This window comes from Coloeus monedula (assembly GCF_965178545.1).
Source record: "Coloeus monedula genome assembly, chromosome: 14".
Taxonomy (NCBI): Eukaryota; Metazoa; Chordata; class Aves; order Passeriformes; family Corvidae; genus Coloeus; species Coloeus monedula.
In genome coordinates this window covers 9,404,203-9,679,451 of record NC_138794.1, presented here as the reverse complement: position 1 = coordinate 9,679,451, position 275,249 = coordinate 9,404,203, and the positions used below count along the sequence as shown (strand labels likewise).

The 275,249-nt window shown below is 42.7% G+C and overlaps 3 protein-coding genes across 5 annotated transcripts; 2 read left to right on the top strand and 1 right to left on the bottom strand.

The window, feature by feature from the left end:
• The first annotated feature begins 46,826 nt into the window (after positions 1–46,826).
• On the top strand, positions 46,827–220,456 carry IGF1R (insulin like growth factor 1 receptor). 3 transcript variants are annotated; one of them, XR_014226817.1, is made up of 22 exons: positions 46,827–47,743; positions 77,327–77,872; positions 175,090–175,402; positions 177,907–178,052; positions 179,835–179,979; positions 184,269–184,483; positions 186,467–186,593; positions 187,840–188,078; positions 188,523–188,690; positions 188,864–189,068; positions 193,237–193,523; positions 194,964–195,100; positions 195,405–195,564; positions 196,585–196,690; positions 198,041–198,111; positions 199,407–199,636; positions 199,909–200,019; positions 200,651–200,810; positions 202,999–203,128; positions 206,728–206,862; positions 212,998–213,837; positions 213,945–220,456. XR_014226817.1 is itself a non-coding variant. In XM_082290807.1 (21 exons), exons 1-21 carry the CDS (start codon positions 47,650–47,652, stop codon positions 213,362–213,364), a joined length of 4,089 nt encoding a protein of 1,362 aa, XP_082146933.1. In that variant the 5' UTR covers positions 46,827–47,649; the 3' UTR covers positions 213,365–220,456. The 3 variants fall into 3 exon arrangements, 2 of the variants coding, with proteins under 2 accessions (XP_082146933.1, XP_082146932.1); XM_082290807.1 differs by having other exon boundaries at positions 196,588–196,690; positions 212,998–220,456; XM_082290806.1 differs by having other exon boundaries at positions 212,998–220,456.
• Positions 220,457–221,838: 1,382 nt separating this feature from the next.
• PGPEP1L (pyroglutamyl-peptidase I like) lies at positions 221,839–232,904 on the bottom strand. The gene is made up of 5 exons (XM_082290567.1): positions 232,647–232,904; positions 229,981–230,033; positions 223,818–223,934; positions 223,133–223,362; positions 221,839–222,202 (listed from the first exon to the last, which is right to left on the bottom strand). The coding sequence occupies exons 1-5, from the start codon at positions 232,678–232,680 to the stop codon at positions 222,013–222,015; spliced, it is 624 nt and encodes a 207-aa protein (XP_082146693.1). The 5' UTR covers positions 232,681–232,904; the 3' UTR covers positions 221,839–222,012.
• Positions 232,905–237,290: 4,386 nt separating this feature from the next.
• On the top strand, positions 237,291–273,526 carry LOC309578329 (protein FAM169B-like; the record flags this gene model as incomplete). Its single annotated transcript, XM_082290892.1, has 9 exons — positions 237,291–237,328; positions 249,362–249,495; positions 252,230–252,329; positions 258,366–258,451; positions 259,980–260,154; positions 266,788–266,970; positions 269,348–269,476; positions 272,246–272,322; positions 273,305–273,526. Exons 1-9 carry the CDS (start codon positions 237,295–237,297, stop codon positions 273,524–273,526), a joined length of 1,140 nt encoding a protein of 379 aa, XP_082147018.1. The 5' UTR covers positions 237,291–237,294.
• Positions 273,527–275,249: the final 1,723 nt, after the last annotated feature.

Below are 275,249 nucleotides of genomic sequence, written 5' to 3'. Positions count from 1 at the left end.
CCACAGCACCACACCTCCCTGCCCTCAGAAAGGCCAAATTTTGGCTGCTACTTTGCTCTCTGCTGAGTAAGTTTTCTTCTAATCTCAATAAAGCCTCCAGGACTGAGCCTAACCAACACAGATAAATCATTGGCTTTGGCCTAAAAGTCAGCCAGTTTAGCCTTGGCAGATTTGCTTTGTCAGAGGTCACTGAGAAGCTGAGATTTACTAAAGGCACTTACGTTTTCTTGGCTTTGTGGTCAAAGTCAAGTCCCTTGGTGACACTCTAACACCTGCTGTTCTTTTATGAGGAAAACCACTATGCTTCTGGGAAGAGGTACCTTCCTGTGGTTTACGAGGCTTTTTTTTCCTTCTGATGTCACTGTTGTCCTAAAAACCCTGAGTGACACTGATGTCCACACAGAGCAGCACTGCTGCACTGGCTGGAGCCAGGCGGCCGGACTAAACAAAATCCCAGGGGTCCACTGTGGGTGTCCAGCCAAATGTCCAGCTCTCAGTGCCTTGTCATCTCTTACTGACAATTTGACTGCTTTCTTGCTGCAACTGCATGCATAAATTTTTATTATTTCATCATTGAGAACAGTAGATGCTGAATCTCTGCTTTTAACTTTCTTGAAAAAACACCATAAATAAATCTCTCTAGATGTGGGACAGCTTTCCAGGCTGGGGGATCTACTTGTCCATCGACTGTGTATGGTGTCTGCTAATCCTGGGCCTGGATCTGCAATTGAGCAAGGAATTTGTGGACTAGGGCAGGGAATGTGTAAAGGGGCAAAGTTTAGGCAAGTAATTTCTGAGACAGATATTGAAGTTTTCTTACTGGGTTCCAGCATTCAGTGGACCATCGAGAATCACCTGAATGGTGCAAATATGTGAACACCTGAAATGCCCAGTGAATCACTGCAGTCCTTCTCCCTGAAAATGTTAATGAATTCATTTGCACCTGCAGCAAAAGGGAAAGAAACTTGACCTAATCAACCAATGGTGGGCAAATTAAAAATTGCTAAAGGCTTTTTCTTCCACAGTTATTTCTCCTTCTCTGTGGGAAGAAACATGTTGGAGACCTTGATAGAAGGGAAAGTGAAGACCTTCAGCACTTCCAAGGTGGAGGCGTGGAACATCCCTCTTCTCAAGGTAAGTCCCTGGTGCAAGGGGCCACATCCTGCCCCTAGGAATTAACCTGTAACGCACGGGTAATATTATCAAAGACCTGGGGAGCAGGAATTTACAATCTTCTTTGCCACTTCAGTGACAACTGAGGCAAATTGGGTCTCTGTGTCGCTTCAGCTCCAGTGAAGGTCTTGTGCCTTTGTGAGTCTCCTTGTCAGCATCCTCCAAACTACAAAGTGTCACCCTGGTAACTCTTAATCCTGCCTCAGCACAGCTTGTTCCACGTGCTCTCTCATCTGTAGAGTTTAAAGGATGAAGCTGTCACTGGGGAAATGTTCTGATTCCGACATTCCTGAGATGGATTGATGCGAAGAAAACAGGGTTCATTAAAATGGTGCAAGATGTTGTGATTGCTATTTATATGGGAGTTTCAAAACAGGTTTTTGTTTACAGATAGTTCCTGCAATTAGATCAGTGGAGGAATATTCCGCTGTGGTGGGTGGGAGGGAGTGTGAAGCGCAGTATTTCCCATCCTCACCTTCTGGCTTTCATGGCCACCCTGCTTTATAACAGAGAAAATAAAGCAAACACCAGCAATTCCTTATTTAGTGAATACCAGCTACATCCCCAATACCAGGAAAAGCTGGACTTCAGGTCTCTGCATCCTCTTTCTGGGGCTCTGCAAACCCTGGAGACTCTCAAAAACTGGCTGAAATGTCACCAGGGCAGGGAATGATTCTCCATGGGCTCGAACTGAGGCTCCTATCTGCTTCCAGACCAGGGGAATGCCTTGCCACTCCCACAATCCCTGCAGCACCTACACGATCCTTTCTGACTTCATTGGGAGTTTTGCAGTTTATGGATTTATTATTTTAGGAAGATCAGTTCCCTATACACCATCCTATCATATTTGCACCCCTTTGGATAAATCTTTGTAGAGCTATAACCTCAAAGAAAGAGCGTGTCGCCAGAGGCATCTGTGCATCCCTACCTGCCACAGCCCCCAGAGCAAAGCGCGTCCTCCTGTGACCTTCAGATATTCGAGGCACGAGCAGTGACCTGGTTTTCTTTCTGAAAGGCCTTTGAAAATAGGAACCTTATTTGACTTGGTGCAGAAGGGCCTTTTTTTAGAAATTCCATCGGAAATATTCATTTCAAAGACTGCAGAGATTCTGATTAAGGCACTTTGTTGGTTCTGTCAAGGTGATTTTCCTTCTCGGTGAGCGGTTTAGTCACTTCTGCCTGCATTTGATTGAGGAGCACTTGCAGAAGCGGTGGCCACCTCTAGATGGTGCATTTTACTCAGGAGAACTTTGTGCCCGGCCCTTTACATAACTTTTGCTCCTTGTCTGGGGTTGCAGACACTCTCCAACCAAACCACACAGATTTTAGTATTTCCTTGTTTTCTTAACTTGAGAACCTGGCTGCAGTAGTGCAAAAATAATAAAAACATATGCCTTAGCTACTTAAAAAAAGGTGTATTATGTGGCACATTTGGTTGGACGTGTGAGGTATCTACTATGTGGCATATCTGCTACTTAACTGTCAGCATTCCCTGTCTTCTGGGTTCATTCCTGTGCTAATTAAATTAAAACAGAATCTAATTTTTTTTTTTAATACAAAACTCTGCTCTTGTACTTGAATGCAAAGAAAGAGGGAAGGAACAAAGATGGGTAAATACCACAGAGATAAAATGATGGTGATGTTGCAATAACTTACTCCATCTATGGTATTTATGCTTCTTTTCTCTGGACAGCATTTCCCTGCTTGAAGGAACAACACAAGATAATTTAACTGCCCCAGTTTTGGCCACTTTAGAAAAGTCATGAGGAAGACATAGAGAATTAATGTAACTAGTGTGGGGCTGAGGATAAAGGCTATTTGGTTTTGCTGCTTTTTGTTGTGGGTATTTTATTTTATTTTACTTTATTTTATTTTTATTTAATTTATTTTCTTTTACTTTTAAGAAATTGAAAGAGCATGTAGTTTTCTTCAGTGTTCTTAGGCATAGGAATGGTACAGTTAAATTGTCCAGGAGCAGAAAAGACACCAACCTGCTTGCACTGTCCAACTCTATAGAAAGTAAGCAAAATGGAATAAATGATAAAAAAACAAATTAGATCAAAAAATCTGCTGGGCTTTCATAAGCTAAGATGTTCTTCATAACACAGGTAAGGAAATTGGTTGTGCCAAATTCAATGGGTCCCAGGTTTTCTCCATGATTTCTAACCTGAAATTGCTGCTTTAGAAGCTTATGAAAAGGCCACGTATGGAATAAACTCTTCCAGTGCATTATGAGTAATATCTACTGCTCCTGTTTTACATCTCAGCCTAGCGACAGAACTTTCTTGTAAATAAGGGTTATTTCCACTAAAAGGCTATTATGAAATTATCTTTGATGCCGAGGCTACAGTCTCAGCTCCCAAGCGTAAAAGAACACTTTAGGATATAAATAGCTTTGTTCCGCCTGCTTAAATACCCTGTTTTCCCCAGGAGCAGCCCGGGGAGGAGCGAGGACGCAACCTGGGCTGCTTTGCTGCTGCGTGCGACATTCCACGCTGCCCCGGCAGCTCCCCGACAAAAGGCCACCGGGCAGGACCCGGGCTTTCATGTGGTTATCGCAGGGTGTTGCTACAGGGTTTCACTGGGCTTTTACGAGGAGATTATTCCTCCTGATAGCCGAGAGGCCCATAAATGCCATCAGAAGCACCTCTCCCGCCAGCCCCTCTCCAGGTTTGTTTGATATCACTGGGACTGAGCAGCATCGTGGCTGTTGCTGGGTCCTGATCTAATGTGATGCTCTCTTTCACTGGTTTTCGATGCTGGAGGTGGGAGTTGAGATTCATTCTTACATCATTTGAGTTTTTTCTTTTTTTTTTTTTTTTTTTTTCTGATTTATGTCCCCCAGTTTTAGTGTGGATGACGAATACTCCTTGCTGTAACACAGGAGCCATTGGGAAAATATGGCACTTGCAGCCTTCTTGGAGGACACCTCTGTCCCCCTCCCACTTCTTTTTGGTCTCCTGGTCTTCTTCAACCTCCCACCCTCTGCCAGCGTCTCACTCTTCCCGACCTCCCACTACTTTTGGGTCTCCCATTCACTCTCCTTGGAACCCCAACCCCTCCTGGTCTCCAATTGTTTTGCAAACTCCCACTGCCTCCAGGCCTCCCGCTATTTTTTGGCCTCCCACCCATCTTTGGTCCCCTGGTGTCCCACCCTTCCATTCTGGCCTCCCACCCCACTATTCAGCCTCCCACCCACCACCAGCTTCCAACCCCTTTTCTGCATCACAACCCTTCCTAAACTCCCACTTCTCTTTTTGGCCTGACACTCTCATTTTTGGTCTGACACCCCCTTTTACAGCTGGACACTCCTCTTACACCCCTTTTTGAACCTCCCATCATTTTTTAACCTCCCTCCCCTTCTGGGACTGCAGTCCTGTTTTCCTTTTGCTGTCTTTTTTTTTTCTGCCTGCAACCCTGTTTTTAGCCTGGCACCCTATTTCAGCTGTTTTTCATCCTCTCACCCCTTTTTAGCCTTCTACACTGTTTTGGCCTCCAGCCTCCTCCTCCTGTCTTCCCACCTATGTTTTGGCTGCCCCAGTTTGGGGGTTGGTGAAGGGCAGCACTGCATCTGGGCTATTTTAGATTCTGGAAAACACACCTGAGAGGCTGTTGATCACATTTTTTAACAGCAGGTTGTTTGCAAGGAAACTGCTGAGAGCATTTGCACTTGGAATTTAATCAGTCCCAAAATATTCAGAGGAGCCTCAGCAACAGCGCTGCTCTTCTGCTGTCTGTCAGCCAGGCGTCTGTGCAGGGAGAAGTGGTAGATCTGCTCACACAGATGCACCACCTCTGACTTCAGCTGTATCATCCCGTTTTTCCTGTGTCCCCATGATCTTCTGGCTGTGTGTGACCATCAGCTATAATTCTTGTTTAAGGTTAAAAGCCCATGTACTCCTGAGAGAGGGTGGTAGCTCTGAGGTGGTGGTCCTGCCTCAGCTGGAGCGGTGGCACAGGGACAGGAGAGCCTGGTAAGGGCATCTCACAGAGGTCAGGGTGGTCTCTCATCTCCTCTTAGCCTTGGCAGCTTGAGTTAAACCTTCAAAATGGAAGTTTCCAGCCCATATGTTGATACAACATCTTCCCCAAATTTTCCACACGCCATTCCACCCTCCGTGTCATTCTGGTTGGGAACACACTGGCTGTTTCCACATAGAAAACATGTTTTAAGGCTCTTCATGCACAAGCAAATGCATTTCTCAAGCTGTGCAGTGATTTTCAGTGTTCTATAAAGCAGTGCTAGAACAAGACTTCTCAAATTTATCCCAGTTTTATCTGAGACTTGTCTAAACTTCAAGCAATTGGATTGGCAGGACAAATCTTAGTGCTCCTCCTCCCACGCCCTTGCCCATTTTGATGGTCAGCTAAGGGAGATGAGTTTAATTTGTTATACCAGTCATACTGACCATTAACCCATCCTCATTTAGGAAAATATTTAATCACAAGCTCAAAAAGCCTTGAAAGGAGTAATTTTTATAAATGATAGTCTGAGCCATTTGTCCTGCTCAAGGCCTTGAGGGTTAACAACAGGAACATCTGCAAGGCAGTTATTGTGGCAATCAATCCCAAAATACAAATAACTCAATAATTTATAACAGACCCCCACCATTAAATTGTACTGCGCTATTTTCATTTATCTCAGTGCTTATTATGGTGTTACACTGATTTTTAATAATCTCTCTGGCCTTTTCATTTGCCTGCTGGTGCTCATCAGATTCAGCTCTGGTTTGGTATTGGAGAGCCTGTGAGCCAAGCTGGATCTACCATTTTAATTATTCCAATTCAGTGGATGAAACAAATCTGAATTAGGAAGTAACATTTAGCCATGTCAGAGTGATGAATTCTTGTCATTCAGAGGAACAAGTGCATGCAGTTATTTTGTCTTTTCAGGGTTCGGAGTTCCAGTCCAAATGTTAATTTTTGCCCCCATTTTCTACCTTATTAAGTCAGTCTCAGAGAAGAAAGTCACCTGGTCCTTACCTCACCTTTGCTAGCACCTCTGAAGCAGCACTTTTTTGGTGCATTCAGAACCAAAACAATGATCACCTGGCTCCTGCTCTGAGATCTTTTATAACACCAAAGCTCTCAACATTCCTGTGCCCTGCACACAGCCTCAGCTCTCTAGTGAAATCTTCAGCTCTGTGGTTGGAGGGTGCAGAACTGGAAACTCAGAAACTCAGCCCTGTGCAGCGGGTGTGAGGATAAGCAGACAGGAAAGAGGCACCAAGATACTGTGATTTTTGGGCACTGATGCAGTTCCTCTACAGCCTGAGGGCATCTGCGTCCTTAGTCATGCAGCAGAGGTGGCTTGTGCAGGGAACGTGGTTCCTGTATTTCCCTGTGTTGGGGTTCTGTCAGGTTTTCCTCGCTAGACAACATCAAAATGAGACAGGCGTGGGGTAAAAGCCCTGGGACAAACGTGTGATGTGGTGCCAGAGGTTTCACAGGTGACACTTGTTATTTCTGAGTGAGAGCAGAGGCGGTGTTGGGAAGGGCGTTGTGTTGTGCTGGCTGGGGTGAGTTGGGAAAACGAGGTCATTGGGGATGTTGTGCAGCACCAGGAAGGTTTTACAGTTCAGTCGGGTGTGCAGCTCCGCAGCCTCGCCTGGGTTTTTTGGTTTTTACAGATTAAGAAGCTTCATGCAAACCCTCATTTCCCAGAGGATTCAGATCAGGTGCTTGCTCAGGAGGATTCAGTGATTTGGTTTTTAGCCATCTTTCACGAGAGTTATACAAATCCAGTTTTTAGAAGGGAGGTCTTTTCGCAGACAGACTTCCTCATACTCTCCCCGGTTTCCATCTCCCAGCAGTCAAGGCTGTGCTCCTGCTCCCTTGGCATTTCGGAGGGGTGGGCTAATCCCCGCCGCTGTTCGAGGAGAGGGCTGCGCTTCAGTCCCCATGGAAACAATTTGGAGAGTTTTCCAGCTTGTGTAGCATCGCTGAGCAGTGTTTTGCCTTCCTTTTCACTTCCATCAGGAGGGCGGCAAAGCTTTAACGAATTCATGTTTGAAAAGCACTTTGAGGTGCTTGAAGAAGGCGCTACAGAGGAGCGAAGTGTTATTATCCAGATTAACTGTTTCTGTTTTGCCCTGGAGTCACAGCTGTGAGTGTTGCCTGTGCCCGGTGGAAGCAGCATAAGGGAGTGAGGTCGTCGTGTACCCATGGCCTTCTGGAGAGCTCTTCTGCAGAGTCACCCCGACACCAGTGGAAGGCTGAGCAGAACTTCCACAGCTGCAGTCAGGCAGGGAATACATTCTGGAAAGCTCAATGGCCTGATTTACACAGGCAAAATGGAGGGAATTCATCACAAGAAATGGCTCCACATTTTTCAGGTGCAACAGGAGCGTAGACCAGGCAAGAGCTCCCAGCAGGGGAAACTGGGGATCCAGTGCTGCCTTGGATGTGAGGGCCCCCCCAAAGCTCTATTAGGAGACACTATTTATGCTGTTAAAATACTCACATCAGGGATGTTTATCCACTCTAGGCAGCTGCAGTTAGGCCAGTTCCTGCTCCTGAGTGTGTGAGTGCGGAGCGCTCTGGGACTGCTCCAAGCAGGCTGCACCCCGATGCTGTGGCGGGGTAAAACCACATACTTGTCTGGAACTCAGGAATGTAACATGCTAGGGCCTAAGGGATTTTACATTTCTATTCCCTACCAAGTACCTCAGCACCTTCCAAGTATCTGATGCACTCCAGACACATCTAAACTCTGCTAAACCCCTCTGTACTTGGGAATCACTGCACAGCTCTGGCCACTTCTGCATCTTTTAACTGGGCTCGTTTCCCCGTCCCTCACTCCTCTACCTGCTTCCCATAGGGTGGGTCCCCTGCAAAATCCTCTCCAGTTTCTAGGCACACTGGCCCTCCCAGCTCTGGAAGAGGAGCCTGGGGCTGATGACAAGGATTCCTGAGGATCCTGCCAAGGAGTATTTTGTCTGGGCTGCCTTTTTCCTCCCCTTTTTCAATTCAGGTTTGGTTTGGTTTTGTCATTTTGGGGGGGGGGGGGGGGGGGGGGGAGGGGGGTGCTTGGTGGTTGTTTGCGTTTTTCTAAATTATTTTTCTAAACCTATTATTTGTAACTTCCTGAAAAACAACATTATTGACAAACACCAGCTGAATCTGCACTGCCTGCCTTGTGAAGGGCACAGTGAGCTGGGACCACATTACCCCATCTCTGCTCTTAGTTCCAGCAACCATTAAAAAATCCAGTTATAAACTGCTTGTTTTAACATTTAGAACAAATCTTTTTCCATACATGCTCTCTCCAGTTCAGTGTGATCAGCTGAAAACAAACCATACAAAAAATGAAGGGGTTGATTTCCATCTGTCAGGTCCTCACCTGCCAGGCTGCCCAAACCCTTAGAAGGGAAAGGCCATGTGACAAACAGAGTGAGTGCAGCCAGAAGGGGCTCTTTCTGTCGCAGCAAGCTTTAGTCAGCTTGGGCCACCCGCGAGTACACCCTCACTTCATTCTCATCTTCCCTGGAAAAGCCCTGTCCCCTTCCGGCTTCTCCCCTTCCTCCTGGCCCTCAGTGGTGCCAGGAGCTCCTGGCCCTCAGGGTGCTGGCTGCTCCCTCTGCCTGACCTGCCTCAGTTCCCCTTCCCCCTTCCATACATCCTCTCTGCTCTGTTGCTGTGATTCATTAACGCTTCAGAGACACCAATCTGAATGGAAAAAACCCAACCAAGCATCAGGTTGTGCCTCTCTGTACATTTTCTATAGTGACTCACAAGCCTGACCAGGTAACTCCCCTTCCCTCTCACTTAGTCACTCTCTCCCTCCCGGATAGGCTGGTCTGACTCCTCATTTCACTCATTGCTCTGTTTTCTTTGCTCTTCCCTCCCCAGCCCATGCTCTACGTGTGAGCTTGAGGATGGGAAGTTCTCCCTCGCTGACCCGTGGCACACAATGAAGTGCAAAGGAAAACACTGACTGCAGCAACTTTGCCTCTGGAGGGACCATACAGCAGAACTGCCCCCTGGCCCCCCCTTACCCGCTTGGGCTATGCACAAATTACTTTGTCATTGTGGCAAAACAAATAAGGCTTCATTCTCATTACCATCCTGATGGGAGTAAACAAGTTTATTTACACTTGAGCACTGCTGAAGAATAAAGTCATAGAGAAAAGTTCAGGGTAGGTGGCCTGTCTTTGTCATTAGGGCCAGCTTTTACAAAATCACTGCCCACTCGGCCAGACAGGCTGCTATTCAGGCAGGCCCGGGTTAATGAAAGTACGGTGTGTGCTTGTTAAAAGGAGGACTACAACACTTGTAATCATGGGTGGTCACATTTTTATTTAATGATACGTATCTTTCCTTTCTCCAGCCTTCCCTCGTAACCCTTTGCCTCCCACTCCCCTATCCTTCTGCAGTGACTAATTATGAATTACCAACTAAAATCTGATACCAGGGCCACAACCAGCTAAACACACGTAACAAGTGATTTTTATTTTAAAATAATCTTTCCATTAACAGCCCTGGGATTTTGTCAAAGCAAAAAGCCCTCAAAGCATGAGGGGCCCCACATGTGTAATCGCTAAGATAATAATAAAAGGACAACTGCAAACAAACTTTCGGGAAGAAAGGGCTGCGAAACAGAACTGCTTCCTCTCTTTCAAGGCCTTCGTGTGGCCCCGGTGATAAATCTGTTGGGACAAGGATACTTCAAAGCCAGAGGTCGAACTCTGCTCTCATTTGTGCAAGTCTCACAACTCATGTCAATGGAGTTTCACCCAGGCAGGAGGCTCAGGCCTGCTGTTCTGCTCTCATGAATGCAGTGAAAGGCAAAGCCAGCCATGATGAGGAAAAATACTTACTTGTCTATAATATGACCTTACTGAAGTGCTAGGTACAATCAAGCTACACTAAAAACCTCCCAACATCTCCCAACTTCCCTGCTATTTCTAAAGACTAACAGTCTGAAGTGCTCATGTGTGGGCTGAGGAGCAGTTCAAGCTCAAATATGTTTTTGTGGCATCTCCTGGGTGTATTACGAGCCACACAGAAGGATGTGCTCACACAAAGGCATCACTTACCCAGCATCATCACCTGCCTGTTACAGGCTGTTGCTTCTTTCTGTGGTTGTGGATGGAAAATTTGTCTGCCTATACCCCACAGTCATTCTTGAACTTCACAGTCATTTTTGACAGAGGAGCAGAGATGTGAAGACACTAAATTTTTCCAATTTTTAGAAAAGCTGCAGCTGTGTGAGAAGCTGATGCTTTGGTACATGTAAATTCCCACTGTCACTTGGGTATCTTATTCACAGACATTTTCCACTGTAGCTTAGGAATCTAAAAACCCAAATTACAGGCAGTTTTGGGAATGGGGAAGGGTCCCTCCTCAGTCAGACTTTCCATCTGCTGGTCACTCCCATCCACTGAGGACAGGGAGAGCAAAATGCTTAAGACAAAGTGTGGTGCAATGATGTTACTGTGCTACAGCCCATCCCTTGGTGTCTTTAGGAGGTAGGGAAGGACCTTCTCACCATGGTTCATGCCCTACCTTATGTTTCCCTCACTAAGGAGGGGCCAAAATGTCAGTCCCCACATCCCCATCCAAGGCCTGGGGCAGCACTCGAGCGGGAAGAGCTGCCTCTGATACAGAGAGGAGAAGGAGCAACATAAACGTGTCACTGCCTGCCCCAGTGCTCCCAGCACTCCCTGGCCCTATTTTAACCTCTGTTTCAAGGCATGTTTATTATTTGAGAGGAAACAGCCTTTTGGCTCTATAAGTTATGATGAGAGGGTGAAGGAAGGATTTCCAAACTTGGGTCAGCCTGAGCCTCAGCCTATTTCAGGTTCATCAAGGAAACCTCAGGTGGCTGAAGGTACAATTCAGTAGTGTTGCCGCAAGTCAGTGGGAATTAACTCCAGCAAGGTTCCCATTATGTTCCAAAGAGCTCAGGAACACTGTCAGTGATGAGCATCATCCAGGGGCTTGGTGGAGGTGTGCCTGTGTCCCAGGCAGGACAGGGAAGGAGAGCACTGCTGAGGCTGCAGGTGACAAACAGGGCAGTGTGGCCTCTGAAGTAGTGCAGACTGATATAGGTATGCTGAGATAATAGGCAATGCTGAAACAATGTGCATAACTAATACTCGTGGCTTGAAAATCATCAACCTCCTCAAGTGCTTTGCACATACTAGTGAGCAACCTGTGCAGCACCACTGCTCTCCCCAGTGGGAGGCAAACTGAGATCCAGAGGGTGAAGGATTCCATTCCCTGATGATGTCCCTCAGTCTGGGAGCCCAATATGAGCCCCTTTAAACACAAGGAAATGCTTTAAAAACAGGAGATGAGAACAAGGGGCTTAATGCGGAGTGACAGCAGCTGTGTCTCTGTATTCACAACAGGGGTTAATTTGGGTGAAGACATTTCAAAGTGATAACGTGAACCTCTCCCTTTATTTTTTCTGCTTCATGCTCAGAGATGGAAACAAACCCAAGCAGGGAATCAGGAATAGCCAAGCCAAGGCCAGGTTGGATGGGGATTTGGGCACCCTGGTCTAGTGGAATGTGATCCTGCCCATGGCAGGGGTGTGGAACGAGATGATCTTTAAGGTCCCTCCCATCCCAAACCAGTCTAGAATTCCATGATTCTATGATTCAAAGCCCTCCCCTGAACTCTGCAGCTACTAAAGGCATCTCTGAGTGTTTTCCTTCACCTTTTCCTTCTTATTCCCTGTCCTTTTCCTTGTCGTTTACAGAAAACATTACCAGTGGTGCGAGGGTTAATGAATGCTCGCACCTTGCTACAGCAAGGCAAAAACTTATGAGTCTTCATGTCATCATGAAGGTATTGCTGAGCTTACGCTGCATGAAATATTCCAGAACTCCTGCAAACTGTGGGATTTAAATTCACAGGCTATAATTACAGAGTCTCCAGCACCCTCCCACACTTTGCAATGCCTTCACAAGTGGGAGCAGCAGGAACACCTGTCCTGGGCTCCTGTGGGCTTGTAGGTCCTTGCCCACAGCCAGGCAGGGCTTACTCCCTGGCAGGAGGTTCCCAGCAAAGTCTCCTGCCACACTGGGGTGATGGGCTGGGAGTCTGAACTCTCCCGGGTGCGTCTAGGAAAAACCCCAAATCAGAGTCAGCACGGTCACGTTTGCAAACAGGTGCTCACAGCCAGGTTAATTCGATGCCATTTCATAGTCAGCTTGATGACAGGCTTAAACACAAGGTTTGGAGTATTTAGAGAAGCAAGGAGAGGAAAACAGCTTTCCTGGGATTGCTGCTTCCCAAGCGAGCCTGGGGAACATCACAGGTGTGAACCCCAGCAAGGCTCCCAAGACTCTTGGGGCTCCCCCAGAGCAGCTTCAGCACACCAGATATGGTACTAAACTGGTTCCCAGGGTGGGGATCAGTTCTGGTCATGGATGCTGTGGTGTAAATCAGGTGCACATAGAAGGGGCAGGTTCACTGGGGGGTGAGAGAATAGTTAAATTGGTATAAAATTCCCATTTACCAAAAATGCTGTCCTGAGGTGATCTTAGCCTTTGTTAGGCCAGTACTGCTTGAGGTGGGGATCATCCTCCATGCACAGATCAGCATCTCCTGTGCCCTGGCAGGGATCTGGGTGGTAGACAGAGTCCCAGGGGTTCTGGGGACGGAGCAGAGTGTCCCTCTGAGGTTCCAGGCTGTCTGGTTTGCAGTGTGGATCCACCACAGCCAGAGCAGGTTCCCTCCATGGCGTACAGCAGGGTCTACTCGCAGTGTTGTGGAGCTGGTTGGGAGCTGATGTCATGAGGGCTCTGCCCGGACTGGCACAGGCAGGCTTTGCACAGAGGTGGTTCTCTCTGCCTCCAGGGCACTTTTGCAGAGCCTTCCACAGCATCCTCCCCTCCCTGCCCCCCCAGCCAAGCAGCGAGGCAAGGAGAAGAGCTTCCCAGGGCCACCTCAGGAACGTGGCTACAGCCTTACCCAACAAATCCTCCTGCCAAGTGGGTAAATGTAGAGGCTGGAACTGCCAAGGATATCCACAGCCACCAGCCAAAATGCAGCAGCTCTGGTGATGGTAGAGCCTTGGGTTGTGTGGGGACAGGGACACCCCCATTGCGTGGGGTAAGTGCATTCATGCTGAAAAATCTCCTCAGTTCCTTCTCTATCCTTATGTGCTTAATTTTTTTTATCCTGTGCTGATGCTTATCTCATCCCATAGTGATACGGGAGGGTATTTCTCTCCATAATGAGTTTGAGAATTAATACTGGGTCCTCCTTTGTGGCAGAAGGCGCCTTTAGTGCAGCCTTGCAGCAATTCCTGTCCCTGCATCTGCCTTTGCCTTCCCCCTCCACCCCTTGTCCCCTGCTGCAGCCCATCCTGCCAGGACCCCTACATCTGGGATGAGCCTGTTACTCCTCAACCTTCAGCCCACCTCTGCCCACAGCCGTCTGCTCTCCCACCCCCTGGCTGCTCTAGCAACGAGTCTTGGAGCTGCAGGAAGGACCCGTTCAACCCCTCTGACACCCATATGCACAAACATCCTCTGCATCCCAGAGGAGCAGAACTGACGTGGAGCCTCCTCAGTGGGAGCAAGGGTCCTCTGTGGCCTCTGCTCCAGCTTGTCCTGGTGGGACACGTGCTGCGTCATCACAGTGGCTGACTGCAACCCTTGAGCAGCTCCTGCTCAGTCTGTGCTGGCATGACCCTGCCTGCCTGAGCTTTCCACCACTTGTGTCTCTGAGTCCTCTCTGCCCAGATTTGGGCTGACACAGAATACCCCAAACACAACTCTCATTTACTGGCATCCATTATCACTGGAGCTTATTAGCCCTTAGCAGTTGCTCCTCTGTGGTCTCACTCCGAGGTGGCTGATGCAGAATCTGATAAAGGGCACCTGATATCACTGTGAATAACTGATGTAAACTTAGTAGACAGTCCTGTGACACATCATGTGGGCAAATTAATAAACCCCTTCCCAATAAATTCAGCATATGTCCTATAATCCCAGTTCAAGGGCATCTCTTATGTCAACATCACTAAGTTAGCTACTCTGCTCCCCTGGGAATGCAGCACCGGGACTTTTCTGGTCAGAGGAATTCCCCGTCTTGCTGCCGCAACCACAGAACAGCAGCTCTGGCTGCTGTGGGAGTCAGGTTTGTGCTGGGAGATTGGACAGCTCAGGGATGGAGGACAGGGACCCTATCAGGGACAGGGGTCTGGTTCCTGCAGGATAAGTGTTGCATTGCTGGGCTAAGACCCCAGCAGCACGTGGGACACCAGAGTCCCCACCTGCCAGTGGGGTGTTCAGGGGAATTGCACCGTTGGGACCAGCATTTGCCACTGGTTTCTCATCCCTATTGCTGAGGTTCCATCCTGCAGAGCTCCCATGCTGCCACCGAGGTGGCTGAGACCCCAATGACCTCAAGTGCTCTGGGGGTTTCCCAACAGGATCCCTGCGTGGCCTGGGTGCTGCTGCTGCGAGACGGTGCCCCCAGCCCCACTGCACTGCTCAGGCTCTGCTCTGAGCACCCAGTGCCTCAGCTGTGCTTTTCTGTGGAAATCACATCCAGTCCTCTGTGTGCTGGAGCAATGGGCAGCATCCCTCCCATGCCAGACATCAGACATGCTCCCCCTTCAAAGAGGGCTTGTTCTGCCCCCAGATTCCCTTTGAGATCAACATACTGTGGCTCCTCAAATGCGCTATTCCAGTGATTACTTTGCCCTTGCCCAAACAAAAAAGGGACCAGAGGGATATGAAAAAGGCAGAAATAGTGTTTTGTTTTTCAGAGTCCTCAGATGATCTGATTGAGGAACCAAAACATTTAAAGGAGGACTCTAACCCATTCACTTGGCTCTGCATTTCTCACAGGACCGAGACATCGTTTGTTACGCTGCTCCAAATCGCCCTCCCATCAGCCAGCAGCTCTCCCGGGAAGCAGCACAACGCGGCATGGGGGCAACCCCACGGGGGCCAAGGGCCACCCACAGAGCCTCCGCCTGCGTCACGCTCGCTCCAGAGGGCTGAGCCCAGCCCTGGGTGTCCCATCTAAGCTCCTTCAGGAGCAGCTCTGAGGTCCAAGGCTCTCTGCAGAGCACCACCATGGTCCCTGCTCAGCCCTCACATCCTCCCCTGTGCTCTGAGATCCTCCCTCACCCCTGTTTGCTCTCCAGGACCTCCTTCTGTAACCACACCACCCCCAGTAATCCTTCCCTGCACACTCCGCTTGCTCCTCTGCATTGTTCCCCAGTGCATATTTATTTGAAGGGTTTCATTAAATTATCGCACAACATCACTTGGTACACAACTACAAATTAATTTAGTCAGTTTGCATTTGGCTGACCTAATATTCATTATATTCCAGTCAAGTGGATGTGTTTGCTATTTGACGGGTTGTTCCACGATAAGATACGTGGTCCAAAGTACCATACTTAGAACTAGAGGTAATATTTACAGACACTCCATGCAAATACTGCAATTACCTGATTAATTATAGCCCTTCTGTTTGGTTCTGCAGATCAACTCTTATCCCTCCATTCCCCATTGCCATATTTGTCTATAGTATGTGGGAATAGTCTTTAGATCTATACAAAGCAAAACTGGCTGTTTTTTAAAGCCTAAACACTCTGTGGTCGCTCCGAGCCTTCCTCTCCCCAGTGCTGTGCCCGTCTGCAGTGGTTTGTTGTGGGTGGGATCCATGGAGCATTACCAGTGCTGCATCTTAATAACAATCTCAGTCCAGGAGATTGGAAGTTGGAACCTAAACACAGCCCTGAAGAAGGATGAAAAAGGAAGTCAAGAGGGACTTGGAAATAGTGTTAAACGTGTGGGAGTGCTGTAACTGCAGCTCTCCTTAACTGTGGGAATAAACATACTCAGGCCATGCTCTGGAGATGGACAGACAGACAGATATACAAAGAAGTGTTACTGTTATACAGTACTTTTCATCCTGGGATCAAAAACACTTTAAAAATTCTGTGTAATTGAGCAAAATGCAGCTGCTGCAGTCACCTGTCCCTGCAGCAAACCCAGGGACTGGTCACACCAGCCCAGCACACATTATCAGCTGGTGCATCTGCCCATGGTTTAATTTTTTTTTTTTAATTTAAGGTTAATTAAAGGGAAAGATTCAGGCATCAACATTTGGCTTCATTCTTGTCTGACACTGTGTTTTGCCCTTCCAATGTCAATGAAGTAATTCCTGATGGAGTGGAGTCACTCCTCCAGTTTAGGAGGGCCTGGAGATGGGTGTTTTTTGCAACCCAAGCAAAGGCAGAGATGTTTCCTCTGGCTCAGGGGGGCAGATGGGACTACCCCACATTCCGCTGATGTTCTTCACGGGGCAGGCTGGGCAGAGGTGATCACCTTGACCCAGTGGAGGAACCCAAAGCAGAGTAGTGGGATGGAGCTCTGCCCCGAGCAGTGGCCAGTGGCACTTGGCACATCACCATTCCAGTAAAACCCTGTGTAGCTCAAGAGCTGTAACTGCTCTGAGGTCCCACATTCCCTATCCATTCTCCTCAGAGCACAGTGTGACACTGGGGCAGAACAGAGGGGAACTGTGCCCCTGGTTTGGCCACGTTTCCAAATCCCTTTTCTTCATGGGAGAGCCACAGCACCTCTGTCCACTTAAGAAAAAAGGTGATGGGAAGGGCTGGAGGACTGGAAACTGCTCCCAGCTTGATGGCAATGGCACAGGAGTGGGATTTGCTTAGGAGATGTCCACTTGAAAAAAGGAAGCAATGGAAAGGAGCACTTGAGCTCAAACTGGCTCCATCACTCGGCTCAGTCTTTTAATTACCTTTGTAGCATCACCTCATCCTCCCTCTGCCACTTCATCATCCCCTTGCCCAACTGGGACTAGGAACCATCAGCCTCTGCTCTTTTTCACCTGCTTGCAGATACAACTTTTTCCCTGCTACCTGTTCCTGTGATCCCTGCCCGGTGCCGGGCTTCCTGCCTCCTGCCAGGAGGTTTCCTAGGGGCTTCCTTTTGTGCTTAAGCACCTTGCAGTCAGGGACCCTACAGCAATGCAGTCTCATTATCTGCCTGCCAAACCCATCAATGAGAGGATCTCCAAGGTGAAATAAAACCATGCATTACAAATGAAATGCTCTGTTTCTCTCCTTTGCCTCCTGCCATCACCGGAGATTTTTGTGGTTAGTCTGCAAGACAGCTCTTCCCTGCTAATTAACATTTAAAAGTCTTCCTCTCTCACCCTGCCACCATGACACAGGGGCTGCTATCACCCAGGTTGTTCCTTGAAATAATTCATCACTTGGGAAACATCAGAGGCTCATTGTAATCCCACAGACCTGGCCTAAAACCAAATATCTCCTCCTTCGTTCCATACTATAGTCCGTGCAAGGACTGGCTTTGGGTGTCAACCAGATTTCATTCTCAGAAAACACCTTTCCCAATTGTGTGTGTCTGATTTTACAAGCAGGATTTTGTTTTTCACACCAGTAAATAGTCTGAGCAAAAAACCACTCTGGTGTGTGTGTGACCTGTGAGAAATCACCAAATATATGCGTTTCCACCTCCCTGTTGCAATTCTCCCCTTTTTTTTGTAGCCGGGGAGAGAAACTGCCCTTTACTTTGCATATTTGTAGTGCAAGGGCCTAATTCCTCAAAGCTTGTCCTAAAAATCACATCAAGTATAATCTACCTACATCTGCAGCTCTCATAGAAGGGCACAGGAACCTGGGGGATAAAGGGACTTGCTGAGCCCCCATTTCTGTGGGACTGTGCTGCTGCTGTCAGGTCGTGGTGTGCATTGCAAAAGGGCCCTCATGCCCCACTGGGCATCAACATCAGAGGCTCACCTTGTCCCCATCCTGGTACAAACCTGCAGAATCAGGGAAAACCCAATCTCTCCAGCTCACCTCCCATATCCTCAGTGCCTCAAACCATGCTGACAGATGCTCCTGTTCTCTCTGTTCATGGACTCTTGCAGCAGCAATGAACTCTGCAGGTCTTAACAGTTCTGGTCCTGCCTCTTTCTTTTCCTTCCAGTGATATTCCCGCTGCCAGATGGAGAACAGATTGGTTTTCAGTGTAACCCAGCCATTACCCACCAACCGCTCCTGCCACGGAGCTGGTTGTGCTCAGGCTTTGTGCAAACACCTCTGAGGCTTTTATCAGCAGACACCAGGGGATTTTGTACTTGGACCTGTGCTTCATTTAGTTAGGGAAAAAACAAGAGTGGATATACACAGCACTGGCTCAGCCTTGGAAGGTAGAGGAAAAGTATTAAATCAATGCCTGTCAATGTCTCTGGCCTAAAGCAGCAATCCCCAAACTCACTTTGCTAAGGGACTATTGACATGACAGCAGGGGTGCTCTGGGGTTTGCTCCAGCCATGCACCTCTGTTGATTTGCCATGGGATGTGATGCGAGGATCTGCAGGCAGGACCACGCATGGGTCTGACAGAGCAGGGTGTCTGTGCCACAGCATGTGCCAAGGGTGGGCAACTGTCACCTCAGGAACAGCCTTGCAAGGAAGCCTCTCTTGTTTTTTATGTTCTTCAGCCTGGTTTTGGTCTTGCAGTGCTGGCCTACAGCAAGAGCCCTTGAAGACTATTGGAAATAATCTCATAAATAGTGCAGTAGCCTCCAGCAACGTCCGCCTGGCTCCCCTCAGGCACAGCAAGCCCCATGGCTGCTTTCATGGGATGTGCTGCTTGGACCAACAACCCTGTCTGAGAAGAAGGATCTTGCATCTACATGTGGTGCACAGGAGCCAAAATCTGGGCTGTCCCACCAGGAGCTGCCTCTTGCTCCCCTTAACACACTGGGAAGCCGGGTTTAATCCAAACCAGCCACACCTGTAAAGATCCTGTTCATGATCTAAGATGTAAAGCGCCAAGCCTTGGTTATTACTTGTATCTCTGGAAATGTGAGCCTTGGAGAAAGAGTCACGGTTTTGGGAGCGGATGATGACAGAACGGTAAATTACATAATGTCCCATAAATGGAGCCCATTCGTAGCCCAATTACCCGTCCCAGCAGCCCCATGCAGTTGATTGCAGAATTATATAAAGGGCTTTTCATTAGTCAGAGAGTCACAAAGGGAGCTCTTTCCACGTCCTCCTTAGGATTACTTAACCATCACTCTGGACAAGACCAGCAGAGCATTATTCAGATGTGTCAGAACAATATCCACCAACCTTTCCTCAAGCACGTCCGCTCCACTCAAGCATCATCCCGCAGAGGGTACAGGGACATGGTGCTGTGCTTCAAGACAGGGTTGCCCACACACCGTGTCCTGGGACGGAGAGAGGTCTGCTGTGCCTCTGCCAGGGCAAGACATCTCCAGCTTGGAGCACCTGGAATACTGCTGTGGGCAGAGCAAGGGCAGTGAAACCCATCGTGCACCCAGAAAGTGCCCCCCATGCGTTAGCGAGCTGGTGGAGCTCCTCTACTGTCACAGCCAAACAAATGCAGTAGCAGCACTTTGCAGATATCCCTCCCTTGTTCCCACAACCCAGAGATTGGCAGGCTTTTCCAATTTCCCCTGACCTGGTGTATATAATAAAGATGCAGAGCACTTGTGACAGCGGCACTGGAATCATGATGCTGTCGCCACACTGGAGGATGTGGCCAAGGCAGCAGGTCCTAATCACGTCCTTATCACTGCCTGCTGATGTGACCTTAGAGAAGTTGCCTAATATAGCTCGTCCGCATTTTCCTCTCTCTGTGGCAGAGATAATAACAGTTCCTGGGTGTTGCAGAACTCATTCATTCCCATTTGTTTCTGGTATCTCAGATTATCAAAGAGCAGTCAGGAGGAAGACTGGCAAAGAACGAGCTCTTATTCACTTGTCAGTTAGAAACAGTAACCTATTTTAGACTAAAAAAGGGGAAAAAAATAATCCTGAGAGGTTGTTCCTTGGCTTTTCCTGCCACTCAATTTAAAATCTCCCCCAGCCTCCACCCTGCCATGGCTGGGGTGAAATGTTGACCATTTCACAGAGCACCAAATTGGTGTCTTCCCTCCCCTGGCAGGAATGACAATGCAAACAAAAATAGATAATGCATTTAAAAAATCTCCAGTGGATTGTCATGGCGATAAATAATTGTAGCATGTTGCCATAGTAACTCTGGCTGTAATAAAGAGAGGCCTATCTGCAGCTTAGCTAAATTTAGTTGTTCCAAACTATTAAAAATATTTTCAAATACTCTGGTAACTCTTTTAAACATTTTCTGGGGTTGGAAGCAAGAGTTAATCTTCATTCATGCCTTTGTGTTGTCTCCATATTCCAAATACACTTCATCACTGAAATAATCAATGCCATCCAATTAAAAAGTTGTTAAACTGAGGAGATTGCTGAGGATTTTTCTGTTTCCCACCTTGTCAAGCCTTTTCACCTGGAAATGTAAAACCTGTCCATAGGAGATTCCCATTCTGCCAGGCCTGGCAGGAGCCCAGGATCCAGCCCCAGCATGTAGTGGTGGGCACTGGGAGATGAGAGGGGAGAGAGCTTGTGTATGGGGTTTTTGGGGGGGGAAATGGATTTGGGGGCCTCAGCCAGCATGGAGGAGTGTGGGGGTGCTGTGCAAACAGATGGGATCTCTCCAGCCCCAAACTGGGCTGGGTGTAACTTTCCCAGTTACCCGTCTTGTTTAAAACAAAGCCACATCTGATGAGATTTAAACACTGCTCAGATGTCCCAAATCCCTCCTTGCCTCCCTCAGCTCACTGCCTGTTTGCACGGGCAGCTACATCCTGTCTGGAAACCCTTCCTCTGCCAAATGCGCTTTATTTTACTAGAAGGGAGCCTTAGCACCTGTAATTCCTGATTTTTTTCAGGCTTTGACACAAGTTGGTCTCTTTCAACTGCATCTCTCTGGAAGGAGGAATGGCAACACCCTGCCTGGGATATTAAATTTATTCATTTTCTTGGTGGTGCTACCTTTGGGCTGAAAAATCCCGAGTTCCCCCTCAGCCCCATTGTTCTGCTCCTCCTCAGCGGAAAGGAGCTTCACCACTTGTCCCCAGGGACAGGGTTTCCAGGTTGCCAGCTCTCAAAGGCACTTACTGGCTGTCTGATTCTGACTCCTTGGCTTCACGTTTCTGAGCGTATCTGGCTCCATGACAGCAAAACTTCCGGAACTGGAGACTTTAATGCGAGCGCTCGATAACCGGCGCTGCGGTTTCCCCAAAAGCCATCGGCAAAGCCACGTGGGACTGAGAGCCACAGCTTGAGGGATGGGGCCTCCTCCCCACCTCCCACTGGGGACCCTCCGCTGCAGCTTTTTGCAGGGTCAGGTTGCTGGAGCTATCTGAGATTTCCTCATTCCTCAGTGAAAAGGTGGTTTCCAGCTGCACTAATGTAGGTTTTTCCTGCAGAGGATGCATTTAAGCCTCGTGTCTGACATGTCTGCAGAGCAGCAAGGGAGTCTGTGCCGTGGCCTGGGCTCTGTCCTGCATGTCCTGGCAGCAGATCTCCCTCGTCATGGTGGGACCTGCTGGGTTGCCCAGGACATCTCTCTGTCCACCCCAGGAAGGTTAAAATCAGCCCCTGCTGTTTTTCTTGGATTTTCTAAGCCACAGAATCATAGAATCCCAGAATGGTTTATGTTGGAAGGGACCTCAAAGCTCATCTCTAATCCCCTGCCACGGGCAGGGACACCTTCCCCTAGACCAGCGTGTTTAAAGCCTCATCCAGCCTGGCCTTGAAACATGTTAGACCCTCTTCCACAAGCAAAGCCATGTTTCTAAAAGGCACTTTGTAGTGCACTAGTATCATGTTCTGTGTCTGAAAAGAAACAAAAGCAAGTCATTCCGTTGTTTTCTTACTGAAAAGAGACTGCAGCCTATGGCTCAAAAACAACACAGCATAAAAACAGGATGAGCAGCTCTGTAGGCAGAAACACTTAAATTCCAAATAACCGCATGATTTAGGAAAAAAGAAACTATGCATGCCTGCTTGCTCCGGTGCAAAAACAGAGGAAAGCATTTGGAGTGCTCTTAACACATCAGTGCCTGTAATTATGGAAGTTTTCCTCCCCGAGTGCCCTAAAAATCCACTGAAGTCGAGGAGAGGGTAGGAAATGCAGCCGCCAGCTCAAGGCAGGGAGAAGTGCGGGTGATCACGGTGCTGAACAGCCCCAGAGGTTTGTTCAACCTTTGTCTTGGACTTTTAGTAGGACCTTGGGGAAAATCACCTGTCAATGTGCTGCTGCTGCTGCCAAGCTGCAGAACAAGACTAATGCATTTCTCTCTCATCCTTCGGGGTCCCTGAGAGTGTCAGTGCAGCAGGGGTGGTGTGGGCTGGTGCCTTTGTTCCCCCAGCCCAGGCTCCAGACAAGCCTCGGCCACACCGTAAGGGACAGTTAATGACAACTCTTGGGTCCTGTTTTCCCTGGGCTGTGCAACAGCATCGTTTTCCCCATCAGGATCCTGCTGACTTCCTGCTCCAAGCACCCACAGGCTTTGGGGAAATTATTGGGATGTGTGTCTAAGCACTTGTCTGAACTAAAAAATGGCAACATTTGCTGCTGCGTGAAGCAGTCCCGGAGTTGGAGCCTTCACCCCTTGGCAGGTGTTGCTCATTCCCATGTGCCCACAGCCACGGGGAGCTCCCTGGAAGTGCAGGCTCATCCCTCCCAACCTCTTTGTTATCACTTCCCCCTCCTTGTCCCTCCCCTCCTCTCCTCGCGTGCAGTGACACCCCAGCAGCGACATCCCACCTTCCTCGTGGTGCTGCCAGGAGCTCCCAGGGCTGGACCCCAAATCCCTTTTGAGGGAGCAGGAAGGGATGCACTGCCTTTACCGTGGGACAAGGTCAATTTTTAGGGACAAGCCAGAACGCGGCACATGGATGTAAAGGCTCTGCCCTGGGCAGGGCAGGAAAATCTGTTGCTGTGGGAGTCGTTGGGGATGACACAATGGAACCACCTGCAATGTGGGCAAGACAAAGGCTGGCGGCTCCCTCTTCTCAGCCCTGCCCAGCGGGGCTCCCGGTGCCCTCATTTCCATGAAAAACTATGGAGAAGGGAGCATAATCCTGCCTCATTCATGCTCTGTTGTGACTGATATTTTGGATACCAGCTCTAAATTAGATTTTAAAAATAGACCAGTGGTCTTTTTTTTTTTTTTTTTTTTTCTTTCTTGTTATAAACAGAAATTCTTCTCTCATGGAAACATTTAACCTCAAATGGAACCTCATCTAATTTTTGCTGTGTTTATTATAGCCTGTGAAATAGGAATGAGCATCACTGATAGAACTCCATATGATTATGGAGCTGCAATGGGGCAGCTGGAAAAGCCTCGGCTGTTTAGATAAAGAACTGAAAGTTCTGATACTATCCTGATCTTTATTTGAGTGATCCCAACCTCTGAGGCAGAGAATATTGGCTCAGAAAGCTCTGGGAATTGTCCTTTCTCGTTGAATTTTATTGTTTCTGACCCTGGTCATGGCTACAATCAGGAAACACAAGTGTCAATGGGAAAAATGCATGGCAGGTTGAAAAGTTCCTAATTTACTTGCAAAAAAAAACCCCAAAAAAAAGCTAATCGAAAATCATTAGGTTTACACTTTTTTTTCAGATTATTAAAAATTTCTGTAATGCAGTGTGTTGGAGTTCATATTTCCCGTTTTGATGCAACCCTAAGTAATATATTTACTATTATATTATATAAATATTTATTTATAATATGATATACTGAATATATGAAGTAGATAATAAATATTCCACACTAAATTGAATGTGGGTCCCTTCCAACTCAGGGTATGCTATGACTCTGTGAATACAGACAACATATAAAATACATAAAACTGCAATGGGAAAATGTTGCCTGATCCTACAGGAAAGTATGATTTTGTTTTCCTTTCATTTGAGTCAGTAGTTTTGACATTATAAATTTAAAATCAAAATAATACTTTAAGCAAATCTTACCAATCCTGCAAACAGTTCCTGAAAACCACTGTGACTTAATCAGGTTGGGGAATTCAAGGATTATCTTTTTGGCTCTGGATCTCTTCAGCTCCTGGGACACTGGCATCACATTTCATAGCTGGGTTTTCCAGACATTATTCTAAGAATCATCGAATCAGGGACTCGTGTAGGTTGGAAAAGACCTCTAAGATCTTTAATCCCAATGATCATAATCCTAACCAAGGCTGTTAGTGCTATGTAAGGACAGTACTGAGGTATCAGAAGGGAGGAAAAGAAGTTTTTAAGAACGTTTTTTAATTTTTAAGACTCTTTAAACTTTGAAGAAATTTTTAAGACTCCTCACTTACATCTACAAATCAGTTTATGCAACTGGGAAAAAAAGGTGTGTTAATAAAACTGTACAAAGTCTGCCACATATTCCTTTAATTTTTTTTAAGTGGAACAGGCAAAGACTGTGCCATAGGATCAACTCCAATATCCAGAGGCTAGGACAGACCCTGCCACCATGAGAGCCACCACTGCTCCTCCACAACTCATATTTTGGTTACTCCTTGTGCCACGTGTTCCAAATCACTCCGAGTTTTTTACCATAGCCCTGGTTACCCATGGGATGGACACAGAGGGACAGAATCTACCTCCTTTAAAAACAGCCCCAGCACCACTGTGGGGAATGTCCCAGGAGTGGGTGCTGGTTGGAAATTTGGAGGCTGCAAATAGCAGGGAGGTTTTAAAAATAAAGGGGTACAAATTCCAGGGAGTAAATCAGAGAAACTCAGTTTTCCAATTGGATTGCTGTTAAGAAAACTGCACTTCTGATGCACTCACCCTCCAGTGTTCCTTGCAGTGACTTTACACAAACACAACCCCACTGGGTGCAGCAGTTACACCTGATTTACTCTCGTAGTATGAGGTGGAAATCGGATCTATCTCAAGACAAAGTCTGATGCCCATTTTCAGATAAATTCCTGTTACACTCAGAGGAAAATTTTTGTGAACAATCCATGTACAGGATAGATTTTCACAAAGCCTCTGCAGAAGCCTATTGGAAAATGTAATAGGTTTAATTCCACTTACTGGATATTCCCTTAAAAATCCTCAACTGGAAAACCCCAGGATTTTTCTAAAGGAAGAAGAGAAAACACCAAAATATCCTGTTAGTCTGAAAAACAAAAAAAGAATGATCAGTACAGTTCTCTGGTCAATTGACTGGTGCATCCTTTGTAACATGGTTTCACTATAGAAATTGATGGTAGTCCTGGTAAGTTTTACATTAAATCTGTGTTTTAAATAATTCAGCTTCTAAAAGAAAATATTAAAATAAGTTACTATTATTAAAAATGTTAAAATAGTTACAATTAATTCCTCTTTATGAAATGAACAGATAAATATTTCCATTGAAAACGGCAAAACTTTTCTGAAGCATAAATAAAATATTGCAAATAAAAGACCAGTTCTATTGGTTTCTTTCCATTGGAGTTTTCCTACTTTTACATATGGTACTTTTAGGGTAGAAATAATGAAACTTAATTTCAGCAATGCATTAAAAAAAATAATTTCATTTGTGGGCAAGGTGTTTTAATATGGAAATAACTAAATAAAATTGTGTTGGTTTTTTTTTTTTCAAGCATGAAAATACAACATTTGAACAATCAAAAAGCTACATATGATGAAAACAGAGATAATTCTGTGGGACATCCTTATTATTAATGTTATTTAATAATTATATTGCTTTTTAGGTGCCCAGCATTTAATTTTTGAGTGGTATGTTCTCTGCTTAGCTAAATAGAGATTAATTTATATTCCACAATAAAATGTTATCTACTATCATGGGGGTTTTTATTGTCTGTTTAAAACCACCCAGAGATGAGAAATCGCTCAGTGTCTCATGTTCTTTTAACACAGCATATAATTTAAAGTACATGCAGGGGCTGAGCTCTCTTTGTAGGTTCCCAAATACCCAATACCTATGATTACTTTGAAGTAATAATAATAAAAAATTGCCATTAAGCCATTTGGATGCCAGAATCATCCTGTGAGGGAAATGATTCTACACACCCGTGGGGAGGGGAGCAGCCTTTGGGGTGACACCACCCCTGGTTTCTTCAGGCAGTCTCCAGTCTCTTTTTCCTCTTGGCATCTTGAATCTCCATCCCAATAGTCCCATATTTTCCTGGATCTCCCCTATGCTGCCTCACAGGCTCAGCAGGACCAAGAAGTCATTGCTGCCTCTCCAGGGAGTGGGGAAGAGCAGCAGAGTTTTCATGTACAGGTAGACAGGAAAGGGTTAATGATGAGAAGCATGTGCTTGATCTTCCTGTCCTCAGAGCTAAAGAAAAACTGAAAAGTAAAAAAAGAGGTTTATGAGCAATTACAGAATTGCAGAATTGTTAAGGTTATTTCATCAAGTTTAAGTTCATTAAGTTTATCAAGTCCAACCATGAAATGCTGCTCAGAGCTCTCAGGTCCCCCTGGCTAAACCAGGGAGAGGGTGAGCACGATTTGAGAAGGGGATGAAGACTGCAAGAACAAAATTTAAAGCACCCACATGGTGTGTGACTGGTCTGTGCCCTGTTAAAAATATAAATTTTATTTTGTGAGCATCCCAGGCTGCAGAGGTGAGCAAGGTACCGAGGGGCAGAGTTGAGAGAGCAGCTGAGGGAGTACAGAGCTGGTGTTCAGGAAAAGCTGCCTCCACCCCAACCTCATTCACATCAGAAGACATGCAGAGTGGCTTTGAACATGCCCTGTACCTCCAGGACTCCTGGAAATTTGCCAGCATTTGTCTTGATGTCAGAAATCGTGAGTGCTACATCATAAAAATAGCAGAATCATTGAATCATTAGAGTCAGAAAAGACCTCCAAATCATCAATTCCAGCCTTCGATCTGATGTAGGAAGCAATCCAGCTAAAGTAAAATGCAAAAAGAGAATGGTTTTTAGATTTCTTTTTTTCATCAGCCTGATGCAGAAAAATTTAAGAAAGAAACAAACTTTGGGTCACCCCCAGAGACAACTCCAGATGAAAGGAGATCTGGGCTGTACCGAAGAATAAGCTCTGGCTCATGGTAGCTGTAGGAAAGAGGTGAGGAGGAGCACAGGGAGTGAGCTGCTACCTGCCGCAAGTGATAATCAGTGATAAACAGTGTCTTGCTGATCCCCACGTTTAATTTGGGAGGATCCCTTACAGCCAGTGGGAGGCTCAGATGCAGAGGGAACCTGCTTTCCAGTGCTGCCAGTACAGTATTCATAAGGCAGTGCTGATGGCCCAGTATTTAAACATTTCATTGATGGTCTTTTAATTAAGAAGGAGAGGGTGGCTGGAGCCCAGGATGGAGGCTGGGCTGCCCCGGGCTCTTCGTCCCAGGCTCTTCCCTGGATTTGCCAAGCACTTGAGCATTTGCTGACTTCCCTTATGGGGTTAGGGAAGGTGGAGGCACCGAAAGAGCCTCATTGACTCATTATATTTTTCCAGCCTGGCTTGTTTGTTTTCATTGTGCACACAAGTCCTGTTTACCTGGATCAAAGATGGCAAAATCAACAACAACACTATGCAGACAGGGACTTGCAAAATTCCTACCAAAGGCATGACTGTGCCCAGACCTGCAGCTCCTGCTCTTCCCCCCATCCTCTCTCTTTCTGCCATCGCATCGTTTCTGCCTCACCCAGCCCTCACTGAGCCCTGTCTGCCGGGAAGGCCCCCCCCAGCCTCCAGCTGTTTTTCTCAAGAGTGACAAAATTAAATCCAAATTTCCCTGGCAGGACCAGCAGCAGGAGATGGGAAGAAGGAGGTGCACAGGCATTGCAAGCTCCTGTTGCCCTGCTCATGGTGTACCTGCTCCTCGCACCCCTCTGGACTCGGCAGCCACCACTGGACTTTCAGCCTTGCAGTAACACCTCCTTGTCATGATTTAAGGAATGAGGCGGCCACAGGAGTGTATTCCCCACTAAGGGGCTTCCCTGGCAGAGCACACAGCTGGCAGCCTGCCTTCCCTACTTTGGGGTCTGCTCAGCTTTTGGGGATCAGGGAAAAGCAGAAATTAATTAGGGCAGTCCTGAAACTGCAAGCTTACAATTGGTCCCAAGCAAGTTTCTGCACAGCCCCAGAGCACAAACCCTTCACCACCCAGATTAGGATCTTCTGTCTGCTCCAGCCTCTGGAAAGCTTGCTCGTGTACTCCCTGGAGGAGCCATCACAGACAACCAGAGCATGGGGTAACAACAGAATAACAAGTGGAGAGTTGTGCAAAATCCATCTGCAGCTCACAGCTGTGATGCAATGGTGCAGCCTCGAGCAGCTCTTGCACAGGTTTGTGCAGTGGTTGCAATTCCAAGGACCCAACCTTGGGCAACGTGAGCAGCCTAAAGCAGCTCTGCCAGCCCTCAGAGAGAAGACAGAAGGAAAAAAAGTCTTCTTGTAAAAAAAATTCGTTGCTCCCTAGGCTCAATTTTAATTGTTTAAAGGCCAACTAATACTTTAGTCTAGGTTCCCTCTGTCCAGCTGAAACCTGTGGCAGCTTCTCCATCTGATCACAAGGGTGATTTGTATGGGAAAGGCATTGGGAAAAGTCGTGCTCATGCTAAGGAAGAGTTTGTGAAGAGGATGCCCACCTGTGGTCTTGTCTCAAGACTTTACAACTCTGAATAATTCACACCGCATACCTTTTCATTTCGTTTCCCCTCAGCATCCCATCTTGGAAGATTTTATCAACAATTCCACATCTCAAAGCAAAACAAAGGGACCAAGGCAGAGGCTGCTGGCATCAGCATCCAGGGCAGAACTCTCCCGCCCCGGAGGAATTGGCTGCAATAAATCGGTATAAGATAAGCAGCACCTCTTTGCAGCGGAGCAGAGCCTGGGTTGTTCGGGTTTTTTGCCTCTCTTCGCTCGGAATGAATGAGTTTCCCGCTGAGGCTCCAGGTTTCCCCCATCAGAGTCCACCCCGCGTCTTGGCGCGAGCCCCCGCCGTATGTAATGGGCGAAGTATGCGGCGCCCCAAAAACCGGAGCGGATCTCGCCCGTGGGATCGGGACCTGGCGGGAGCAGCCGGGGGCAGTCCTGGGGCAGGGAGCCGGGGGAGCCACCCAGGAGCATCCCAACACCCCGGCATCCCGCTCCCGACGGAGCTGCGGGCGCCTCTCGCAGCCCCCCGAGCACCGGCTTGGCCTGCGCTGGTGGTGCCCCAACACTCGGAGCGCCGGGCAGACACGCTCAGACGCACACACACATGCGAGCAAAATGATTTCCATGCTTCCACGGCTCCCATCGGATGTGGGTGGTCCCGGCGCCAGGAATGCGAACGATGGGATTAGCGTAACACCGCGCTGGGATCCTTCGGGAGGCGACTGACCCCGGAGCATCCCGGCCCCGGCGCGTTTTCCACACGCTTCTGATCAAATTGATTTCTCCCAAAGTAAACATCCTAAAATCACAACAGAGAGGTGTTTTGGGGTTTTTTGCGGCCCCCACACCAACAAAAAAGACGGAAAGAATAAAGCGTGGCGAACCCCCTTCCCCCCCCCCCCCCCCCCCCCGGTGCCTCCCCACGACACAGATTTACATCTCTGAGTCAGATCTCTGCAGCTCCCTGCATATGGTCCGCATGAGATGCAGTTCCTGGCTAGTGACTCACTCAATACCAATAGAAAGGAACCGTTTCAGACGGAGCAAGCAAACATCCCGAATTTTGCCATCTGGGGCTCCGCGGGATGAGGGACGCAGCCCGAGCCGGTCCAGCCCGACCCAGCTCTCCTGGGATGAGTCAGGAGCGGCTCCGCCTGAGTCCTCTCACAGCTCTTGAAGAGTTTCTTAAAATCGCCTTTCTGCCTGATTTTTGCTGTGGTCAAAACTGATGTCTAAGGCTACAAAAATTGAAAGAGATAAGAAGAATGGGTTTATCTCTTTCTTTGCAGGTTGTTTACTTGGTTCATTCGATATCACTTTGCGGAGAGGGTTTTTGGTTTCAGTGTTTCCACTGTGTGGTCACTCGGGGAGTTTCCTTTTGTTCTTCGTCTGGCTTTTTGTTTTTTGTTTTTTTTTTCATAGTGATGTAAAGAGAGTGAGAGGGAAAAGCCTTTTAAATCTGGTGGTTAAAGCCACAAAAACTGGCAGGTGGACTCACAGAAACCAAATCCAATCATGTACTCATTAATAAAATAAGAATTTATTAAATTTCCGGTGAACATTATGCTAGATGAGCTCAGGGTCAGATCTGTGGTGTCAGGTTTGCAGGACAGTTAGACTGCTTTTTTTTTTTTTTTTTTTTTTTTTTTTGGCGGGGGGGTAGTTTTGAAATTTTTAAGTCACTTTAAATACATACAATTCAACTGTCCTTATAAAAGAAAAATAACCATGGTAGGGAAAACTGCTGAAATCACATAATCTAGAATTTTTCACAAAGATGGTTATCAGAAACCCCACAGAAAATTGTCTCTTGATTTTGTGGGCTGTGCTGGTTCCCTGCACTTTTTCCCTTTGTACACTCAAGAATTCCAAATTCAGAACCTGGAAATAATCCTCTGTAACTGAGCAAACAGACTGAAAAAAAGTCTCAAGAATCCCAGAATTAATTCATGAAGCTGTCTTTAACCTCTTTTTATTTAAAAGAGTAATATGAGATCCAAAGCCATTTAATTAATTGAAAATTGTTACACTTAAGCTTGTAGAAAAGAGGGATCAAAAGGGATGCCACAGCCATTAAATAATCAAATACAATACCATTAAGTAAGTGATTAGTATGTGCAATAAATGGCCAGACTGTGCTAATGAGATCTCCCATATATCCTAAATCGGGTCTGATCCTTTGCACAGGAAAGAGCACCTCGTATGTTGATTCTCTGTTGAGGGATGAGAGCATTTCCTTTCCTTTTCCAAGATGTGGAAAACATCTTCTATCCAGCCTCAAGTCCCAGCATTTGCATTCTCAGCTGTCCTTTGTCTAGGAAAGACACCCAGAAGGTTCCTGGGGATTCTGACTGGGAAGAAAATATGGATCTTTTTTGTCTAAGATAATTCAGGGATGAAGCACTACCGTACTCCTGGATGGTGGGCAGGTGATTTCTATATTCAAGTCCCAAGCCAGTGACTGATACTGAAGAAACAGAATATCTTCACTCCCCTGATGGCTCTTCCATAGCCATGTGCAGGAAAAGCCGTAGGAATAACAGCTGATGACATAAGCAGGTGTGATAGATTAGGTGAATAAAGGAACATAAAAATAAAAGAGATGAAAAGCACACGGTGATTTTGACCATAAGATCTTTGGAAGAATTCCTGGCAGTGTTAAGAGGAGGATGCTTCAAACTGTGCCCAGACGAGATGGTCCTGGACCCTCCTCAGACTTGGTTCCATGTGCTTGTACCCCCTGAGCTGCAGCAGCACCTCGGTATGCCTGGCTCCTGTACAGGTTAGTACACCTGCGGAGCCCCAGGACCAGGAAAATGAAGTTTAGAGAGTAGGAGCAAGGACAGGAGAAGTGTCTTGGCTAAGGCTGCCAAACAGGTCCAAAATGAGCTTAACAGGAAACCCCAGGACTTTGAAATCCTCCTCTGGAGATGGTTCCTTGGACCACATTGCTTTCACATAAACAACCCCACAGACAGAGGATAAATGACAATTTTTCGTATAAAAAACCTGGACCCCATGATAATGCAGGCACAGCTGTTATTGGACAGAACCAGTTCTTTTCTGCTCACCAGTAAAAAAGCCCTCAGGAAAAGAGATTTAAAAGCAACCCAACTCCTCTTACAAGTGATTTCCTGATCTTGCCTGCTTACAGTCTGCCACCCTGGCTCTGGAAAAGTTAATCCAGGCTATGCACATTCCTGGGAGTGGATCCCACCAGACAATGTAACACTCTAATTAGTACCAAGGCAACTGTTTACAAGTCTGTTCCAAATGCCTCCCTTGCGTTTGCACCCTCCTACTACACCAGCAATATTTAGTAGAAGCGTCCTAGGTATAACTCTCCTGGGGCTTATTCACATGTCAGTCAGCTCAGCACAAGTACACTGTGAAAACGGATGAAAACAAAAGAGGATGAGTTTTTGCCTTCCTTGGGAAGTAGCGGGTTTGTTGGGAGAAGGTTTTGGATGCATTAGTGAATGTTCTCTAGCAAAGGTTGCCAGAAATAGAACAGGAGCCCATCATGGGAAGGGCTGCCCTGAAGCCTGAATTTGTTGCCCAGGCCATATTCCCAGTGAATACTCACATCCCTGTCCCACCAGTCCCTTCCTACCGTGGCTGCTTGGTTGTAACACTGCATAAAAGAGGATAGGAAAGCACAGCCACTCTCTCCAATGTTTCCTCTATAGCCACAATGCATCAGCTTTTCTTGCTTTTGGAAGTGGGTTCTACTGAGCTGGGACTGAAATGAAGCAGAAGATGGGATGTCTGAGCTGCTTGAGGGACACTGGGAGTGCTCCTGTCACTGCACATCCTGGCAAGGAGGAGTTGGTGAGAGATGGAGAGACAGGAAAATGCTGCTCTGGGAGGCTCAGGGTGTGATGGATGAGGCTCTGCTGTGGCTGCCTGCAATACTCTCCTTTTCATCCACCTCACACCATATGCTCTTGGCAAAATAGCTGTGATATAAAGGAATCACTTCACTTCCATTGAAATGCAGCTGCATTAGACTACTCAGCTGTAATCAATGGAAGAAAAATACCCGGTGCCTTTTAAGCTGTAAGGGGAATTTACAGAGGCATAATGAAATTATTCAGTATGAATTCAGCTGGGCTGCAAGTATGGGCAAAAGCTTTCCCTTCCAAATCAGAAAGCAAAACTTTATCCAGGAGTTACTTTGGTTTTTGTGATCACCAGAAGGAAAATGACACTAAAAGGTCACGGATATTTCTGAGCTGATACGACTAGGTCTGACTCAGACCAGTGGAAATTACAGGATATTGTCTTGGAGGGCTCTTGTGAGTTAATATAAAGTTTCCTGGAATGATTTACAAATCTGAATTGCACAAAGGGATACAATGAAGGGAAATGGGGAAACTCAGGTTACACAAAGCACTGCAGAACATTTGTGAAAGTCATTTTCTAACAGTCACGAGTAAAGAGTGGATGTCTATGAGTTTCTGGCATTTTGTACACTGCTAAGTACTTATTTACCTTAATATGTAACATTTTGTTACTAAAATAAGTACTTTCACCTCTCAAGTTTGGTTTGGCTGGTTTGTTTTTTTTTTTTTTTAAAGGAGCTTTCTTAAATGTGTTTCCTACTGAACCAGCTTGTGCTTCATTGTCAGGCTGGTGCATTCTTTTAGAGAAGAGGGTTGGATTAGAACTGCAGGGCTCGCCTTGAAAATAAGTTGACCCTCAAACACTTGTTTGGGTAAGGCATGGAATAGCTGAGGAGGTAATGGAGGGCTGGAAGAAAAGCCTGGTTGGTAGAATCTTTAAGGAATAACAGAATAATGATCCTAACATCTGGCTTGCAACTCTAATGCAAATAGCATGACAATAAAACATATCATTAAGTTTTTACAATGGAATATCAAGGAAGATCATCAGACAGGTGACTTCAATGGATCTCTGATGGGTTACGACAGCTGGGAAGCTCCTCTTACTTGCAGCACAGGGAGAGGTTTGTGAAGAGAACGTGCAGGTGTGGAGGGTTTGCAGCAATCCCAGCCAGAGGGACAAGCAGTGGGAAATGAGTTTGCCTCTGTATGGGAAAGGAAGGGAGCAGGGGGTGTTTCTCTCTAGGACCAAAATGTGAGGAGTACAGAGGACATCTAAAGTGACAATTATTGGTTCAGAGTGAATGTGAATAGCAGCTGAGAGCCCAGAGGCTGACAGTGATGGGGTAGGATGCTGCCGGTGGGATAGGGCTGGCAGGTAACATAAAGCTGTACCTTTCCCCCAGCATGTCTGCAATTATTTTGTTTAACTTCCCATGGGAAGCCCCTGAAAACTGCTGTTAGGCTGCTACCGGTGAGGTTTCACTGGGAGGAACTGGGCTCATGGAGTTTCTTGTGGCTGAAATGGCCTCAAAAGCTCCTGCTACCTCCTCTGCATTTGGGAAGGTGTATCCCAGCTGTTCACTCAATCTCTACAGAAGACTTGTGTGTGTTTTCTTCTCCTTTTCTAATCACTTGAATTCAATAACAGTCAGATAATAGCTGTAAAATATTAACCTGATATACAACATGTTCTGTGGCAGTCAGTCCTGGTATGAAGGGAATTTCTTCAGTGTTACACACTGGTGAGAAACACCAGGCTTACAATTAAGAGGAAAAAACGACTGAAAGAACGGAGTAACACAGCTGGATATTCCTCTTTTTATTTAGAAGTAGGCAGCTAACATTGGACTATTCAGGATTCTGGCATTACTATAGAAAAGCCCTAATTAATATGCATGAAAGTTTTTTCATGGGTTTGTGGTGACAAATTTATATAAGTTTATCTAGAAGATTTCTAAAACTAATAGCATTTGTCGTATGAATATTATACAATTAATGTCTAGCTGAAATACCAGCAGTCTACTATTAATTTTAACATAAGAATGGAAACGTTAACATTATCTGAATTCCAATTAGTGTGGGAAGGAGCAAAATACCATTAATGGGGAAAAAACCTGGTCTCTACTATTCCCTTCTGTCCTGTGCTCACTGCTCAGGTGCTGGGACATGTCTGCTGCCAGGGAGCTGCTTCAAGGCACTGGGAAATCAAAATGAAAAAGAGTTTTTGAACAGGATGATCTCAATTTGAAAATGTGATGACATTTGGTGTATCACAGACTTAATTTGTGTTAGCCCTGCATATGTGACAGTTTATTACCAGTACCCAAATTTTACAAAGTGCCAATGCATTGTACAAACACTGTTCCTGTCATTTTCCACTGCTGTTCACACACCTCTTACTGATGGCAAATAAGGGATGCATTGCAGTCACAGTGCTGCTTCTTGCTCAGTCATCCTTCCAAAAAAAAATCTGGGAAAAAGAGTAATTTAACCCCCACTTTTCCTAAGTGCAGGAACATCCCATAAAACCACATGGGCAATGCAAGCTGAGCTTGGTCCTACCCTCCAGTAGTGACCTCAGAAACCTTCTCCAGCTGTTTTTTTTTGGGGGGTTGTTTAGTTTTGGGTGTTTCTAGATTGGTTTAGGGGTTTTTTTGCGACTCATTCCACAGGAATGGAATGTCAGGAAAATATTTCAGGCACACCAGCCTGTGATCAGCTGCTAAGGCTTGTGTAGTGCCAGGAGGCTGCTCTAGGCATGATGCTCCTGTGACTCCTATAGAGAGGCAGAGGAAAGTAAAGCCCAAAGGCAAGGCAGTTTTTAACCTTAATTTCCAGCTATTTTCAGAGAGCAGATGGGAAGATGGAGACATGTTCTGCTCTCTGGACCCTCACAAGAATCTGGAGGCTGCAGAAGTGCCAAATGCCAGAGCTGAGAAGAGCATCATCCATGTTGAGTGAGGAGAAGGTTGTAATACAGCTAAAACCTTGATTATTCCCTTGCAGGAACATGGACAAGCTGATTTTGAGGAGTGGTCTCATTGGGGCAGAAGGGAAATAAGTTCTCAAGAATGTTGATTTGATCTGGGGTGTTGGGTACGCACTGTGGGATGTGCCACACTGGAGGTGGCCTTGAGTCCTGACTTGGGGTTAAAATGTGGAGGAGAGCTTGTTCTTAGAGAAGAAACCTGGATGGGTGCCATGAGCAAAGAAAACTTATTCTTCCTTTGAAAATGTCTCTTCTACTGCAATGTAGGTCATCCCTAGCAGCAAAAAAGCCAAATTCCCATCTTTGGCTACACCTGCACCACTGCAGAAAGCTCCCCCTCAGCTACACTGACACCACTGCAATCCTGAGCAGCACTGCCCAGCTCCCACTGGAGAGGATGACACTGATCCTGGGGACTGGGAGTGCTGGAAATCACCCTCTGGTGTGTGAGAATTCAGGAGTAGCAGCACTGCTCATTATCTGATGCTAAGAGTGTGATTTGAAGTGGCCACTGCTGCATTTGGGCTCTGAAGTTATACAGCACCAGAAGCTACTAAACATATAAAAACATATAATCCTTTAAGACCTTGATTGTCCTTAGTTTACGGTGCCTGCCTGCTCCACAGTGCTGGGCTTTACAAGGGACAATATTACAGCACATGGGATAAAACTCCTGTATCATCACTACAGCCAGAGTGGCTCATGCTGTGCTCTGTGGGGACATGACCATGTGGAGAAACCAGGAGATTTCAGTGCTTAAATGCCAGGATTAATACCTGGGATCCAGGAGAAAAAAAAGTGACTATATAGACCTGTTCTTGTTCTTCAGGAGCAATGACCCCCCCCCCACTGAAAGCTGATATTCTTCAAAGCCTCTTCCTGGGGTGTTTCAGACTTGGTAAAATCAGAAGACGCTTCTCACAGTGATTTATAAAATACTTTTCTCCCCATTCCAGTCTCTGCACAAATATTTTGAGCAAAATCTTTGGTTTGAACTGATGCAGGATGGTGTTTAGGACCATGAGCAGAAAGTTTGAAAGGCTCCTTTATGGACCACATCTTCTGGCATTGCCTGCTCCATCTTTTAACTCAGAAAAGTTACAGCTTTTTTTCCCCTAGGCATTTTGTTCATGGTTCTTTTGGCTTTGTTGAAGAAGTTGATATTTCTTTAACATATTTTATCAGTTAAATGGTGTGTTTGAGGTGCATGATGCACCAAGTGACACTGCTGAATGATGCAGTCTTGCCCTCTGGTTCCTTATAGGAAGGTGCTTTGTAGAAATCCCTTTTCCTGCTCCAGGCTCCTTTCTCCTGCTCTCCAAACCTTTGCCATGATTTCCTCTCAACACACTGGGCAGGGATGCAACTTCTATGCATTTGTTCATGGTTCTTGAGACTGTAGAGCTAATGTGTTACACCAGAAATCCGCTCTGAGTGGTCCACCATAAAGGACAATAATCTGTATTAATAGCAATTTAGAAGATCCCACAGTTATGGTGTTTTGTTTGATTTGTGTGCAATGACTGCTACTGTGAGTATTTGGAGTGAAGGAAAAGCCACCACCTAGAAAGAAAAAAAAGGGAGAAAATACCTCGAGTCTCCCTGGCACCCCTGCCATGCATCTCTCTCTGATGGAACTGCCCTGCTGCCTCCTCAGGAAAATTCCTGCAGTTTTGCTTGTTGGAAAGTGAAAATAACATCTCATAAACGTCCATGGGCAGATTTCTGCCAGCTAGAAGCCTACAAGAGGATTTTTCAAAGGCATGTTTGACAGTGAGTGTAGTGGACTAAACGATGGGAAGAACATTTTGACAACTCCACTTAAGCAGGTAAGGACGTGGCCTCGTCTCAGTTATTTATATCTGGATTGAGAAGGTGGAGAAAGTAGCCAGGCATCCTCCTATCTCACTCAGCAGTTTATCTTGAATTTACATAAACTAATCTATGGCAAACTCCTGTGAGAACAGCCCTCTCTGATAAGATCCTGCCCCTACAATGATGGACATCCCCCTGAAAAATCTGCTCTCACCAGATTTCGCTGACAAATCGGAATCTCATGCCTTAACCCACACATCATTTTGCCTGGAGATTATAATGCTATTTTAATTTTTCTACACTTGCTGTTGCAAATACTACAAAATGCAAATCCTCTGGTATGAAGATACAGTTATGTAAGACCTCATTCAAAGGGTCTTATTTAAGAATGTACTTAAGCATATGTTCAGTTTCAGCGACACATCCTAAAATGTGAGGGTCTTAAAAATGCACCTGAGAGTTTTCCCTCCCCTCTCAGGGATTTAAATAAAGTGTTATCTGATGCTATTTTGCTCTGTAGGATGACTTAGCAGAAAGAGCATTTCTTCAGACAAAATTGCGTTCCTTTTCAGGAGAGATTCTTTCTGAAATTATTTGCATTAGAAGGTTTTTACACTGATGTTTAAAAATCGTTGCATAAGAAATACTGTGTCATAAAGAGAAAAAAAAGACAAAATGAATTCTGCCTTTTAAGCCTCAAATAAAAAAGAAAAGGCATATCTTGGACAGACCATCTTTAAACAAGGGGAAGTGTGAGTTCATGAGAACATGTCAGATATTCACACTGGGGCACAATGGCAAAAGCAGCCCTGCAAGACTGGCAGGTATTTTTTTCTCTACAATCTGCTGAAAAGACAGACTGATTCCTTTCCTAGGGACAGCAGAGAAGTGTATTAAGCTTTGGTTCATTCCCAGCATTCAGTGAAGAGAGTTTTTGGGAAAGGTGCCAGATACTATGGACCAAGTTCAGCTCCAGCCTAAGCAGACAGAATTCCCACTGAAATCAATGGGAGCTGCACCTGCTGACTTTGGAGTTGAATATGGCCCAATATGTGGATACTATAAAGGTTCTGTTTCCAAAGTTTCTTCTGGCTTGTTTTATGGGAATGCAGACCTGGCGCCAGGAACGTCAGAAGACCAATAAATTCACTATGGGAACTTCCAGGCAAATGACAACTCTCCCGCACAAAACAAATCCAGAAGCTCACACGATGCTTGAAGGACAAATTGTCAGTGTTCCCCCAGTTCATTTGCATGAATACCAGTTCCAGAAATGCTGTGAGAGAAGAAAATGGGGAGTGTGTGGCTGGGAGAGATATGAGGGGAAATGCTTTGATTGGTTTGTCCAAATTATATGGATAAATATTTAAATTATCCCAAATGTTTGTTAACTTGCAGGAAAAGTGGTCCTAAGTCACTAAGGAGGGTACATTATATTTATACAAGCTATTTGATGGCTGGTCTCAAGAGCTGCTATTCTACATCTTCCCAATTTGGATGGAATTCTAGCTGTGACTGTCTCCAGGGGCAGAATAAAAGTCCAGACAGGCTAGAGGAGTCCATCCAGAAAAAAAGCAGTAGCCTGAATGTATCCACGTGGCATTGAATACAGAGGAGTTAACAAAGGCATTATGTAAAGGAGCCAGTTTGTCTCTGTTGGGGTTATAATGGGCTGGTAACTGGGATTTAAACAACTGAGATTCAAAGTCCATTTTTTGAGTAATTGCTGTATAATGGAACCAGTCTCCTCGCAAAGCACATGTGTTCTTGGCAAGTGGTTTGTAGGTAGTGGAAGCACAGGAAGAGAAAGTTAAAAGCACAACACAAGAAATAATCTTGGAGCCCCTGCATTAAAAAATAGTCAGTTTTAATTCTTTTAAAATTCTAAATAAAACCAGCATTAGATCCACAGCCTGTATTCTGATTTAACCTAAAGGTTGAAAGTGTTTGAAGTTGGTATTTCTAGTCCAAGTTCATTGCCTTGATACACAAACCAAGAATCTTCTATATTTGACTAGTTTATTTAAATGCAGTAGTTTTCTAAACAAGGTATGGAGAAGGAGACATTTCATTTCACGGGCACTGTGCCCACTCTGAACACTCACATGGGAAAAGGGCAAAGGCAGAGGAAGGGGCTAAAGGCAGCAAGTGCACAGGTGCTGATCTGATGGAAACCCATCTTTCAAAAGAATATTGTGACTTCTTGTATTTGGCATGTCCTGGAAAAAAACTGTTTTAAGCTTTCTTTTCCAAGCTGCTTATGATTAACAACCTTCTTTCCATGTCCTCCATCTCTAGACCAATATTCCTTCTTCTACCACTAAACCCATATGAGTCATCCCTTTTAAAATCCGTGGTGGTCACACAGTGAACTCACACACACACACAGAGCAAATTAGGGGAAAATTGATGTCAAGACCTATCGAGTATGAAGGGCCTTTTAAAACCAACCTTCAGAATGTGCTAATATTTACACATTCCCAAACCACCTGGAAATATGTTCCAACAGCTTTAAAGCGTTTGCAGTACCATTTAGATGTATATGCAGCCATTCAGGGTTGCACATTAATTTACCCTAAAATCCAGTATGATCCAATTCATAATTTGATGTCTTTGAAAAAATACCTGCCCAACCCTGGATTTTATAGGAAGTCAAAAATCTCATTTCAGCTAAGAAGGAGTCAGGGGCTTTTTTTCTTCAACAGTTTTCAGAATTTTTTTTTCTTTTTATGCTGCAGATACAATTTACTAGTCTTAAGGCTGTGCTTTTCCATGTTTTCGAAAAAACTTTTTCTTTCTTCTTGTAAATATGAGATAATTTGGAGTTTCTTAGGTTTGAAGGAGTTTTGATGATAGGATGTTACTGAATTGATGGAAATGTAGATAAATAAAACCATATAATTTTGTATGCATTGTGCTCATATAACGTTTAGGTCCTTTTATTCTGTATAGAACTCTATCAAATATTTGATATAAATGGATATCTACAGTCTATAATTCCATTGTTTAATCCTATTTAATCCTCTATTTATTTTGGGTTCCATTTACATGTTCTGCCAAACTACAACAAATAATCTTAACTTTCATATATTCAGCTCCATCTTGAGTCAACTGCAAATGCAGAGACAAACAAGAAGTTTATTTTGAAATCTGTCATAAATAAATGATTGTATACCTGAGGTTTAAAAAAAACCCCAAACACTGCCCTCCCACCCCCCCCCCCGCCAAAACAGAAGCACGTTGGGCCCTTTTAATTCTCCTGCAGATAAAAGGGGTGAGCTTAAAGTCACTGGGGTCAATCTGCACCTGTGTTTCCTTCTTCACAGCAGCAATAATTATTCTTACGAATGAACGGTGACATTTAATTGCCTATAAACACATTTTAAGATCTAGTGATGATGTTACTAATAAATTGGAAAATGCAGGAAGTTTCTTCCAGATATTGATATGATTAGAGCACGTCCCTCTTGCTGCTGTGGGTCAGCATCACATCATCCATCACATTACAGAATCCTGGAATGGTTTGTGTTGGAAGGGACTTTAAACATCATCTCTTTCTGACCTTTTGCCATGGGCTGTGACACCTTCCACTAGACCAGGTCGCTTCATGTTCCATAGGGTTCATGGACGTCCATATTTAAGTTTAAGATGTGAAAAGCCAAAGTGGTCAATGCAAATATCACATAATATAGTAGGGACAGATCCTTTCTGCACAGTACATGGGGCAAAAATCAGATTCCTCTCCTGGTTAGCTTGGTGGAATTCTTGCTGGTGATGTTAAAGTTCAAATAAAGTTGCTTTGAAAGAGTTAATAATACAAGATTAATAGCTGTTATAAGCTCATTGCAGATATCAGGAGTTTGTGCTATAAAGTGTAATAAGCACATCAACAGATGGCCTGGTAGATGGTCATAAGCCATGGTTACAAGCACGTGATTGACCTGTTGGACTCTGCCCCAATCTCCACAACCAACTGGCCACGTCTTCCAACACCTCCCAGCCACTCATTAACTCTTTGTAAACTATTTACACACATGCTGTTAACATGCAGCATGATCACCTCGCCACTGCCTGCAACAGGAGCAATTACTTGCAACAGTTTATTAATTCAATTAATGGGAGACAGGTTCTGACAGCCAGAGTGGAGAACCAACAGGCGCTGGACGCAGCTGTTCCTCGGCACCTCTGGCTCACTCTGCTCACCTTCGAGGTGCCTTTTGTCACTAATTATTCACACCCAGAAGCACAAGAGGGAACACAGACACAGGGTTTGGTAGGGAAGGGGTTTGGCAGGGAAGGGGTTTGGCCGCTGTGCCACACCACGAAGGCTCAGCGTGGTTGCAGAGTGCATCGACAGCCCTTTAAAACCCTGTCAAAAAGGCACAAACATCAGCATAATTTATCGGTGGCTATTTTAGGCAGGTGCACGGGAACTCTAAATATATGGCATTCACTGCTTGCTGCAGTTGCTATGGATATGATATCTCAGGCCTGTAACTAGGATTATAAATGCTGTTGTGTGCTTATTATTGTTGTTGTTATTAAAACATGAATTTTATAGTTATTCCTGCTCAGCTGCTGCTCTTAAATCATCCATGTAACTGCTTATTCTTTGTTTGAAGGAGGGATGTGTATAGGAAAGAGGTAATAAACAATACCCTTTCTTCCTTCTGCTTTTTCTTTGCTCCAGAAGGGAACAATCTTCAGCTCCTGTTTGCAGCAGTATTAGGGCCAGGAGAAATAGAAATCACTCAGAGCCAAAGAAATGTCCTTCATGTGAATCTATCTGATTAGCACTCTGATAGTTAAATCTTGCACACATCAAATGTGTCCAATTGGGTTTTTTTCCTTCTCTTTGTCTGAAGAGGTTGTTCTCCTGCAGCTGCAGGATTCTGCACAGCCCTCTCAATATTACAGTGAGATGGTCACTTCTACCCAAATCCTGCAGATCTAGGAAAGAGAAGACGGTCAGAGGCCAGAGAGGCTCTACAGAGAGAGGAGTTAATGTCAACCTGCCCACCCAGTGTCCATCTGAGGTGTACTGTGCTCCTGTCCGTTTGCCAGGATGAGACTGAGCATCCTCCTGCAGTCGGGAGCCTGTGAAGGTCATTGATATAGGGTGCAATTCAATGCAGAGCAAAAACTGGCAAAAAGTGAAAAACGTGGTAAAAATGGGCAACCCACATTTTGCCTGGCTTGTTACGAGTCTATACAATACAGCTTATAAGGGGAGATTTGGAGGGGAAAAAGAGTGAATTCCAAGGATTTCAGTTTGTCTTTCAGGTGTACAAAACCCACTCACCCAGGCTGTGTAAAAGATGTATCCCTCACCCAGGCATGATTCCCACCTGGAACTCTTACCTACCCACACCTCCCCACAACGAGAACGTTCAGCCTGAAGCAGAGGCTGAACAAAGCGAGCTGGCAGCACCAGCAGCCCCTGGAGCAGAGGAGGTGGCTGCAGTGGGTGCTCTCAGCTGCTGGACCATGGCAAAGGCCGCACCAGGAGCTGCAGAGACCTTCCAAAAAGCAGCCCCTCAAGCAGACACAGGCAGGGCTCTGTGATGGCTGACCTTTGTCCCCGGGAGCTGACATGGCTGGAGAAAGCAGGAGAATAAATTTCAGCAGTTCCCTTCTGCCGGTAATACAAAATGTTCAGATGCATAAAGGTTATGACAAGCGAGCATCTGGTAAAGAGGTCAGGCTGCCCTGAACGTGCTGCAGAAGCCAAAATAAAGTCTAGGCAAGCCTATACAGAGTCCGAGCACTGAGGCAGGGGAATGAGTGAGGCCTCTTCCTCCCCAGTGGTGGCCCCAGAAAGCAGTGGTGAGGCTGCCGTTAAAACTAAAGTACGGCTGAGTATATTTGCCTTGGGCAGATATATGTTTTGGGAGACCGGGGTCAGTGGCTGTTTAAACCGCGTTGTTTCATCCCCACTGCCACACTTCCTGAGTTTTCCACTTAAGCGGCATTTTAAGCAGGACACAGGTATGCTGGTGGCATTCAGCATCACACTCCAGAGGGTAAAATGTGTGTGTGTGTGTAGCCAGGTGTTTCTTTTTGTCCATCTATCTCAAGGGCCACAAACCAGCAGTGGAAAAAGGGGAAGCATGAAACCCAGTGCTGAACGGAGAGGAGGAATGACAGGAGAGCCAACAGGACAGAGAAGAAGAGCCATCATGTCATGATTTCATCATGAAGCACAATGTTATGAAAATTAATTTTAATTTGTCCAAACTATAACTTTAATTTTGCACATGGTACAAGTACAGTGTGCTTGAGGTTTTCATCGTCAAAGATATGACCATGGTGTGGTTGTACATGTTGAAAAATCCTGATTTAAATATCTCCACTGAAAATGACAGGAGCCCTCCTGGAGAAAGATGCCAACATACAGGAGCCAAATCTGATTAAAAGGGAGCACTGAAGCCGAGCATGTGCATGTGCATGGCTGGCACTGGAAGCTGCTGAACATGGGAAAGCGCGAGGAAAGCTGAACACTGGGCACAGCTCTCCTCTTAAGAAGTTAAGAGAACAGAGCTATGGGCATCTTGGCATTCACAGAAAAAGGGATTCCTCCCACATACCTCCACAGAATAAAAGGTAACGACAGCCTGGCAGAATCCAGCCAGATAATTACAAATTATGAATTTCACATCAGCAGCTCAGGAGGATGGAGAGCACTGCGAACGCCTCCTGTTCAACAATGTGCTGTTATTATCATATTTCTTAAAAAAACTTTTAAAAAGAATCTGACAGATTGCAGAAACAAACTACATTACAACACCTATAGGACTGTTTATATGAGACTGGAAGCTCTTTGGAGGCACAGCACATCTTTCTGCTCTCTGCCTGTACCAGTGCAAACCCAGTGCAACGGGCTTGTCCATGACTTACCCTATTTGCCAAAGTTATGAAAGAAAGGCTATTTGACAAAAATAAAAGTTCTTTATGACAGCAAAATGATGAACGATAAACATGCAGTTTCCACTTCAGCTCTGCCTTTACACAACAATACGTTAATTGGTAAATAAGACATTACAATTTATGTTGCATCAGTGCCATGACACACAGAGAAAGGACACTTGTTCTGCTCTGAACCGGCGTCTGTAGCAGCCACAGCTGTACCCAGCAACAGTAAAAATTTATGGGACATGAAGATCCCTCTGATTCAACTTGAGGACATGAAAGCCTGTGTGTGGTTGATAAAATCTACAGTAGACACACACATGCCAGTCCAGGAAGGTTTCATGTGTAAATGCCTGATTTTCCTACAGGGAATCTCAGAAGGGTTGTGCTTCCACCCAAATGGGCACAGACCCGTGCTTTGAGTTATTCTTGAATTATTGACAGAGTCCTGCATAGGTATGCATATGTGGCAATTCTGGCCCTGTTGTAGTCAGTGATGATCTTTCCTTCAATTTCTGTGACACAGAATTGAACCTTTCCATCTTTCCTAAGGGGCATAAGAGCCAACAAGTAACTCAGACAACTGGACCATTCTCACAGGGCAAACGGTACAAGAAAGGACAGAGAAACTACAAGAAGAAAAACATGTACAGTACAAGGTTGTGGGAAATGATGGGGTAGCATCAATGAAGGATATTGTAATACAAGATGTTCAAGAAGAATTTAGGTTTAAATGTAAAAACTTAATTTTGACATTTGCATTAATAATGTGATATTTTCAAATTTCTTAATGTACTTTTTTTTTTTTAAACCCCTAGAATATAGCTAATGCTTGCAGATGTCTGCTTTCTTATACTTCAGCATCATTTTTCCATCTCCCCATGCCAAAGTATTGCAACAAATCTGTGATTACTCAGGACACCCATATGCCGCGCAGCATGGCGACTACGAGCTCCGGTGAAACAGCGGGAACACGGCCCACGTCTTCTGATTCTGAAAAGCCCAAACCTTTTCTGCTTCAACTCATCCCATGTCCCCACCATTTGGGGCTCGGCTGTCCAATGTCATTGAGGGATATGAGCGAACAGCTGAGAAACAGAATGACAATGTTGGAGCGTTGGATGGGGATGATGAGAGCGCAAGGGGAGGGCGTTGAGTGTGGATGGGGACGTGTTCTACTGTGGTTTGTCCCCTGCACTGAGCCAAGCCTTGGCACCCCTGTCCCTCGCTCCTGACCTGCATCCCTGGGAGCAGCGCTCCAGAGTTGGCCCTTGGCCCTGTTCTCAGTGTGAAACTGAGGAGCAGCTTCCATTAAATGCCTTAAATAAATAAACACGCCACGCAAAAATCGCAGATACGGACTTCTCCTTTCTCCTAACCCCATCCCAGCCTTTTTGATATGTTTTATTTTATTTATTTATTTGTTTGTCAGGAACACAGCGGTGTTTCCACTAGCAGTGCTTGCTCGTGGGCTCTCGCACCGCCCCGCAGGATGCTCGCTGCACATCCATCAGGTCTCCTTCTCCCTTTTCCCCGTTAGGGAAGGCCAGGGCAGAGGCAGGAGCGGCGGCGGCGGCCCCGCAGCATCCCGGGGTGCAGCATCCTCCCGCTCCCGGTCCCGCTCCGCTCCGGGTTTTTCCCGGCGCCCGCTCGCGCTGCCGCCGCCTCCGCGCGCGCCGCCGGCGCCGCCGCCTGGGCGAGGGGAGCCCGCGGCGGGGGGGGGAGCGGGAGCGCGCGCGCGGGAGGGAAGAGAAGGAGAGGGAAGAGAAGGAGAGGGAAGGGAGGGAAAGGAAGGGAAGGGAAAGGAAGGGAGGAAAGGGAAGAGAGGGAAGGGGAGGGCGGGCGCGAGCCCCGTCCCCGCGCGGCCGCAGAGCGGAGAAGCGGCGGCGGAGCGACGCCGGGCTCTTGTTTACCAGCGCTCACTCTCCGTCGTGCACAGGGAGCCAGCGCGGAGGAGGAGGATAAGGGGGGGGGGGGGGGGGCGGCAGACGCGGCAGCAGAGTGCTGCGAGCCCCGCTGCAAGCCAGCGGCGAATTAATCGGGAGGAGCAGCAGAGCAGCAGACCCTTCCCTCCCCCCCCCCCCTCCCTCCCCGCCCCGTTCCCTCCCCGGAGGAATTACAGACCCTTCGCAACAAGCTCCTGGGCTTTGACCTTCAGCAAACCGAATCGCCTTCCTCGCCCCCCGCAGCCCCCCCTGCTCACACACACCCCCCCACACACACACCTCTCCCGGATCCCCCTCCCCCTGCCTTGGGCTGGGCAGCGCCGGGGGAAGGTTCGCAGCGCGCGCGCACCCAGAGGAGGAGGGAAAAGAGGAGGAAAGGGAGGAAAAAAAAAAGAGAAAAAAAAAGGAAAAGGATTTACAAATTCGCTGGGTGGTTTTTGTTGTTGTTGTTGTTGTCGTCGTCCTCCTCCTCCCCCCCGCCCCCGCCGCGATGGCAAGGCGGCTCGGAGGGATGCGAGGAGAGCTGCGGGGGGAGGAGGCGGGGTGCTGAGCGCTCCGCTCGCCCCGCTGCTGCTGCTGCTGCTGCTGCTGCTGCTGCTTTGTGTGTGTGTCCTGGATTCGGCTTTTTTTTTTTTTTTTTTTTTTTTTTTTTTTTTTTTTTTTGGAGAAGGAGCTTGTGGCAGCCGCGCCGAGGAGAGGAAGAGGAGGAGTAGGGGGGAAGCCTTTTTAATTCATTTTCGATACAAATTCTGCATTTCGAGCCTCTGCAGGCAGCCGGACTCGTGGTGGCGGCGGCGGTGTTGTTGTGGGTGGTGGTTGTGCGTGGGGTGTCCCCTCCACCCTCCCCGGTGGAACGGGGAGCGGAGCCGCGGGGATCCCGCCGGGGCAGCCCCGTCCCCGCGCGGGGGGACGGCGGAGCTGTTGTTTTGTAATAGGATTGTCTGGGTCGCGCCCCCCCCCCTTCCCCTCCCTCCGCGGCCCTCCCAGTTTTTGTGTCTCTGTGTGTGTGCGTGTGTGCGGTGTTTGAAAATGGAGGTTGAAGATGCCGACTGCCAGCCCCGATGTGCCTCGTGTTTGCGGCTCCTGTGCACGATGTACCACCGCAGCCAGCGCTGAGGGGAGACGGCGGCGCCCCCCGCCCGCCGCCCCGAGCCCGCCCCGCCGCCCCGGAGACAGCGTCGCCCCGGGGCTTCCATGCCTTGTTGTTGTTGCCGTTAATACATCGTGAATATCTGTGTATTTTTGGTGTGGTTGCTCCGGAAGATCAACACCCAGGGACCTCAACAACCCTCCGGTTTGCCGCTCCGAAGGGTCTCGTGTTTTGTTTTTTTTTTTTCCTTCATTTCTTGAGGCAACGTGGATTTATTTACCCTGCCCCGCTTCTCCTCCGCCGCTCGTTATTTTTAGAGGACGGAGAGAGGAAAGAAAGCGAACAATTTTGGACTTTTTTTTGTTTTGTTTTGTTTTCGGAAAGGGGGTTTTTGTCCAATTAAAGAAAGAGGAATGAAGTCTGGCGCTGGAGGAGGGTCCCTCGCCGTCGTCTGGGGGTTCCTGCTCGTCTTCGCCGCACTTTGTCTGTGGCCAACAAATGGGGAAAGTGAGTACAGTGCTTGCCGGGGGGGCGGTGAGGGAGCCCCCGAGTGAGGGGCTGCCGGGGAGGGGGCGAGGGCGGCGGCTGTGTTTGGGGCGGCGTGAGGGGGTCCCTGTGTTTGTGTGTGTGTGGGGGGGTTCCCTGTGTGTGTGTGTGAGTCCCTCCGTGATCGTACGTGTGTGTGTTTATGTGGGTGTTGTGTGTGTGTGTCGAGGGGTCCCTGTATGAACGTGTGTGAGTGGGTTGGTGGTGCGGGGGGCTCCCTGCGTGTGTTTGGATGCTAGAGAGGCTCCCTGTCTTTGGAGGTGTGTGTGTGAGGGGCTCCCTGTGTGTGTGCGGGGGCTGCCGGGGGTGTTCCCTGTGTGTGTGAGGGGGTTCCCTCTGTGTGTGAGGGGTTCCCTGTGCGAGGGGCTCCCTCGCCGTGTGTGCGTGTGAGGGGCTTCCCTGCGTGTCTGGGGTGTGTGCGAGGGGCTCCCTGTCCTTGGGGGTGTGGTATGAGGGGTCCCTGTGCGTACCCGGGGTCCGTGTGAGGGGCTCCCTGCCCGGGGATGTGAGAGGGGCTCCCGGGGCTCGCGCCGTTTCCCGCCGCGGCGCCGAGCGGGTGTCGCCCCTGCCCGCGGGGCTCTGCGTGTTTTCCTCCTGTTACGCGTCTGCTTCTCGAGCACGTTTAACAACCCGGGGCTGCGCGTCTCCCTCCCTGCCATGCCCGCCTTCCTTCCCCGGGGGCGGCTGCCTGGTTGTACACACGGATCGGCACCGCCGCAGCCCCGAGCTCGGCGGAGGGGGCCGTGCCCCTCCTTTGTGTCCCCCCCGAGCGCAGGGCAGCGCTCAGACGCCGCAGCCAGGGCTGCGAGCTGCGTAGTAAACACTCGCAGACTGGGAAGGACTCCGCTCGCTTTCCCCGCATGGAAGGAGCTTGATCTCTGTCAATATTTAGAGGCTGTATGCAATAACCTGCTGTAGTGAGTGAGGAATTCCTGGAAATGAGCGCCTTGCCTTTTATTGCCGCTTTACCGCCGAGGAGGGGTTTCACTAGCTGTGCGCGGGGTGCGGAATTACGGCGGCATCCCGTAATCTAAAGGTCATGGACTGCCGTTCATTAAAAAAAAAAAAAATAAAAAATCGCACATTGACACTTTACATTTGTGCTAAATAGAAAGATTTGATGGCCGAACGGGCAGCGATCTTAAAGGTGATGCATTTTTCTAAGCGGCCGTGTTGCACCTAGCGCCGAGGTTTGAGCAGCGTGCGAGCCGCTTCCCCGGGAGAACAGAGATGGTGGTGCGGGGCCCGGGCCCGTCCTGCCGCGGACCTTCAGCCCATCCCCACGGCCGCCCGCCTCGCTCGGGAACTACCAGAGCCCCGACTTTGTTTTTGTGCGTTTCCAACCTGTGATTGTGTTGCAGTGCCCGCCCCTCTCGGGCGCAGGGGGAATCGAGGGGGCAGGGAGGGCTGCGCTGCCATTGATTACACTGCAATCATCGCCGGATTAATCCCGGGGCTGATCGGTTTTCTCCTGGTATGTCGGGCTCACGCTGGATTGAGGATCTCTTGCATGAAATTAGCCTTCCCTTGTTTCCTCGAGTGTCTCTGTAGACCGGGAGATGGTAAATGTGCCTTGGAGCCCAACCATTTTAAACAGTGCTCCCTCTCCTTCAGCGTCTGCAGAAACAGGGATGTTCCTGTACTGCATCCTGATGCTTTAATTTCTTCCGCCGTGTGTTTTTCAGCACACTCCTGGAGCTGTTGTTGTGTGCCTCTCCCTTTCAGAAAGATACGCGTTGTTGGAGGGAAGGAACGAAGAGATCAAATTTCTCCATTTTAAATGTAAAGGGAAAGAATTTAGGAGGCAGGAAGGCTTTTCTAGAAGTAGTGGTTTCAGATTGAAAAGAAAGGGAAGTTCTTTGGATGCACTGGCGTTGAGGCTAAGTACACAAAAAAAGATAAGTGAGCAAGAAGCACATAGATAGAGCCTGTAATGCATGTTGAGTAATAATTATGTTTTGTTAGGCAGTAAATGCCTGTTAACTCCTTGCAAATTAAGGCCCAGTTTAGGCTTTTGGGCCAGCTAGGGCTGGAGGGCTGCAGTCTTACTTCCATGAGTTGAACTTTCTGGCTAGAGCTGTTTTCAAGAGGGACGATTAATCTTTAAGTTTAAAAACAAAACCTCCGTGCCCTTCTTCAGGGAAGGGCTTACAAAGGATCCATTAGCGTGGAGAAACAGAACAGGAGGAGGAGGAGGAGATCTGGTGCGTTCTCAAACTACTAGGATACACATTTAGAATTGTTTTCCCTGTCCTACCTGGTACAAAGTACCTTGAAATAAAAATGCTCACCCAGCTCTGGCAATGAAGTAGTGCAGGAAGAGTATGTTAGGATTTTAGGTTCTAGTCTTCTCAAGTGTTTGTGGTTACCACTTACCTAAAATGAGCATCCCAAATGAAATATCTTCTGAAGAAGATCCAGGCATTTAAATATGGGAAGATATGCTGAAAAACTTGTCTTAGCGGAATACTGCCTCTAATCGATTGTCTTTGTAGTTTGCAGTTTAATAGCCTTTGTTTTCACGAGTTATTGCTGAAAGAATTTTGCTGTTAGGGGGAAAAATGATCTCCAGAGCAGATGTTTTACATCTCTTCATATTCTTCTCTCTCCCCACAATAGTGGAAGGAAGATTAATCTTAATTTTTATTTGTTTTTCATATATACTGTGTCATAGCTAAAAGGCACTTCCATTTTCGGTCAAACAAGCAAGGCATTCCTAAATAGGAATACAAAGGAGTTACAACTGGAGGGGAGAGACCCATCCCTTTAATGCTAAATTATATAAAATGTGTTTGTGGTTATGTGACAGAAACTTCTTTAAAATGCAGGTAGCTTCAGTGGAGAGCTTCTGATTTAGAAAAAGTCATTAAAAAATGCTGAGAATTCCCTGAGATTGTGTTAGAACGGCACAAAAATGGAAATGAGAAGACCTTCCATTAAAAAAGAGTTTGTGGTGGTGTACCCGTGCGTTTGATGTGTAAAGCTACAACTGTTGGAGGCTGTTTGATCCTGGGGGTGGGTTTGACATGAGGAGTAAACATGGTGTTTTCTTCCTTTTCTCCCTTGAGCACGATGGGGTTTTGATTTTTGGCCTTTTGTGTATTTACAGAGGGAATGTCTAGGAGGGAATGGGTTAAACAGTTAGAAGAAAAATAATAGTTTTAGGTGTGATAATACTTCAGATTGATGGATATCTTGATGGGTTTGCTCATGTTAGCACCGAGCTTTTGTTTGTCTGTCCAGGCTGGATGTTGTGTTTCTGATAATGAACAGTAGCTCATGCTGATGCTTAATCTCTCACAGGTTGCTTAGTAAAAGCTCTCATGACCTGCTGAGTGTCGGCGTTACACACACCTCGCTTTTGCATCAGCATTTTCCGGTACGCCCAGTGGTTAGGGAATGTTGGTAACTGGGAGTTGGATAATTCCTGCTGTAATTGAGGTTGTGAATAGAAAATGCCAGAGCCAGTAAGGAATTGGCGTCAGGCGGGTTCAGCAGAAAGGGGAGAGGAGGGAAGTGTGCAGGGAGTGATGGTGCCTGGAGTTCGGGGGGAAGGAGAGTGAGTCCTACTTGGACTTTTTTTTGATTGTGTGGGGTTGGACTTCTGGTTTGCAAAGCAGAACTGGAGCAAAGGCTTGTGTGAGTCAGAAACTGAGAGGGTTAGGAAATGGAAGTGACTTAGCTAATATCAGGCAAAATGTGTTGAGAATGTGAGGAAGCAGAGGGATGGATGGGTGTGGAAAAAAGGTGTGTTCGAAGTTTCAGTGTTGAACCAACATTTGAGAGGGAGACACTGGGGTTTTTGTGTGTGTGTGAAGTTCTTATGTTCTGAGAAGTGAGGGAAGGAAGGGGCTGCAGAGAGCAAGAAGACAGATCAATTAGTTTGACTTCAGCACAACAGAAGACATGATTTATTTGGTTTAATGGGGAAATTGCTCAGATTTGATCAACTGCTGTGTTAATTTTTGTGTCAGCTTTTCCCTGACCTGTTGTTCCTCTGAACTAATTCTAGGGTATAGTTAAAGCACACGTCAGTGATGCTGAAATTGTTTTCATCTTGAAAGATACACACAAAATCTAGTGTTAAAGATCATCCATGTGATGAGTGTTGAATCTATCTTCATTGGTAAATAATTCATTTCTATCAGTATGTGTTACCATGGGAAAAGTTGTTTCAAATCCTGTTTAATTTTCTGCTAAACTGGCATTTACTAAGGAAATCTTGGAGGAGAAATTTTTTTAAGCATCTAACATGTAAAATTAAAATCCATTAAGATCCACTATTCGCTTTAAAGGACAATTTCAGTTCATGTTTAACCAATGCTTTTTCTCTTCCCCAGTAATTTTTGTTTTCTTTTTACTCTGAAGAAGATTTTACCAGTGATCACTGGAACGATTATCTCAGTGAGAGCAGAAGAGGCAGTTTTGTTAAATGATTAATTATGTTGTGTGTATATTCCATCTGTGTGAATTGTGAGCTACTGCAAACTTCATTGTAGAGAAGTTTGTTTATGGTCCTGAACTTTGAGAGAGAGAGAGAAAGGCAATAATATATGCAGGAAACCTGTTTTTCTCACAGTGGATGTTAACTTTGTGATCCCACACAGCAAACAAGTTATCTAGCTCATCATCTGTAATGGCTCTAAAGTTCATAACTTACAAAATGTGCTGAATTAAATTATTTTTAAGAAGTTAGTGTATTTATCTGAATTATCTGTAGTTAAATTAATAAACTTCATGAGAATTATTGTACTTGAAAAGCTGATGGCAACTTGCTGAAAAATTCCTGAAACTTTGGTTTATGAAATTAAATGCATTCTTACTTGGATTTTAGTGTAGAGCTTTCACATTTGGAAATGCTTTTGGATGTTATCAAGTAGCAGCTGGTTTTTATTTATGTGTGAATGTGTACATAGGAATGGGTAAACTGCAGTTTATTATTGAAAACTATTGTGGATGCTAAATTTTTTAAAAAGCTGCAGTTTAAGTAATTGTCTCGGGAGTCTCATAATTAAAGTTATTGCAGATTTGTAGTTGCAGTTGAATTCGGATCTTCCTGAAAGAGCTGAGCTTTTGAGGTTTCTGGGCTTTGGTGCTAATGGAATGTGCTGCTTTTAAGAGTTTGTGTGCAGAAAGACTTTGGGAATGCAGTGATGTGTTTGAAAGGTAGAAATACTGTTTTAGTATTTTGATCTATTTGACATGTATAATTTTTCTATCACTGTAAATTGTATAGACAGCTTCTTTGTGTAGGTTAGTTGGATTAGTTTTTATGATTTATGAAAGCCACTTTAAAAAGAATAGTTTCACATTTTTTTTTATTGTACAAAAGCAGAACTCAACAAACAGCAGTTGATGAAGACACATTGGTGGTTGTTAGCCAGCCTGTCTTGTGTGTGGTTTTTTTGGGCTGCTTTTTTTCCCTCTTAGCCAAGTCATGACAGGTACAATCTGGACTGATTTCTGGAGTACTATATTTGTCTTTTTTTCTGTCCAGAACTGTCTGAGAGAAACTTTGAGGACCGGCAAACGATCAGCAACACACAGTGTTCATTCATATGTTTCTGTGCTCTGAAACAGAGCTGTACCAAGTCCTCAAACTCAACAATAGACTCTGGTTCCTTTAGACAGGACTTGTTAGTTTTGATCGCTAAGTTTGATAATAGTTTGCTTTATTAATTAATTAAGGAGATGCATTCTGGCAAGCCCGGGTGTGTTGTGAAGATTTAACTTGCCCTTATCGCTGAAAGTTTTGCTTTCTAACCTTTGCAAATGCCAAACATGAACCGTTCCCTTAGGATATCTTGCAGGACACCAATTAACTTCTTCAGTGTTGATATCCTCAAGAAGTTGCTGTTGTGGCACAAGATTGTTTAAAATGTGCTGAAAAGCAAAATTGTTGTTTCTATATTTACAGATTGGTTTGCATATGACTCCTAAGCTTTAATGTAACAGAACTTTATTTATTTATTTTTTAATATCCAGACCTGTGCATTTCTGGTTAGTCTGTTTCTTTCTTGGTAAACTTGATGGTATGAGCAGAAACAAACATCTGTATATTTCAGTATATTCCCAGATAATTTTTTCAATGAGATTGTTACCTTTGACCTGTCTGAGGAGAAGTGATCTCACACCCCAATAAAGTACTAAGATTAGTCCTTTAGAGGACCAAATCCACTAGTAAATAATTGAGTAGAACATCAAATGTACACTTTTGCAGCAGCACAAAGTCATTTTAATAATAACTTAGAGCAATAATTCCTGTTGTCACTGAAGTGCTGACCAGGTTAGGTTTTAAGACTTATATTGTTGTACATGATGCAAATAAATCTTTTAAAGCAGGAAATAGGCAAATGTACTTTACTGTCATAGTTCATAAATTCGGTGTGTGTGTCCTGCTTTTGTGAATACTTGGTTTGTGAAGGTGTATGTTTGGGGCAGGTCCCCTGACTGAATGAGTTTGTTTGCCTGTGTTGCCAGCGAGGCACATGTTGCTGCAATAGCTCTGTGACCGGTCAGGGAATTTTATCTCCAACCCCTTATTGGTGCCATTACATGCTGTAAAGATAGCTCTGTTTACTTGGAAGTGTGAGCATCAACTGATCAAAACACTTTCTCTTAACAGGTGGGCTCTTTTTGGAGTTCTTTGTCGAACATCCCTTCTGCCTGTGCTGGGAGCAGTGCCAGAATGTGACAACATCAGGCAGATGCAGGAAATATTAAGAGTTTTTAATGACAGAGGCAAACTTTACACAAGTGGTTTTCCCCTGCTGTTGAATTGGTGATGGGTCATTCTTACTGACTGTTTCCAGCAGCTTTGTAGTTTTTTTCCTTTAATACGAACAGTTTGCAAATTATTACACTGCTCATTTAAGTGAGCTCCTTACACAATACTGTTCAAATAGCAGAGGGTTTGATTGGAGGCAGGAAAGAAAAAATTTTTGAAGTTCAGAATGCATGAAATGAATACATGCTGAAGTAGTCAAAGATCCCTTGTACTTTATCAGAGAGCAGTCTGCTTGAATGAAAGGTACTGTACCTGCTGTTAAGTTTATAAACTTGGTTTATACAGATTACTTTTTAAATTATTCATGATGCTACGTTACAAGTATATCTGACAGGTTTAAAATAAATGGCTTGATGGTAAGAGGGAGCATGCATAAATTAGAGCTGGGATAATGTGCTCTTTGAAGTATCTCTCCCATTTGTTACTACTGGAATACAGTAGGTAGCTGCAGCTGAGTGTGTGATTCTCAAGTGAGAGTACATCATTATCTTCAAACTGTGGTGTAGTGGCAATTCTTATGTAAGACAGATGAGACGAAGCGGCAGGGAGGACCAAGGTGCTCGCTTTGTTTTTAGTTAACAGACATTTCTGCTGAACCAGGGAGAGAGAGCATTTATGGGATGAAGAGTTGTAAACACAGCAGTTGAAAGGGTCTGCTGGTAGCTGTGTGTTGCTAAGGTTAGGGTGGCATTGCTTTGTTTTATTTACTCTTCTCCGTTAGCATTGCTGTGGGTTTGTAAGAGGTGTTTTAGCAAGGTGCTTGTACTTAAAGGGATGCTGTGTCTGATTTGCATATGGATCGTGGTACTCAGCTTGAGAAGTCTTCCTGGGATGTGTGCACGGGAAAACTTTGCAAGAGCCGAGCTGTTGTGTTTGGAGAGGGTTATTGGTGGGGAAAGAGAATTCCAGATCTCTTGGATGCAGAAACAGCTTCCCCAAACACAAATTGACATAGTGCTGATTTTCCTGATTCTGTTGACAGGCACTCATTATATTTGAGAAGCAAGGTCCTGAAGGAATTTATGGGATAGGGGAAAAAAACCCCATAATGATGTGTGAAAGAGCAGCCATAAAAATGATCACAAGTTTTTCTGAAAGTGGAAGGTCTTCTTGTAGACAGGGATAGTTCAAATCTTAAGCCTTAGTCAAAGTGATACAGCATTTTGGAGAAAGATCTGGTGACAGCTTCCCCTGGAAACTGTCTATAACCAACCTTCTTCGAGAGAATTGGCTTGTGTTTGCAGGGAAGGGCTTTATCCCTGGATTCACTGGGACTGGTTTCCTTATTATTTCCATTGGCTTCAGTTTAGAGTTGCCTCCACATTTTGACCTTCTACGAGTAGTACTTTTTACTTTCCTGCTGCTCTTCTCACATCCCCTTGGGTCTGTCTGTGTGAGAGTCGCCTTGAAAGGCTTGGAAATTGCACTCTGTTCATGTTGGGCAGGGAGCGAGGAGCTAGCCCTGCACGATAGGAATGGACACGTGTTTGCTCAGCTCAGCTGACCTTAGAGTAACACTTGGCTGAAGTGTGAAGAGTTGAAATGGCAATGGAAATTCCTTGTTTGTCCTGTCCCCATGCTCTTTTCCAGGACAGAAATTAGTTTTATTGTGGTCTTTTTTGCTCTTTCCTGGGATTTTTGATGTGTAATTAAATTGTTGTCTTCCCTAGTCAAATTTCATGTGTCCCACTGGGGATTTGGTTTGTTCTCCAAAATACTGTTGGGCTTACATAGCATGGATTGTTCTTTTTAAGCTTTCAGGTGGCTCTACCTTTCTATTAGCTGAGAACCAATTTAAGAGAGACTCAGCAGGGTGATGATACAAACTTAAAGAGTTCAGAGTTCCACTGGGATTAGAAGAGGGAGCCCGCTGGAATTGCCATGGTGCCTGACTTCCACTACTGGATTAGCTGTTGCTTCTTTCTGGTTGTTCTGAACCCCAACATATGGAAGCAGCTTGTGATGCAGTTAACATCATCTTTCAGTTCATTGTGGCTGAAGCTTTTGTCTTGTTGTTTGTTTGTGAGATGAATGTAAATTTATCGGTTTCTTGCAAGCACTGTGTCTCCTGGGATGTATGGAATGAATGAATATCCAGCTGTGTTAAGAGATACATGTAAGTCACTTATTGTTACTCCGTGTACTTTGCTTCTCTTCCTCAGACCTGCGAGATGGGAGACTGGGGGAAGTTGCAAGCTAGAAGGATGTATGGCCAGTTGTATGTGGAAGAGGATGCAAAAAGTCCAAGGGTCTATTAGTTCTGTCGCTTGTGCACCTTGGATGTGGAGATGTTTTATTAAGTGATGTTGATATTCCCTGCAGCTCTTCCAGTGGCTATGCCTGTGATGGAGCTGGAGTCTGTGCAGTTGTCTCTGTAGAAAAGAGCAGAAATAAGGTGTAAGAAAAGCACTTTTGTTGTTTCGAACTTGAGACTTGGCTTGGTTAGAGACTGACTTGAGCCTGCCAGGGTCCTGCCTGGGAGTGACTGAAGGCTTGTTTCTTTTTTTGTGTGAGCTCTAATAAAATGTTTATCTTTTTGTCACATTGGAGTAGGCTGACTACGTGGACAAATATTTTCATTGATACTATGTCTCAACAAAAGGCATGACGTATGTATTAAATATTTAAATTCTGGTATGAGAGTCTCTTTTAAGATTCAAGCTTAGATATTCTTAGATGGGTTGTGGTTCTGAAGTGGCCGGTGAAGGAACAAAGACCCTTCCAAGTCGGTGCAGTTGTTGTCCTGCAGAAATCAGGCACAGAGAAGTGCAGTGGAGTGTGGGTGGTGGAGGTTCTGGGCTGCAGCAGGGCACACATGAAACACACATCTGTTTGTACACGGGCTGTGCAGCTCTTTGGGTAGTTCATTGTTTAAATAAACATGTTGCATTAGCTGTGAGGCTTCAGTGCCAAATGCCCACTGATGAGATGTATGAGGGTTTTGTTGTTCCCGAGCCACACTGAGGAACACAACAGTTTTATAATTCAACACGTTTGAGGAAGATTACAAAAAGAATTTGGGGTGGATCGCAATCAGCACTTCAAAAGCAACAGCTTTAGAGTAACTCCGCTACAGCACAGCCTATGGAAAAACACTGTCATCTTAACAGATGCAGTGTTATTTTGGAGATTCCACTGTATAAATACATGGACTGTGGTTAAATTGTGATGGCAACAGATGCAATCTCAGTTCTCAAATCTTTCATCTCTTTAATATTAAAAATACCCCACAAAGTAAAAAAAAACCCCAACCAACATCAAGGCTGAGAATATTCCTTCTCTACATTGCTGGGGCTGTACCTTTTGGGCCCGATATCAGTTTGGGTATGTCAGTGCAGATGAAACTTGGGCAGAGTAAATGTTCATCTCTGTGAGGGAGCTGCAAATGCTGCTACTCACGACTTATTGTACCATTTGCATATGAATGGAATTATTCAGCTGTACTTAAGAAATGTCAGTGAGATTGAAGTCAGAGTTGGTTAACCTGGCAAAAAGATATTTCCAGTATTTTTCATGAAAGAAGGTGATAGTATGTAGACAAGAATTACACATTTCACTGGCTAAGCCAACACCGTCTGAGGATTTTCTTGGTGTCTTTGTAGTTGATATCAGTGACTTTATTTTTAAATTTGTCTGTAATACATTGCAGTGTTGAAGAGCAAGAGAGTTGGAATGTGGGAATCAGATGCTGTATCTCAATGCTGCACTGTTGTGTTCACATTTGTTTTTCTTTCCAGATTCTATTTTGTTTAAATACTGATTTGAAAAACATAAATTCAGAGCAAGGGTCTTCTTTTTAATGAAGAACAAATAAAGCATAGCAAGATGTTTTTACTAGTGCATTCACCTTTATCCATCCACTAGTTGGATAGAAAAGCCTCAAGTTAAATACTGTAATTTTAAATACGGGATTTTAAAAGGAACCAGATAATTTGTGTGAGCATTTGTAGTCACGCATGCTAAAATAGGGAGTGATCACATCTCGTGCTTCAGGAGCTGCCAGTATTGAAGGGTTGGGAAGAAATTGTATTCCTCCTCCAGGTGTCTGTATTTCCCTCTCCATTTGTAAAATACAGAAAGTGCTGTGCTTGGAGGGTGTTTAAAGGCTTAGTTTTTGCAGCATGGACGTGACTTGGGATGCTCGTGTGACTCTGTCATCCAGGTGACAGCACTTTCACTGGGAAGCTGCTCCTTGCCAGGCGTTGGATGACTGTACTCTGAACAGAAGTGTGAGGATGGGGGTGTTGGCATCAGCTGACTGATAAGGAGATAGTATATTACACTAAAAATAAACCCAGATCTTCACAGGCAACTGTGAACATTACCTGGTGTCATGTGCAGCTAGAATGAAACAAAAGTTGAGGTGGGTTGAGCGTGGCTTGGCCTCCCTGGGAGGATGTGTTGGGATGTTCTCTGTTTGTTCCATAGGGCTTCTCTCTCTTCAGGAGCAGCTGCTCACAGAAGTGTGCAGCTATTCGGTGTTTCATGCTTGTTGCACGTGTGGCCACAGCCCTTGTTCACTGCAGTATCAAAAAACTGCTCTGAGCTCGGGATGACTGTCCCTGCTCCCAGTGTCTCATGACTTGAGTTTGTGTTTAATGCCCTTGCAGCTTCTCCCAGAGCTGGTGGCATGGGAAGAGGTGAACCCTGTGTAATGGGGAGAAGGGGAGAGTGGAGGGGCTGAGGATATAATTGTCATGTTTACCGATTTTTGCAGGGGGAGGGAGGAATGCTCCATTTAGGATGTCTGCACGCTCTGGTTGTGTGCATTCCCCTCTGTTCTCCCTCTCCATCAATATTACACCTTCCAGTGGTGTCACACACTCGCCTTGTGGCTCCTTGATGTCTTGGCTGTCTTTGCTGGTGTCAAGCCTGGTGCTCAGAACATGAACGCGTAGTTCGAAGTTCATTTCTTCCTTAGTATGAAGGCCTCAGAGCACTACTAGTATAACATTTTTTTCTTTTATTGAGATGAAGGATTTTCATAGTGACTTACAACAGCAAGGAGGAAGAGCTTGCTCCAAATACCCAGTGTTAATCTCATTTTGCATATTTTTAGTTGGATTTTTTTAATGACTGACAGCTGTTAGAACTGATTCACAAACATTTTTGAAAGTACAGACCTCTTTGCTAGTGAATAGCAATGTGTTTCTACAAGTTCATGTAAATAATTAGATGCCTTGGATGCATTGGCTCAGATCCTTAATTTTCACATTTTTAAGTGACAAAATGGCAAATGATGTATTTTCTGGTAGATTACTTCTCATTTGTGTTATTTTTTTATTTGGATGGAAAATGGAATTTTAATTGAAATGCAGAAGATCTGAGTTTTGAGACTTAATTAAAACTCCAAATGTGAAGGAGTGGCATGATTAAAAAAAAAAAAATCAGAAAAAATAGTTTGTCATTGTTTCTCAAAAGTTTAGAGTTCACAGATCTTGCCCACTGACTGTTTCACAGGTTTCTATGCAGGAGTCCTTTTTGATTTGGGATTAAGAGCTTGTTGAACCGAACCATTTGAGTAAACTGAAATGAGGCACTGCAGAAGTAGCTGTTGAATGTAAAAGCTCTCTGAGCATTTCATCAAAGGGTGGCTCCAAGAGAGCACTGAACAGCAAATTCACCAGTCCCAACTTTTTTTTGGTGTAAATTATATCTTACTATTTTTGTTTTATTTAAATTACAGTAGGCATTTGCCCTAATATATGCTGTTACAATTTCATGTTAGATTTGTAATTAAGTTTATTTTTAGAAGAATGCATTAAAGTGGTTTATATAAAATGATTTTCTATTTTTGTAAATGAAATAATTGTTTTTTATTGACTTTCGATTTCATGCAAATGCAGGGGTTTTTTTTGGCTTGAAGGTTGTGTAAGCAGAAAGAAATTAATTATTTGAGAGTATTTTCATAATACAAAGAGTAGAGGATTCGTTGTCAGTAGCCGGGGACATTGATAGGCAGAGTTGACTCTTATTTAGACGTTCAAATTGAGTGATGGATGTTAGAGGGTGTGGTCCAGTGGGTTTATATAATAAATTTTCCTATTGATTATTTTTCCTGGTTGAGTTGAGAAAGGCAGATTGTGAGTGCGTTTGGCATCTGACGCAAGATGGTCAGAATGTCGCAATCCTGAAAATGTCGCAATCCGGGGCAAATCTGATGGACAAGTGAGTGTTAATTGTGAGCGAGCCAGTTTTGCTATTTTTAATTTGGCCTCGCTATCACGTCTCTTCACAGATGAATTTGAAGGCTACAGGGAGTTGAATGATGAGTCACTATTGAGTTAGTAAAATCACAATTGATCTCCATTTCCTGTTGATTCCAAAATTACTGAAGTGTGAAAGCTGAGAGTGACTGATCACTTCTTGGAGGGGAGTTTGAGGGTGGAATGTGGAAGTGATTCTCTCTAAAGTAACTCAACGCTGCCCTGGGTTTCAGGACAGGGATGTCTGCAGTGAGAACAGGTGTGTGTGTGATGGTCTGGCTGGCTGAGTTTCCTCCGAGGAATGATAATCCGCACACTAAAATACGCTCACTCTGCAGCAAGGTGGGGGGAAGAGGTGCCTTAAGTGGCTAATGATAGAAGCTGAAGATTAAACTTTTCATTAGTCTGCTTGGTACTGGAGTTCTTTCTGGTTGACCTGTGTTTCTGTTGCTTAGCTCAGGCCATTCTCTCCTGAAATCCCCGTGCTCCCAGTTCTCTTTGCTGTGGCAGTGCCCTGCTCCTCTGCAGCGAGGCTGCAGCACAAGCTCTGCACAGTGGCAGAGGGGAGGATGCAGGGGCAGTGGTGGGGCGGGACATAGAACATTTTGTGTGTCTGTTGTTGTTTGCACTTACCTTTTGATGAATGGCAAATCGTCTGTCATTCTGCAGCTTTGTTCTTTTCTTGTGATGGAGATGGTCTTTTGACAGATATTAATTAGAAACACTGTGGTAGTGTGGAGGTAAGATTTAAAATTTCTTTTTTTCCTTCCTAGAACTTACTGTTAGCAAAACCTTTTTTTTTTTTTTTAGATAGAAGCTATTAAGTCACTTTACTAGACTCTGCCCACGTTGCATATGTCAGAGTAAATTCTGCTGAAAGGGGATTTATTGGAAGAAATTAAAGGGAGGGATGTACACTGCTCTGAATTATATTGGAAGCAAGTATAAAGAAACCTTGAAGTATCACTTCAGGAAGAGAGAACTTCATTTAGTTCCTTGGAGGACTAAGAGGAGGTGGGAGGATGCTACTCTGCTGCATCCTTCACAAAATTCTGATTTTAAAGAATTTTTCTGAAGGGGTAGTCTCAAAGGGGATGTAACAACCTTCTGTTGTTCTGCCTTACAACTGTTCAGATGGTCTTTGAACCATTGAAACTTGTCCTGGCTATACTCTCTGATACACTGTGTTAAAACAGAAATAAAGAACTAGGAGAAGGAGAAATACACTTTTGGCTTGGAAAACATGTAGAAGTTTTCCCCAATGTTGCCACAATTAGGATTGTAGAAAACTGGGAAGGGAGGGAAAAAGAGATGGCTGATTCTGCTGTCTGAGAATAGCTCAGTTTTTGAATTTGTAAACAAAACAGGAATAAAAATCCTGCAAGCTTCCTGACAGTCAGGGTGTGCAGTTTTCAGTTAGAGGAGCTGATTCAGTTGGTCTGGCTTCTGCAAGAGAACAACGAGAGGAATAAATTGCTCTGTGAGGGTGTAAAGAACTTTCCTTTCCTCTAGAAAAAGTTGAGCAAACATGGAGCACTGAGTTGCATGGTTGAAATTTCGTGAGGCGTGGAAAGGACACTGGTTTTCAGCAACATATGATGTTTGTTCAGGGTGTTGTGAATTCAGGAGTAAGAGTTGCCACACTTAAAAGACACCTCTCGGTCATACTGAGGTTTAAAGGAGCTGCAAGAAGCTTTATGAGGAGGCATCTTGGCAGTTCTCAGTGCTGTCGCTTGCAGAGAATCTTCAACGCTGCGCTTGCAGAGAATCTTCAAATACTTACAGCCACACCTTGATAACTTATCTCTTGTCTTGTAGGATCTCTGTTGATGTGCCCCACTACAAGAGCACTTTGTTAGACCAATTAAATGTATAATATTCTTATAATACTTGTGTTTTGGAAAAATCAATATGACCAGTTTCCCTTTGAAATGACAAGAAGCCTGTTGTGCTGACAGAGTAGAACGCATTAGGAAGTGGTGCTTTGTATCCTCTCAAGTGTAATGTGCTCTTGTTTTCTCTTAATCAGCAGGATGTTCTCCTGTATGTCAGATGTCTTAGTTGTTTTTGTGATCTCTATCAGAGAAGAGTGAAGGGGGGAAAAATGTCAGAGGAACAGGATAGGTTTAAAAGCTTTATTGCAGAGAAAGCCTGCAGCCCTGCATTTCTGTATTAGTAAAAGTGGTAATCACCACCTTAGGGTTGGACACTTTGTGTTTATGTTTGTGCTTTAAACAATAAATAAAAGAACAACTTGCCCTTCAGAAGAACATAATGTGTAGCCTACTGAAATACTCTGGAGCATAAGGGATATAATTAACCCTTTTCCCTTTAGCTTGGTTGTATTTCAGAAGCAAGATGTCTAACACATCTGAAATTGCTTATTTGCCAGTTCACTGAAGTAAGGATTTTTCAAGTTGATTGTCTAAAAATCAGACCTCTTCTTCCTCCCTCCATTGCCTTCTCCTCCTTCCCCATTTTCTGAGCTGCAGTTTCCAAATTCGTAGTAGATCTAGTAGTGGTTGCCTTTTTTTTTTTTTTTTAAACTTAAAAGTAGCCATTGAGAAGGGAAGCTTATTTCCCATCACTGTTGCTCAAGGCTATAGAGAATAGATCTTGGAAGTTCAGGCACCTGTCCAGGCTTTTCAGAGGAATTTTTAAGAGATGCTTTTGATGCAGTGGAAGGAAGGGCAAAGACTTGAAAGGACTGACAGCACAACCAGGATTTGGCTCAATGCATGAATGAAATCTCTTCCTGTGATCCTTGAATATTTTGCTTTACTGATCAGGTTTTGGGTAGCACAAATCAATTCTGAACTGTTCCCTCAGATAGTTTTGGTATGATTCAGTGAAAATGGGCTGAAAGGAGACAGAACCTGAAATGCTTCCAACTCTTTTTTTCCCATCTTGACTCTCCTTGAAGTATGTGAATTAGTGTGAGAAAGTGTCTGTAGCTCCCACTGGGTCAAACGGAGGTTGAGATAAAAATACTCGTCTCTGTGTGTATTGTAATATTGATCGTAGTGTGGTAAGTAATTCCTTGGCAGCAGGATTGCCAAGTCTGATGTTTTACACTTTTATTTGTAAGTTTTGGTGCAGTCTTGCTCCTGGCTCTGTGCTTAAACCTGCCTTTTGTTCTTTGATGGATATCTGCTTCATTACTTCCTTTTCACCAGCCTTTCCTTTCTGATAAAACATCATCCTTTGGGTTGGTTTAGCTGCCCAGAGCTCACTGGCTCTGTTCACAGCTACTCTCTTTTCGTTGTGGCATTTTAATAAATTAATGGTCTCCATGAAGACCCATTCCTGTTTCTCACCTCTCCCAGCATGGGTGTCCACCAGTTCACATCAAAACAAAGATTGCTTCTCGGTCTCTTTCTTTGAATTTCTTTGTTTTTATCTGTTCCATTGTACATGTCTTTACATAGTGTTACCCAACACAGTCAATCCTGTCACTTGGGGACCTCCTTCTTTGGGCACTTACGTTTTCCAAAGCGGACTAGGAAGTTTTCTGTTAAAAGGCCGTGTGGCACTTTCACAGACCTGGAGGCGGTTCGCAAGTTCAGGACTTTCTCTGTGTCCTAAATTGCTGGTTAACTGTGGAGACAATAAGGAGACTGAGTCCTGGTTTCTGACTCTGAAGCTGAATGAAGCTGGCATGTGGTAAAGCAAAGCGCTGTCGGCTCAGATGTGTTTTCTTAACATGGAACCAACTAGCCTTGCACAAATACCGTGGTTTTCTTTCACAACAGCGGAGCGAGGCCGGCAGAGCTGTCAGACGGGTGAGGCGAGGCCGAGGGCTGTCCGTCACCTCTGCTCCCGCACCAGCTCACCTTCAAGCTGGCAGCTGGAGAGTGTTTGTGTCCAAATCCTTTTTACCTGTGTTCTTTTCCCTTCTGTTACTTTGTGTTTTTCTTTCTCTGACTTAGTTTAAAGCTTTGTGTTTGGATGTGGATGTGGCACCGTTAGCCAGCGCAGTTGCACCACTGAGCACCCGCCCCGGCGGCACAGCTTGTGTTGGCAGGAGCTGTTTGGCTGATGGGACTTAATGTTGTTTGGGCAGGCAAATCATAACTACAGGCAGAGGAATGCCTTTTTTGGGGTGGCTGTAGTGGCACAGTGAAGGTTAGATTCTTCTTTCACCTCACACATTGGCGGCTGGTTTTGCTGTTGATGATGGTGGGGAAGGATGTGGGGTGCTATAATTAGTTGTGGGATTTCAGAGCTTGGTGAAACCTTCCTTGTGTCCGAAGGGAACAGTCTCACCAAAACTTTTTTGAATGTGGTCTGGGTCCAGAGAGAGGTTTGCTTTGGTGCAGTCATGTAGCCTAATTCTAAAGTCTTGTGAACAGCTTCTGCCTGTGCACCAGTTTCCTTCTCATTAGGAGATGTGCAGAATTATATTTTTGGGTGGTCCCTCTGTTTGAGAGATGGTGACTATTGAGCATCAGCTAATATTTTTTTGTCTATCTTGAAGAATGTTAAGTGTCTGTATTGTTGTCATGATAAAAGGGTTTCTGAAGGCAATGAAACTAAAGAATATGTCATTTAGGTTTATGTATTTAGGAGTGTATTACAGGGTTCATGTGGTTTCTCTTGCTTCCCTTTGTCTAGTTCCTCTTTTATTTGTTGCAGTGGATAAAGTTCACTGTTTAATTTTTAATCAAAGTTCTCTAAGGAAAGATTTCTTATCATAGGTTAATTATAAATATATTTTCTATAATAATTTAAATATTAAGTAGTACCCATTTGTTAACTCTTTGCTGAAGAAACACACCTGCTTACAGGCTGAGGTTCCAGGTGTTCTAGTACTAAACCACCTTTTGACAGCAGTTGCCCATGCCACAGTTCCTCCAGGGAGGATATTTTTATTTTAATTCTGTCAGCCAGGTCATGGCAGTTAAGTTCCATTGCAGTTAAGAAAATTTGACTCTAAAAACTTTCAGTGTGTCATGCCCCCCTGCCCAAGATGAAAATTGATTTTTAAGAGGATGACATCTTTTAAGATAGCGATCTTTCCAAAAATTGTGTTTTGCAAGAGTCAGTTCAGGTTAAACCTAGAAAAGCATGTTTAGATCCACTTTTTCCTGGTGAATGCAACAAGCTAATTTTAAAAATGACTTTAAAGTTGTGTGTCTAAGTTAAAATCTTGTTTAGTACATCTGTAGGTACCCCCTGTAAAAAGAAAGCAAAACTTTCACTTGGTCGTTTTTCTCTCCTTGATGTTATCCATCTTTTTGACTCACATTTTTTCTAATTTCTTACTTTATCTTCATGACCAGAACAAATTGTGAAATAGTACCAGGGAGCTGGCTAAAGTTGGGTTAAGTGGTTGTTCTTCATCTATGCCTTTAGGTAGCAGTGGAGTGTGTATACAAGGTAAAGGGTAAAAACAATGAGGAAGACTGAGCTCTCCATCTTGGGCTTGCCTTGATTTACCTTCTGGAATAAATATGTGCTGCTGCAGATCCCAGTGAGGGGAGGTTCCTGAAGTTGGGAGTGTCTAGAGCAGCATCTGGGTTTGATATTGCTGCTTGATTTGCCCGAGTCCCATCTCCTGTAACTTCCTGCATCCTCTTCACTCCCAGAGTCTTGCAACAGCCTTCTTGCAACACTCTTCCCCCCAGTTTTGGCTGAGAAGGGGGGTGGAGTAGGTAATCCCTGATGAGGAGCTACTGAATGAAAGGTGCCATGGATTTATTTGTCTCGCCCAGTTGGACCCACTGCTTTCTCAAGGGGGGAATTTGTTAGAAATGCGTTGGGGTAGCCCGTTGCACCCCAGGCTCTCCAGAAGTACCTAGCAAAGGGTGAACAGTAATTCTCCTGCTTGCTCTGCCATTCCAGTGCTCTTCTGATAAAAGTGGATATTGTGACAGGAATTGCAGTTGCCAAGCAATAGAACTTAGCAGAGCCTGGCTGGTTAAACACCCAAACTGTTCTGCTCACCAGAATTGCAGCATCATGGATCACCCACAGCGCTTCTATGCAGTGTCAAAAAACTCCGTATGAGGTTGGAAATCCAATGTCTCGGGCAGTATGTGAATGTAAAATAGTACGGGCTGAAATCTCACCTTGAATGTAAGTGTGGAAAGCGGCTGGGAGTAAGTCACTGTTGGCCCTTCTCTTTTTAACAAGGTATATTTATTTAGGTTTTTTAATTTTATTTTTTATTTTTACTGTTTTACTGTAAGGTTCAATTAATTGTTAATTAGAACATCTGCATAGATACATTGAAAATCCTATACTCAGGCTTTCCTTGTATTTTCAGATAAATGAAACTCCTGGACTTCCAGCTGTTGACTGTGCCTAAAGAGCTCTAGTTTCCCATGCTTAACCCTGTTTATCTGGTAGCTTCTCACCTGTGTGCATTAAGGGTGCTTTGTCTGAGGAGAGACTCACCTTGCGTGGTATCACAGAGGTGTTTGGTTCTCTTTTTCTGTGGTTATTGTGCTGTGATGCCTCTGAGACAATAAATACCGTGTGAACGCTACCCTTGTGGTATAAAGGACACTTCCCTTGGTTGGGCTGTGTTTGTGATATTAAAAGCGAGTCAGAAGCATCCGATTCACCAGAAAAGTGAGTTCACGTCAGAAGTCCTCCTGGTATAGCTGCTTTGGTTTATATTTGCCTTAAATTGTGTTCTGGTGCAAGTGTTTTTGGTTGATAAGGCCTGAACTACGTTACCTTGTCTCTGGTGCCAGCCCACGTGTTTTACCTTGTATTTGGAGAGGAAGGTTCTTTTTTCAATCTAGTTAGCTCATGGCTGGAAAGCCCCACAGCACCTGCATATATGTAATTTAATACCTTTAAAGCCCTTTTTGAGGATTGCAAGCTGGTCATATTTTAACTGCCTTGAGAAAGCAGGTTACAGCATGACCTTTGCGATTTTTAAGCTCTGTAGCTGCCGTGTGAAGGGAGGAGTGGGAGGGCTCCCTGTTGTGTTAAATGAAGTTTGATAGCATTAACTTTTTCTTCTGTTCAGTTAGATCATTATTTTTTTTTAGCACTGTTAAATTTCCGTTTTGGAGAAATACAGGACTAATGGAAGTCTTAGTTCAGTTTGTTAAAACAGAAACATCGCTGTGGAAGGCCAGAGAACGTGGGATTTCTGTTTGATTGCTTAAGAGCTGGTTAGCACAGCATAGTAGGGCCCTCTGTTGCATATTGTTAAGAGTAATTGCATCAGACTTGTAATTTTTCCGTGGATCTATGACTCATTATTAAATCCTTTGCTGACCATTATGGATGCAATTGTATGTTATGATACTATTTTGTCAGTTTGCTTCTAATGAAGCATGAATGATCTGGCCTGATTAGCTAGCCATTTTTGGAAAATAGTAATACAAAAAAAATTCCCCAAAAGCTTTTAAAGAGTGACAGGTTTCCTAGATTACTGCAGGGTGGCAACCTGGCAGGCAGCAAAGAGCATGGTAAAGTCTTCCGAAGTGTGAGTTGCTGAGTCCAGCCACATGATGAATTTTCATTCTGGAAGAATTTGGCTGCTTATCCCGGCTACCTAAGTGTATATCCCATAGGTTTCTGTCAGCCAATTGCTGAGTCACTTGGATGTGCAGACAACTGTTTTAAAAACAAATAAATAAAATCATGTGCACAACTATTTTTTTTAAAGGTGGAAAGAACAGTCCCCAGGAGAGACAATTTTTGCTAAGCTCTATTGTCATCACAGATTGTGAAACATAAATTCAGTGTTATAAACAGCTTGTAATTTCAGTCTTCCATTTTTGCTTTAGCAGGCATTAGACTGAAGCTGCTGGCATTGGGTTTAAACATTATTAACACCGTTAAAAAAATGTTTTACTCTCATTGTTATTGATCATAACATGCCACCTACTCACTTGTACGTTACATGTTTTGTGTAGAATGGCACGTGCTCATTTTGTGGTGCTGTCAGGGAAGTTACAGTGTGGGATAAGAAAGCATGCAGAGGTTTTAAAGTCTGTCGCCTGTGAGGAGAGGGCTCATCTTTAGTGATTTAGGCATTACCTGCTTTCTTCTGCAGGTTTTTTTGTTGTTTGAGGCTTTTCTCACAAGCTGGCAAATTTGACCAGGCTGTGACTCTGCAGTGTTGCAGGGAATTATCCTGGAATTGCATTCAGCTGGTGCTTCTGACAGCTTTCCCTTCCATGTAGATGCACAGGAGCACCTTGCCAGAGGTTTGAGCCTTCAGCTTCAGCCACGGTAAGGTTCAAACAGTGGCTTTCAGTGTTTGACACCTACCAGGTGTTAATGGGTGAGGAATTTGCTGGTGAGGTTCATCTTCTAGTTAGCTCTTTGTCTTCTTTTCTTCTTTGGCAGAGAGTTTTACAGGCATTGCTCATAACCTGGGCACTACAGATCAGGGTTGAAAGTTTGGTGCTTGTTTTTCTGGATTTGATAGCTGGGGGTTCTGGACTGGATGTTTTCCTTCCTCCATTCCTGCCCTGTGCACCCATGAGGATGAGCAGGAATCCATGCCAACTGAGCCACTGATGTGCTATTTCAGCAGCAGGAGGTAATGGATGTGGCTTCACTGGAACCCCTGAGGGATGTGGTGTATCAGTGTAGTCTTGGTCAGAGAGGATTAATTTGAGGATGACTTGTCATGAGGATGCTTTCACGTGAGCTGGGCTAATTCTAGACCTACATGCTCGGGTGAGCTGTGTAGAGAAGGCATCAATCAGTATTATTAAAGGGATTCGGTTCATCTTGTTGGCTCCATTTTTGCTAAGCTGCTGTTCCTGTTGACATTCAAAGTAAAATGTTGGCAGAGAGAAAGCAAGAGAGATGAGGGACAAAAACGTGATTTATTCTGAAATTTTATTTGTGTAAACTTATGGGGAAGTTGGAGGAAGTTCATGGAAAGTAACAATGCCAGGGATATCTTTAGCCAATGACAGCTGAAAATTGCAAGAACAAAAAGGCAGAGACAGTTTGAGTTTGTGATGTGGGTTGTAGCCCTTTTGTGTGTTATTTTTGTGAATGTTTTGGTTTGGTCAGCGTGGTAACACAGTGGCCCTTGGATTTGGAATATATAGTTAGTAGAGTGGTAGAAGAGAAAATTAAAGTAGGATGTGTTTTTTTTTTTTTTTCTAAGGGCTGTGGGAGACAAGGAGAACGTGGAGAAGGGGAATCTAGTTGCTTTTTAAAGTATTTGCACCAAATTTGATTAGCCTTCTGTGACACCACTTTTTCCTTCCAAATCTGAAAATAATTCTGTAAAAGGTTGATAGGAGTGATGAGTGGCACGAGGTAAATGAATGATAATAGACTATGTTTCTCAGAAATTACAAGCTACGTTGCAATATAATCTCCAATCCCATGAGTGTTTTGAAGATCGTAGTGGTCTGGCTTTGTCCTCCAAAGCTTAACTTGTAATTAAATGAAAAAAAAAACCCCAAGCCCTCCTTCTTGGCCTCAGATATGTTATCAAGAAAGTTCTCAGGACTTACATTCAAGTGGAAACAGTGGGGTTTTGTTTGAGTTTGAGTATTCCCTTTCATGTTTTGAGAGCCAAAGATGGCAGCGTTGTGCTAGTGCTGGAAATACAGAGGTTGAAATTCAATTATGGACTTGGTTAGCAAAATCTAAAATGATTGACATTTCCTGGATTGTGGGGTGCCTTTTATCTATCTCCTCCCCACCCTGAGAGATGTAGCTTCATAAAATCTTGGTAAATGTAAAGAGGTTTATGTAGCATATTCAGTGAAGAGAAATAGTTCAGTGGGTAGGGAAGCAGCTTGAATCGTGATGTAGATTTAGTTCCCTCCTTGTTACTGGTTCTGACATCCCAAGAGGTAACACAGAAGCTGGCTTCCCTGGGAAGAGATCTAGTGATTGATGTGACACATACAGGATAGGTGAGCTTAGAGAGTACAGAAATTTTGTGGGAGGTTGTGTAAGTACATTAAAGACACTAAAATATATATCTCATTCATAGTGTCACTACGGAGGCAAAACCAAGAGCTCAGTGGGTGGTGGAATCCTGTGTTAATGTAAAGTGTCATAAGCAATCTCTCCAACCACTGATTTCTGTGAACTCCACATTTAATTTCTTTGCAGAGTATGCAATTAAAGAATCCTGAGACTTCAGTAGTAATTTTTTTTTCCTTACGTCTGCAAATGGTGCAACTGCACTGAAACTTTTCATGGGCTTGCAGGGAAATTGTGGTTGCTAAGCTGTTCCTTCTCAGACTTCCTACCTTTGCCTTCCATGTCATTGAAGCTACAGGAGCAAAGAAGGCTTAGGCCCAGGCCATGGACTGTAGTGACTCTGTTCAGTGATGACTGAATAACACTTAAAAGTTTTTTCTTTAGGGCTTTATGATAGTTTCCTCAAAACATGCACAATTCTTAGGAGTAAGAATGAAAAGAAAGATTAAGGTCAAGTTATATTTTCCCCTGTTTATAGTCTGTATGGGCATCACGTTTTCTGACTGTTCCTTCTGTTTTCACTGATGTGTCCTTCTGTACTCTTCTGAGCAATTACAGTCGTGTAAGAGGCTCCTTTTAAACCTGCTGATTTGCTTAATCCTAAGTTGAGTTCCTTTTTCCTATGATTCAACCTTTTAGTGTCTTCAAGGAATTTTTTTGGAGCCCTAGGGTTTTTTCCAATGTGCCAGACAGCCCCTCCATTGAGTCGATCCAGTAGATAGTAAACATGTCAATATGCAGGCCGTGATACATTATGCAGATCTAAATCCACCCAGTGCAATAAACATGTTTTGTTGTTGTGAGAGAGGGATGGGAACTCTGGAGATGCTTGCCTGAAAAAGGATGCTGCATGCTGGGAATCTGGGATGAGGGCAGCTGGACTGCAGCCACATTCAGTAGCTGTTTTGGACTCTTTCTTTATAAGGACCTGCCATAGATTAAAACTAAAAAGCACATGATGAAAAGGAAGTGGCTCCATTGGGAATAAATAACAGCACTGTTCAGAAGATGTGCTGATCTCCCAGAAAGACCCACAGCTCTGAGCTGACATTAGTGAGGGGTGATGTGGTCAGGCCTCTTTCATTAGAGCAGTTTGGGAGAGAGCAGTGTTCCCGTGCTCAGTAACATCAGCTCTCTGCTGACCAGAGAGCAGCAGTAGCTGTCTGGGGAAGCCGACCTCTCCTTGGAGTGGAGTGTGCTCAGAAAAGCCATTATTGGCAAAGTGAGCTGTGGTGGTGTGAGCAAGCTACTCTCTAAAAGTAGAACCAGCCACAATTGTGTTTTTGTATTAAGCCTTGTAGTTCTTTCTTTGTGTGGGAATTCATCCAGCACTGATGGTAACACACTGTGCTTGTTACCAACTGTGCAGAATTTCAGGGTAGATGAGAAGTTGAGCAACCTCATACCCTCCCTTAAAAAAGAACCCTTTGGAACCTTGTAGATCTTCTTTCCCTGGACAGGAAAACAGTATGGATTTAAAACAATTTCTGCACCTTTAGTGCTTTTTTTCAGCAACCAGTGTAAGGGGATGCTCTTTGTAAAACTGAAACACTGAAGGTACCCTCATTTATGATAAACTTTGCATTTCTACTGTGAAATAAAGGAAACAATTCTCACAGAAGGGAAGTCAGAAGAGGGGAAACAAAGGGAGAGCAGGAAAAAGGTGAGTGTGAGTTGACATTGAGGTTGCTGGTGAGATGCTCATGGCAGGCTGTCTATTCTCATTCTCGTTTCAGAGATGTGACTGCTCACGCTGAACAAGTCTCTGTTGCTAGGGAAAGCCTAACCCAGCTGGAGTAGACCTATGTTGAAGAGGGTTCAGGATTGTGAAAGGGATGTACTGGATTGACTCTGTGACTCAGAGCTGCCTTGGTGCTGCTTTGTCTGAGACCTTTTGGTGTTGAGAGAGCCAGATAGTGGTGATTGCTCTGTCTTTAACTTCTGGTTATTTGAGAGGATATTGAGACTGTGCAGTGTAATACAGCCTTTTAATGTCATCCAAAAAAGTAAAGGGTCAAAGGCAAGGCTTAAAATGTCGAGGAGTGTGGGTTTTTTCAAGAAAAACATATGTAGTTACATTTCCTTAGAACTCCTAATGGACCTGGAGGAATACAAAATTTGTAACTACACCATGATGAAATAACTTCTTGTAGGAAATGAATCCTTCTCTTACTAAAACCAGTGAATGTGTGAGCTGTCAATGCTGCCCCTAACACCTTGGCATTGATAGTGAATTAGCTGTGCTGAATTTATGTCCAGCTGGGATGTGGTGTAGCAAGCAGAAGCTATAGTGTAGGGTGAATGTTGAACAGAAAGCCTTCTGCTGCTTTGTCTGTGCTAGCATGAGATTTTGCAGAAAGGAGGAAAGTGTTCCTTCCAAACACTGACGGGCAATGTCCAAGTCCTTTTAGGAGTCACCAGTGACCTGAAGTAACTGGTAGATAAAAGAGTGAGGAGCTGCTGTGTGGAGTAAATGACTTTGTAAATAGATGGTGATGAGATAGCAGGTGTTTCTCAAGGTGACAAGGCAGTTCTCCATGGCAGAATGGTTTTAATGATTCCAGTAAGCTTTGGCAAATCATAGTTAAGGTCGAGAGGAATCTGCTGGATTGCTGCACTCTGTGACACAGCTTGTTTGGAGCCTGCCCAGCCTGTGTCCTCAGCAGTGGTGCAGTGTGTGTGTGTGGGTTCACAGCCCCAGCTCTGCTCCGTGGTGTCCCAGCCAGAGCACCACTTAGACAGAGACCTGCCAGGAGGCTCTGCCAGATCAAGGAGCATTAATTACTCTCATATGAACCTGTTACGTGCAGTCACTTTTCCTGGTAGTTCATTGACCCCATCTCAGTTACATGAGTAGGCTTGGATCTATCCTCTGACTAGGAATGGGCTGCAGGTTGTTTGGGAGACTGCAGTGTGGAGTGGGTATTTCTATTCCCTTTGGAAGTTTACATGCCCTGCAGCTTGCCAATGGGATGCTTCCAGAAAAAAAGAGCACAAGTGGGCTTCTTGTTGAATACCAGGTGGAGCTCAGGACTTCTGGCCTAAAGAGCTGTTTCCAGGGAGGCATTTGTGTTTGTCTAGGTAAAGAGTGCAGTGCTTCTCTTCAGTATTTTACCATATTGGGGAATTATCTTTTAAACAAATAAATACATTTGTCTTTAAAGAACAAATTTCTGAGACTGCAGTAGGTACTTGGTTTAGGCTGAGTCTGATAAATGATAGGCAGTTTAAGGAAAGGCTTGGAAATCTGTAGGCAGCTGAATGAAAACAGCATGAATCTGACTATTGGTAATTATCCTGGGCGTTTATAATCTACCCAGAGCTAGTGGGGCAGGGTAATAAACAGCTGTTGCATTTTTATGTTCTGTTAGTGAGCAAAATAAATACATAATAGTTAATTTCCGATTCTGAATTGAACATGAAACAAAGGCAAGTTATCCTAGTCATATTTAAGAAATTCTCTGAACTGGAATGTCCAAAACTGTTAAATAGAGTATAAGTGCTCTAAAGAGCTTTTTCTGTGCACTTCATTGTGTCTGACAGACCAGTTTATATTGTTAGTCCATATACGCTTTCTCTCAAATGGGATCCAAAGAAAACACAGCACAGCCAGATGGAAATTGGAGTTGACTTTGAGCTCTGATTAATTTGTTTTTCATATAATCCTTTTCAGGGCAGCAAGAAAAACGTGAGAAAAAGATGATGTATTGTGGTATAATTAAGTCTGGTGAACAATGTGAACTTAAAAGAAATTTCTTTTAAAAAAGAATCTGCTTTAATGGGAACTGTTTTTTCCAAGTGTCAGGATGGCCTACCATGCTTGTTCTATTTCCCATTTGTGTCTCTGCAGTTCTCATTATATGTGTGAAGTTTTGCAAAGCGTAAGTCACTAGATGAACTAATAAGTTCCTAAATCAAAAATGTCAACAGCCACTCATCTGTGATCAGTTTCTAATGTGGGACCCCACTGGACTTCATCCTTTTCCATATTAAGAGGATGATGTTTCATAACTGAGGCAAATGAGTGCATACTTTTGCCATAAAGCTCTAGAAATTTCATTGATTTACAAAAGCATTAAATATCTAAAATTAAGTAACTTTCAAGCTGAAACAAACATAAAACTAAAAGCAATATGACTTTGAAAGCCCAGCCTCAAACAGAGACATGAACAGATATATAATGCTTTAGTTAACGGTTGCTGCCATTTCTCTTACAAATTGTTCTTTGGGGTATTGTAACTCAGCTGTTTTTAAACCCATCACTCTGGAACCTTGCCTGCAAAATGTCAGCGCAAGTGCAAATTTTATTTCTTTAACAAAATAAAGGGCTTGGAGCAGTTAGGCTTTCTAAACTTTTATGGCAGGAAAATAAATTCTGCGACTTTTGCTTTGCCATAGCAGGAGCCATACTGTTCACCTTGGCCTGCCAGGAGGCAGAGATAGAAACCAAAAGGCTTTAATGGGAAACACTCTGTGTGTTCTGACTTGCTTTTCAAAACAAGAGAAGCCCAGTGTCAGAGTGTAAATACCCTTTGGGCAGAGGGCACAGTCCCCAGGGTGGATGGAGGGATGGTGGCTTTAGAAGATGATTTCTGAAGTTGAAAGCAAGACATGGGTACCAGCTCATTAAAGGAATTTAATAGAGCTTGAGGTTGTCTTTCCTACAGGTTCAGGGGAGAACCCCTCACTTCTTCTGCACTAACCAGTGCATCTCTTACCAGATCTACTATCTTGGAGTTCTTTAACATTCCCCCTCTTCCACCTGGCTTCTAAAGCTGGGTAGTACCAACCCATTCACCCTTTTTAATGTCTTCCTGAAGTTCAAGCCTCGACACATGTTCCAGCAGTAGTGACCAATTTTCCTGGAGTCAGTATGTATGAAAATGGGGATTTCCTGTCTCACTGCTCATGAGGACCAAGTGTTCCTGGTGGTACATTAGTCTTGGTGTTCATTATTTTTTTTGAAGGTCTAGGGAATGAACTTTCTTGCACATAGCTACTTCAGTGCAGCAAGTCAGATTTAATAGCCTTTGCTTTCAGCTTGAATCTTCACAGAAGGAAGATTAGGTAATAGTTTGTGTAGGAACATCTGTTTCCTAACAGAGTTCTCGCCCTGTTTTATTTTTTTATGCTGTCCCTCTAACCAGAAAGTCCTTTAGTCTTTTTAAGACTTAGAAGTCTTTAAGTCCTTGTTGGGTATTAGAGTTGCTGTGGTTTTAGCATGCTCATGCTCTGGATCCTTTGTTAGCTTAAGTTATTAGCCTTAGATAAGTGTTGTGGGATGGAAAGACTGCTTTCTATTGTCAGTGCAATTTCTGAATCTCTGGACAATTTGTCTGGGTTAGAATTTAAGTTTTTTGGCTCCAGTGCTTGTTTAGACCTTTCCCTTATCTGAGGAAAAGATGTTGTTAAAATAATTAAGCCTAGCATGCATTAAAAGAGAACCTTTCCACAAAATTGAATTGCTTGGGGTTTATTTGAGTTTTGGGTTGCTTAAATAAATAGGCATTTTGCTTTGTTTGCTTACAAGCAACTTAGTATCTCTTATGGGGAATCTTTTTTCCATGTTTTCCAAAGAAGACCAGCTCTGAGGGTTTTGAAGAACAGCAGCTCTCTACACTCTGTAGTTCTTTGTTTTGCATCCAAGTGGATTGTGTGTGTCTAAATATTACATTATTAACACATGTCTTCCAGCCCCTTTAACCAGCCATTGTTATTGTGATATGTCTCTAATATGGAAAGACTTAATACATAGATTTATTAGGGGATAATCATTTTGGTCATTGTTTTCTTGAGAGTTCATAGAGTTCAATCTGCTGTTTTCAAGGAGAGATTCTTCACTGTGATGGTGTGTGTTCTTGTAAATAAATTTATCCTGTGTTTCTTAGAACTCAAGAGACTTTTTTATATCTTGGTGCCAAAATTAGTGAAACTTGGTTTACTGGAACATGCAAACAGGAATTCAGTGCTATAAGTCCAAGCACTTTGTTTTCTTCCCAGTCACAGAGCAGGAAGTGCTTACCAGCTTTCTGTGGATTTAGTGTTATTGCTGACCTACTGCAAGACTAGTATTCCAAGAATTAAAGCTTGTTTGGCATGTGACCCTGGAAAGAAAGAGTGATTTGAGGCCAAAGTTGTAATTTTCTGGGAAGTGCCCTCTTTGTGTGCATGTGTCTTAAGCAGGGTGGGGAGTGAATTAGTAACGTAATGACCAGTGGATCCCTTCTGGTCTGAAGTGATGTGGCTCAAGCCCTGCTCTGGGCACACACATCAGGATCTAATTTGAAGCAGGGTGTGCAAATGCATTTGGTTTATCTTTGTATTCCTCAGTGTAGTCGAGCTCTTATCATCAGCAGTAATAAACCAACATTTCTTTGTGTGCTGCAGAATAGAGAGAGAGCTGCCATCCCATGCTGCTCCTGGTAGTGCTCAGGGTGATAGGTTAAATGAAATGAATATTCCACGTAGGTGTAAATTAAGCACTCTTTTTCTATTTTAACACTGCAACCTAATTAAAAGTTAAAAATTTTATGGCCATCAGAATATCCTTCTTGTGTTCCAGTTTCAAAAGGCTTAGGAATGCCTTATTTACTAACTTTTCTTCCTCCTTTTCCATTTCAGTTTGCGGGCCAAATGTCGACATTCGCAATGATATCCATGAGCTGAAGCGCTTGGAGAACTGCACAGTGATCGAGGGTTTCCTGCAGATCCTGCTCATCTCCAAAGCAGAGGATTACCGCAACTTCCGCTTCCCAAAGCTCACTGTCATCACTGACTATTTGCTGCTGTTCCGTGTGGCCGGCTTGGAAAGCCTCAGTGATCTCTTCCCCAACCTCACAGTCATTCGTGGAAGAAACCTCTTCTACAACTATGCCTTGGTTATCTTTGAAATGACAAATCTTAAAGAGATTGGGCTTCACAACTTGAGGAATATCACCCGCGGGGCCATACGGATCGAGAAGAACTCTGACCTGTGTTACCTCTCCACGGTGGACTGGTCTCTCATCCTAGATGCAGTGTCCAATAACTACATCGTTGGGAATAAACCTCCAAAGGAATGTGGGGACTTGTGTCCAGGAACAATGGAAGAGAAGCCGTTGTGTGAGAAGACATCTATTAACAATGAGTACAACTACCGCTGCTGGACCACCAACCACTGCCAGAAAAGTAAGACTTGAGTAGATATCTTGTTTTTGTTACTTCTTTTGGAAGTAAAGATTTAATTTTGTGGTTTTATTTTAAGCTCTTCAGCAACTGAAACTTTTATTCTAGTTGTTTATAGTTTACATGAGTTACCCAGTTGCCACACAAATAGATTCTTCCCCAATCAGTAAAGGTTCGTCTCACTTAAATTAAAAAACAAAAAAGAGAAACCAACAAATCAAAAACTGTGAAACAAAACCCAATGAACTCCCTGAGTTACTTCCCCATGGAAAAGATGGAAAATATAAGTATGGAACCAATGCCATTATAGCAAAGCTGGAGGCAGCTTTACCTCCCTTGAGGACTTTGGCAGGAGGTGGCCATCGAATGCCGTCTGCTCCTTGCTGAAGTGACATTACGTGTGTGCCTGAGCTGTTGCCTTGCTGAAGCTGTTAACTGGACTTTGTTTTTTGCTTCCCTTGGCATGCACCTCCAGACATTCCTGTAATGGTAAATTCTGTACATAAGGACTTGTTTATTGACATGAATTTTCACAGTGCAGTCTGTAGAGTTGAAGAGTCCATGGATATCTTGACTCCTGATGAAGTTATCTTTGTCTGTTTTGTTCTTATCTGGCAGATTTATGTCTTTCTGGTAGCAAGTATTAGCAAAAACAAAACCTGATCTCTCCTCACTTTTTAAAAACAGAGTAAACAAACACATAGTTTACTCAGGTAACATGATTACATGGCAGGCTTTTTGAGTTCATCCTGTAACTTTACGAAAGCTGAGCCCTGCAGTATCAGTAGGACTTAATTACAAGCAGTCATCACTGGGAGGAACAGTTCCTAAATTCCACAAGCAGTCTTGACCAAAGCTGCTGTAATGATAGGAAACACCACAGTGTGAGAGAAATCAGGACTACATTCAGGTTACCTTCATCTGGGGATGTTTATTCTGAAGTGGCTTGTCAGTTGCTTGTGGAGCCCTCCTGTTCAATTAGAACTGCAATTAAAGTAGCTCGTGGGGCAGTTTCAGTCAACACATGCCAAAAATACCTCTGCAAAAAGGCATTTGGAGTATGTGCTTTTATCAATACTTACAGGAAATAAAGTTCATTTTTTAAACAAAGCAAAGAAACCCCCTCAGCCTGTTACTGGGAGACTTTGTGCTTTGCCCAGGGCGAGGGGAGTGTTGCTATGAGTCCTGCCGGCCAAATTTATGTCTTCATTAACAGAGTGTAACTCTGTTGTCTAGAGAGGGTGACCAAGGTGATTCCTGTGCAACCTCATTGCCCTCAGTGGTTTGAATGGATGTAGCAAGAGTGTATTTAATAAGATGTAACAACTTACTTGCTTTTTGTTGTGTGCTCTGCCTATTTGGAGTAGACAAAGGTAATGTGCAAAAAACTTTTTTTGGCATCTAAGGGACTGTTAAAATAATTTGGATCCCAAATACACATGAGAAAAGATTTGTTTAAATAAAATGAGGTCATAGTTAGACTGCGATAGTAGGACTTTGAAGGCAAGGCTGTAGGTAATGGGGTTGTTTTTCCATATATGCTTTCATCTCCTTTCATGGGAGATTGTGGAGAAGAAAGCAAGTATTGGAAAAGAGCCTTGAAAGGCTTGTTAAGAGCATTACAGTGTGGAAAAACAATTAGGTTTAGAGTATTTTAGGATGCAGAGCATATAAAGAAATTATCAAGTTCTAATCAATAAAAAGAGTGAGAAAGTTGGACCTGTTTTAATCTGTTTGTTGTGATAAGCCACTGACTTGAAGTGAGATGACTTTAAATTTGTGGGCCATTCGTCTAAAGAGAAAACAACCCTGAAGTACTCCTGCTCTGAAGAAAAACAAGCGAGGTATAAAAGTTCAGTTGTTCCAAAGGAAGCTTTTTGTCTCCCCTGCTAGATTGCTCGGGCACTTTGGCAATGAACTCCTGATCAGGAGAGGACTCTTGCAGTACAGAATCACACAAGACATGAAAAAGAATAGAAGCAAGGACTTTTCAGTTACTGAGTGTTTCAGTCAGCATTTTCCTACCAGTAGAGATACGACACCTATGTTATTTTCCAGGGAGTATTTTTCTAGTGCAGTATCTGATTTAACCCTGACATTCTCCTTGTGCGTCACAGTAATGTTAAACTGAAAATGCTCTCTATCATTCAGGATTTCTATGTGCCTTTTTGTTTTTCTTGCTCTGGCTCTGTGGAGGAGTGTGTATTAAATCTCTCTTGTCCTTGTTTAGGTTTTACGCTGAAAGATCTGAAGTTGGTGGGTAAATGTTGTGTGGGAACACTTGGTACTTTAAGTAGCCTGGCTTCTGTTTAGTTTTGCTGTTGAATGGAAGTTGTTTTTTTCCTCCTTTTTCTTTCTCACAAAAAAAGGAAGAAGCTTGTGCTTCCTTCAATATAACTTGTGCAGGAACAATGCTGAAGGAGGAGGGAGGGAAGAGTATGCTGTGTCTGACTTAGAATAATCCATGGACATTTCTATAGAAGAGCAAGCTACAAAGAAACTGTAACTTCTAAATTTTTTTGGGTATTTTTAAGGTTCAGCGTAAAGCGTCAGCAGTTCTCCTGCCAGTTTGGTTGCCCTGGTTTCTGTGTAGTGTACATTCCTTTACCTTTGAGTGCCCCAAGGCAGCAGCAATACTAGTTTGCTCTCTTTGGAGCTGCAGCATGTTGTGTTGGGCTTGGCATGCTCTCTTCTCTCTGACTTGCACCTACTTTTATGTTAGTGTATTAAATGCCAGCTGTGCCTCACTGGGGTTGCAGGTTTAGTAGAAGAATCCTTCAAGATAAAAGGAGAGTACTGAAGCTGTTTGTTTCTATCAGTGCTTGTGCTTTGGGGCACAGGTAGAGATGGAAAAGATAAAAATTGAGTGTCCAGACATACAAATAAGACTATGGCCTTCTGTGTTTTTCTTTTTTTCTGGCAGTTGTGACTGCTGGAAAGGTTTATGGAAGCTGCCTGCATCTCCCTCAGCAATTGATGTGAGAACCAGAAAAACTGTTCCTGCTGTACCCCTTGCAAGACTTGTGTCTGATGACACACTTGCTCTGCCTGTCCAGTGATCTGCTCTAAAGAAAACTTCAGTTGTTTTCTATATTCCTCGTGCTGATGACTAACTTTTGAGGTCTGCTGCCTTAGTCACTAGACCTTTCCAAGCCTCCAGAAACCAAATGTAAAATACACCCTTGAAAGCCTGCCTGAAAGTTCAGGATCCCTTGTCTGCCATAACCTTTGTGCTCTTTTTCAGGCAAGTCCAGCTAATGCTTCCTAAGACACTTTTGCTATTGCTGGGGCCATAAGAAATGAACTGGGCAAACTATTTGGCAAAGTAATAGCAAAACTAGCAGTGATCTGTATATGAGACCTATGGTGCCCTGTTGGGTTTTTTCTCCCTATCTTAATTATTTGTCTTCTTTCCCCCAATTAAACTGGAGATGCTCAGTGTCAAATATTAGCTGAAACTTTTCCTACTCAGAGAAGAGACAAGGATCTGGTTATGGGGGAGACAGGCTGTTAGTGTCTGTGGGGAAAGGGGTGTCGGCTTCAGCTGCTGCTACTGTGGGACAGGATAAGAGCACAGTCTGGGTCCTCCCCTTGTGAGAGAGTGAATTAGAGCTCCCATATTTCCCAAATGGGGTGGAATAGCCATGCTTCCCATAAAAACAATGATGGGGAGTATCGGAAGTGCATGACGGAGCTTTAAGATTAGAGTTTAGGCATTAAAAAAAGGATGTGTAAGCTGGCATTGTAGAGAGGACACGGGTTAGGGCTGTAAGCATTAAGCACTTGGTTCAAAAGAGGTGAATTTGACATGAAACAATATTTCATGTAGACCTCACTGCACAATACAACAGGAGAAAACTTTCAGCTTCCGAATGTGTGAAACTGAGGACCACAGAAAAGGCATGTGAGGATTTGGAGGCCGATGAAGCAGATGGCAGCTAAGCACAAAATGTTTTTAATGAAAATGTATCCTTATTCGTTTTTGAATTGGTTTGACAATGGCCCGAAAAGATACGGTGTATGAGGATCAGGAGAGAGAGAATGACAGTGAGTGGGAAGAGTGGTCCATATGTGCCTTCTACTAAAATGTTTAAACATATGGAGACAGTAACATGATGTATTCTCACAAATATTCGGAATCTGCTCCTGTTTGTTTACACGGAGCTCAGAAGATAATGCAGTTGACTGGTATCATTTGACATGGCTCCATTGACTTGTGCAGTGCTTACAGTGTGCACCAGCTGGGGATCTGCTCCCTGTTGATTCAGCAGAGTAGTGCTGAAGACCATGTGCTGCACTTCCCCCCCTCCCTTTTCTCTCCTTGTCTTCCCTTCTCTGAGGAATATTCACTGTATTCCCCTGTCCTTTAGAAATAGCGAACATACGTGAACTATGTAGGCAGGAAGAGAGTGGAAGAAGTTGGGAGCCAGAGATGCTGAATCAAATTACTTTTTTGCTTTAAATTATGTTTGCATGCTTTTTTCTGAAACATTGAAATATAGTTGATATTACATGTGTCAGCAGAGGACAACATGCTTTAAGTTTTACTCTTGCAGTAAGCAAATTAGATGTGGTATAATGTTAAGTGAAGCTGGTCTATGTAACACTAATCCTACCTTTGTTGGTTTAAAAAAAAAATTAGGTATAAACCTGAGCATATTTTGAAATGGATAGGTTGTTTGTTGGTTGTATTTGCTTGGTATGTAAACTCTCCAGGAAATAAACATCTTCTGAAAGGAATAAACAGACAAAAAAATAATAATTGTAAAAGGCACAGTTGGTGTCACTGAGTTAGAAAAATCTGGAGCATGTTAAAAAAAATTTATTAGTGTTTTCCTTCTGAATGAAGTTTTTTGCTGACTTTCGCTCCCCTCCTGAGAAGTTTGCTCTCCAGCCAGAGGTTTCCCAGAATTTTTATTATGGCTGTGAGAGCATATTTAATTAGTAAGCTGGAATGGCCGCAGAGCAGTTTAGGCCAATCTGCAGTTAATTACTGTAGCAGTGGTTTATATTCTGAGAAAAGGGCTAAAATTAAACAAATGTATACTTGCCATTTTTCTTTGTTCTATTATAAAATGGCATAACCTGGGAAGAATCTTGCAGCCAACACTAGCCACCAAAAACTTTGTGATAATGTTAAGTACTCATCGTGGCTTCCTAGTTTCTTTTGGCACAAAGATTTGTAGAGGACTGTTTGTTTTGAGAGGTCTTTAAATTTGGGAGTTTCGTTTTCCAGTATGAAAAGACAATGCAGTGAGCTTAGTCCATCACTTCGCTACGTGTTTCAAAAAAAGGGAAACAATGAACTTTTAAAAATACTCTGAAAAGATTTAGAACTTTTCCCCACATTTTGGAATACAGAATGAAAAAAAGTTTGAATTTTTTGAAAATACTCCTAGTCTTTTCTACTTACACTTTCATCTTCTGAAGACATTGCATTTTACACTTGCTTCAACTTGCTTTATCTCTGTCAGTCCAGAGGTGTGTTTATGGTCACCAAGTGATGTGTAGCCACATTTTAATGGCCATCCATGCTGTTGGAGAATTTTTTTTTTTTTTTTTTTAAGTGCTGTTTGAGATGATGGGAAGGGATAATCTGTGTATTGTGAAATGACACAGTTAATGTCACCATGATTTCAGTGGCACTACAATTCCTTGTAAGTGGTGGGGTGATTAAATATATGTGCCCAGTTACTCTGAGTAATATAAACTCTGTTTTACGTAGAGATCATTCTAATGGATTTACTTGAATTGTGTTGTGCCAAGAAACTGTTTCATTGTCAGAAAAATGTCCTGTAGAAATGCAGCTGGAGGTCACTGATAGGAAATGGTAATTCCCTGGTTTTCTGGGTTGTGTGTGTTCATTCCTCAGTTCGGTTTCTCTGATGATGTGTGGTAAAGGCTGGGGAAGAAAAGAGTGCCAGTTCTTCCTTACAGGAGAATACAAAAGCATCACCAGATTGCACACTGTGTGCCTGACGACCTTCTAACGGGGAGTGCTTGAAAGGAAGTCCTGGTCTAACCTCACATTATGTGGAAGCTCATGGGAGAAGGGAATGACTGCAGCCCAAGGGGCCGGAGGCTGTGGAGCAGAGGGGGAGAGGGAAATGATGGCTATGATCACATTCAATGAGGATTTCTAAGATGTTGTTTATTTATTTTGAACTTAAGACAAATAAAAGGAAGTGCTTGAAAACTTCAGTAACATCCTAAATTTACTTTTAGAGGTACTGTGTGTTAGTGATGTTTCAGAAATTTGATAGTCTGGTGCTAGCTAGGGCTGGAAGTGGAATGCTTTTGGTTTTATTTGCAACACTTTGCTGTTCTTAGCAATATGCTTTCATCCTGGAGCAGACTGAGGGTGATGCCTTGTTTAGAGAATTTTTTGGTTTACTTTCCTGTGCAGCAGTGCCACATTAAATCTGCAATTAAATACCCATCTAAACTTGAACCGAGTCTTTTGTTAACATGCTTAACATGGATTTCCAGGCCCCACTGATATATCTATTAGACAAATGTTTGTTAATAGAATAGACCATTGTATTGGATAGTTAATTAGATGTAATGTAAGGCTTTAATTTTATGATGAATTTGCAAAACAGCTGGGAGCTGGGAATAGCTAGCAGTGTTATAGGGAAAATGTCAGGGAAATGTCAAGTGTAAAACTAAAAGAAAGCTGTGTTTTTGCTGTGTTCTTGCAGATGTTGCAGGGACAAGGCAAACTCAGCCTGGCTTAGCATTTTCTGCAGTTCTCTGTGGCTCTTACCCATGCAATGAGTCCAACTTGGAGTGGGTTGCTAGTTTTCCTAGAGATTTCAGTTTTCACAGGTAATGCTTGTATGGATGTCAGACAAGGGGTGAACTTGAGCTGCAGTCTTCTTATTTTGGTGGGGAGCCCTAAAATGATCTGTCCTTCACCTGTCCAGTTGTCCAATTTTCATGGAATGCATAGAAATACATCTTTTGTGATGATTGATCTGCAATTAAATTTGAAATGGGCTGAAGGGAAACTTAGGCTCAATCCTGCATAGGAATCATGATGTTCTCTAAAAATTTTGAATGGGAGAAACCATTTTCTTATTTTTCCTTTCCTAAACACACATGAATGTAGGAATGAATTGTCCTCAAGCATTTTTGTAAATCGTTTTTATGTGGCAAACAAGTTTTTCAGTGTTTTAACAGTCGTGAAGCAGCCTTTGTTTAGCTGTCTTTCCCACTAATAGTGGGATTTCCTTCTCAAGTCTGTTTATGACTCTGAGACCTAACTTCTAATAAAAAGATGCGCGGATAATAATATGTTAATACAGATTGTTGAACTGTCTTTTTCTTCTGAGGTGAGCTCAGCTTGGTTCAGTTGTCCACTCTCTTCCTCCCCCTCCTTTTGAGTGTTGGGAATGGAATGTGCATGTGCTATCAGCCAAGCGCTAAAAATTATTTAGGAACAAGTTTGCCCACCATAAAGTGGGGAGGGTCTGAGGTGTCCCAGAGCCTGGCTTTTTAAAGCTGGAAAGCATGTGCCATTCTGTCCTTTTTTTTTTTTTTTTTTTTTTTTTTATTTACTGTTTCTTGCTGGGCAAAGTGAACATGTAGTTACCTGCCGAAAGCACAGTTCTGTATGCCCAGGCTAATTATTAAATGTATTTGTGTAGCCCTTGACAGTGTAGGCGAGAATGAATTCAGCACATGACTCTTGGGAAAGACTGGTGTTTTTTTTGGAATTCGGTTGCTGAGAGGGGTTTGAGGGGCAACTCAGAAGTTCTCAGTTGTTGCTAGTTAAAGCTCAGCTTATGCTCATAGGTGGATCAACACCTTCTACTTTGTATGCCAGTGTAACCCTCCTGATGTGTTTTTCCCTGGTTGCAACATATTGGGTTTATAGGCACTTAACTCTTCCCTCCTTAATAAACAGTGCTCCATAGCTGTCCGGGCTCATCTCTTCCCAGCGCAGTCATCTTCCCCCATTAATGGCTTCTCTAACTTTTCACTCAATTATGGGGTCAGTTTGTCTTTTTTTTTTTTTTCCTGGTTGATGTGCGAGGGATATAGATGGATGATTAAAGGTTATAGTTTTGGGAAATGATGCCATTTAGGAAGCATGTTTGAAGTGTTGGGCGCGCAGAGAAAGTCTTTTATATCAACACAGGCCTTGGGAGGAGGAGATGTTTTTCTATGTATAGAAACTTCCCGTATAGGATAGCAAGGGAAGGTTGCAGGGGGGTTGCCTGTCTCTTTAAGTGGGTTTATAATTGGCTAGGAATTTTTGTCAGCTTAGTCACTGCAGCATTCAGCGGATGAGGGAAAAAAACCACAGGCCCCAACCGTTAGGGCCGTGGATAGGCTCTGTCATCCCAAAGGAATGCATGTGAACAAAACACTTTGTGCGGTGCAACCGTTGGCCTAAACAGTATTGCATTCTTAAAGCAGGCTCTGAGTCACATGGAGCAGATGGATTGTTTCACTAAAATGGAAGTTATGTATCACTGAGCGCTCCGATCGAGCTTTCAAGTGTGCTTCCAATAGGTCACGATAGGCGAGGGTGATGAAAGGGTAAAAAAAATCAGCTCCTTCTTGTGTGGTTGAAATAGTTTCTGTGGCGTTGAAAAGGTAAGAAAGTGTTTCACTTTGTTAATTACTAGGCTGGCACACCGGCGTCAAGGTTTTGCCCTAGATTTCAGACCAGCATGGTCTTAATTCTGAGGCACTTTTTTTTCCTGCTGCCCAAACTAATCTGAAGAAACTCCCTGCTTTGAGGGGCACAAGTGGAGGAGAAAAACCCCAAACTAAGCCCCAAACCTATTGGCTCTTCTCCCAATGCAACCAGCTGCTCTGCTCTGCCCCACCCTGACAGCCTTTTGCCCCGAAATATTTCTTGAAGCCGTTCTCTCTAGAGCCCAGAGTATACTGATCAGTGTGGGAGTAGCTCTCTTATCTGAGGATGCCCTATCCCTTTATTTGGTTTTATCTCTTCCCTTTGAGGGATTTGAAAGGATCTGATAGGAGCGTTTCCAGTCTCCAGCCTTCAAAGTGTGCAGGGGAGGAGCTGTGACTTCTGACTAAACAAATTCAGAGCTGTCAAGTGGGGTGTTTTTTCTATTTTTTTTCTCTTCCTGTTTTGTGGGGAATCCTCTTCAAAGAGTGCTCTAGGATTTAGCGGAAAACCCGGCCTCCAGTTGGTCGATACTGACAACTGCTGTCATTTGGCAGGCTGGCACTGGTAGGAGTGCAGCAAGTTTGGAGGTCTTAATCCAGTTATCACGAAGGCAGGTGTTTTGGAATTAGTGCCTCCTCGTGTTGTATTAATTGAATCTTAAATCATTACAGCACAAAGGGGAAACATTGACTAAATTCCCTTCCATCTCTGGAGCTTTCCTCATGAAGGCAGCATATGAATAGGCACTCTTTCTTAGAGAAGCTGGTTTACTTTGAGTGCCTGTGAAGGCTGTTTGGCAGAATCAGAATTGACTGGTCCACGTGAAGCGCTACATGCAGAACTGAAATTGCAGTGAGTCACTGTCTGCTCTGTCTTTTGTGATCTGAGAGTCTGGGATAAAGTACTGCAGTGGGTGTTACAGATAAAACCAGTACGCAAATTCCTAATTCAGAGATGAAGCCTTCTTCTTCTTCTGCTCACTGCAGTTGTTTGTCTGTGTGCATCCATTTCTCTTCTGTAGAAAAGAAATTAAAATAATCAGTAATACCTTGCACCAGGAGATGAAGAGAGTAGTGGCAGGGAAAATAAATACTGCTTCCAGCAAACCAGCTGTAGAGAGATTTTAAATTCAAGGGCTGCTTTAGGATCAAGTGGTTTACAGGAGAATGAATATAAGTAATTGGAATTTATCTTACAGATGAAAAAAATCATAGTCTTCCTAGGCAAAAATTTTATTCTTTTCTACCCTTAGGATGCTTCTTTGAATGGTTAGAGTTATCTGCACCTGTCAGATGATCTTTTTAGGAGAAGAGGTGTGAGAGAGGGCGAGGGCATTTTTGGAGTGGAGAATGCAGTGGAAATATTTCAGCATGTTCCTGGTGACAGTGGGAGGCCCCTGAAGTCTGTGATGATCACAGATCCCAGTCTCCAGCGTCTTGCCTTGTCTAAAATGAACATTTTGCTCTGTGAACTGGCATTGCTGTTTTAATCATGGCACTGTTTTAATGGTACTCAGGTCAGTGTGCTGTGCCTGTCCTGTGCTGTTCATGCTCTGGGTTCTGGGTACAGTGTCCATATGCTTTCTGGGAGATAAATTCAACATCATGTGTGTAGTGCCTGAAAACCTCAAGCTGTGAAGCTTTCTCAGTTTTCTTGTCTACTTATTAAATATTTATTGAACGGTAGCTGGCCTGGGATGACGGAGGAGGAAATGTTGTTCAACAACACGGGGCTCACCCATCACCATAAATGGTGCAAAGCTCTGTTTACATTAAGTGTGCTGTAATGGGGTTACTTCAAGGAAATTGCACAGCAAGAAGTAAAAACTTTTGCTTTTCTGAGTGGGCTGCATGATCTGACCTGTATGTGAGGGTGCTGTCTGGACAAAGAATGTCATGAGCAAGTGGACAGCTATTTTGCAATGTTATCCTACTCATTCTTCTAGTATCCAGGAGACACTGGAATTGCTGTGAGTAACTGTGCCGTGCCTGGTTAAACACAATGCCCTAAAGAAGGAGTTAAAAAAACCCCTAAAGGATGACATCCCCACCCCCAAATCTTGTAGCAGAGGGAAGAGAGAGTTTCCTCCCAGCTTGTGTTCCCACAACAGCAGCAAGTGTGGCACTAACTTGCCTGGGTTCTCGCGAGCTGTCTTTCTTTTCAAACCTCTGCTTTTCCATCCTTCCTTCCCCATATGTATTTGGGAAACTGGGAGCCTTCTTTTTCTTCCCTTCTCTGTTCTCTGCAGCAGCAGCACAGAAATGATGTGCTTGTCCAGTTCATTCTGCTGCTGCTTGGTAAACTAATGAGCAGAGGCACTGCAGCTGCCAGGAGGAATTCCTTTCCAGCAGTTTTGCGAGAAAAGTCAGCCAGATTAGGGCCTGGTTCAAACTTGATTGTTCAGCATATCTGCTATGCAAACCATTTGAGTGAGGGAGAGAGCAACCAGAGTGGCAACCAACTTTGCTTCAGGCAGAAACGAACTGTGGGAACAAGGAGGAGACTGTCTTGTTCTTTATAAACCATAGTCTGCTTAGAGCATTTTGGTGTGCTTGAGTACAGACATATATATGTGTGTGTATATATACATATATATATGTACTTTTTTCTTCTCTGCAATAACACCCCAAGTTAGTGTCTATTCTGGTTTAGAGGAAACAATTATTTCAAAAGCCTTTCTTAATAGCTTTCTTAATCGCCTTTTGAGCTGCTCTCATGTTTTGCTACTTGGATGTGCCCACTCGTGCCAGATCGTGCACTGGATCTCACAGTTCTGGAGCACCTACTTAGTTATCTATCTAGGCAGGGAATATTGGGGCACCTCCCAGGTATTTAAAAATAGAAATAAACATCTCATGCTTGCTCTTCCTTCCTTGATTAAATTTATAGGGTTTGTGCTGGGCTTGTTTTCCTTTGTGTGGGTGAGTGGGTGTGTCTTGTGGATGAAAAATTAGTTGCGAGAGAGCTGGAGTCAAAGGAAATATGTACATTAGTTTGGAAGCTGTAAGGTCTTGGGTCATTTTGCTTTCTGGAGTCAGTTTACATGAAGGTTCCACTTTCTATGCTTTTAAGTTTATTCTGGGGGGCTTTTTTGATTCCCAGTGACTATCTAGTGAAATGCTGCTGCTGTGGGAGGTTGCAGTCCCAGCAGTGAGAGGTGATCTCTTGGGTAACTTGAGCCATTTCCATGAAGCATTTGAAGTATCTGGAGAGAGACTTTGAGCTGTATTACCTGGAGCTGCAGGTACAGAAGGTTGATTTTGTCGCCATACTGTTGGAAAGATAGTCTGGAAACAGGAACTTCCTAGGATATGATAGCTGAAATGTAGTAACTGCAATAGGAACAGAGGAAGAGTCTACAGATGTGATTATAGTAATGTGTTCTTGAGTGGAATTAGGTGAAGGAGGTATTCAACTCTTTGTTAATTTTCCTGTTAAGTGCTTTGTTGGGCTAGTAATTTTTTTTCCCCATTCTTGTGAAGCAAGTGTGGTTTAACCTACCCACATGCTGGAGTAACAAACACTTAGTGTTGTATATAATACATGGAAAATAAGATTAGCAGAAATAATGAAAACACAGTGTTTGTGCTGCTGCAGATGTGAGAGCTAATGGGACAGCCAGGGGCAAGTGATGAACCAGTTAAACAGGGACCAGGAACTCTGGTTTAGCAAGCCCTTCTCCTCAGAACACAAACATGGATACAAGTTACACTCCGATTGCAAACTTGTTTGTTTGACTTTGCCCTCTGCTCCCTGAGCCAAGCTGCTTTAATTATACGAGGGAATTGCTTCTCAAAATGACTTCCAGATAAATCATTATCTGTACTTGAATGACTCTTACATCTGTAGCAGTCTTGTCTCCAGGTGAGGAAAGCATTCCTGAGGGTCTGTTCTAAGTGCATGTCCTTTGGAAGGCTTCTATTGGCGTGCTTTAGTCTGTTTCCTCACTGCCTCTAGTGTAGGACTAGGCAAGAAAATAGTAATTGTAGAGTAAAATATTCTGGGCCAGATGGTTTGGTTTGCTTTGTAGCATGGAGTATAGAGGGCTGCTTTATTTCTTACATCTTTTACTCGTGCTACTTTGGGCTGTGCCTTGGGTGGAGAAACTCTGCTAGCTTGAACCACAGTGGTGCAGGTATCGGCAGCTTCATGTAAAGCCTAGACTGGGGTGAGTTTTAGAGGCCTGTCCTGATCAAGTGAACTTTGATTAAGGAATCATCTCATGTTCTTACTCTCTGGATATTCTGCCAAAATGGGTTTGCAAACCAGGGCTTCTAAATTAAAGCTGAGTATTTCTCTGTGAGTGCATCACTCCATCCTAAGGCTATATTGATAAAATAAAGCATCCTCCAATTTATAGGAAGGATTTTTGTATATATCAGCTTCCTGTCACTGACAGAACTGTGCTGCAGCCTTGCCACTGATTTCTTATCTTGTTCCGTATTCCTTATGTCATCAGTGTAGTTTTTTTCTATGAAGCAGTGGCATCATACTCTAACATAATGTCTGGATTCTTATTTTAACAATTTACATGCGTTATCAACATTTTCTGTGAATGAAAAAGAAAAAAAGGTGAAATTTGGTGATGTCAGCGAGATACCCTGATTGATTAACAGGTTTTATTTCTCTTAAGAAGTGTTCTGGTCCACAGCTCTCTAGTGGGTGGTCTGACGAATCAGATGTAAGGTGCCTGAAACCAGTAGTCCTATTTGAAAATCTAGGCCAGAGGATTTTGCCAAGTGTAAACATTGTCTCATGGTGTGAAAAACAACCAAACAATTTTGGTTCATTAATATAATTTACTTGAAGACAGACAATGCACTTGACATGGCTGTTTATACCCAGTCTTTTATGCCATTCATATATCTGATGGGTTTTTAAATTGGTTGGTTTAGAGCAGGCCAACCAGAAGTGGCTTTTTTAATCCATGGTAGTAATTTCTAGATTCTGCAATTACACAGGATTTATTTATTTAAGCAGGCACCTTATAATTAATCTTCTAGCTGGCTTTGACAGCAATTTCACTGGGTCTTTCCATTGCTTGCTTTTTTTTCTGGTTTTTAAGCCTGGAAGTCAGAGAGCCTTTGATTATTGCAGCTATTTCTGTAGGTAGCTAGAAAAAAATCCCCATCTTAGCTGTGGAATTGGGTTCCATTCCATTCCTGTTGGAGCCAGTGGTGGGCACTCATGATTTCACTGTGCTTCATGGGAGAAGCTCCAAACCCAGCATTTGCATCTCGATGATCTGCCCTGGAAGCACAGAGAGATGGGAAAGATGCTGCGTGTGTGTCCCAGCATGGGGCAATCTCCATTCCTCCCACCTCCCGCATCAGCCTGGTTGGTGACAGAGCAGCACACCTGGGCCGTGTCTGTCTTGTGCTCCATTCACAGAAAGGAGGTGGAAATGCCAGGCTGTTGCCGTGTCTCTTCCTGTGGGTGAATCCCCATGGATTTTGTGGGCTCGAGATCAATTTCACCCCGCGTGGATCACGTGGCTCTAATTGGGTTGGTGGAGTCTCCACAGTCCTGTGTGTTCCCCAGGGTTTGTTGTTGTCAGACCTCATTTTACCCCCCACACCCTTCATCCTCTTTTGTTAATCCATGAGTTTGGGAATGTCTGAATAGTGTTTATTACTTTTATTGTTTGGGTGGGAAAATGGCCATGGAGTTTTGATTGTTTTATGGCAGGAGAAAGGCCTTGTGGAACCCCAGGCACTTTGTTGTTTTTGTTTTGTTTTTGTTTTTTTTATTTAACCCTAACAAGGAGTGCAGAAAAGTAACCAGTAATTTAATTGTAAGTGAAGAATTTCTTGCTGGTTATAGCCTAGGGACATGTTTTATTTGAATTCAAAAATCAACCAGAAAATAAATTTAATTACTTTCTAATATGTCTTGTTAAAGCATGGATCAGTCTGTGCTGCAAATGAGCTTTGGAGGTTCTGGTGAGAGAGAATGCAGACTGCAGTTTTGCTGGTAGATTAAATGCTGGATGTCAGCGCTTTCTCTGATAACAATGTTGTTGAGAGCTTCTCTGGCACACCAGATTTCCCTGAATGCCTGTAGTTAACTCAGGACTTCAGCTTGTTTTGTCATGCTCCATTTGGAAAGTTTGGATTTTAGAAGGGGGAAAATAATGCTGCCTGCTTTTAGTATCTAAAACAAAAGTGTAGAAAGCTGGAGCAGCTGATTTGAAGCTTGTGAAAGAAGCCTTACATATCTTTCTTCAAAGAATAAATTAGTTTTATCTTGTTGTATCTTTCAAAAGCTCAATCATTAGATCATTGGTATCATTAAAATATCAACAGATAAATGATGAATGTCTTGTCTTGCTGTATTTTTATTGAGTTGTTTATTTTAGGTTTGTTCTTTTTTTTAAGATATTTTTCTGCAATATGAAGCCATTTCTCCCAGCATATATGACGTGTATTAAATATATTAATTTTAGGAAGATGCTGAGCAGTGCTTCTTATGCTCTGTGTTTTCCTTTTACCGTGGGCAAAGAGAAAAAAAAAATATTTACTGTGTTCTAAGCAGTTTAAATGTTTGTAGACACTTTGTGTCTTTGTCAATTTACATGCTGAACTCTGTTGATAATGATGGGAAACAGTCAGTTGAATGTTTCCTGTATACAGAAATTTGCATGGTTAGGGGTTTAAAATTGTTGTGACTGCTCCTAGTAAGAGAAGTAAGGTAATTGCTCTCTTTGTAAAATACATTGAAAAATCCTTAAACTGATTTTTTGTTCTCTTTTTCAGTATTTTTAAATCTTTAATTATAATCTCTCACATATCTAAATTTTGAAGGACTTTGCCTGATGCTTTGTGTCTGTGTCTGCCTGTGTTACGTGTCTGTGTGGGCAGCTCTTTAAAATGGTTTTGCATTTTAAGGTGTTAGATTTGACTTGGTTTATACCTCTCCCCTGTGCTTGTTTTATGGGACAGTCACATAAGTTGTAGTGCTCCATCTGTCCCTCAAGGAGGATAATCTTATTTAACATGAGTATTGTGGTGCACCGGTGTTTGTGAGTGGCTGCAGGTACCTTTTATCTACAACATAAGAATTAATGAACATCTTGCTTGGAAATCTTGTTGTTAAAGGCATTTTTTGTTACTATGTAACCCTCTTTTCTTGCATTTCCCTGGACCAGTGATGTATAGAACTATATATTGCATATTTCAGCTTGCTGCTTCTGGAAAAGAAATTTGTTTGGGTGGGTATGCTGGAGTTGTTTTGGAAGCACATGTAAAGCACATTAAGCAAAACAGACTTAAATTCATCACTTGAGTATAAATATCCAACAGGACAGCTTACAGATTTTTCTTCCAGCTTGCTGCCTAGGGAGTTGAGGTGTTGTAGAAGAAGGAAACGTACACAAGAAGGAATACCCATTTCTCTTTTAATTTTTAAGTTCTTTTTTTTATGTCTCTACTCATATATATATATATATATATATATATAGCAAGAAAAAAATGCATCGAGTTTTTTTAAGTAAGGGAAAAACCAGTCTTTTTAGAGTATATTCTGATTATCATATTAATTGATATTATTCTGTCACTACTGATGGAGAAGTAGCTAATAAGAATTAACTATATGAGCTCTGGAAGGCCTGATTTATTTTAAAAGTGTTTTAAAATGCATCTCAGTGAGAGAAGCCAATATTATCTATTAGCAGCTTGAATGAAACACTGAAACTCTAGCTCTTTTAAAAGATTGAAAATAAGTGAAATATTTTATTTTATAATTAATTCATGATTCAGCTCTATTATGAAATTACCTGTTTTACTTAATTGTGTCTGCATTAAGAACAAGACAAATTTCAGACCCTTTTCTCATCTTTAAGCCCAGTCTAGTTAGGCCTAAAAGGAGTGTAAGCACTGTGAACCTAGAATTGTGTAGTCAAGGTGAATGGGAAGGTGAAATCCATTATCTGCTGAAATGCTGGTGCAGGTATGTCTTTGGGAACATGAACTGCTGCGCTGATATTTGCTAAGAAGCCTGCAGTGTGTGTGCATCCTGACACTGCTTTTCCTCCTTGTGAGGGAGAATAGACATTTCAAAAATAACATCTGCCATGACAGCCTGAAAACCCATGTAGATGAACCCTCTTTTTTGAATTTGTAGTTGAAATATCTCATGGATTTTTTACTTCTGTTTACAGAAGTGTAAAAACTGTTTGTCTCCTTTTAGCATCTTTCTGCAGCCAAGTTTAGTTACAAAGGAATAATGTATATTTGGCCTAGGAAAATAGGTCAGTTCTGTACTTAAGTGTGTGCTGAGGTGGTAGTTAGTGGGTAGCCTGTAGAAAGCAAGAGTGACTTTGTTTTGTTTATTGATAAACATGTCAGCCATGGCACAGTCCTGCCTGGCTGTCTGATCTGGCCTCTCTTGAGGCCACTCCAGGCAGCACAAGAAAAGCATCATTGCATGTGAAATGACAAGTGTGGTCAGATTAGTTTGGTCCAGGTATCACTCAGCAATATGTTATGTATAAGGTTTTATTCCATATTTGCTTTCATTTTCAAGGAGCAAAACAACACTGATGTATCTTCTTATAGTCAACTCAAGTCACCTGGTATCTAGAACTGTTCTTTTGAGCCTTCTGGGAGCATGACTGTTCTTTGCAACATAGAAGAAATTGGAAAGGTTTTCCTGTAATAAAAGAAACCTTTAGCAAGCAGAAATTTTACAAAGAGGAGATTTTGTTTGTTTTAAATGGGCCGAGTTTCCTCAGGAATAACTGGTTGGTGGGTAGCAAATACAGAAATTTGAATGTTGTGGTGGGAGAATGTTGGAAAGAAAGAAGTTTATGTCCATTTCTGTGAGTGAACCAAAAGCTCTTCCTGGAGGATCCTTTCTCAGAAGGTAAGGCATGGCTTGGAAAGATAAAGGTCAAGCCAGCTCGAGTGAGAGAGGCTTAGATGTATGCATCCGGGAGAACATCCCGATCCTGAGAAGCTTTGGCTGTGGGATAATGCTATTGGAGGGACAGGGCGCAAGTTATGCTCATGTATGGGGAAAATGAGATGCAGAACACTTAAATGGCTTGATCAGATGCACGTGCCTAAGAAGGTGGGAGTGGAAGGAGGGTCACGTGCTGCTTGTGTGGCAATCCAGCCAGGAGGTTGTGCCTCACCAGCTTAGTGGCAATAAGGACATGATGTTCAGTGAGAGTTCCCTCCATGAACTTGCTATGCTATGTGGATTTTTAAACTAAAAGAAGCCCCTTGTGCATTTGTTTTATGTGTAACCACAGTCCACAGACTAACAGGAGATGGTGGCATGGGTTTGTTTTTCTTGCTCTTTTATTCACCTGTTGGATTTGGGGATTTACTGGAGTGTGGATGGATAGTGAGCATTTAATTTGTTGCAGCTAGAAGAAAGATGCAGCAAACTTTAATTCTGAAGAAGCTCAAGCTTTTCAAAGAAATCCTCCTGGGAGTCATCCCTGTGAACTGCATTGACTGAGAAGCATTGACTTGGTCAGGTTATGTTTGTAGAAACAAACCTGTTTTCCAAGCCCCTCGTTACAATTACAAATGTTTGTTTCTAGAGGCCCTTGTCCCTGGGAGTTGGCTGGGGCGCTGTCAGTGCTCTCTGTGCTCTGTTTGGATTCCCCGTAGCTGGGATGTATGGCTGGAGAGCACATGGCTTTTGTGTGGCTCATAATCCTCTGTCTGAGCATCATCCTCCAGCTCAGCGCAGAGAGCGCCGGCAGAAGCCGCAGAGGAGTTCAGCCGGCAGCATTTTTATCAATGCGCTTTTATCAAGTGAATCCAAGCAAGCAGAAGAACAGTGAGGTTTTCTGTAGCTCATAGGTGGCAAACAGCTCTGGTTGCTGTGGATGGGGGGTCAGGATTGCTGTTCCTGGGTTGTAGCTTGGGGTTTTCTTCTTGGCTCACACCTATGGACTAAGCTCTTTGTCTAGCCTGCTTTGCCAAAGTCTAGGGCTGGACAGTATTGAACTGTGACCTGTAAAAGTTTACTTAGTAATCTTCCATGTCCCTGTTTTACATGGAAGATTCTCCTGGAAGTGCCCAAGGGAAAAAGAGGTTGGAGGTGGCTAGTTGTTGAAAGCAGTCAAGTTGTAGTAAAACTGGGCCAATTTGAGAGTTACTGGCACAGTTACGTGAATTTATTCATTACATTTGGCTTGTTTTGCTTTTTGGATGAGACTTACATGAAAGGAAGACTTGAGATAGCGAGAAAGAAATTACTATTTCAGTTGTTCCTCCTTGCTCTAAAGCAAGTAGGGTGATGTTACCATTACCATGCACCAGCAACGTGAACGTGGCAAACTTCTTCAGGCAACACTTGCAGAATTGTATGTAAGACAATTAAATTCCCATAAACTCCCTGCCAAAAATAGTAAACCTTGAAAAATATGCAAAGCATTCCAAAGCTTGTAAGTACCAGCTTGCTGAACTACAAAGTTTCTGCATTTTTAGAGTCCCATTTTAGATGCACTGGACATATTTGTGTTCTCGTGGTGCAGGCTACCCTGGGCTTGCTGCCTTGTCAGATCTGGTACACACAGGAGGATCACAACTACTCAGTCCTGGAAGGGAGAACTTCAGAGAAAGCTTCAACCTTGGAAGAGCTTGACTGATTGGAATTAAGATTCTATTTTTAATTACCAATGCTGCAGTTTAATACTGGAGACGTTGTTGTGTTCCAAATAGTGGTTTTTACCATGTTCAGTGCAGATCTTCACTGCTTGATTCAGCACTTAGCAAAGGTACTTCTCTAGAATGATGGGAGCTGTGTCAGTAGTTCAGAGTACACAGCTATTTGGTGTTTTCCTTGCTTTTCAATTTGATATTGTCATTGTGGCTTTGTGGACTTAAGTGTGATGCACTGTTAATCACTTTCAGAGCAGCTGCTCCCAAAGTGAGTGAAAACAGGATACTGATTGCAAAGCATGTTGAGTTGTTTTGAACTAAAAAGCGCTTTATCAACATTATTTAGATCAGACAATTTTTTATTAAGTATTTGAGCCCTGTGCTACAGGATGATGCTCTGAGACAAGACAGTTTTGCATTAAAAAAAAAGTATTATCCCCATCACATAATATTCAACAGTTTAATGCTGGAGTGTGCTTTTATGTGAGGATCTTGTTAAAATTCTGCAAGAGATTACCTTTGCATTTTGCCTGATCTGAAACTCTGAAATGCTTGATGTTGAATCTATGAAGTTTGGGGTTTTTTAAATTTAAAAAAGTCATTGCTAATCAAACAAGTAAAAGGACGAAAACTGGCCATGCTTACATGCATTTAAGTAGATGTGTGATGTATTTGGATTTCATATTTGCACAAAACCAATACATTTTTTCAGACAATTAAAATATTTTGGAGATTAGTCACACTTAAACTGGCAATTTTTTTAAGTAACCATAAAAGCATTTACTGAGCTAAAAAAGTCTTTTGTTGCTTCAGCTCTAATCCACATTAATTTTTTATAATTCATCTACCCGTTGTTGCCTTTAAAATTTCTTGTTCTTTGAAATGCACAAATAAGTTTCATCCTTGTATTTGGGAGCAATTTTATTAAAAAAAATTTTAAAACCCCTCACCATTGTTTTTTCAATTTTGCCACACCCACCACAAGATAAATTCCTTAATTTTGTGCTGGGTTGCAGGGTAATCACAGGGAATGGTGCTCCAGCAGCTGCGTGTGTTCAGCTGCTGTTTGTGACCACACCTACGTAAGTCAGCACTGAAAGTGGATTTTTGGGATTGTGTTGGAAGTAAGAAAACTTCACGTGGGCATTATCTTTAGCTGTAACGTGCTGAATTACTGAAAGCTGCAAGCCTCTCTTGCTACACACAAATCTACTCTATAAGTACCAGTGCAGTCAGGCACAAGATTAGAAATATTTAAAAAGTAAGGCAAAGCACTTGGAGTTTGTAGGAGTGAAGACGTGTAGTGTTATGTCTCTATTTGGAGAACCATGATCTAATCTTATTTATAAGTATCAAATGAAAAAGGAAAATAGACTTTCCTTGTGTGCTCAGCATCAGCACCTACAAAGAGATGGCCCTTATTTCCTTTAAACAAAATAATCTCCATGAAAAAGGCTGATTGGAGGCACTCAGTGGTGATTTATGTTCTTGCTGACGTATTTCTTTATTGGTCTAGGTTTGAAACTGAAAGCACTTTAGGCTTGTGGCTGCTGACTTCGGTATCAAGTAAAGGCCATACTTGCATCAGTACCTCCTTGTTGAAGCTGATTTTCCTCTCCATAGCTGGGCAGGAGGACATGAGCTGGTGATTCCCAGCGTGGGGCTTGGATGGGTTTCCCATCTGTTGTGCAGAGTCAGGCTGACACACAAAAAATCCTTCAGCTGTTACCACTGTGAAGAAAACCTTCAGGTGGTGGGGAAATGAAAACCTGTGGAGTCAGAAATAAGTCTTGATGAGTGGGTGGGGTTTTTTCTGTGTGTCTTTGAACTTTTGGGGGAGTTTTTTGGTTGTGTTTTTTTCCCCCTTGGGTCCCAGTTTGAATTCTAGGAATCTCACCTTAAATAGAGCCACAAGGGTTAGTGATGATGGGAGAGGAGTGGATGTTCAGAGGGGTGTAGGGTTGGGAGAACCCTGGATAGCTCTTTAGAATGTAAGGATTGTTTGTGGATTGCTGTAGTGGCAATGAAATTGATATTTCATAGGTATTAAAGGAAAATACCTTGAAGATGCCAGTCATCAATCCCAAGCACAGCTGTGCGGGTTGTTTTTTTTTTTTTTTAATTTTTTATTTTTTATTCCCCCCCTCTCAGTAGCATGGCTGGCTTAAATGCTTCCTTGCCCTGTACCAACCTCTGTGCTGGTACAATTGTTTATGAACTCAAGCAGTGACTGGGAGCAGAGAACTCCATCTGTGTTAAAAATAACTTGGACCCAGAAAATAAACTGTATTTTTAACCTGGATCAAGTTTCCTGGTCCAGAACACTCTGCAGCCCTGCAAACACTTGCAGTGACACAAGTGCAAAGGTGCTGCACCGGTTCTTGGAGCAACTGGTGCACTGTAAGCCAGGTTTTATGTTTTATCCCAGTTGCAATAAGCTTGGCAAGCAGACATGGGGGGAACCATTTTCAGCTGTATCCCAAGACTTCAGTGGGGGGATGTGTTTTGTGGGTGTTTGGGGCCTTTTTGAGTTCTAAGTATTGTGTTAAAAAAACAGCAATTTTTTGTTGTTGTTTAACCAATCAGGCATAATTTTCAACAATAATAATAGCTAAAAAACCCTCCATCCATTTAATACTGAAGTGTTTTAGTGGAATGGCCTGGGGAGCATCTGCTATGTGACGGGAGAGAGAAATGGTGAATTCTAGAGGCTCACAAAATGTAGTTCTGTAGGTTCTGTCCTCCTGGGTACTTGGTGGGGCTCAGCTACAAAGGTAGGATGGTGTTGGGGGCCTGTCATGTGGGGACAGAATGTCATCCATACTTTTAGAGATGTCCACGGGCTGCCAGGGATCCACGTGGCACTCAGGGAGACCTTTGGTACAAGTGCGTGTCATCCACTTGATGGGATGTGCCAGTTCACTAGTTGTCTGTCTGCTGTCTCCTGTCACCCTCCCTCGGTGGCCTCTTTCTCACATGTCTTTGAGTGCCTAGAAAAACATGTACTGAGCCATCTTCTAGTCCCAGCAGTGTCATAGAAACAACCCAGGTCTGTGGGACTTGCTTTTAGCAGGTAAAAATTGGAATATTTCTGAAGCAAAACCATTCCTTTTTTCAATTCTAGCAAAAAGCAAAGCCCTGGGTACCTTCCACTTGGATAGAAATGAAAATGCAGTTGCTAAGGAGTGAGCATATCCTGCCTTTTACGTGTGAAGTTTGCCAGAAGGCTCAGTCTCCTTCTAAATGTGGATCTTAATTTCAGGCTTCTCCTCAGGACAGCAAAAAATTGGGTGTGGGGAGGAGGGTGGGTTGCACCCCATGGGCCTGGGGATTTTGATCTTGACCATGTATCTGGTTGAGATAACTCTGTGTGCCTCGGGTCAGTCTTCTGCCCTCTTGGGACTTTGCTTCTGCCTGAGTATCGTGATGGAGAGCTGGGTGTGGAGAAGTGAGGATCATCTCAGAACTGAGCCATCAGTGTTTTGGGAACAATGGATCCATGTATGATGTGGGGTTGGGGGAAAAGTTGGTATGTGGCTTGTTGCTGGTTGTGGTTTGTTTTCATTTTTTTTTAGAATGTGATTTAAAAGTGTTAGGAAATGGAGTGAAACCACCTTTTAGTTTGTTTGTTTGTTTTTATTTCCTTGCACTTCAGAAAACTCCTCTAGTATGGTGAATCTACTTTATTGAGAGATGTAGCAGCAAGATGCCTTGGTTCCTAATATGGCAGATACTACATCTGCTTCCTGTGTGTTATCAGACGTGTTTTTAGGTCTGGGTTGTAATCTGCAAAGCTCTTGTGGAACTGGCCCTGGTTATTTTAGAGGCCTTTTCAGTCTGTGGCCTAGAATAACACAGTAATCAGGGGCTCCAAGTGGACAGGGTTTAAAGTGATACTATCTGGGGCGATGAGGAGCTTTCCTGGCAGCACTCAGCGTGGAACTCTGTTGTGTGTGATACCAGCCCGAGCCTGGAATTCACTGGTTTTAGGGTGAGACGTTGAGAAGATGGGTTTTACAGTAGGCTTATCTGTGCTGGTAGCTACGAGGATGCTCCAAGTGAGAGACCTTCTAAGAGAGCTTCTCTGTGCTAGTGCCTGAAGATCATGCCTGAAGTTCTTCAGGATTTTAGTTTTGTTGACGTAATGACCATGTTTTTCTATGCCTGATTTTTTTCATCTTGTAAAGAAATATCTTCTATCTTACTATAGTACAAGAATACCTGTTTTTTTGCCTGTCATGAGCATAAGTTTAAAGAATTGCTTGTGAGAAATGCTGACTTAATCTTCTAGCTTGAGAGATGTGTGTGATTTTCAGAGATATCCCTATTTCACACTCCCTTTGGATTTTTTTAGGTGAGAAGAAATAAATTCCAATTCCTGAAAATTCTCATGTATAAAAATCCAAACTATTTGTGGATGTCTGCTGCGGAATGAAAATGTGTTGGCTATCGGACGCTAAGATGTTTGACAAAAGGCTTCAGAGTGGCAGGAGTGGAGGCGGTGGGGAGAATAATGTTTGTTTGAAGATCAGTGCACCCTGGAGAAGAAATTTATTATGATAGTATCAGAGTAAATAAAGTCCTCCTTTGGTGTAGTTTTGTTTGTGTCTTTCTAATTAGCATGATTCCTTGGGGACTGCTGGAGATTGACCTGTGTGGGTTTATGATAAGGATGCGTAAGAAATTTTTTTGTGTTTTGTTCTAAGTAAGGAGTTTTTTTGGTTTTTTTAGATGTGTGGGGTTTTTTTTCCTTTCTCTACAACTGATGGTTGTAACTTTGGTTACGAGTAACAAAGGAGAAAATTTCTTCTTAATCATTCTGTTCTAGTGGGTGGGAATTATCCCAGGTTTAGTGTTCCTGGTACTATGTCTGCCATGAAAAGAGAAAAGGCAGTAAATGCAAGCTCGACTTATGAGTTCTGTTTTCTTTGTTCTGCATTCTGAGGTCAGCATCAGCCGTGAGAGAAATGGGACTAATCCCAGACTTTCTCAGTTGTGGCAGGTATTTTATGTTAGGAGAAGCATATTTCATGTCAGGAACTGACTGTAATTGGCATTGCAGATGGAAGGCACTGCACTCAGGTAAAATGCTTACTTTTGCTTATGAATAAAGCCAGAATCTGTGAACTCTGGCGATGTTTTGAGGGCATACCATGTTCAGAAATGTGTGACTTTGTTTTGTGCAGCAGCTTCTTCCCCGTCATTGGCTTCAACTGCTGATCATTGCCTTTCCCTGCTGTGCATGAACCTTGTAATCTCCCCTGGAGTCACCCAGGTCTGAGAAGCTCCTTAGAATGTTGCCGAGGCAGACAACCACAGCCCAAGGTGCTGAGCGGATCTTTGGCACCCAGCTCCCTCTTCCAGGCACAGGGGACATGGGACATTGCTCTGGGGAGTAGGCAGAGCTCCCTGTGTGTCAGGCAGGGAAGGTGGGAGGACACTGGCAAGGCTTTGCCTGCTCTCCTGCAGTACCCAGTGCCACCTGTCACATGCCAGCCAGGGAAGGAGCCTTGCTGCCTGTCCCATGCTCCAGGGCTGCTTGTCCTGCCTGCTGCAGGGCTGCCTTTCTTTCCTCAGCCTGGATTTATAGGGTTAAACTGTGCACCAATTATCTACTGGTGTATTTTTATGAAGAATTGAAGCGAATTGCTTTCCTACTCCTGCATTTTTACAGCTAGAGGAGTAGTTTTTCTCATAATTCAGTTAGCTATTGATTACTCTGGGCTTCCTTTCCATCTCAGATCGTGCTGCTGCAAAGGTAGAGATGTCCCTGCTCTCCAGCATCCCTGATCTGGTGGCAGGGAGGGGACTCCATCAAGTTCAGTGTTAGAGTGAACTAACAGTGAGATAGCAGAAGCCCTGTGAGACACCAGGGGTACTTCAGCTCCAGTAATCACCACTTCACAAGAAATGTGTCTCTGGTTAGCAGCAGATCTGTGGTAACACAGATCACTGTGATGTTCTTTTACCTTGAAGAAAGCAGCGTGGCTGAAGAGCTGTGTAATGTGTGTGTGTATTCTCATGTCCCCATCCCTGGGACTTAGACTGCAGTAAGAAGTTTTCTAAAGTTTCCAGTGTTTTTCTTTTTTACTTATAATAAATGGAAGGAAAAAAACCCTGTCATATGGTATTGGCATGATGTACTCTGCTTAGAAAATAGGGTGTTGCAGTTTCCCTAGACAGCAGGATTTAGAGCAGAGACACGTGGAATTTTCTGTCTTGGAGATGAACTTGTTGTGTGTGCTGCTCTCAGCTGAAACATCACCATTTTATCTGTGACCTGAACCCATGGTTTGGGTTTTTTTCCTTATTTATAAGAACTGAGCACTGCTTTCTTGCAGGACTGCCATGCCTGTAGTCGACATTGCAGTGGCCCTTTTCTCTCCTGTCCAGAAGTGCACTCAGCATGTGGCGTGTTCTGCTGTGGGACTGCAGGTCAGGCACTGTGCAAATGCCCTAGTGTTGATGGAGAGGCTGTAGAAATACCCATAATGTTGCTGCTGCTCTAATCCTGCCCTTGAAAGCAAGAATGTTGATGGAATCTTGGTCGTATTCTTTAGGTCTTGCATTCCTCAGCAAATAACAGGATTTGACTGTAAAATGCCGTTTGGGGTTTGAGTAAGGAAATGCATGAGAGGCCCAAATGCAGTCGGGATGATCTTGGTCTGTGCCTTCTGTGCAGGAAGAACAGGATGTGGAGTTTTGAGTTTGTGAGGCTGTACTTCAGCTCTTTGCTAAAAAAGCTTGAGATTTATATTGTCTTTCCTCTGGAAAAGAAACACCCCCCTGTCCTTACTTTTTTCATGCAGAATTAAAGGAGGTAAATCTGGGATTTTTATCTGCTGAGGTAGAGGCTTGGTGTTCTGCAGTGTAATGCTCTCTGTAAGAAATGCACTGAGGCTGATCCTTTCTCCCCTCTGACAGTAATGAGGGGGGTTGACTTGAGGCAGGAAGCATCTTCCCATCCTACTCTGATAATCTAGGCAGCCTGGAAAAGCTTAATCAATGTGGGATGGTTTACAGTGTTTACTGTGTGCGGCAAAAAAGAACTGCAGCACTTATCACCCCTCCTGCTTTTCCAGTCTCTAGAAGCTTAAAACTGTCACTCCTCAGGAATTCCTCATGCTGCAAATCCCCATTTCTCTGGTGTGCTTGTGTTTCCTAAATGACCCTTATCTGTAGTGACAGGGCTTTAGTGACCAGTCGATGTGGATCTGGGTGGCCACTCTGTCTTATCTTGCCACACTGACTTTATTTTGAGACCAAATTTTGCCGGTCATAAATGGAAATTACTGCAGTTCTTGCTGACTCTCTGGCAGTTCAAATCCTGCTTTAGAAGCTGGAAAAGAGTTTTTAGATAAGAACCCTTAAAAAAAGTAGAAAAGTAAAAAAAATTTTGGCTTTTGAGACTGTGCCTTTCTGATGGTTGAATGTGGGACTGGTAAACATCTCTGCCATTACCAGCAACGTAAATTCCAGCATATCCAGTATCCTCTGGTGGCTGTGCTGACTTAAATTATATTAGTCAGTGCAGAGGGCACAGTCAACTCATGCTGGTGTCATTCAGGCAGTTACCTTTGGTAGCTTTGTTCACCACTTCCTTTTAATCACACAGAATTCCAAAGGCAACACTTTTTTTTTTTTTTTTTTTTTTTTTTTCAGTTGATTGCTTTAATAGAACAGGTAGAACCAGTGTGGACAAGGTCCATCCTGTAAGGTCAGGCACAGAGGCTGTGGTGTCCTACAGCTGGGTTGGGTGACTTCCCCCATCACTTAGAATAAGAGACCCAGTATTAAGTGGTTTTGAAATCCAGCAGCAAAGAGCTCATTCTGCTCTCTGACCTACACCAGAATCTTCTGGGGAGGCAGAAGGAAAATGAAGAGCACACCAGTGTGGTTTTGGTGGGGTTTTTTTGTTGGAAAACGTCTCTGTTTGAAGGCTCTGGTTGCACAAACTCAAAAGGGAGAGCGAGGCTTTGCCGGCAACTCTTTGTCCCTGTGGATCTTTGGAGTTTTGTACAATTAGTACCGTATCAGTGTCAAACACGTTTGAAATCTCTCCAAGGCTTATAGCTTACGTCGAAGTCACGTCAGTATTTTTCCATGTTAGAAGGATCCCTCTGGTTCAAACGAGATGCATGTGTGAGGACAAAAGCTGCCTGTGCCTGCCAGGCTGTTAGGTCAAGTGGGTAGCAGGAAACTCTGGTCTTCCATGCCCATTGGTTTAATTTTTAACCCATTGGGGTCCAGATGTGTTGCCTTCCCTTCCCAGCACAGCGTAAACATCCAGCATGTCTTCAGAGCACAGAGACTTCCTGTGCTTCCTGGATGACCTTAAAAGGCATCTGTCAAGGATTTTTGGTATTGAAAGACATATGGCTTTTTATGAGTAGTTCACCATCCAAGCTTAAAACTCTATATCATGGTCTTCAGGAGAGTCCAGCATGTGCAGTTACTCCATAAATGCCTTTGCAGGCCATACATGGTAGCTCAGGACCCTCCTTAGCATGTGTTGCTGTGTTGTCCTACCAGAATAAAATCTCCTGGAGCATCCCAGTAAGCAGGTGCAGACAGGAAGTCTCCATCTCACTGAGGCGAGTGTTACTGGCTCTTGCAGGGACCTCAGTGATACCATTTTTCTCTATCTTAATGAAGCATTACAGTTAGTTTACATAGTGATAAATATAATAATTATTGTAGCGATGGCTGTGTGCCCAAGATGCCTAGAAAGCTGAACATGAAATCTTTTTAATGGCATCATAATGGTCTTTGTAAGTGTTACAGATTTCCTAGTGTTACATATAATAAATAATGCACATTATTTTCTGGTGAACTTGTACAGCTCAACAGTGTGTACACACAGAAAAGACTTTATCTTGAGAAATTTCATTATTTCTGTGGCAACTTTTTCTGGTTAGACAGTGCTCTGCATTGGAAATGCACAAGTTAAGCAAACTTATTTCATTAGGCCAACGTGTGTTTGTGAAACTAGGGGGAGAGGAGATGGAAAAATATCAGGCTTCGGAGAGCAAGTTCTGTGTCTCCCTCTCTTCACTAATACATTTTCGTGCATTAATTTCTGATTTGTAAATAATGCGTTTCACGGAACACCCAGCACTACCCCAGTATGCCTTCCCTCCCTTCTCCCTCTTAAATCTCTCAAAGGAAACAATCTGTAGCCAGTGTGAGATGCTTGTTTGTGGATTCTGCTTCACTTGGCAAACTATGACTCTTTTCACTTTGCGTCCCATTCCTGGCAAGGGTCAACCGTTTAACTACAGAAATCAGTAGGAAGCTGTTGGACCAAGATGCATCAGGCCAGAGAAAAGCTGTTTGTACTTTTTTTTTTTTTGTTCTTCCGGCAGATTTGAATAAAAAGTATGTGGAAAAGTGTTAGGGCCTTGAATTTTTAATACTGGAGTGTATTCCTTCCTCATATTTAAAATTCTGTGCTAAGAGTGTCTGCATCACAATAATCTGTTGAAGATGAACCATGAATTTTCAGAATTAGTGCTGAATCCTGTATGGCTCCACCTTCCCTTATGCCTAAGGACCAAGGTTTCCAGCAGCTTCACGTTTTTAGGATGCGTGAGTCGAGAGTTAACAGTCAAACTATTAATGCAGAATAGAACAAAATACTGCATCCATGGCAACTACAAATGAGACAGTACTAAAATCAGTGGTTTTTTAAAAATGCCATATTTGTAGTGTTCTGTGAAAAGCAAAATGGGAACAACTAATAAGAAGAGAACATATTTCTGTCTCTGGTGACTTGCAGAGCCATGGTTTATTACTTTGACCAGTCTTGGTAATTTCAGTTATTGCTTGTAGAGAGCTAAGTATCAGAAGCATCTGGCACGGTGGTGTTGTGCAGATACTTGATTAACTTAGTGTTTGTGACCTATTTTTCCTGTGATTTTGATGCTTTGGCAGGAAATAGAATGAAAAAGAGATCAGACAAAAAAGGTGGGTAGTGAATAAAATATATAGCCTTTTCCTTTAGGAATACAACATACGTGGTCTGTCTCTCAGAGAAGGTTTTTTTGAAGTCGTCATTCCAGTGAGTTCAAGCAGAAATAAGAAGGGTCTTTTAAAATTCTGGTTTCATTATGAATCTTGTCCAGCAGGGCCTTTCCTGCATATCCAAATTCTTCATTGGCCCTGTGGTTGTCATATTCCAGTACTGCCTTTTGAACAGGGGCCTCAGGGTATGTCCCCAGTTGCACCTGTGGCTGAGGAACGAGGCTCACCTGGCATCTCTTCTAGTGCACAGCATTTCCCTTCTGTAGACCCAATGCAACCTTCTAAGCATGAAGAATTTTGCCATACCTTGGGGAGCTCTCCACAGACTTAAACTCATGGTCTTGGAGGTCCCATGCTCTGGGTACGAGGGGTTTGTTTGCAGGGGTAATGTATGCAGGGCTCTTTTGCATACTCAAAAAGAAATAGACATATAATATGCACACAAATTTAAATATTCTTATATCATGTGCAAGGTGATTATTCTAGTGAATCTTTTTTATTTTAATTACCCTCTCTCACCCTACAGACTACCAGTTTAGAGAGCTGAGCAGTTCCAGACTAGTAGTCATCAATCTTACCTGATGTTACTCTGTTTGAATTGTTGCTTATATTTAATTTCTGTCTTAACCGGAGTCTTCTCTGGTCAGCCCACAATGCTCAGATGCTGTTCATTTGCAGTGGCCAATATGCTGAAATACTGTGGTGGATGTGGAAGTCTCTTGTCTTTTCCAAGGTGTCTGGAAGTGCCGGTTGTATATTCAGTCACTTTACACTGAGTGCTGCTCCAGACTGTGAGCTCTTTCCTCCTCCATATGACTGTAAATAAATGGGTTTGCTTTGCCCTTTTGGACAACAAGCTGATATGCTGGAAGATGTTGCCAATACCTGTTTTTCCTAATGGCTTAAAAAGCTCATTAAGTCTTGCTTGCTGGAATTGCCAGTGAGCTCCTTCACACCACGTTAAGTGTTCCTTTGTTTCTCTTCTTGGGTCCTGGGTGGCTGATGGTTGGAAGAGAGAGCCTGGCAGTGAGGGTTTGGTGCCTCAGGCTGGTGCATGGCTAAAATATGTGCTTTGAGGAGACATGATGTCTCCCTGGCTGTGGAAAGCCAATTACTGTGGGGCTGTGCAGTGTTAGAGTTAACCTTAGCACTGTGGTGAGTGTTGAGGGCAAATGTGCAGCTGTGAAGATGTTTCCTCAGAGCTCGTGTTGGCCCAAGGAATAGGAATAGGGGCGGCCACAGCCCCTAAATCTGCCCTGCTGAAATGCAGGAGCAAGTATGCACAATGATTGGCAGCACTGGGAGGGGAAACAGGGAGGAAGATGTCCTTTGGTGCAGCAGCGCACAGAAAGCCGGAGGGGTCTGCTGGCTCAAGCTCAGGGCTGGAGGTTACCTCATTCAGAGCTCACATTCAGGACAGACAGTATACTTCCTCTGACCTCGAGTCAATCACTTAATCTGAGTAATCTTACTTTGTGGTTTGTGTTCCTGTTTAAGGTAGGAGTGATAGTGTTAGCGGCTGCTGCCTGTCTCAGGTGTGCTGGGATTAGCGGGTTAAATTTAGTTAAGACATGTCAGGCAGAAGTAGGACATACGTGTAGCAAAAATGCTGTTGTTATTGAAATACCATCTAGGAGTAATCTTGTAACACTTCCCAAGCACAAGTCTGCTTTGGACAGGGAATTTCAGAGTTTGAACTGTGGAAGGCAGAGCAATACTCCAATATTGGAAGCTTCAAAATCATACTGAGGTGGGATTATTATTGTCATGTTGTCTCTTATAACCAGTAAACCATTTTGTTCACATAAAAAATCTGTTATATACAGCAAATGAAGCTGTTACTTTAAGTCTTCCTGCAGCATGTTAAAATGATGATTGTGTTGTGGCGGTCAAGTAGGTGTGCTGGTGAAAAGGATGACAGGTTGCAGCTGAGCTGGAGGAAATTCAAGTTGTCTCAGCTTGTTCTCACTGAGATGGACTGTACCTCCATCTTGGATTACCTCTGCAGCTCCTGCTGTCTGGCACAGATACTGTTTCCCTCCAAAGGCTGTGGAAGTGAGGGTTAACTATCAATGGAAATTTCAGCTGCCTAAATTGGCTACTTCTGAATTGGCTAAGCAAGATAATGAGTTACTTCTCCCTGATGTAATAATTTATAGCTTATGGGGTGTTTAAAGCCTTTTAAATAAGTCCTTCTTAGGAAGTAGTATGGAGGGAATTGCCAACTCATTTATTTATTTATTTATTTATTCATTCATTCATTCATTTATTTATTAAATTCCCCCCTCACCCCGCCTTGGAGAAACCCTAAACCTGCCTTGAGTCCGTAAGAGGGGATTTTGGGGGATTGGGTGGGAGGAGCTGCAGAAGGGGAGGGTATTGGATGGTTTGCTTCTCCCTTGGCTGGAATGGTTGAGATTGAGTAACCAGGGTATCATCTGGCATATCTGAGGCCAGGGCTAAAGCTTACAAAAGAGCTTAAGTCATTTCAGTAAATGAATTTAGCTGTTGTCCATCTACATCCTGTGCTTGTTGAGACTTTGCTGATTCCCAGCTGTTTTCTATTGCTCCTGTGCCAGCAGTTGCTCCACCTCTTCTCAAGAGCTGGTGGAATAATTGGAGTGCTAACTTCCTCCAGGCAAAGTCAGTCAGGTTTGCCTAAACCTCCCGAGTGATGGGAAGAGTGGGGCTGGCTCAGGCTTCTTCAGTGGATTGGGAGTGCTCCTGCAGCTCCTCCATCATCTGTGCACTCGGGGTGGCAAAGGCTTCTGCCTTTGCCTTTAACTGCATTTGGAGAAGTGATTTTGATATCCTTGGGAGCCTTTATCTTTTGTATACGCTGGGTTGTGCCGGTTCTAGTGCTGCAGCAGCTTGTTGGAGTAGAGGAGGAGGAGGAGGGAAGCTGTAGGAATGCTTTCTACAAATTGCTCAGATTTCCTGGAGGCAGTAAGGGACAAGAATGCCGTGGTAATGTTTAAATCTATGTGAAGCAGGGCCTTTGCATGTACTCGTAGGAAGACTGTCAATAGTAAAAGAGTAGGAGATTAAACATGTGTTTTTCCTAGAGGGTGCGAATTTCCAGAAAAGAGGAAAGATAGTTGAGGTTTCTGATCTCCTTTTCTATGCTGGCTGTACCATCCAGGTTAAGGTTCTCTGTCCCATCATATCTGTAGAGGAGGACGACTGGAGCATTGTAGACAACAGCCCATAATCCCAGTGAGGATTTCTGTAGTCAACTCAGTCCTATAGGATTGGTACAATACAGAATGTATTCAGGCTTCTTTTTCAAAGAACAGGAAAAGGGTGATCTTCTTTTCCCACAAATTATTTGTTGTGGGCTAAAAAGCCAGTTTTTCCTTTTCAGTCATTTTGTCCCTCTGATTCAGTAAAAATCTTGTCGTGGAGGCTTTCTGAAGACAGAATGTTTTTGTTAATTTGGAGGTAGTCAAAGTACATGACAAAATCCCTAGAAAGTTCTTTCAGTGCTCCGATTTTTAACAAATACAGCCTTGGGAAACTCTTAAGTATTTAGAGGATTATGTTATGATTTGCTTTGAAACACAGGGAAATGAGAGACAGGGCCGAAACCTGGTCTGCAGCTCTGAATGTTTGGAGGTCTTAAGCTCTCTATGTGCGCCTCTTTTTTTTTGCCTGGAGTGAAGTCTCTAAGTCTGCATTCAGTTAGTGTTGGCTGGGTGATAGGGAACATGGAATAGATTTGTCCTGATTGTAACCTGGGAGCCTGGAAATAATTTTAAATTGAGAAAGTGATCCAAATTTGTGCTTTTGTTACTGAAAACAGCCATCCTTGGAGCATCTTCCTATCCATCCGTCTGTATCAGTCATGAAATACTACAGGATCTGCTGGGATGAGAGGGGGCATAAAGCTAGAAGTATAAGTCAGAAATCTCCTGGAATACTGAATATTTTTCTGAGTATTGGAGGAAAACTTGAGAAAAAATTAAATTTTTAATACTTTTCCTCTCTCCAAACAAATCTTCCTCTTCAAACAGCTGTAATTTTAGTAACACAGGTTAAGACTTATGGCACTGATTTCAGTGTAGCTTCTGCCACTCTGTGGACAGAGGAGCTTGTTGTGTGTGGTCTGTCTTCGTGTTTTCTTCTCTCCCCTCTCTCTTCCCCTGCTTGTTCTGGAATACTGGGATCCTGCAGTTTTTTCAGTTGTAGTAGTTGCTCAGTGGGAGTGTGAGAACTTGTGATGTAAAGCTCAGTTCTCACTTTCAAATTCCTTAGTAATTGGTACAGGAAAATAGACCACTGCAGAACAGCACTGGCTAGTCCATAAATGTAGTTACAGAACTCCTCAAAATAAGAAAAAAAAAAAATCTATAAATGGTATCACTCTCTTCATTCTGGCAGTCTCATTCTTGGGGCACCTCTCAGCTCTGTAAATGTTCTTACTAAATTAAAAAAAAAATGAAAATACTCTTTATTAAGCTTTGTCTAAGTAGGGCAAAACTTTAACAAAACTTAACCAGACTTACTGCAAAAAGCTCTTTTAAAATGAAGTGACTGAAATAATTTTAAAAGATTAATAAACTTGATTAGTTTAATGTGAACTGAACATCTAAAATTAGCAGTGTTTTGCATTGGGTCATGTTCTTGCATATATTTCGCTCTCAGTTATGAAGCTTATGTTTTCTGAGCAGGGATTAGGAGTGTGGAACAAGCTATGGATACTTAACTTGGCAAATAAATCTGTCCACACCTTATTTTCCTTCTGGGAGATTTGCTGGGAGTGAGGTGGTATGAAAGCAAGAAAGGAAGATGTGGAAGTTGTGGGGAAGTCACAGACATTGTCAGATCACCCACCAAAACAGCTTCCTAAGACTGAGCTGCTGCTGGCACTTGTTCCCAGCAGTGCTGTGTAAAAACTGAAATCTCAAAGGGTCTGAGGGGCTGCTGAAGGGGCTGGGGGTTTCAGGTGAAGAGGTGGAGATGGATTTCAGAATGTGTGTCACTGGTTGGGATACGTTTATACAAAGCGGGGGTTCTGAGGCTCAGTGATTCAGGTTTTCCAGCTGCAAACAAAAGATGTTGCTTTTGGAGGTGAACCCTTCCTCACTGTGATAGTGAGAGCACAAGGAGAGACCGTCAAAGCCGAGATGGTTAATGTTCTACTGCAGGGAATAATCCAGTGGTTTTTATCCAAAGATGCTGTTTCTTCAGAGTTTCTCAGCCAGAGATGCTGTATCTGAAAGCTGTTGGTGTCATGAAGGTGGAAGAAGAGTTTGGATTAAAATTACTTGATGCCTGGTTTGTGCTATAGATAGCTGTGAAATAGCGCAATTTGTTCGGGGACATCTTTGCTACCTGGAAATAGAAAATAATCCTGGAGGGAAGCTGTGTCCTGCCATGCAAATTTGGTAAATGAAGGAACCTTGTCTGGAATGACAGGTGAACCCACCCAAGTCTGTGTGCTGTCAGAGGTGTGTGATCACAGCCCTGTTGTTACGACGAGCGTTCTCTGCGCTTTTGTGGTTAAAATGAAATCAAAATTGTGGATTGATTGGGGGGATCAAATAAAATTGCATGTTGGATAAACGATCTTTAAACTTGCTTCTAATGATTTGACAGCTCCAATGTACATAGTGTAAAGGGGCTGAGACAAACCCCTCTAAGAATTAAGTATCTGTCTGCCAGTGTGCTGCCAGCAGATCAGCAGTGACATTCTGTGGTTAACTGGGATGCTAAATAATATTTTTCCATCATTGAAACCTACTGTTTCATTTTGAATTTATGGATGTTCTTTTTCTGGAAAAAGAGTGTTTGCTTTACCTCGTGTTCCTGATAAAGATGTGGAGTTCAAACCAGAACAGTTCATTGAAATTTATTTTTGTAATGAAGTATTAATTTATTTGTCCAGTGGTCAGTTAGCCAGAATCTAAACTTTGAACTGGCACTGGACTGTAAAGCACTTAAAGTACTGTTGTTATAACAGGGTCACTGTCAACTTCGTTTTAGCTCTAAATTTAAGTCCTGTTAATTTTAAGAAAAGAAACAAGGCAGTGGAATGGCCTGATATGAGTACGAATGTTTTATATTTTAATCAAAAGTGGTTAGTTTATGTCCTCATCCCTGGAGGGATCAGCCCCAGCACAGAGCACTGTTCTGGGATGCTTTTGCAACTGGAAGGGGAAACCAAGAAGTGTGACTTTTCAGGGTGGGGAAAGTTCCACTTCACTGAAATGCAGGAGGAAAAAGTAGTCATGAAACAAAGCCACAAAATGCTTTTTAAGTTGATGTCAGTTGTGATGATTGATTAAAAATAACTACAAACAACAGTTCTTAATCCTAGCATTTATAAATGCAGTATTTTATAGCGATGAGCTTTGTAAATGTTCATTGTCTTAGGATAAAGCATCCATTTGAGATAAGAAAAAAAGTATTCTAGAGAATGATTAATCCAGTACTTGAAAACATGCCTTTCTGCTGAATAACCCCTTGCTTCTAAAAGGATTAAGCATCACAACTCCTCCTTGCTCAGTGGAGTCTGTACCGTAACAGCTGGCGAAGTGAGTTGTTCAAGGTCACAGTCCCTGGCATCGCTTGAAATAGAGGTGGGATGCCAGACTTGCTGTCCTCTGACATAACCACCAGACACGCTCTCCCCGAGTGCATCCTGGAGCTGTGACTGCTCCGAACCTGAGAGCACGAGAGAGCTCTGGAGAAGTAACAACTGAGGTTTCCCCAGCCTTGGTTTTACTTTGTGCACGCACAGAGTATGATCTGAGTGTGAGGAGGCAGTGTGCAATCAGGTGATGGCACTGGAATTACAGGATATCTGCAGAGAACACAGCTGGCATTAAAAGAGTCAGTTTGCTTCATGCAGTGCAGCAGGGTTTTCATTAGAAAAAGGCTGAAAAAAAAGTGAATGTAAACAGTTAAATATTTCTGTTATCATTTTCCTTGACTTTTTCATCTATCAAGCAGGTATCCCTCAAATTCCTTCTGCTCTTGATGAATTACTTGAATAAACATAGACTTTATCAAGGATTTATTCTGGTGTCTGGGTGTCTGGTAGTCTGCCTACTGGTTTTTCTCATCATGGTGTTGCAAACCTTTTTTTCTTCTTTGCTTGCCTAAAACTAAAATCTGCAACTACAGAAATAATTTGCACCATTTGAATAGAAGAAATGGAAAAGCATTTATTTGCAGTGCATAGATATGTTTTCCACTGACTCCTAAAGTCAGCCTAGTCTTCAGGCATCAAAGATGCTGCTACCAGAATTTGAAAATGTTGCTAAGAGTTAAGGTTAAAGAGTAAATTTTCGTTGCTATATGGACAGCTTGTAAAAGAGCTCATGAAAAGCTAATGCACGAGATGAATATAAACCTTTTTCCTTTATTTTTTTTTTTCCCCTTACTAAGTGTACAGAAGATTTGCAGTTCATTTTGGGAAAAGGATGCAGTGAGAGGAACGGAGGAGGAGGGATTCAGTTCCAGTTTTAGAGGTTCACAGAAATGCTGGTACTTCAGGCAGCTTGGTAACCCCGTGGAGTGCTGCAAGGTGCTGAGGTTCAGAGGCTGGGATGTGGGGATGCTGCAGCTTCCCGGGTAGCTTTTGCATCTGGAGTTTTCCCCAAGAACTGGAGTTTGGTTTGTGGCTGTAACAGAAGCAGATCCTTTGTCACATTTATAGAGCTATGTAATGATCTCAGTGCTTGTCTTCCAGGCTTGTATTACTGAGTTACACTAATTTTGATAGACTGTCCTTTAAATTTCTTCAAATCCTGACACAATGAGCAGCAGTATAGTGTACTGTGATACTGGTTCATTGCCAGGGTAGACCAAAAATGGGTGATTTCTTAAAAAACATACCCAGCTCTCAGCCTGTTTCCATAGCAGAGCTTCTCCCTCTTTTGGAGCATCTTTGTGGCTTCCTCTGGACTTGGTCCAGCAGCTCCATATCTTCCTGATGTTTGGGACCCCAGAGCTGGAGGCAGCACAGCAGGTGGGGTCGCACCAGAGCAGAGCAGAGGATGAAAATTGCCTTCCTCAAGCTGCTGGGGATCAGCCCAGAACAGGGTTTTAATATTTTGGTATTTTCTAAATTTTTTCATGAATCAGTGATATGTATATACACATCAATAGCAAATAAACCTGAAAATGGGCTTGAATGTTTTAAAAATTAAGGTGTTGATGCAATTACTTAGTGTTTTTCAGGTTTAAAGAGCTGTGCTGCAGGTCTGCTGCCTGCAAAAGGCTGCTGAGACGGTTCACTTGCCTTTGTGCCTTGTTTGCTGGTGTCTTGATTCTACCCAAAACTTGTGTGTGTGAAGCCCAGCACTCTGCATTTAGAGTGGTGAGGTCGGTTTGGTTTATTCCCAGAGCCTGCTAAGTGTCTCTGAATGTGTCAGATGCCATCTCAGCCCTTTGCCAGAGCAGCAGTTGGAGCAACAGTTGGCGATGCTTGGAAGCATTACCTGATGGCTTCAGTCATCCCAGCGCTGTGTTTTTGTCAGTGCTGCTGGAGAGGCGAGTGCAGGGTTTGGGTGGCTCAAAAGCTGTGCAGTACCTGAGCAGAGGTTTTGAGTTTCCCTTAAGGCTACAGCAGACTTGTGAAAACCACACAACAGAAAATATTAATGTTTTGTGCACTTTATTGAAAGCTTTTGCTCGCTATTGGAATAGACTGCGTCTCATGTTACCAAAAGAGATGGAAATAGACTGTAAATGTGATATTTTTTTTTTCCCCCCTCAAGTTTGATTCCTTTGTATGTTGGCTAAGATTGTTGTCTGTAATCAGTGGCAGGTTTTTGCCTTTGGCCAAATCAGCCTGTTGAGAGGGGATGGAGTGCATCCCACATGGTGAAGCCTCTTTATTGCTCCCTGGAGGGAAGAAGGCTTCAGATCTACCACCTGGACCCCTGCCCCTCGCTGCTTAGACCTCACTTGGCTGCTGGATCTCTGCTGGCAGCCACGGCTGGCCAGGGAAGCCTTTCATTGCTTCCTGGAGTGCTTCCTGAAAAGTCTGTAGGGGCTTAGTGAGATAAACCTGCTCGTTTCCTCTAGGGTTTCCTGATGACTGGTCTGCAGTACAACTTTTCCTGTTTCTAAGGTGGGGGGAAGTTTTTCTTCTCACCACCTGACTGGCCAGTCACAGTTATGGTATATTGGCTTGTCCATCCTTTAGCTGTAGCTCTGTTTTACCTTTCTTGTGTTAGTTTATTGTTTTTTCCTCATCCAGACAGTTCAAAGTGAACTGTTTGAATTTTGCCAAACCTCTGATGGCCATAGGATTACTCAAACATGCTGCAAACTGGGGTTAAACACAGAACTGGTGAGTCCTTTCCTGCCATTGCAAATCAGTGCTGCATGTGGGGAATTTTTGCTGACCTTGAATCTACCTGATAAGCTATTTTGTAGGAACCATTTCAACTACTGCCATCCAGGGAAGGGTTTGTTTTGTTTGGATGTTTTCCCCCCCCAAAGCAGATTTCTCTCTGAGATCCTTTTCATTGCTAAAAGAGCAGTTGGCATTTGCACTCTTCAGCTTTTAACCTCAGTACTTTTCTAATTGTTGAAACTTAGAAATTTTCTGTTGCATTTGGTAGGTTCTCTGATAATTTGTGATCAGAGCTTTCCCCTCAGCTGAGTGAAAACAACTTCGCCTTTGGTGGTCTCATTGCTTCTCTGTGTGTTGCTGACCAGTTCAAAATACAAGTTACTGCATTAATTTAATTTGCAGATTGAATATATTGTGATAATGTATGAGTGTCTGTAGTATATTCTGTATATGTGCAATGTTACATATAAATGAACAACGCATTTGTTCTCTGTAAGTAGTTTGTTCCTGGCTCCTTCAGAAAGGAGATAAAAAAAAGAGAAAAGAGAAAAAAGTGGCTAGATACATGTTTTCTGCTGGGTCTAGTTGCAGTCTGTCATAGCTTTCTTATTGTCTAGTTATCATACAGTCAAGTATTTTAACTGCAACTCCCAACTGATTTATGGTAGTTATTTTTAACACTAAAAATAATTTCTGCTACTTTAAAACAGGCAAATGTAGTCAGGGAACTAAGAATGCAAACGTAAACTTTGTTTTGGGTGGGAGAAGAGCCAGAACTGAGTAGAAGTTAACTTGCAGTGGTGGCTCAGGTTGTAATTAGAGCTAAGAAACTGGAAGTGCTATTAACTGCAATATATTTCGGGCTTCTGAATTTCCAGAGCTTTGAGGTGAAGAATAATAAAGTGTAGCATGTGGAAAAAATTTTCAGGACAGTCAAATCTGTTATTTGTGAATAAATCTTAAATTAAAAAGTAGTGCCACAGCTCACAGCAGTCTAGATGGTGTTCAAGAATGAACTACCACACCTTGCACTTTAGGAAAAGCAGACCTTTAACTGCATCTTTCGCCTAATTGGCTGCAGGAAATAATGTCAAATTTTAGCTGTTTCAAACTTGATTTGCAGTGCAGGACTGGAAGCTCTGATTGCCAAGCTGCTTTGTTTCCACTTACTGAGAGCAGTTCCTTTTCCATGCCCACCCTTGCACAAGCCTGTGTTAGGAATGCCATCCCTGCAGAACTGGCAGTGGGCTTATGAATCCTTTTAATTTAGGGATCATTGATGGAACAGAGGCAACCTGTGTTTCGCTATGTATGAAATCACACACAGGCAGCGTGTGTGTCATGAGCCAGCAGTGCTGGTACTTTGGATATGGGATCAATGTGTTTCCTACCTGTTAGGCAAGTTACTGATTCCCATCTCTTGTTGTACACAGAAGTGCCTTTGAAAGGCTGAGACCTGAGCTCAGGATGGCTTTGGCTTTTGAAAAGCTTGAACACATGGCTGTGCATCTTGAAGCCACTGGTTGCTCTAAACTTGTATTGCTCTGTATTAGTTCCCTCTCCCATGAACAAGTTGTTTCTGTAGCTGAAATGAACAGGTAGTCTGATAGTTTATATTATCTGGTGGTGAGACCATTTTCTCTGACTTTCTGTAGTTCATACAAGTCCTTACTGGTATGAACTTGTGGCAGAAGAGGAGGGGAAGATGAGTGCTGTAATGGCAGCTTGTCGGTTAAATCAGGTTTTTTCCTAGAAGTATTGTATTCATTTGGGGGGGAACTGAACCTGTTTTTCATAATCTCGGCATGGTGAGGAGCAGCAAAGCCAACAGCTGGGAGTGTCCACTCAACGGGGACCTGCTGCTGTCAGAAATTGAACTGATATTGATGAGCAGCTCATAGTGTAATTAAGGTCACATTAACTCAAACATCTCCTCCTACCTTAAACACAGAAATCCAGAAAGCCCCTCAAGCAGGAGAGCAGTCAGGAGTCGGTCCTGTTGGGTAGAGGCAGCTCTAAATCCATGTGTTGAAAAACAAAGGGAAGTTCAAAGAAATCAAAGTTCATCATAGAGGAATGTTTGATACAAACATCCTACAGTTTCAGGACAGTTTCCACGTCACATTGCTGCAGATCCTTTCTCAGCATTCCGCCCCTGACACGCACCACTCCATGCTCTACTGGAGGATTCCTGAGAGTAGTTGGAAAGGTTTTGTTGCTTCCAAAGCTGGAGGAAGGTGATGTATAGGCTGTCATTTAGTCTGTGCTCTGGCGGGGACAGTCAGTGAGTGAGCAAGACTTGGAGATCAGGATGACCAAGGGATGGTCCCAGGGGATGGTTCGTCACAGTCTGCCAGCATCTCATTGTGTTGCAAGGGCAAATGATGAGTTCCTCTCTGAAAATCCTCCTTGTGTAGCCCCTGAGCAGAGGGCTCTGCTGCTTACCGTTCTCTGTACAGGGACCTAAACATAGCTGTAAGGAGTAGCTGTATGTTTTTCAGTGGATATTAAAATTCAAGAATCCTTTAGAAGAGCAGCCAAGTGGAGTTGAAATGGATTTGCACCCCATAGAGGAATGGTGTGCTTCTGCTGTATTTGCTGTGCAGATTTTAAAGCAAGGGCAAAATGCTAGGAAACGTATGTTTCTAGTGACTTTACAAAAGTATAGAAGTATTGAATGTATGTAAGTTTGAATAACTCTTTTTTGAAAATGTGTCCTGTCATGAGGTGCTCAGTTCTGGAGCTTGTGTGTTCAGCATGCAGCAGGGAATGACCAACTGCTCTGAGGAATGAGGCTGGCATGACAGGGCATCAAAGCTTTGTAAGGTGCTTTTCCTCAGTCTAATCAATAATTAAACAAACACCCGGAAATCTGTCTTTCCTCTTTCCCGTTTCTGAAACTAAATTGGCCATCTCAGGAGTGCTTTGAAATCTCGCACACAGAAAACACTTTAAAGTTCTCAGAAAAAGCTGTGGTCTGTGCTTCATTTGCAGTCTCAATTAGTTAGAAAGGAGAGAGACAATGTTGACTGAAAGTCTTTAATGCTTTGGACAACAGGTTTCTGTGATTGTGGGTTTTGTACAATATTTTCTTGCACTTTTGGGAAACATCAACATTCCTTTTGCATAAAGACTGATGAGTGTTGCCTCTAAAACGCTTGTAATGTCTCTCCAGAGTTGCCACTTTCATGTGTACATGGGGCGGATTCTTGCTCCTTGTTACTGGGAATCTGGAAGTGCCTTTCCTGCTCCAGGTGCCTGACTGAGATGTTGGGCTCTGTGTTGCAGCTCTCTGGGTAGAGGTGGTGCTTTGCCGTACCAGAGGATTTTTCGGTGCCCGGGATGTGTTTATCCAAGTAATTAATGCATGTCAATCATCCTGTGTTTATGATTTTTTTATTCCAGGGTGTGGTTGTAGCAGGCTGGCGCTTTCTGTACTCCGAGTCAGGAAAACAAGCAGCAACAACAGGAGGGGTGAAGTAGAGGAAGAGCTGAGCAGACACGGAGTGTGGGATGAGGGAGGGTAGCTCGGTGCCTCCTCCTCCCGTCTTTTTGAGGCCCCGTGTCTGTTTTAAGCTGCTCCAGGCACTGCAGCCTCGTCTGAGGGAGCGTGAGGCGCCTGGAAAGGGAAGAGGAGAGGGTGGCCTGGTTCTGCCCTTTGAGTTTGTGTGTGTGGGAAGAGGAATGATACGGAGTTTGGCTTTCCACACAGCTTTTAAAACCCATAGCCTCCCCAGGCTTCAACTGAGGATGCTTGTTTGCCTTGAGACCAGAGGTTTTATTGTTGCTTGTATCCCAGAAAGAGGTTTCTCCTGGCTCTATTTAGAGGCAGTGCTGTTTGAGCTGGCTGTGATTGGGAGGAAGGAGGGAGGCAGTAAGTGTTGTGCCCTCTTGTTTTTCTCTTGTACAGGAAGAAAAAAGCTGAGGAGCCTGTCCTCCTTCTCTGAGTCAGCTGTGGTTACCGTTTGCTGAGTAGGCGTGCGTGTTTGGAAGGGAAAAGTATCTTCAAATTAAGTCAGCTAAATACTGTACCCAAATAAGTTTGGGGAGGTTTCCCCGCCTTGGACAGACTCTTGCTAGAGCTGACAGCTTGTAGTAAAACTGGTTTATGATAATTATTTAAACTATTGTGTGCACTGGCTAATTCTTGAGCTAAACAGGAAAACAGGTTCTGTGCCCTGGTGAGGTTTCCATTTTGGTGGCTGTTATTACCACAGCACATTGAGGTGCAAGTCCACGTTAGGAGTAAATATGGCACCAGATTATGATCTCCCTCCTGTAGGTGCATCCAGATCTCGGTAGAGCATCAGGGGTGAACTGTCTGCACGTGTACTGTGTGTGTCACATTGGGTGACTTGTGGGCAATGTGGAAAAAGAGGGTCTGGAAGAGGACTTGCTAAAATTAGAAGGTAACTGGGGAGGCAGAAGTGAGCATCTTCCATCTGGTAGAAGAACAAATGAAAGGATATCCAAGGAGTTCCTGTAGGAATCTGACAGCACAAAAAAAGTAATCTGGAAGTTGATAGGTAAATGTAATCATGATACGAAGCAGCTCTCTGACAGTATTAGAAAACTACACAGAGAGAGAGGGGAACCCCCACTGTTGTGTTTGGTCTGTCAGTGTCATACCATTTTGTGGAGAACCTCAATTAAGAAAAAAAATAACTGATGAATGTTTGTCTTCAGCAAATGCTTTAAGACTATACTGCACTTCAAACTTGTGAATAGTCCTGTTGATGCTGGTTGAGTACTCCAGGGAAGTGAGAACTAACTTAAGTCAGCACTAGATCTTTCCATATGAGAACAAATGTGTGCTCTGTAAGGCGTCCTGCTTCTCTTTCCAGTATCAACTGTGGAAAGTACTGGGACACTCTTGAATTTTTAGTTGAGCCACACAGAGATGGTTTTAGATCAAGTGGTGACATGTGCAGTCCCAATTATTGGTACAGTGCTGAAATACTGGCTGGAGGTGATGAGGAGTGGACTGACAGGTGAGTGAAAAAATGGGAAGTACAAGAATATCAGTTTCCACACAGCAATAAAATGGGTGACCTGGTGCTGAGATAAAATGGAGATAAGTGAAGTTCCTGCTCCAGTGGTGACTCAAGGACTGTGCTCTGGGGTTGGGACACAGGGAGTAGTTGTCCTGGCTTGACTCTTGCATGTGATCTCTCCAGTATTTTGCGTGACATCCTGGCTCCAAGCCATACACCTTCTGATGGTGATTGCTAGTGTAGGGGAAATGTTCATTCTTTACTTTTGTCTCCAATTGCTTTATCCTTGCTAACATAAATGGTCTGTTCTTGTTTGGTGACAGAGATAGAAACTCACTTGGTCTGCTTGTTTTTGTGTATCTTATCTTTTTTTCCTGCTGGTATGATTTGTACTGGTTATTTTTTGGACAAACTGATCTGAAATAGAACGTAAATGATACTGTGTGTTTTGCCAGCACAACTGAAGTTCTGAATATACATCCTGTTTGTCAGTTTGTTTTGCTGTTTTGTGAGGACTTTGATCATGGTGAAGTTGCAGGAAAGTACATAATGATGTTTAAGTGGAAGAGGAGTGTATAAAAGCTGTTTCACTAGTCATAAGCCAGTGCTCAGCCTGTGTAAGAGACTTTAAGCTGACACCCCCAGGAAAAAAATAGAAAAATATGTGGGCTTTCTGGCTGGCTGCAAAAGTAATGGTTTTGATGTATATTAAGTACTAAGCTGTCTCCTCTATAGAGTTTCTCATTTAAGTTGAACAAGTTAGTTCTGTCACTTAATGTTGTGCTAGGTCTTGGTAGGTTGTTGAGATCTGAGACCAAGTTTCCTCTTTCAAGATATGATCGCTGGCACTTGCAGTTTGTGGCTTCTGGTTTTGTCCCAGAAGCTTTACTTTAGATTATTGGGGTGTGTCTTGTGGCTCATGTTTGGATACAGGTGACATGGATATTTGTGGACAAAAAGCATATCTCTGCTGCTTGAGGTCATGGAGGATTGAGGTTAAGACAGAGAACACCTAGTTTAGCGTGTCACGTTCGCTAATTCACAAACAGGAGGAAGAGCTGTGGTTTATAGGCTGCAAAAACAACCAAATGTGTTGTTTATCTGCAAAACTTGATCTGCTTTTGATACAAAACAGCAGGGTGTTGCAGAGCTTTAAAGGATACCATAATCCAAAGTTTGGATTGGGTTTTGGGTTTTTTTATTGTTTTTATTGAAGGGGCTATTTCCCTTGCTTCTGAAGCTGTCCAGGGACTTTCTATCATCACATAATACCTCTGCAAAACATGTACTTTAAGGGCATAGCCACAAAATTTAAGAGAAATTGAGGAACTTCCTTCCCTCTGGGTTGTTTCCTGGATTGCTGTGCTATGAAGCAGGCTAAGATAACTATATAATGTCTGTGTATGTATTTTATATGTACGTGTACATAAATAAATATAAGTAAGAATGCTCATGGTAGTTAGTCCTTTTGAAATGTGGTCAGTGCAGCGGCTCGGTGCATATGGCCTTGTGCATTGGGAATGTGTAACTGTTTGGTGTGTGTCCTGGCCAAACAAAAAGTTCCTTCTAGATGATTTGGGCCAAACAAGCAGCTGAATGGGTGTTGCCCTCTAATTTACCTGTCCTGCAGGAGGCACAGATGATGAACATGAGAGTTTGGTGTTACAGATCTGCTGTAAAAGTTTTCTGTCCTTGCGAGTGCTGTTTTAGTGAAAATGGTTCCACCAGTGTTAATGGAAATGACATCCATAAAAAATTGGTGCTGATGTGTTCCTGTTCTCCTGCAGGGCTTGTGGGTTCAGCTCTTTTTTTGGGAGTAGAAAATCTCCGATGATTACACCTGTGGGGAGCTACATATTCGTCAAATGCCAGTGGGAATTTCTCTCCAGAAGTATGCTTTAGACTTAGACAACTTGCAAAATATTTCACAAATAGTTCTTCTGGGGAGAAGTGCCAGCTGTGGTTTGCCTTTGGCTCTGGTAACAGTACCTGTTCTTCAGAAGCCACAACTATGGGTTTAAAAATTGACTTACAGGCTTCACAGATGTGTGACAGGAGGGGATGGAACCTGAGGGGTGCTGGGGGGTGGGAGCAGGGTGGACACCGCCTGCATTTTTTGAGTGCTTTTTGAATCTTAGATGGTTGATGCATGTGTGGAGTAAACTCTCCTTTTGGTAACTGCAGATGTCCAGGTGGGTCAGGTGTGGGAGACTGGAAATTCTCTTTTGAAATGCCTGTGAGATGATGGATCAGTGCTGAGGATCTTGCACCATCTCACAGTATTCTGTGGGCACTTTTATGAAACATTGACATGGAAATCTCTGCATCTCTAATCTGTTTGATTCAAGTTTGAGCTTGTGTTAATCCAAGGCCTTTATTTTTTTATTTTATTCTGGTCTAAAGAGAAAACTGTTTTGGTGATAAAAGATGTAGCTGGAATCTTGAGTTAGTTCTGCAAGACCTTTTTTTTTTCACTACTCTAAATGTGATCCTTCCTTTCTTCCTACCCAGTGTAAAACGAAAAGGACGAGGGCAGGCTGCCTTTTCCTGTTGGTGAGCTGGGCAGATGCCTGCTCCCACTTGCCTGCTGTTTAGGCTGGGGCCCCTCTGGAGGGTTAGCAGAACGGAAGAGAGATGTTATTTGTCATCTTTTACATTGTCAAATTATTCTAATTTTGGAATAAGAAATTGCTTTCTTAAGGGAATTACTTATCTTCTTGGAAAGTTTGCTGTAAAAATAAGTCTGTTATTAAATGGCTTTGTAAGAAGTGGATTAAACTCCTGGTTTATTGTTTAGCAGGAGAATTGCTCATTGTTCAGCAGGAATTTATGTTTGTTTACCAGGAGAATCAGAAATAAGTAACTCAGACTGATGGTGACAATTACAGTAAGTTAATTTATTTTCTGATAATGAAATAAGGTCCTTGGTCCCTTGGTCAGGCCTTGGCTTCCTTCACTATCTATCATTAATTATTCCTTTTTTGGGCAGTGCCTAGAAACATTTTTCTTAATATTCTTGCATCTGTGCAAGTCCTGAGCATAACAGGTGGGTTCTTTACCCTCCTTCTGCCTCACTCCTGTGCACATTTTCTTTCATTTTCCCTTTTTTTTTTTTTGTTTTGTTTTGTTTTTTGTTTTTTGTTTTTTTTTGTGAAAAAGGCATTTTGGAAATTCCCTTTTGTAGCTACAAACAGTAGGATACTGTACAGCCCATGATTTATTAGCACTGATACTGTTATGGCACGTTTGAGTCTTGTTCTACCTAATTAAAAGGTTCTGAAGGAATTCTTAGCTGCAAATAAAATGAAGACAAATACAGGGAACACCAGTTACCTACATTCACCTAAGCTGGGCATGCAAAGGAAAGCAGTTTCATTGTTTTTAACAAGATTGGGGTGATGATTTCTTCTTGGAATCTTGCCTTACTTGTTTGTTTCTCTATGCACATACATCTGGTTGGATTCCATGATCCCGACGGGTCCCTTGCAGCTCAGCATACTCTGTGATGCCGTGATTCTGTGATGTACAGATTCTTTTCTTAGCAGCCTCCTCCACAGCGGGAGGACAAAGGCGAGCTTTGAGGAGCCTGGCTGGCAGGAGAGGTGCCGAGCGTCTGGAATTGCTCTGCTCCGAGGCGCAGGCACCTCCATCGCGGGGACGGCCGCTGTGCAGCCACTCCTGCTGAACAAGCCTCCCCGAAGTCTTCCTGGCGTCCCCGATTCCAGGCTGAGGGAAATGTTTGAGAGCAGGGAGAGTCGGTGTCTGTGGAGGAGCCGTGAGGCGCTCGCAGGCCGGGCTGCGGGACCGTGCCCTGCGCACGCCGGCCCGGCTGTGCCGCCAGCCCCAGCAGCCATTTATGAATGAGGCACCAGAAGGGGAGGAGGGACTGCAGCTACAATAGCAGCCTGCGCTGCCTTTCATTCACTCGCTGCCTTTCAGCAATACTATGTCCTATTTTTTTAAAAAACAAATTACATTCCTTCTTTTTTCTCACTGAATCTGCTGTGTGGCTCTCTTCGCTTCCATGCTGTTGCCTTCCTGCCCCTCTTTGCCTTTCCCCCCTGAAGCCCACCCAGACACTAAAGCTCATGGCTCCTGGTTTTGCATTTTCTCTAAACCAACCCGCCCAGCCACCCCGTTTCCCTTCTGCCCCGTGGGAAGCGTGGGCAGAGCTGTGTCCCCTCCACGTCCTCGGCTCGGTGCAGCCGTGGTGGCAGCTCCCTGTCCTGCCTCCCAGCCCCTGGCACGGCCCTTGGCACAGGCAGCCTGGTTGGAGGGCCAGGAGACAGGGGACTGTGGCTAGTGCAGAGCTCCGTCTCCTTCCTTCTCCCGGATACTTTAGGTAGCCCATTATTTTCGGCACTTCAGAGCCCTTTGTTGTGACTGCATTGAAGCCGGGTGACAATGGCACCCTTGCTTCCTATTCACCCAAAATGAAGAGACAGGCCATTGTCCTGAGCATAATTGAGCTTCTTTCAAAACAAACCCACAAAGAGACGGGCAACTCAGTTAAAGCTGCTGGTTTGAGCTGTAACAGTGGAGGCATCTTAGGACTAGAAACCTGATTGCCAACAGTGACCTTTCTAAAGCCAGGGCAGCATTGCTTTTGAATTTAGGGTGTGCAAGTTAAATTTTCTTTTCAAGATACTGACTGTTATTTACAAGTCATGACATTGCTGATGATACCTCAGAAAACGTCTGCTTCCCAAATTTGATTTATTATTTGCAACCCAAATCAGGTCCATGAGAGATCACAAGTTCCAGTGTCAAGAATATGTCCTCAGCTAAGTCAGAAGTTTCGAAAACTATTTAAGCAGCATGTACTGGGTCAAGTTTATATTCTCTTGCAGTTTTAACTTGCACGAGTGAAGTTCTGGTGTTAGCACTGGTTCATCCTGTGTTTTGAAGTCTCAAAAATCATTGCCTAGAGAAGTTGTGGCTGCGGCATCCCTGGAAGTGTTCAAGGCTAGATTGGATGGGGCTTGGAGCAACCTGGTTTAGTGGAAGGTGTCCCTGCCCATCACAGGGGGTTGAAATAAGATAAGGTTCAAGGTGCCTTCCAACCCAAACTATTCTGGGATTCCATGACAATTACTGATTTCCCACTTCATTCACATGATGCATCATTTTTCTGTAATTGGTCTCATCAGAATTTCTAGAAATACCCTATTTGTAAATTAATTTTCCTAGCCTAGATGGGAAGCTTTGCAAGTCACTTCCACTGCTGTGGTCATTACTTGGATGTAGGAGAATTGTCTCAGGGGTGGGGCAGGTGGGTTCATCCTGCTTGTTTCCTGTTAATATTAGGATTCTGAAATAATTTTTAAACTGGGTGGCCACTTTACCTGTGCATTTACATTCCACTCCCCATGTGTGTAGGCGGGCAGAGTTGAGCAGAGCTTTGCTCACCTCCTCAAAGTAAATTCTAGCCAGACTAGTTTGCATTCTGGTGATATCAAAGTAAGCAGTGATAAACTTCTAATGATACAAAATCTGGTTCCCTCAGATCCATCTCCTTTTTAGTGTTGGCTTAAAGGGCCACTTTGTGACTCCATTAGTGCAGACTCCTCTCTGAAGAAAAGCCCTGAGGGATGAGTAAGCTGAGATGACTTGAGAGACCTGTGGGCTACAGAAGGCTGGCTCACAGCAACTGGAATGAGGCTTCAGGTTGCTGCAAAAGATGTCTGCAGATGATGTTAGTTTTTTGATGATGAGCAATACACAGATAATGGACTACAGTGCAGAAATAAGTTTTCCTGTGAAGAGTTAAGTACTCAGGGCAGAGTTTGGGCATAGGAGTTGCATCTTCAAGACCCAGCTGACGGAAGGCTTTTGAGCAGTAGAATCAGGCAGACTTGGCTGTTCTTCCACCCAGACTGCACAATCTTATTTCCATTTGTTTTCCCTGAGAGTCAACCAAACCAACATGTTGTTTCTGTGTGAGTGTAGGCTGCAGACGTGTTTAGTATGACCCCACCAAAGTGGTGCAGAGGCATCTGCAAATTCCTGCTCTTAATGTGTCAGGAAATGTGTTTGGGACAGTTTTAAAGTTTTCTATAAACAAGGAAGATACTGGAATACTTCGGGTATCTTTTCTGGAAGGACCTTGTCAGTCTCTCTGCAGTTCTGTATCAATTATTTTGGTAGGATGCTCAACAAAGTACCGACTAAACTATTTTGTGAGATTGTTGGCTCATCATGTTTAGTTCGGTAGATACCCTTGATCCTGGAACTTGCGATCTCTTGTGGACCTGGCTCATAAAAAAATCACGTTTTGGGAGGTAGAGGGTTTGTGGGTTGTCATCAGTGATATCACTACTTGTAAATTCTTGCCGAGCTATTTTTTTATATTTGGAAATGTGCAAACCTGTCAGTGTGCCAGTTTTTAGAACTGTGGAAGAAAGTGTAGGAAAGAGCTCGTCTTGCACCACATAAGTGAGCTCTTCCTGTGGAGGTTAAGTAAGCGGACTCTGAACTCGGCGGATCAAAGGCAAGCGCACTTTGCAACGAGGAACTTTAGAGGTTTAGCTCCAGGCAACGTTCAGTGGTTGCCCTCCAATTCTGAGCCCTCTGCTAATAAAACTCCTTTCTCCTTCCCTGAGCTTTACCTAGTTGCACATTAGGGACTAGGACTTGGGAAGTGGGGAGGGATGTGTTTGTGGCTTTGCAGTTTCAGACATGTTCTTTGGGGGTTTTATAAGCTATTTAGTGAAACTGAGCTGAAACAAAGAAGGAAAATACCTCTTAGTTTCCTCATATTAATATATTATTAAACAAACAAGCCCATAACAATTGTCAGTTATTTTTAGTGTGTGGAAAATATGTATTATTTTATTTTGTGGTTATCTTTTCTTGAAATTAAATTCATTTGTTGACAATGGTAGGCTGAAAGGAGATGGGGAAATCCCGGATTTTTTAATCTTTATATCTAGCATGAGCTAAGCCTCTATTCTGTGCTTGTTAGGTGATTTCCATTTGAGCAGCTTGAACATAACAAAATTAAAGATTTAAAGTGAGCCCGTGGGGTAAACTGATGGACTGTTCCCATTTTCCGAGAGAAGCCGCGTGGAGAGAGCCTCGGCGGGCTGCATGCAGAGTTCTGTGTAGGTACATGGAGCTGTGACCTTGCTGCAGGTTAAAATCGTGCACAAACAACTGGCTTGGATACACTTTTCAGTTCACACATGTGAGAAGAAACTCTGTCCTCCTGCATCTTGGCTGCATCTGGTTTTAAAACATCCGTGTGATCTCCATGGGAATTGTTTTTCCTGTAGGATACACCCTTACTGCAGTGCTCCAGACCAGTTGGGTGTTTTGAACCCAAAGAACACATTATCTGTATCTCTGCCTGTCTCACTGATTTCTTCCTTGCAGAGCTTTTCTTGCATGACGTAAATTTGCCTTTGCTTATTTATGTCTGGGGCAGAAACTTCTTTATCTGTGGTTCATGAGCAATGGGCTGATAAATAAGGTGATAGATACTGTGATGTTATTACAGATTGTTCTGGGCTCTAGTTGATTCTAAGCTACTGCAGGAATTTTTTTAAACAAATTAAAAAACAAACCCCAACCCCACCACCAAAGCAAAACATTGCCCTTCTGTGTTTTTGTGTGCTGGAATCTTTGCCTTGGAGGTAATTAAAAATGTAGCTGTTCTCCTTGGTGCGATTTCTACACAGCTGTACTTTTTACCAAGCATGTCTGTGTGCAGCTGGTTGAACAGAAGAAACACAACAAACATGAGAAATGGCTGGCGTTGTACTTAGGTTTTTAAATATGTGTGTGTTATATATTTATTTAAGAGCAGATCCTGCAGAGCAGCTTGAGTTACACAGAGTAGCCTGGAGAGCTTTTTGAAGTGACCTTGGGAAGGGCAGGTGCAGCTACAGGGTGCAGGTTTGGCTGGTACGTCTCTGTCCTTTGGCCATGCAGATGTACAGACTGTGTTGTACTTGTTAAGGGAGGTGCAGTGGGGTGGGTTATTATTTCTTGTGTGTTTTATTTCTTTTTATTTTATTCGGCTCTTTGTTTTGTTTCTGTTTTTTAGACTACTGCAGCTTGACTCCATGCTCTGTGTCTCCAACAAATAAAAAGATGAGCTTGGATGTAGGTCAGAACTGTAATTCCTTACCATTGGGGGTGACTTGCTTTGAAACTGGCCCTGTCTATGATAACCTTGCAGTTTGTCCTTCTCAAATCATAACTGTGTACTGGGGACTTGACATCTCATGGCCAGAGATGAAAGTCTTTTATCATAATTTGAGCACCCTGACTTCATTGAAAGACTAAACTCCACAAAGCACACTCAGGGGAAGGGTGGTACAAAGTGCCTTGGCAACCTTGGATTGTACAGTTCACATAGTTTTTCAGTGTTGTTTTAGGTGTTTGCTCCTGTAAGGTGGTTTTGAAGGAGTCCTGTTTAGAAATAAATGGATTTTGTTTTCAGCAGTTCATGGCAGTTTTGTGTTCCTTGTATGTCTCCTGCCTCCATAGTCTAAGCACATGCAGCTCACAGCTGGCAGCTCTGCCTCTATGTGTGTTGCTATCCCTGCCATGGGGGTGCAAAATACCTTCATATTTCAGTTCTCCAGGTACAGGTTCAGACCTATTCCATTTTTCTTATGTAGTAATTCTGACCTGTGGATTAAGACATGCTTTTTTCTGCTGCCTTTGCTCCCTGTCATTTTTCAGTTAGGTACTGATGTGCCTCTGCCTCTGGAACTGACAACCATGGGGGCCCAGGAATAGAACCTGTGGGTGCCTGACCTCCTCCCTGGTGGAATGGGACAAACAGGTTAGACAGTGTTTGTCAGCACAGCTTTTACCAGGGCGGTGAGGCTGGGAATGCAAAGAAAAATGCAGGATCACCAGCCTTTACCTTAAAGGCAATGCATTGCCTCTGAAAGCCTTGGCTTGCAGCCTGGGAAATTTAAGCAAAACAAAAAAGCAATGATTGTGGTGATAGCAGAGAAGGTTGTTGACCAGCGATATTTCGGTTGCTTGGCAGGACTGGGAGACTGTGTCTGCCGCTTCTCAGAAAACACAGAGCTCTGAAGTGCAGCCTTGGAAAACAACAAAAAACCCAACAAAATCCCCCAACCAACCAGCCCCACCACAGAAGCAAACTTTGTTCAGCCTTGGGTGTTTGCAAGCGCTGTGTTAGTACTGCAGGGCTGACCTGCTGCAGGCTTGCTTCCATGGATTCTGTGTGGGGCAAGGAACTCGGGCTGGTGGCCAGGTCGTGTTCAAAGTCTCTCCTTACTGGGCTGGCCCGCTGAAACAGAGACCAGTAAATACAAAACTAAATATTATGTGTTGAGCCCTTGATGATGCTACTGTTCATAAATAGGGAACCAAGTAACATGCACGTGGAAGTTGTCTCCTGGTTTCTTCTAATGTACTGGAGTACTGAATGTACCCTATCAAGTTATTACATGCTGCTTTCTTTCCATTGCCATCTGTTATCTCTCTTCTGGTCCTTATCTTTAACTCTGCAAATCCTCTTAGAAATTTCTTGAAAAACTGAGAGGGGAAGCTGACTGTTAGGTAATGCTTTTATTCATAGAGTATTTGTTTTTGTTTGCACCACCCTCTTTATTTCATCCTGGTATCTTTTTATGTATTTTGATGTGCAAGACTAGTGATCTAACTTGTTGATTCCAGTAATATCATGTCATGTAATTTAAGAAAGAAGCACTGGAAATCCTAGGTTCTGTAAGCTTGTCCCTCAAAGTAAAAAATAAATAGTATTAGATGCACCAGCCTTTTCCATCTGACAAACAGCCAGTGTATAAGCAATTTATTTTCATACTCACAGAAGCTTTTCCTTCCCAATCTCAAATTTTAGAAACCCTGAGAGTGAGCTCCTGCTACACATAAAACCTTATGTTTTGTGTTGTTGCAGGGATTTAGTTCAAATTTGGAAGGTCAGTGTGAGTTCCCAAGGATTCTCTTTGTGTGTGATACTGATGCTCCTCAGTGTTTTAAAATTCTCACACTAAAGTCTGCTGATCTAAAGAATAAGGGGAAATAAAAGGGAAATGGGCAATAAGATGCTAATGATGTTTATGACATTTGGGGTGTGAAAGCAAGGAGAGTGTATGTGAGGAGCATTCGGTTATGTATGTGCTTGGATTTTTTTTAGGATAAGAAAACTACTATCTTGAAATGCTGCAAGTCCTTATGGCTGCAGAGCTGCTTTCGAGTACTGAGAAGTTTCAAAACAGGGTAACAGAAGGATTGTTCTGTTTGTGAGGGTGGGAAAGACCTTTCCCCCCTTCTTTCAGTAACTCAGAATCCTTTGGTTTTCTCGCTCTCAAAATGAAGGCAGTCACAAGCGATAGCTGAATATGATACTGTTTGTTCCGTTTATATAAATTTTGCTTTGAGTTGAGTTCTGGCAGCTTTGCTGAGTGGGAAGCTGATATGTTTGGCCTCTGTAATGGCTGTGTGGGCTGTCATTAGGAGGTGTTTTGCAGAAGTTGCTGTATCTTACCTTCTCACTTCGTTATAAAGCTTCAACATGCGATCTGCCCTCTCCCAGCTGGCACTGAATTTGTGGGTCTGAAGTGGTTTTGAAATCCTTGGGTTGCCAGGCTTGCACAGAACGGAGCTCGTGTTGCAGATTGGGTGGGAGCTGCTGCGCTGCCTTTCTGGTTTTGTACCCTGAGTATTTTTACTAGCAAGATACCTGCCTCGCTGTGTAATTATGGAATACTACCTTGCATTACAAAGCAGGGTTTCCACATTCAGATAAGCCTAAACACATGATCCTAACCTAGGATAATACTATATCTTGTTGTTGGAAGTTGGAAGGTGTTTTAGTAAAGCAAAATGGGATGAACTGGGAAAAAACCAATGACGACCAAGAGGGAAAGATAAAGTTCCCCAGGTGAAACAGCACTACATAAGGGGCTGTGCTTGATTGAGGATGGTGAGAGCCTCCTTGCTTTGTTAAGTAAATAGCTCATCCTACAAGATCACAAAAATAAATTATGCCAAAAAATAAGCTTTTTAAAAGTCAAACTAAAAAAATGAAGTTACAGAGGAAAATCACCTCTTTTTCTGGCAAGTTGTGCATGTGACTTAATGGCAAACTTCATGGAGACCCTGACACTGGTCGTGTGGGTATGTAGGAGACTCTTGTCAGTGCTGTCAAAGACTGCACCACATATAAAGAAGGCAAATGTAGTTCCCAAAAAACACGGGAGATTACCCTCTAAATTATCTCTGTGTGTGGAGGAATTTTAACTTGCATAGCCATGAAATTATCTTTAGAGTTTAGGCAAACATTCATTGTGGAGCCCTACAAAACATCAAGGCAGAAATGAGAAGAACAGCTAGCAGATAAGCATTGCAAATGCTCAGATACTTATCTGAATCTTTTTGGTTTAGAAATTGGGTTTGGGAATCTTGAGAGAGCCTGTTCTCACGATAAGGTGCCTTGTAAAGCCTGGGCTCCCACTATCAAGAATAGCATAGGTTTAGCCTTTCATTTAGAGGATTGAATCCCAGTGCTGAACCGAAGTTGGGTAAGATGTGCCTCACATCTAAATATTACAGTTTGGCCCTCAGGATAAAAGTTTTTGGGAGCTATGAAATTTGGTATTAGAAACAAATGTTTTGTTAACTAACTAACTGCTTTTCTTAAAGTTCTCATGTTTTTCATCAATGTGTAAAAAATCAGTAGGAATAGGTATAAATGTCCTTTTCTGGTGCTTGGCTCTGATGATCCACACAAGGCCTGGATCTCCCAAGCCCTCAGTAAACCAGAATGTAGCTCTACCAGTGATTCACCATTCTCCCAAAATTGTCCATGGTCTGAGCTGAGGGATTTACTGAGCCCAGGCTGGAGATTGTTAGGACAGAGGTTGGATGAAGTCTGTTGTGGAATGAGCTTCTAAAGCAGTTTTGGACTAATTTGATTTATACTCAGGTTTTTCACTCTCTGTAATATATACATGATGTTATTGTGTCTCTCAAATACATTTCCACATGTTCCATCTTCAGTCAGAACCTTCTGTTATCTAAGAAGAGGAAAACACATAACCACTGTAACCCCAGACGAAGCTCTTACAGATATGTATTGTGGAAATGTTAGTTGATGGGTGGTGGCTTAAATCTCTTTGCAAATTATCAGCAATGAGTTTGCAGGTAAGAATAGGTACATATGTGTAGAGAGGTAGGGCAAATACTTCTGACAAAAAAAAAAATCAAAGTTGCTTCATTAATTTTATTCTTTTTTACACGCCTTAGTGAAGTTTGGTTGAGTCTCTGTTAGTTTACTTGGTCAGTGCTGATGCCTTGAGGTGGACAGTCAGAGGAGTTGAAGGGGCTCCAAAGTGCAGAAGAGCCAGTGCTGCCCTGCCAGGCTGGGGCTGGCAGAGGTGAAGTCACACAGCTCTGATTTGGGGCAGGGAGGGACACTTCAGCCTTCAGATGTCCAGATGTGTTCTGTGGCTATCGAATGACTTAAAGAAATTCTCCTTTTGTAGAAAAGGAGAACATCGTTGAAATGCACTCTCATGTCTCAAAGCACATTTTTAAAAGCATGACCAGGTACGGTCAATGATAAGGTGATTTTGCTCCATTAGCTTTTCCCCATTTTCTGTGTGCCTCTTTATGCCTTAGCCTATAGAAAAACAGGCAGTGTCTCCCTCTGTAGATGGACCTTGGAAAGTTTTTTGACCATATATTTTCCTTCTATATTCTGGGTTTTTTTCTGCCAGTTTTGCAGCAGGTGCTTTTCATAAATTTGTCATAAATTTGGTTTAATTTCTGTGGCCAGCACATGTCCCTTGTTTTCTGTACATCTGACGTGGTTGGTGTTTTGAAGTGTGGTTCAGATCATTTTACCTGCACTGATGCATTTATTGACGTCTTTTTGCTGCACTTCAAAGACCAAACAAAACAACCTGGTTTATTGCTAACTTGGCACAACTACCCATGCTCTTGCAACTGGCCATGTGTCCTCTGCTTGTTTCTGTTGTAAAGAAGAGTCTATTTGGTCTCACAGCTGACTTCATGCTGTTTTAGTTGGTTTACACAGAATAATATATTAAGTTATATATAAACAGCCTATTACAGTAAACAGTTTGGCTTTGGGGAGATGACTGGTACAAGTACAGTCAGCTCTACTAAGGAGAATTAATGCATATTTTGGGCAGGCAGGGTTGGGCACTCCTGTTACTGTGGCTTTTCCCAGCCTGAGTACTTCCTCATGCAGGTGATTTAAAAAAAAAAAAAAAAAAAAAAAAAAAAATCTATATATCTATATATATATATAAAATTTTGACTGTGCTTATCTCCAAGGTGGGGCACGCAGCTTGAATCATCTGTTTGGAAGAAGTGTTTTGCACAGAGCCCAGGGCAGGCAAAGCTGTTGCTCCTTTGGGTTCCAGGCTGGCTGCGTCCCTGTGGTGCTGCCTGCCACATGAAAGGCAAGGAGTGCCTGCCATGGCTGGCTGGGGACTGGGGAGCACTGGGGCTCCTTTGATGTTGCCAGGGCAGTTCGTTTTCTAGTTCTGAACGTGAAGGAGGAAGGTGAATCAGTCCGGGAGTTACAGTGCTCAGCTTTCCTGACTCAAATGGGCGACTCAAAACACCTTATAGGCAGGAAAGGTCTTCCCATTGTTTTTATTTCATATCCCCAGCTCAGCTCTGCCCTCAGACAGCTTGACCTGAGACCCAGCGAGAGGCCAGGCTCCTTTGGGGGCATTCAATGGGCCGGGGGAGCAGCGTGACCAGTGGGTGCAGCCCATGGCTCTCACTGGTCACCCATGGCTCTCACTGGTCACTGGCACTCCCAGATCTCTCCCGCAGGGTTCCCTCCTGGGGAAGGAAGAGGTGTTGCTCCATGTGAGGTCTGTGGTAGGGCCAGAGGGGCTTTATGACTTCTGTTTGTTTGCTTTTGCTGCTTGTTTTTGTGTGTGTGTGTAGCAGGAGTCTCCGATGGCCGCTGCTCCCCAGTCCCAGCGACAGCCAGTACGGGAAGGCGAAGGAGTAGGAAGGGAGCACGGCTGTCGGAGCAGGAGCGAGAGGCCCCAAGCCCTGAAAGCCAGCCTTTGTGTCCCCCCTCCCCCTGGGCCCCGCCTGGGGCAAAACATTACACAATCCAGCTATTGTCTGCTTGGAAAAGTCTACGGCATCCTATTGCAATTATTTATGAAAGGAAATATTTGATGTTTTTGTGGAAGGTGGGTGGGGGAAGCTGAGTTTACCTCTCTTCTTGTTTGGAGCTTAGTATTTCTTGCTTTTGTTCTTCCTGTCCAGTTGTTCCAAATTTTTTCTGAGCAGCAGAGAGTGCCCATGCCTGCAGTCTGTGCTGCAGGGAAAAGTCCTGCTGTGAAAACAGCCTCCCCCCACTCCCAATTCTACAGAATTTCATTCAGTGTTATAAATAAAAGATACCCACAAGCTCCTTCTTGGGATTTGGTTCATGTCCTTCACGTTTTGTCTAGTATGTTTTTTATATGTGGCAGCATTTGGAGGTGTTAGATTTTCCTTAGTTTTCCCTGTAAGTGTAGGCGTAGTGAGAGAAGGAAGGAGCTAGAGAGGATCCAGAAGCTGATCCTGATGGAGAGGCTCAAAATAAATGGCATCACTTGAACCTGTTTTTCTCAGCTTGAGCCCTCTCTGCAGGTGACATAGAAGGCATCGGAAGTGTAGTTTCTTGCTAATAAATACAAGCCTTTCCACATTTGCAAAAGAGAACTAAAGTAGAAAATACTGAAAGTAATGAGTAAATGCCCGACAGGCGTAATACCTCACACTTTGTGCCAGTACTGTGCAAAATGAATCTCAGAACCATCTTCTTAAAGGCCAGGTTGTCCCAGGTTGTTTAAATTGATCATGAAAAACTTTGTTTTAGGTGACCAGTGGTTGTTCTAACATGATTTCTGAAAGAAATCTACCTGAGACTGATGATCATCAGTATTATTTCATCAAGGGGGAGCTTGCTTTCTTTTTATCTTTGGGGAGATATTTCACTGGATTTGGGAACTTCCATGCTTGCTGGCTTTGATTCATCTATAGGAACTGTTTCATAATGCCTTGTCGTGCGTGTTCTTGCCACTGGCTTGTGATGGAAGAGCTCTCTTGCAGTGGTGACTCTTCCAGTCTTCCTCTTTGGATCATTTTCAGGCTGATACTTCTGGTTGGTTGGTTGAAGGAATGTTAGGAAGGCTCATTGAGGGCTGTGGTGGTTAGGGGGAAAGGTCTGGAAACTTTCCCAGTGTCATAGCCAAAATCAGAGTGAGGACAACTCAACTTCGTACTTCTTTGAAAAAATCATGTTAGACCAGCCAGTGAACATTTTCCTTTTGCCAAAGGAGCTAAAGAAGTGCCATTTCCCTGGAAACTAGGACAGTTCCCCAGGGCCACTCCTGCTTCAAGGTATGCTCAGGTGCAGTGTTGGGTGCTCTTGCTGAGTTGTATGGAGGAAGAACGTGTGTTCTTGTGAGTGATGAGAATGCACTGCTTTGTGCAAAATGGATTGCTTGGGGTTTTAGAGCATTCTGGAAAGTGTGTGATAAATGAAGAGATTGTTACATGTCCTGCTTACTGCAGCCTGTTTTGCTGAAGTCAGGGAAAGCTTTCTGAGCCAGAAGTCTCAGTGTGGTGCTCCAAGCATGACCTGCTCCCTTGTGATGGTAACAAAGAGCAGATCTGTCTTCCAGCGGCTCTCTGTGGCTGCTGCGGAAAAGACTGAGCTGTACCTGCGTTGTCCCTGAGCCACGGGGACTTTACCCTGTTAACCCAGATCCACATGCGTTGAGGAGAACAAATTCTGCATTTTCAAGTCTTTTCTCGCATGGCAGGAAGGAAACTTTGATCGCTGACATCATGGTTGGTGGAAAATACCCCTGTGAAATCCCATATTCCAAACCACACATGGTAAACAAAAGAAAATCTCACTCTGTATTTTCTTAATGTTACCGGTGGTTTTCCCCCATCTTGTTGCTGTCTAGGAGTTGAAGCCAGAAGAGTTTTATAGCATTTTTATTTCATTTGCACATAAAAGCATTCTGTTTCCTTGGGTCTAAAGAAGGCTGAATTACTGTCCTGGTAAAACATACCAAGGAAGAAATGTAATGAATGAGTGTTTTAAGGTTGCTGGTAGGGGGATGGGGGATGCACCACCACAAGGAAGCAGTATATATTAAATTTAAATTAAGATGCAGTCTTAAAAGTAGTTTTGGAGTTCGGGGGGATACGTTTTAAAATAAAACTAAACACATTGACTTAGTGTCCTGAAATACTGATGCTCTCTTAATATAGAAGAAACAGTGGCATTATAAGCTGTAAAAGTGATGTAGGGTAGTGATGCTGTATGTGAATTAAGGTAGAACTTGAAGTTATCTTCGTTGGCTTGAATTTGTACGGTGGTTTGTGGTACTGCCTGTTGTGCACAAGAAGCTTTTCTCAGTAGGCTGTGTTGGGATAGCAGTGCAGCCTGTCCGAGGTACACTCCTGCATGGCAAGGTGCCTGTCCATATCCCTGGGAATGGGTCAGAGGATCGGGATTTGCTGGATGGCTATCCTTCAGGGTTGTGCTCTTTCTGTGGGATGGTGTGGGCTGTGGGATGCACACTTCAAACGCATGCTGCTGGGAGTGAGCAGAAAATGCATTTTGTAGATAAACTAGTTTTGAGAGCATGATTGTATTTGTTTAATTGATTTTGTGTAAATTGCTCATAAAACATTTCTAAGTTGCAGGCTCTGTAGGTACTTTTGGATCCATGAGCAGGCAGGTGCAGTACACTGTGTCTGAGCAGTCACTCAAGCTCAGCATTAACTTGGTGTTTTTGTACTTGCTGGAAACGGATCTTTTGCCTGATTGATCTGTGTTTGTGTGCACATGAATAATTCACAGGTATATGCATTTGGATATACACACACACGTCCTGGTGTGTGCTGAACAGAAAACATATGGGGCAGTAGGTACCCAGAGGCAGAGCAACCCTTTCTTCAGTTTATTTTCCCAAAGTGTTGTTGTAGACCAGATATATTTTTCTACTCTTGCATGTGCTATAAAATAATATTTTTCAAGATGGGAAAAATATCAAGTTACTTCCATTCTGTGCTTTTACAAAAATCACTTGAGAAATTAACATTCTTGTGTATCAGGTTACAGGCGTCCGAGTTCGGGAGGGGCGAGTGTGTAAGGGGAAGCAGGATGTGAGCTAGGAACAAAGGCAGCCTCGTGTCGTGGAGGGGTAAACAGGGATGATGCCGCTTTGTGGTGGATCCCTTATGGGTGTTAACAAAAGTGTGGATACTGTTGATGAGCAGTCCTTGCACTGTTTCCGTACACACTGTTATATCCATGTGCAATTCCGCCTGTGTGCGTGGTGTTGTTAACTCTGCTCTTGCGTTGCATGTGGTTTCCATTTGCCAGTCTTCAGGTCTTTTTCTGCAACAAATTTCTTAAGAATTTTGCTTTAACTCTTGCTGTAAGCCCATGACCCCTGGTTGGCGTCCCAGCACCATCGCCTTTCCCAGCTCCAGAACAACCAGAGAGGCCTGTTCTCCTCTGGTGGTTCTGGAGCCTGAGGTGGGGACAGTGGCTCGGACATGCTGCCTTGCTCCTCTCAGCTCTGAGGAGCTGTGTGAGGTCCGGAGGTCCCTGGAAGGGGGAAGCTGAAATGCAAACATGAAGCTGAATAATAACATGATGTCACTGGCAGCCAATCCGGAGGGGTGATGTCACATGCCTGGCAGCCCCCGCGCTCCCAGCACCAGCAGCCCCCTCTAGCCACTTGTCCCTTTCTCACCGCCAGGAACTTCTGAGGAGCAAACCTTCTGAAGTTCATTATTGCAGAGTTAAGTGCACGTAAAACACAATTCATCACTCCTGCAGTTCATGAGATTCTAAAGTTTCCCAAGACTGTAGAGCTGGGTGGGAGCTCTTATAGCTCTTCCATGGAGCACATTACAAGCAGGCAAAGCGATTTTCTTTAGGGTTTTTTTCTTCACAGCACTTGCTGTTCTGCCCTGTGACTGCTGGGTAGGATATGTGTTCGTATGTGTTTGTTACTTTTGATGTGTATTGTACACTATTTTTATTTCCTTATTTATTTTGTGTTATACATTTAGGTCTTAGATTAGCAAATCCCAGAGATGAGCTCTCAATTACTCATGTTGTTTCTGTCTTCTCCTATCCACTTAGCAGAGGCTGTGTTGAGCATCTTGGCGGCTCAAGCTGTTGGAGGCTGTAAGAGCTGTTTATTATTTCTGAGTGAAATTTAATAGGTTTTCAAACCAGAGAGCTGAGGCACCCTTTCTGATATTCAAAACTATGACTGTATCTACAGTTTGAGGTAGATATAAAAGAAATAAATAATTTTACTCTATGAGGTCATTGTTGATGCCAGGAAAGAAAGATATGAGCAAAGAGATCTCAAACAAAAATCTAGTTTTAGAGGATGGACAAGGTCCTCTATTATGCTTTGTAGTACTTCCTTCTTTTATTTTTTTAAATGTTTTTTCTCCAGAAGCAAAAATGGTGAGGAGGAGGATGTAAGGAGGAAGGAAGGCTGTAAGTTTTGTTACACAGACTTCATCTGCATTTGGGATAAGGAGAAGTTGTGTCAGAGGGCTCTGATGGTTTTAGCTTTTCAACAATAGATATTCATCTTCAGTCCAGGTACTGGAATTTCTTTCCTATTTTAGTCTACACTGGATTATACGTGACATATACAAGAGATGTTTGATCAACTTTAAGGACAGCCATGTGACCCAATTTGGGATTCCTGAAACTATTGCTGGAATGAGAGCCAAGCACGGGGCTTGGGCGAGGTGGTGTTAAGTGTGTTTGGGATCCCTTCTGTGAGGCGTGAGAAGGCAGAAGGAGGTGTGTTGTCTTTATAAACTGAGAAATGGTCAGATTAAAGCAGGTGATTCCTCCTGACCTCGGGCTCCTGAGTTGCAGCTGCTGCAGGCAGGGAGTGAGGCAGAGGAGCAGCCTGCGTGTCCTTTACAAACCGTTCATATCATAACCCAAATTATAGGGTTTTGTTTTCATAGTGCATTGTAAAAGTGATTTAATGTTTTGTAATTGTTTTCTTGGAGGAAAACCCAAGAAATTTATGTGAGCTTCAGTTAAAGATGCAGCTACTGTAATTCATCTCTGAAGGAGCTGGAATACTTTTAAAATGCATGCAGCAGTCTAAGATAGCTGTATTATTGAGAAACCACACTGGAGCTATAAATCAAAAGGCATCTTTGAATTTATTTTTTTCATTGCCAGGTGTATGGAGAACTGTACCATTAGGCCAACAGGAGAAAAGATTTAAGATTTTAGTCCTCCTCGCAGTTTTATTCTTTTCTTGTAAAGAATCCTGCTGTAATGACAAGCATTGACATCAAAATAAGATGCTTTAGAAAAATAATTAAAATAACATGATGCATTTAAGTTTATCTTGGGTGGTTTAGCAGCATTGATGCTGAGCTTAGGAAGGCATTTTCCATATTTTACAGCTATCAGTGTGTTCCAAAACAGCAAAAGAGACTGTAAAATATTCCGGTTGATGAATGCCTGTTGGTGTGGATTCTTGTATGCACATAGAGATACAGAGTGTGGATTCAATGAAAATGGAATGAGCCAAAGGCATGTGAAGAGTTTCACATGAGATAAGCAGAGGAAGATGCTCCGAGAGGAACCATCACCACTGTGCTGTTCACACATTTCCCATGCTCGTCGTAAACTTGGATTGCTGCCTTAGGGCTTCGGTAACAAGGGAGGTGAAGCCCAAGCAGATCCATATCCCTTTTAAACAGGGAAGTTACAGCTTTCTGTACTGGACAGCCACTTGTTATAGGGCAACTAATTCTTTTTTCAATCTCAGTTTATAGGACATTTTTCATACGTGGTTTCCTAGAGGGGCATTTGTTTGTTGAAAGCAAAGCCTGTAAAACTTAAGTGCTTCCATTAATAGCCTGTTTAATTCTGGAAAAGTCTTATATAGCCGAGTTGAAAACTGATGACTAGACATAAGGATCCTTTTCCTACTGGCAGCTGGGACTCACATTAATTCCTGATGCATTAAAATGGTAAATTTTGTAGTGGAACAAAAACTGAAAATGTTTGTGGGGCTGAGTTTGCCAGCAAAATGATGATAGAATAGGCTATTTGGTAAAGTGTGATATAAAAATGCAGCAGCCTGCACAATTAGTAAGTGTAGGTGTATCCTTGTTCCTTCTGCAGTTGTAAACAGTGCACAGTTGTGACTGTTTGTGGTAATAGAAATAATAACCTGACACAGGAGATTGCTCATCTCTGAAGTAAACCTGATGAAATTGTAATATGCAGAGCTTTTACCAAACTGCTGAAGTTCTTTAATACAGTTTTATGTTCCTATGTTGGATTTGTGAGCCGTGTGGATTGGGAAGTGCATCGGCAGTGCTCTAAGTCTGCGTTAAGTTCTAGGCTGGCCTTTTGGGTCCTGTCTCAGGAAATTCTGAACTACTGCTGATGTGTTTTACTTGTGCTGACTTGCTTCATGGCCTGGTTCTCTTCTGGTAGTTCAGTGTGGTGAGTTGTGAAGATTTCCCGCTGTAGCATCAAGGTTGGAGGGTGTGGTGATAGTTGTTGGTGGTGATGACTCCAGTTTTGCCAGATGACTTGGACATTCTTCCCTCTCCACCCTTTGCACTTCGCCTTGAGCAGCCCCTTCTTTGCCAGCAGGATGCTTGGACAGAAGAATGAGGTAGTGGTGACATTTTTCTCCTCTTGAAACCTGGACGGGCATTTAAAAGGCTGGATAAAGGAGCTGGGGGTCAAACTGGAGGCGGTTGGTTAAAAAATGTTGGCTGGCACTACTGGAAGAGTTGAAATCATACAGCTTCCCTTTCCATAAGAGCCTTCTATTGCATGAACTTCAATTTTGTATGTTAGTTATTTGAACAAAGCTTCAGTCTGAGGTTGGACTCGTTTTGAGTAAGCTGATACTAAGTTTAATTCGATAGACAGAGTTACCCAGAGGGCATGGATGTATTTGTGCTCTTTGTTCTCTACTTCCTCTTTCCCACTTCTCTATTGCTGGTGGCTGAAATGACATTCCTGGAGACATCTCCACGGAGCTGCCCCACCCAAGCTCTCTGTGTCTTACCTGAGTGCTGCAGGGTGGCTCAGCAGCCTCTGAGCCTCAGGTTGTTCCGATTGCTTCCAAACAGTTGGAAAGAGCAGTGAGCAGGATTCTGGTGTTGCACTTTGGGATTCTTGCCTGTAGAGGGATGATGGCTGCTCTAATTCAGTTTGTTTCTCTAGGAAGTAGACTGAAGAACATTGGAGTTATTTTGTCCCAAGAGAGCATCGTCCTAGTTACTCCAGGCTGTTTTGGAACATTTTGTGGCTTTTAAACCTTATAACATGTACCAGTTATAACCCGAAAAGAGGGTGGCTGTATTGGCATTAGTCTATTGGAAATTTTTTCCTGGACATGATCAAGCTGGAGACCAAAACCATTTCAAATGGAGAAGAAATGACATCAGGCCATTTACGACCTTAGCATGGCTCAATGAAGCTCAGTGTTGATACTCTGTTTTCACCACCCTTTTTGGTGGAAAAATAGGTGTTTCTTGTTTTAATATGAGCATTTGGTAATTTTGCTCTGTTGAGACTTTTAGCCATTTCATTTCTGACTGCACCTTCGGGAGAAAACAATCACAGCTGATGCCCTTCCTCTACATCCAAATGAATCTTTGAAGTAGTAAGACTAACAAAATAATGTAGAAAACCATTAAACTAGAATAAAAGTTTATGGAAGCGGCTTTTTAATGAACTAAAAAAGCAAGTGAGTGATCTGTACCCAGGATTTCCTAATGCATTTATACTTGGGCCTTCATCAGCATCATCTGTCCTGGAACAATGGATTCTCAATCTGGGATGTGAATTCTGGGTATTTTTTGGCGTTGGAGCCTGTTGAGTGTGGAGTAAAATACGCTTTTATAACATCAAATGGGAGTGTAGAATCTTGAGGCCAGTTTTGGACTGGAGAGATTCTTGTTTTGCAGAACTGTCTTGTTGTACAGTTTTTAGTAGCAGTACACAGGATGCAGTGGGCATCAGGAGAGTTTCTTGAATTAGAGGGGTAAATTGTACAATCTAGCTTCCATGTAGAGGTACTCACAGTATACAAGTCCACCTTATTTATACAAATCTACCATGAAAATTTGAAATTCATGAGTGGTTGCATGGTGTAGGACTGGTTTATTTATTTGGAAATAATAACTTCAGATTTCTCTGAAATGTGACATCTTATGCCTTAGCTTAGACAGAATCTTTTAATCAAATTACGAACTGTTGAGGAAAATGAGTTATTAATGGGAACACAAGCAGGTAACACCAGTGTAGTGAGCAGTGGTGGTGAAATCTCTCTCTGGAGAGAAATGTAGCATCTCAAGGTAGAAAAACATTTTTTTAAAGAAGGCACTATTTCAAAGGCTGAGGGTTTTTGAAAACAATTTGGTGCCAAAAGCTTAACCTATTTTTCATAAACATGGTTGATGGTTGGAGCCAAAATAAACAATTAAGGTCCTTAAATGAACCGAAGTGAGGAATCATAGCTGCCCCAGCAGGCTGCTAAAAATTGTAAGTGCGGCTACGAGTGAGTCAGGGAGGACAGTCAGGAGCAGGGACCTGGGGATGGGCTGGGTTTCCTGGTCACTTCTTCCTTGGTGCTGCTTTTCTTGGAGGAGTACAGGAAAGATGTGAGCGAGAAATGGTGGTTGTGCCCTAGCCTAGAGACCAAGGTGGCTGTAACTTGACAGAAGAGCAAGGCCATTACAGACTGTGGTGCGTGTGAGCCAGAGGTATTACTGTGCTGAGTATTTTTTATTCATTATCTTTTCTCTCTCTCCTTTTTACCTCCTGCAGCACCTCTTGCCAAAGGTTTCATTTACGTAGTGCAGTACCTGTGTCACAGGTCAGCCTCTGCCTGGCTGGGCTGACACCCACTAAGCTTTGTTGGAAGATGTCCCCACTTCCCATGGCCTTTGGAGTCGAGCAGCTCTCTGTTGAGGGGTGGATGCCTCTGAGGTGCTGAGGGAACTTGTGCACGTACAGGGGGATCAGGACAGGCAGGAGGAGCTGGATGTGTCTTCACTCTGAGCACTCAGTGGCTGCGAGATGCAATCACAACATGTTATTTTCAGCAGTTTTAAAAGCAGCCCTCCCATACCACCTTCCAGAATATTATTATTATTTGAAATTTTGTGGAATGGGGGTAGAGCATGGGAAGGCTCTGGCATCTGTGGGGATCTTGGGCAAGGCTGTCTGTGCTCATGCTTTGATTTTCTTTTCTAAACCACCTTTATAAAGATCTGCAGGAGAAATCTACATGTTTTACTAGACTGTAGAATTGCAGATACCTGTTGGGAGATGTACTGGATGGTCTTCAAATGGCTTCAGCTGTCCAAAAAACTTGAACAACTTTTGGAGAGATATGATTGCTAACCATCTAAGCAATTGAATTTAATCTGCTTTTTTACATTTCTGCTTGGGAATTAGTTCCAATCTATTCCAGAAAGTAGAAGCCTGAATTAAGCAAGATCCCTTTCTCATGGACAAATATTCTGATTTTCAGAGACACAATGTAGTGGCAGCATTTAACTCCACCTGTTCGTTCTTCCTCTGGCAGGTTAGAGAAACTGGCAGGGAGGGTTAAGCTCTAGGAAGCTGTAAAAATACATTTTTCTCATATGTTCCTTTATAGTCACAAGTATGGAAAGGACATGCAGAGGTGAGGATTATTCACAACCATAAAATGAAACGGAGTTTGAAGTTAATTTTAAATTTACCTGCATAAACAAAGCATGGGTATTACATTTTTTTCCTTCTTTTAACTGTGTCTGTGAGAGAAGTGTCAAAACGGTGCATTATTTATGAGCTGTTGCAGATACTGGACTTCTGCATGACATCCTCACCTCATAAAAGCCTTGGTGGAGAAAGAAGAATAGCTGGTGTGTCTCATTTTCCAGTCCTCCAACTCCACAGATACCCTGGTTATCTGTGGGACTGTGTGGCAGCCTTTGGCTGTCTGGAGATTTTTGCCAAGTGAACTTGCAGGAAGTACTCAGAGATCAGCTGGATGTGTGCTCAGTTCACTATAAACAAAATATTTGTCCTTAAGCATAAACCAAAAAGGAAATGAAGCAAGGAGATGTTAGTATCCTCCTTAAGGAGTTTAAGTAACGATGTCAGTGTTAATTCTTTAAAAAAAAAAAAAAGCTCTGCCTGTTAAAATGCTTTTCTGGTGAATGCAGAGTTTTCTCAAAGGCAACAGAATTCCTGTCTCCTACAGAGATACTTGCTGGTTGTTGGAATAGCATGGCTCTGACATTTTTAACATTTCCTCAAATTTAGGAGCTAAGTCACAGCTTCAGGACCTACATATTACTGGAGGAATTGCTGGAAGAGAGCAGGTAAAGCACTCTGGGATGGTGGAACAGGGACACTCCTAAACAGGATTTGAGCAGTGCTGCCCAAGAGCTGCACACTGCCAGTGCCTGGTTCCTGCTCAGCTGCAGGTGGGTCCTGAGCAAGACTAAGTAATTCTGGCCTGATCAACAGGTGGATCCTAGAGGTTCCCTTAGCTAGAGGTGGGCATGTTCTTGGTGTGCTGCAAGCTTGTGTTAAAACTCAAACTTTCAATGTAGTCATTGGAAAGAACCTGTGGCCTTGGACTGGGACTTCAGCTAACATGGGAGCTCTGCTGACATACTTGCAGTGTTGGGTTTTTCTGTGTGTATATTCTTACCAAAAATCAACAAGATTTTTCTTGTTGAAACCAATAAGAACTCAAATCTGCTTTTGTACATGTTCCCTGTTGCAATAGCCAAGTGATAGAACCTTTTTTAATAGTTTTAGTGAGAAGTCAGATGTCAGAACTGCTGAGAGCAGTGATTTAGTAAAGTACTTATAACTAAAGGAGAATAAACCTTGATTAGTGGAGATAAATCTCAAATACTTAAAGGCACTTGGACAGAGCTTTTAACTAGCTGTTGCATGAGTAAATAATGTGCAGGCAGAAGCTGAAATTAGTATCAGTGTGAATTACATGTTGGGCAGCTTCTGCAGTTAGTGCAGAATCACAAAATACCCTGTTTCTTCTCTTGTCACCCCAAACCAACAGATGTTGCCCTGGTTGCAGGGGTAGAGCCCTGTGAGCAACGGAGAGATATTTGGCAGAGCACAAACAAATTCTTGAAATACTTGAGAACTTCTTTGGAAAGCAGCTTTGAATCTTTGTTATTGCTTTGTTGCAGAAATAAATGTTAGGCTCCTTAGCAGGCAGAAACGCATCATGAGCCTAATGCTGGACTTTTTGCAGCCATGGCTGTAGTAGGTGGGGATTCTTTTCCCTCTCCAAAGGAAGGGCTTCTCTCTTTGTTTGTGGCTTTTGGCACATGTTAGCAAAACATTTGCAGTGCAGTAATGTGTGTTTTTTTCATCTGGAAAGTGGGAAATAAAACATATTTGTTCCTATGTGTGAATACTCTTTCCCCACAAAAAACAATGTTTGCTTTGTAAATCCAGCCTGCTTCTCCCCTCAGAGTGTGAATTCCTGTGATCTGCGTTTTGGGGAGCAGGCACGTGCACTTCCAGGTTATCACTGAAATAAAGGGGGCTCACAGGTCTCCCCTTCATGTTTGCAGGAATAGGTGAGACTTCTTAAAGGAAGGACCCTCGAGTGGTGCTTAAAGTGACCTTCTTAGGTCACTTAGGAAATGCCATTCGTGCCAGAGCACATAACCTTCCTCCCCATCTCTTCCCCTGCATAGGAGGGGTTGTGGGATACAAAGCAGCCTAGGAAACTGAATGCACATTCTTCTGTACAAAGGAAGCTCAGAATCTCATGGTATATACATAGGTCTCTCTGTCTTCCCCCTTAAAAATGTTTTTTCTTTACCCTGTAATCAGAGAAATTTTTCCTTATTAATTTTCCTTTGGGTGGAGAGAAAAGGAAAAGATCTATTGTTGGGATGGAAGTTGCTGCCGGGGGCAACAATTGGGCTATTCTTGGGCTGCAATTCTAGTCTGGGGGCTCTGAGGGGTGGTGGAAAAGAGGAAGAGGAATATGAGCAAAACCAAGTGTTAACTCTGTAATAAACTCATGTTGTTTACCTGAGCCAGGATAGCCAGAGGTTTGGTCTTGTTTTTTCCTGAAGGCTGATGAAACATGGTGTTATTACCACTGGTGATGCTGCTCTCCCGTGAACATCTGGGAGAAGGGGAAGGAGGGAACTTTTTTTCCCTCCAGCTGAGGACATGCAATTATTTTTCTAAAGCCCAAATCAAAACTGTTAGCTGAAGGCAGAAACAGGCCTCAGGAAATGCTGTTTCTTCTGGCAGCAAGAGACAAAGATCCTTGTTCTTGAGACCAGTCTTTGTATAGTTCAGAACAATAATAATTTTTAAAAAATGTCTGATAAAGAACAAGTACTTATTATCATAATGTGTTAACAGAGCTATAATTAAGATTGTTCTTGTCACTTTTTTTTTTAATATTCTGTCTTCCTTTGGGAGTTCTTAATTGTTGAAAAAAATGAGTGTGTATTTACATTTGGTAAAAAGAGGTTTGGGGACTGAATGTTTTAGAGCAGCCCTGTTTGCTTTTCTGGGCTCTTACCATGAATATGAGAGACAGACGCTTTGAGAAAGGAATGAAAAGATCCTGTGGATTAACTCAGGTGTTGCTCAGGCTCCATCCAGAAGAGGAAGCAGCCACTTCACCACTGGCTTCTTAAAGACTTACTGCCTTTCTGATGTTTCTGGATCTCCCCAAATATCCTGGGATTGCTTTGGCATCACTCCCCCCACTCCATTCCTCCCAAGGACATGCTGTCAAGGCTTTTACACCACCAAACTGCCATATATGCTTTTGTTTTAAAACAGAGAGATTCCTTTCAAGGTTAGATAACCTCTTTTATTATTTTAATTACAGCTAGAAATGTTGATCCTTGTTGGTTTTTTTTATTTTATTACACTGTATTGATCTCTAGTGCTGCCTGCTTCTAAGTGCCGGCGCTCCCCTGGACTTCGATCCCTTGATGGAGAAGTCACATGTGCTCCAATGAAGACTTGAATATTCAGTTTTCATTAAAACTGTGATTTCATCATCAGTGAGACATGGGATTTTAATGCTGTTTTCACATGTGGCCCTGCCAGCTCACAGTGCTGGGCAGGGAGGGACCTGGAGGTACCTGAGGTTTCTTCACCTTCAGCTTTGACAGCTGGCTGCCTGCCAGACATAGGGAAGGTTGTCATTAATGCTCTTAATTTTTATGAGCGTTTGAGATTTAAAGTGTTTACTCTATGTTGTCGGTTGTAGAGCCTTTGTATTTAAAATAAATAATCTTGTTTTAAATTAGTGTTTCCTGGAGGAAGCTATCTGGCTATTGTAAAGTGTTCTGTCAACAGAGCTGCATCCTCATACCAGCCGAAGAGGAAGGATCTTGTGTCGATACACAGAGCTTGGGAGAGCTGACACAGAAAAAATTCCCATGGACAGGGCTTTCTGCTTCCTACTTTTTTTGCACAGATGGGTCTCTTTGTTTTTGATTAAACATTAATCAAAAATCAATTTATGACTCCATGTAAGTGGTATTAGATAAGTCTCTGTTTATCCACGGTAAATAAAAACATTGTTCAGACATGAACAAACAACAGTCCTAGTTTGGTTTGAGTTTCTAAGTAGATGGGGATAGAAAATTGTAATTAAAATTGCAGATTTCATAATTGAATGTGTTCTTTTTATATGAGGACATTTAGTTTAACTGTAGCAGGATAAAAAAACATTCCAGGATTGAACTAAACATCTGAATGTTTTGCAAAAGAACATGAAAATAGGATTTGAGAGATCCTTCAGTGGAAAAAGGTAATCTTACGGGTAAAGAGGAGACTTCTGAGGAGGTGAGGTGTAACCTTGAGAATATTGGACAATTTGGGCAGCCCACAAGATTTTGGGGTCTGAATACTCTGATTTGCTTCAAAGGCAGAATTAATTTTTGTACATTAATGGTATCTCTGGGTAGTAGAAGGAATGTGGAGGAGCAGTCCAGGTATTCGTAGGAATTGAATGTGGGTTTAAGCATTTTACTTGCAATTGCTCTGACAATAACTGGTGGTTTTTAATTATTTTTTTTTCTTCAGGCTGAAATACTGAAGACAAGTCTTTGTTTTCATGCATGTGTGAATAGTTCTGGGTCTTTGTCATGCTGCTTTGTGCCTTTTCTAGTTTTCTTCCATCCTTTCTGAGCTGAAGGGCTCAGAGTTGCAGTCTGTATTTGAGATGTGAGCAACCTGCACTTTCACAGTGTTAGAATGAATTTTTTTTTTTTTTTTTGTTTAGCATTTCAAAAAAGTATCTGCAATTCACAGTCCTCCCTTGGGTGGGTTTTGGTGAGGTCACCCCTCTGGGACCCAAAGGGAAAGATGCAACTGTTGGAAGGATGAGGAGACGTGTTCTGGGGGGCCTCAGCACTGCAGCTTCCTGTTACGTGATAGAAAATGCTGGATGGAGCATTTGTTGTGCATGAATGATGTAGTAGTTGGAAAAACTTTTTGGCCAGCTTTGACTTGTTCTGTTTGTTCGTTTTGTTTGCACCCAGAGTGCAGGGAAGAGGATTGAATTAAGCTTTAGCATCCTCTCAGTTATTGGGCCAAATGCCACTACTTTCACTGCCAATACAGCCTACGGAAGATGTGTAGGCATGGAGAGTGTGGGAGTTTCAGAATACACAGCATCTTTTAATTGACACGGGATTTGTAAAGTGCAGCTTGTATAACTGGTGATACCTAATCTCCCTTGTCCCTTCCAAGAGGCACGTTGATGATCCATATGCTTGATGGAGGTGTTGCTTTGTCTACAGGAGATAAGAACTGCATACTTGATCAGAGATGTCTTGCCTTTGATTTGCCTGCAGGCATGCAAATTTAAGCCATAAATTCTGAATATTCTCTTGCCTAAGTGAAGGTTTTATCTTTTAATTTTTTTAAAGTTTTCCTCTTTCCAAGGGAGACTTTCTGCCCCTTTAAAAAGGGGAAAAGGAGGTGTGGGGATGAGGGAGGGACCTGCAGTTTTCCGTGTGAGGTGCATAATGAAAGGTTACACCTTTCAAAGTCAGGTGCTGGGTGTTGCTGGCAACCAGGTGGATTCAGGAAACACTGCTTTGCAGGTATTTTGTTACTTGCCACAGTGTCACTCCTCCCGAGTGACTCGGCATGTCTAACCTTGCCTGATCCTCAGGAACTGTCATCCTGCTTTCCCAAGGTTCCTTGTGGAGGAACCTGTTAGGACAGCGGCTACAGCAGCTTTGGCCCTTGGGAACAGAAGGTGATGGCTCACATAGAGGGTGCTGTAGGGACTCAGGAGAGTGTCTCCAGGAAACAAGAGATACCTGAGTTGTGAACTCATTTAGGTTGGAAAAGACCTTTAAGGTCGTTGAATCCAACCATAAACTGAACACTGCCAAGTGGAGCAAAAGTCAGGCTTAAGCAGCTGAAAGTGAGTTCTCAGAGAATGTATGTCCAACAGAGCAGAGGAAACTGGGAGAGGGAAGAAAGGAGAATGATCCATAAATATTTTATTACTAGGTATAGAAACAAGGTGTGCTGACATCTGTTTTTCTTTCCCAGTGCAGCTGTTACTGTGTAGTGTCTGTGGAAGAGCTTCAGCTTTCCTGGTGGCACTGTCCTCCTTAAAAATCAAATCAAGCACACACAAAACCCCCACAACACAGAGGAAGTGCAAACTCTACTAAGCCTACTGACAGTAAGCGAGCTGTTGTTAAGTATTAAGACTACTTTTCACCAGAGCCTCTGCATTCCAGGCTGAGATTCCCTGCTCTGGGGGGTTTGGGGCATCCACTGTGGTCAGTGTGGCAGCCTGAGGCCTTGGGCTTTGTCAGGCAAGATCCTGAAGTTACTTCCTAATTTTAAGCACAGGTAAAGCTGTGAGATTTAATGTAGATTCTTCATAGTCTTCAAGTCAGTTAGGGGTTTTCTTGTCATCACTACATCAGGAATTTAATGGCACAACATGAAAGTGGGTACTGGGTGGATTGCAGTTCCTGCTTACTTTGCAGATGCTTTTACAGCAGGTCTTTTGTCCCTCCTCCTAAGCCCTTCTGTTTTGAATCTCAGTACCCTGACAATCCCCATGTCTCTTCATTTTCTACTGTGTATTTGGACAAAAGAATCAGTAGTGAGGAGCTGGGCACACATCTGAGAGCGTTTTCTCCCTCCCTGCACCACCCCCTTCCTTTTTTTTTAATACAGAGATCTTGAGTGTTGTGAAAGGGTTCAGTCTGGTTATTCTCTGTTTTGAGAAGATGGAAACAAAATGTCAATGATGTTTCATTTGAATTTGTGTTTAATTTAGTGTTTCTTGATGTGTGATATGTAGGCAGTGGTGGTAGGGATGTCTGCATCCAGCTGTGCAAAAATTAGGGAATGCTGTGTTCTAGAGGAGTAAATTGAGGCCAAATTTGTGTTCCCTTATGATGCTCTGTGTTGCTGTTATCTGTAGAACAGTGAGGTTTTTTTGATTAGTGTAGTTGTGCAGTGATAGCAAGAAGGACAACTTCTCATTGTGATCTGATTTTTAGATTTATTTCAGTTTTTATTTACTGCTGCTGCACTCTTCCCTTTTTTTGCTTTCAACATTTCCTACAATGCAGGTTGCTTTTAGAACACGATGCTGAGACCGTCGTGTCTAAAATACTCCAAATGTTTTCAGAGCTGGCTGGTTCCAGCCCCAACACACACAACTCTGTGCCTCCCAAAAATAGTCACCTGAAGGGAAAGACAGAGGCTGAAATGGAGCTGCTGAGCCTCGGCCTGCCCTGGGCTGTGCTCACATTCCTCCGGCAGGGCCTGGGCCTCTTTTGAAAGCAACCTTTCAGCTCATGGAGCTGCATTGTGTAAACATCTTCAGCAATAATTTATTCTCTTGAAAGAGGCCAAACTAATCCCCCCATCCTGGTTAGAGCTGCCTTAGATGTTACTCTGAGCGGCACATTTTCTGTCTTGCAACAAGCGTGACATCACTCGAATATAGCAACAGAATGTGGTCAAATAGCATTTTAAACAAATTTTAAAATCCTCCCCTGTGGGGGGGATTTATTGGGAATGTTGTTCCTTCATCTGTATGTTATCAAGCTAAATACCAAGCCTTGGTTTTGCTAGAATGTTTCTATATGTGTAGGAAAACCCGCGGCTGATTTGACTGCATTGATATTTTCCTCCCCAGTTTGTTTTCTGTCTTGGAAAAAAGAGTAAGTGTTTGTAAAAGAGGGAGAAAGATATTTATAAAATCTGCCTGGATAGAAAATAAGTCATATTATTTTCTGAGTTTCAGAGCATTCGTGAACATAGTTTGTCGTAAACAAACTCATAAAATCCACTGGAGAAACAGATGACTTTGATTTCATTTTTTTTTTTCCTCTTATAGGAGCAGCATTCTTAACTTTTGCCTTACATTTTTTTAGCAGAGCCTGAAAAGCTCCATGTTGTTTTTCTCCTGTAATAGCAGTCGCCCCAGCAAGGACATGGCATCTTTGGGGTTTACCTCTGTCTCCAGCCCCTGGGAGGTTGTTTACTACTTTCAGCCTGGAATAACAGGCTGGTCCCAGGGATCCTCCCTGGGGAGCCGGATTATTGGCATCTGCCAAAATACCACTTCTGTGCTGGGCCGGGCAGCGGCGGGATGCTGCCCTGGGGATGCTGGGATGGGGGTGCGGTGACCGTGGGGCAGCGGGATGCTGCATTCCCGTGGGGATGCTGCGGTGGGATGCAGGATGCTGCTGAGCTGCGGGGCAGGCACAGCCCCCGGCACTGTGAGCTGAGCCCATGGCTCCTCTCAGGGCGGGAGGGAAACAGTGAGACCCTTTTCACGAGTGAGGTGTGTTGGAGCCTATATTTGGATGCTGCGCCTCTTCTAAATTTGGTTTTCTTCTCATTAATACAGGAGCTGTTTTAATCTCCCTGTAGGGAAAAACATGGGGTTGCTTTAAGGGTGGGTTATTCTGGGGGTTCTTTCCACCCTTTATGAAAGGCCGAGGTCTGTTTTGGAGGGCTGGAGGCGAGGGAAGGTGGAGGAAGGGGTGGAGGGCGGAGGGGAGGGTCTGCTGCTCTGAGCTCCTTTGTGTGGGAGCACCGCGCTCGCCGCTCACCTCCCGCCGGGTGGGGAGGGGACACTGGAATGGGGCAGCTCCTCTGCCTACTAATGAAGGCTCTGGGTCGGACACGGCTGCGGAGAGAAGCAGAGTGGCTCTGCTGTGGGAGGGGAATCCAGATGATGATGTTTCCATCTCCCTTTTCCCCGTCAGAGGCAGCCTTCGGGCTTTCTGCAGGGAGGTGCTTGTCCTCCCCGTCTCGGGGGAGTGTGGAGAAGGAAGCGTGGCAGCATCGTGTTAAAATAAGCGGATTTCTACCTTTTGCCGTGACCTGAACCAGGTCTCCCCCGTTGCAGCAGCACGAAGAGCTCGCAGTGGGTGTGATGGAGGAGTAGTGGATGGGAATTACTCGTGTCGGGGCTGCTGGCAACCGTGGAGTGGAGCTGTGCGTGGGAACGGACGGCGAAGGCAGCCAAGCTGCCGTGCTGTCACTCCGTGCTGGGACACGGCCTTGTGCTGGCCCTGTCACACGCCTGGAGACCTTCCCTGGGGTGCCGGAGGTGTTTGTGACCCAGCTCTGTCTGTGCCAGGGTTACAGGGATGTGGATGCCGTGGGTCACGTTTTGGCATGGATTGGTCAGGCAGGCTGGAGGGCCTGGTGTTTTTTTTCTGCCAGCCGTGTCCCCCTGGCCTGGGCTGCTGCTCACGTCCAGCTTTGGTGAAGTGTCCGGCAGAGCCTCCACATCCGTGTGGTTGATGATCCTCACTAATTTCAGGCGTGGCAGCATCCCCGAGTGTGGCTGCATCCTGCCCTTACTTAGGGACATGGTTTAGTGGTGGCCTTGGCATCACTATGTTAATGCTTGGACTCTATCTCAGTATCTTTTCCAACATAAACAACTCTGTTCTTTAGGTACCTCTGTGCAGGTCCTGATGGAAATAAAGTTTTAGAGGAGATGTTGATAAATATAAACAGTATGAAAGAGATTTAGGCTCCCACAAAATGTGTAAAAGTCCATCAGGTTATTGCAATAAAAGGGTAAAGGACTTTGGGTACTAAGCTTAAAAGTCCAGACAACCCAAGGAAATACAACAAAATTGAGTTAGTTGCAGGAATTATTTCATTTTTTTGTAACTCCTGCTATTAATCATTTAAATGACCTAGGATGGAAATTCCAATTATAATAGTTACTTTTCGCTGTATTTCAGGGTACTCTGCACTCCAATAATTTGACCTAGTTTATTGGTGGTTTAATTCCACTCTCATTTTGAGCACTTTATTCTTTACCAGCTTCGTCAGGTCTTCTAAATATTTTACTGTCTGCTCTGTTCCAGAGTCAAATGGGACAAGCATCAACTTCTGGCTAGAGAAAAACTGTGTTGAAAACCAGTACTAGTGAAATCCCTTAATGGAACGGATGCATTTGACCTGAGAAATTACATGTACGCTCCAAAATTTGCTTCCCTCCTCCTTCTGCAAGAGTATCTATTGAAAGATTTTTCTACTGTAAAAATCCCTTGTCTGTATCCTTAGACCATTCAAGTTTCCAAACCCTGCAGCTAACCACCTTTCTATACATATTTACTCAAGTAAGGGCTTTTTTTTCCTGCTTTACTCTTCTAGTAGTCTTCCGTAGTGAAGATTAACTTCACGACTAGGATTTGCTTTTCGAAAAACGATGTTTGCCTTTTGTGAAACTTGTATCGAGTTCCTGCTGGAATTATTTGTTCTCTCTGAATTTCATCGTGTTGCAGAAAAGATGCACGTGCTCCAGGGGAAGCAGCAGATTCCGGAGGCAATGTGTGTATGGAGAAATCTTACTTTGTTGTGATAGCTCTCATTTCTAGGACAGATGTACTTAACTAATTTTTTTAATTAAATTCAAATCATGGGTAGCGTGAGGTGGCAGTTTACCAATGGCTTTTGAAACGTGTTTTTCTGTGAGGAGTGAAATGTGTGGCTTGGAGCAGCAGGCGGGGTATGAAGAGTTTCTTCACATGTTTATCGAGGAGCAAACCTGACAGGTCCTTAGATAAAAGCTGAAGAATTATGTTAGTGTTTATCCCTTTGACTTGTGCTCTAATATATTTTGTAACAGACCTCTTCAAATGTGTGGAGTATTGTTCATATGATAAAATCCTTCTAAGGAATTAGGCCCAACTTGTAACAAGTTAAGTGTAGCAATTAATATTTCTACTGAGTGAATTTTGCAAGCAGTATTAAATCACTGAGGTTAATCTCCTGACTTCTTTCCCAAGCTCTCTTCTGATCAAAGAATTTAGGTATGTAATTTCTTCTTTCATAAGAAAAATGGTTTTCCTGTGCTGTATGGTGCATGTATGTAAAGTGTCACATTCCTGCAGTGATTGTGAAGAGGCACAGTGTTTGTCTGTGGTCATATTTCTGGCTTTCAAAATCAACAGTAAAAGTTTTACAGAAAAAATTGCCATTCAATTCTTATCTCTTATTCTTGTGAAAAAGTAGACAGAGCATTTCCGTCCCAGGTGACCATCCTAATTTCCATGGTTTCTAACCCAAACTTTTTTTTACTTTCGAGAAGTCAGGAATGGTGTGCTGCTTTAAAAAAAGTTAAAGAAAAGCTTAAAAATGTTTTCTGCTTTGTGTTACTGAACTGTGTGGGCTGATGGGCTTCCTGTTCCCTTCAGAGCTCAGCAGACTTGGGGTTTTGTGAGCTTGGGAATGAGTCCCTTTGCCTGTGCAGGCTCCAGGCTGTGATCTGCATCTTCAGGTTTGTCGTCTCCTCACTGTGCCGGAAAGGGGAGAAGTCACATCACTCCACAGGCTGATGTTTGTTCCTAGCTGGTGACACAACCCAAGCAAAGCAAATGCAAACTTTGATAGTACCGGAGTAGCTGTTACCTGTGTCTCTTTGGGTTTTCTGGCCCAGAGCAGGAGGCCACGGTGCCTGGTGCTCCTGAATCACTCACAGGGACCTGGGCTGCTCAGGTGATTTCAAAAACAAAGCCAAATGCCTGAAATCCATCACCTCAAGATCAGCTCTGAAAAGCATTACGATAAATTATTATTCAGTGCATTCAAAATAAGAGTGAATCTAAAGCCCGTGGGATTTGCTACCTGGATCTCCAGATCAGTGAGATGTCTGTTCAGTGAAAGAAACAACCACCGAGGGGTGATGGATGGGGGATGGCCTTTGCAGCAAATCACAACAGGGTGGGAAGTGAGGGGTGGATGTGAATGACTGATAAGTAACACTTATTATAAGGAGCTTAAAAATAAAGGAATAATCTGAGAGCAGCTACAACGTGCAGGAATTTGGGATGTCTCACTTGTGGCTGTGCTGAAATCTCTATTGCAGCTCTTCTTTTTATATCCTTTGTCCTTTGAAATACCTCGCTGTTAGGGTTGGGCTCTTATTTATTTATTTCTTGCACTCGGCAGCTGCAGTGCTCAGACTGGGAGGCTGAGGTGCTCACAATGCGCTGCCTGCTGCCAAGAAAGGAGGTATTTGCATTCATTTTCACATTCTTATTCTGAATACAGAAAACAAATAATGCTGCCCCCCCCCCCCCCCAGTCCTACTGAGTCCTGCCTCCCCTAAACTGTAAATACATGTGCAGATACATGATTTGGAGGATTTAGAGGGGGTGTGGTACCATCCACTGGCTTACCAGGCAGGTAATAGGAGTGTCTGTATTCAGCGAACAAAGAAGTCTTACAGTAATCCAGAGTAGCCGTATTTAAAAAAAAAAGTGTAAAAAATATCAGTAATAGGTTTCATAGCAGTTATTTAACAGATTCTAAGCCTGATACTTTATTCACATTACTTTTTCTGAATTATTTTTTTCTCAAAATTGCAAGTTGTTCATACTGATCCTATCAGGAGTAATCTGTGCTCAAAAGGAGGAAATTGTTCCCCTTTTTCGCTCTTAAGTAATTCTGACAACGATGCAAGAAGGAGAAATCAGACATTTGTGTGAAGTTCTGAGCAGTGCAGCTTTTGAGGTGCAGAGCTGGGTGTTGGGGTGACACCCATATGGATTGGGGGCGTTCAGGATACGTGAGGGAGGCTGTGCCGTGCCTCTCGCTCCCTCTCACTGGCAGTCTTACGACTGGGAAACAAATGGGATCGTAACCTTTCTGAATGTGTAGTTTGGGATGTGCTGACTGGATTATGAAGGCAGCAGTTTAACTAAAGGGACATAATTTAGGGGTGGAGGCTCAGAGAAACCCAGAGATTGAGACTCCAGATTTTTATATTGTGACGTATTGACTAAAACAGATGTAAAAAATAACCCTATTGCCACGACATTTGTTTTTGTGTGTCTGCTCAGGTTTTAACACGCCTGTCGTTATGATTCAGAGCACAGCATAGAAATCCACTGTGCCATCTTTTTTTAATGCATTGAATGATCTGTAATGTGTTTCTTTTGTGGTGAAACCCCACTGCCTCAGCATGAAGAGCGTACATGTGTATTTTGTTTAATTCAACATGTTTTCCTCTCTCAGTACTGGAAATAGGACATTTCAGTTCTCCAGTCACCACTGCAGCAAACCAGTGCATTTTGTGCAGTTTGTGTTTGGTTTTTCTTTTCCACCTGAAACATCGGTGTGAAAACTAAGAGGGCTAAAGGGAAAAACCCAATCTGCTGCTGGTACTTGTTTAGAAATATCAAATAACCTCCAGTGTGGCGTTTTTATCTCACTGTCTTTGTGGTAAGAGTGGTAGAGAAAAAGGCACGTGAAAGCCTGTGACAGCGTAGCCTGTAGCAGCTTTGCAGATTGATTCAGATATTCCATTCAGAGTAGAGATTTTATACACAGTAATGAAATCAAACGGCTTAAAATCATCTTCTATTGATTTTCATGAAGAGAAATCTCTACCTGCAGAATCAGACTGAGGTTATGATAAGCTCTGTCTTTAAATTTTTCTTTGTTTTGTGCATGTGAGCTTTTAAAAGAGCTTTTTTTCTGTGCTTTGAATGGCTGCTGCTCCTGCTTCCCTTTAATTTTAAGCCTGGAGTCAAGAGCTGTGTACTGAATGCTGCGGCGTAGGAACGCTCCATGCACGGGGTGCATGTGCCGAGTTAGGAAGGGATATTTTTATGGATATTTTTATGTGGCTGGGGTTGCTGTGGCGTGGGGGTGGTGGCTGTCCTTGCCCGTGGAGTGGGTCCCATGGGGCAGCGCCTCGTGATGCTGCTCCAGACTCATAAACAAACCATCACGTGGGTGTGCAGTCCTGCAGAGCGGCGTGCGGGCACGGATAGACAGCCCCAGCATTATCCTTATTGGATTTCCCCGCCGTGCTGGGGCTGATTTGAATGTTTTGGAATGAGTGGTGAATGAAACAACACAAGGCGCTTTTTTTCTCTTTCCTTCTTTTCCTGTTTATATATTTTTTTTTTTTCTTTTCAGTTGTGGGATTTAGGATGCACAAAGAGTCATTGAACCTGTAAGAAGCCTCTGTAATGCAGGTGTTTGCAGTGCATCCTGATCTTCTTTGTTGACAAAAATACATTAACATGAGCAAGCACCACACACTTACTGTCATGTGAGAGGGTGTAGAGGTGCAGATAAAATAATAATTATACTTGAGGATTTAAAGAATTTTGTTCTATGCATCTTTTTTTTCCTATTTAACCAATAGTGTTTTTATTAAAAATGGATTTTTTCGGCGTGTAGTTCCTTAGACCCACTGTGTACCCAGTGGAAGGCACAGCGCTCTGGAATGTGACGTGATTCTTCGGACTGGTCTGTTGAGCCTTGTTTGGGAGTGATTAGACTTCAAAAGCATTCAGTGCTAAATGTGATTGTAGCTCAATTATTGAGTCTTTTGATTGGCAGCATGCACATTATAAATGAGTAGGATGCTGTCCATGAAGCAATATATGCTGTAGGACTTCACTAAGAAAATAACTTGGATCATGAGATTAGACTTAGAGCTGCTGAATACTTCTTAGTTGTGATCTTCATCCTTAGATACAGGGGCTCAGCTGTAATTTGTTGGATGCATGTCAACATTGTTGTTTGATCAAGGTAACCCTGATTTAAATCAACAAATACTAGATTCACAATTGCATCAACTTTGTAGCTTCTGGTTGTTGATAGGGTTCCCAGTAGGCTGTACGGATGTTTGGGAAGTACCAGGCTCATGAGGATACTTTTTTAATGCTTTGTAGGTAATAGCTCCTGAGGTTGCATTTTTAATAGTCTGGATAGGAGCAAGGCTTGAGGAGTGATGTAAGAGCTCAAGGAGCAGCCTGCCGAGCGTGCAAGCTCCTGAAGGATAATTTAGGCCAACAGGGGGGCAGGGGAAAAGCTAATGTGGAGCAGGAGATGGCATAGTGAACAGGATGCCGTGTTCATTTATCCAGGGATGAGACAGATGTGAGCAAAGCTGTGCACTGCCATGCAGGTGAAGTGAAATCTGAGGGAGCGAGAAGCTGGCCAAGGGGCTTTGTGGCCTTGCAGAGTTTCTTTTAAGTGTAGCTTGGCAGATTTCAAACTGCATTTTAAAAGATTTTGGTTTCCACAGACATTGCTATTAAGTTATTTGTTCTGAGCCTATTCGGTTTTTGTTACCCATGGCACCAACAGCCACAAAATGCTTTTAAAATTGTCTTTTCTCAGAGACAGTGCTCAGGAACACATTGACCTGGTACTGTCATTCTCTAAATGATGATTTTTAAGCCAGACACATTTGTTAAACTTAAAAATGCTCCAAACTGTCTATCTCCCAGGTTCAGATGCAGATAGTTTGGACCATGTCCCAAGCTGTGCAGCTGTGGGCAGCTCATGGAGACTTCCAGTTCCATCTTTGTGCCGTGGGTGAAATCCTGTCATATCCCCACTGGTGTGTTGTTAAATCCAACTGTGACTGCAGCCTACTGGAACTGTTGGTGGCTGAGAAAATCCAGTTGTGATTGACACTGGTTGTGTAGTAGAGGTTCCATCAGACATTGGCCAGTCAAGTGGGGACCAGAGATAGAAAGATGGGACTTCTGTGTGTCTGAAAGTGGCTGAACTCTGTCCATGTGTGTCTGTCCCTCAATGGGAGAAGTCACCATCTCTCTTCAGTGAGTAAGGAAAGAATTAGATTAACTTTTGTCAAGTGACAAATTTGGCAGTGTTATCTCTTAAAAACAATTATTGGCATGAAGTTAATTCAAAGACACTTAATGATGTAAACGTGTAAACTTTCCCAGGTGGCACCATCTTGCATATGTGATTAAAAAACTGAGAATGACAAAACAAAGAAAACAATGTAATTTAAAAAGTGAAATTAATTTGTAAAGCCATTTGGCTTATTAATTAGAAAACCTTCAAAAACCAAAACATTCTTGAGTTAAGACATCTAAGATCTTCTTCTTGGAGAAGATACCTTGTGCACGTTTTCTTTAAAAGAATCCCAAGATTTTGCTTTACATTCTTTACCCTACTGTAGTTTATAATGAGCATTTCAGCTAAATTTTACTGTTAACTGACATGGTGTTGACTTGTCTGGATCAAATAAGCCCTGTGAGGAGCAGCTGAGGAAGCTGAGGGTGTTCAGCCTGGATAAAAGGAGGCTCAGGGGTGGCCTTATCACTCTCTACAACTCCCTGACACGAGGGAGTCGGGCTCTTGTCTCAAGCAGCCGGCAACAGGACAAGGGAAACCGCCTCAGGTTGTGCCAGGAGAGGTTCAGGTTGGACATCAGGAAGAATTTCTTCACTGAGACTGGTCAGGCATTGGAAGGGGCTGCCCAGGGAGTTGATGGAGTCCTCATCCCTGAAGGTGTTCCAGAAATGACTAGACATAGCACTCAGTGCTCTGGTTTAGTTGACAAGGTGGTGAGGGTTGGATTTGATGATCTTGGAGGTCTTTTCCAACCTTTATTTTTTATGATACTGTAATCTGTCATGTGTCACTTTAAAACCTTTGACTCAATGCTCTTTGGTCAGACAAGCCTCACTTCTTTCCATGCTGAAGATGGTGACATTTGTTGTCATCCTTTAAAGCCTGCAGAATCTTCACCAGAGTGTCTTTGTCCCAAAAGACCCAAGTCTGATATTGCAAAGGTATTTTACATTTTAGACTAGGCTGTGATCCACTGTTAGAGTGAAATACCAGGGGTTTTGTGGCTACTGACATATTCACTGGTAGAATTTTTTACAAATACTCCGAAAGCAAGCTGATTTCTAAAACAATTTTTAAAAGATCATCTGGCTTTTGCTTGGTCTTTTCTTTATTATGTGCTAACTGCCTGACAAGAAAATACTTGAGCTCCAGGTCCTCTGAATAGTGTTCTGTAATCGTGTGCTGAAGTCTGTAATTCAGGGCTGGTTACATTTTAAAAGAAAATTATTACGGTCATGTAGTGTCAGAGGCTTTTGCATATCAAGGCAAACAGCTTCTTGTGTTACTAAATCTTCTGCTTTTTGCTGTAACATGGAGTAACTCATCTTTTTTTTATTGCATTTATCCCCCCAAACCCCGCATCAAAACCAGCCACTTGATTAGATTTCATACTTTGTAAAGCATTTTGAGAACTGCTGATTAAAAAGCACTGTATGAATGTGAAGTATATATTTTTCTGTTACTAAGCATTCATCAAGTTTAATTTGTGGGAACCAAGGCCAAGAAGCTGATGTTGGTAGGAACAAGCTCTTCAAAACCTGGGAAAGGGAGGCAGAAGCTTTGTCAGATGAACCACTGGTTGAAAAGCGCTGCCCAGGAAAGGTATAAATGGATTAAAAGTTTCCTACGTGCGGAAGGACATGATGTGGGGAGGAGGGAGTAATTAGTCAGTTTGGAGATCCTTCTGTAGCAGTTAATCCTCCAGTGGCAGCGTGGCCACCAGCGGATGCTGCATCCTTAGGGATGATCTAGGAGAAGCTGCTTTACTTTCTGTCATCACTTTAACGAGCCACGGTGCCTGGATAAAGTGCATCAAATGAATCTGAGAAATATTTAAGCTGAAATAGGTATTAAGGGTAGTAGCTGGCCCAACCCCTTAATTTTTCCTCACGTCATTCCTAATTCATAAAAACAAACCATAGAACAGCCTTGAACTTTGTGCAAAAATCTGTTGCTCTGTAATTTGCAATTTAAATGATTCTTCTCTGTATTTGACTGCAGGCAAGATCAGCTATTCTATTCCCATCCAATTTAATGCTTTTAGTTTTGGGTGTGTGCGTGGGACATCCTGGAATACTAATTATTTTTTTCCCCTCCCTGTTTCTTGTTCCAGAGCCATCAACAAGCAGGATCTGCTGGTTTTGGTAGTTCCCTTTCATTGTTTTTCAGTGAAGGTTCTGTCTGCAAATTTGTTTGTTTGTCTGGGTTTTGTTTGTTTTTTAACCAGTGTGATTTTTAAACAGTGTGTTCTGGGTAGTGTTGGCATAATTTACAGGAAACTTCATTTAATGGGTATGGAAGTTGAGGTTCATATAACTGCAGAGAAGGCAGGGCCTGCCCTGCTTGAAATAGAGACAGATCTATTTGTTGTTTCATGTTACAGTCGTAAACATTGGAAGAGAAATACCATTTCTAATGATGGAATAGGAAATTGTTTCTCAAATTAAGTGATGGCAATACAGCCCTGTCCCCTTCCAGCTGGCCAGAACCAGCCACTGGTCCCCTTTTATAATGAGGACCAGCTGGACCAGAGGTGGTACATAGCTCTCACAACATTTCTCAGCATCAGCACCAAAAGTTTGTGGGGGTGATATGATATTGATAACTGCAGCATGGCCAGAAATACTTTTTTCTTGGCTTGTTTTGTGTGCTGTAAATATATACCTGGAGAACTTAGGGAATGGCATGGCTGGTGTGTTCAGAATAGATCCGTACAAGGAGGAGGATGTACCTCTGAATAGTAAAACCACAGTGTAGTATCGTGAGGAGGTGGAAAATGGGAAGTGTGGTGATGCTTTCACCCCCCTGACCTCTATAACCAAAGATATCTGCAGTTATTGGCTCAAGGAGACCCATAACTGGAAGAAAAGATAATTGCAGTCTTGTTACTACAGTATTATTGAGAAATAAAGCTTAGAATTCAATAAATTTTCCATTTGTTAGGTGTTTGTAGGTGTCCTATAAATCCAATAATTTCTGGGGTAAACGAGGTTGTGGAAAGTTTCATGGTCTGTTTGAAGTCTGCACATTCTGCATGAAGAAGCTGTAAATACTGATATTACTGAATTGTAGAGCTTGTTAGTTTTGGGAACCTGGGTTTTCTATTGTAACTAATACTAACCCTCTTCAGAATTAATGAAATACTTAGTGGAATTTTAACATTAAAAGATAATTTCTAAAAGCTGTAGAAAAGGGTCTGTCAAATTATCACATGTTGTGGAAAAACATCGTTGCTGTACTGCAGCATAAACATTTTTTAAAATTATGTAATATTATGAAACTTAATTTTTTTTTTTAATGGTAATACTAAGTTTTGCTGTATTTAGTTCTTCAAATACCTTTTAATGATTTTTCTCTGTGGTCTAAATGGATGAAAACATAATCCAGATTTAAATCCTTTTCTCATAGTGTAGTGAACTTCAGCTCCTTTGATAAATTTAGATAATTTTTCTTCTTGCTAAGCTGGAGGAGTGTTTAATAGTTCTTAAAAGTTTGTGTAGTGTGGCAAGTGATGGAAAACAATTCTACCAGTAGCATTGCTGTAGAGATGGGGAGAGGTACAGATCATGTTTTCTCTTTGAACATCTGACTCACCAGAGCTGCCTGTTAATCCTGACAGCTTTATTGCAAAGCAAAGAAAGCGGCTGAATAAATTCAAGGGGAAAAAAAACTGTGGCACCACTGCCTACCCACAGCAGAGACAGTGGCCCTGGGATTAAAGGGAAGGAGAGGCAGGTGCTCTTGGTTTGCCTTATGGGAGGATTTAGGTGCTGTCACTCTCTCTCAGCTAGAATATTCTAAGGAAACATTTTGGTAGGGGAAAACATTCTCAGTTCAGTTACACAAAGTTGGCAATACTCACCACTTGCTTTCCTGTTTTTTTTTTTTTTTTTTTTTTTTTTTTTGTTAGTAGGTATGGAGGCTTAAACTTTGTAAACATAGTCCAGATCTTGCCTTGCTTTTTTATATGAAGCATTTAGACCCCTGTGTAAATTCTTCTGAACTTATTTTTCTGCAAAGCCTCTTAGGAAGAGTTGTGGGTTTCTCACTTTTTGTGGGTTTTTTATAGCTCTAGTACTCTGATGAATCAGAGAATCCTAGAATGTCAGGGATTGGAAGGGGCCTTAAAGCTCATCTAGTCCAAAACCCCCTGCCATGGGCAGGGACACCTTGCACTGGACCAGGTTACTCAAGGCTTTATCCATCCTGGCCTTGTAATGAATCCATCTTCATGAGCGCTAGACCCTGATCCCAGCCACCAACAACATATTTTGAATTTGAAAAATGTCTCTCTCTGTATGTCCCTCTGCTTTTTGGATAAATACTTACTTATATTGAGCTTATATAGGAACCATGAATTAGAAAAGGCTTTGTGCCCCATAGGTGCCTGGCATGAGTTAAAAATGCGTCAATTATGAGGCCCCTCTATCATGACAAAACCTCAGATTTCTTGCTGGGATTTTTGAGCTAGCAAAGTTATTTTGTTCAAAAGATGGCATATGGTTGCATGAGTCTTGGGCATTCATATGGATAAAGAATGTCACCCAACCCAAACTTCATTACAGTATGAAATCCAGTTTTTCCTTATTTTGCTTCATTTAGATACCTGATAGAGTCTCTTTCCTTGCCAGCCACTGGAGGTCTGTAGTGGGCCGGCATCAGTGAACACACCGAGGTCTCAAGGGGGTTTTGGATAAAATTTGAGGGTTTTGCTTCCTTTGGATTTTGAGAGGCCAATGAGTCTGTCACGCTTGGATTTGCCTGGTGCCTGTGGTGTGTCTGTGCTGTAGGTGTCTGAGGAGCTGCTCAGCGAAGCCTTGGAGTGCTGAGATCACTGGGGCAAGTGTGTAGGAATCCCAGAGGGTTTGTGCTGCAGACAGAGCATCGATCCCCAGCCCGGTGCCAGCTTGGCGTGTCATTGCCCAGACATGGCCTCTAATACCAGCTTGAAGAAGAGCTGCCAAAACCACAGTGCTCAAGGCCTCTCCCTCTGAGTTTGGCCAATGCTCGAACGAAACAGCCCCCAGCTTGTTCCTCCGGGACACAGGCCTGCCTTGTTAGGAAATCGGTGAAGTTTGGGAACCCACAATACCTCACATAGCTCTGTGTACAGTAACGGAGGGTGGAAATAGGGCCATAGGCATGAGCAACCAGACGAGTTATAAATATAGAATACTCTCTCAATTCCAGTTTCGTTAGTCATGGGAGGACAGTGAGAGTTTTATAAACTTATAAGGAATATACAAACAGTTCTGAATTTAAAATAACTCTGTATAATTTTTTTAGTGTGTGAAAAGAATATTCTTTTTTGAGACCATCCATGTAAGTATCTGCTATACACAGCGCGTAAGGATCTGCGTATTTATATGTTCATGTGAATGTGACTTGAGATGACAAAAAAAGGTACCAGAGAAGAAAAGCGTAGCTCAAACGTGCCAAACTCAAGCAAAAACAGAGTGGGAAGCAGCGTGCTTCCTACTTTGTGCCAATATCAAAAACACGAATCCGCTCTTTTTCTTTAATAAGTGCTGTCTGATGCTGTCTCCAGCTTCAGAGCAGCCAGGCAGTGTCTCTGAGCTGGCTTTGCTGCAGCCTGGAGCCCCTGTCAGATCCAGGGATACAGCTCACCTTGGCTGTCTTTCCTAAAAATAAATAAATAAACCTCTGGTACTCCCTAATCTGATCACAAATCCTTACTACAGGGAAGGATTTAGGAAGTCCGAAGCAATATCATTGTTTTTTCCCAGTCATGCTAGCAGGAATTCCTCAAAAGCATGTGAAGTGTATCAGCAGAGACAACTCAAGCATCCAAGTCTTAGCTGTGTGTGAGTACATGGCCGGCAGCGCTGTGTGTGCTGTTTGTCCCGTGAGTATATTCTGTGTGTTTGCAGTTCCTGGGGGATGTCACAGTCAAACAGTTTATTTATCAAAGTGTTGAAGAACTGAAATAGTTCAGTCTCACAACGGAGGAGGTTTTTAAAGATACTGAGCTAAGTACAGGCAGGACGACACTGTCATCCTTCAGCTGGGTTAGCAGGAAACACTGAGCACTCCCAGCTGCTGCTGTTCCATTCTGCGCTCTTCACTGACCCAAGGCACTTTTTCTCACTGGCTTATGGCTCAGGTGTTTGAGTCCTTTGCTTGGGCTGTCTGGGGATTCAGAGCTGCTGAATTTGCAGCCGTTCACTTGGGGCCTCCTTTGGGTTTGTGGTCATGTCCAGTGCCACAGTCGACTGGGAGCATCCTTTCACTTCCCCAAAGCAGGTTCTGCAGCCCAGAGCCAGCTTTTCTGTCTACACACAGAGCTGGTCAGGAACCCACAAGCAAACAGGCGGCTGTTGCAGCAGTTCTGTTGTTTGGAGACCAAACCATGGAGGATGGAGTTAAAAGTTTAGGTCCAGATAATTCAGGATGATTTACAGACTATGAAAGCAATTTGCATCAAGTCTAAAAAGATAGTTCAACATTTTCCCATTTCCCTCGGAAATGCTTCTGTCCATGGTTGTGGTATATGAGAAGAAACTAATTCTAATACACCTTAAAGTCAGCTGTATCCTTCCCACTGCCAGTGTTGCCTGTAAATTTGTTAAAATGAGTTAAGACATGGATAAATGCACAATCTTCCTGTCTGCTTTTAGGTCTTAGAAATTCTGGCACTTTTTGTATTCCCTCTGCGTTTATAATAGAGGAAGATTTAGAAAGAAAAATATATTCCATGATTATTAAAACCAAGGAGAGAGCTCACCCTTTGATTGTTGTGGATCTCTAGAGCACAATCTTCAGTTGCTGTCAGATTTGCTTACACTCTTGTATTTCTGGAAGTCCTGAAGGAAATACTTAATTTGATCGTTTTAGCATAATTGCCTTAATATTGTTTGGAGCATCGTTGCTGCTGTTGTTAACAGGGTGCCTTTCGGTTGCAATGTACAAATATCATAAGTGATGTCGTACTCCCAGATTTAGTAGTTTGCGATTTAAAACAAAAGCACCAGGTGTCTCTGATAACTTTGCAGACCATCAGCATTCTTGCAACTTGTTCTGCCCTTCCATTATCATCCTCCTCTTTTCTCGGGGTCCTGAACATCTGGATCTTAATCCTGGTTTTAGTGGCCTATCTCACTAACAGGTGAACAGCTTGAAAAGTCTTGCTCTGTAGTAAAACAGTTTGAATGTTCTTGGTCTTTCTGGCTGTTTCCTTGAATTTTCATCTTTCTAATGTTCAGAACTCTACAGGTTTTGTCATTGTCATCTTAGTTGGAGATGAACAAAAACTTTCTAGGTTTGCCCCACTGTGTGTATTATGAACAGTTTTCTGGAAGTTTTTTTTTCCCTTTAATTTTAGTGCAATTAGCCCTCGGCTGGAGCAGTGTTGATTCAGCCTCCAAGACGAACATTCTGTATCATTGCTGGTGCCAGAATGGTTGAGCTGTTGATGGGTGTAAGGCATGAATGCAAAGGGCATTCCTGGAATGGAGCAGGAGCTGAATCCCTCGTAACCAGTGACTCTTGTTCGCCCTGGATTAAACTGCCGTGATCCTTCGGCATTAGGACAGCTACATAATTTAGGCCAGTGTGATAATGTTATCAGGCTGTCTTCCTCCTTTAGAATAAATCTGGAATGTGAATAGTAGTCCTTCTCCAGCTGGGCTTTTGCCAGGAGATGGCTGACCAGCACTCCTTGCTTGCAGTATATTAATTAAATCCCGTAAAGCTTATTGCCTTACACTTGCAGCATTTGGAAGACAGGCAGATTAAATCTAGCTTTAAGCAAGAACAAGCAAAACCCCAATATATCGCTCGTAATCTGCAGCAAAAAGACAAATAATTTGCCTCAGAGCTGCAGCTTTGCTTTTCTTATCTGTTACTGCAGAGTTCAGGAACTTCAGTTTTCCCTTTAGGAATGTGGACAAATATGTGACAGTGAGTGGTGAGGGATGGCAGTGGATGGGGAGCAGCTTTCACCACCGCAGGGGGACCCTCATCTTCCTGCCTTCATCCCCACTCTGATCAATGTTACTGTTCTGATTTGCATCTTCCAGTGGGAAATTTCCCTGTCCGTAGAGGAAATGTTTTTGGAACAGTGCGGTACTGATGGTAAAACATTCCCGACCAGTTTGTTTACCCAGTGTTGAAGATAGAGTGCAACTGACCCAAACTCCCCAGAGATGGTTGTGTATCTGCCTCTGTGGGGTTTGTTTATGTACTGAATTCATACTGGTGTGGAAGGGACTAAACGGACTTGTTTTTTTCCTCATTCTCTCGAGTGCCAGCTGCAATGATGCCAGTCTGGGCTGTGCTGGGCAACATAAACTGTTTTGAAAGAGAATGCAATTCATGCTGCCTGGGTTTGTCAATAAGTCGTGTTTGTTTTCACCTTCCTGGGCCGTAGTTTTACGCACTTGGGAGCAAATGCACACTACCTGTGCTATCCGTGAGTTCCTGTTGACTGTGGGATAAGGTGGTTGTTTTCTTCACTCAGGTTTCCATTTGTTCTCATTTTGGTGTGATGGGAGTTCCTGTAATGCTCCTGGAGCATTTAGCAGGGTTGATTGCTTCATTTGCAGAAACCTGAAGGGATGGGAGTTTTACAGTGCCAAAGAGTGTCCCCAAGTCCTCTAGTCGGAATAAAATGGATCTGGCACACACGTTGTTTTGTATCACAGCTGGGACGCCTGGAATCTGTTTTGGTATAACTTCTAGGGTAAGGAATGAGTGAGAGGTGGCTAAAAGAGGGATGTGTGGGGTCATCAAACTCCAGTGTATCCAGCTGAAATACACTCACTGAATGACGAATATTTCCTCTCTGCCTTTTAGACCTCATTGCATCTGGTGGAATCTGAGAGTCTCCAGGTGCTGGATGGTGCTGGACTTTTCTTAACCTGTCACCCACTCCTTTCTTCCACTTCCTTGGTTCCAGAATCATCTACATGTGCTTCCATCTGAGCAGTTGGCTCCAACTGTTGCACAACTGTGTGTTGTTTTTCACCCATAAAATCCTGAGGAAGAGGATGCGAGAAACTATTCTGTGATCAATCTTTCATGTGATTAAAAATTGGGCAGTTAGTGGGCTGATAGCTGGTATCAGGCTGGGAAAATCCATTGAGGTTATTTTGAGGTTCTGGATGCTTCATAACACCTACTCCTTCATGAAGGGATAAAGGCATAATACAGCATCTGTGACAAACAGAAATACCGAGAAGCGAGAGACCAAAAAGCTTTGTGTGGAGGCTGACCAGGTGTAGTGGGAAGAAAATAATTCACTGAGCCACTTCAGAATTATTTCAGGATCCTTGGAAAGGTCTCAGGGATAAAAATGGGTTGGTAGCGACTAGGATTTAAAGATGGAAACGCATGACTGGTGAAATGATCTCGAGTCAGACATAGCTTGTGGGCTGTAGACTTAATGCCATCTTGGTATAAGTTTGTATAGACCTATCCAAGTATTTTGCTGGTGGACATGACTGTACATACTGGAGGTTTAAAGGAGGAGGAGATGATCGCTTTTATGTCCTAGATCGGTGCTGGGTTGAACTGAACCTTTGAGATCTGGCAGTTAATGTCAAAAGCTGCCAGACTTCATGCCTTAACTATTAGAGAGTAGTTCAACATGGCAGCATTTTTTGCCTTCAGGATTTTCACTGAATGTGAGATGACCAGTTTTGGAGAAGGGGAAACAGAAAAGACAAAAAATACACCACTGTTGATATGCTGCTAATACCTGTTTCTGTGGTAATATAAAGATTTACACGACTGCTCTGAATGGCCTCTTCAGTGCCTTGGAGATGACTTTTACCCATATTTCTGTGATCAGAACACGCTACTGCATGTATTTAATATGTGTATTTCCTTTTATTCTGTAGTTTTTGATTCCAGCCCTGACCATGAATCACTGGAACTGGATTTTCTGAGTAATGTCTCTCCAGTCTCTCTATTCTCACAGAATATTGGGCAAAAGAAATCAGGTCTTGTATAGGCTGTTTGAGCATTTGAAGTCAGCTGTTTGAAAGGCTGTACCAAAGTTTAGCCCATTAAAATGTAATATTTTTAAAATTCTGTCATGTAGAAGGATTAACATTCCAAAAGTGACCATATTTTTCTGTCTTTGTGGATGAATTTAGACAGCTAATTTTTTCAGTAGTTGGCTAGGAGGAAGCACTCCCTTCCTCCTCTGGTTTCTGCTCAAAACAAGGCACTTTTTTTCTCCCCTATTTTTTTTCTGAAACATTATTTTATCTGAAGGATGCTCTAAAAAGCCAAAAGAATATATTAAAAAAAACCCCAAAACAACCCAAAGAAGGATCAAATATCTTTTTACAAGGAGAGAAAGAATCTTTAAAAAATATTTATCCCACACTTGGCAACATTTTGCTTGCCCGCATGTGACTGGCACGGTGCCATCCTTGGCCGAGGCCGGCACCTTCCCTTGCCAGGAGTCTTCCTCCTCTGGCTGCATTTTCACTCCCTGTGACTGATTGTTTATTCACCTGATTTTTCTGCTCCAGCATTGCTGAAGTCATGGCGTCTTGGAGATGATAAGAACACTTTGTCTGTCCAAACTGTACGATAGCCATGATGTCAATGCGGGCTGTTTGCAGCGAGCCCTGGTGTGGTGCACACTTCACATAGCAGGGAGGATTAGATGTCAGACAAACTTACTGCCACCTCCTTAGCCTGAGCCTGTCCAAAAGAGAACTGTTGTAAATACAGGCAGATGATTTGTTTCTTGCTTTTAAAATCTTCTTTCCCCAGAGCTGTGTTTGAGGATTTTCAAACCTTGCTTTGTGTTTGTAGTTCTAGTTTAGCATCTTGGGGGTTTTAATTGAGGATAATGAGTCTCTGAGTCAGATTCTGTTGGGGCTTCTCGTGTTTCTGAGATACTTGCATTTAGTTTTAAGGTATCTCCTTGCTGTATGTCAGGTCTGAATCTGATTTGCATATGTAAAACAGGCATCTTGGAATGAAATATTTTGACCTTTTTTTTTTTTTTTTTGGTCGGTGATTATAGTATCTTAATAGTATTTGGAAAATCTCCTAAATTTTTTGTTGACAGGGAAAACTTGTTTGAAGAAATCAGAGAGGAGGTGAATCATGGATGGATAAAAAAAGTTCTGTTGTTGGTTTTGCTCCAGTAGATTTGATAGGTGGCTACTGGTATTCTTCTGCTGTCTTTCTCTGAAGATCTGATTATCTGACACTACTTTCACTCACTAAATGTAAATGGATGCTGGTCTGTTCAGGCCTCCATCATCTCTTTATTAAACTGCTTAAGGGTCTGCCCTTCTCCATGTCTTGCTTTGACTTCCTTCTCCCATGGCTGCCCTCCAAAGTCTCTGAAATTTTCCATTATTTTGGTATCTCCATGTGATGACAATTAAGCATTTTTTGCCCTTGGGCTTGTCAGCAAGGATTTGTTCAGGGGCTGTTTTTTTTGTATATTGTCATCAGCCTTCATGTTCCAAGGCACTGTTGTACCTGGCTGATAAATTCTGTCCCCAAATGTCAGCCCACTGTTTGCTCGTGTTTGTCTCTCTAATGTTCTTGAAGAATAAAGTCAACAAGTTACTGAGTGTATTGCAGGGCGCTTTTCCTGGCCAAAATATTTTGGAACCTGCATTTTACATGTTTGGTACAAATCTAAGAGCCCAAGTAGCACAGTTTGGGAGGGTGGGGGGAGGATAGATGGGTCCGGACTGTGAGGTCAGCTGGTGTTGTTTAGTAAGGTTTTTAGAACAGGGATATCTGAGGGAACTGGCGTGTAAGGCAGATAAGGCTTTTTTGTTGTTGATAATGTGTCCTACAGACACACACAGAAGTTCTTGTTCTGCCTCTTCAAAGAAACAGGATACCCGTATTGTCTCCAGGCTGAAAACCCTGCCAATGTTAGCAAGAACAAGCAGAAGATAGGACTGAGGAAAAAGCGAGCTTGCTGAGCTTTTAAAAAATTATCTTTATAAAGTTTTCAAGAGTTCATGTTAAAATGGTTGTGATTAAAATATTATAGTTTTGAAAACCTGTTTCACTGATTGCCTTTTTCATGTGAACTTGTGTATCATTCTGTGCTCCAATTTATATTTCTGTAGACCAGAGTCAGCAGATTTACCAGGAGATGCAGGGAATCCTGTTTATATAGCAGATTGCTCATGAATGGCAGAGGCATTAAGGGAATACAGGAGTCTTTCCCAGGAATGAAATAAACTCTGTTTATCCCAATACTTAGTACAGCAGTGCTTGTTTTCCAGCACATTGTTCAGACGAAAACAAAAAATCATGTATTTAATCAATACATCCAGCAATGAACTTCGTGGAGGCATGGGTTGGGAGGGTGTGTGTGTTTTTTTTAGTAGGGCTTTGAACTGGAAATATAGCTACCACGTGAAATCTGAGTTCTGGCACCCACTCAGCACGGCAGTCCATCTGCTAGCAAGACACACTGATTTATTTTTTTTTTAATCCCTTGGTAGTGCCAGATGCAAGTCCTGTGTACCTTAAGGTGAAAGGTAATTCGTGATGCCTTACTAAGGTGGCAAGTGGGCAGACTTCTGTTGCACTGGTGCAGGTTACAGTCAGAAAGAACAGACACCTGTATACGTATTTTCTTTTGGGATAAAGGTTTGGTGTGTATGGTTTGTTTCCTTTTCAAGGAAAAAATCATCCAGCATCTTGAGACAACTCAGTATTTAGCAGTGATTGCCTCTGCATTCCTGCTCTCTGTAGTCTTACAGGCTCTGTTAAAATTTTCTCAATTTGGTTTGCATGTGATAGCTGTGATACTTGTGGTACCTGGGCAGGCACCAGCCGTGCTCATGGGGTCCCACCTCCTTGTTCTCATAGTCTTTCCCCTCCGTCCATTTAAAAAAGGAAATTAAAATTAATCACAGTGAGTACAGAATCATTTTGATAAGAAATGCAAAATTCTTTGATAGCATTTTGACAAGTCCTTTTCAAGGTGGGCACTACTTAAAGCTATCAGAAAATGGCTCTTTATAATGAAGTCAGTGGAAGATGTCAACATCCTTGATGCCGAGCTATGAGCAGTGGGGGTTTTTGTGGTTTTTGGTTTGTTTGTGGGGGAATTGTTGTTGTTGTTATTACTGCTGTTATTGCTTAACAGCAGTCTCAAGCATTTTCTCCTGTGTCAGGATGGTGGAGTTCTGCTGAATGGGACTGTGAAAACTGGAAAGCCTGGACCTCCTTATAGGAAGAGGAGGGCACTAAGATTTTAGGGTGTTTAGTCCTGCATTAAAACAACACCATGGCTGCAAACTGGGAGATAAATCACACTGCAGAACTAGTGTGGAGTTTCATCAACTGCTTCCATGGTCATTTTGGGATGTTAACTTCTCTCCTGATTCTCTGCTTTCTGCTGAAATCACTCTGTTTAAATGTCTGTGGTGCTCCGTTTGGATCTCTCTGTAGTGGCACCACTGAAATCGAGTTTTCTGCTGTTGTTACTGATACAGTGTTTTAGCTAAATTAGAAAGGGGCAAAGAGTTACTTAATGCAAACCAGATTTGCAATCTGTGTGTTTCCAGAGCCTCTGGCACATGGCTTGTGTGGCTAAAAGGCCATAGAGTGCTGTAATCAAAATGCTGTTGTTACATAAATATAATGCTGCCACTTCTTTTGATCTGGCAGTGGTGAGCTCGGCTGCTGAGGATTCTGCTCTTTGTTCATGTCTTCCAAGCTGAAATGCTTTCACATAAAACGAATGTCTCCATAAATTTGCACCCCATTTTTTTTCTCCCTTTCATATTTTGTTCTCTGAACCCAGAATTTGAGGATAAGGCAGAATTCTGTTATGCTCTTCAGGGGAAAATAGTAGCTCCGTAATTCCTTGGTATTTGATGTGGATGATGATTTGATACTTTATTAAACCGCATTTTGCACACATAAGCAACATTGGGATGCTACACTGGGGTCAGCCCAACCATGTGTGCTGCAGTAGAGCAGTGCTTCCTTCTACAAGTGTAATTAAGTTGTTTTGAAGGAAGCTTGTTTTCTTGCCAATAAAAGACCAATTTGAAGTACAAACAGGAAAGACAAGAAATGCTTAGAAAGACAATAAGTCAGCATGCCAAAAAAAAAATTATCCGTAATACTAGGGCTATGGAATAGGTTCCAGTACTGCCTGTTTCCATTATCCTTATGTTGATCTTGCTTTCAGCAGTTTTCTTTATTACTTACTTGGTTCATGTCATAAATTTGATCTGAGAAAAAGATACTTTCGGGCAACTAAAGCTGAGAAAACCAGAACTTTTTACAGTAGTGGGTTGGGTTGTTTTTCAGAGATGCTCTTGAGTGCAGGGACTGAATTGCTATAGAGTTGCACAGAACAGGGTTTTTCCTTTAGTGCCACTTACCTCAGCAGCTGTTGCTCATGCTCCCTTGCTTTGTGTCCTTGCAGTGTGCCCCAGCTCATGTGGGAAGAGAGCCTGCACAGACCAAAATGAGTGTTGCCATCCCGAGTGCCTGGGGAGCTGCACGGCGCCCGACAACAACACGGCGTGCGTGGCCTGCCGTAACTACTACTACGAGGGCGTGTGCCTGCCCACCTGCCCCCCCAACACGTACAAGTTTGAGGGCTGGCGCTGCGTCACCAGAGAGTTCTGCTCCAAAGTCCCCGCCACGGATGCCAGCGAATACGAGAAGTTTGTGATTCACAACGACGAGTGCATGGCCGAGTGTCCCTCGGGCTTCATCCGCAACGGGAGCCAAAGGTAAGGCAGCTTCTGTCTGGGTTGTCCTATTTGGGTTTGCCAGTCCCTGTTCAAGGGCAGATTGGGGTGCAAATTACTTGGGGTAGAAGGGAGGACACAGGAGGGGGAATTGCAGTGGGGGATTGCGTGGCTTCCCTTTTAGAAGCTGACCTGATGAATCTTGATAGACCTTCCATGATGAATCCACCTGATGCGTGTGTGTGGTCCTGTGCAGCATCAGTGGGCTCTCGTTCTTCAGCAGGGCTAGAGGAGGTCATGCAATGCAGAACCAGGTCTTCAAGTAGAGAGTAATAAAATGAAAGTTAAGCCCAAGGCTGGAGTTGACTGATGACCATTATCACACAGAACAAACCATAGGAGTTACCTTGCCTTGCGTATTATTTGCTTTATGTGTGCCTGCATTTTAGACACATGTATTCTTCAGTGTATTTAATTTAATTTCCCTTTTCTCACTATTTCCAGGAGATAACAATGGTGTTTTAGAAGGAAGTAATCATATAGATGGTATGCAGCAGCCAACAATATTGTACAGAATAATTTCTTCCAAGATTGTTACTCTCCTCTTGTTATTTAATTCTAACAGTTGGAGCAATGGTTGCTTGTGATTTTTGTCATTTGCCAGTGGTTTAAGCAAGAAGTCTTCATTGCCTACTGGCCCTTGGAAGTCATGGAGTTTGAGTGAAGGATAGTCAGTGTGCTAAAATTTGTAGTGTTTCAGTATTATGCTAACAAGGTGTCTTTGTAGGCTGCTGTGTTTTTTGGAAAAGTGATTGTGGTGGTGCAGCAGTTGTGTGTCTGTGTATGCGTGTCATCCATCCGTTCCAGGCACTCTCCAGTTGGCATTTGGATACAAGCAACTTAACACAGCCTTTCCCCAAATCCAGATATTCACCTGAGAAGTGCAGCTTTTGTTATCTCCTGGAGCTTGTAGTAGCAGCAGTTTGAGCCGCTTACGCTGGAGTGCGAGGCCATCCTGTCTTATCTCAGTGTTGTGCTCTCTGCAGAGATTGAAAGGAGCTGTAACTCAAGGCTAGTGAATGTTCTGTTCCCCAGAGGTGCTGTTAACAAATAGTTGAAAATGGAAAGCATTTCCAGCATTCTTTGTACAGTTAGTTGAAGCCTCTTTCTTGTGTCTGCAGCTTTTAGTGGTTTGTGGCATGTTCTAGACCAGGATTTTGAAATAGGAGCTTGCTACTAAGAAAAGGAGCTTCTTTCTGTTATGGCTCATGCATGAAAAACTGTTATCAATTTACATGTTACTTTAAGCCTCAAAGGAAAGTGGGTTCAGTTTCTTAAAAAAAAAAATAAATAGTAAGTCCATGTCCATCAGTATTGTCAGTAGAAACCTTTGTCTTTGGATCTGGGTTTGGGATTTTTTTCATTTTTTTTTTTCTCTCTGAAGTGATAAGGTGGAGTAAGTAATCATGAAATACCAAGAAAAGTGCAAGAATAAATTGAAAAATAAAAATTACCTTGAATCAGGAAGGACATTTACCAGGAGGAGTGATCAGAGGGCCTGTGTTGTGCACAGTGTCCAACTTTGAGATGAATGTGTAGGGAATACAACATGGAGCCTTTAAAAACCTGCTGTAGTCAAAGGCTGGTCTACCCTGAGTTCTTGTTGCTTGAGTTTGGCTGCTAAAAATGCTTCTGACTGCCTGTGAGTAGAAGCAGCAGAAATGAGCCTGTGCTTCAGTGTTGCCTCCCAGCTTCTGGCAATCTGGTTTCTCTGAGTTTGGGGCTGTGTCTTGATGTTTCCATCTGTATCACCCATTTTGAACCTGCTTAGACTTCTGGCCTTCCTCTCCGAATTCCTGTTGCCAATTAGTTGTCCTTGCATCAAGATACGACCTTCTGTTTCCTTAAACTTGCTGCTTTAATGCCTCTTAAGCTGTAAGAAGTAGTGACTAATTGACTGCTCACTTTCTCCACATCCCTCCTAACTGTGTGCCCCCACAGTTGTCTTTCTGAGTTAAATGGCCAGAAGCATGGAATTCCCTAATGCTGAGCTTTAAATATTGGTTTAAGGACATGGACACAGACAACTTTATAAGAACGTGAACAGTATTTTCCCATCTCCAGTTCTTGGCTGGCCTGTTTTGTGAGGTTGGGCCTGGATTAGCACGAAACCTCGTTGCACTCTGAGGCTGCCTGCGTAAATGGGAAGGGAGGGGTTTCTGGGTACAATTCAATAAACACACAGTTGCAAGGGCACTGGGTTTTACCTGAGGTTCCTTTGACTTTGGAAGGACCACAGAGCCTTCCAGAAGCTGGCAGACTGTGGGTATGGGTCCATTCAGTCACTGTAGGAGGTACAGTGCTCCAGCCTCTCTGGAGTGCAGCAGGCAAGTATATCCTGAACAAGCATGGCAGCTTTCATTCTAGCCTGGATGATTTGCCTAAGCTTTAGAGGGAAATGTCTTCCAAAATTCAACTCAAAGCAGTCTGTTTACTCAGAGTTGCATATCACTGTCTATTTTCAATATCCCCCTCTTTCCTCACAGCATGTTCTGCAGCCCTTGCGAGGGGCCTTGCCCCAAAATTTGTGAGGATGGGAAAACGAAGACCATTGACTCTGTCACATCAGCACAAATGTTGCAGGGATGCACAATTCTCAAGGGAAATCTGCTGATCAACATCCGGCGTGGAAGTAAGTGATCTCCCTCGCTTTCGGAACCCCTGATAAGGCTGCTTTTCACATTTTTCCTTCTGTCGTCAGCATAACGATAAGAACATTAAAAACTCAGCAAACTGTTTGCTTTCCAGGCCCAGAGCAGTGCTCCTGTTTGATTTGGCCCACTACAGCGCCATCCTGCCCCACACGGGTGGAATAGGTATTCAGCTCCCTGGGAAAGCTGGTGTTTTTGTTAGCTTTTTTGGCAGGACAAGGAGCCAGGATTAGGCAGTTAGACAAGCAGTGGTCCCAAAGGAGTAATAAAGGCCCAAAAAGGTGGAAAAGTTGAAAATCCTTGCATTTGGGTAGGTAAATAGCTTGTCGCATGGCACTGTAAGACTGCAGATCCTCACTTTTTAAGGCAAGGTGTGGTGTTTTGCTAGAACATGGAATCCAGAGTGCTGAGAACTCGTATAAAGCCTAACACTGTGCTGCTGGATGGTCAGCGTTAGTGAGCTGGCCACCTCTGTCACATGTCTTGAACAAGCGCTGGATTAAATTTGTCAGAGCAGTGATTCATCAGCCAGGGAGGTGTTGACAGCTGATGAGCTCTTAAAAGCAGAGTAAAAATTGCTGTTAGTTTTTATTGGACTTGTATGTCCTTATGGAAGGTCCCTTTTGGTTTCATTAATAAGGTTGAAAGATTGAGATCTGTTTGATTCCCTACCTCGTGCTGAATGAAAGTTCCAGGGTTTAGTTACAGCAGCATGTGAATTTTTTTACTTTTGGTCCCACTGCTACAGGTACAATCTTCCCTTATGGGATACGTTCCAGTTACCTGTGGCAAGCGTGAGGGAGTTTTTAAATTTTATTTAAGCATTATTTTAGAGTGCTGAAGAGCATCTGATTATTTGGTATGGGAACCAACCATTGGTATTTGGTCTTCCCAGCCATCTGTTAGGACTTTGGTGTGTTTATGGCAACAAACACGCCCCATAGCAGCTTCTCCCAAGTCCTTAAAAACTTCCCCTTAGAACTGTGGCTTAATTAACTTGGCAAGGTGGTGACACCAGGCAATGGGTTTGGGCCAGGGGTTGCTGGAGGTAAGGACAGCAAAGCTTGAGCTTGTGAAGGATGGGGTGTTGAAGACCTGTGCAGGGACAGCTCATAGAGGGGAGGCAGTTCTGAAGAGTGGAGCTTCCTCTGCAGTCATTTTAATAATTTCTAATAGAAAATTGGCTTCAGTAAAGTTGTGTGGAGTGTGCTCCATGGCAGGAGGGCTTGCTTATGCTTTTATCTTTGCTGTTTCATCAACTGGTTCAGTTTTGTAGCCAGAGCTTTTCAGGTCATGGAAAGCAATGCTCTGTGGCCCAGAGCAGACCAGGAACACACCCTTTCCTCTCCATCTTCAGTCTCATTCTCTGTTTTCCACTGGAGCTTTCTGCCTGAGCTTTGCTCCATACCAAAATAACAGTTCCATCTCATGATGTGTACATTTACACAAGGGTCTTTTCATCCCTGCCAGAATGCTGGCTCACCATTTGGTGCTGGCTTTAGAGGTCAATGCCCATGGAAAAATCAGATATTCGAGTATGGAAAAGCAGGACTGGTTTCCCACTGTTACTCTGTGGCTTTTTTTGCCCTTCAACCATCTGGCTGCACAGGCAACTGTTCCTGGGGGAGGAAAACCAGTGTCTCTCATTTTCAAAAGCAACAAGTACAAACATTTTCTTTTACTGAGCTAATACTGCATTAAGCAGAATATTAGTCAAAGCTGTGAATTCTGTTATGATAATGATTATCTTTTTCTTACTGTAGATAACATTGCCTCAGAACTGGAGAATTTTATGGGTCTGATTGAGACAGTAACGGGGTATGTGAAGATTCGTCATTCCCATGCATTGGTCTCCCTGTCTTTCCTGAAGAACCTGCGATACATTCTGGGAGAGGAGCAGGTGGATGGGTAAGTGTTCAGATATTTGCAGATGCAATTTCACTTTAATACAAAGCTCTGGAATAAGTCTCCTAAAAACCATTCACTTGTCATTTATGGAATCTCCTCTTCCACTAACACGCAGCGTTTTTCTCCTCATGAACACCTCTGCACAGCATTGCTCATTTGCGTTACTGCCCAAATCAGCATATTAAATGGAGTATATTACAAGTATTTTATGGTACCCTTGCTGTTGCTTTTCACTTTAGGTTTTTCTAGTAGATTCTTTACATCAATAAAGTGGTTTTGTTTGTTCTTTTTGCTCTATTTGAGAAAAGAGCATCTTCAGAAACAATTGGATTTTCTTGCAGTTCTTTACTGTTGGCTTTTAGCAGAGTTTTATGGAGAAGTCAGCTGAAAGGAAATGCGCATTTTACTGACCAGGGAGTGCAACTGGAAGTGACCCAGCTAATGTTAAACAGTGCAAGTTGCTATTGTTTGCAGCTCCTTGAAATGTTAGCATTACATGGATTATCTACCGAGCACGCAAAAGACCGGTCAGGAAAAGTTGATCCCTTGAAATGTTTGCTGTGGATTATATTGCTTCTATAATTACTCACCATGTGATACTTCTTGCTGTACATAACTTGTGTTTTCCTATGATGGTAAAAGACTGTCAAGGCAAAAGTTTTTATCCCTGCAGAGCATGTGCTGCTGAAGTGTGGTGAGGGTCCTTCATCAAACTGTCTTGCTCTTTCTCATCCCAAATCAAATAGCCATCCCAGTTAAAACCAGTGTTCTGTGGAAGAAATCAGTTGCCCTCCATATTGACAGAACTGTTAAATGAAGAATTTGAGGAATTTGTAGAAGAAAAGGTGGTAGGAGGGTCATTGGAAAGGTCGTTTATGTCTTATTTATTTGCCCTAACTTTATGAAGTTAAAACATGAGGGATTCTTCACAGCCTCCCTCTTTCTCTCAGGCTGGTCTTTGGTCAGCCCTAAATTCTTAAAATTCCACCATCTGACAGAGTGAGTGCAAGGGCAGCTCTCCCTCCTGCCCTTGCAGAGCATGCTGTCTGCTCAGGAAGAGCACTGGCTCTGTGGAGAAGCTTGTTTCCACTTGCAAATCCCAGAGGATTGTCAGTGCCGAGCATGGGCTCGTTCAGCTGCTCCCGGCAGGTTGTGCTCTCAGACACTCCAATTATCAGTTTGTCTTTGCTTCTCTCCCCTCTTCCCTCAACCTCTTTGAATTTGAGTTTAGGTTTGTGTCTCAGGAAGTAATTATGTTTATGGTACCTTGTCTGTCAGCAAGCAGAGCTGAAATGGGGGGAAACAGGAGATTTATCAGTCAGATTCCCAAACAGAGAAGTAAACAGGTGTAGCTTTGAGGAAGAAAACAGGACTGAGTGGGGAGATAAAACAGATCTATAGTAAAGAGCTGCTTGTGCTAAAATTCCCCTGTGTTAGGAAATGACTGCAGTTACATACTAAGGGGCAGGGGCAGCCTCTTTGCTTGGAAAACATTTGGCATAATTTAGGCATTACCACAGTCTAAATAACATGTCCAAAAATAGTTAGGTGGAAGTAGGCACCTGACAAGGAAGGACTGAGCTTGAACAATTACTTGGGCAGAATTATGAACAACAGGGAGTGGGATCTTAACCTGGGAAGCAGTGTGCTGCTCTTTGTGCCAGCAGTGCCTTGAGGAGGGGTGAGAGGGAGGGTAACTTAAAGCCCATTATGATCGTTGTTCATTACATGACTGACCCCACTGCCACTGTCCTTTTATTTATTGAACTGGACTAACGAAACAGCACTTCAGAACTTCCTTGTTCCTTATTCAGTTGCTGGTGCTTGCCTTGGTTATCACAGAAAGTGGAAAGTTTAAAGGGAATCTACTTTGTTTGTTTTTAGCGTTTTCATTGCCTCTTTTGAAAACCATGTCTGTAGTGAATGTGCTCACACAGCAAGAAAATAATTTCTCCTTGCAAATAGGGAAACTGAGATGAGATGTGCTAGAGAGGTCTCGGTGCCTGTTGCAGGGTTTAGTTTCCTCATCTGGTGCTGACTCTTGCAGGCCCCTCCATCCTCTGCTGGGGTCTGTGTGGTCACTGCTGTGTGCATAGATGGTATGTAGGTAGCACTTCCCAGAGCATCCCAGTTTGGGTACCTGGCAAATGAGCAGTTTGTGGCCTTCAGGAGCAACCGAGAAGATGGTGACTGAGGAGGAGTTTCAGTTGTGGCACTGGCCTGCTCTGATGCTGTGCTTCAACTTCTGCAGCAAACTGGGGGACAGTCTGTAAAATCAAAACAACCTCCCCCCTGTTTTCTACACTATTTTGAGGCAGAGGCATCAGCTGTCAGGCCTGTTGGAAGGTGTACACAGGATCTCTAGCTGTTGTGTGGTTCCTCACTGAGGAATTTACGGTTTGTTTTCCTGGGGTCATTATTGTCAGGGTGTGGTGAATTCACAGTCGGCAGAAGAGCAGCAAGGCCTGATCTAACCACAGCATTCCAGCAGAGCAGGCCCCCTGTGCTGAGGGCGTCTGGAGAATGAATGACGCCTTCCAAACCTTTGGTGACACCTGGCTGCAGTGCAGGCTCCCATGCTCCTCAGCTTGGTCCTCGTTTTGGGGGAGTTTCTGTTTCTCAGTTGCCCATGTGTGAGTGAAGTTTGAAAAAGTGAGCTGGGGAGTTTGTATGTGGAGGTGTGAGGCTGAGTTTGTGTGGAGGTTTCAGAAGCTCATAAGTTTAGCTGTTCAAACCAGAAAGAAAACACTGAACTTTAGTAAGGTGCAGTACTTTCAAATCAACACAGGATTTGGTGATGTCTTTTAAATCCCACAGGCAGTTCAGCATCCTTGTTCTCTCCTGGCAGAATGCATTTAAAGCACAAACATGTCTCTGCTCCCTTGTTAACTGAGCACATTTTTCTCAGCATCTGTGTGAAGTGGTACTAGGTGTATCAACTTCATCAGAAATCAGGTCCTGGGTAGTTAGGGGACAGGTGGAAATATGAGAAACAACTTGTCTTTCACATGGTTCTGAAAATACGCTCTGCATCACAGGAAATGGCAAATCTGTACAGACTGGAACCAGAATGCACAGTTTTTGTTTCAGGTTGGGTGAGGGAGAAATTAGTGCTAAATTTTAAATGAAGTAATTGAAGGAAAACCATAAATTAGTAGTATAGCAGCTTTTTATGAGCCCTATGGTTTGTTTGCCACATTTCCCTGCAGAAACTCTATAGTTAGAAGGGTTTGCAGAAAGCCCAGTGTAGCTCTGTTGACAAGGGCTTAGCAGTGCAAGATGGGCTTCGCTGTGTTAATAATGGATTTTGTGTTGCTGTAGTTAATGGGGGGGGGGACTTGCTACCAGAGTGAAATAAATACTGCTGTGACGAGTTGGCTTGATTTAGGTTCATCAGCCACACAGACCTTTATCTCATTTCCCGATGGTGCATTCCTGTCCCTACTATTCCGAAGTGTCAGTGTCCTTGCAGGCGTTGTCTTGCTGCTGATGTAGAGCCTATAATCTTGCTCCTGTAGCACGTGTGTCTTTTCCTTCTGTCCAGTTGAGTAGTACCGGGAATTTCTTAATAATATTTAATAGGCCTTTTGCACAGAACTTTTATACAGTATCTGTGGAAATAAAGGATGTGCATGTTATTCCAGGGCTGTGCTTAGGGAGTGGGCTCGGCACAGCTGCCTGTGTTTAGTTCTGTGCTCTGAAGTGTGGATCCTGTGCAGTCAGTACAACTGTTTGCTGTTGGGTTTCGATGTACAGGTGCAACTGTTCTTGGCACAATGTAGGAAATCTTTATTGGGCCAAGAGGTAAACTGAGAGAGGCTAGGAAACCTCTCTATGCAAACTCTTAGAGCTGCTTTTGTAAACATAAGCAAGAGTTGTGCTAATGACTGTGTTTTATTGTCAGAACTCCAGAAGCCTTTTCCTTCCATGAGGTATCTAAGGTTACTGCTTCCCATTTGCCACCAAATGGAAAATCCACTGTAGAGACCTGCTGTTCAGAGGATATGAATTTATATTCCTCATAGCAGCTCCTATACAATTATTAGAACACATGTTAGAGTGGGCTGTAGACGGTGTGGTGTCACCCTTGGAATCCTTTGTCACACTCATTTCCCTGCCCCCTAAACATTCATTGCTTCATGGGAGAGAAGAAAGCCCTTTGCTGAACACCAGTTTAAAGTAAGAGGGAACAGCACAGTATTTTAAAGTTTTCTTTTATTAAGGTATTCTTCACTGGAATGGGCTGTGAATTAAAACAAGTATTTTTTTCTTCAAAAACTTCCTTGTAGGAATTATTCCTTCTATGTGCTCGACAACCACAATCTTCAGCAGCTGTGGGACTGGAACCATCATAACTTGACAATCAGTGAGGGGAAAATGTACTTTGCATTTAATCCTAAACTGTGTGTTTCTGAGATTTACCGTATGGAGGAAGTTTCAGGAACCAAGGGACGACAGAGCAAAGGAGATATAAATCCAAGGAACAATGGGGAGAGAGCCTCTTGTAAGTAAACAAACAAAAAAAATCTCAATGCCAGCTGCACAGGAGGGTATCACAAGAACAAACCCAACATGCTGACATGTTGCTGACCATTGCAATATTTAGAATTTAGGATTTGCAGGAGGCTTTCAGCCCTTCTGCTTGTTCAGGCTTTAAACTGTAGCTGTGGAGGTACCTTTGCATGAGTGGAAAATGATGTGGTTACACTGTCCCTATCTCATCTGTAAAACCCACTTGTAGAAGATGACTGCTTCCCAAATCCCCTGTTTTGTGACAGCAGCAGCAGATAACAATAGGAGCATACCTGGGAAATGAGAAATGAAATCCAGTAGTTTGGTGTATCCAACAAGGAGCAATTTCTCAGTCTCCTTTGTAACTGTGCATCATTATAGGTGTTTTCCTCTCTCAGATACTTACTTTTTCTTGATACTGATGATGCTGCTGAATAACAATTTCATAGACACCAAAACAAACTGTTTCTGTTACATTCAGCTTCTTTTAAGCTTCTGCCAAATATTGTACCTGGTTGCTAGAAATAGTAGTTGTAAACTTAGTTTACTCTGCTTTGTTTTTGAAGTATTTGCTTTTGAATTGAGAACACTTTTTAGTGTTCTGCAGTATTCCTAAGCCTGAGTGTCTCTGCATTTAATTTTGGATTCTGCAATGGTCAGAGTTATTGGAAAGTCCTCTCTTGGCTTTGGTGGTCTGCACATCAGGTCTCCAGGTGTAACGGCACGTTTAAAAGCAATTTCTCATCTAGGAATTAAGAACGCCTACGAGTTTCACCTCAAAGCCTTAAAACTGACAATGCATTTTTCCCTTGGTTGGTTTGTGGTGTTTTTGGAACTGAGTAAACTTAAATGGATCTTGTGTATAAGTCAAGCCCCCTTGTTGTGGATGGTGTTTACAAAACTAGGACACGTAGTCTGCTGAATGTCTCTTTAGGCATGATGCAGACGCGCAGATGGCCCAGATCCTTGTTGTAAGCACCCTCCATTCTTTGCACATTCAATAGAGCAAAGCCTTGCAGTCCTGGAGGAGTTACAGACACACAGCCAGGCCTTACTACCACTGAGTCCAGTGCCAGCCGCTGCCTGCTTTTTTAAGAAACCAGTACAGAAAGCTTCTGACTCTGAGAAGAGCAAAAGAATCAACAAAAGCTCAACTGCCTTTGCAAAGATAGCACCAACAGTGCCAGTGTACACGAGGGTGAAAACCTCTTTATTTTCAGAGCTTCTGTGGGAACATTAGAAACTAGCTCGCAGTTGACAGAACACAATTTCTTCATCCAAGAATTAAGTTTTTAAAATGCTATTTTGTTTTGGGTTGGAAAGCTCAGTGATTTGGTAGTGGGAAACCATTCATTTCAAAGCTGTGGGCTTCCATCCAGCTCTGTTCAGAAGAGTAGCTGGAAGTTGCTGCCATCAAATGGTTGTGCTGTATATGAACTGAGTTTTGGAGTTCTTGGTCCAGCCTCTGATGAATAGGAATGTAAACTCCTTTGTCTTTTCCATGTTGTTCACTCTCCAGGAAAAACAAATGGTAGTTGTCAAAAGTTGTCCTGGAGAGTGAGCACACAGAGGCCGGTGACTGCTCCGCGCGTGCTTTGGAGGCAGATGATGAATTTAGTGCTTCCTAACCAGTCCTGTGGATAAACAGCGCTTCCATTCCTCGCTCAGGGAGAGTCTGAAGTAGTTTTCAAGAGCTTTCTGATGATGCATTAAAAGAAAATCTGCTTCAAAAAAATTAATAACAAGTAGCTCAAGCATATTTTAAACTGATTGCCAAGGTCACTGCTTACCCTTAAGCACTCAAATGTAGTAGGAGGAAAGAGGAAGCTCTGCAGAGGCAAAGGCTGTTGGTATTCTGTGGTGTCATAGGTGTTACTGGAACGGCTCATTAGCTAAAACTGATACCTAAGAAACAAAAAACACTGACAGGTGATGTGATGCCAACTCCTGCATGTCCTATCCTTTTGTATTGCAGGTGAAAGCAAAATTCTGCATTTTGTTTCCAACATGACGCTCAAGAATCGGATTAAACTGACATGGGAGCGGTATCGCCCTCCAGATTACAGAGACCTCATTAGCTTCACTGTTTACTACAAAGAGGCGTAAGTAGATGTCGTCAGAGGTTAATCAGGGCAGTCCAAGGGAGGGCAGACAGTTCTGTTCCTAGTGCTGGATGGCTCATTCAGTTTGTGTATTTCACCCTCAAGTTCTGCTTTTGTTCTAATTCTTTTCTTGGTGGAGCACAAGTCTCCTTTAAAAAGAGGATTGGTTTGAGTGAGTCCTACAAATGGATTGCAAATCCATCAGGAAGTTTTAAATTTGAAAAAAGAGAGAGGTGGATGTCTTGGCTCTTCTCAGGGGTCTGATTTGGAGCTCTTCCTAAGTCATCATGTTGACTGAGATATTTTCCTTCTTTAGTCAAAGTACTGACTAGAGAGCGTCACAGGTCAGGAGTTTGCCCTGTCACCTTGACGACTTGTCTGCTCAGGGTTTGGGGCTGTTTAGACTATCCAGCTTTGGTCATTTTCTGCATTAGTATGTCTTGGTAATAGAGGATAGTGGGGCAGTTACTGGAGAAATCCAGATTACTTGGAAGATGCCTCTGCTTTTGCACATCCTTGTAACAGCTCAGTTTAAAGTAATTAAAGAACCAGATGAGCACAAAAATAACTCTCCAAGCAGTCTTGGAGGTGTCAAAGGGAGGTTTGGAATGCTGGTAATGATACATGGAGCAAAGATGTGACACATGGAAGCACAAATGGTTTGTGTCCAGCATCACTTGAAAAAGAACATCGTTGTGATGTTCTACAATGAAGCCAGTGTTGGCAAGTCTGCAGATATTAATAACAAGAGTTTGTATGCTCTTGCACCAGTGTTACAACTTCTGAAAAGTAGAACTCTTTGATTATATAAATGTGTTTGTATTGTGTGGAAATAAAAGGGTAAAAAGCCCATTGGACTGATCAGGGCCAGTCTTGGAACTTTGGGCTCTTCATGGTAAAAAACATGGCCACTCTCAATAACTGTTTTGAGTTTCTTCTGTTTAGTATACGTTTATTTAAAGTCTAAGTATGTCTGAAGCATTTCAGTGCCTGTTTTGGGTAAAAAAAAAAACAACAGATAAATATAGTGTTTTCTCAGAGAATGTTGCTTTTGCTCATGACTAAAACTGAACTCTGAATTTTGTACTGCTTGGAAATACAGATTTTTTTTTCTGGTTTATTCTGCTGTGGAAAGCAAGTAAGCTTTATTTGTTTCATTGGGCAACTTTGAAGTGAGACACTCATACCTATATGACAATATTTGGAAGAAAATAAATATTTGTGCTTTTTTCTTTGAATATTTCAGACCATTCAAAAATGTGACAGAGTATGATGGGCAAGATGCGTGTGGCTCCAATAGCTGGAACATGGTTGATGTTGACCTGCCCCCGAACAAAGAGAACAATCCTGGAATTCTGCTGCAGGGATTGAAACCTTGGACTCAATATGCCATTTATGTCAAGGCTGTTACCCTCACAATGATGGAAAACCATCATATTCATGGAGCAAAAAGTGAAATTATATATATTCGAACCAATGCTGCAGGTGAGACGCTGGGCTCTGGGGTGAGCGGGTGATAATGCTGCAGGTGTGATTAGTGTATTATTGTGCAAGTTCTGTTGTTGATGTGCATAGTGCTAGCAGTTTCAGTAATTATGTAAGCAGCATTAAAATTTGAATTAAAACTCTGGTTTTGCAGATATTACTTTCATTAGGAGCTATGGGAGCTTCTTGGAGTTAGAATTTTAGGCTTTGTTCCATTAGTGAAGGTAAATTTTAAGTACAACTGTGGGTGGGACTGTACATGGTTGCAGTTGAACCCCTATGTTAGTGGGGCATAAGTGGAAAATCCTTTCTTTGAAATAAGAGGGTGTTTTTCCTTGCAGTAGAGAAATGCATTAGGATTCACTCAAAAGCTTGCATGGAAATACATCATAGAGTGCTCTAGATTTAAATACCTTTCTTTTTTCTTTCTTTTTCCTTCTCTAGTGCCATCCATTCCCCTGGATGTTATTTCAGCATCCAACTCCTCATCCCAACTGATTGTGAAATGGAATCCTCCCTCTTTTCCCAACGGGAACCTCTCCTACTACATTGTGCGCTGGCAGCAGCAGCCTCAGGACAGTTACCTGTACAGACACAATTACTGCTCCAAAGGTAGGAGAACTAAATGCTCTTGTGTTGAAATGCCTGGGACTCTGCCTGCCAGGGCACTTCACTGGCAAGAGCTAAGTAGCAGCAAGTAGAGGGAATGGGAATGGGTAAACATGGATTGTTGCTGGATCCATGACTGGAGAGAAGAGAAACCAGCTCTGTTCTTTTCTTTCAAGATAAAGTCCCAATTCGAAGATATGCTGATGGGACCATTGATACAGAAGAAGCCACTGAACCCACCAAGCCAGAGGGCTGTGGGGGAGAAAAAGGACCTTGTTGTGCTTGTCCCAAGACAGAGGCAGAAAAGCAAGCGGAGAAGGAGGAAGCAGAGTACCGGAAAGTGTTTGAGAACTTCCTCCACAACTCCATTTTTGTCCCCAGGTAATGGATTTTAGACACTTCTTTGGAAGTAGGGCTGATAATTCCATTTTTTAACACTTCCTACAACTAAGATTTCCTGGATGTGAAAGCACACATAGAAACACTAAACATTACCTTTCCTTTCCTGTGAGACAATCCACAGCCTTACTTTGCAGTTTCTCTTATTTGCCAATTTTCATGTCTTTCTTTCAATTCTAGCCCATAGTAAGGGTTCTTACCAGTATTGATCAAGGATTTCAGTGATGGTTTCTTTTCAGACTCAAGAGTCACTTAAGGAGCTCATTGTCTGTAAGGGTTTCAGAGATGAGCAACCTGAGGCAGACAAAGGGTTTCAGATGTGATTTTTCTCTAAATAACCATTTAAGTGCTTGTGTTCCTAATCTGAAGATTTATCTTGGAAATTAAGGGCACAGTCACCTCACAGAATTGAAACTGGTCTTCTTTTCTCACCACACTAATTGCAAAGGGCCTGTTTGTTTCCTGGGTCATTGCTGCAGAGAAGTACTAAATATTTCCACTCTCCCATGATAAACACCTGCTTACATGTTAAGTGGAATTGTAATGATTCTGTGCTGCAACACAGAGTAGGTACTACTGAATTAATCCTTGAGTTTCCAATTTATCCTTCAGGTAAGCTGTTGTTACTTTGGGTAATTGGGTGCTGGGGCAGGGCACACAGTGTACAGCTGTTGTGTTACAGTCTTTAATACGCTGTCAGATCTCAGCGGTGCACCCTGTCTCATTCTTTCTCCTGGCAGGGGAAGTCCATGGTCAAATCCCGTGTTTGAGAACTCTAAAAGTGTGGCATTGCTGCTCATGGATGCTGGTTCATATCATTCTCCATTTTGATTTTTTTGACCTTTATTCAAGGATGTGTTGAAGGGACTTGTTGGGGTTGAGGCTTTGATATTTGCAATGCTTCTTGGCTTTATCCAAAAATGAGGAGCTAAATGCTGCCTCTCTTGAGAGATGCGGAGTATCTTACCTGAGCTGTTAGGGTCACACTGAGCATTTGTGCAGTGTTTCCCCAGTGATGGTGAGAACCAGCAGCCAGGATCAGGTACAGGGAAGTTACAGACTCCATGTCTGATCATGATGTAATTCCTGAGCCATGGGAAATCTTAAGATCTGATTTTGGACTTCATGAAATAGCACAGCAAAGAGTTTTGAAAGCCACGTGTCAAGTCTAAACTACTTGAAAGTCTGTTGCAAAGGAGTTTTTTCTATTTCCCCAAACATTTGTAATTTAAAATGCGTTTTCTTCTCACAAATTTTCTTGCAGTCCTGCCCCCTTCCAGGAAAACTCATAGAACCTTGAACTCAGTAACAAATAAGCCAATTCACAGAGAACTTCCTGAAAGCTTGTCCTTTTCTCTTAAATTACTGCCATTAGGGTGTTTTGTAACAGCAGGGGCAGATAAGGGACAATGCTCAGCAATAGTTGCATAGCCAAGCAACTTTTAAGAGACTGTATGTCAGGGAAATTAAAGTTTACGAGCTGGTGAGACGTCTCCATGGGACAAATCTAAGCAGCTTATTACTTGATGTCGATTTTTTTTCTTTCTTTCCCAAGGGAGAAGTTAATTAATGTGTTAATGCAAGCCTCAATAGTAGGATTTGTTTCCAGTGTTCTACCTGTCTCCAGGTTTTTATGAAAGAGTTGCAGCATGTAATACAGCATGAAAGTATTTGACTGGGTGGTTTTAAGATTAAGAAGTCTGTTGATCTAATCTCCTGTGCAACTTCTGGATGACCCCATGTGTATTAGTGCCATGGTGGATTTCAAAAACAGGACTCTGCTTAGTCTGGAAGAGACACTCACAACCAGAGGAGAATAAGCTTATTCTTCAAGGTTTTTGTTTCTCTAATGGGCAGGATGGGACAGGCTCTGTGTGTAGTCTGAGCAGTAACATTAAAATTGCCATGATGTAGGAGAACAGTGAGCTTTGCTGTTAATAGCCCAAGTTTTTAAAATCTTTTTGATTTGATTTGATTTGATTTTTTATAGTGTTATTTTTAATTTTTCTCTTGCATTTCTTTTCCTTCCTCTCCCTCAGTGGAATAGATGATTTTTCAAATTTTTGTCTCTAGAGTTTTCCTTATTTCCTTGGATGCTTGTTTTTCGCCTTTATCTCTGCGTTTCATGAATGCAGGAAGCCTCTTGACCGAAAAGCACTGTTACCAAATCTCATGATGTTTTAATTACATTTGCCATGTGGTTATCCTGCAGCTCTTTTCTCTTCCTGACGCAACTATAGTTTTCACCAACAAGTTTTGTGTTCCACTTTTTCCCCAAAGACAAGGTAGGGCTGTACTCCCCCCCCACCCCCAGATATCACCAAAGAATTGAAGCTCCATTCATCCCATAAAAACAGTGATAAAGTCAGGCCTTTTGGGTTCTTGCATTGGCACATGCTTTTGTGGTTGATTGAAAATGAATTTTTTATTTTCACTGCTTTAACCACGGAATCTGTGCAAATGTTCGTCGGTTCAGGGCTAGGCATCCAATGTTTTACTGATGAAAAGTTTGTTCTTTCCACTGAGCTACAGCAGTAAATCAATACTCATCCTAAGCAGGGTGAATAGGTTTAGTAGCTTCCATAGATACCAGTGTAGACGAGGCACAAATGCTTATATCTCCTATGAAATTGCCTTAACTGACGAGATACTCACTTGTGTGTTGCTTAAAACAATTTGTTGCTAACTTAGGAAATTCTTTCTTGCCTGTTTATTTCTGTGACGTGGTTTACGTGGTGGTTAGAGTGTCAAAACGACTACTCTCCATGTAGTAAAGGGATTTTGGAAATTTTTGTAGTGAACTCCTAAAGAAAAAAATTCATCCAACCTCTGCCAGAAGGTTTCAAAACTGAGTGAGCCTGTTCTTGGCTCTCTCTGCAGCGTGCTGCTCTGTGGCTGCGTGTACTCAGATGATATATTTGACAGTGAATTAAGTTCTCCTGTTGAGTCATCTTTCCTCCTGTTGTGTGTTCGAGGGAGGCCTCATTTGCCTGGTTTGTAACTTGCTCTCTGCTAGGGCTGTTGGACTTCATGTCCCTGGTACCTGTTGCACTGGCCAGGTGCTCCATGGGCATTGGTGAAGTCATTTCAGGGATAGGACTCAAGCCTAAATTGGTTTTGCAAGGTAACTCTTCTTACATTCTCCTTTACCTCCCCGGGGCGTTGCTTTCCAAGCGTGAGCATTCCTGCAGCCCTTGGAGACAGAAGAGCAGGAGCAGTAAAGCCACACTGCCTGTAGTAGTTGGTGGTCCTATGCAGAACAGCCTCAGATCTGGGACAGGACCACGGGACAGGCACAGCGTGTGGCTGTCAGGTGTTGGTTACCTGATCCACATGGTCCTAAGAGTATCTTGATCCTTGTCCTGTCGCTCGGGGCTGTCCACTACAGCAGTTCCCCAGGCTTGAGAAAGCAATGGTGTGGCTGTAAATCCTCAACTTTTCAACTCTGCTTAAATTTCACCCAGATGCCTGTAAGGCAGAGCTGTTCATTGAACTTTTGGCTCTACACAATATTAGTGCTGAATTTTCTCACATAGGAGGATTGTTCCTTTGCAGAGCTTTTGTGTGGGTGAGAGAAGTAGAGATACATAGATGACCACCCGAGTGGTGGTGAACATTCATGGCCTTCAGCCTGCCTTCCAAGGTTTCTCCTCTCAGTGCAATACATTCTCATTTCATCACAACTGCAAAGCTAACTCTCAGTAGGCTCAGCTTCCTTTGCTAATCCAGCAAACTTCAAAACAGTTTTTCCCCACCTAACCTTTTCAACCCTTAGCATCTGATTTTTATTTTAAGCATCAACATTACTGTCATGAAACACAAATCCATGATGCTTACTGAGTAACAGTGGAGCCATTTTTTGCTGTTTGGTTTATTGTGTGAGGTCAGAAGTTTGCACATTCATCTTGGGGTGCAGTGTGAGCTTCAGAGTTTTGGTTGGTTCCCGACCAAAAGAGAGAGAAATGAGATGCACTGACATGTGGCAGGTTCAGATTAAGAGAAAGTTTTCCTCTTGTTTTGCAGTTTTATTTATTTAGCTTTTTTATTAGTTGTTGCCTGTTTTGCTGGGTTGTTTGGCACAGTTTTCCCGAAGCTAGAGAAGTGGGTTTTCTCTAAAGAACCCTTTTCTGTACCTGCGTCTGCTCCTCAGGCCTGACCGGAAGCGGAGGGACGTGTTCCGAATCGCCAACGCCACCTTGGCCACTCGCAACAGGAACGTGACCGGGACCGACCACTTCACCAATGCCTCTGACGCAGAGGAGAGTGAGGTGGAATATCCCTTCTTTGAGACCAAGGTGGATGGCAAGGAGAGAACTGTGATCTCCCATCTCCAGCCTTTCACTCTTTACCGCATCGATATTCACAGCTGCAACCACGAGGCCGACACGCTCGGCTGCAGCGCATCCAACTTCGTGTTTGCCAGAACCATGCCTTCAGGTATGCTCACACAGGGCTCCAGCCCTGCCTTTACTGGGCAGAGATCAAGCTCAGGGGGGGACAAGCTCTCCCAAACCAGTTAGAATTACACTGGGGTATAGTAAAAAAAATTCTATGCAGTAGGATAAATTGGAACTACACAGATTTTTTGTTTCAAGTCCTTGACTGGTGTGTTGTGTGTACCGAGTGATGTGTTTGAGCCTGTGCTGGGAGCTGGAGAAAGGGAGAAGTTGACTGCGGGATAATTAGGAGAGACTTTGTTTCCCAGCAATAGAAGTGAGACCCCCAGACATGGTGGGCTGAAAGGTTTTGTTCCTCGGCTCTGTGTGCTGAATAGAGCCACAGCAACGTTTCTCTGCTAATGTTTGGTTTTGCTGCGTTCACTCGGAACTGTTTGCAGATGTTGGAGTTCTGCTGGTGGGAATGTTTGCCAAATGTTTCTTCTGTCACAGAACGACCATGCATTTGTCCAGCCTGGGAACAGGAGGAATACTGTCTTTCTTTTGTGCCCAATTCCTGGCCTCTAGACTACTTCAAATAGGAAGCATTGAATGCTGTACTTGTCTTTGGGACTTCGGCGGATTGTACTTTTGAGAAGAATAGAGATGATTTTAGTGTAAGCTCATATGCATCCAGCAATGAGCTTCTGACTCCAGCAGATGTCTGGGGATATTGGATGCAGAATGGTAGCAATTTTGTTTTGTTTCTGGAAGGAAAGGCTATCGTAATCCAGATCCAGCTGTGTCAGTAAAAAAAGCAAAAACTATTGCTTTCTCAAGGAAAGAAGGAAGTCTGTGAGATCAGGCAAAAGGAAAGAAGTGTTCCTGGATTTTTAACACATGCCTCTGGAAATTAAAGGCTAAACAATCCTGTGTTCTTCTGTGTCTTTGAGAAGGTGGTCTTTTTTCAGCCCAGACTGACACAGGCTTCACATTCCTGTTAAGTTTTGAATAAGCCACATAAAATTATTAGGAACTATATAAGGATAAAGCAGTTCCTGAATTGCCAATGACACACTGTTTTAAATGGGGACAGATCTCCTATGACTGTTTTAAGAAGGGGCTGTCAGTGGGGCAGATGTTGTGTGTTTACAGCTGTTTGCAGCCATTTGGTGGGAGTAGCTCCCTGCGCTGTTTTGGTGTTGGGGAGAATTGGGAAGGAAGAATTTGGTGCTCATAAACAGGGGGTTTTTGGCACACAGAGCCCGTGCCCGGTGGAGCTGTATGCTCTGCACTGGTTTTCTGGGAACCAGTAGTTCAGACTGAGCTAATCTCCAGCAGGCCTTGGCCAATGGAGTTTGTTCCCTGGATTTGAATGGCTCTTGCTGCAGAGCTTCTGCACCTGAAGAATATAATGAATCTTCCATTTTCCTCAACTCTTGCCTCAAGTTCCTGTTTCAGTCATAGTGTTCTTCGCACATCACCTGTAAATATTTTACAGAGGGAGCAGATAACATTCCAGGAACAGTATCATGGGAAGCAAAAGAGGAAAATACCGTCTACCTGAAGTGGTTGGAGCCTACAAATCCAAATGGGCTGATCCTGATGTATGAAATCAAATATGGGCAGCACGGCGAGGTGAGGATTTGACATTACTGCTCATAACTCTTAATTTATACACAAAAAAGGATCTTTCTTAACATGCTTCTGTGCAGTGCAACACAAACAGAAATTGTGGTTTCAGACACCCAGCACCTGCCAGCATGTCACTACTTTATTTCCTTTATTTTGAGTTCTTAAATTTCATGTATCTCCTTCTGGTGTTTGAAGTAAAACTGATCAGGTGGGGCTTTTAGTTAGAGAAATGAGCTTGTCCTGCAGCTATATTGCTTTCTTCAGAATGTGAAGACATCAACATGTGTTAATTGCTTTTTTCTTCTAGGAGAAGCGGGAATGTGTTTCCAGACAGGAATACAAGAAGCTTGGAGGAGCTAAACTAACTCACCTGAACCCTGGAAACTATTCTGCCAGAGTTCAGGCCACTTCCTTAGCTGGGAATGGGTCCTGGACTGAGCCCATCTCTTTCTATGTGCAGCCCAAATGTAAGACAAATGTTTGTTGTCTGTGTTGAATTGGGGGATTATTATCTTTTTAATAATTCCTGATGTTCATGTGACTGGGTGTCTGAGGTTCTTGCCTGTGCTCTGAACACTCCTCTTTCTGATGGTTCTTTGAGAACTCTTTTCTGGTCCATTTTTTTGGCAAGTGTTGACAGCCAGGAGGGGTATCTGAGGTGTGGTCCTTTCCTTGCAGCTTTGGGTATCTGTGAGAGGTGCAGCCAGGTGTGGGTGTGGAGAACACCCTGCTGTGGCTTCCTGGGATGTGCAGCTATGTTGGGAATGTGATGTTAGCCATAACAACATGGAGCTGGCGTGTACGAAACCTGTGGCAACAAGGCAAACCTGCTTTAAAAATTGCAAAATAATAGGAGAAACAAATCATTTGTGTAGATTTTTGGCTGGCAGGTTGACCTGTTCTGAGTGACATTTGATGAAAAAAATGTCCTGATTAAAGGGTGATGCTGGTCCTGACAATGGGAGTCATTTATAGTTTGGAAGAACATGACCACAGAAACCCTCTTCAAGAAATTCTGTATCTAGTTGTAGAGCAGATATATCCCCAGAAAACTGCAACTCCATCTTTTATCCCTTTTTGGTTTCCTCGTTGCTGAACTTTGAACAATTTGAAGGAAAGAGTAGTGCATGTATGTTCTGACTGTAAGCAGCTGCAAGGTGAACAAAAGGTGGAAAAAAAGGTGAATGTGCAAGTGAACAATTGGGTATTGTTCACTGAGGAATGCAGGTCCTTTAAGCATAACTTGTGAAAACAAAACCCAGACAGACACTGTTCTGTACAAAATTAATGCCTTTCAGTGTCTGCTTTCTTGTTTCACTCATCTGCAGTCAGGGAGGGTTTCCGAGTGTATTTTTCCACATCAGACAAGAAAATGAGAACTTTGATTTCTTCTCTGTATGGAAATACACTGAGTGGGTTTTGAATGTTTCTTTGTTAACAGAGGTTTTATAGAAACCCTGATACAATTGTTTTCTTGTTGGTTGCAGCAGCAAACTATGGAAACTTCCTGCACTTGGTAATTGTGCTCCCTATTGCTCTGCTGCTCATCCTTGGGGGATTGCTGGTAATGCTCTATGTCTTTAACAAAAAGAGGTGAGTTCTATGTGCTGGTGCCTAAACCTGCAGGAGGGGAATTGTTTATTTTCAAATCTGCACCCATGGAGCAAGTTAGAAACTAAAAAGAGAAATGGCATTCAGAGGAGTCGAGAGGCTGAAGTAGATTCTGCCTTGGTGTGGAAAAGGAGGTGGTTTAGAGTTACCAGCATCTGGCTGCTGCTGCTGCTGGAGATACGAAGAGGCTTTTTATTGCAGTATCATGTTTGAATGGGAAGAGGAAGGCTTGTGAGGAACATATCAGTGGGGCAGTGATGGCACACACCGGACTTTTATAATCAGAAGATTTGGCTGAAATATGGGTCAATACAAATCAAGAAAACTTCATTCCATTTAGGTTACTCTGATTTTTTTTCGAATTCTAGAGGGTTTTTTGAAGACTTTACATCCACTTAAAAAATTATATCCTATCCTGGCCAAGAGCAGTCATTGGGACTGTTCTGTTAATTTGTTTTCCTCAGTTTTGGTTTTTTTGTAACTGGTGATTTATTTTTTTTATCTCATTGAAATACATAACGAGAACTTAATGGCAGTACAAATGTTCAGTCTTGCAACTTTCTAGTTGTGGAGGTTTTTTTATTAGTCTCTCATTAATTATGCTCATTGAGTATCCCATGATTTCCAGCTGTAATTCACTGGTAGCACTGCACACAGTGGTACCAGTTCTGCTCAAGCTCTCCAGAAAGGACTTTGTCTCTGGTGATTACAATACCTGCTTTGCCTTCCTGAGGCTCTCCTACATGAAATTCCTGATAATTTTTCCTTCTTCAAACTGTTGTTTTAGCACAAGAATGTTTGTGAGCCTGTCTCCTGCAAAATCTCTCAAGGTGCATTTATTATGTTTCTTGTTCTGAAAATCATCCCAGTAAAACTGGGAGATGTGGTTTTAAATAAAAAAATAGAACCACTTAGGAAATAGTTGAATGGAATCCCCCATTAAAAAGAGTCTTGTCTTTTGCTAAAAAACATCTCTGCCACAGCAGAGCTGATGATGGTAAAGTGCATTCTCAGCCACACGTCTCCTGGTTGTATAAAAATATAGCTGCCTTTCTTAAAAACAAGTTTACCCAGCAGCTAAAAGTACCTTGTGTTTACATTTTCCTGGTGCTGATTTGGTAGAGTCCAGAATTCCTGGGAAGCTATTTTGGACTGTGTTCCCTTGATTATGTGAGGTAGATAAGATTTCAGTTTGTCCCCTTTGTCTGAAAAACTCCACATATACTAAATAATATTCTGTGTTTGAACAAGCAGTGGAAAAGTTGTAGAAGAGATGGTCTGAAATATACTCAGATTTAAAGATTAAAGAAATCAAACTCAATGTTTCCACAGGAACAGTGACAGACTGGGCAATGGAGTACTTTATGCTTCTGTGAACCCCGAGTACTTCAGTGCCTCAGACGGTGAGTGTAACCTACTTGTGTGCTCCTACTGTCATGTGTTCTGTTGGTGTCTGTCTTTGGAAAGGTATGAAACTCTAAAAGGCATGTTGTAAAACCACTTCCTCTGTTTTATTAGCACATCCCTGGAATCCACAATTGCTAATACGTAAATGCCACTTGTCTATTGAAACCAGGGAGTTTTTGAATTATTTTCCTGTCGTTTTATCTACCTGAGTCTTAATTCAAATTCACTAGTTTCACTTTCAGATTGTCACCTACTTTTCCAGTGATGTTTTCGCTGGAATGAAGGAAGAATGAATGAATTTGTGGTCTTTCATATTTGCCATCTTAAGCTCTGTTTTGCCCTGTTGAAACAAACTCACTACTTGAAAAAATCAGAACATCAGACAAATTTCCTTGAGGTCCCAGTTTTTCTGTTTATGGGTTAGGTTGCTGCTGCTGTTGTAGAATTCTTGCCTGGAATAGTGTTTCCAGAAGCCCCCAGGAGACCAGTGGGTTTACCCAGAGTGGCAGCGGACTATTTTACTGTTATTTTTTATAGCAACACCGTTAGGGTTAAAGGTCTGTCAGTGTTCATGCTATAATCCTCTATTTTCATCCTGTCATTTCACCCATGCAGAGCATGTGACACAACTGTCCCTTCCTTTGGTGACTGGCAGGCAGCAGCATCAGTGAGTACTTGGATGTCTTCTTGCCTGAGGCAGTCCTGCCTCCTGGCAGTCACCTTCTGAGAGCTCTCTTCTGCCTAAGATCAAAGACCTGCAGCAGCAGCAGCAAGTTCTGCCTTTGCTGGTGCAACGGTGTGTGTGCAAGGGATCAGAATAGTACCATGCAAAGAGCTGCTGGATCAGAGTCTGCTTGTCATAAAATCAGTCTGTTAATAGAGAATACAGCAGACACTAAACTGATGCAGATGATCGAGTGTGTTTGATGCTGTCTGGGAGAATTAGGAGAGCAAGGATTCCAAGAAAAGATTTAACCTAAAGCATTGATTTGAGCTTCTTCTCGCCCTGGTTTTGTGCTTTGAGGTTCCTTATTTCTATCCCAGTATGTTAGTACTGTAGTGAGGCTGCTTCAAGTCCATGTACACCTTTCTTGCAGATTTATTTGTATGCCATCGTTCCCCTTCCTCTGTATGGAAAGACCCTGGACTGTTTGCACATGTGGTGCAAGGTCTCAGCATTCTGTGTAGGGTTTGAACACTGAAATTGTAGGGGCAGTTGCTGTTGTGGAGCAGGGAGTGATCACAGCAGGGGCAGCAGTGGAACATCACGGCCTGTTCTCTGTCCCCTCAGTGTATGTTCCAGATGAATGGGAGGTGCCCCGGGAGAAGATCACCATGTGTCGGGAGCTTGGGCAAGGCTCCTTTGGAATGGTGTACGAGGGAATAGCCAAGGGAGTGGTGAAGGATGAGCCAGAGACCAGGGTGGCCATCAAGACAGTCAATGAGTCCGCGAGCATGCGCGAGAGGATTGAGTTCCTGAACGAGGCCTCGGTGATGAAGGAGTTCAACTGTCACCATGTGGTGAGTCCTGAAGATGTGACGAGGCTGTGACTCATCCAGCCCTGGTGCTTACTGACGTGAGGCTGTTCTGGGCATGTCTGCCCTGAAGTGGGAATTTGGCTTTTTAGCTTCAACTCTGTGCAGCTTTGTAATATTATCGTGAAACCCCAGTCAGAAAGTGGAACCAAATCTACATTCAGACCTTTCCCACGGGTTCCCACAGGGCTACCTATCAACATGAAGAAATGATAATTAGCTGTACTTGTACTGAACATTTGTTTTTCCTCTGCCAGGTTCGGCTGCTTGGTGTTGTTTCTCAGGGCCAGCCTACGCTGGTTATCATGGAGCTGATGACACGTGGCGACCTCAAAAGTTACCTGAGATCATTGAGGCCAGACACAGAGGTGAGTCATGAGTTGCTGGATGTTTGTTTCTTCAGTTTGAATCATCTTGAACAAGACAGCCTCACGTTAGAAGCAGCAGGCAATTAGCCTTTCCTGCCCTTCTCCTTCAGTCTAAGGACAAAACATGAGCTATTGTGTGATCTCCAACAGCTCTTTCATGAGGCAGTGCAGAGTGCCACATGGGATAGGTTCCTTCTTGTGTCACTGAGTCCTCTTTTCCAGATTTACATTAGATCTCTTGTCTGATCTACTTTCTCATCAAGATGTTACAGAAATTGGCTGGTTTAAGAACATGTGTTAGGATAATTGTTTCATGTTGTGTGTCCTGCCCATTGCCCCTGCTGGAAAGTAAGTATCTGTTATCTTAGCTCCTGTGCAAAGTGTCATGCATAGGCCATCAGTCTAACAGCTAGAATTGTCACACATGATACAGGGTCTGAAGAATAAAGATGACACACAGGTCACTTGCCACTGAAATCACAGCAGCCTATGCAGAAAATGAGCTCAGCAGCTTTTGCCCTTGATCTAGAAATTCCGATGTGGATAAATTAAAGGAGCAGAACATGAGGACAGTATGTGCACAAGAGAATGAACGTGGTTTGTTAATTTTTTTGATCTTCATCTTTCTCAGAACAACCCTGGGCAGGCTCCCCCGACCCTGAAGAAGATGATCCAGATGGCGGGAGAGATCGCCGATGGCATGGCCTATCTCAATGCCAACAAGTTCGTACACAGGGACCTCGCCGCCAGGAACTGCATGGTGGCTGAGGACTTCACAGTCAAAATTGGAGGTGGGCTGTCCTGACTCTTACACAGGTCATAGAATCATCCTGGAAAATCAGTGTCTTAGAAGGCTTTTAATTTACCTTTTTTTTTTTTTTTTTTTTTTTTTTTAACTGAGCTCTAGTTTAAATGTCTGCAGAATAAAATATGTTCCTTGTGAAGACTTGCAGTGATTTAAGACCTGTGAGAAGTTAACACTGTGTTAACTTCTGAAATACCTCTGCTTGCTGTTGTTCCAGTGAGGCAATAGTATAGCATGCGGGTTTAAAAAGAGCTGGTGAGGCAGTGATTTAGGTGCAGGTACTGCAGACATCTGGGTGGATGGTGTAGTTACCACTGGTGTGTCATTCACATCTCTGTTAATGCACAAAAATAATTCTACCTTCTGTTTATTGATTCAAGAATGAGAATTTTAGGATTATTTTAAATCATAATCTGAGTTGGAAGTGGAATGACTTCAGCTGGGTGCTTTCCAGTCTAAACTGGAGTTCTGCTTCCCAGACAGCTGAATGGCTTTTCTTCTGCTCTGCTGTTAGATCACCAATTTTTTTTTCCTTTTACCATCCCTCCAAAATAGTGTCAGCTGAGTTTTTTCAGTCTTCTCTCCAGAGAGTGTGAATTTAAGCTGTTGGCTGTTTTTGAGTTGTGCATATTAAAATAACGTGTATAGCAACAGCCTTCTGCTGTAGGAAACTAATTCTTTTTCTCTGAGCTTAACTCAGCTATTTTGATAATTTGTGTAAGTAATCCTGTCATTTGGGAGAAAGAAAAAATGATTTCATTTTGAGTCAGTTAATTAGGAAATAAGATCTTTTGGGGATTTTGTGTATTTTCTGCAGGTTCGTGGGAAGTCAGCCTAAATCCTTCCCATTCCAGTTTTCTCCTCCTGCCTCCATCAGCTTGTTTTACAATTCTTTAAACTGAAGATATGGTGCATTTCTTCCCTTTAACGTGTTCATGGTTACCCCAGAAGCATTTTGTAAATGTGCTGCATTGCTCTTGTTTATGTACCGGCATTAAAAATCCCCTCATGCAGAAACAGTTTAGGAGCATCTTGGCTGGAACACGCCAACTCAGACTGTTCAGATCTCAGAGGAAGAGCTTTATGCCACACTACCCTGTGCTCACTGCGTGTCTGTTTCTTATTTGCATTACATTTTGAAAGAATCTTCCGTTCAGCCGGGATAAAGTCACCCTGGTGTGTGGGAGTGATGGAAGAGCTGCACAGATGGGCTTTTTAGTCATAATCGCTGAGGGTACCGGTGTCCCTGGTACGCAGGGAATGTTGTGCTTGGTCACTCACCACAGACTGGTGATAACTGAGAGAGCTGGGGGAGTTCTGTACTCGTTTCCTGGGGGGAAAAAAGGGGCAGTTACAGGTCTGTGTTGGTAAAATGGATTTTGCCCTCTGTGTCATCAGACAGCATTTAATATCAGTCAGAGGACTGATGATCCCTGATTTATTAACTTTTTGGTTGGTATCTGAGAACACTGTAACTGGTTTCAATAGACAAGTGTGAGACCCAGCAGTTCTGTCTCAGGCTGATTGTACAGAAAAAAACACTGGAATAAATTTGAGTTACAGTCAAGGGGATGAACATTTTTAGATGCAAGTCTTGAAAATGCTTACAAATTTACAGCTAAGCATGGATATAACCGGAAGTATGTCTTTAATATTTGTGTGTGTTAATCGCAAATGAGCAGCGTAATCCTCTGTAGCGCCTGAAATAGAATATTGTACAGAAACTGGGAATTACCTTTGGAAATAGGAAAAAGAAAACCAAGGGAAGTATTTCTTTCAACATGTGAGATTCTTCAGTTAAACACAATAGTTATAAGTACTAAAGGAGTTTCTTACACTCCTTAAAAAAACAAAAGAAAATCACTGAATTTGGGGAACAATTAGTGAATTTTATGACCTTCAGAAGACTCATCTTACTGCAAAGCTTGAGCATAAACGCTGTAACTTTTCACATTCCTATATTTAAACCATTCAGACTTGTCAGTGGCACAGTCTGTTGGTGGTGTTGGGAGGGAAGGTCACCAGCCCTGAGGCAGCAGCTGAAGTGTCTGCAAAGTCAAGTGTCACGGGAACACAGTGCAGACTCCTCACACCCGAGTGTGATTCTCTGGCTTGCAGGAAGGGGAAATGTTCATCATTTTCTCACACAAATTCAAGGTATTTCTACCTTCTAGATTTTGGCATGACGAGAGATATCTACGAGACAGATTATTACCGGAAAGGAGGGAAGGGTTTGCTGCCTGTCCGCTGGATGTCCCCGGAATCACTGAAAGATGGAGTCTTCACAACACACTCCGACGTCTGGTAACAAAAAAGGGCTCCGAAAAACTGCTTTAACCCCCTTCTTCCTAGCCTCTCTTCTTGTCTTAGTAGACTTAATTAAGTATACTGCTTCTCCTGCCCATTCAGAGGTAACCCTCTTGTTCCACAAGTTCATGTTTCAGCAAGAACTCTTGAGATTAAATTTTGCTCTCGGGGAGAGCAGAATTAAATGGATTTCCAAAACTGGAGGTGGCAGCATGTTTCCTGCTGTTAGTTGTAAAATCAGTTGTGCAGTGAAAAACATTACCTTCACCTGGAAGAGCAAATTGTCATTTTTTAAATTGCTCTCCTTCAAGAAAAGCATTACAAGTTGCCAAGAATATGGAAAGGTTCTTAGTGCTGACCTCCTTTTCCATCAAAACCTTCTGTGTAAATGACTCCACTTTCCCCCAGATGAGTTGTGTACTCTTGCAGGCTTTTTTGGGGAGTTCTCCCTTGTGCATATCCCTCTCCATTTGGAGCTTCGTTTGCTTGTTTTATATACTGCAAGATGTAGAAATAGGGTTTTCTTTCAAAGCACACTGCATGCTTGCTGTATCTGTGCAGTTATTAATAGAGGCATGTACTTGGGAGAAGTAATCCCCTGGAACAATTCCGCACACACCCCCCAGCTTTTGGAGATAGGTAAGGAGGACTTGGCAGAAGATGGTTGTGTACTGGCAAAACCTCTTCTCTTTATGGTTTCTCGGCCTTCCTAACAAGATGTTTTTACTGCTGATCTGTTAAAGAATTGGCAGCTGATTGCCTCCAAATGTCTAGAAGTCAGTAGGAATGGTGTTTGAGGAGTAAACTGCATTTTCCTTGAGCAGGTTGAGGAGTTTGGAGTCAGTGGTCTGTAGTTCACAGCACCAGCTCTGAACGAAAAGTTCCTAAGAGGAATTCAAGTGAAAAAGCAGAGCACCAGAATGATGCTTAAATTTTATTTTACATATGGCTAGTAACTTACTTTTGAATCCAGTAACCCTCAGACTTGGAAGCAGATGAAAACAGCCACGTTGAGTTGAAGGGAAGCCCTGTATCAGCCATTTATCTGATGGAACAGTGCAGGCATGCTTTTGGCAGTGCCCCCAGTAAAAGAATTTTGGGACTTGTAATGGCTTCACAAAGCAGACAGAAATTTGGACTGTATCACTAGAAAATCTGCAGATGCAGAACTGACCAAGCCTGGAGTGAAGAGCTGGCAGAGCTGTCTGTTCTTACCACACAACAGGAATTTTCAGGTTCAGCCGTTGCCTCCAAAGGGTTCGGCCGCAGATCAGGGTGAGCAGTGGGGATGTCCCATGTGTGTTCCACACCTGCTTTCCTTTAGCCTGGGACTGTTAATGTGATGTTACTCTTCAAAAATAACTCAAATTCCAAACAAGAAACCCCCAGGTGTGATGCCAAATCAAGTGTCAGAAGTAAATTAGCGCTGTAATTGTTGCAGGAAGGACGTAAGCACTTCCCTAAAAAGGAAGAGAGGAGGTTTAGATGGGATATTAGGAAGAAATTCTTCCTTGTGAGGGTGGTGAGGCCCCAGCACAGGTTGCCCAGAGAAGCTGTGGCTGCCCCTGAATCCCTGGAAGTGTCCAAGGCCAGGTTGGATGGGGTTTGGAGCAACCTGGGACAGTGGAAGTGGTCCCTGCCCATGGCAGGAGGTGGAACAAGATAAGCTTTAAGGTCCCTTCCCGCCCAAACCATCCTGGGATTCCGTGATTTGGCATTCGTTGGTCTGTCAGTCCAAAGCAGGATTGTGCAAGCAGTATTGCAGTTCATGAGTGGTACAGTCTGACTGAATATCCTGGCCTGGAAAGTAGTTTACTGGTTACAGGATTGGGAAGTTGAAGAGGAGGAGCAGTAAAATCTTGACAGATTTTTACTTGAAAACATAGAGGAAAAACATTGCTTTATGGAGAGGAGGCCCACAGTACTCGTGGGTATTTCAGAGAGTTTCTCCTTGGGATGGTTTGGCATCTTAATTGTTAGAAGTGATTTACTCTGAAATTTGGTTCACAGGGGTGTACTTGTCTGGAGGCACAAAAAAATGGGCTCAACATGAGAAATTTGCTGTTTGTTTAGAACATGTATCCACAGCGACAGAGAAATTTCAATCTAAATTCCAAATGTAGTGGAGCTTGACTTAGCACTGTCATGAAATACTGTCTATTTACTTGATCTGCTTATGGCTAAAAGGATAATTCCTTCTCAGTAACTTTTACTACAGGCACTATACATTGGAGGTCTCTTCATGCCAGGAAAAACTTCTTCAGTCCTTCTATTGGTTCAGATTTGAAGTTGCTCAGTGTAAACTGTGGAGCTTAGCTGTTTTGGGGGCCGTTTATTTGCATCAAACAGTAAACAAAAGGGTTTTCATGCCTTTCTGGGCAGATACTGTGACGTGTAGTTCCATGTTCTTCGAGATCAGTTTCAGAAGCCAAGATGTCAAAAAGACGAAACCCTGTCGAGTGGTTAGAGTCTAGGATTTATAAGCTGTAAGGTGAAATGGCAACTGCAAGAAGAGCATCTGGAGGTTTGAAGGGTGGAGCTTTATTTTAGCAACTCATTCTTTTATTGCTTTTCAGGCTGAAGAATGAGGTAATTAGACGGGGCTGGGTTTTTTTTGTAGTTAGGGAAGGAGGACATTTTAAAATTAATGTAATACTGTTCAGGGTGAGGGTGGATTTCTATAAATAAATCCTCAGCATCTTGCATTCTTTCAGGGCTGGTAGTTGCCTGGAAGGAGCAACCTGAGTTTATTTGTTAGGATAATCTGATGAATAGGTGTGCAAGACTTGTCCTCGTTATCCCTGCGGTGATCAAAGAAGCTTCAAAGGCGCCCAAATGTTGAGTTGACCCCCTGTCCCTCCCTCCCCTGAAAGGAAAACAATTGCAAGGCAGTTTGTGGCTTCTGGCTCCAGATGCAAACCAGTTTAGATCCCAGGGATAGCTGAAAGATAAAACCACTCGGCCATAACCAGCTAATGACACTGGACTCCTGTTTTCATAACAGCCCCCCGGTGGAACTGCATGTTTTTCACTCAGCTTGACTCAGCATTTTACCACACAAGTCAGACAGCATTGAGATTTTCCTTCTTTGCCCAGCAGCTCTAAAAGTAGATGACTCTTCAGTGCAGGGCAGACAATTTGAGCTGTGTCTGCTCAATAAACTAATTTTAAATTGAGATATTTTTAGAAAGTGTCAATACTTACATCCAAACTACCCAATTACGTAACTATGCTTATCTTCCTTCGCCCGTAATCAATTCCTATTATTACACAAACTGCTTTTTTCACTAACACTGTCCTTTGTAGTTATCTGGAAGGAGCTGGAAGCTCTGTTTCAAGAACATAGTTACATGTGTGTTTCAAAGGGGTAACTTGAGTTTTTCTCACCTGAGCCCTTTTCTCACCAAAGTAGGTGTGCTTGAAGTCAGCAGTCTCTTGAGGGAGGTGATGTGACTGTCACCACAGGCACTTTTTTTGAGCAACTGGAATTCTTTGTTAAAAGAAAATACCCATGGACACCCACTACTCAGCATCTTGTAAGAAATACACCCTTGTAAAGATGGCTAGGACCCCTAAAAATGTGATCTTCCCTGCAGGTCCTTCGGAGTGGTGCTGTGGGAGATCGCAACGCTGGCGGAGCAGCCATACCAGGGCATGACCAACGAGCAGGTGCTGCGCTTCGTCATGGAAGGGGGGCTGCTGGAAAAGCCAGACAATTGTCCTGACATGCTGTAAGTGCCACCACTGCCCTGTGGGCACAGCTTGTGCTTCCTGACCCCTGCAGTGTCTGCTCTTCCCACCTACCACAGGAGGGGCTGTTAGAGAGTGACAGTCGTGGGAGGGGCTGCTCAAACAGTCTCTGTCAATCCAGTATTTTATGGTAGTGAGACATTCTAGAAAACAACTTTGCTTGTGGCCAGAATCTCAGAATCTCACCTTGGGCTATCTGTCTCCTAATAAGCAAACAAAACCCAAGCTTTGTGCTACTGAATAAAATTAGACTTAATAAAAACCCATAAGTGGCACTTGCTACAGCAGGAGGCTCTGTGCCTAAATCATGTCTCTCCTGCTTAAAGTAATTCTGTTGAGCATAAAGCGAAAAAAGAGCAGGGGACAAGCTGAAATGTGTGTAAACACTGGAATTCAACTTCATAGTTCAGCATACAGATAAATTAAAGTATCTGAAGCTGGGTTGGATGTGCTGTTTCAGTCAAAGCACTCATCCCATTGGGATAAATAAATCCCCCCTGCTAACAGTTTCCTTCCCTGCAAGTACAGGGAGAGGTTTCCACAGAAAAGCCTCTCCCTTACCCCAGGATCGACCCAAAGCCTCACAGCAGCAGAGGGTGTGCAGTGCAGCAGCTTCAGTTTTTAGCTTTACATTGCTGAAATACTTCTGCTGGCCTTTGTGTACAGCAGTTTCAGTTGTTCAGACTTTATTGCTTTGATATACTTCCCAAACTGACTTTTGGGAAGGAAATACTGTGTCTTGCAGTTATTGAAATTTGTTGGAGGCCCACAGAAGGGATACAATCACTTAAGGGCCTCAGCTGCTTGGGATTCTTAGGAAAATAGCTTTTTTGGCTGGAGCCTGGCTGTGGTTTCAGATGACAGGCAGTGTTGTTTTGTTGTTTGAGGGGGGTGGGTGGTATATGCAGGGGGAGGTGTAGCTGCCATGTGATTCCTTGGTTTCACATTCCTTCCCTTTTGGGATGCTGTGGAGAATTCCTGGCAGTCAGATTGAGTGGACATTGTTTAACACGGTCAGAGCTGTGTAATGGGGATGGGCACAAATGGGGAAGAACAGGGATGTGACGGGTTCAGCTCCCTGAGTTCACAGGAAAAAAGTACCTCTGCAGTGAGAAAAAACTCACTGGGGAGAGATCCAGCATTAGAATTCCCATTAACCTGGGGCCTGTGTGATATGGGCAGGGGTGGGAAGGGAGTCAGGCCAGAAGTTCTCTCTGCTGCAGCCCACCCAGTTCTCCTTCCTCCCCCTCCTCAGGGAATCTCCGGTGCTCCAGGGCTGTTGCTACTGGATGAATTCACTTCCAAGGTCCAGGCTTGTGAGCGGGGAGACCTTGGTTAAAGTCTGGCAGAGCAAATCTTTGCACCAGCGTGTAACAGCCAGGGCCGTTCTTGTGCTGCTCCTCATGGAGAAGCTGTTCACACGTTGGTTCTGCCCAGCAGGATTCAGTCTGACAAGTGCAGAGGTGCAGAATAAAAAAACTCTGCATTTGAATTGTGCTGCTTTGCTCTGTCAGAAAAATGAGGCTGAACTCAGACCTAAGGCACATCCACTTTAGTAGTGATTTTTTGGTTTGCTTTTTTCAGTGATAAAGTTGAGTATAAAACATCCTGGCTTTATCCCAAATGTAAAAAAAAAGAATGTATTGACCTTGCTGTGACTTGCTTTTGTTCCCTTTCAGCTTGTTTTGTCTTTGTTGTAGTACAGACACCCAAATCTGCTGAAATTCAAATAGGCAGTTGTAGGAATAACAGTAGGGAGTTCCAGGAATAACCTCCACCTTTGTTCCCTGCACATGCACTTGGCCATTAAAAAACCTCTTATGTTCCTGTGGTGCTTTATTCCTTGCATGTTTTCACTTCTTTCTCTGCCCAGGATGCTGAGACAGTGCTGTGCCACCCTTGGTGACCTCCCCTCTGCTCCCAGTCCTCACTCACACACTGTAGCTGCTGGCAGGATCAGAGACCTGGTCTGTAGGCACAGGTCCTCTCCAGGGCCCAGTAACCTCAGCCGGGGACCTACAGGAAAACTAGGACATGGGCAGAAGAGTGTTTCTAACAGTTTCCAAGAGCCCTGAATTTGCATATGGATCTTACCCTGCATCCCAGCATGTTCCAGGCCACTGCTTTCTCCAGTGCTTTATGAAACCCTTTGTAAACCAAGGGATCCTCTTTTTTGTGGAGATTGCGAAAAGATTTTGTTTAAAGACAGGGTCTTTGGTATATCTATGCTAGTGAGAGGTATTTTTTAGGCAGCACAAATTCTTGCTGGTGGAGACTGGTCTGTGATATTTTGGTATTGGCTCCCAATATTAACTCAAGATGTCCCAAAAGCAAAGCCTGGCACCAGGGAGGTCACTTGGGCTTGGTGCTGCCTGGAAGCAGGTGAGAAGGGGAGCTCTGTGCTCCTGTGTCTCATGTGGTAGCTACAAATGCACAGGGACTTTGTTCTTGAAATTAGTTTGACTTGGAAGCAACTGAAATTCTGGTCAGAATATCAGTGGACCTGTCTGTGGAGAGAGGGGAGTGTGCTGATGGAGAGAAGCCTCCAGAACAGGTGGAGGAGGTAACTGCTGTGGGGAAGTGTAGATGAGAACAGAGAGAAGAATCCTGCTGTCACCAAATTGGCTATTTTTAGCCGTGCGGGTGATGTGATGTTGACACAGCCCTGCACCCTCCAGCCATGGAGCAGGAGCTCCCCTCAGAACCTTGTGTTCCCCCCCATGAATTCTGCATGGTGCAGGTGGGCTGGGACACTGTGTCTCCATCCCTGCTGTGCTGGTCGTGCTCGTCAGTGCCTGTGCTCCCCTGACCCTGGTAGCAGTGGGTCAGTAGCTTTTAGCTGGAGCTGCAGAAGTTCTGTTCTGCAGCGTGGCTGTGTTGGATGCTTGGGCAAAGGGGGATTTTACAGGGGGTTGTCCTGTGGCTGGGAGGTGGTGAATCCCTGTGAAAGGGCAAAGCACAAAGGGGAGGGTATTTCTGGAGGCTCTTTACTCTAGCACAGGGTGAAACAAGCCTCAGTTGTGTTTATGCTACACCCTCTTGGCATAGTTCGCGTGGCTTTGCAGACAGAACCATGCAGTAAGACAGATGGTTCAGTAAGGCGGTGCCAGGAGAAGCTTTGCTGTTTTTCTCCTCTTCCTGTGCACTCAGTGATGTTTTTATGTCCTCCTATTGTTATGGCATCGCTCATCAGGTGACGGCTGCGTGGCACCAAGCTTTGGTACAGCTGAAGCTCTCAGACAGTGTGTTCCCATGGGGCTTTTAAAAGTTGTGGAGGCTGGAATTCCACTCTGTTTTTGAAGCAGGATTGCTTCCCCCACATGCATTGTAGACTATTTACGCAGTGCTGATTTCCCTTTGTTCCTGCTTAGAACCCGGGGTCTGCTCTGCAGAGGCACTGGCAGCACATGGCACCACCAGGGGAGGAGAGGTCCTTTTGCTTTTCCCCACCAAATCAAGTGTATTGCAAAGCACAAATGGAATGCGGCTTCTATAGGAACTTTCCATTTTCTGTTTTTTTTATTGTCTCGGTGCAAAACAGAACTCAATTTCTGCTCAGTTCCTTGAGCAAAAGATGCACAGGGGGATGCTAGCTATTCCCCTCTCCCATGATGCTGCCTCCAGCTCCCTGGAGCTCGCTTGCCAGCAGTCAGGAACGTACTTCATAAATCTGGTCAGGTTGTATTAACAGCCTGTAAATTCCTCCATTGTCTATTGGAAAGGTTTTTATTTTGTTTAAGATAATGTAAACAAGGTCTGTGAACACACAGAGTTAAAAAGGAAAAAAAATCCTTTTATGGGAACTCTGTAGGGTTTTTAAATCTGGAATGGCTTAAAAGAAACATCACATGTCCTTGTTTGTGCTGATGTCACATGCATTACTCCGCTGCTTGTGGTATCTCCTTAGCATTGCCCTTAGGCCTCGGGGCACAGCGCCAGCAAATATCCAGAGTTCCTGGCTCCAGCCAAGCTTCTATTCAGGGACGCAGCAGTCAGCTGGAAGGGAAACAGCAATGAAGTAACAGAAATGGATTTTATATATTTATGTCTCAAGCTTTCCTCCCTGCTTGTGGGTGAGGGTACGGTGCAGTTTTATAGTCTGGCTCCGCTTTTGCTCTGAAAGGCTTTTTACAGACTCAAAAACAAGCAGGAGTTGGGCAGTGTTTACGTGTCTACGTGCGGTTACAATGCAGCATTGAGTACCCGGGGAGTTCTCCCAGCACAGACTGGTTTTGCCAGCTCTTGTTGGGTGTCACAAGGCCATGCTCAGGTGGCTGACGTTTGTTCACGCGGAGCGGTGCCAGTGGAGCTCTGGCAGGGATAGTGGGCACTTTAGATGCACTTCAGTGAAGATTGCTTTGGGTTTGGTTGAAGCACTCAGCAGTGTTTGCAGCCCAAACACAGCCACTTCCCCTCTCTGCTGGTTTATGTCAGCTGAGAACACAGTGGAGGTGCAACAGTATTTCCCAATTTCCTGAGTTTCTGGAGAGGGGCTTTCTTTGCTGGGGTTTTGCTTCAGGCCAGGGTTCCCGAACTCTCTCCAGACCCACCATGGGCTGCAGAGCACAGGGTTTTCCAGATCAGTGTCAGTCCTGTTGGAAGGTTTGTTCTAGAGCAGGGACATTACTCTAGGATGGACTTCGGTCATATTCAAAAAGAGTGATTTTTTTTTTTTTTTAGTTTTTTTAGTTTGTTTTTGTCTTTTTAACTTAAAAATAAAATAAAATCTTTCCACGCTGATGCAGAGATCTGGTAAACCGAGGGAACAAAGCAGCGAGAGCTAATGAAAAGATCAAATAGAATTGCTTGTTTGAGCTCTGAAAGTCTGTGGAAGTTGGAAATATGGTATTGTTGTTGTCTAGAATTAAAGCTTAAAGCTTAAGTGACCTGGCTTAAGGAAAGGCTGGTAGAGGTGGGGAAATAAACCCTGGCAAGCCAAGGGGGTCTGACTGGAGCTGCAGGTCCCAGTGCTGGCAGGTGAGTCAGAGACATGAAGGATTTTCCAATGCATCACCTTAACTGAGGGATTTCTTGGCTTTATTTTATTTTTAGATCCATTCTTACTCTAGCAGAGAGTAGTAGTTTTGGCCAGCAGTGACTTCCTCCACACAGCGTGTTCCTCTGAGCACTGTGTACACAGAGGATTGGCTCAAAGAATTAATGCTAATCTGTCTTTTCTTACTTAAATTTGTCCTATTACTGCACTGTGTTAACAGAAGACATCCCTATTCCACCTTCACAGACGGTGAAATCCTTTCTTGTGTTATGTTTAAAGCTCAGGGCAATCTCCTGGGAATATCCAATTTTGCTGTGTCATGAAAATGCTGTTTTCATTATGTCTGTATTACTGTTTCATTTTGTGGTTTTGTTTTGCCAGCATGGGACATTGTACAGATCTAATCATGGATGTGCTTAAACAGATGATCTCACACTCCGTAAAATATTAATGCATCCCTGGCTGTAAATGAAAACAGCCTAATTTTAAAATAAAAAGATTAGAGAATGTCTTTGAGATTGGCAAATGTCCACTGGGGATTACAGTTAATGTAATTTTCTTCTTTCAGGGGAAAAAGGCGGTGATTTACCTTGTGTGTGTTTCCTATTTTAATTTTTTTTTTCAAGCCAGTATTGATGGGGTGGGATGAGTTGTTTGAAAAAGATACTCCAAGAGGCGCAATCATGTAGCTTATGGCTGAGTAAGCACAGGGTAATTCAGAGGAAAAAGAGAAATACCAAGTTGGAATAGAAGTATGAAATAGTTCTGAATGTCAGGAACCCGTAAGACACGAGATGTGGGCAGGTGTGTGGGAGGGAGCGGAAAAAGTGAGCTAGGAGGTATAGGAGTAAATGGGTGATGAGAAGGAAGGTGGAAATGTGACACAGGCATTCACAGAATGTTTTGAGTTGGAGGGGGCCCACCAGGATCATCAAGTCCAACTCTTAAGTAAATTGCATGTTATGGGTATTGAACCCACAACCCTGAGGATCTCAGCCTGTGAAAGTTCTGTCACTTTGGCTTCAAAGGGAATGGAATGATTCTCTAAAGCGCGTGGTCCAACTCAATCCTGGCTCTAAAACACCTCAGTAAATGTTTTTCCTGTGTGTTCCCTGCCCAGGTTTGAACTGATGCGCATGTGCTGGCAGTACAACCCGAAGATGAGACCCTCCTTCCTGGAAATCATCGGTAGCATCAAAGATGAGCTGGATCCAGCCTTCAAAGAGGTCTCCTTCTTCTACAGTGAAGAGAACAAGCCTCCGGACACAGAGGAACTTGACCTGGAGACTGAAAACATGGAGAGCATTCCTTTAGACCCCTCCTCCACCCTCCAACCCACTGACAAGCACTCAGGACACAAGGCCGAGAACGGCCCCGGCGTGGTGGTCCTTCGGGCCAGCTTTGAGGAGCGACAGCCGTACGCGCACATGAACGGGGGCCGCAAGAACGAGAGGGCCCTGCCGCTGCCCCAGTCCTCGGCCTGCTGATCCTCGGAGCCAGAGCCTCACAGAAACAAAACACACACAAACACAGGCATTGGGGGAAGAAAGAAAGAAAATCACAATATATTCAAAAGCCTACTGTACCTCAGTGGATCTTCAGAACTGCCATAGCTGCACTTGGGAGAACCCTTTTTTCAGTAAACGAGTTACCGTATTTTTCTTTTTTTTCAATATGCAAGCAGATGTTTGTTTCAGTCAAGGACTCCAGTCATGGGGCACACAGTTGGCCTTTTAAAACTCTTAATGTTAACACTTAATAGCAACAGAAAACTTGAGATCTGATGTCTCTCTCTCTCTCCTCTCTCCTCTCTCTTCTTTCTCTTTCTTTCTGTCTCTCTTCTTGCTTCATAATGGGAAACATATCTGCGTGCAAGTTCAACCGTACAGCACTTTCATCAGATCAAAGATATCGCAGGCCAGGTGGTTCCCGGTACCCCTGCAAGCACCTGCCTAACACTGTAGGTCTTTATAAAAAAAACCACAAACAAACAAAAAAACCCCCCCACAAAAAAACCCCTAAACTAAAAGAGACTGGATTTTTAATGTTGCTCTTTAATCTTTTTAGGAACGTGTAAAAGAATAAAAAAGGGCCATCATTCGTCCAAGGCTGTTACCATTTTCAACGCTGCCAAATTTTGCCAAAAAAATGAACTCTTTGTGTTTTGTTTTCATTTGTTTTTTTGGTTTCTTTTTTTTTTTTTTTTTTTTTTTTGTAGAAATGGAAGGAGCACAGTAATCAACTGCTCTGTTCAAAACAGATCCTGACCAATATGTTCTATTCAGTCATGCACTGGTATTTAAAAAAAAAAACCTAAAAAACTCAAATTGTCTAGATCTTTTTTCAAAACTGGACAAAATGTGATGATTTTTTTTTCTTGTGATGGAGAAGATAAAAGGGATGGGGTAAAGAACCAGCCCTCCCTCCACCCCTGTCCCCATCCCAGTGAATTCTGGACAAACCTGGCAGTGGTGAGCTAAACAAATGTGCATTTCATACAAAAAATGTCAACCGCCCGCCAAAAGTGAGTTACGAAAAACCTGAAAATAAGCGGCCGAGATCTCCATCGTTGCAGCCTGCCTTCCTTCACAGGCTTGCAAGGAAAAAACACCTAGAAACATAAATTGGAGAAGACAAAAAAAAGCAGTAACCGGATTCAAGTATATGATGCTTTGTTGACCTTTTCTCTTTATTATTAAGACTTCTCGAAGGGTCTTGCAGTTCTATGTTAGACCATGGATCATTTGCATACACATTGTCTTTTGTGTCACTTTTATAACTTTTTTACGGTTCAGATACTCATCTATATGTCTGTACAGAAAAAAGCTGCTATTTTTTTTGTTCTTTATCTTTGTGGATTTAATCTATGAAAACCTTCAGGTCTGCCCTCCTTCCCTTCCCTTCCACTTCAACAAATTTTCTTATGCTTTGTACTATAGTGTGTAACTTTTACTTCCTCCTTCCCAGTAACTGATACCTTTCATATGATTTGCCATGAACTGTTTAATGCCTTTTTATAAATACATTTCCTCCTCTTTTTTTTTTACCCGCCCCCCCCTCCCCCCATTAGTTGTTTTACATCATCTTGGCTGTGTGGGCTACAGGGCTTTGGAGGGGGACAAGGAGAAAGAAGGGACACCCCGCACGGGAACACTCTGGCAGTGCTGTGGTGTGGTGTTTTTAAGCCCCAGTTTTCCTTCCTTCCCACTAACCTCTGCCCAGACAGCACGCGAGTCTCTTACAGTGCAAGGCGTGATACAAACTCAGGTCAGAAACAAAAGGTTAACTATTTAGTACATTCTTGTTCAGTGTTTATATTCATTGTTGTACAAGGGTCCTACCCCTCCTGCCCTCCCCGCTTGTTCTGGTCGTGGCACACATTCACCCACCCATTCCCACACAGACACACAACCGTACATGTATTCTTTTTAAATTATTAGTTGGGTACAACAGCAGACATTAGGCTTTTGGGTCACTGATCCTTAAAAAGACTCTTTTAACCCTTCCACCCTCTGAACAAGAGCTGTGCCAGGTGCAGCTGGCGATGCCAGGCATTCCTAGGGTGGCCATCGATCACCTGGCTCCAGCCAACCCCAGCTCTTCACCTTCCTGATGGGGAAGCCCTTGTGGAGAAAAGCCCTCCTGGAGGGCACCTGGGCTGCACTTGACACCTCTGGTGAAGAAAACCACCCCCAACCAAAGGGAAGCCCCCATGCTGTTTCTGTGGGTCTGGTGGGAAGCTGGGAGCTGGGGCCGGTGGCTTGGCAGGCAAACAGTGAAGCGTTGGCAGCTATGGAAACCTGTACAAGTCCAAGCTTGTGGCTTAAATCATAGACCAAACCTCAGAACAAAAGAACGAGTGAGCTTGTTTGTTCAGTTGCAGAAGCCTTGGTGAGAGGGGAAGGAGGGGCCATCAGGAAGTCGACACCCAAGGAGTCGTACCAGTTGCTCATCTTACCTTAGTTCCAGTCTAGGCCTTTGTTTAGCACTGATCCAACCAAACGATGGCAGGAAGAGGTGGTTCTGGGATGGAAATGTTTTAAATCTTTTGAGTAAGAACAATGAGTTAAAATATACTGATTGCTAGTTTTGACTGGAGATTTTTAAAAGTTTGTAGTGCTTTTTGCTTGTGTAGTTTAGGTCCCATTATCTTCTCTTGCCTCTGTCCCATAGTTATTTCTCCCTTTTGAAAATGAAAAAGACAAAAAAGTTAATTAAGAAGGTATTCTATGTAGGATTTTTTATTTATTTTTGTGATATCAGTTTAAATCACTGTAGAGATGCCCCATAATGAATTTAAATACTGAGATAAGGGTTTTAGAGTATGACAGGGGGACAGTTTTTGATTTTTTTTTTCAAACATTTATCTACCTCACTCTTATTTTTTTATATGTGTGTATATAAAAAAAATACATCTCACATTTCTCAGCAGCCAATAAATGCCGTTGATACTGGTAACCTCTCACTCCATATACCACATGCTCTAGGTTCTGGAGGGGAAGAGTCACTGCCTGTCACAGAGGGTCACCTCAGAATATTTGCCTCAATTCCAAGGGGTTTCTCCCAATTTTTTCAGATTTGTTGTTGTGAGGAGAAATCCAAGAGTTGTCTGACTTAGGGTGACCATTCTTTAAGGAAACACAGAGGCTTTCTAATGTGCTGTCACAGCAGCCCTTGGGTCAGCAGCAAAATGCTGCATGTTTGGATGAGTGGAAACGCAGCTGACCTGATATGGGAACTTCAAATTGTGAGTATTTCCTGAAATCTGTTACAGAAAGCAAATGTTTACAATGTTTGAAGGTCTAGAAGAAATACTAAAGGGAATGGTCTTTCTGTTTGTCCTGTAGAATGGGCTAAGTCATTCCTGCCAGTTCTTGCTCAGATGTCACAAGCATCAGAAAGATACTTGGCTGAATCAGAACACAAAAATAAATTGGCTCATACATGATGGCATTGCTTTCTTGACCAAAACCTGTCACAGGCTGCCGATGATAATACTACATCAAATTTACAGCTTTGGTCTTTGCTGCTTCTGTTTGATGAGAGCACTGATTTTTTTTTTTCCCTTCGAAACTAACATTGAATTGATTTCTTTTAATGTGCCAGTAAAAAGTCAGTTCCCTTTTCTTCCCCTGTTTATACGCATTGTAGCTGTGGATTCTGATGGACCAGCCATCAAATTTTAATTGCCCTCTGACAGCGTGTAACTGGTTTACAAGCACACAGGACTAACAGGAGCTTGCCATCAACTTAATGTATAATGTTTCCTTTTTTCCAGCTCTGGCAGCTGTTTGTGCAGGTGTTGGTTGTGGTATCTGAGTAATGTGGTGCTTGGCTACTTGGAGTTGTACGCGGCCTCTTGGACACACGGCACTGTGGTTAATTACTACAGTTTGTCTTTGGAGGGAGCATTTCTCCCTAGTCCTGAGAAACCAGCAAAATTGGAAGTTTTCACTAGATTGGTTTTGTTTTCCATGTTTGATGATGTTCCAGTGACCTTTGGGTGCAGTGGCTGTTCCCCTTCCTTGCACATATTGATTACCACAACTGGAGATCCTCAGATCTTTCAGCTGGCTAGGAGGGTTTTGTTAAAACTGTCCAAGTTACTGGTTTGTAGAATTGTACATAGGTGGTTTTACAATGCATTAGGAAGAAACACTAATGACGTAGCATCACGAGAAGCATTTCAAAAAACACTTCAGTAGAAGACAGCCACGAGGCCTCGCGTCCGTGTGCGTGATGGCAGTCAGCTCTCCTGGACCAAACCACCTTCATGATACCATTGCGTTCTGTGTTTGCAATTCAAGCTTAATTCCTTTTTTCGTTCTGTTTGTTTCCATTGCTTTTTTTGTTGTGTTTTGTGCATTTTGAATAGCTTTATTCACATGGGTTTTCATGCAGACTTCCCTTGGACAGTAAATCGAGTTGTTTGTGCATGTGAACAACTGAGAATTAATGTTGGCTTGATAGAGTCATAATATGGTTTGTAATGTTGTTCTTCCCTGAGACCACTGGCTTGTCTGGTATGGAAAATTTATTTAGAACTTCAGCTATGTTTGAATAAAGTTAAAGTAATCCAGTTTGTTTATAAATTAAACAAAAAAGCCCACCCAGCCCTGAAAACCAGCATTTTGACGAATGGCACCATGATGTTTCAATGCAGTGGGATAACGAGTTGGCGTTGCCAAGGGGAGCAGGCGGCTGGGATTGCAGGGCTCGGCTCCGGGTCTCTTCTCACTGGCATTTCAGAGTGCCCGTGGCAGAGGAGGTGGTTTGGTTGCAAGGGAACACGATTCCTGTGCAAACACAGCTGTGGCACTAAATCAGGTGCTCCTTGGGGGGATGATAAACCAGAGGCAGCAGCCGAGCGCGGTGCAAAGTGTGGAGCCACCCTGTATTACGCCCCTGCTCCTCCTAGCTGGTGCCAAGTACTGTGTGGTTCCAGGTGTGGCCGCACTGATGCTCCTCTTGGTTTTTTAAAGGAAAGAAAGCCCAGTTTGCCCAGGACAACTGGTGACCAGAGGGAGCTGCTGTCAGGCCCTCTGGGAGCTGCTGAGGGGTGTTCGGTACAATCCAAGTCTAAGTGAACACTCCTATTATTGGTGTAACTCCATACATATATATCTATATATACATATATATATCTGCATATGTATATCTATAATATAGATATATATATTTAAACCCTTTTCATTCCATTAGTACAAGTAACACTTGTTTCCTGTTATTTTGTTTGTCAACCGTGTATTCAATCACTGGGCTGAACAACAGTGGAGGAAGTGCAAGGGATCCACTCCTTACTAACCAGTGATAAAGCCAGATATTGCAACTTAACCCGTGAGTAGATGTGCAGACAAGGATTGAAGAATGGTGTGTAGAAACAACACAAGTGGCCAGGGGTGCTGAAGATACAGAACTCAAGTAGGCAGGAGGGCTTCGAAGGACACCTCAGTTCAGAACTGGTTGCTCAGAGGTGCTGAACAGCCTCTGACATGGAGCAACCGGGTCAGTCAGCATGGAGGAGTTTGTGGGGAGACACCTGAAAACAAAGGATGCAGCAATGGGGATTTACAGAGACACAGGGCTTGGCAGAAGTTTGAGGTAGTATCCTGAGCTTAATCTGTGGGACAGCATCAGCGCTCAGGTGTCACAATTCTCATCGTTGGTACTTGTGAATAAATCTCTGGACTTTGCAGCTGGAGCGGTAAATTCCTTACCAGAAACGTGACAGTGGTTGGTCATCGGCCTGTGCGGATCTGTCTCACCTACAGTCGGCCTGTTTTGCAAGTACCTTAGGACTTCACTAGTTTGTGTGTGTGCATATGCGTGTGTGCTCATATATTTTTTTTGGGTATGCGTTCCGTTGATTAGTAACCATTAATTAGCATTTTCAATAGGGCTTTAAGTCCAGTAGATTACGGGTAGTCAGTTGACAAAGATCTGGTTTACAAGAACTAATTAAATGTTTCATTGCATTTTGTAAGTACATAGAATAATTTTATAAAATGTTTGTAGTTTATAAATGCCTAAAATATAATTTAAAGGCACTTTTCTGTGTCTGTGTGTGGGTGTGTCTGTCTGTGATCAGTTTTTCCATGGTACCAGTTACTAGTTAGCTTTACAATATGCCAAAAAGGAATTGCTGACTTGTCCGATTCATGGCTTGTCCCTCTCCCCCGTCCCGCCCAAGCTTTGTGACCCAGTATACAGCGAGTGAGAAAAGGAGTTGGGAAAATGTTCTGTATCTTCAGTATCCTGGTCTTCCAGAGCCCTCTGGTTGGGGTGGGATCATCTTACCTGGTCATTTCACTTCACTGTCTAGGGCAGTTACCTTCATGGATTACAAGAACCTCACTGGTCAGGGAAACAGAGCAGGGTTTGCTGCTCCCCAGGCTCTCCGGGGCCGCTCAGCACCTGTGCCACGGGGGCCTTGTGCTTTGAAGGATGCGACTGCATAAGGGAAAGAGGGAAGATGGTTTTCGTAACTGCTATTAAAGAACTCTTTGCAAATTTCTTATCTCTTTAAATGTTTGTATGCGGCCTCTAAAGCTGTTGAGTACCATTGGAAGCTTTGTTGAAATGAGCAAGGCAGGGTCCCTATTTATTGTTATTTAAGAATATTGAAGATCCAACCCCTCTGCTATGGACAGGGACACCTTTCACTTCTGTTTTCTGAACCAGTGAGGTTTGAGATGAAAGGATTGGCCAGAGTTTGTCTACCTCTGGGACAAAAGCAAAACTAGAAAGTGCTAAGGAATGGATGCAGTTGCAAATACATTTTCCAATTTTTCTTGTTTAAATTTTTTTAAGAGAAAATTAAACAATAACATGGCCAATTTATTACATAAAAAGACTTGCTGTGTATAAATTATTCCTAAAGAAATTCCTGTGTTTATATTAAAATGAATCAGTAGATTAAAAAATTTCAAAATGTTTTTGTATATTCTGTTGTAAGAATTTATTCCTGTTACTGCGATATACTCGGGATTCTTTACATTATGAAAAGAAGAAACTTTGTCTATTTTGAATGGCTGAAGCTAAGGCTCCTTTAGTTTCTCTTACTCTGCTTTTTTCTAGTAGTTTCAGTACTACATGATTTAAGTTAAATAAAAGAATTCTGTATGCATTTGCCTGTTTGTGATTTTGTTGCTCCTTATGCAAAGCAAGCACAGGTTAGAAAACTCAGAGTAAAGCTGCTCTGGTTTTCCTCTGCCCTTTCTGGCTGCATTTAATTGAGCTGCTCTCAAAAGGGGTCAGTACTGCCGTTGTTTGGTTGAAATCAAAAGCATTTTCATCCAGAGACACCGAGCTTTTGGATCCTTTCTGGCTGAGATTTCAGCAGTTTTGCACAAAGCGGTTCCTGTGAATAAGGTGAGCATTGTTAGTTACTTATTTACCTGCACAGCAATCCCCATGTGAGGCATTCAGCCAGACAGCACCTGGTTATCAGCTTTCTGTAACACTGGAAAAGACAGGCAAGAAAATCAGCCTTATCTTGGTGTTGCCATATCCTCAGACTTTGTCTTCAATGTGTTGACTGAAGCAAGGCTCGATGGTGGCCCAAAGCCCCGTCAGCTGCCTGTGCTGTTGTGTTTGTCTCTTGTCCTTTTTACTGATGGTGCTTGAGGAACAGGCTTTTGTTTCCCTCAAGAAATCCCAGGTGTCCAGATTAAGCTGCTGCTGTGCTGTTCTTCTGACTGATTTCATCTTCTCCTTGTGTTCTGGCAGCAGGATTACAGAGAGTGTGGATGTTCTCTGTGTGCTAAAGGGCAGTGCTGTGACCCTCTGTGGTACCCAGCACATCTGTATGGTGCTGTTTGGGATGTGGAAGAGCCTGATCCCATGTTTTACAGTGTGGGATCTCCTTTGGTTCCCATTCTGTAGCTACCATCACATGCCCTGACCCTTCCCACAGTGCAGTGCTTCAGGATTGCCTCTCTTGGGACAGGTTAGCTGTTGGATGTGCCTTTGGGCTGTGCTCTGTGGAAGGGCTATGGTATTTTCTTGGGACAGGCACTGAGAACTTGGGGAAAGTGGTGGTTTTGGGTTGAAACCCATTACCAAGAGCATTATAGATCCTGCTGGATTCCAGTTTTCTCTGTACTCTGAAGTCACTCTGGGTCAGAGCCCATTGCTGATGTGGAAAGTGGCAACTACAGCAGGCCAGTAAAAGAGAATTGTAAAACTTCACATACCAGAATCCCCAAGTGTGTTTTGGTGTCTCCCATACCCATGTTTTTTGTGGGCTGAACTCTCTGGACTCAGACAGGGGCTGAGGGGGATCTCTGTTAACATCCATCCTGTGCTGAATCCTTAGAGCTGTGAACATCCATCTGGGGTCAGCAAGTCTTTATTAACGTCTTCCTAACCAACAGAACCAGAATTAAGCATGTAAAATGTCAATTCAGTTTCACACTTTCTGAAATCTGAACAACTTTATTGTTAGCAATATGAACTGCCAATCATTTGGGTTTTTTCCCTCAAGCCTCTTCTAAGAGATGCAAACGGTTGGTTGGGTTTTGCAAGGAAATTTCACTGAAAATAACATGGGCTATAAAATCCTTTGTGTGTGGGTTTTTAATAATCTTTAGATATGTTTCATTTCAGAGGTAAGGAATTACATTCTAAGAAATCATCATTTTTTTCTTACATGATCCATCTTTCTTTGTTCCACACACTGTTCTAACATTGCTAAGATAATGGTCTGTAATGCTTTTCCTAGAAATTCTGCTGTTACTGATTCAGATAATGGAGGGACATGGATCAAAGCAGCTCTTCCATTGCCATTATACAGAGAAGTGTAGTAGGTGTAATCACAGATGTACCTGCAATATTAAGAACAAAACAAAACAAGAAACCTAAATTAAGGGCTCAGTAAACTTTGATTAAATTTAAATATTCTAAGTAGCCAAACCAGATCTGGTTTATGAAATTATTAAGAACATATTTGCTTAGTGAATAAAGGAAATGCTGAAATAAACCAAGTTTGTGAAACAAATGTTGCTTATCTGATGGTTTGGTTTCTCAGACACCCACCCACAAAGAACTTTAAATAAAAAAAAATATCACAAGACAGGCATTCTTGTGGGGTGGGAAGGGTAACACACCCTGCTGGAAACTACAGCCATGTAACACAGTTTATGCCTAAGTCATAAAATCTCCCTGTCTGAAGGGGTTTTTTCTTATCATTCTACCTCTTACAATGCAGGTGCAAATCCTGAATTTAAGGGCTAAGACTAGCTGATTCTTATTTAAAATAAAATAAAAATTTCGATTTTGTTTTCCTTTCCAGTGAAGATTAGCATAGTAGAAAATTGCTTCAAGTTCTACTGGAACACATAATGAAATCACAGACCTGGTTCTAACAGTACCTGTAATTGCTGTTCTCCTGTGTATCTATTTACATTTTGTATCCCTCCCAGTTGAGAAAAATAGATTAAAATCTGCTACTAGTCGGTGTTGCTTTCAGACTCTCTTAATAGCTGAGGTTTACTGGGGTTGTTCATCACAGGGTGTGCAGTGTTGGAACTTGTTTTGTTTGGAATTTACAAATCTATGGAAAAATATTTACTGGCTGTAGTTTTTCATGACGGCTGCTTTACATAAAATTTCAATTCATCCCAGTCTCATACTTGTGCCTCTGAAGACTTTGCTTCAGAGTGATTTTGGTTGGACAGAAGGTCAGGGCAAAGATTCCCCAAGGTTAAATGAGTGGATTGAGCTGTTTCTGTGAGCCCCTGATACGCGATGTTTACCTTCCTGCGTCTCTGGACAGGATGATATCAATCCCTTCCACTGAGATATTTTTCCAGAGAGTCTTCATATTAATTGTAGATTCAATCTTTTCTGGGCCATCTAGCACGCAGCAGGCACCTTCTGGGTGAAAACCACAAGCATCTCTCTCCTGGTAGCCTTTGTTCTTCCCACACTGCTCCAGGATGATGAGCGCTGTGGCGGATGAAGCCAGCCCAACGTGAACTGTAAGCTGGTTTTTCCCACCAGAGTGAATAACAGGAAATTTAAAATGAGACCTGTTTTTTTAAAAACATGTGATGCAAAAGGGCCAAGCATTATGTGAATTACTGGCTTCAAGGTGGAGAGTCTTGCTCATGTCTAAAGAAAACTTTGATAAGGGATTATAAATGAGAACCAAATTAGGCTGTAGTTTTTGTTGTGTCTAGTCAGAGCTGCAGCACCTTTTTTGCAGTTTATGGTAGATTTTTTCTTTGCCTTTGTTCAGCATCAGTTATGCTGTTTAAATACCATGGGGTTAAACCAGCATGCTAATTAGTGTGTGCTCCAAATTTCAGCTTGGAACCTTGATCACAGTTTCAATAGTCACTTTCCAGAGTTGTTTGATGTTTTGCAATACTCTCTTAGAGATTTTTTTCATTGTATTCAGGGGAGGGGAGGAAATTGTGTAACACTGTCATTACCCACCAGTGGCTGAAGAGTTGTCCATATCTTGCAGACTTGCTCCTTGGCTTTTTGGTAAACCACTGGCAGCTGCATGATCTGGAGATTGATGTTTTCACCAAGGCCTCTCTTGGACAGCTCCTGTGTTTACAAAAAAGCCACTGAGGACTTGAAGGAGCATTGGATTTCTGACTGTGATAAAGAAACTGGGCTGATTCAACTGAGAAAACACCTGAAAGAGCTACACCTAAGCCCATGGTTCCTGAACATTGGTCTGCAATGAAACTTGTTTTGTGGTTGCTCCCTCTCTTTTAACTGGAAGAGACTAAAATGTGCTAAACAGTTTCCTAATGTCACGTCCGTTCGTGTGGAGCCATTGTTGTGTTTTCCAAAGAGATGCTCAGTCTCCAGTGGGTGGGAGGGTTATTGCTTAGGGACTGGTCCCTGGGGAACCATGAGACAGCGTTTCTCAGAAAAGCTCCACACATGAAAGCATTTGCTGTAGGTGAGAGCTGTTTCTCTGAAAGATCTGGTAGAAAAAGTGCACTGCCAAGAGACAAAAACAATGAGAATTCACGTTAAGCATGACTTTTTCACTCCAGGGACATGAGATCTGCTGGCTTGACCAGGTTCAGGTAACCTATGCTGAAGGTCACTGTCAATATGAGGAAGTCACATTTAGAATGAGTTTAATCTAATTTTTTGGTCTAGAATGTTTCTCTAGTAAAAGGAAATGTCACTGAGATGTTACTTCTCTGTCAATTATGTACAGTTGAATTTCCACACAGGACCAATTTTCCCTAAGAAAACAATTGTGCCCAGAATTGAGGTGAATGGAACACAGGCACCCTTCAAAGTAGCAGGTTGGCCAGGTGGTTGGAAGATGGTCTGGAGAATAAATGTCCCATGGAAGTGACTTGAAATGATTTTGTCAGTGGAACAGGGCTAACAAACAAGGCATTGGCCTCAGTAGAAGGTAAGCAGCTGCAGTGGCAGGATGCAGAAGGAATTCATCTGAGGTGGAAAGCTTTGTCCCAGAAGAGGAAAATGGTGGTTGAAAATCTGTGTTCCATTTGAGTAAGCTGCTACCAAAGGATGGTACACGTGAAGTTTTTTAGGGGGAGCAGGCAAAAGTGGAGGTGTCTGATTAGCCCAAGAAACCTGTAACTGTATTCAGTGTCATTGTCTTCTCAGGTTCTCATTTCTCACTCAGGATAGCCCTGCGGATGAGGCCCACAGTTCTGGGAAATTTGCCCTTCAACACTCGCTTCCTATATAAACTGTTCCAATTTTCTTGTCAGCGGAAGCATTGATTAGCTGTGCTCAATAAACTATTTGACACAAGCAAGGAAACAATGCCTGCAGGGAAGTAAACACATTTGGAGAACAGTGCCAGCCTTTTTTCCTGTGGGCGCTGACAGCCTTTGAGAGCCCATTGCATCATCTCGCTGAAGAATGCTGTACTGTGCCTGAGCCTCCACACAAGAAAACCCCAGCTGGTTCACAATTAGCATTTTCTTTTCCAATGCATTTTTAATTTTTACATTTAATGAGATTCCTTCTTTTCAACTGTGAGGCTTAGAGGACTCGACTACCCCTAACTTTGGTGCAGAACATGGAGACCCAAAGCCAGCTGTAATGCTGTTCTCCTCTCGTGCTCTCTGGGTCAAGACATTCTGTTGTCACCAGTTGTCATGGCTGAAACACACAGAAATACTTTTGTGCAGGACAAAACTGAAGCTGGCCAATAGCAAAGGGCTGAGAATTGGTGTCAAAGGAAGATGGTTCTCTATGTCTGAAGCAATTTCAGTGTGTTGTCAATAATGTGTATTACTGTGTTGTCTAAAACTCCCAGCCATGGGCTTACACCCTGATAGACCAGATGCTGTGTAAACATGGAGCAAAATAAAAAAGGTTGTTCCTTGTCTCAGCTTTAACCAGAACCAATTTTGCATTTAAGGTGGGAGACTGAAAATGGTTAGAGAAGGGTAGCTGCACCTGGAAACTAGAGCTCACACTGGTGAGTAGGTTCAGTACACAAGTGCCTGTCTTTTGTAGTTGAAACAGGAAAGGAAATTTCAAAGGAGGAGAAAAGTTTTGGAGGACTGTTTTGTGGGAAAAGGGGTTCAAAAGAATACATGAAGATTCTTTTTTAGGAAGTTCTTCTAGAAAGGAGAAGAAATCCAGCATTATCAGCTGCTGACCTTGAGCTGTTGGTGAACTCTGGTCATAGTCCTGGTCCACTGGTGTTCCAGCCCAAAGAGAAGTGATTTGCACAGCACTGTGCTCAGGTTGGTGCTGGGTATCTCATTGCATGTTGGAAACAGCTTGAGCATCTAGAAAACTCCAGAAAACATCACTGATTTTGCCTGAGTTCTCACTGATTTGGGTTGCTGGGAAGCCAGTTGTGTGTGTTAATTTTGTGAACTGCTTGTGTTGGTGCAGAAAGGAAACCAGAAGTTTTCAGTTGCCCCAGCCAGACTGCAAGTACATTGCAAACAGAGGTGTTTTGTGTGGCTGGTTCGTGGGGTTTTGTTTATGTGTTTGGTTCAGGCTTTTTGTTGTTTTGGGTTGGTTTTTTTCTAACCCTGTAGATACCTTCTTAAAGCTTTCAAGAAAGTTCCAAAACATAAATGAAAGCACTAAATAGGAATGTCTTAGTTTCACAGATGATGAAACTAAAGCAGAGAGGGAGAGAGACAGATTAAATGACAGATTTCCAAGGACCACATGGTCAGTGGCAGGATAAAAAGCTGCACTGGGAGATCTGATCCTCATCTCCTGATAGCAGACATAGTTCCCAGAAGCAGTTGGAAATGTGACCTGTTCTTTGCACTAACAGTTTAATTACTATGAATGTTGTCACTCAATTTATATTTGTGCCCTATTAACTGGGGACTTTGACCTTGATGGTGGACTGCCCTGATAGGTTATTTTGCTGCCAAGCTGCAGACAGGACCTTCTGGAGGAGACACAGAAACACGGCTGGATCAAGGGTTATTAGGTGGGACAATCAATCTGTAGTATGGAATAAATAAATCAGGGGATCTGGGATTCTGAAGGTCCCATGTGGTGCTGCAGCACTAACACACTGTGCTAACTCAGTGTGATCTGTCAGCAAATGCAGAGTAAATACCTGGTGGTGTTTTCCTTTAGTGAGAATGTCCTGCACTTCCAGAGTTAAAAGTGTTGCTGGCAGAGCTTTCGTGCATATTTTAAGAGGGTATTTCAGGTGAATGAAGTTATGAGAACCATGAAAAACTTAGTGAGACAGGTTTCTAAAAGACAAGCTGTCTTTCTAGTGCTAGACAACCATGTTGGGCCATGTGATGGTGTCTGGAAGAGCTCTGAAGCTTTTCTCCATGACCCTGAATTGACAGGTTTGCCTGTACTTTCAGATCCATTTGATCCCCTTTTCCCTGAACACTTGAGGAGTACCTGCTGAGAAGCAAAAATTCCATGGATGATGAATGCAATGCTGATGAAGGCCTTGTGTGAGAGTCTTGTGCTGTGATGAGAACTTGGGTCCATGCAAAAACAATGGGGTATTCCTCATGTTGTTGGAAAATTATATCTTCATATTATAAAAGAGGCAATTCAGGACAAATACTCTTTTTAAACCAGCAGATATAGAGATTTGCAGAGTTTTACCAAGATTTATCATTGGATTTAGGAGGACTTCAAGGAAAATTGGCTTATTCACCAAAAAGGTAGTAGTAGTAGTAAACAGTTAATTTTTAAGAGAAACAATATTTTCCTGAGTGTCCAGTAAGAACATAGAAGGGATGTGGCTATTGGAATGGGCTGTGTGCTCACTAGATCAATCTCTGATCCTTCCCACAGCAAGAACAGAGGTTCAGGAGAACAGCTGATCCCATCAGCAACATCTTGTGGAGGAGCTGGTAACAGGGATTTTAAGGAAGCAGTTGTGAGTAAGTATTGCTCACAGAAGGGCAGCCATTGCTCTTTGGCAAAGGATCCATTTCAAAAGCACGAAGAGTGAGGCTATGCTTTGGAATTAGGAGACTGGAACTCTTAAATGTATTTTTACAGGATTTCAGATGCTTTTGAGGACCCTTCTGGGATGTGAACTTTTAAGACTGCATATATCAGCATTACATCATCACTGAGGGTGCTGTGGTATGCAGGCTTTTGATAAGCACCTACTTCATTTTGGGGTAATAATGAGGATAGTTCTGGGTAATCCTACAAAGGCATTAAGCCTGATCAGTCATATTTAGTAGGTCTGTTCTGGCTGCTCAGCAGGTTTCCGAGGATGAATCTGAGTGCACACTTGCGTGGTTCACAGCAAAGAGGGTTTTGGCAGGAGGGTTTTATGTCACTCCAGTGATCCATGCAGATACCCCAAGCCAAGACAGGATTACTTCCAGATGTAAATACTAAATTTTGCTATCTTTAATATATGTGCATAAGCTTCCCAAAGATCATAGGGCTACTCCTATGAATGAGGCCAATGGAACAATACTATGAGATTGCTATTTAGTGTGGAGAAGCCTATCAAAATTCAAAGTACTTCCAGATTTGCAGCAGATTTCTCTGAATTGCCTGAATTAACCACCTTTGCCAGGGAATAGGAAACCAAAACAGCATCCCCAGTCAGAATACAAATTAATTCCACATAGAGGGTGCCACATCAGAGGGAAATGGATTTGTTCTCCTCCGTACACAAGGACTGACATCTGTTTTGTTATGGAATGCTGTGGCCCTTGTTACGTAACTCCCTGGCGTAGCCAGCTCATGGCATTGTTACAGAAAACTCATCCCATCGGTGCATTCTCGCTTGAGGCTGTTTTGCTTGCAGATAAAGAACATGCTCTCTTTTCAGTCAGAAGAGGATGATCTTGCACCCAAAATTAGAACCAATAAGAATCAGGAAATAATGAGCAAGAACGCTGTCAACTGACAAATATTTATGGTTTAGGGCACATGTCACGCTGGAGTTAAGATAATTTATGTGTCTCCTGTCATGACTGGGGTGTGGAAAGGTATCACAGAAGTACTTTTGTTTCTTGTTAGCCTACAGGGATAACATCCCTTATGACTTGGAGGGGGCAATAGATTTATTCTACCAAATGCCAAGCTGCACTCGGCATTCTTCACCCAACAAAGCTAGGATAGAAAAGATGTATGTGTTGGTGGAATTGCTATAGCTTTGGTCTTTGGAAAAACATACTGGTTCCTTGTTTTACTTGGCTTGAGTGCATTTCGTTTTCAAAACAGATATTCAGTAGCTGTTACCAAAATTTGTACTATGGTTATAGTCCTGTAGGGCCATCACCTTTTTATCATTACTAACACTTTCCTATAGCTGCCTTTCTCATTTCAGTGTCCAAAAGAATTTAAAAAATGTATGGACTTGTTTCAGTCTTCATAATAGAACACAGTCCCTTTGGGTTTTTTTACCAGTATTATCTGTCATTTCTTGCACATTTTGGACCAACGCTCCAATTCAATTTTACTACTCTGACTGTTTCCCCACTAGTTTCAGATTTCATTCTGTAACCTTCTTTCTACCTTGGGATTGCTAAAAACTTATGTGGAAGATCCTCTCACAATAACTCTGTTCATAGGTACCTTATGAGAGTAACTGGACTCCAGGAAAGGCCATTTTCTATGACAGGGAGAATGAATCAGTTGATGCTGAAAGCCAGGTATCCAAACCTTGTCTTTGTATCCCCCAGCTAAATTTGTTCTAATACACAGATTTAGGAAACAAGCAGGAATTTTCCAGACAGCATTTGAGACTCGTTACTGCTAGTCAAGGTGTGTGGAGGGAAAAAACCTCAGAATGACCTTGTTTTCAGTGTGACTGTAGACTTCACTGTCATTTGAAAGTGGAAGCCAAAGCCGAAATGTGAACTCACACTTAGAACTGGCACAGTTTAGGTTCTGTGTTCCTGAAGCAGGCAGTGAGAACCCAATAGGCTACACGTGTGTGAGAAGGAAACCACCTCACACAGATATGATAAAATGAACTGTGGTAGGAGAGATGATTGGTTTACTGAAGACAGACACAACCCGTGGCATATGTAATAGTTGTAGAGAAGGCACCCTGGGTAAAATTCTGTTTAATGAGTCAATTTAAGGGAATGGAAAGCCTAAAACCAGTTTGTGTTGAGATCCCTAAAAAATAAAGCCTCCCTCCTTTTTTTTTTAAAATGCTTACCTTCACTGCTTCCCAGCTAGAATTGAGCAGGTATTGTCTGAAGGGACCAAAACCTGAAAAGAAAGAAAGGTTGTTTTAACCTGTGCTTACTCTGCTATTGCAGATTGGGTGCCGATATGTCTGCACACACGTATTTGTTCTTTATCTTCCTATTTTTGGTTATGGAGGTTGAGTTTTTTAGATAGGATTTAGCCTTTATAACACTTAAGGGAATAGTATTTTCATTTTGTATCTTCACTGATAGAAGAACTAATCCTGCAATCTTCATTCATGTCAAGGCTTTCTTATGAGAGAGCCTTAACTAAAGCTGGTAAATGTAGTGGAACCAATAGGACAGATCATGTAAATGATGGTTTTGGGGAAGGATCATCATCCATAGAAATACCACTATTAAAAGTTATGGTTTTAAATACTCCCAGGTCACAGTTAATGTATCATTCTTATTGTTAAAGCTCATGAAGATGAAGATAAGCATATTTAATGAAAATGTTTGAAATAGCAATATTTATTTAATTTGTAATTTATTTAAACCCCAAGTAATGAAAACTTAGAGTTTTCTATCAGGGAAAGTGTGCTTTTTTGTGATGCTGGGAAAAATCTTATTTCACTTTTTCCCCCAGGAAAAGAGAGGAGAAAAGGGGAAAGAACACTTTCACTCTGAAGTATTACATTCAATTTTATGCATCCTTTTTTGTGAAAGATTTTTTTTTAATAAAAAGGAAAGAAAACTAATTTTGAGCAGATGGGCATTTTGTCATTAAAATGTTTGATGGAGAACTCCCACTATCTTTATTAATCTCAATTACTGTTCTCAATCCAGACTGTTGCCAAGTCCTAGATACTGGGTGTCAGGAAAATGAATTTGTGAAATGGTTTTAATGCTAAAACTCTTAAATATTTAAAATCCTTAAATGGACAAATAAATACTTGACAGCATATGATTGCTATTTTGCACAGTGAAAGCTACTTGTATGTGGAGACAATTAAGCCTAAATGCAGGCTTGTGACAGCTTAATTAGCGCTAGACTTTAAGAATTTCTTAATTTGTTAATACTTATTTCATAACTGCTCCATCTTTTCTCTTTAATGTTATGAAAAGCACGATGGTACTAATATTTTTGACAATGTTTTCTCCAGATTTGAGTTTCTACTATGGGGAGGGAAGAAAGAAAATGGTGCTCATTTCACATTTACAGGGAACATAAAACCCCATTAGTCCCACTCTGCTTTGAGAGCAACATTAGGGTGGCACCTGCTCCATTTTGGAGCTGTAGTTGTACAAGTTTCTGTACCTGTGTGTGCAGAACTGCAGAATTATAATGAAGTTATTAGGTAGCTCACAATGAAACACGTGTGTCAGTGGTGACCCTAAGAAACTACTGCTTAGGATAAATTGTTCTATGAAAAATGACTAAATATATGAGAGTTTTACTGCAATACCTGCAGCAATGTGGAGAGGTAACTGGCTGAATGTTATTGGGCACCATATAATTAACTGGGCTCCCTGCCAGCAGGTTTATATTCTGAGCAGGTGAAAATGTGACAGAGACATGCTGTGATAATCTCTGTAGTAGATTAAAGATGCACTTGTGTCTTAACTAGTCTAAAACTTTTTGACCAAGTAGATTTCTGGACATAAATGGTGATCTAAAGGGAGAAAAAACTAACAGGGTGCTAAGAAGTGTTCCCGACAAGGGTATGTGCCATAAATATCATAGGAGAGAACCAGACTGTTGGCCTTTTAGGAGGTTAGCAAATACCTCATGCCCTCCCTCTCCTGCACTCCCATCCAGCTCATCTGCAGTTATGTCTGGAGCAAGCCAGACTAGTTCTGCCCATCTTGCAGCTATTAAAAAAAAAAGTGTTTAATTGAAAACAGCAAGATGCAAATCTCTTTGATGTAGCTTCACCCTCATTCTTATGTCCTCAGATGACCTGCAGTGGAAAATTATCCAGCAACTCACATGTCAAGATATGTGTAATGATTGCCCTTAGATGAGCCAGTGGCAACAAGAGGAACAGCAAGCAGCGGCATTCCTTAGGAGCTTTAACCTTTTAAAGCTCAGCACTCTCTGAGCTGGTGGTTCTGCCTCTGTGATGCTGTAGTAGTTGGAGCCAGCAAGAGAAACTCCAAATTTGGTCCCTCGTGCTGCATGTTCAGGCATGTTCCTTTGGTATATTTAAATGGAATGGTTTAGTTTAGCAGTGATGAGGCAGCATCTTCTGTTTAAAACTCCCTTACCTTGCCATGAAACTGAGCCCCTGAAAGTTGCCATGTGCTGCTCTAATTCTGGACACTGACTGTATGACGTTGTGATGCAACCTGGTTTTCTTGCTTCAGAGCTTCTTTTGGGTAAGCTTTATCTAATAGTAGCCTACACTGCCTTGAGCTATGTGGTTTGGATCAGAGAGAATGTCAACAAAGATTAAAACATGGAGAGAATGAACAACAAACCAAACTGGATGGCAGTAAAAAGGGCAGACTGCAGTCTGTTTCCTCTGACATGCATCTGATTTTTCTTAGGAAGGCAAAGCAAGTTATTTTCCATTTGGAAATGTTAGTATGACCATTTGCTACTGTTTTTCCCTCCAGGAAATTGTTTATGACAAAGATCAAGCATGCGTGCATACCATCTCTGGCTCAAAGAATAAAATAAAAATCTTACCAGTCACCACCACAGTGTTGGAATCTGAATCCATGAAATCTATGCTCCAGAAGGTGGAATCTTGTTGTCTTTCAGTTCCAAACAGTATTATAATTCAGGTATCTGTGGCAAACTTCATTTGGAGCACCTTTTTTCTTCCAACTGTGATGAGTCTGGCTTCACATGACAGGGATGATTTGTGACTCATGTAACTTTTAAAGCAAAAATTATTACGCCTCTATTAAAGAGAGAAGTCTGACTGACTGGCTGACTGGCTGACTGCCCTGAATTCTTTCCTTTCACAGGCATGGAGTATTTAGGAAGAAGAGGAAAAGCCCAAAGAAATTTCTTGCAAAATATCCAGCAATATTTTTCATCACTTGTTTATGTGCAAATAAACAGAAAATTCATTGCATCAGTTTTATTATATTTCTGTGGGTATTCTGGTTTTAGCAGTTGGAATTCACTTCAATGGTGAGGAATGACAACTACAAAAACTTATCTCTCCATTTCCACTGTTCTTGGACTTTTTGTTACTAACTTAAACTCAGGGGTAACTTTGCTGTTCCTCTTCACAGCACTTACCTGATTTACTACTCTTGATCTTTATCTCCGGCTTTTTATGAAAGAGTCCAAGCACTGCACACTTTTAAAACCAAACACCAATAGGAAAACGTGTGTATTTGCTAAACCAAAACATTTACTCAGTAATATTCTTTAACAGGCAACATGTTAGAAAATCTCACTCCAACTTGCAAGGTCAGAGGAACTCTAGAAGCTGGGTTATAGCTTGCTGAAACTGGTGAGTTTAAGAGCTGATCTGTCTTCATTAAAGTGGAGCCTGAGAGCCAGTGGGGGGGGGGCCTGAAATCAAAACATATGCACATTGTCACTGCCCAAAACAAAAGCATATGCAAGTTCTCTTGGGAATTATAACTATGTGGGCAGAGGGTTTCACTGGGTCTTGTTTTGAGTAGGAAGTGTATGTGTGTGTGTGTGAGAGAGAGAGAGAGGGAGGGAAGGAGAGAGGAAGGGGAGAAATAGGCTAAGAATAGAAAGCCACTATATTATCTCAAGAGAGCTCGTAATTGTGAGACCTTAGGGGGGAAAAAAAATCTCTGAAGAAATCCCTTGGGTTGGGTGGTGGCTGAATGAGGTTTGGAGCTATGACCTGTGTCTGTCATTTAAACAGTCCTGTGCTGAGACACAAAAAAATTTTGTGGATTCACTTTATTTAAAAGACTGACTCCACCATCCATTTCTTTCCCCGACTAACACAACTTGCAGAATTAACTTTTGCTGGCTGCTGGGGGCTGAGGAGCTTCTAATACAAGAAGCAGAGCTTTCTGCAGCTTTAAATAAGGTGAAATCTGCCACTGGTAGTACTGAATTACTTTTAAAATCCTACAGTACTTCATACTCCTATGTCAAGATTTTTATCCATTAATTTTTCTGCTTGACCAGTCATTAAAACACTTCCTATGATTCTGAACAGGGCAATGACATACCAGTCTTCTCATAGTTATTTTTGATTTGTGCTGGATTTTTTTTTTTTTAAATCTAAGTACAGGGTGGTCTAATGAACAAAGCAGTTGTAAGGAATAAAGCAAGATTTAAGGCCTATAGTTGCTTAATTAATTTCCTGAATGAGAAACTGTGTTTTCTTTGGGACATGATAGCTGCTTTACACACACACACACATATATATATATATATATATATGAAGGCTATTGCTTGACTGCTGTAAAGTATTAGGTATTTCATTAGATATTCTTCCAGAGGGGAGATGTAAATCTATTAGTTCCATGCATTTTGAAACAACTGATATGATCTGTTTGGAACGTAGTACTAGTTCTTAAAGTTTTTACAGCTGGCAAAAGGGAGTAGAAAAAAAATACAGAGTAGCAAAGATTAATTCACTAAGCCTTTATGAAGAAGCTGATAGAATTTTGGAGGGGGGAAGTATTGTCTTTAGTAGTTAAGTTAGTCCCTTTTCATCAGCAGAGGTTTGTTGAATTGGAAGTAAAGATTCTTTTCAGTGTTGGTAAATGCTTGTGCAAGTGTGGGAGGAATGCCAGTGGTTTAAACAAACCAGGAATTTGACAGAGACCACTGAAATTAATTTTTGCACTGATTTAATTGATTGATCATGTTCCCAAGCTTTGTGTGTGTGGTAGTATACTTGGAGGAATAATGCATTTATTGTAGCTGTGCCACACAGCTCTAAAAAGAACTGAAAATTTTGAATTAGGCATTAGTTCTACTCAGAAATTATTCAGAAATGAAACCTTTTCTTTTTTCTAACATTTCTACAGCTGAAGTTGAAGCTACCCTTGAAATTTTTGTTAAAGCATGACTGTAGCTTTAATATTAGCACTCCCATGTGTATCTGCTCCCAAAACAATGGATTTGAGGGTCACTGGATATTTGAGGTCTGCGCAAATTAATCTCCCCATCCATAATTAAGAATCCAAGCCCTTGCTATCTGAAGGCAAGTCACAGACACAGCTGACTCAGCTAAACACTGGTTGTTTTTCTTCTTGCTACACACAGATGTGATTGGCACGGCACTCACTGAGAAGTAAAGAAGAAATGGAAGCAACTCAACTATGAAAATCCTGGTTTATCACCTTGAATATTTTTCTGCTCAACTGTCTGATACTTTCAAAAATTATTTGAACTGCTGAGTAAGAGAAAAATATATTTTCTGCAAATGCATTCTGACCACACTGCAGAGCTGCCAGCATGCTGCTTGAGTAGCTTTTTAGTAGATGGCAAGAAGAACAGAATATGGCCCTTCATTTAGAAACAGCTCTTTAATTTTTATCTCTTTTATTATTACTTATACATATTTCTTTTATTTCTTATTATTGGCAGGCACTGACCAGTGTTTTAAACTGTTAAGTGGAAGTGTTCAATATATTCCAATTTTTATCTCAGCTATTCAACACTTAATGAGAGAAGGGAGAAATCAAGCTGTTATGCTATTTAACACTAAACTATAATGGGACTTTAAATAGAAATTTCAAGATCTAACACTCTATATTTCTTTTTCATTCTAATAAAAATAAATGATCCTCAGGAAAGACTGAAGCTGGTTTCTATGTACATGGAAAGCAATGTCATAAAAAGAGAGGAGATAAACATTTTATCATAAAGCTCACTGTTCCCTGTGGAACAGGGCCTCTTCTATAACAAAATCCATAGAAATGGTAAATGGAAAAATATAATGTCAAAGGACTTAGCAGGGCACATGCAACCCATGACCAACAGGTTGCTTTTTTCAGGTGTTATTACCTGCACAAAGAAACTCTGCAAGCAGGATACACACAATTTAAGTAATTCTTTATCAGCTAATATGCAAAATAGATAGCTAAAACTAATGGATTACTGGGCTGAACAGCAACATGATTACCACTGCTGATAAGAAAATGGATGAGTTTTAGCTGGCCAGGAAGTTTCTAATAGGCTGGGGAAAGTCAGTCTGACATTTATCGATATGGGCTGATGCTCAGCATCACTGAGTTAACACCATGTTTTCTGCCTTTTTTTTTTTTTTTTTTTCCTTCTGTACCTTTTCCTTGAATCTTTCACCAGATAACCACTGCCATCCCCCCAATAGCACTTGTGTGACTTCAGCTTCCCATCTTTCCTGCTACATCAGACTAGACTTTGGACCGCAGCAGGGCCAAACCTCTGGGCTGTGGGTGACACAGGGAGAGCTGGAAGGTACAAAGCTTCAAGGGATCATGAGCATGTGCTGAAATCCATTACTGAGAGTCTGTAAGGCATGGTGATGTGACATCTGCTCTTTGGAGTGTCAGTGTATGGGCTGAAATTGCTTTGGCCTGTACAGAAAAAAAACCCCAAACCAACGAATTTACTTTACTGTGTGTTTTAAAGCATTTGAAAGGAAGAGAAATGCCAAGTTGTTTTTGGTCACTGTGCTGACAGGCAATGGAGTTCCTAATGAGTTGGGTCTCCAGGTCACAGCAGTGTACCTGGCTGCTCCAAGTGCAAAGATGAGTTTATTTCTTTGCAAACATACTGTTATTTCCATGTATTTTAGACCTCTATGATACTTGTATCTATTATTGTGAATATAATTGAGTGACCGTACTATGGGGGTATGAAGGCTGCCCTGGGTCACCTCCTGAATTCTACTTTTAATTTTGGCAGCTGTGTATTGGTTTTAGCCCCTATACCTCAGTTTTATGGTTTGTGTAATGAACAGCAGGCAGCTGCTTAAGTTTTCCAAAAGCCTCTTTCAGATTGACAGTGGTCACTGAAGAATGCTATAAAAATGCCATTTTTGTACTTATTTTTCCTCGTAACCCTTCTGCTTCATGCCACCCGCGTTAAAGCAAACAGGCGTCAGGTTTATGGTTTGTCATCCTGTACCTTTTAAATAAATAATTTGGGATTTGTGTCGGAGTTTTGTGAGTTCAGATGCAGCGGGGGCTGGCCCTCGCCCAAGGCCCTGCCTTGATGGCGGGGGCTGGGGGCATTCCTTGAGCCTGCAGCCGGGCTCGCCGGGCTCGCCAGCCTCCCCTCGCTTCCCCGGGCACGGCCCCCGCTCCTCCCCGCCCTTCGCCGTCCTCCGGCCCCTGAGCCGCCATCCCGGGCCCGGCCCGCCCTCAGGGCTGCCCGCGCCGCCCCGCAGGAAGTGATGGCGGCCGAGGGAGGAGGAAGAGTCGCCGCGGGTAAGAGGGAGGAGGCGGCTCGGGGTGGCCACGGGTGGCCGAAACGCCGCAAAACACTCGGAGCTTTGGAGGGAACCTGTGCCCGGTCGTCTGCGGCCATGGCCCGGCGAGCCCGGGCCCCTCAGGGCCGCGCTCCCGGCAGCGCCTGAAGGAGGCGGGCAGCCCGACTCCTGCGCACAGGCTCAGCCAGAGCAGGTGCTGCAGGGTTTATTTTCCCATTTCCCGGCGTACCGGTCACTTTTCCAGGTGTTCGGCTAGTCCAAGCCCGCCCAGAGACAGCCGGCCTGGTGATTCCTGTCCGCTCTGGTTCGGCAGGTGATGCTGGGGAGAGGCTGATCTCCAAACCCCTGTCTGCAGTGTGTGTTTGGGGTCTCAGCACAAGCGGATGAGTCAAGACTTCAGTAGATCTCAAGTACTCAGCTATTAAAGAGCATTGGAAACACTGCATAAAAATACCCATTTTCAAAGGCACCATCGGCAGTTACCCAAACTGAGCAAAAACCACGGTTTACAAAAGCAGCAGGGTTTAACAGGGACAAAAGGAGCAGTAAACACGTTGGTTCTTGTCCACACCAAAATAACTAGTTGGACTATTTTCATGTTGAGATGATATATAAAAGGCTTTATAACTGCAGAGTATTGTACAAAGTATGTTATACGAGTATATTATTATATACATAAAGTATATAGTACCCTTCCTTTAAAAAGTATTCAGTAAAGCTTTTCTTTGCTGTTGACAAGGTGACTGTAGAACAAGAAGCACATGGAAATACAGGATGAACTTCTTTGTGAAACAGCTCATCTCTGCTCATCTCCTTTCAGCAGGAGTTGATTTGCTGTTGTTTCTGGCAGTGGGTGAAGAGGTGCTCTGCCCAGCAGAACTCAGCCCTTCAGTACCTGGTGGAATGCTTTGAAATGAACAAACATTGTGTCAGTTCCCAAATGGCCAAGCTCCCAGTGCTTGGTAAAGGACATGATTTTAGCATAGGTGGGACTTCTGCACATGCTCCACCATGGATTTCCATGGGAGTCTGGCATGTGCAGTGTTCTGGGTTTGTGTTTGACTAGGAGGAGTTCCAAGAATCTCTGTTCACTCACTTGTTTGGATAAGGGCCCATTGCATCACCTCAGTTAGCTTTTGCACTGCTTTCCCTCCTGCTCTGTTTTTATACTCTTCTTTCTTAATTTGTCACGCTAGCAGGTAAATGGAGAGAAAGTGAATTTATCTTCTGAAACACATTTTAAGTTGCTGCCATTTATCTAAAGCACCTACTTCATCCCCTTCAGTAAAATAATGATGTTGTTCATTAGTTCCTCTAGCTGCTCATGGCTAAATGCACTGCAGTCAGATTGCTCTATTTTTCCCCTCCTATCAACCACTTGTGGAAGTCAAACATTTGTAATAATGCTATTTTTTTTTTTTTGAAGACTCTCAATTCTACTGATGTTCTTAAATATCTCTAGATGACTAGAACTTGGGTTTTCATGTCCAAGGAGCATTGTGGTGTTGGGCAGTTCAACTGATGCCTACATTTTCCCCTGACTTTTTCATCACCCTCAGATTGAATGTTCAGAATAGTTGTTCTTCCATCCCCTTCCTCTTTTGGGACAGCTGATGTTGTTTTTAGGTATTGTCTGAGCTTTGGCATAGTTATTTAGTTGGAGAGATCTATGTTTAAAATAATTATGGGGCAGTTGGCAATAAGCAAGCTGAGTATGCAGTACGCTTTAAGAGCACATAGAGTCAGCCATTAGCTCTTGTGCAAATGCTGCTTTCCAGTTCATGTTGTGCTGTAATTGAGATGCTATAACTCAGTCTTGAGGGCTGTTCCTATAACTGTTTCTCACAGGGAAAGATTGTTTACACTTCAGGTTTCTAAGCCTCTTTACAGGTCCTAGGCAAACCTTGCTGTTGAGAAGCAGGCCAGCTGTTGACCTAGAACTTGTGGTTCTTGTTTTAACTTCAGCCTTCTTGCAAATTCATTTTGATTATAGAACGCCTTGAAAGTCAGATTTGTCTGTGTTAACCACCTAACAGAAACAGTGAGCAACCATGTATATACAGCTCTGGAGCCTGAGAAATAGTTACTGGATGAGAAACCTGTATATCTAGTTTGGCAATTGCATTAATGAAGCCTTAAATTTCCATCTGTCTCTCTAGGAAGATGGAAATCTCCCTGCCCTCCATGAAATCCGCGTTAATCAGTTTATAGGAAGGAGGTAAACAGCCTGGAAGGTGGAACCACAAAATTCAGGTAGAGTATAGGCACTATCAGGAATGTGGCCTCTGCATCTAGAAAAGCTTCTCAGAGCTCTAAGATGAGGGTGATTAACAGCCAAACTCCTACACTGGAACTAAAATATCATATAGAACAGGTAGAATTTTACTCAGACTGTGTATATATGCAAGGGGTAAGGGCTGTCATAGCATTGCCACAGCTGAGGCAAGTTGTTGAAACCTTGCTTTCTTTAACCTAAATATGTAGTTACAGTCTAGAAAGAAAAGAAATAAGGAAACAAAATCCTAACTAACTCCCTCAAAGGAAAACTACAGCCCAAACCCCAGCAAACAAACCAGAGTCCCTTAACATAGTAGCATTTCAGTGAACACACTCCTTCCCTTGAGGGAAAGTTTGGGAAAACAAACAGCCCAGGAGAAAGTCTAGCCAGTTTCAGTTTGCAAGTAGGAGGTGTGCAGGCATTATGGCTGAGAGTGTGTTATAGGAACCTACGTGATGAGGCTGGTATGTATTTGCCACATTGTGTAAAGGTCGCATACTGAGAGACTTCCAAACGCCTCGCCTGGCAATTCCCAGCTCTGGCATGTTGTCTTTGCAAAATGATTGGCAGACCCCCAAGTCGCACATATCTGAAGGAAACTGTGTCCTGCTCAGTTACCCAGAGGTCTGGGGATGCTTAAAAACGTTGTGTTTGTAACCTTTGAAACTGCTGTCTGGTGGCTGGGCTTTATAGTATTACTGACAACAGATGGTAAATGGCTCCGCTGATGTAATTCTTGCTGGTGTTTCATTCCTGTGAAGTTGCACAGTTTCAAAATCTCAGAAAGTGCCTCCATATTTTTCCTGCATAATGATTTCAAGCCAAACTAAATAAAAACATTTTCTATTATTCAGATTCCCATGGTGTCATGTGACATTGTGGTAACTGCCTTGCAGCAGTTTCAGATAAGTGCACGTTTGGTAGCAATTTTAAGGCCTGTGTCCTTTAAGTAATGCTTATTAGTACGTAACAGATGTCGTTTAGAAACATTATGCCTTTTAATAGGCTCTGCTTTTAGCCTACGTGTTCCCATTCCAGGCAGACTGTGGATCAGGCAGGCTTGGAGGTATGCTGTCATTTATGCAAAGCCTAAGTCAATTTTCTGCTCTGAAGTCGAGCCATGTGTTTCTCCTTGTTTCTTCCATTCTGGTCATAGCTGCTTTGCTGTGTTTTTCCCACTAGTCATATCTTTGGCTGATTGTCAAGCAATTGCAATCAAAACCTTTTGCATTTTTAACCACCAGCAGTGGTTTCTTTTGTCCTTACAGAAGAGGCTGTGTAAACTGAATTTGAACACGCTCAGACTCACTGTCAAGAGCACAGCAAGCACAGAGTTAGCCCTCTGTTGCCAGCCTGTCTTTTCCTTATCTGGTTTTTCCTCCTCCCAAAAGGAGAAAAAGGGAAAAGCAGAGCCATGCTGATTTTGGAGCACCTTCAAAGACAAGTAGAATAGCTGACACAATGGCACAGAGAAGCAAGAGAGATGTTTCCATATTTCCTCCACTACTGGCAGCTGTTTATTAAAGCAAGTTCTGAGACTGCCTTGTGATAGCTGGTGCAGGTGACATATTAATTTGTAGCTGTGTAATAAATTTAGCAAAGTGGAAATTACTGGGGGAAGGGATATTTTTTTGTTGTTTCTTTCGTTCCCCCCCTCCTCCCAATCCAAATTAATTGCTTTTTTTTGAGATTATTCTGGCTGTGCAAATTGCTCCTTGCAAGTAATTTGGAGAAAGGCTGCTGGGCTTTCTTAGGCAGACTTATGCTCTCTGCTGGTGGGAGCAGTAGGCCTGTCACATGTAAAGCATTTTCAACTCAAATTATGTGGTATTTGAAGCTGGTATCTCTGAAAATCCAGACAGTTGTCTCAGATTTTCATCGCTACTTCTTTTTTGGGGGGAATACTGTCCTTTCTGATAGCAAAGCAGGGCTTTCAGGTACTGCTGGTGTGCCACATGGTGCTGTAGTTCGTATGAGGTGATGTTAAGGGCTGTGTGTGGTGTGACTTTAGGTTTCTCACACTTCCTTTGGATGATGGTAGTAATGGGGAAATGTATTTGATGTGGTACTTAAATCCTAGCCCTGGTGCCAGGTTGTAACAGTGTGTGTTTCAGTAATAATTTTTAATTACTTAAATACAGCCGTTTTCTGAGAGTGTCCTGTCAGTCTGTCTGGCTTCTCCCCATGGGATGAATTCACCTCTGTGCTAGACCATTTGTCATACTCAGTTGTCATTTCCTGCCATTTCACTATTCCTTGTTTATCACGATGGGAGTAATTGTTTTCCTCCTTTCCCTTAAGTTACAGGTTGACTTTGGACCAATGCATCCTCCTTTCCACCTTCCACCTTGGTAAAGGATTGAATTGTCACTGTCTACATTTGCACTTGTGCTTCATAAAAGCTTTACTACTGTTCACAGACTCTTTCCTGTCATTCTCCTTTCAAATCAGCCTCTTTCCAGTTGTTCTGGAAAACTTGTATATTTTATTTTGTTTAGGGGATAGACAAATAATTAAGTTGACAAATTTTGATTTTTTTTTGCTGCCAAATGCAAGAAAAGACAAGTTTGAAGCCAGAGAAGCTGTGGCTGCCCCATCCCTGGAAGTGTCCAAGGCCAGTTTGGAACAGGGCTTGGAGCAACCTGGGATAGTGGAAGGTGTCCCTGTCCATGGCAGGGAATTGATGATCTTTAAGGTCCCTTCACACCTGAACCATTTTATGATTCCAAAATCCATATCTCTGCCTGAAAAGTCAAAGTTAGACTGTTCCTGGGACACTTCTGCCCATTTCTTGATTGTATGAAAACCAGTATTTATTAAGAACTTGATGCTGATGTTCACAAGTTCAGAGGTATTAGCAGCAATCCCGCTGAATTGATAGAATTTCCTTGGAAAACCTGATGTGAATATGAACCTTAAAGCCTTAATTAATGACAATCCTAAATCTCCCTTTTCTCCAGCATTGTATTTTTTCCCTGAATTATTCTGTAAGCTGCCTCTTTCTTTTTACATCTAAGCTCTGTGAAAAACAAAGTTAAATGTGCAGAAGTATGAATTCTGATATGTCATAGCTACAGCTGGTAGCACTTCCATGGTTTAACAGTATGGTGCAGTTTTTGTTTGTAAAGTCTGTTTCTGTGCTGTAATACCTCAGCTTTTTTCAATTACATTAGGTTAAAACTTTTTGCTAAACATGCCAGTCCAGATGTGCATTGTGTGTGTAATAGGACAGGGGTAGCCTGTTTACACAGATGTATTTCAGTTTATTTGTACTATGAGTTGGATGTGGCTTTATATTTGTAAGTGTAACACTGCTAAAGGTCCATCTGAGGAAAAATAGATAAAGTTGAAACCTATTTGATGGAACTTCCATTATGGGAGTAGTGCAGGTTAAAGTGGAGGAAATATCCCTTCAATATGCACTCACCATTTTGTGACTTCCCTCAATATACACTTGCTTTTTGAGCCTTCAAAACATTTTAATTAATGTGGTTTCAGCTAAGTATTTTTATTTAAAAAAGCTAAATAATTAAATCAATTATTTAATTTCCTTGTCTGGTTTTTTTTTTTTTCCATTTCAAAAATTGTGGATTACCTTAAGTTTCGGAAAATGAATAACATGTATTGTAGACCTGGTAATAGAAGATTCTGAAGGCCTTCAGAGCTCATGGAAGTGTGTGAAAATGGAAGGTGTTTGACATTTTTTAGAGCCTTTTCTCATCTACAGCCAACTAAATATATGCGTATACCTAAAGCTTTTTTCTTCTCTTTTTTGAAATCAGTAGTAAAAATATGTTTCTGGGAACAGCATAGCTAGCAGGATAGCAGCCTGTGTTTGGAATACCTAACATTTGGTCTGCCCTCCATTTGAGTGACAAAATTTGTAGCAATGACATGTATAGCTGAACTCATCTAATTAATCAAACAGGTTTCTTGATTGGGAGTGGTATTAGGATTATTTTTTCCCCTCTGCCTTCAGTTATGGATTCCACAGTTGAAGATTATTTACAGAGAGAAACTTTTATTTAGTTTGTCTCCTGAAGCCCTTTTTGCCATTTGAGTTGTGATGGAATAGTGATATGTGAGTAGAATTTTGGGATTGAAACATACAAACCTGTTAGTGCCAATGCAACTTTTGCATCCTGAATATTCCAAGAGTTCTTGTTCTGTTAGTAATGAGGGAAAGCAGTGCAGTGGAAGGACACTGTTTTCATGGATGATGTGCAGCACGTGGTGCAGAGCTGCCTTGCTGTGCTGGACAGATACCGCACCAGGGCATTTACCCGCTGGCTCCGCTGCCACCACATGTTGTTATGATACTGCAGTTTCACTTACACCAGAATTTGGGTTTTTGACATGTATTTGCTCAATTAAATTCAGGATGTGAGAGTCAGGTTCTGCGTGTACTCCCGGGAGTGTGCCAAAGACCTCTTCCTTCCTTTGAAAGGTTAAACAAATATGGTTGTCTAACGATAACCACATGCCTGGAGTTGTTCAGGCTCATGGGAAGGGAAGGAGAAGAGTTGATGTGAAGCCCTGCTGTTTATCACAGAGCTCCTGCTCCTGTGAGAGGGTGAGGGACAGCACTTCAATCATGTGTGTGTGGTTTAGAAGGGCAAAAAAAATAGTTATTCAATAGACACTGTCCTGGCTGTGCTTCCGTAGTATGACAGTGACAGTCCACAGGAGAACTGAGAACAATTTATGTTATGTGACTTCTCAGTCTTTTTACATCGTGGCTTCAGAGGCACTGATAAGGAAAACATCACACCCTTCTGAAGTGGTAGATAAGATGTACACTTAACTGATAAGAAACCAGTCAGAAGATGCAGTGATTTGTTAGGGGCCACACCTGTGTTAAGAATAAATCATAGGAGTTCTAGTCTCAGTTGCATGGTTTAGTTACAACAACACTCCCTCCTATATATTGACATGATATACTGTCATTTTGTTTTGGTGCATGTTTGTCTCATATTGAAAAATGGTTTTTGATTTTAAAAGAAAAAAAAGGAAGATACTTCTTGGACAAAACCCTTCAGAATATCATCAGAAACACTTAAAACCTGCTGAAGTTGTTTTTTTTTGTGGTTGTGGTTTTTTGTTTTTGTGAAATATATTAACATTAAAATAAAGCCAATAAACAAAGCCAGTGCTGCTATTGCAAGCATTAGAAATAGCAAAACTGAATTAAAAAAAAGAAACTTGAAAATTAGAGATGTTAAGTCCTTTTTATCTCTCTTGTTCCTACAGCACTAGAAATTGGAGGTATTTTTCATATTTTTACATGTAAAATTATGCACAAATTTGCCCAAATGTACAAAATCCAGATACAAATCCTGTGGTGACTGATGGCTCTTCTGTAAACATACAGTTCTTAATGGATGCATGTAGTATCCTTCTCTGTGTTTGTAGAACATGAAAAAGTAGTTGTAGGATAAATGATTAATTCACTTCAGACATAACACTTTTCATGCTTCATCTACAGTGAGGTTGATGTATTTTGCTTTACAATCTGGCTGCATTCTAAATGCCCTTACAAATCTCTGAAACGGGCATTTCAACAAGTCTGACTTTCCTGGGAGGACCAGCAATACCTCAATGCATCTTAATCAAGACAGTGGTGTGTCTAGTCTGAAACAAAACTGCATCACCAACTTTGTTGGCTTAAGGGAACAGTATTAATTAGCTACATGTGAATGTAGGAATAGAAGATTCTTAACAATGAAAGCAAATATCCCCCATCCCTGGAAGTGTTCAAGGCCAGGTTGGACAGGGCTTGGAGCAACATGGGATAATGGAAGGTGTCCCTGCCCATGGCAGGGGGTTGGAATGAGATGCTCTTTACAGTCACTTTCTACCCAAACCATGCCATGGTTGTAGGAAATAGCTCTTGTTTAGTAAATTGTGTATTGGCTTCATGGTCAAAAATAACTTTTCAATGAAGCTTCAGAATATCTGATTAGATGGAAGTATCTCCTTTACCTTTGGACATTACAACAGTCTGTAGTTTCACTTCTAGAATTTCACATATGACTGTATGCACCATGTGTTTTCTGTTGTGTTGAGAATACATTCTTTTGCCCATGGAAAAATATTTCCTGCTTACTTTACCTGATAGAATGAAATTCTTGCTGAATCTGTAATGATGGGGGTCTGTCTCTAATTCATAAAAATTAATTCTAGTTTAGGGTAGAATACTGTCTCCCATTTTGTGATTGCATTTATCTACCTGATGCAGAACATATGTGTGCTGATGAGATATCTTTGTGGGTCCTAAGTGAAGTAAAATTTGTGTGACTTTTACCTTTCGAGGAGTATATTTGTCCACTTGATGAAACCCCCATGAAATCCAGTTCTCTCTTCTGGAGGAGACAAGGGGTGCAATAGCAGTGGGAGTAGAAAAATATGAGCTTAGGGGTCTACACTGAAGCAGGGGCCTTGGTTTATTCCTTTTTGTCAGAGTTGGACAATGTTTTAGGCTGCGGTTCTGGAAGGTAGGATCTCCTAAAGATGACTGAGCTGTATGGGCAGTGCCTGCTGGTATTTATAGCTGGTTTTAGCTGTAGCTTTTCACTTTAAAAAAATCAGATTCTTAGTGCAAATTGATGACAGATCACCAGAGTGAGAGGAGATGTACTTGCACATCCTCACTTGAGAATGTGGCCCAGACTGCTCCATGGAAACAAAAGAGAGAAGCAGATGCGCTGCTAGTTTTTGCTTTAAAATCTATTCTGTATGCCTGAAATGGAAATGTGCTCATTGGGTTTCTCATTTATTTGTCTCTGGATAAGTTTTTCCCTGTGGAATTGCAAAGCTTCCATGTCCTTTGCCCTGAATGCCCGTGCCCTGCAGAAGACAAAGGCTGGTACCTGTCTGTCCTGCCACTGCTGCTCCACCATCCACCTCGATGGTGCCTTGACCTTGTTTAGCAGCTTTGGCTGTTTAAGATGTCAGCCCCAATGTCAGGAATCCTTCTAGTGCAGGAGGCCTCCCGTTCTAAATTTACTCTCCTGGTTTATGGTCCCTCCTCTGTGGCTACAGCAGGAGGCCCCTTTTGTGACTCGGGTAACCCTTTGAGCACAGAGCCTCTCACAGGAGCTGCTGGCAGGGTCCTGGCAGACTGGCTGCCACCACGTGCTCTTTTGTTGCTGCTAGGTAAGATCCAATTCAAATAAAATCCTGTAATTCCAATTAGCTCAAAAGTCCTTGGAACTTCATAATTTTGATATCCCAAGATGCTGATTTGGCCTCAGACTGAAGCACTCCTGGGAGAACAGCACTGCTTTTATTTTAAAGCAAAGTTAGGTTATTTTGCATTTGATTTAGCAACCTTTATAATATCCTGTTAGTCAGCGGTAATTAATTGATTTAGTTGAATGCCTAATAACAATAGTTACGGACTTTGAGGGTTTTTTTTCTTGTGTCTGTATACAAAAGAAGTGTAAAAGGGACATATACAGCTGGGCAAATGTTATTTTGTCACTTTATACTGGGAAAAACTTGGAAACACATCAGTTAACATAAAAAGAAATCCAGACAACTGATTTTTCCCCTGCCTATGGCAGCTGAGCAGTATGAGTGGTATGTGCATGCGTGTGCACATTTTGGGGAGGTGTTCACAAAAGCCAGCCCTAGCACCACTGACTTCTTGAGGCCATTCCAGAGTACCCTAAAGTGTCACTTCTGTTCCATATTGTTCCTAAAGGAACCTCACTCTCTCTACCCCCTCGACATTTTTTTTCTTCATGAAAAATTTTTGGATTTTGCTTTTTTTGGAATATGTGCTCTTACCTCACTTGGGCCTTTTCAGTGTATTGCACAGGAAAGACATGTTCACTGGAAATCTAAAAGTATTTCTTAGAGGAAGAGAGTAGTTTTGTGCAAAGCTGTATTGATGGAAAGTTGATCAGAAGTTTTCTCTAGTGCCTCATTATCTAATCTGTGACTTTATTTCGTTCTTCAAGTGGGCCTTGTTACCTTAGAGTACAAGCTTATTATGTAGCAGAAAGTTAATTGCTTTGTTCAGTGAGGAGAAAACACAACTGTGCTGTTAAGTTGCATTGGCTGCACCGTGGCAGGACGGAGCCTTGTAAGCAGCACCTCATGAACAGTATTTATTAGCTTAGCAAATGTTTTTCTTTGTGCTAAACTCAAGTCTTACATGCTGCTCTTTTGTAAAGGATTAATTTACTAGTAAATTTACTTTTGTGAATTACCAAAGTTTTGAATAATAATCTTTAATTTCTCTCCTGACATAACTTCTTTGCTTCGATGGTGTTTAAGTACTGCCTGGGATTTTATACTGTGACTCGACTTGCCAGTGTTGCAAAGCTCTTTTCTCTCCCATTTTGTCACATACGAACATGCTATGAAACCCATTTACAGAGCAGCTTCTCTTCAGCATTCTGAGTACACAGCTTTGCTGCCAAGCCTCAGGATGGAAGCTGGTTGCTTGCAAAGGGCAGGAAAATAGTGTTTAAAGCATTTAAAGCATTTTAATTTTCTTACCGTTTTGCTGAGGAATCAGATACTGATCACTGCTGGAAGCAGAATGGTGGGACCATGGGTAAATAGTCTGACCTGCTAATACAAATCCCATGCTCCTACTTTTATGTGGAAAGGTATCATTTTCAATATGTATATAGGTACCTATATGATTCATAATTTGTTAATCTTAGTATAGACAGGTCTTGCACTGGTCCTTTTAAGACTCTTCATTGGCTCAGCCATTTACTTTACTATCAGTGCAGTTATTTCACATTTAACTTACCACGGGAGCTGCCATGTGAGACCAAACCATGGTTAAAAATGTAGGATTCAGAGCTAAGATACCAGCTACAGCTGTGTGGTAGAAGATTTGGTCCTTAGTTAGGGGCTTACGAGAGTTGCAGGTGTAGCTTGATTGAAAGCCCCTTAAATTGAAGCTATTGACTTCCTGTGATAGAAGAGTTGTAGGATATTGTTTGGGCTGTTAACACATTTCCTGTTGTGTTCTTGGGCTGGTGCTGAGCCACCAGAGAGTCTGGTTTGTTATATCAGGAGGAGGTTATTGCTTCTTGAGGAACACCAAGCTGAACTTTGCATTTAGGTAACAAGCATCAGATATATGTAATTTTTGTTTGCATGCAGTTAACAAATACCCTCCAGCACTGAGTCGCCTTGATTCAAAGTTAAGTTGCATAAAAGATGATGTTACTATTTTAGAAAGTCTTTTGTAGGTAAATTTTTTATATTATTTCATTGTTGTGAAAATGCCCATCTGATGTTACTCAAAAAAGAGAAGGAAAAAGTTAATGACAAACAACAGATAGTAGACTGACCCAAAAAGGGGCTGTCTTCCAAGAAAGAATGGAAGCTTTGGAATTCTTTCCTTGTTATGTTTCTGGACAGTGCTAAACTCAAGCTGTATTTTGAAGAATTTTTTTTTCTCTTCTAGCTGTAAAGCAATTTACTTACGCCTAGAGAAATTTGAGACTGTGCTTGTTGAATTCAAAGGAGACAAGTGTGATTTGGTGCTGTCATGGTTCTGCTTTGTAAAATTGCATGTCAAGAGGTAAATAACATATAGATAAATAGCATACAGATAGGTTTTTATGAACCTTACTATTTTAGACTAGGATTATACAGAAGGCTCTAATGAGATCATTAAGGCCCAGCCACGCCAAGCAGCTGCTGGGGAAACTGAGGTTTTAAGACTTATGTTTCTTAGTTAATTTAAAAAGTAAAAGTATCTTGTGTTTTATTTTATCACAGGTCAGCTTTACTTGGTTGATACAGTAGCAGGAGATCCAGAGGCTCTGCAAGCAGATGCTGAAACATACTATGAAAAACTCGTGAAGAAATCATTGTCCACTCCTGATGTTTTTTCCATCCCGGGAGGAGGAGAGGTAGTAGGCTGATGTTTCTCGTGCTGCAAGTTAGATATTTGCAAATTAATTGATTGGTTGTGCTCATGGTCTGTTAATAGGGGTAAACTGGTGTGGCTGGATTGCAGATCTCTTAAGATAATCCTGCATTATTTCAAATAGTTTGCGTGCTGTAAATGAGAGATAAACTTAAATCCCAAATCTAAAACCCTCTGAGTGTGGAAGAGGGTTTGAAGCACTTTGATGACTTTGTGTCTTGACCTGCCTCCTTACAGGACTGAATCAAAAGTGAATTTTATAGATTTATGCCATGGTGCTGCTCTGTACTCTGCCTCTACTGTGCAGTTTACACAGGCATTGTGACAACAGTCTGTCTTTTGTTTCCATTCTTTTCAATACTTATATTGGTAATTTTGAGCGTGGATTTCTCCCAAAGGAATTCTGTTCCTAAGACACCTGGGTGGAATAGAGATGGCTGAACAGGCCTATTAAAATTTTTTACTTCAGTCAACCTATGAAACCTTTAATTCTGAGCACTTTGTAGATCATAAAAGGTGTGCTGAGGTACCTGTTATTGTACTATCAAAACAGAAATTGGATTAGTTAAAATGAATGTTTAGAATACGGTAGCCTTTCTGCAATTTAGGAAAATAATGTGCAGTAGTTTCTAGAAAAATGCTCTTCCAGGTGATTCAACTTCGGCTTTGAGCCGGGAATGTAACTGGGTTTAAATACTCTCTTAATGCCCTCTAGTGGAGCCTGTAGGGTTAAATACAAACAGACTGAACATGCAGAGATCCCCCAGTTTAGGCCTTCTGTGTCCTTACCTTTCATGCCTGGTTGTACTTTCAGAGGTTCATTTGCTGTTCCAGTAGAAGGGAGGGGAGGTTAAAATCCCAGGCAGTGCTGAGTGTATTCCTGCAATAGCCACTCACACTGAGATCAGTTAAAGGTGGACTTCTGGCTTTTGATTCACAACTGTCTTGATTTTGTGGCTTGTCACCAGCCCTTAAATATATCACATGACTGAGTTGAGTCTCATAGCAACACATTTCTCTTTGCCTTCATTTAATTCAGGTCTAATCTAATCTGCAGTCAGCCAGCCAGTCAAGGGCATAAGTAATGGTAGTGTTCTTGCTGTATTGTCTTTTTCCTTATGCTCTATAATAAATAGCTCAAAGAATGGTGATGTTTTGTAATTAAAAATAATTTAAATGTAATAAAGCAAAACTCCTATTCCCAGTGAACATCCCAGCTAACAATCTCTGTTACATACCTATAACCTGAAGGACAGGGGTTTGGTGTTTGGATAATGGCTGCATTACCAAGCATTCGTTCCCCTTCTGCATCTGAATTAAAGCAGGTTTCAAGTGGCAGGACAGGCAACAGTGGATAATTATTTCACAGGAGTTAAGTGGCTGTCAGCCCACTTGCTGGGGTCACAGAACTTCTTTTTGGTATGGCTTGGTCAAGCACCCAGCACACAAATAGCAAGGATTACTGCGAGTCAGGATGGAAGCCTGTTGGCAGTGGCCACGCACAAAGCTATGCTTGGCTCGTGCTGCTCTTGTTAACACCTGTGAAAGTGCACATTACCTTATCAAACAAAATAACAATCATGGCACTATTGGAAGTAGTCCTGGCTTTTTCATTATGGAAATGCTCCCAGGTGCCATTATGACATCGATGCTGTTATGTTTGAAGCATGCAAAGAACGACTGAATCCCCAGAACAGACTGAGATTTAGGCAAGCTCATGAATACAGATTTCAAGCAGTTTTCAAGGTTTTCTTTCCTGGAGTCCAGTGTTTGCATAGATGCTTCCAGGATTCTGGCAGTCATCAACTAGTGAACACTGGTTCACTGGTTTCAGCTTAGAGTTGTTATCCTGAATAATCCATATTCATATTTCTTCCATGTACCAAGAAATATTAAATGTAACACGTGACTGATTTGAGTTTCTTAGCAAACTGACAAATGGGTGCAATTAGAGAGAGAGGCACACCCACACATACACAATGGACCAGATTTTGGAAAGTACAGTACATACTGTGCTAAGTCATGCACGCTCTTTGCCTGTACCTAAACTTACATGACAGCATTTGCAATATTCATATGGAAATCGTCATTTCTATGCATATAGAGCTGTTTGAGCACAGTAATTTTGTGTTTGTGTGTCATATCATTTAGAAGTTTAGTCTAAGAGCAAAAGCTTGAGAGCTGCATTTTGATTTTAGCTTTGCCTTCAACTCAACCACCTTGTGCCAATTATCTACCCTTGCTATGCCTCAAAGATAAACTGCCCAGGCACTGCCCTAATGCTTTGATACTCCCTGTACCCTGAGGCTTAATTCATTGTTTGCAAAACACCACAAGTCCTCAGCTGGAGGATGCTGTAAGAAGTGCAAGTTGTATTTGTTTTCATTTGATGTGTCTGGTCTTTCATAACACCATTTGTCTGCGTGTGACAGTGTTCAAAGCCAGGTTATGTACTAACCAGGGCAAGTCAGCCTTAAGGTCTTCACTAGCTTCAGTAGCTTGATTTCTTTTAAATTAACTTTCCTTATGGCTAATAATAGAATATTATGTATATTTTGGTGTCTTGAAGTTAAGGATTGAGAGGGTGTTGTGCTAAGCTTGTACCATGCATGTCAGTAAAGCATGTCAATAAAACATGTCATAAGTGCATCTGATACATGAAGTACTTCTTGTGAGCTTTGCAGTACAAAGAGCTACAGGGCTTGTTTGTTTTTTAGGTTAAACTTGAAGATTCCTGTGTGTGTTTTGTCCCTCTCTACCGAAATAATCCTGCTTGCAAACTGTTGCTGTTAACTGATCCAAAGGATAAGGAGACAGGTTAGAATTGGTCAAAATATTTTGAAATTTGAGTAGCTGTAATTTCTTAACTTTTAAGATGGCCTGCTTGTTTATGTATTTAAATATTCTGGGTTTTGTTTTGGATATGAAGTGGTTTCAGTTTATCTATTAAGGATTTGTGTCAGTGGGCTGCTGATTAGATGGAAGAATTGACAATCAGGGCTTTTAAATTCTATGCATAAATTTTCTGCTGGTAGCTGAAAAATCACCTTGGGTAAATCTGTTATTCTTTCTGGCTTTATTTGACAGGATAATATTTTTTTCTAATTCAGAATGATGTAAAATTTAACACATTATAGTTTGGATAGAATCCTGAAATCCTTAAAAAATAAAATACAGGTATGAAACTGTATTGCTTCTTACTGATTCTTATTCATAATCTTTTTTTTACTTTATGACTTTTTTTTCAGCTCTAGGTTTAATTGCCTTTTATTTCCAGTACTGGTGTGTGAGGGTTATCTGCTGGTGTGTAGATTAAATGAGGAGTGTTGGTGTTGTGAAGCAATGGGCTGTAGAATTTTTGGAGTATCTACAATGAGGACATGAACTTTTGCATTGACTCACTGTGTCACTTAGGAAATACAGAACGCATGAAACCTCTTAAACTTCCAGCTTCCAAATGTGGCAGCAAACTGATGACATCTGTCATTAAGAGTGTACTTTTTAAAAAGGATAAGCTATAAATTATGCCTGAAAGGCTTTAATAGTCAGTATTCTTAATAGTACAGCAAAGGCAAAGCAAAATTCCTGGTTCAGTTCTGAAGTGTGTCAGGTAATGATCTTGCACTCCTAGAACAGGTTCTGTTAGTGTAAGTGTTCATTGTTCAGTCCTACCCTGTAACCAGGAAATTTCTTCAGAAGAACAAAAAGAAGATTAAAATCACTTGTGGTTAGAGGTGAACTCTGCAGTTTTCCAGCTCCTTCTACATCGGATTTCAGTTGGACCTTTGCTAATGGGCTGTGATTCACAGTAGAAGGTAGGAAACCTTTCCAAGTTCCAAGGGTAGTCAAAAGACTTTCTGGTCCCTCTAAAACTATTGATGTAGAATTACTTTCCTGACACTAATTTATATATTCCATTAATGTTTTTCCAAAGAGAGGTAGTCACTGGTGTGATAAAGGAGAGAAGCATCTACACCAGATCCTCTTAGTGTAGTTGTGCTTACCTCCTGACTCATGTTCAAAGGAATGGAGCTGAAAACAGCATTGAGTTAGCTTAGGTTGCACAAGAGGAATTTGGATCTGTAACTACAAAGCAGAAATAAAGAATTATTAAATAGATGCAGGTGAAAGTGCATTTAGCACAGCTCTTCAGTTAAATGATCTCACAGTATTAGGAACAAGAAGTATTAATGAGATATGTGCACACAAGAAAAAATGATTTCTCACAGGAACAAGTCAAACAAGTCCAATTGGAGCCTTAATTACATGATAGCTATCTTCATTAAAAACTTAAACCTAGCAGAATAAACACCTTATTATATTATAAACAGCAGCCTGACTGACTGCTGTGGCCCCCCCCCTTGCAAAATTTCAGCTTAAGTTACCAGTCCAGAGTCAGAGGAACAGAGAAATCAGGAAGTCTGGTTATTTAAATAAGGCCTACATCACCTGGCCTTTGATACTTCCTTCCAAAAGTATGATTTAAAGGATTTTACAGGAAGTTCTTTGTTTCTGTATTTTATATACTATAAACATGTGACCAGTCTTCCTGCACACATCAGATTTGACTGATGTGACTTTTTTTCTTTAGATGAGTTTTAATAAATTTTCGTTAGTTCTTTAAAGCCTGCTGGGGTGTGTGTGTATACCTATACATATGGATGTATACATTTGAAGTATTTTGTCCTAAAATTTTTCCCACAGCTCAGCAGATTTGGATTTGAGTCTTAGGGTGGCAGACTCTGCTAATGTGGCAACTCCACCTGTAGGTTTGCTCACCTACATGACCTTTTGTTCTGACCAATGAACAGATCAAATTGATTCAAAACCCAATTCCTTCAGAGACAGGCAGTATATTTTAACTTAGTCTTTGTTACTTTAAGAGCATTTTACTTTACGGGCAGAAAATGAAAACATTTAACAAGTTACATAACTTTCTTTTCCTCACTTGAGCTTTACACTTTTCTTGTGAAACAAGTTTCATCCAGATGGATGAGGGAAACAATCTTGCTGTCGTTGATCTCTTCTTTTTCCCTACCTGTCCACTGCATTTTAGTTTTTTTCCCCAGCCAGAGAGCTCTTAGAAGCAAATTTCCTGCTTGTCCCCACATACTGTGCTTCAGTTTGATGGCATTTAACTATTGAAAATTGGTTTAAAGAGGGGTGGATTCCACCACTGAGATTTATTTCTGATCATCGTGATAAGATGGGTTGTCCAGAAGCAATGTGTACCTTGTAGTTTGAAATGATCTGCATATTTCAAAGAGAAAATGGGTATGGCAGCTTTTCTGTAGGACTTGGTCTTGGTTGGAAGCATTTTTAATTTATTTTTGATGGGCTAAGTGTTGTGTTCTGTTAGTATATCTGTACAGATATTTTTATGAGAATGTAAACTGCATTGTAAGGGCTTACGGAGCATAACATGGGTGATTAACGTCTTTATAACACTAAATAAACATACCTTATTGTGGCATTTTCTCTATGCTGCATATAATAATTCACAATAACTGTGAGATGCCTTGGAACATTTATCACAAGACATTTGCAACAAATCACTGAGTGAAGCTTTGACTTATAGAAGAAAATTGTAACTGGTTGCAGGAAAGATCTACCTAGTACTTGAATGGCTGCCATTCCAGCAGGAATCTGCCTGCCTCCCAAGCCTTAATGTATATTTTTTTTGATAAAATTCCTGGAAAAGACTGAGAAATGCTCTTATTCCATTTTAAAGATGGGGAACTTGGGGACCCAGCTAGTCAGGGTATGTGAATGCTGCAGAATGCAGTTCAGTGTGGGATTTCTGAGCTTGCTCCAGTATCAGAGTATTTCCATAGTGGAAGTCTTGCAAAAGCAACCTCTTTAAGCATGTCATCAATCTGAAATAGTGACAGAATTAAAGATGACTTTACAGAATATACCCCTTCTTTATCTTAGATATGTATTAAACAAACTCTTAATTACATCTCATATGTAACATCATCACCTTTATTTGGTTTGTGACTGAGGGATATGTTTCAGCAATTTAAATAAGGCAGGGGAAAAAGAGGGGCCAAGCTTGGATGTTGCTTTATTTTTTCTTCTTTGCTTTGTGTGTAGAGTCCTGATGTGCACATTTCATTTAAATAGTTGCACACCAGTGTGGGAACATTTGGCCAGCATAGCCTAGGAAGTAAAAATATAATCTAGGCCTGAGTTGGGAAGGGATCCATGTTTGCCCAGCAAAAGTAGACATTTCATAATCACAATTGCATTACGCTTGGTGCCTAATTCATCTCAGTCCTGGATTCCAAACACCTGTGTGCTGTGGAATCCTGTGCTCCACTGCCTGTCAGCTTCTTGCAACACTCTGTTTGTCTGACTGCAGGTGATGAAAGTACTGAGGTTTAGCAAGCTGGTGCTTACAGGGCAAACCACCCACTTGAGCATGTATAAACCTCATTAACTGTGACCTGAAATGCATTTCACCTGGTCTTGCAACTACAAGATCAAGCACATCAAGTCTTGCAGTTGCAAGGTCATTGTAGTCACATACATTGTGATTCACAGGGTTCCGTGATGTGTGTTGGCAATAACTCCATCTCTTATGATCAGGTGAACTTCACTGAATGTCTTGGAAAGAACAGCAAGACTGGGAAGGGAGAGAGAAGGAACATGTGGTCTCACAAATCATGTTTGCATTTGAAATAGTGTTCCTCAAAGTTGATTATAGAATGAAAATGAGAATATGGGGAAGCATGGACGGATTTAACTGCGGACCAGATGTTGACTTGAAAAATGATAACAAAAAGCAAAGTACATATGTTTGTGTGAAATCTGGAGAAATGTTTTTCCTTCAAGGAAGGCATCCATATAGATAAGGTTGCTCAAATAATGTGATGTGACAGTTGCTATGTCAACTAGTGTTCCCTTCCACACATTTAAATTATTGAATAGCACAGTAAATGTTCTATAAAAGCAACTCCTTCCAACACGGTTATGCATCTTCCTATTTTCCTCAAAGCTTTTAAAAACTTTTCTGGCCTTTACTATGTGTCTTGTATGTCTGAACTGTGTGCCAAACCTCACTGCAGCTCTTATTAAAGTCAGCATTTGGCCCACTATGTCCCCTTTGTGTGACTCAGCTCCCTTTGTAGCTGCATGTTTCATGGATGTGTAATGGAGCAGTGGCTGCTGCATTTGAAAGCAGCGGGAAGGGTTTGAGGGAACAGATTGAATCCATCACAGAAAGAGTATGAAACTCCCATGCAAGTAAGTGCATAATATTTAATGAATTGAGTCTGGTGCTATAAACAGGCATCTGCCCTTGCGTGCAATACTTCTTCCTTGTTAACCCAGCACTCAAAGTGTAATGCTGCCTGGCACATGCTTTAATAATTTATTGGGAATATAAGTTAGCTAAGCGGAATCTCCAGCCTTAAAGCCAGCAGGAGCGATAGAGTCTGAAGCAAAAAGGGAAATTAGCCTGTGTGCATCAGTGACATTTGTATAACCTGAGGCTAAAACAGGTAAATGATCGATCCTGTCCTTAAAGTAATTTCGTTTCCTTGTGCGTGAATTTGTTTCTAACACAGAGATGGTTTTGAACTTTCTTACATTTGTCTCTAGCTGGGTAGTTTAGAGCCAGTTGTTGGAGCACTCTCTTAGGACTCAAAACATGTGAACTCTGTGCTGTTCTTTGCAACATTCTTCCTGTATTATATTTTGTTTTATCTTTCTATATAAAAATAGACATGGTAGCTGCCCTATTTGAAGATATTAAAGATACTGGTGTTCTTGAGCAATCCTGAAGTCGTGGCCATGTACTTTAGGTTAATGTCACCACTGTACAGACACTAAAAGTTCTTTTGGCTGAAATATTTGCTGTTTGATGTGTTTGTGGTCATAAATGATCAGATTTCTGTGTTTATTCCAAAACCTCATCTAAACTCTTAAAATTTATTCTCTATCCTTTGAAATGACCCCATGTCAAAACTTTTCTTTCTGAACAAGGCTTGGAAGTAATTTCAGTGTCACTGTTGCTGCTTCAAGTCTTTTCCTTGTAAATCTATTGGCAGGCAATGAATTCTGGAGATGAACATGTAGGAGTAGGGTTTAAATACTTGTTCCTGCATATGTGAAAAATTGAGGAAGATGGGAAGAAGTGGGGTGCAAGTTTTGCATCACACCTACATGAGGACTTGACTTACGTGGGTTGCTGATACACTTTGCCCTGAAGCAGAAGTGTATCTTATTATGTGTGTCTATGTCTGTCTTTTGTTGATAGAAACTTCTCTGTGTGCATTTGAACCTTGGAGAATATCTGTCCATGCAGAGATTTAGGAGTTTGTACTCTAAAGGTACCCATAGATAGAAATTCAATCACTGAGAGAGCTGAAAAGCTGTTTGATAACGCAGATAGGAGAATTTTTGTGTTTGACTTGCATGAGTGCAAATATGTGCACTCAAATATATGCAAATATGTGTGTGGAGGCAGGGGATAGCTTGAAAGAAACTTGAAAACTGTAATCTTTATCCAGGTAGCTCCTCTGTCCCAAATGCCACTCACACCTACTCTGCTACTGAACTTACTATTACGCAGGAAGTGCTTTATTCATATGGAACACAGGCTGTCACACCAAAGTCACATCAATTCCTGAGAAAAATTACCTTCACTTGATGCCTCGTGCAGTACTGAAAATTGGATATCAAGGGACGTGGAGGTGAAATTGGAGTACAACTGTTGTTCTGCTGTGAGACAGCAGAACAGACTGGAGTCAGCTGGAGGGAGAAGTAGATCTGAGGCTGCCCGTGGAAAAAATTCAGAACCTACTTTCTATTTGAGGGTAACGTGTTCTCCTGTTTTTGTTTTTGCAGTTTTGGCAGTTTATTTGAGCCAGCGTTGGTGGCCTGTGGAAGATGTTGTGAAGACGGCTGATCCTTCTAGAGATGGGCTCATTTTGGTGAGGATGCTATTTTGAACAGTTGCCTTTACCCTGGATCTTCCCAGCCAGAACAATGATATGTAATTGTGTCTGGTCTCCTGCAGCTCCTGCTCTGTAACCTGTGGGCCAAAGTGCTTCGTGTCTCCATTACACAGTGACATCCACATTAGCCCTCTCTAAACAATTTTGTGCATGCAGTTTATGATTCATCTGTGGGATTTATTTTCTTTTGGTTTTTAGTTTACCCTCACTGCCTACTAAAGGAATAATCATAAATTCAATTACTACATTAGCAATAATTTCTCACATTAACTGTCTGGTGGGAGGTGTTACTAGCCTTTGGAACAATGTCTTATCTAGCTAGTTATGATTTTTTTTTCCCTTGGATAATGTTTATATTGTGTTCATTTTATGAAATGGTTGCTATTTAGTGGTTTCTATATCGGTAATTCTTTTTCCAAATAAATTATTTTGGTAAGATGGAACTACTTTTTCATAACTTGGAAGATTTGGGTAGCCTGGAGTCTGTTTGCAGCTAAGAAGTCAGATGCCTGCTGCATGTGAGCTTTCTGCTGCCGTGAGGTTATTAGATCAGTTTTATTTCCTACCAAATCCTCTGTATCTTTGGTCCTTAATGATTCCATTTCTCTATCATCTTTTCCTGTCACACCTAGAGTTTAATTATTTGCAGAATGAAGTAGGCTTTTTATGGGTAACTGAACTGGAGGGATTTTGAGATACCAATCCTTGCAAGATAGAACTTGGAGCAGGAACACAGGCCTTCAGGCTTTCAAGCATCTCTGTATCAACAGAGAATGAGAATAATGTCTGAAAATAGAATTCTTGTCCCCTCTAGCTCATTGCTAAAAGGTAAATTGCCATTATTTGTGGAAACTCTAATTTATTTTTCTGCGTTCATGTGATGCTTATTGGCACCAGTTTTCACCTTGGTGGCCAGTATGATCTTGTTGCTTTATATTCCTCCATCTCCCTCTCTTGTCTGTTGTCTCCTAAGAAGCCCAGTACAGACTAATTGTTTGTTACACTTAGATTATAGCTGGTTGGGACAGACTATTTTCTGGCTTGTATAGTGTCTATCTCAGTAAGGTCCTGGCCCACTAAATTCTTTGATGCTGTGGCAACCCAGGTAACAGGGGAGAGGTGACCAGGCCCACACAGTGAATCCTATCTTCATTTCACTTTTGAGTAGGATTAGATTGCCTTGATCCTGGTTCCAAATCTGTGCCTAGTTCACTGTGACTGCAATCAAGATACTTGTGCTGTTTTAGAATTCCTCTCTGTGACAACAGGAGATATGTCAAGCTTTATAAATAGTTAATAAATTATTCTATGCCTGCTGGATACAGGGTGAAACACTAGGAGAAACTGTTTTTGTTATTCTAGCTGAACCAATTCAGGAGGTATTTTCCCCAAATTAAGTGTACATGTTTCCTGACCTCCTCCTTCCTTTTGATTTTGAAACCATTTATGAAAATACTATTCTCGGCCTCATTTTTCTTTGGTCTGTTTTTGTTTGTTCTCTAAGGTCCAGACAGTTGGAGAAAGGATTGTCCTCTTTGTTCTGAACTGCATTATTTTTGGAATGCTGGAAGGGAGTTCAGCTAATGATGCATTCTTTCTACCTCACTCTGCCACCGAGTGTGCCAAGATACTCTGGAGAAACGGCGAGGCTGCTGCCTTTTACTCGATCAAGATGAAAGGTAAGGTCATTTTAGAGACACATTTCCACTGGTTCCTAATAGCTAGAAATGTAATCCTTTTGTTTATCTTTCAGTATAAATAATCCTGGCTCTCATTTACATTTTTATATGAAATCTCCCTCAGAATTAATCTGGGGAGCAAACCTTCCCAGAATTTGGAAGCCATCCATGTTACTTTCATTTAAACATGATAGTTCCAAACCCTATTCTGATGTGAGGCACTGGCTTACTCCAATAATATGTGCTTTAATGCAGCCAAGGAGGAGGTCGTATATCTAGGAAAAAAGAATGTAGGGCCTATCCACAGGATGGAGGACAGCATCCTGGAAAGAATGATACCTGAAAAAGGAGTGCAGTTCCCAGTGGAAAGACATATTGGGAGTTGGTGGTGGCAAGAAGAGGAAGGATCCTTGGATGTGTAAGGAGCAGTGGCTGTTTTGTGTAGAGGAAGGTGTGTGTACTAGATCAGTCCTGGAATGCTTTGTGCAGTTGTGGTACTCCCAGTTTAAAAGATGATGTTTAATTGATTTTATAATTAATTGATTAACTAGCATAGAAAAGAAACAAAATGTATTTTAATTCTTTAGGGGTACTTGATTAGCTTTAGTAAAGGTCTTTCATTAAACACAGAGATTGTATTAATGCAAATAATTGCTGTTAACCAGTCTGGAGTGGAAGAGGCTTCATTGGAATAACTCCAGGTGTGCGGTTGAGCCTGTGTCCCATGCAGGAGCTGGTTACCAGTCTGTGTTTAAGATACCAGCAGCTTAAACATAGAGAAGGTGAAATCTTTGAAAGTAAAATATTCTTCAGGTCAGCACTCAATAGCCATCCATCCAAACTGGGAGAATAAGAAACAGCTTGAGAGATGGGTTGTTTTGGATTCTAGAGGACAGTCTGAAGGTGCCTTCTCTGCTGCAGTACCAAAGGTCAGCAACAATGAGGTGTTCTCCTCCTTGGGATGGAAAAATCCTAATACACACAGAGGTGTAGCTTGTACAGCAGCGTGTTGGTGCTGCTGCACCATTAGTGATGAATCAGGACTCAGCCTATGATCAAGGAGCTTTGTCTGTATCTCTGATTATTCTGATGAACTGGTTTGTAATGGCAAACGCATAGTACATTTTCCTTTAAGTCCATAAATATTCCTGAGCAAAGCTTTTGGAAAGAAACACTTGTAGGGGCTGTAATGATTCATGCTTCAGTAAAATAAATGTGCACAGTAGTCTGTCATGGGTGGAGTATTAGCCAAGTTGAAACTGTTTCTGAGTAAGTTGAGAGTCACAGTTTGGTTTTAAACCAGGTCCACATAAAATAGAAATCCTTCAAGTCCAGCTTTGTCAGCATTTGCCTCTTCTTGCCAGTGTTTTTTTTCTCTGGGCAGCTATATTTGTTAGTTTTTGGCCTGTGTCACAAATTACTGTAGGCTTTTGCCAAAGCCTTTTCGGGAAGCCTGAAACGGATTGTTTTTGCTGCTTTTTTGCTATTTGATGTACGCATTTAGAAAATAATTCCTCTTTCTGAAGTTCTGTGATTTCAATTTCATACCAGCCATGCTGTGGCTGATCCTATTCTCTCCACTTTTTAGAAGAGCCCTGGATTTATTAGGCCCAAAACAGACTAAGATAAATATCTTCACTTAGAAGTTGTATTTCACATGGTTGTTTTGGGTATTTTCATAATTTATTTTTAAAATCATAATGTAAGTTCTTATTCCTTTTGCTGTCCTGGTCAGAACATTTAGTAGAGGCAGCTTTAACTACAGGACTTTATATTGTGCTGGACATCTGCTGCAGCTTCTGGTCCTAGAAAAAAATTATTTTCCTTTGTGTTCACCATGTGATTGTGATTCCCTTTATTTCCATGCTCTGCAATTACCTGAGCATTCTTTCCAGTTTTATTTTCTTCAGTGGGTAATTGAGATTCTCATATTGATGTTGTATTCAACTGTATTTCTCATCTGTGAATTTTCCATTATCTACAGCATGACAAAAACCATGCTTCAGTGAAGCCAAATAAGCCAGAAAAGGTCTGTGGAGCATGGCTCTTTCAAACATAAGTCTTCTGGGTGAATCACAGAAGTGGTGACCAAGGAACAGAGAGTCTGTTCTATCTTTGCCACATATTTAATGTGTTGTTACACAAACTAAATTTTCAGTGGACTTCAGTGATTCCAATTAACTATCTTGGCAATATTGTAAAGTCATTTCCATTTGCCAGTTCCTAGGTGGCCTGTACAAAGCAAACTTGGTCATTTTGGTCCAGTTCCATGCTTCCATCTATCTTATGACCATCCTTAACTGGATCTCTTTTAGTAGTCCAGTTAAGGAGGGACAGATGGTCTCAAGTACCCGCCTTGCTCAGAGATCCAGTAACTACTGCAAGTCAAGGTTTTGAGACAATTTGACTGCTTCTGGCACTGGCCACCCTGCACCTGTTGTGTAGATAAACACAAGACTCATTCTTCAAGGCTATCACTTTCTGTGACCATTAGACACCTTTATTAAAGCAAAATTTATTCATGACTACACAGATCATCAACTTGGCCTCTCTGGAATGTGCCTATTCCTGTCCAATGACAGGCATGCAGCATTTACCACTGGGTATACTAAAGATTGATGAGATGTACTAAGCCACTAATGAGGCTGATAAGACACTTTGTCACGTGCCAAGATAAATGTCTCCAATTTTATCTATGTCAGCGGCTTCCATATCAGACAGCTGAGCAGTTAGACCTCACTAAATGGAGCTACTTAAAGGTACAATAGGAAATGACAGTTCGCTCTTCCTGTGCCTTTCTCTGCAGGCAGCAACCTGAAAATGAAATATTTTGCAGAAAGCCTTCATATAGATACTTGGGGTTTGGGATCTGTTTTATATTATCTGAAGTATTTATTTTGTGCTCTGTGTGAAAACCTCAGAAGGAATGTGTTTTGTTTTGTGATGTAGGATTAATTACCACGGCTACTGACACTTGTTTCTTGTGCAGTGAGACCATGTAATTCTCTGAAAGTTTTTTTTTTTTTGTTTACTTAGGACTAGTAATTACTGAAAATGGACTTTTACCACCTTCACATAAATGCCAGGAGAATGTAGAAGATTCATGATGCAAATCAATCAGTAAGGAAGTTGGAGCAGGCAATGAGCCAGGAGTGTCTTAGTGCTTTTAAGAACAAACCAGAACAAAATCTATTTTTATAGACCTCTTTTTTTTTTTTTCCCCCCCTACTGTTATGTATTACTGTCTCTGTAACACATATGAGCTGCCCAGCTGCAGACCAAGCTGTCTGTGTATGAAAAACAAAAGAGTCGGATTATTGAAGCTTGTCCCCTCCCTCCTGACAAATCACAGTAGTAAAAGCGCGGAGTGATGCAAATCAAACCAGCCTTCACCAAACTGAGTCCTCTGAGAAGGCTGTAAAACATACAGGTGTATCAGGAATAGATGTATTGTTGGCTTCTCATTCATTCTTTAGAGATGCCCCATCAGTCACAGTTTGGGAACACCTGACTGCAAAAACTCTTATGCTGACATGGAGTAGGCAAAAAGCAACTCTGGCTCAATCTCTGATTTTTTTTTTAAATTTTTTTTTTTTTTTTTCTACACCAGAGCCTTAGATATGGTCTTTGGAAGTGGCTTCCTGAGCTAAAATTCATTTCACATCTTTCTTCATATAAGCCTTTGGACATTTCTTTTGATACTTGTGGCCGAGATGCTCTTCTCTAGAAACAGATCCTTAAAAATATAACAGGATTTATTTTTCCATTGATTACATACATTTCTTTTAGGAAAAAAAAAAAAATTGGCGTTGAAGTTAACCTGACAGACAATTAGCTGAAATCTTGTTGTATAATTGCTTTGTCTCCCTCTGTTTGCTAGCAGTAATATTTTTAATGTGCATTTCTGCAGCAGATTGAAGGTTTTGGCTGTAATGAAAATGAAATGACTACATACCAGTCCAGACATGAATTCATTTAATTTTATTGAAGCCAGAACCTTTGTTCCTCTTCTCACATACAAACTCACACAATGGGTTGACCTTGGGTTCTGCTCTGCAGAAATATTCCCCACCCTTTACACAAGCACTCAGCCTGCTCGAGGCATGTCCAAACATGTATGTGCCAAGCCAACTTGTTCAGCAGGGGAATAGTCAGTGTGCACAACCTTGTTTTGTTTGGGTCTGTTGGATGTGGGGACGGGATTGTTTTTTTTTTTCTGGTTTGTGGCTCTTTGGGAATGCTAATGGCTGTCTGCTTTCCTGCCCTTGTAATATCTGTTTGCCATTTTGCTGGCTCCTAAGTTGATCATTTGGCACTCATGACCTAACCAAGGAGATCAAAGGCTTTCTAAGGGCAGACTGCATGAATGCTTCCCTCTCCATCACCAATGTCCTTATTTTCCCTGTCTCCTCCCTCACCTCAAAACTTTGTGTGTTCCAACAATGAAGCAAACCTCTCAACCAAATGTGTGAGAGCCCGGTGGTCACCTCCGGGCCACCATTAGCATTTGATGGGAAACAGGGACAAAGTGGCCTTTGTTCCAAAGGTTGGTTGGTTTGTTTGTTTATTTTATTTCAAATGCCTGTGGGCTGTGACTCTCCTGATGTGTTTCCCAGGGACAAGGTGAAGAATGGCTTCATGGATTCTTTATTTATAGTGCCTTTAGACATGACAAGTTTTTGTCATCTTCTCAACACAAAATTAGGAGCTCAGACATAAATCACTCAGCTCCTGGGATTGCTGCACAGAACTCTCATCAGGATTTATAGGAGACAGACTATATGAGATAATAATAACTTAAAAGAACACTTGCAACATGCAGGAATTCTTAAAGACTTCATGAGGAAAAGTTTGTCCCTTAGAACATACAGTGCAACTCTGCAACAATTTGACATCTCTGTTGGGTTGGCAGCTAACAAGGGGACCCGGGATGTACTCAATTTTTTGGCTCATGGCAGAAAGAGTAACTACCCTTCATGTGTTACAAGTATTGAAAGGTTATAAACACCACCACAACCCACCCTTTTTCAACAATGTGCTGGAAGATGTGTTTGAAGTTAAGCATGTACTTTGATTAAGCAGGAGTGAACCAAGCTTAATCAAGATGTAAATGGATGGTTAAGTAGCTACATACTCTTATTGTATGGCTCAGTCTGTGTGGATTCTTGCTAAATGACAAGCCTACAACCTTGAAAAATCAGGATCTAGAATTAAAAATAGTCATGTATGCTGTGCTTAATTGGCATCCTAGAAAGGAGGGTGACAGAAGTCATGCCTGTCCAGTATCGACAAAAGATGCTGGACACCAACTGTGGGAACAGAAATAGACCCCAGTTTAAGACAGTGGGAATGTGACAAAGAAAAAATGGATCTGTTAAGTAAAAATCTTATATTGGAATTTCGGAACAGCCGTTCAATAGGAGATTGGGAAACTGTGAAATGGGTCTTAGTGAAGTGATGAAAGCTCATGTCTCAAAGCACTGGAAACTAGGCTGAGTCAGGTCCTCTAGGAAGCAGTAAGAAAGAAACGCAAGAAGGTCTTGATGAGCTCTAAGCAACAAAGTATGAAAATGTAACCATTTTCTGTTATAAAGGCCTGGCTATCCATTTGTATTTAACCTGCCCTGTACTCAGAAGCAGCATAAAATCTTCATAAATATTTTCTAAAAATTAAAATAAATCAGTGAGATTTTTCTCTGGGGACCTTATCCTATATGTAGGTGGTTGATGAACTGATTCATTCATTTCAGGACTGAGTGCTTATGCTGTAAAGTAGTTCGAAGTTCTGTTTTCATGGTATTCTGCACTGAATGGAAGTGCAGCAATAGGACCCCAGGTTGGTTAGGATGAACATCAAAATTTTGGATGCTGAATGTCTGTTCTTAATAAATTCTCTCTTGACTCCAGTTTGAGTTTACCATTTGTGATTTCAAAATAAATCCCTTGGTTCTGTGTTTTGGGGTTTTTTTGGACAATTTTCACTGAGAACTAGTTTTATTAGTTTGGAGGCTTATACCTGAGTCTGTATTTTGTCCACATGTAGAGCATTATGACCCTGTCATTTCAGTCAACTGACTTAAAGTGCTTGTTAGCAAGGACTGTCCTTGAGTGGAACCCCTGGTTTAACCATGATAGTGGTAGTTGAACTGATGGGCTAGAAGCACCTACATGTGTGATAAATTATCACTCAGTAGAAACTGAGTGACTTACAAAGGAGCTCTTGCAGTGCTTTCTTGAAATGCACCACTCAGTTCTTTATTTAAAGGAATATACTGACATTACAGTCAGAATATTTATATCTCTTTGGTTATAGACCATTTACATCTTTTCAGTGAGCTTTCCTGTATACATTGCCTGTGTACCAAGATGGTGTGACTATGAATAATCAGAGTCTGGAAAATACTCTGGTAAGACCTGTCAGCTATATGTTAGGTAGGTCCTTGCCATTTCATGGCACAAATCATTCTCCTGGAAAGTGTTTTACTGTCTATGCAAATACACTTCAGCTGGGATCATCCTCACAGCCTGTGGAAAGGTACCAGGGCAGTGTGTGTGGCTGAAATCACACAGCAGTTAGTGCAGCAATACTAATTCTGTTTGCAAATTGATGTATTTTTCCCTATCTGTTTTCAGGGAGCTTGTGTGATGGTACAACCAGTCAGTGTTACCTGTTGCCAGTTTTGGATACTATATTCGTCCGGAGAAAGTACAGAAGAGGTGGCCTAGGGATGAAAATGTTGCATGATTTCTGTCAGTCTTTCCTGGCTGAGGATGCCTTGGGGATCAGCTGCCCTATTTCTGCTGCCATGTATCAAGGTAAACCGTTTGATGTGGACATGTTAGGTAAGGGTCATGTATAATGCATAATTTTCAATATGGTCTTGGTAAGATTGTCTTCACTGTGTAAGAGTTCAGTGCCCTTGTCTGAACTGAACCGTTGTTAGCCTGAAACTGGTTACTTTTCCAGAGACATCTAGAATTTCCTGTGGAAAGGTAGGCTAATATTTATGTAAGACAATGAGAAGCACAAAACTCATGGTGTCTGTTTGACATTTTGTGTTTCTTGAACTGTCCTCTCTTAAAACTATGTCATTGCCCTAGACAGGGACTTATACATTTTATTTGACACCAGAGGCAAAAGAATCATAAGATCTTGTGAAGCCCACACTAGGCACATAATGCTTTGGTAGATACTGCATTTTTAAGAAATTACATTTAATAAGCCAAATACCCGGGCTCTACTCAGTCATCCAGTTACATCAGTACTTGTATTGTATCAACTGTCTTTGAACATTTGTCACTTTTAAAAGATCACAAAGTAGTCATATATCTTCTCTGTCTTCAGGTCAAAGCTCTAGTTTTGTTAATAAAATTCACAGAAAATATCTGTGCTCACGTTATTCATAAAATTGTCTTCTTTAGAAAAGTATTTTTTTTCTGAGATTGTTCTCTGTGTGGTACAGTCTTCACCATCATTTTTGAGATGTTTTGATTGACTTACAGCTTTCCAGCTATTTCCTAATAAATGTCAACAAAATTTTGGCCACATCTGTTCTTTCTCTTGGTTGTTATGTGCCATTGGATGTGTACAAAGGCACCGAGCAGGTACTGCTACTTCTAAATTCAGGAGGGAATAGTATTGACAGCATTCCTTCTCTTCTCCCAGTAATATCCATTTTTCCTTTTGTAGATGTCAGGGCTTTAGACACCCTGGATGAGAAAGCTGCATTTCTTATGTGTTAACACTAGCAATATGGGAAGACTGTGCTTTTGTCTCAATTAAGTTTAGAGCTAATAGTGAGTAAATTTGACTTGCATCATGTTTTAATTAGGTTTTCTTTTATAAAAATACCAATACTGTAAGTTAAATTTTGAGCTAATGGAAGTCACTGTCTGTTTTTAATTTCATTGGAACCACATTTTCATACTTTAACAAATGAATGCAGCCTTTTACTCTAAATATCTGTACTGAAATCTCTGAAGCTGTGGACAGTTTATTTAACATGGATATGGTATTTAAGCTGCTGTAGAGGCCTAAAAGGAAGTAAAAAGCTGTTTAGCAGATACCTGGATTCTGGTATATATGTTAGTTTTAGTAGCTTTTATTGGAATGTTTAATTTAGTCTGGATATCCTTGGATAAAATTAATGTCCACGATCTGCTCATTACTGTTAGGCAAACGTTTACATACCCGAATTAGGGTTTTTCTTTTGACATCCCATTGTTAAACTCAACTGAATGTTGAAGATAAATTACCCAGTTCATGTATGATGAACTACAGTGGACAGAGTAAGACAGTAATTTTGTTGTTTACAGATTGCTATCTTAGTGCAGTTGATGCAACTGATAGGATGGCGGTTAAGGGAAGTTTTAAAATCCCTTTTAAATCTTTTGAACTGTTTGTTCTACAGCATGTGCCTTCTCTTGACACTGCACACATCCTAAGGATACCACTAAACAGAACGTACTTCAGTTTGATAACATAAGCAGACCTAGATTTGATCGTTTATCCAAATGTTATGGATGGTCAGTGTGTACTGACAGTGATACGAATCTGTGGCAATATGACTGTTAAAGGTGATTGTACATGTCACAGGTGTCCTGTAATTTTTTCTGTTGGTTCTTCCCATTTCTTTTCTTCCACATCCAAAGAAATAAATGAACTTAGCAATGGGGCATAGGGTAACAGTAGTTTTTGAAAAGGAGGGTGGTTTTGGCCCAAAACCAAGCTGAAGCAGAACTTTTCTTTATAAATAGAAATTAGAGTAGCATTCTGAATGGTTAGAGCTGGAAAATAGAGGAACACCTTTTCTTTCAGAGTAGTGAGGGTAAAAAACCCCACACTGCTGTTAGTTTGAAACCTGCTGAGTGTCTGGATATTGTTTTGTGCTGCAGTGCCAGATGAAAGTGCTCAGCAAATAATTTCAAGTCCTTTATTTCTGCACTCACAAGGAAATAATCTAGACTGAAGCAGATGGACAGGATTCACTCATGGCTGTTTAGGCAATTCCACGTAGCCTTTTACGAAAAGTCCCAGCTGAAACAAAGAGGAGGAAGATGAGAAGGGAGAAGAAAGATTTCCAAAGGAACTATTGAAAGTAGGTCTGAGAGAGTTTCTGGGGTAGAACATGCTCCCTCTTCCACTGTACTTTTCGCTCATTCATACTTTTCCCCCTTGTTTTCTCCTATTCAGTTTGCCAGAAATTCCTGCAGGCTCATCTTGAGGAGCAGAAGCGGCTGTGGGAGGTGGAAGCACCAGGAGATTGGAGCCAGCGAGTGAATATCTGGTTAAAAATTCAGATGGAGTCACCCCCTTCCAGAAGTGAGTTAAAACAGTGTGAACTTGTCTGTGTTATAGTTCTATAAAGATAAGAAATGTAATCAAGTGTTAGGTAGTGATCATGGAGAGGTGGTGTCTCTGTTGTTTGTACATGGAGAAACTCCTGAGTGTGCAGTCCAGTTCCCTCATCTTTTCACAGTAAACAGGACAATTCTTAGAAGTTATGAGGTAATGAAATGGAACCACAGAGCATCTGAGAGATCCTGAACAAAGCACAGCCTTGTCATAAAGTGGCTGTAACTCCTGTTGCAGTGCACTTAGAGCAGGGTAGAAGTTAGCCCAAAAAATTCCTCTTGCACAACACATTGTCTGGGTTACAGACGGGGGTTTGGTTCTCTGAAATTGTTACAAAGAAGAAATTTGTATGGCCAATGGGCAATGTGTTTAATTACCTTCAGTTGCTGCCAATACCGTTCTTGGATGGAAACACAAAGGTTTTCATTATGGGTTTTGGAAGATTCCATGTACTATCCTGCAGGGTAAATCCTTTTTGCTGGGAGCATATTCTGCCTACTTCACAAAAGATAGCAACAGAGTAGGGAAACCTTTTGACAGTTCATATGGGGATCTTGTTGATGAAATCTGTTCAGCTGGTTGGAGGACCCAGACAGGCCCCTCTGCTGCATGCACATAAGCTGTGATAAGCACTAGGTTCCAAAAGAAGGGCACACATTGTCTCTTTCTGGAAGTGCAGCAAGGAGTGCTCCAGAGCAAATTGCTCCCATGCTTTCCCACATCCATCCTGCTCTGTTTTGGCTCGGGAACCTTCCGTTGAGACACCGCGTTTCATCTTGTCTGCAGCACCCACAGGAGAGTTAAGTCAGACTTTAGCCCTAGGCTGGGTTCCTCTGAAGCCATTATATCTGTGTTCCTCATGCTTTAAACCAGCAAAACCTGGTGTTGCTCTTGCCTTTAATCTTGCTAAGTGAAGTTTATTAATGGCAACTGAACAGAACTATGATCAGATCAAAACCCTGCCGATCCTGGGGGAGAGGACGCTTTCTTTTTTCTTTCTTCTTTTTGCCATCTTCTAGAAAAACAAACAAACAGATGAATGACCCAAAGAATGGGGAAGTATCCTTCCACCAGAATTGCTGTCAGTGAAAAATAAACATGAGGCTGGGGATCTGCCTTGATTGCAGCTTTCCACTACTTAAAGGGGGACAGTAAGAAAGATGGAGATAAAGTTTTTAGCTGGACCAGTTGCAACAGGACAAGGGATAATGATTTTAAACTAGAAGAAGATAGATTTAGGCTAGAGATAAGGAAAAAAAATTTTACTGTGAGGGTGTTGAGGCCCTGGTGCAGGTTGCCCAGAGAAGCTGTGGCAGCCCCATCCCTGGAAGTGTCTAGGTCCAGGTTGGAAGGGGCTTGGAGCACCCTGGTCTTGTTGAAGATGTCTCTGCTCATTGCTGGGGGTTGGATTAGATGACTTTTAAAGGTCTCTTCCAATCCAAATTATTGTATGATTCCATGATTCTATCTTTAGGGGGTCTCTTGGGAACAAGGGCTTCATTCTGCCTATCTCTGTTATGCAGAAAGCAAAACACAATGTAATTCAATATTGTCAGCTCCAATCAGGATCTATGGCAACAACTGTGAAAACAGACAAGTCTTATTCTGCTCTGATTTCTTAGATTCCTGTTGACATTTGCAATGCTGTGTTTTGGAACAAAATTACTGAGAAGAAAAATTGAGTATTTTGCTCATATTATGTACTTTTTTTCCCACACCAGTACTCAGTATTGAATACCATTAATGTTCTTGTAAGAATTCTACAGTCATAAATATTCCAAAACAGGTTTCTGTAATCCTGAGGTTAGAATTTTCAATTTTGCAAGGTTGTGTGGCTGCATCTAGTGGCAGTTCATATAAACTGCAGCACTTTGTTTGCTGCAGCTGATACTTCAATTTGGATGTGCACAGATACATAGGCATGCATGCACACATTTCTATCTGCGCATATACATATATCTATAAAAATAAAGCTTTTTAGCATGTCACACATAGCTGCAATCATTCATTTTGAATTAATTCTTATTGTTTGAAAAACGTAGCTGATTTAGTTTCAGCAAATAGCCTCACTAACAGGAACATGGTGACATTTCTCTTCTGGGACTGGTTGGAGGAGCAGAAATCATTTCACATGGTTTGGTCGTGGTTGCTAAATCTACCAGGCAGTGAACTAAGCTGTTTTGAAGTATTTTAGTAATATACATAAAGCATGTAAATGTGAAGCTAATGCAAAACCAAGCAGACTGAGAAGAATTAAAATAAATTTCAAATGATTGCTTATAAACCTTTATCTGAGTTGGTCAGAATACCTGTATTTTCTGAAAAGGAGAAAGGGATATGGATTTTCTAGGTGTCAAAGGTGAATGAATTATCTATTTATCAGAGCTTTCAAGACCCACAGACGTCTTGTTTCTAGTATAGTTTGTTCACCTTGGTTTTTTGTGGTAGTGTTGTGGGACACTCTGGTTTGGTTAATTAACAAAAACAAGGCCAGAGGGATTGAAGGTAGCAGTCAGGTGGCTTTTTCTGGTGTTTTTTGGGTTTTTTTTTGGTTTTTTTTTGGGTGGGTTTTTTTTTTTGTTTTTGTTTTGTTTTTTTTTTTTTTTGTTTTTTTTTTTTTTTTTTTTTTTGTTTGTTTTTTTTTTTTTAATGGAAATAGCCATGGAAGTATGATAATGTTTTTTTTCCTTTTTAATAATCTCTTTCTGGGATGAAATATTCACCTCATTTATTCAGAGGCTGAAGTGGGCTCTTGTATGGAGAAGACTCCAACTGGTAAACCCAGACAATCAGATATGGACCAGATGAATAAGGTACAGTGAGTAATATGCCATTTCATGACTTTGTTTTTCATTGGTGGCTTTTTACCTTTTTGGTAAAGTAGAGAGGTTTAAATATGAGAGATTTCCACAGGTGTGTTTTACTACTGACTCATGTATCTATGTAGGTAGTCACAGCTATATTTTATATATATATGTACATACACACATATAAATGATATTTATAGTTGATTTATATAGCTGTAATAGTTTGAGAAGCTACAGAATGCAGAATGGTTTTCACTAAATACTTTAGTTTCATCCTTACTGAGATAAGGGAACTGTAACCAAGCAGGTATATAAATTCCAAGGTTTGCATATGGAATGGCATTTTGAACTCCGCTGTGGTCCTTCCTGTGCAGGGGCTTGAGTGTGACTTTAGAATGAATAAGGCAAACTCTTTATGGTCTTAATTATGTTATCTCACTGCTGAGCTGCAGATCTGACTGTGCTTAGCTTTTTGCAGGACCGAGGCCTAAAACAGGCGGTGAGGTTTGAATGAAGCCTAAGCCATGTATCTGAAAAAACAAATCACAGGAATGAAGCTTTTTCAAGTAATAAAGAAAAAGGAGAGACGAGTGGAAGCAAAACAAAGAGCTGCAGGGGTTGTTTCCCCAGCACATTTCGGTTGCCGCACAATTAAATCAGTTTGTTTCCTTCAGCCCTGAGCGTCCCGGGGGAGCTGTGATGGCTCCGGCCCCTGTGGTGCACGCTCTTGTTCTGTGCTGTGACCATGGCTTCAGAGCCCACCCAGCCAGATCAAGGCTTTCTGTGCTCCCAGTTTTCCTTATGCTGACACTTCTGGGAAGGCAGGCAGAGTAGCAGGAATGAAGCTGTTCTATACAAACAATGCAGCTGAGTTTCTTGCCTTGCATGTTTATGGTGGTCGACAGAGGCATTTGTTAATAGGATCAAGTCACAGTTTATCTTGTTTGTGTATAATTTGCTGTTCCTTCTGTCTTGGCTCTAATTTCAGGGTGTTGAATGCTTTCCTGGGGTTGGGAAAGTGGCAGGCGTTGCCACAGAGAAAAAAGATGACACAACAGCAGCAAGGACTCTAAACTCACAAGGTCCTGAAGAGGAGGGCTTGGAAAAAGGTGCAGGCAGTGCTCAGCAAAATAAAGGACTCGGGAAAAGACCAGGTCCTGGAGACTTAGCTGGAGACAGGGCCACCAAACAATTTAAAGCTACACCATAATTGCTATTTCAAAAATTAGCAAAATTCAGTATGATCTTAAAAATTGTGATTGATTGTTCTTGATTTGTAACACTGGAGAAATTTCTTCAGGTAAGATGAAAATTTTTGCAGCACATACTCTCCATTTTATGTTTTGTTTTAAATAAAGCTTTTATTTACTAAATGTCCTTTCCTTTTTCTTTTCACCAAGCAATTAAGTAGTAGCTGAGCCTAGTTATTTCCCTGCTCTGAAAAGATTTTATTGGATTGCATGAGGTGTCCAAAGGGGAATAATTGGAGGGCTTGTAGGTAGTGATGTAAAAAGATATTTCTATGGAAACCACATCCTGCATTATGGAAGAAAGATACCACAACACACGTTGGTATCAGAATGACAGTTGTAACCTTCCTTTCAGAGTGAACAATTGATCCTCAATTGCTTTCATTTGAGCTTTTCTAGCAGAAAAATCTGCCTTAAACCCTGTGGTGGACAGGATGGCACACAAAGGCCATTCATGCAGAAAAAGTTTGGTGCAGAGAAGAAGAGTGAACAAGCTACAGGCATTAAACTGCCTTTCAGTTCAGGAACTGTGATAATTCTGTGTGCAGGCTCAGGGTGTAGAACTTCATGTAGATTCCATATTGCATGTTTTATTTCCTGTAGGCTCTTTCCTAATGTTTTGCATTCAATTAACTTGGAAATATAGCATATTTCACTAGATTACTCATGTTGTGACTTGGTAAAGAAATTTTGCTCTTTTACCACCGGCTGGTTCTGTGTTAGAATATTTTAATTTTTTTTTTAGTGGGGAATTTCAAAAGCCTGAATGTTGTGTTACTGAATTACAGGTGAAACTGGTGAGATCTAGTCCAGTGGAAGAGAAGGCTTTGCAAAGAGGTGAACAGCAGGAGGGTCTTGATAATCCTGAACAGATCCAGTAGCCTGTAATTCTTAAGTGGCTGCCTCAGAGCAAGGAGAGGTAGTTGTTTCTTTCCAGAAACTAATCCAGTATTACCAGGGAGACAGTTCTGTAGGCAGGCATTGTAAGTACACTGTAGGGATGTATATTTTTCTCCCTGTACAGCATAATTGCTCACACATAGCCCCATCGCCCTGTTTTTGTTTAAGGTTGTGATTTAATGTAGCATTTATTCATGTATCCAAGTAACTCCTTCCCTGTTGAGCTGCTCTGTAAACCATATGCCTGAGATACAGTGAAATCAGACCTTCCTAAGCATCTCTTAAAAGAAAAATAAAAGAAATGCTATAATTGGAACTTACAAGTTTTTGCCAAGAGAATTAAAACACTGGATTGTGTGCCAGCCTTTATCACGTTGCTATGGTTCTCTTGTCACAAAGAAAGTGCATTTAGGACTAACTTCAAAGTCAGTTGATCTTAAGGTTGTTGGAAAGTCACCAAGAGCGTGCTGTAAGGACTGCTAGAAACTCCGTGTCCTCCTGTGCAGCAGCCTATATTGTTAAATGTATGGTTAAATACATACCTTTTTCTTTAAAAAAAAATAGTGTATTTGTGAGGAGTTGCAATACCAGTTGCTTTGAACTATGTTAGAAAATGATTATATCACTGCTCATGAGAGCTGGTCTGGAGTTGCAGTAGCCTGGCAAACTGGCCTCATGTCCAGTTTGCACATTACATTATAGTGGCAGATTAAGGAAAACTGGGGTTGTTCCAGCAAGTGAGGAACATTGAGAATTTAAATCTGAATTAGGTCTTTCAACAAA

Bases quoted from the DNA above. Each gene is read 5' to 3' on its own strand.
- IGF1R (XM_082290806.1), top strand. From the start codon at position 47,650: ATGAAGTCTGGCGCTGGAGGAGGGTCCCTCGCCGTCGTCTGGGGGTTC. The intron at 195,565-196,584 runs GTAAGACAAATG...TGTTGGTTGCAG, and splicing joins TTTCTATGTGCAGCCCAAAT to CAGCAAACTATGGAAACTTC. The intron at 196,691-198,040 runs GTGAGTTCTATG...ATGTTTCCACAG, and splicing joins TATGTCTTTAACAAAAAGAG to GAACAGTGACAGACTGGGCA.
- PGPEP1L (XM_082290567.1), bottom strand. From the start codon at position 232,680: ATGGATTCAGATTCCAACACTGTGGTGGTGACTG. The intron at 223,935-229,980 runs GTAAGCATTTTA...TTGTAAACACAG, and splicing joins CTAGCTGGGAAGCAGTGAAG to GAGCTGTCCAAGAGAGGCCT. The intron at 223,363-223,817 runs GTGGGTAATGAC...GGGAAAAACCAG, and splicing joins GGACAACTCTTCAGCCACTG to CTTACAGTTCACGTTGGGCT.